This window comes from Lagenorhynchus albirostris, chromosome 4 (assembly GCF_949774975.1).
Source record: "Lagenorhynchus albirostris chromosome 4, mLagAlb1.1, whole genome shotgun sequence".
Lineage (NCBI taxonomy): Eukaryota > Metazoa > Chordata > Mammalia > Artiodactyla > Delphinidae > Lagenorhynchus > Lagenorhynchus albirostris.
In genome coordinates, this window is record NC_083098.1 from 13,613,323 (window position 1) to 13,901,680 (window position 288,358).

General features: G+C 37.9%; 1 protein-coding gene across 6 annotated transcripts; it reads left to right on the forward strand.

Annotated features, from left to right (window-relative positions):
- Window positions 1-17,934: 17,934 nt before the first annotated feature.
- On the forward strand, window positions 17,935-231,755 carry PDLIM5 (PDZ and LIM domain 5). 6 transcript variants are annotated; one of them, XM_060147581.1, is made up of 15 exons: window positions 17,935-18,028; window positions 21,140-21,277; window positions 83,155-83,306; window positions 132,276-132,318; window positions 137,323-137,339; window positions 140,517-140,531; window positions 142,879-142,896; window positions 143,176-143,348; window positions 143,713-143,749; window positions 180,328-180,515; window positions 210,648-210,822; window positions 220,979-221,159; window positions 223,790-223,910; window positions 226,367-226,482; window positions 227,906-231,429. In XM_060147581.1, exons 2-15 carry the CDS (start codon window positions 21,182-21,184, stop codon window positions 227,993-227,995), a joined length of 1,422 nt encoding a protein of 473 aa, XP_060003564.1. In that variant the 5' UTR covers window positions 17,935-18,028; window positions 21,140-21,181; the 3' UTR covers window positions 227,996-231,429. The 6 variants fall into 6 exon arrangements, with proteins under 6 accessions (XP_060003564.1, XP_060003562.1, XP_060003561.1 ...); XM_060147579.1 differs by lacking the exons at window positions 137,323-137,339; window positions 140,517-140,531 and adding an exon at window positions 134,293-134,384; XM_060147578.1 differs by lacking the exons at window positions 137,323-137,339; window positions 140,517-140,531; window positions 142,879-142,896 and adding an exon at window positions 133,966-134,384 and having other exon boundaries at window positions 227,906-231,755.
- Window positions 231,756-288,358: the final 56,603 nt, after the last annotated feature.

Here is a 288,358-nt window from a genome sequence, read left to right on the forward strand (position 1 = left end):
CAAAACAGACAACTACTGGGTGTTCCCTGGCACTTGGGCGAGGACGTGTGTGGGTTTCGCACCAGTGGGTGAATAAGGATGACTGTCTCATTCACTGCTCATAAGGCTTGCACAAACCAATACTCCCCATCAGGCTTCTGAATGTAGAGGATCGGGGTGGTGCAAGGGGATTGGCAGGGCCTAATGAGTCAGTGTTTTAGGAATTTGCTGAGCAGCGGTTGGATTCCCCTTAGGGCCTCAGGCTTTAAAGGATATTGTCTCTTCCAGGGGTATTTTCCCCAGGCCTTAACCTTGTTTTTATTGGGGGAACACGTTTTGCCCTTCCTGGCACTGAGGTATCCCAAACTGCAGGATCTACTTGTTCTCTAATTTCTTGAGGGATGTCTTGGGGAATATTCTGATGCCCAACAGGTGGGTCATCTGGGGCTACTAAGAGATGCATTCTCTGTTTCAATTGTTTACGTCCTTGGACTTCACCCAGTCCTAAGAAGATACTAGCTCATAACTTATTTAGCAAATCTCTCCTAAGGAGAGGAACAGGGCGTTCTGGCATATACAAAAAGGAGTAATAATAATGGACCTGATTCTGCAGGCAAGGGGAGACGTAAATCTCCTCACCTTTGGCTGTCCATCAACTCCTGTCACAGTACAGTCACGGTTGGAGAGGGGGCCAGCTGGCCAAGTCAGAACAGAGCAGGCGGCTCCAGTGTCTATCAGAAATTCAGTTCTCTTACCTGCCACATTGAGGGTGCCCCAAGGCTCCACTGGAGTAATGAGGATGGATCGAGTGGAATCTGGAGCCCAACAGGCGATCGGGCCCCATCAGTCAGTGTAGGGGAATCTCTCATCCGAGAGACTGTCAAGGAACTGGGGCCGGTTGGGGCTGCGCCTCGGGCATCCCACAGGAGGGCGCTCAGGACATCCCCCCTTCCAGCGGCCCTCCTTCCGACAAAAGGTTCGGGCTGGTTCGGGCTCAGGCGGCTTCTTGGTGGTCTGTCCGGGCTTCTTGGCCCTCCAGGGTGCCCTCAAGATGGTGGGTGAATCCGAGCAACCAAAAACTGTTTTCTTCATTAGCCTCTTGTCCTTATTGGCCTCTGTTAAGTCCAGGTCGTTATCGCCCTTGAAGGCCTCCTCTACCAACGTTGACAACGGAGTCTGGGGCCCAACCTCAAGCTTTTGTGATTTTCTCCTGATATCAGGAGTGGCCTGGGTGATAAAATGCATGGCCAATTGTGCCCTCCCTTCTGTGGGCTCAGGGTCTGTATTGGTGTAGTTCCTGAATGCCTCTGTCACCCGGCTCAGGAAGACTGCTGGGTTTTCATCTTTTCCCTGCGTAACCTCTCAGACCTTATCATCATTTACAGGCTCCACTATACACCTTTCATTCCTTCTGATAGACAAGTAATAGAATGTCTCATCCTAGCCTGGCCTACATATCTTCACAGTCCCAGCGTGGGTCACGTTCTGGGATAGCGTCCCCACCCACCTGATACATTTGCTCGTGTGGATTGGCAGCCAGTAGGTCATCTGGGTGTTCCCTGGCCTTTCTCAGTACGCGCTCCTTGTCATCCGGGGTGCAACAGTGGGCCAGAATAACCGTGATGTCCTGCCAGGTTAAGAGATCACTAAAAGGCACGGAAACTCACACAATCTGTTATCAAAAGCAGCATTCCAGGACAACTTTGTTCTCTTATGCGAGAGAGAAACCGAATCCAGTCTTACATCAGCCTACTTGTAATAAAATCCATTTACCTAATTAAATTTAATCCAACCCTAGAAAATCCGGACCACATACAAAATTCTTTTCTCCATGTTCCTCCTCCACACACCTTCTGCAACTTTCTGTAGCCATACTTTGTCCCTTATTCTTTTCCCACTCAGAAACAGCCAGCTCTAGGACAAAATCACCCTTTTTCTCTTAACAAAATGTATTTCCGTTCCTCATACCTTCCTTTTTGAAAACACACGTCCTACTTTCCTTAAGCAACCATGAACTGTCTTTTACATTAGCGTTCCGTAAACTAGTAGAGAACATCTCAAGGCAGCATCAAACGGTTTTAGTTTCTCTCTCACAAGAAGACAAAAGTAGGTAAATTTTGACCTGTTTAGCAATTAATGTTCCAACATTTTATCTTATTTGACATGGCCTGGATATTCAATTAATTCCTATCATTTGACTTAATTTAGCTTCAAATTACCAAAATTTGGAGAGACTGGTTTAGATGAATGTTTCCAAAACATAATTATTCCTATAGAGTTTACCAAAATGTTCTTATCCCAGTTACATTTACTTAAAAATGTAATCATATCAGATTTTTTTCCCTGTTGACAGATTTTATAACAGAAACAATATGCACTTATTGACTTCCAGGAACCCTAGGTACAATGAAAGTATTGTACTTTATGTTGATGACCCTAAAGACAGGTCTGTATTAATTAAATCCACAAGTTTAAGCTAGACAAGTTAATTTCTATACAACCAGAGATCTCATAGTTTTCCCGCTTGAATTTATTTATTTATTTAAAAATCTTTTTTTAATTAATTAATTTATTTTTGGCTGCGTTGGGTCTTCGTTACTGTGCGCAGGCTTTCTCTAGTTGTGGTGAGCAGGGTCTACTCTTTGTTGCGGTGCACAGGCTTCTCATTGTGGTGGCTTCTCTTGTTGTGGAGCACAGGCTCTAGGCGCATGGGCTTCAGTAGCTGTGGCACACGGGCTCTAGAGTGCAGGCTCAGTAGTTGTGGTGCACGGGCTTAGTTGCTCTGCGGCATGTGGGATCTTCCCAGAACAGGGCTCAAACCCGTGTCCCTTGCATTGGCAGGCGGATTCTAAACCACTGAGCCACCAGGGAAGCCCTCCTCTTGAGGGAGGCTTGAATTTAAAATGGTCCTCTTTTTTTGTTTTTTCCTCAGTCTGGGGACTGCAGGTAAATCAGGTAGTTCCTGAGAGCCCAGGCAGAATAGTTACATTGCAAAGGTGGAGGAGAGAGATGCAAGCCCGTCCAGCTCAGGCAGAATGGTTATATTGCAAGAGCAGAGGCAGGAAGAATGCAAGCTCCTGTCTTTTCTTTTTGTTCTTTAAAATCCCACTAAGTAACCCAAGGCTGGAGTCTCAGGCAATGCGGGCTGTGTTTGTATTTCCAGGCTGAAGTGCTCCACCATGACCACAATGTCAGCAGAGGCTTGCACGAGCAGTGGGACAGACAGAACTACAACACAAACAAAGACGCCAATCACAAAACTTAAAGACACACGCAAGAAATTTTCAGGATAAAGGGAATGGGAGTGCAGGTGCGAGGACCAAGGGAGAGGTAAGGGGAGGCGGGACAGAAAAGACTGAAAAAGTGAAAGAGACAGAAAGAGAGAGATTGCCTTTTCAACCCCTCCCCTACGGGTGTCTATTCAGGCACCAACCTGCGTGCTTCCAGAAAGGGCCAGTGAAGGATAAAGCACCCTGTCCACTGCCCACCGGGGTGATCAAGCCCAGAAACCAGCCAGTTGTACGTTGTCTGTGGGCCCCCAAGCAACAGGTGGGACCCTCACCCACGGGTACACCAGTATACAGAAATCTGCTGTTTCAGCCCGTTCCCAACGGGACTTCTCTTGGTGGCAGGAAAATAAAGGTGAGAATATTGGGATGATCTGCCTTCCAGCTACTACGTGACATGAGGTTTGAACCTCTATCGCTCTCATGAATCTCTCAGGAAGAGCCCACTGGCCCAAGGTCTGCACCGTGTGAGGCGAGCCTCTCCCGCCTCTGCTTGTCACCTGTCAAGGTGAGCCGCTGCCGGCCAGAGGATCTCACAAGCTGAGAGGAGTGATGCTGTAGCTGCCCAATGTCCACTCTCTCGGAAGGACAGGACAGAAGTAAGAGAGGACAGAGAGAGGAAAGGACAGAGAAGGAGAGAGACTTCAGGAGAGGGAAAGGGACAAAGGGGAAAGGAAAAATGGTGAGGGGAAAAGGACAAAGGGGAGAGGGGAAGTGTTGCCTGAATGAGGGTACTGAGGCCCCGCAGGGGCCAGGAAGGTGGACTTAACGAAAAGGAGTGATGCTGAAACAAGAGGTTCAGGCCACTGCTTGTCACCCACAGGGAAGCTGCGTTCGGTGGTCCCGGAGGTGCCCGGATCCTCTCCCTAGAATGGGACAAGTGCCTCATGTTGGGCGTCACAAAGTATGTTACTGACCAGGGTTCTTGGCCTCCTCAATCAATAGAAATTGATCAGAGGCCAGATAAGAAATTCAGGCAAGGCTTTACTGGGGCCCCTGCTGCAGCAGCTGGGAGTGAGAACAAACAACAGGTTCCCTTGCTTGCTCTCCCCGGGGAGGAGTGGCTTAGGTGTTTTGCCCACCCCTTAGGTCGTGTTGTGTGCAGGGGGCATGCGCAGTACCCTGCTTTGCTCCAGGCCCTTCCAAAGTGGCAGTTGGGTTTTTTGGCCTCTTTGTGTCTTTTGTCCAGAATTTGTCCTAACTGTGCATGCATGCAGTTGTTTTTAGTCCCATATAGTTTCCTTGTATTTTGTAGCTCGAGAAGAGGTGTGTCCAGGTGCAAGCACTGCAGCAAAGGGTCCTGGGTCCCAGCCTGGCTCACCTAGAAGAAATTCATTTAGGTTCTGTGGAGATTTTAATTTGACAGTTTTTAAACTCTTTTTCACATATTGAAAGATATGTTATTATTACGAGGCCTTTTTCTGTAGGGAAAGCTATACATCTTCATAGAAATAATGGTTTCAGATAAAAATATTTGAAGAAAATTTTCCTTATGATCAAGTTTAGAGTTTTCTCTCTTAATGCTGAAGTGACTTTTATTATGATCAATCTTTTTATCTTATTGTAACTTATTCACCTAATAGTTATGCGAAGACATAAAAATCATCAAGTTTACAAACTGAATTAGACCCACACTGGGCTGAATCAGACTTGCCTGAAAAGAAATTTTCAGAGATACAAACTTTCATAATATACTCTGTAAAAGCACCCACTTATTTTACATGTGCTCTATAGTCAAATATTTTGGTCTCAAAATCTAGCTCTGCCTATACGAGCCAGTTGTATGACTGTAAGTTATATTAACTCTGTACTTTCATTTCCTTATCTGAAAATAATTGTACCTAACTCCTGTGGTTGCTATCAGGATGAAATACATATAAAGGATTCAAAAGAGTATCTAGCTACTAGAATTTAATAAGTAAGAGTTATTGTTCATAATTTTAATTTGTTCCAAATATATTTGTTATGTGTATATGCCAATGTATATAACAATGTTATGTGTATTAATATATACAAAAAATGTTACTCTTAATTTTCAGTTTATTAGAAAAGTAAAATGTTTTCAGAGGAAATTTGAAAAGCACAAAAAGCAAATAGAAGTAAAATATACACCAAGTTTCACTACCCAGAGGCAACCACTGATAGCATTTATATCTAGACTTTTCCTATAAGTTTTAAAATATAAGACTTAATGTCTAAAGTAATAATATTTAAGTCAAAAATGGATGAATTTTGCTATTTATATATCAAAAACTGCAGTTATTTTGTTAAAGCTTTTAATTCTGAGACGAAGCAGACATCAAACTTTGGCTAAAGAATAGTTTAAAGATATATTGCCGTATGAGATAATCAGATTATGAAGATACTTAAAGATTCCAGTTTCATATCTCATAGATTTTAAAAAAATGTCTTGTTTACTTTCTTCATTTGTTAACCTTTTCACAGCTGGCAGAAAATGGCTTTGAGTAATTTCCTAGAATTAGTTTTATGAAGTTAAAGGCCAATAAATATGTGCATATTACATACATACTGGCAGAATTTGATGTGATGTATAATCCATTTTCAGTGGAATTAAGTATAGTTTTGGTTTATGTTATTGATTCATATTTATTCCTTCATATCATTCCTTATTTTAAAAATAATTCTATGTGGGTTTCCCTGGTGGCGCAGTGGTTGAGGGTCCGCCTGCCGATGCAGGGGACGCGGGTTCGTGCCCCGGTCTGGGAGGATCCCGCATGCCGCGGAGCGACTGGGCCCGTGAGCCATGGCCGCTGGGCCTGCGCGTCCGGAGCCTGTGCTCCGCAACGGGAGAGGCCACAGCAGTGAGAGGCCCGAGTACCGCAAAAAAAAAAAAAAATTCTATGCTTTAATCAGATTTTTGATGAATTGATTCATCATTCTTTGTACAGCAGCCCTTACATTTTGGCCAGGAATGACATGCTTTAATGCATTCCACTATGACTACACATGTGGACACCTTCCAATGAAAATATTAGTTTCTTTGCTTTTCCCAGAGTATGTAAATGGATTTTAAAAATACTTAGTAGAGGTACTATTTTTTGGGTGGAGAGATTTTACTGTAAATAAAGATTGCTATGATTAGATTTCCTCAAGGATCTTTCCAATCCAAAATACCACTTGCTTAAATGACCTTATTTGTACACTAGTCTTGTTAATAATTATGTCCTCATAGCTCCACCATTGATGGGAGAGACACATGGAAAAGCATGAGAAATTCTAAACCCAGACAATGTCAGAAACTACCTAATGGATCAGTAAAGATTACATCAGTGGTTTGGGACAAAACCATACTTAAAGAAATTTAGATTTAAACACCAATTAAATTAAAATTAATTGGGGGCTAATATAAGTTTATATTATTATGATGAATTTAGTCAATTCATGTAGTTTTAAAAAAACAAGTACGTGTTGCTTTATCCTCATTATAGATGTATTAAATATTCTATAAAAATCTGAAATTTAGAAAATTATAAAGGAAAAAAGTAACAGCCTCATAATCCCATCTCCCAAAGATGACCACTGTATATACTTTATTATATATACATAGACAAGATCTTGATTTAAGAAGTATTTTATTTGTGATAAATAATTGCAATTTTTACTAGCTCTTTTAGTTAGAAAATTGACAATATAGAAAGAAAATATTTATTTCCAGATTTTAAGTGACAGTGAGTCATCACACAACATTTTAATAATGGGAATGCTTCTAAAAAACTGAAAATGCTTAATATAAAGTCATCCATTAAAAAAACCCAAAAAGCAAAATCTAATATTTTCCCCCAAATGAGTTTGCTTTTCAAATCACTTATATGAACAGAATATGGGACATGGTAAATGCTCAGTAAGTAAGCATGCATAGCATTTTAATGATTTATCCAGGGTGGTGATGATCAAAAGAATCACCAGCAACGTTATCAGTCAGGATGCTGAGAGGAAACAGAGGGTACCCTCAAAGGTATTTAATTGAAAATGACTTAACAAAGGGACACTGTATAGAGGTGTAGGCACAGTGTATTCTCCAAAATGACCTAATACCTTTGATAAGTAAAATCTTTCGAAGTGAGCACTCTCACAGTGTGCATTCTAAACCTTCTTTCTTCACATTTTCCTTAACTCATTTAGTAAAAATGTGCAAGATGTTATATATGGAAAGCTGACAATTTTCAAATTTATCTCTTTTTGGTTTCTTAACACACTTCTTCTTAACTTTTTACGTGAAGGTAAATTGGAAATAGGAAAATGAATAAGGTTTCTTCCCAGCCTGCCTTGCCTCCCAGGCCAGGGAGATTGATTTCTTGGTAGTACCAACCAACAGGGAAGTTATGCTCCAGGCCCATTTCTTACTTTCTTGACTTTCTTCAAATAACATTTTTCTTCAGCTTTTTCAATGATTGACCTACATGTTTTATTTCTATCTCATCTCCAAAATCATATATTGGTCTATCCTTTCAAACTCCCCCAGACTCCTGAAAGAAATGATTTTATCTGAGCAAAACATCAGACTGGCTAAACCTGGATCTTATCATGAGGAACATTCCTCCCCTTCTGCAATCTCAAACTTGGAGCTCCTAAGGACTTTTTTCAGGGTCTTTACTATCTACCCTTCTTATTGATACCCCTCACTTACCAATTGGATTGTTTTGCTTACTGGAAATTGCCAGTGAAATGCATATTCATTTTAATACTTGCCACTCTTTCTTCAGTATCAGTCAGTTATTAATACCACCCCCAAAACCCAGACTTGAAACTTGAAAGCTAGTTTTAACAAGTTTAAACTTCTTTTTAACTTCTTCCTCAAGCACATTTACTCAGTTACCGAAGCTTCATGGATCTGTTCTTAGACTCTTTCTCATCCATTTATTTCTTTCCACTCTCTGGGCCTGTTTTAGCTCTGGCCCTTCTCCCACGAGTCAGTAGTAAGCTTTAGAATGACAGTATGCCTTTCTCCCTAGATTACCAAATGTTTCTTTCTTTTTTTTTTTTTTTGCTGTACGCGGGCCTCTCACTGCTGTGGCCTCTCCTGTTGCGGAGCACAGGCTCCGGACGCGCAGGCTCAGCGGCCATGGCTCAAGGGCCCAGCGGCTCCGCGGCATGTGGGATCTTCCCGGACCGGGGCACGAACCCGTGTCCCCTGCATCGGCAGGCAGACTCTCAACCACTGCGCCACCAGGGAAGCCCCCAAATGTTTCTTTAGGTATTAAAATAGTTAATACTTCCTCTCCATTCCAGATATTAAACGTTAAATACTCACACCTATGAGTGGTTTATTTATCTTTCAGGATTAGGACTTAAAAGATAAATTGACTTAGAGTAATGTAGGAACTTTTTGAAGATTGGCACTTTATAGTTTATTGGGTGCACCTGTAAAAGCTCCTCACAGCCATGCCATCTTATAATTTAAAGTTTCTGTTATTTTTGAAGTACTGCAAGAGGATCCTGAGTCATACATTGGATAATAAAATGTTGGAGCAAACAGTTATACATGGAGACAAATACTGTTTAGGTGGAATATTCTTAAAAACTCTTCCTGCTAAATTAGTTAATCTTTTGGTCTACTTTTCTTTTCTAATTTAGCTTTTTGTGCACTGGTTTTGATAAAGTGATGCTAATATGGTTTTCTTTGTGGTGAGTGCCTCATTGCTTAGGCCATAGTGTTAATGAGGTTAAGGACATTGTTCTGATTTCCCAATGGTTCAGTTATCTTCCTGCAAGTCTGTAGCCACAGACTGACCTTCAAACCATGGTCAACCATTTCATAAATATTAGTCACGAGGGAGAAAGAGTAGGGGAGTCAGAATGGCTCAGTGCCAATTCATGCTAAAGCAAGTTAAGGCAGATGCCCTACCAAACGTGGTTTAGGAGTTTTGTCTTCTCTTGTTTAGAAGTAACTCAGCATTTATTTAATTTCTTTAATTTGCTACAGATTGCACCTCTATGGCCCTCAACAATGTTAGTTGCTATAGCTTTCCACCTTCTTTCTCTTGTCTTTAAGCTGGATGGCTTACTGAATGTACCGAGATGCAGTGTGTTGAGATGAAAAGGGCATGGTTTTTGGAGTCAGGCCCTCGGCTCTACTTCTATCACTATTTAGTTGTGTGCCCTTGCTTAAATTTCTTAATCTCCAACTTTCTGATTCTTCCTTGGAAAAAAATACCTACTTTATATGGTTGTAAGAATAAAATAATATACATAAGTCAAGAAATAGTACCTGCATAATAAATGCTAAAGTTCTCTATTTGTCTTTTGTGATACATAAATAAATCTAATCGGTTAGGAAAGTTTCATACGGCTACCTTTTTTTTTTTTTAACATCTTTATTGGAGTATAATTGCTTTACAATGGTGCATTAGTTTCTGCTGTATAACAAAGTGAATGAGCTATACATATACATATAACCCCATACCTCCTCCCTCTTGTGTCTCCCTCCCACCCTCCCTATCCCACCCCTCTAGGTGGACACAAAGCACCGAGCTGATCTCCCTGTGCTATGCGGCTGCTTCCCACTAGCTACCTATTTTACATTTGAGGCTACCATTTATTTAACGCCTACTTAGTGCCAAGCGTGCTTTATATATATATTATCTCTACTCCTCATGATAACCTCAAAAGGTAATTTACAGTTATTTCTTTTAAGATGAGGAAACTGAGATAAGTTGCTGCTATCTGGGATGCATGGTTTTCACTGAAGCACAGGACACAGTAAACTGGGGATATAGGGATATTTCTAGGGAAGTGGTTTTTAAGCATTATAGTTGAATGACTACCTGGAGGGGTTGTTTGTTAAAAAGGCAGACTCTTGGGGCCCATCTGCAAGGACCCTGGGTCTGGAGCCCAGGAAATTGCAGTTTTAACGAGCTGTCTGTGCCATTTCGATACAGCTGGTTCTTTGGAGGGCACTTAAACCTATGCATCATTCTTGAATTTGGTTCATTTCCCTTACACGCCACCCCCCCCCCCGCCCCGCTTTAAACTGTGGTCGGAGGAAGAGGAGAATTCAGAGGCAGGCTATGGTCTTTAGGCTAACACTAATTTGCATAGGTAAATAACACTCTCAACTCTTCATTACCTAAAGATGCTTACCCTCTAGTGATACCTCTATACACTGCCTGCAGTTCTTGATGTCTTGTCAACCTGGATTCATTCAGGCTCTAACTGTATTAGCATCAAATAGATGAGGAGAAGCAGAGATGCGTACAGGGTAATTCCGGTCATTGCCCTGTGGAACTGTTACAAGATGCAATCTTTTGCAACTTCAATTTTCTTGACCGTAAATGGGATGACACTTGTCTTATAAAGTTATTGTAAGGATTACTACACTGTCTAGCACATGGCAGGTATTATAAATGGCAGGTATTATTATTTAATTAATTAATTATTTATTTTTGTGAGATATCAAACATGATGACATATATTAAAGCACTCTATAAACCAGCTCATACTCGGAAACCCTTCCCTCCAACATAATCTTTTAGAGAATGTGAAGAAAACTGTGGACTAACTATAACCATCCTGTGAAAATATAATAATGCCAGTCAACATAGATCATTTAAAATGTCTCAGGTTTGGTTCAAGATGGCAGAGTAGAAGGACGTGCTCTCACTCCCTCTTGCAAAAGCACCGGAATCACAACTAACTGCTGAACAATCATCAACTGGAAGACACTGGAACTCACCAAAAAAGATACCGCACATGAAAAGACAAAGGAGAAGCCACAGTGAGTCGGTAGGAGGGGCACAATCACAATAAAATCAAATCCCATAACTGTTGGGTGGGTCACTGCCAGACTGGAGAACACTTATACCACAGAAGTCCACCCACTGGAGTGAAGGTTCTGAGTCCCACGTCAGGCTTCCCAACCTGGTAGTCCAGCAATGGGAGAAGGAATCCCTAGAGAATCAGACTTTGAAGGCTAGCGGGATTTGATTGCAGGACTTCAACAGTACTGGGGGAAACAGAGACTCCACTCTCAGAGGGCACACACAAAGTAGTGTGCACATCGGGACCCGGAGGAAGGAGCAGTGACCCCATAGGAGACTGAACCAGATCTACCTGCTAGTGTTGGAGGGTCTCCTGAAGATGTGGAGGGTGGCTGTGGCTCACCATGGGGACAAGGACACTGGCAGCATAAGTTCTGGGAAGTACTCCTTGACATGAGCCCTCCCGGAGTGCACCATTAGCCCCATCAAAGAGCCCAGGTAGGCTCCAGTGTTGGGTCGCCTCAGGCCAAACAACCAACAGGGAGGAAACCCAGCCCCACCCATGAGCAGACAAGCTGATTAAAGTTTTACTGAGCTCTGCCCACCAGAGCAACACCCAGCTCTACCCACCGCCAGTCCCTCTCGTCAGGAAACTTGCACAAGCCTCTTAGATAGCCTCATCCACCAGAGGGCAGACAGCAGAAGCAACAAAACTACAATCCTTCAGCCTGTGGAACAAAAACCACATTCACAGAAAGACAGACAAGATGAAAAGGGAGAGGGTTATGTACTAGATGAAGGAACACGATAAAACCCCAGAAAAACAACTAAATGAAGTGGAGATAGGCAACCTTCCAGAAAAAGAATTCAGAATAATGATAGTGAAGATGATCCAGGGCCTCGGAAAAAGAATGGAGGCAAAGATGGAGAAGATACAAGAAATGTTTAACAAGACCTAGAAGAATTAAAGAACACACAAACAGAGATGAACAATACAATAACTGAAATGAAAACTACACTAGAAGGAATCAATAGCAGAATAACTGAGGCAGAAGAATGGATAAGTGACCTGGAAGACAGAATGGTGAAATTCACTGCTGCAGAATAGAGTAAAGACAAAAGAATGAAAATAAATGAGAACAGCCTAAGAGACCTCTGGGACAACATTAAACACACCAACATTCGAATTACTGGGGTCCCAGAAGAAGAAGAGAGAGAGAAAGGACCAGAGAAAATATTTGAAGAGATTGTAGTTGAAAACTTCCCAAACATGGGAAAGGAAATAGCCACCCAAGTCCAGGAAGCGCAGAGGGTCCCACACAGGATAAACCCAAGGAGAAACACGCCAAGACACAGCGTAATCAAATTGGCAAAAATTAAAGACAAAGAAAAATTACTGAAAGCAGCAAGAGAAAAATGACAAATAATATACAAGAGAATTCCCATAAGGTTAACAGCTGAGTTCTCAGCAGAAACTCTACAAGCCAGAAGGGAGTGGCATGATATACTTCAAGTGATGAAAGGGAAGAACCTACAACCAAGATTACTCTACCTGGCAAGGATCTCATTCAGATTTGATGGAGAAATCAAAAGCTTTACAGACAAGCAAAAGCTAAGAGAATTCAGCACCACCGAACCAGCTGTACAACAAATGCTAAAGGAACTTCTCTAAGTGGGAAACACAAGAGAAGAAAAGGACCTACAAAAACAAACCCAAAAGAATTAAGAGAATGGTAATAGGAACATACATATCAATAATTACCTTAAACGTGAATGGATTAAATGCTCCAGCCAAAAGACACGAGCTCACTGAATGGATACAAAAACAAGACCCATATATGTGCTGTCTACAAGAGACTTACTTCAGACCTAGGGACACATACAAACTGAGAGTGAGGGGATGGAAAAAGGTATTCCATGCAAATGGAAATCAAAAGAAAGCGAGAGTAGCAATACTCATATCAGATAAAATAGAATTTAAAATAAGGAATGTTACAAGAGACAAGGAAGGACACTACATAATGATCAAGGGATCAATCCAAGAAGAAAATATATCAATTATATAAATATATATGCACCCAATATAGGAGCACCTCAACACATAAGGCAACTGCTAACAGCTATATACAGCAGCACAGTAACACTGGGGGACTTTAACACCTCACTGACACAATGGATAGATCGTCCAAACAGAAAATTAATAAGGAAATACAAGCTTTAAATGACACAATAAACCAGATAGACGTAATTGATATTTTTAGGACATTCCATCCAAAAACAGAAGATTATACTCTCTTCTCAAGTGCGTACCGAATATTCTCCAGGATAGATCATATCTTGGGTCACAGACCAAGCCTCAGTAAATCTAAGAAAATTGAAATCATATCAAGCATCTTTTCTGACCACAATGCTATGAGATTAGAAATCAATTACAGGGAAAAAACCATAAAAAACACAAACACGTGGGGGCTAAACAATACATTACTAAATAACCAGGAGATCACTGAAGAAATCTAAGAGGAAATCAAAAAATACCTAGAGAAGAATGACAATGAAGGCATGATGATCCAAAACCTATGGGATGTAGCAAAAGCAGTTCTAAGAGGGAAGCTTATAGCCATACAAGCCTACCTCAAGAAACAAGAAACACCTCAAATAAACAACCAAACCTTACACCTAAAAGAACGAGAGAAAGAAGAACAAACAAAACCCAAAGTTAGCAGAAGGAAAGAAATCATAAAGATCAGGTCAGAAATAAATGAAATAGAAACAAAGAAAACAATAGCAAAGATGAATTAAACTAAAAGCTGGTTCTTTGAGAACATAAACAAAATTGATAAACCATTAACCAGACTCCTCAAGAAAAAGAAGGAGAGGACTCAAATCAATAAAATTAGATATGAAAAAGGAGAAGTTACAACAGACACCTCAGAATACAAAGCATCCTAAGAGACTGCTACAAGCAACTCTATGCCAATAAAACGGACAACCTGGAAGAAATGGATAAATTCTTAGAAAGGTACAACCTTCCAAGACTGAACAAGGAAGAAATAGAAAACATGAACAGACCAATCACAAGTAATGAAATTGAAATTATGATTTAAAATCTTCCAACAAAAGTCCAGGACCAGATGGCTTCACAGGTGAATTCTATCAAACATTTAGAGAAGAGGTAACACCCATCCTTCTCAAACTCTTCCAAAAAATTGCAGAGGAAGGAACACTCCCAAACTCATTCTACGAGGCCACCATCACCCTGATACCAAAACCAGACAAAAATACTACAAAAAAAAGAAAATTACAGACCAATATCACTGATGAGAATAGATGCAAAAATCCTCAACAAAATACTAGCAAACAGAATCCAACAACACATTAAAAGGATCATATACCATGATCAAGTGGGATTTATCCCAGGGATGCAAGGATTCTTCACTATATGCAAATCAATCAATGTGATACACCATATTAACAAATTGAAGAAGAAAAACCATATGATCATCTCAGTAGATGCAGAAAAAGCTGTTGAGAAAATTCAACACCCATTTATGATAAAAACTCTCCAGAAAGTGGGCATAGAGGGAACGTACCTCAACATAATAAAGGCCATATACGACAAACCCACAGCAAACATCATTCTCAATGGTGAAAAACTGAAAGCATTTCCTCTACGATCAGGAACAAGACATTGATGTCCACTCTCACCACTATTATTCAACATAGTCTTTGAAGTCCTAGCCATGGCAATCAGAGAAGGAAAAGAAATAAAAGGAATACAAATTGGAAAAGAAGAAGTAAAACTGTCACTGTTTGCAGGTGACAAGATACTATACATAGAGAATCCTAAATTGCCACCAGAAAACTACTAGAGCAAATCAATGAACCTGGTAATGTTGCAGGAAAAAAAATTAATGCCATAGAAATCTCTTGCATTCCTATACACTAATGATGAAAAATCTGAAAGAGAAATTAAGGAAACACTCCCATGTATCATTGCAAAAAAAAAGAATAAAATACCTAGGAATAAACCTACCTGGGGAGACAAAAGACCTGTATGCAGAAAACTATAAGACACTGATGAAAGAAATTAAAGATGATACCAATAGATGGAGAGATGTACCATGTTCTTGGATTGGAAGAATCAATATTGTGAAAATGACTATACTACCCAAAGCAATCTTCAGATTCAATGCAATCCCTATTAAATTACCAATGGCATTTTTTTTTACAGAACTAGAACAAAAAATCTTAAAATTTGTGTGTAGACACAAAAGACCCTGAATAGCCACAGTGGTCTTGAGGGAAAAAAATGGAGCTGGAAGAATCAGACTCCCTGACTTCAGACTATACTACAAAGCTATAATAATCAAGACAATATGGTACTGGCACAAAAACAGAAACACAGATCAATGGAACAAGATAGAAAGCCCAGAGATAATCCCACACCCCTATGGTCAACTAATCTATGACAAAGGAGGCAGGGATATACAATGGAGAAAAGACAGTCTCTTCAATAAGTGGTGCTGGGAAAATTGGACAGCTACATATAAAAGAATGAAATTAGAATACTCCCTAACACCATACACAAAAATAAACTCAAAATGGATTCGAGACCTAAATATAAGACCAGACATCATAAAACTCTTGGAGGAAACCATAGGAATAACACTCTTTGACATAAATCACAGCAAGATCTTTTTTGATCCACCTCCTAGAGTAATGGAAATAAAAATAAACAAATGGGACCTAATGAAACTTCAAAGCTTTTGCACAGCAAAGGAAACAATAAACAAGTCGAAAAGACAACCCTCAGAATGGGAGAAAATATTTGCAAACGAATCAATGGAGAAAGGATTAATCTCCAAAATATATAAACAGCTCATGCAGCTCAATATTAAAGAAACAAACAACTCAATCCAAAAATGCGCAGAAGACCTAAATAGACATTTCTCCAAAGAAGACATACAGATGGCCAAGAAGCACATGAAAAGCTGCTCAACATCATTAATCATTGGAGAAATGCAAATCAAAACTACAATGAGGTATCACTTCACACCAGTTAGAATGGGCATCATCAGAAAATCTACAAACAACAAATGCTGGAGAGGGTGTGGAGAAAAGGGAACCCTCTTGCATTGTTGGTGGGAATGTAAATTGATACAGCCACTATGGAGAACAGTATGGAGGTTCCTTAAAAAACTAAAAATAGAATTACCATATGACCCAGCAATCCCACTACTGGGCATATACCCAAAGAAAACCATAATTTAAAAAGACACATGCACCCCAATGTTCACTGCAGCACTATTTATAATAGCCAGGACATGGAAGCAACCTAAATGCCCATCGACAGACCAATGGATAAAGAAGGTGTGGTACATATATACAATGGAATATTAGTCAGCCATAAAAAGGAACGAAATTGGGTCATTTGTTGAGACATGGATGGATCTAGAGACTGTGATACAGAGTGAAGTAAGTCAGAAAGAGAAAAGCAAATATCATATATTAATGCATATATGTGGAACCTAGAAAAATGGTACAGATGAACCGGTTTGCATGGCAGAAATTGAGACACAGATGCAGAGAACAAACGTACGGACACCAAGGGGGAAAGTGGTGGGTGTCGAGGGGTGGTCGTGTGATGAATTGGGAGATTGGGATTGAGATATATACACTAATATGTATAAAATGGATAACTAATAAGAGCCCGCTGTATAAAAAAAATCAATAAAATAAAATTCAAAATTTCAAAAAAAGACAGCAATGGTTACTGCACATAAAATAAAACATAATGTCTCCTTACCCACATTAAAAAACAGGCAAAATTAATTTTAATTATATGTTTAACCAAATATAAAAAATTTTGTCATTTTAACATGTAATCAATATAAAATTATTAACGACATTTTACATTATATTTTTCATTATAAGTCTTCAAAATCTACTTCAACTATAGCTCAATTTGGGCACTACATTTTCAGTGGTAAAGTGAAATCTAGTCCTTCCCAAACAATAAAGTTTGTGTTTAATGGAAGCATGTTATCCTACTTCAGGTTTTAAATTTAAATTAAACTTACATAAAACAAAAAATTCAGTGCTTCAGCCGCAGTAGACACATTTCAAATGCTCAATAGCCACACGTGACTAGTGGCTACGGGTTTGGACAGAGCATAGTTTTGGGTCTTCTCTAGAATTTTGTTTGCACTTCTAGGAGACTCACGGACCCCATGAGCCTTGCTTTACATGTCCCTTGGTTAAGAATTGTCCTTTTCACATTTTATAAGCCAATTCACTGTTTAAAAGAAGCCTACAAGTTACTTTCTGTATGTTCACTGAACATTATTCAAATTTGCTCATGAATAAATTCCTTGGGCTAAATCAAGCAACTTTACAGAAACTGCGAAGTGAACTATTGATCTGGATTTAGAAAAATAAGCTGAGGCTATAATGGTTGAACCACTTTTGGTCGCTGCTGTTTATCACGGTCTTCTGGTTTGATAAGAAGATTTAACTTCTAGATATTAAAGTTACTGATTTTCACTTTCCTGACAAGTAAACTTTAAGCGTCTTCACTTTTCAGGGCACATAAAGCTCACCCAAAAAACCAGGCAGTGGCTGCTGAACTTGCATAGACAGGAATTTATCCAAAGCTCGCTCCTATTTTAGCCAAAGCAACTGCTGGCCAATTCAAAGTTTCTTTAGAGAGAAATGCATCCACTATAAAACAGGCAGGGGGAGCGGACTTTTGCCAGGTACTGCTCAAAACCCCCTAAGACTACTGCCACCGAAAGTCTGTAGTGCAATTGTTTTACCGCAGGGGCTTCTGCTCGCCGCAGCACCCTTCTCCCAGCGCCTCCCAGCCCTGCTCGGCCCGGGGGCGTGGCCGGGGAGGAGGGGGCGTGCCTTGGCTCGGGGGCGGGGCCTGTGGGGGTTGGGGAGCCAGGAGGCGGAAGTTCCCGGGGGCCGTGGGGACGGCGTACACACCACGAGTCACTTGTCAGCGCTCGTCTGAGGCGGAGGCATCGCCGCGCCGGACCCGAGGTGAGTGGCCGCCCGCCGGCGATGCGCGTCTCGGATCCCCGATAGGGAGGAGGGAAAGAAGGGGTCGCCGTACGCAGAGCGCGTGGAGGGAAGCCCAGCTAGTGGAGAGGAGGGGGCGCGCCTCGCGCCGGGTGGCTGCTCAGGTGTTTGCCGGACGCCGATCAGCGGAGGTGGGAGAGCGGCGTGGGAAGAGGAGCGCCCGGGAAAGGGCGGCGCGGGAGCGGGCCCCAGGCCAGAGGACGGGCACTGGAGCTCGGGCGGATTGGGACGAGAGCGGCGGCATCGCCGGGCACGCACCTAGGCGTCCCGAGACACTCGCGTCCTGCGCGAGTCTCCCGGGGGTGTGGGGCGGATGCGGGTCTAAACGGGAACGGCGTGCTGATTTTTTATTTGCTCTCACGCTACTGAGAAGCATTTATTTCCCCCCGAATATTGAGGATTGTGTAACCTGTTAGGGGACAACTTCCGTGCGTCCAGAAATAAAGCTTGTTTAAAAAACAAATGTGTCATGAACGCCAGATTTATTAGTGCTCGCGTACTTGGTGGGGCTTTTTTCAAAAGACTGTGGTCCCGTTCGTTTGACAGTAAGTGGAAAAAGGAAGGGCGTATGGACAGGGTAGTCCTTGGAAAGAAAATTCGTGGCTGCGCTGGGCAGGGTAGGTCTCGGGTGTGATCGCCAGAGCCTCTCCCAAGTCTGCCTTCCTGACCACGGGGACGTTGGAAGCCGCCTGCCTAGGGAGCAGCCGGCTCGGGAACCTTATTTGGCAAACAGGGCTAGGCGTGAACCTCTCTGCTGGAAAACTGTCTCGTCGGCTACTTTCACCCGGTGCCTGTGGCTTTAGTTCTTCCACTCTACCTCCACAGTCGCTCAATCTGGGGAAGAAGAGGATCTCAAGATGCAGCTTTAATTTCAGACCCTTCTCGGAGAAATTCATCATGAGTTCTTTCCCTTCTCCCACCCACCGAAGAAGCTGGGCTAGGAGTGTGGGAAATGCCAGGCTTCCTGCCTAAGTACTAGAGCAAAGACATTGTTTGGACTTTCCCCTAAAAGACAATCCAGCACGGTACAGAAGTGCCAACATTTTCTACGTGCTTGAAAGCAGAAAGGCTGCTCAATATTTCCTGCCTGCTTGGTATTTAAGGAAGAGTTTGGGCACTAATATTACCAGACCTGGAAAAGGCCAATAGTATTAACAGTTGCTTCGGTTTCAGAATATTTTAAGGCACGTGAAGCTAGCAAAGGGAGAGTACTGGAAGGGAAACGACACTAGAAATGAACTGACGCTGGTTCTGTAGTGTGGCTGTGACCTTGCCAGTGCTAGAGATTTTAATAACAAATGGGAGAAATCAGGAAGGGAACTCGTAAGTAAAGGGAAGCTGCAGGTACGTAGGTTGATATATGAATTAAACACATTTTCTTGTAGGGAACATTGGGATTAGAGGAAGTGGAACCTAACTTTCAAATTCTTCTCTTGACAAAAAGTTAAAGATTAAAAAAGAAGGAGGGGTAGGCTGCCTGTGAAATATCTGTTGGCTTTACACACTTTTGATTTATATTGTGTGCCATTATCCAGTCTTTCTCTACAAGTTCTCTGAAACTTTTATTACAGTGAGAAAGCAATTAGACTATGTGGCTCCTTACTATTTGTGTTTCACATATATCAAATAGCTTGATCTCTGGTTTGGCCTTTTCATCTTTTTAGTGTTTGTTGCATCAGTATTGACGTAATGTATTATTGGCTAGTAGTTCAGTCAACTACTATGCCAGTGGAAAAGCCCATTTTGTTTCTGGGCAGATGCAGGGCAGATTTTCACTGATTTTTCTTTAAGAACTGGACTTATATGAAAGTTTTGCCTCATTTTCCCCATATGAGAAGATGGAATCTGCTTGCTTTTAATATACCCAGTGATTTGCATATCTACATCTGCCACTATTAATTTGGTGTGATGGAATAGAAATTTTCAATGGGTTAAAAAAATGGAATAATATTTTAAGACAGATAATAGGTGATGATTTGGCTGAATAGCACAGATTTTCCAAGGAAGTGTGTCTGAAACAGCTTTTTTTAAAAAAATGTGGTTTTAAAATTATTACACATGTGTCACATTATTTTTAAAGAGGGAAATAATAGGTGTCTTAGTATTACATTTTAGAAGACCTCCATTCCTCCCAGTTTCTCCCACTCACACATAACCACCATAACAACCAACACCAAACTCCGAGTCACACTTTTTTTTCTTTAGTTTTTTTTTGTTATATAGAAGTACTACCATGAGAGTCATTATGAGCGCACTTCCAGCAAAACAGAAGAAAGAAAGCACTGAAGCGCTGGTTCTTTTCTAAAGCTCTAATTCTTTCATGCATTAAGATTCACCTTTTATTCCTACCATGTTTAGTCAGACTTATACACTGTGTGGTAAATGCTCACTCCACTTTGCCTGATGAGGTGTGTATATAAAACAAAAAGCAGGTTCTGATTGAAATATCATTGTGCTAGAGTATTGCCCATCATTGCCTGTCCGAAGGAAATGTAAATAATTTCTTTGCGTGGAAAATAACATGTCCTCAGAAGAGGAAATACAAGTTGTAGTTTATAATTGGAGAGAATAGTTTTATGCATTAAAAAACAACTTCTCGTTTTAAAGAATTTAGAGTTTGGAAAGCATGAATGAGAGTCTACCGATTTGTAGTTCTTTTCATATGTTAGGATAACTTAGAATTTAAGTAAGTGAAATTGAAGGACTCTTGCTAACTGCAGGCAGAAGGACAGGGAAAATCATTTTGAATTAAACCTGAAATAAAGTTTTGTTCTTTTTTTGTATAAAATGAAGTGTTGTAAAGTACTTTGAATTAAAGTTTGTATGCAAGAAGCCACAAATTATAGTGTAGCAAGTTGTAAAACTGATCAAATGTCTAGAAATATACTCTGATATGGAATTTTTAGACTATGGAAATTGGCATGAGTTTAGAGATTATGTATTAGCTCATAGATTCCTTTTCTTTGACTGAAATGAGAACTTAATATGACTTATTTTGCATATCCCCTCTTCCCCCCAAAACAAAATACTGAAGATAAACATTTTTGTTAACCATCTAATTTTCTTTCACAGTTTCTTTCATTTTTGGGCATTGGACTTTGAGCCATTAGAACCATGAGCAACTACAGTGTGTCCTTGGTTGGCCCAGCTCCTTGGGGTTTCCGGCTACAAGGTGGCAAGGATTTCAACATGCCTCTGACAATCTCTAGCGTAAGCAAACTTTACAGATTTTATTGTGGATGTTCATTCAATGCATAGTCCTAGAAACATCACGGCCGAGTTGTCGAATTCTCTGGATGACCTGCGCTCTACTTAATAGAATTGCTTATGGAATATGATCTCAGCAAACTTAGTTATGTATAATAAAGGATGGGCTGGGGAGGGAATTTAGCAAGGATAATTGATTTCAATTAAGCTTATTTTCCCCCATCTTAATAATAAAGTTGAAAGCATTTAACTGGGGGGACAGACTCCAAGTCTTTGAACAGTGGCTAATTTGGGGAGTTCTCTGGACCTTAGTTTCTTCATATGTAATAGAAGTTTACACTGGGATTTTCACGGTCCCTTTCAGCTCCAAAAGCTGTTTATTAGAAACTGTTGATCAATATTGAATAAAAGGACTGTTTTTGGTGTTATTTCCTCAGCTCGCTCTCTGGTGAGGGGTTAGTCTACAGTAAAATGGCCAAAAGCTACTTACCTATGAAGAGAAAACGAAGGGCTTGGATGGCCAACCAGATAGTCAGCCTTTGAATGCTTAAGATTTGGCTGTTTACCTCATGGATTTAGTTTGAATGTATTCTGTGTATATATTTTAATGACATGTTTTCATGATGATAATGACACTGATGAAGGGAGTAATTATAGCTTTCATTTATTGAGGTTTGACTGGGTGTCAGGCATTGTTTCACTTTCATCTCCAGTAGATAATTATTGCTGTTAATTACTTGTATAACATTTCATAGGGTTTTTTGTATATTCAAATAAATATGAATATCTATTCACCTTTTACTTACATGGTAGCATCTTAATACACACTGTTCCACACATTGCTTTTTTTCTTAACAATTTACCTTAGAGAGCTTTCCCTGTTACTAGAGTTTTTTTCTTTTTCTTTTCTTTTTTTTAATAACAGATGTATAGGATTCTTTTGTAGGGAAGTAAAATTTATTTAAGTAATCCCCTATTGAAGGGCATTTATACTGTTGCCAGTATTGCTATTACAAGTAATGCTTCAGTGGATATCATATATACATAATTATATATGTATAATTTTGATAGGTTATGCCAGTTTGCACTTTTGTGTAATACATAAAAAAATCTATTCCCCCAACAGCATTACCAGCAAACTTTCGGGTTTTTGCCAAGTTCTTTACTTCATCTCAGTTAATTCTCACACCAACCTGTGAAGTAGTGGTTTTATTCTCATTGTAAAGAACTGTGCTGTGAGCTCCCATGGCTGGTGTGGAAGAACTGGCTTTCAAGCAGTTAATGCTCTGCTTCCTCCCCAATAAGCTTTATCATAAATTTAGGTAGATTGCTTCTCTAGTTAGATATTTAGAGAGTTATCTTTTGGTTTAATTATATATGTACTTATTATTTAATTATATATGTGTGTATATATATATATATATACACACACACACATACACACACTGCTTCTTACAGTATGTATATCCAACTCGATTTTGAAAGATTAAAAATAAGTTTGTAACAATTACGTATCTCTATTAAAATACTTCAAATCCCAGTTTACTAATGAAGTTTTCCTTGTTTCTTGGCTCTGGATTTTTAAAATAGTTATCTTTATCAAATTCCATCTTGATTCCAGTTACTCAGATTTTACAAGGAAACACATGTATGTAATCCAGCCTGAAAGTTTTAAGACTTTGCCTGGTTGGATGAAATTTTAAATGTAAAGCATCTGTGTGAAAATGTGTCTTGTGATTTATTCCTGTTTGAGGGGGGCAGTATCTTTTTGCCTCCTACTGAAGAGCCATCATGAAGAAAGGAAGAATATTTGAATATTGTCTGTTTTTGCATTCTGTTTACATTATTTTACATTAATTTTGAATATCCTAGTTTATGATAATGGACTAAAGAAAATTATGGTTTAAATGCTTCCATTTTTTGCTGCAAAAAAAGTGTAGAAACAAATTAACACCTCATGCAACACACTTTGTTGTTTGATTGTAGAAGTGCAAATGGAGTATGTAAATGTTGTGGTACCATACCTTTAAAAAAGTTTTCTGTGCTTCAGTTTCCTGGCAGACAATCTGAGTTCCATGTTGTGATGCTGATACAACAGAACACTGTGTACATACATATGTGCCCTCTCCTGGCACAGAAGAAATGCTTTCCTTGTGTAGACAGAGTGTTAATTAAAGGATTTTGAACACACTGATTAAAAGAGACTACAGTAACAAAGCTGCTGAGTTATTTCTGTTCTCTTACAAAAGTCTCTGCCATCTCCTGTGACCTTTTTGGGCCTTGTGCAGTGGGGCATGCAATTCATTCTGGATTGGCCAGGAGAGGGAATGTTGGTGCAACTGTGCAGCTAGGCTGTTGGCCTTTCATTGTAGTTATTTTTAACCCCTTGTGTGGTTCAGTTTAAACAGGCCTAGAAACATTGCCTAATAAAGATGGGTGCCTAATAACTAATCCATATTGTGGTAGTAAGATTATTAATGTTATACCTCATCTTAATTAGTTCTCTGGTTATATTTATTCTGCCTTAATTATGTAAAATTATTGGGATATATTTCAGTGGTCACCAGATTATTTAATTAGTAGTATCAAGAAGCAATTAAAACCTGAAAGCATGCCTTAAAATATGTAATTTAGTGATTCTCTTACTTTAATAATGTATGTGGAATTCTTAACAAGGTCTGGCATGGTATTCTCTCAGTTGTTATCTTTTACAATAATATGAAATTAAAAAGAAAAAATTTAGAGACTTGAAACATCAAATCCCCCATAATTTTAGGGAACATAGCAGTTATGTATTTTTTTACTTACAGTCTGTTGGAATTGATAAAGAAAAATAAACTTACAGGTTTGTGCTTCGCTAGGAACCTGCATCTATATATAGTTCAAACGTATACAGTATTTCCTCCGGTCATGTATTATTATGATGAACTCCAAAGGGCTCTTTACGTTTCCTTATAATATTGGAACTCTGTGATATCAAATGTATTTGAGATAAATAAGCCATTGGCTGGGACTTGAACATTCTGTTTTCTTGAGATTTCGTTACCAGCATAGGAATATATGGATTATGACTTGCTTCGTAAAGCATACAAACTGTAAAATTTTAACATTACCCTCAGATTTTGTTCCCCGTCTCTTCTGTATGAGTTTTGCATACTTTGTTAGTAGGTGGGTTTCTAAGATAAGATTGGTGATCGTTGCAGACTTTTTGAAAAGATCGTCAAATTGCTGTAATTGCCTGATCCCATGTCATTGTCTTCAATTTCCTATCCTTAAAGTGGTGTGTTGGCTACTCGAGTTTGCAGGCTGTCTTTTTATGACCCTGTATTTATGGAATTGCCTTGAAGCCATGGTATGTGAGGATGGGTTTTATTGTAGCAGTGTGGGTTTGTTGGTCTTTGCCAATATATTTTATAAGAAGAAATAGGAGACTTGTTGCACAATTCAAGGCCGTATTTTGGCAAGTTGCTGACCCTCATGATGGAATTACAAGAAAGATAGTATATTTGTGAATAACATTTTAAGTACAGCATCCTAAAATTGAAATACTCTCCTTGTGTTATTTTCTGATGTATGACATTAGAATTTTTCCCTTAGCTGTCAGTATTTGGATTTCTTGAAGTTGATCTCCCAATTCTCTATAAACACATCTATGGTGTTTCTTTAGCAGATAAAATCAGGTCAGACATTTTAATACCCAAATAATAGAGATTTTGATTCTCAACAGTTAGGGTCGGATCATTTGTTACCAAGTCAGACAAGATTTTAGTTGGATTTGAAAAGCAGAAGAAATGTACCATTTCCTGGAGTATGGAGTCCCGTTTAGGAGTATTAATAGAACAGAGAAAGAGCCGTGAAAACACTTTGCTGTGAATTCATTCATTCAGTAATTAAAAGGATACTTCCTAGAAGCCATTGAAGAAGAGACAAAGCATTGGGGAGTACAAAGGTTGGGGCGAAAAATAAACACAGTACTAGACAATGTCATAAGACCTGTCACAAGACAATATTTGATGGAATGACAGAGATACAGATAAGTGTTTCTCAGTTTCAGTGGGCACAGACCTTTCATATCTGTTTAGGGGTAGAGGGTTGGCTTCCTACAGGAGAAATTAATTGAACTGGTCCTTGAAGAATGAAATCTGAACACCTCAAAGTCAGTATTTCTCTGTGTTGGTTTTCAGTTCAAAGTGAAGACGAAGACTTTTCTTGCCATTGCTTGAGTCTGAGTGAAGCTGTGAATATAGCTGAGTGATTCTCCAGACAGGCCAGCTGCAGAGTTTCCCTCCTAGAGGTGGGCAGAAAGAGACTTTCAGTCCTCAAGCTGAAATGGGAGAACCATCCTCCCTTGAATAAATGGGCCCATTGTTAATTTTAAGCTGTTGAGTATTTTCTTTTACATTCCCTTCCAACTACCCTGTTATTATGCCAAATGAGAAAGTTGATAATTTAGCTTGTTTAACTGCATAATGTGCATTTCACATGTATGTTCACCCTCTGCTTTTAAAATATTAATCACCTTTTGTGGGGGGCTCAGAGACCTGTCTTTTCCCGCGTGGCAGTTTTCTGTCATTTGTGGTCCCAAGGGTCAAGAATCTCAAGATAATTCTGAAGGTTTTTTTCTGGTTTGTTATTTGTAAAGAAATGAAAATCTTTATCAGTATGTTTTATTGTAAGTTAATAGTTTGAGGAAAAAAAGGCTTTTTTTTTTTTTTTTTTTAGTTTTTAATGAATATTGGGCATTTTGGAAAGTTATTGGTTAAAAGGAATTTTACTGGTATGCAGGATTTTTGTATCTGATGGAAGAAACAATATTGTAGAGATTGGGTGAAGTAAGAATAGCACTTTAGACCTAAGTAAGGGAGATTTTCATACAAGCTATTCAGCTACTCATGAGTTAGGTCTAATATTTGCTTACTTAAACTCAGAATAACCAAAGCCTATAGACTTGTTTTCAGTCATTTTTGAGAACTTTCAATGCAAAGAGCTTGTGATGATTGTTGGTTAGGCTGCAGTGTGAATATATAGTTAATCTGAATATACAGTTAGTCTTTGTCTGAAATATCCTGTTTGCAGTAGTTCTTACCCAGGTTCCCATGCACTGCAAGACTGGTCATGGCCTTTTCCCCCAGTTACAACTGCATGGAGGAGAAATACGATATGAGCTAGTTAATCTAGGAGCAAACATTGCTCCAGATAAAAAGGGGTTGTTTCTTTGGCATCTTATTATTATTATTTTTAATTTATTTATTTTATTTTTGGCTGCGTTGGGTTTTTGTTGCTGCGCGGGGCTTTTCTCTAGTTGCGGCGAGCGGGGGCTACTCTTCCTTGCGGTGCACGGGTTTCTCACTGCGGTGTCTTCTCTTATTGCAGAGTATGGGCTGTAGGTGTGCAGGCTCAGTAGTTGTGGCACTCAGGCTCAGCAGTTGTGGCTCGCAGGCTCTAGAGCACAGGCTCAGTAGTTTTGGCTTACGGGCTTAGTTGCTCTGCTGGATGTGGGATCTTCCTGGACCAGGGCTCGAACCCGTGTCTTCTGCATTGGCAGGCGGATTCTTAACCACAGCACCAACAGGGAAGCCCCTCTTTGGCGTCTTATAAGAGATAATTATGTTTCAGCTTTAGGAGGTGAGACTCTAGGCGTTTGTTTGAATTTTTGAAATGTAGAAATATTGAGTATACGATATAAAACTTGACAAAACAGGATCCTCACATGTGAAATGTTAATATATGTATGGATTTGCAAATAAGTGACATAATATTGGGAATGAAAAGAAAACATTAGTTTAAGAAAGTAATGAGCAGTGACCATGGTGTGGTGACCCCTAATTTAGGTATTCTGGGTGCAGAGCCACTGTATAGCCCTGCTGGGAATTCAGGTTTGTTTTTTAAATTACAGAGTGGGAAAATCACTTTTATAGCATAGATACTCTTTTTTTTAAAGGTAATAAAATATTTAGGTATGGACAGAACAAGACAGTATTGAATGAATGTTTAAAGTCAGGCTTGGAAGAATTTTTTATAGTATTAAAATGGAATCTCTCAAATCTTCACTTCCCCATCTTCTGTCACCTTATTATCATTTCTTTCTTGTTGCATAAGTGGAGTTATCTATCCTGTAAATACTCAGATTTCTTTTACAGCTGAGTTTGTTACCCATTTTGTATGATAATTACTGGAACAAAGTTCATCAACCTCATTGGCATTTAGTCCACCCGGCAGGGCTAAGCAGTTGCAGCAGATGTCCTTGTCCAGCCTAAATGGAGGAGAGTAAAATGAACTGGGGACTTGACGGGAGGGAAAGAACAAGTTAGATTGAAAGAGAAAAAGAAAGAGGTAGTTTTAAAAAGGTTACAATGGGAACAGTTATTTACTGGGTCAGATTTGGTACTCAAGAAATCTTCACCCTTCACCCTTTTCCCCCTTCTAAAGTTTGGTTAATTTATGGTTTTCTTTAGGTAAGATATTCATATGCGTTGAAAGCCAAATGACTCAATAGCGTTTAGAGGAAAGAGCCTCCTGTTGTCCCGTCATTCATTTCCTCTGCCTGGAAGCAACCAGTGTTAGCAGTTTCCTGTGTATACTCTCAGGGATAATCTATACAGATGTGTGAAAATACATATATATCCTCATCATCCCCCTTTCCAACACAAATAGTATCCTTAAAAATCTGCTTTTTTTTGGCATTTTGCTTTTTTCACTTAACCCCAAGTCAGTAAATATATCCTCATTCTTGTACAGCTGCATTGTATTTGGATTTATCATAATTTATTTAACCAGTTCCTATTGATGGACAATTAGGTCCTTTTAGTAACACTGTAGTGTAATTTTTGCATCAATAACTATATCTATCTGTATATGGCATATATATGAGCATACCTGTGAGATAGATTCCTAGAAATGGAATTGCTGAGTCAAAGAGTTGTATGCAATTGTAATTTTGATTGATATTGCCAAATATCTCTATAGAGACACTCCTACCCACAATGAGAAAGCCAGTTTCCTCATACCTGTGCTAGCACAAGTTTGGACAGACTTTCATCTTTTCCAATCAGATGGGCCTATTTCCATCTTTCTCCTTTTTTACAGGGCTTAATCACAGGTATTCTACAGAGGATTCTGTATGTTTTTAAGTGGCCCTTTTTTTTTCCATTTTGCATGAGAATGTACAAAATAAAGATGTGCTGACCTTCTTTAAATGATTTTTTAACTTCTGGGGGGATGCTATTTATTTGAATTTTTTCATTTAGAGCTTTGGTTAATAATTATCCTCTATCATTTGCTTCCTATTTCCAAACGGATTTCCTCTCTCTGTTAACATATTACTTCCAATTACATGGTGAAAGGTTTTTTTGTTTTTTGTGAAATAGTTTTTGGCATACTGCCCTGTCATAAACTTTCTGAAAAATTAAGCAAATCACATTTAATAGATTTCAGGTTGTTGCCTTTGGAGTTTCTCCAGCAGCCTGATATATTGTGGAATTTTAAATCCTACTCTTCTCTAGCTCCCCTTACGGATGTGACAAAGAGACTGACCATAATGAGGTATTTGGCCTGGTCCCTGGACATAGTAAAATTCACCCTTAGGAACCTCACTGTTTTCATATCAACTGTTATTAGCCAGTGGAGCATAACAAGTCACAACGGTTTCCAGTGTTTCGTAGCATAGTGAGTCAGGCATTGTGAAGGCATCCTAATGTGTGGAACGATATATTTCTTCATTTTACCTGGGTGTAAGCAGCAGAGAGTGTTAAGTGTTGGTAACCTTGGTGACAAGAAGAGTCAGAATGCCAGGCATGTTTGTTTATGTGCTTAAAGTTGAGGGAAGGAGGAATTTCCCTTTACTATGCTGTAAAATTTTTAATATGATGAGAAGTGTTTGGAACTAGATAATAAGTTGCACCATTTGTTGTTTGAATTCTGTGACTTGTTAAACACTTTTTCCTAGGATTCAAAAAGTGATTTAACAATGACCACTGTTCTTCATTGTAATTATCTTGGGTAAATTTTGATTTACCAAAAGAGGAAGTGTTTTTTTTTTTTAATGACATTAACAACCGAATCCCATTTACGGTTGATTCCTTAGGGGCTTGAGTGTTGTGATTTGGTTCCATTGAGAATCCAGTTACAGTATTAGACCAGTATTTCTCAAATGATTTCTGAGATATTAGCTTTTAGAGATGGTGAAACTTAAAAATTTAGTAAGGTTGTATAATGCTAGCCAGAGGAGATTGTGGATATGTTCTGAAAGTGTTTTCTTCTTGAGAAAACATACTGGAGGACAGATATCCTTTAGAAAGCAAATGCTTTGTTCCTTAACTAGCAAGCCTTAGGGATCTTCTGGAGAAAGAAGTTTGTAAATAAATACAAGCATTGTTATACATGTAATTTTCATGACTTTGGACATTCTCTTGAAGAATCTCCATGCTACTGACTTCCAAATATTCTATGATTGGTTCTTTTGATCTTTTTATACTAGGCATTTCTGTTTATATGTACCTTTATTCATTCTGGAAGATTCTAGTTCATATCTAATTCTCAGAGTGACACTTTGATAGCTTAGCAGACAGAGGTGTTTCCAGACTTCATCAATGGCTTGTTCCCTCCTAGGCTGTTTCCTCATCTTCAGGGTGGCACCTTGCCGAGGCAGGAATTCTAAAATCCTGCATTTAATATATTAATCCCGTCAGACCCACTTGACAGAACTGAGTTTACAGTCCAAAATGCCTGTTTTGAACCCTTAAGTCCTTGGTCTCTCTATTCTTCATGCACAGTACCTTTAGCCCTACCCATCCATCAGGGCACATTCTTATACTAGGTGCTCTTTGAAATGTTTGACGGCTCCAACTCACTTGGGTCTCCTTTCTTTCCTATATTAAATAATAATAATGACAATACACTGACATTTATTGAGCCCCTGTTATTGTCTAGGCCCTGATGTAGATATTTTGCACATGTTCGATTATTTAATCCTCATAGTGACCCTCTGAGGAAGTATGATTTAAAACCTCTGATTTGCAGATGAAGAAACAGAGAGACAGAGCAGTTAAATAAGATGCTCAAAGTTACACAGCTAGTAATTGGTTAGGCTTAGGATGTGATACCAGACAAACTGAGTAGTAATACTGTAATGCTTTTAAACCAGTATACTCTGTTTTCTGGGAATAGGTGACAGTTTTTACTACTGACAACCAAGTTTGTATGTGTTTCTTAAAGAGAGAATCAAAGACTTGTGTAAATGGGAGTAACTGAGATTACTTTTAAAACTATGACTAGTTTCTAAACTAATCATTAACATCATAAGAGATTTTTAAAATGTACCTTCTAGGCCCAGACTTTGAATTCAGGATGTTTAGGCATTCTCACATGCCTTATGGATGTTTCCCGTGTACCATCGAATCCCATTTTGTACGCTAATGTTTGGGAACATTATGTAGCTTTTATTTCTTAAAAATATTTTTAGTATGGATCTTTTGTTATTTAGATCACTTCATCAAAAAGATTAAGGCTAAATTGCAGTGGAACTGCCACTGGGTAAATAATGTGACAGATCTGCTTTTCTCTGACTACTGGTCTTTTCACTTTTTTCAGGGTTCAGTCAACATAGGTCAAATCCTTTTTGGAAATAAATGTCAGTGTTAATAATATATGATATCAGGCTTCAGTTCTATTTATGATGCTGAAAGTATCTTTAGAACACTTTGAAGTTGGCACATTACTTATAATATTTTAATACTATAAAATTTAATAATGAATGTTAAATTTACCAAAGACTTCTGGAGGAATCTTTAGTAAATTTAACCAGTATATAACCAAGTATATAACAAGTATAGTTGGTTTTGTTTCATACCTCATTGTTAAGATAAAGTGGTAAAATTTATGTTAAAAGGAACTGCATATAGTCTTTTTAAGGCCAAATTTTTGGTCTTCATATTATGTTTCACGGTGGTACAGTTTAAGAACATACAAATAGGTCATATACTTTGTTAAATCATGAACCTCTCTCACCAGGAAAAAAACCGCTACAGCTCTGGGTCTTATTTACTCAAGATCGTACTAAAATTCCCCGTACATGTTCAATAACTGTTGACTGATGATTGTAATGATGATGGGGACAAATGGGAAGCTGGGTTGCAGTTATAGTCGTTTCTTCTAGAATTGTTTCGTTAATGAAAATGATTAATAGTTATAGTTAACTGATGAGACATTTTGGTTTTCTTTGTTTTTAATCCTAGTCAGGATTGGTTTCTAGGAAACGCCCCCTATGTTACTTAATGTAATAGCCCTCTGCCTCCCTAGGTACGGAGTCTTCCTGTGTGTCAGCCCGAGTTTGTTTTCTCTGTATTTGACCCAGTAGTTCTCTTTCTATCCTTTAGTGTCATGCACAACAAAGGATAGCCCTCGCACACATTGCAGCCTTTCCAGTAGGTGACTGACTTGTATTTCCTTTTAAGTCTTGTGGATCTTCTGTTGGAAGCCATTTCTTCAAGTGTTTCTTTCTTGATGGTTGCCTCTCTTCACACCCCTGAGCATTTGCCTTTAAAAGTAGTTCAGTTTTTAAATGTCTCTTTATGTGTGACTCCCAGAACTGAACCTAACACTTCATACATTAAGACCAATGCAGAAGTATAGTTACTAAGTAAGGAAACTGATTTTTGTGACCAGACAGTGCAGGGTTTAGAACTGCCCTGGGCACTGGGCTTGATAGAATTTTTACTGTTTTCTCTGTATACTATTATACTGTTTGCAGTTTTTACAATATGTGTGTCTTTTGTTTAAAAAGTGAAAGGAAATTAAAACTGCCCTGTGCTTTGTAGACATGCAAACTCAGGCTTGTCTGGACATATATGGAAGTTAGGAGAGCCTGAGAGGGGCAGGTGTTTGTGTATGTGTGTGCTGTTTGCATGAAAGATAAAGGGACTTCATGGGAAGGAATTCAAGAAACATGTAAGTGAGGTGTGTTCAAGCTTCGTCCTTGGAGATTTTATTATTATTATTTATTATCTTTTAGGAGAGATGGGTAAATTCTTGGTACAGCAGAGTACGTCCTCTTGGTATTGTCTTCTGACGCTGCCCTTCTCCTGAATGACTCATGCCAGAGCCCTAAGAGAAGGTGTTAGTTAACATATATTCGTTAGGCTCTTACTGTGTATTAGGCTTGGATAGAGAGGGTGGTTCTCTGTTTTCTGACAAACAGGTCCATGGAACATGATATGGAATATAAGAAGGAGCTTGGAAGTAGGAGAGGACATATATGTAATGAGACTTGGTCAAAGACCACAGTAATATGAGCTTTGATCATACAGCCTAGTTAGGATGGTAGGGAACTTCTCGACTAGTGTCTATGGAATCCATAGAGGAGATAGAAGTAGCAGCGGTGGACAGAATTTACTATTCCTACATCTGGGCATGGAGCCATTTATTCAGTATCACTATCGAGCACCTACTGTGTGCTCAGTCCTGGTCTAGGCACTCAAAGTACACAAAACTAAGTCATTATTGTTATGAACCTTATATTCTAGTAAGAGGGGCTGTTAACTCACAAGTGTATAGATAAATAAGCAATGTAATTTAATAAGGTGATGTGCCAGGGAATAATTGGGGGAAGGGTATATGGGGGAAGGGTTTTACCTTAAGTTGGGCCGTCAGGACAGGCCCTTCTGACTGAGGAAGCAACATTGACTTAAGGATAAGAAGCCAGTCATGGGAAGAGGAAGGAGAACAGCACTGCAGGCATCAAGAGGCCTGGAGGCAAGAAAGAGCTTGGCGTGTTCAAGGAGGAGAAAAGGAGTGGCAGGAGTGCAGGGAGCGAGGAGGCAAGTGGAATGAGATGGGGGATGGGAGGGAAACCAAGTATCAGAATAAGAGGTAAGGAGGCTTAAGGGAGTGAGGAGATGACACTGGGGGTGATGGTGGGACAACTGGGGGTTTGAGAAGGATTCTGATGCCTCTGGATCAGAGCTGAGCTAGGAAGAGTGGGTTACTATTACTGTGATTTTAGCATATCTGCAAGCTGGTGTGTTTTTAAATTGGTTTTGATAGAAATTTCAGGGGAAGAATTCCAAAAATATTTTGAGCAAAGGACTAACCATATAACCTTCCAAGGTGGCTACTTGGAAGTAAGATACTCATTTTAATATGTTTGTTTGGAAAAGTTAATTATAAGTTGTAACACATACATTATTATTTTGTCATTGTTATTTGCACACTGATTACAGTTTTTCTCTTTTGTGTTCTTTTAAGTTTTATTATCACTGTAAGAAGCGGCTTGTTTCCCAGATGGCTTCTGTTTTCAGTTACTTGTGATGTTATGACCTTTTCTACTTTAATAAGGAAATGTTGCATACACCTTCAGGAGTTGTATACAAATTATGCTGGTAACACTTTTTCAAGAGTCTGCCTCAGAGATAAAGTGAGTGTTAGGGTGTTTATTCTAGGTCAGATATGTTGAGCTGGAAAATATTTTAATAGTGTTTATTTTTAAAAAGAATGTTTTAGCCTGTTGGTTGGTTAATGTGCCCCATGCCAAAAGTTATGTTTTGTGGCCCCTTTATTATTTCAAGTGGAGGGAGTTTATGAGATTTAATGTTTTTCATTTCTGAACCTTTCAGAGAGGTCACTTGAACAGGATTAACATCTCATAAGAAAAGACTGACAGTTGACACTTCAGTAAATTCAGATTTTCATGCCTTAAATACATTGTTAATGGATAAAAGTGTTGTCAATATCGTGTAGCTGTAGGTCTGTAATAATAAATCATAATGCTTTAGCAAATGATGTAACTTCATACTTCATATTTAAGGTCAACTTTTTATAAATTCAGGGAATGAATGAGTTTCCTATGAGTTTTGGGGTATATTTGCAAAATAACACTTTACAGCCAACTTAGGAATATCTGTGTTACATTAAGTATGACAAAATAATACTACTAGTGTAAAAGAACTGTCAGTCTAGATAAAGTTTTCTGAACAACTTTATCTTAAGATTTAAAGTAATCTAATAGTAATTAATTTCCAGCCTAAAGAAAAACACTGCAGGCAGTTGTGATTATATCATGATGAATGGTCAAACGTCCATGACTGTGTTTTATTACCAAAGCTAATATAGTAGTATTGTATTTTTTATTAATTTTTTTTACCACAGTCCTTGGAGGTTTAGTTTTTCTCCCAATATACCATTTTAAGATTATATTTTTAGTGGACAATATTCTACATGCTGTTTAGTGTAGTTGTTACCAGTGCAAGCTCTGGAGCACAATGTCTGCGTGTGAATCCTGGCTCTGTAATTTACCAGCTATATATATCTGGACAAATTACTCGACTGTGCCCCAGGTCCTTAACTGTCAAATGGGGGAAAAATAATATTTACATCATAGGTTTGTTGCATTGAATAAATAAACACCTGTAAAGTGCCTGGCACATAGTAAGAACTCAGTGATGTTTACCTCATAAGAACAGAGGTTATCTTATAGTAATAACTATTTACTAGTAATATCTAGTTGAAGCAGTTTTGACACTATATATTTCTAGATCCCTCACTTCTTAGATAGTGTCATCTTCCAAATTAATTCTCGTTTTCTTTTTCATAAGTTTTTATAGAAAATTCTTTAGAAGCATCCTTCTCAGTACACACACAGACATACACATGCACACGCACACACATACACAACATACACACACTGCAGTTTGAATTATTTCATGTAACATCTTTTTAGAAGGTATATAATAAATATTTGTTGAATGAATAGCCCATTTCCTTCTCCCATCTGTCATGATCTGGCATAAACTCTCAAAAAGATCTGAAAGGAGAGTTTGCACCGGTAATAACCTCCAAGTCGACATTCTTCGCTTAGTGATTGCCATTCACTATAGTTTTTTGTTTTTTTAATTCTTCTAAAGAGGCATGGTAAGCTGTATTGCTGGTGAGAGACAGTCGCTCTAGGGAACAATTTTCTCCTCCAGTGAAGGACAGATTTGATTATAAGAGAGAATATATAAGTGGAATGTAGACTAGGCAAACTTAGCAGTGTGTCTGCCATTTGTACCATCTCTTTCCAGTTTTGGTGCATCAGCCTTTGTGTATTGGTCTCTGGTCCTTACCTTGCCCTCTTGTTTTTCTGGCCATAGCCAACTGGACCTGGGATGGGTGCTTGACCATCTATAGGCAGTGTAGCCACCTATAGACAAAGTTAGCAGATCTCTGTATGTGGTCATACTATTTGCAAGCCTTATGAATTTTATGAAATATAAAATTTAACTACTCTGAACTTTAGCCATACAAATCAGTATAAATAAATCATTGCTGTTTCTTCGTTGACTTATTTATACTTACTCCACAGATATTTACTGAATGTTGTTATATGCCAGGCACTGTCCTAGGCCCTTGGGGATACAGTGGTGTGAATAAAACAAAGTCTGCCTTCCCAGACTTACACTTTAGGGAAGTGAAGAAGTGACAATAAATAAATAAAAATAGTTGGTGATAAATAGTTTGGGGCAAAGCAAAGGAGTATGGGGAAAGGGAGTGGTAGTTGAATGTGAGTTACTGATTTATAGAAGGTGAGCAAATAAGGCCTCATAGATAAGGTGACATTGAACAGAGACTTGGATGAAGTGGGGCGGTGGGGAGAGTATTTTGGGCAAAGGGTAAAGACCATGAGATGAACATTTGCTTTGCATGTTTCAGGAACAGCAAGACTTGAGTGGCTGGAGTAGACTAAGGGGGAGAGTGGTAGAAGATGATTTTAGAACATTGAAGGTAGTTATTTCCTAAGATTAATTGTATTAAAATCTACAGCAGGTTAGTTGATAGGACAGAAGCATTTTGCCGCTAGTTTAAAATAAGACCTTGTCAACAAAATGATAGGTTTGGGTTTTTTGGGGGGTTTTTTTGGTTTGTTTTTGGAAAACAGTACTGTGGTACACAGAAAATGTTTCTCTGAAGTCTGAGAAGTCTGCTGACTGCAGTGTTATTTTATTCAGGATTGATACTAATTGTTAATGTATTTGAGGCTTAAAAGGTTGTAAATATTGGTATTTGTATCCTTAGTACTGTTGTTTATCTGTAGGAAGAGTAACTAGAAATGAGAAGTGGTGTCAGATTTCATATATAGTTCAGTGATGGTAACTTTTGTGGAGTGGTGAGTGCTCACTAATTTCATTTCTGTCACCCTTCCAAGAATATTTAGTTGGAAAGATAAGGTGAAACAAAAAATTATTTTTGTCTTTTCTCCAAGATTTTGGTTTTACCCTTATTTTTCAGTTTTATAATGGAGATCGAGAAATTTTGGTATCTGTTGGGTAATTACTAAAGTAACAGGCAGATTATTAAAGGCATATTAGTATGTACAATGATTCAGTCTCTTTAGGGATTGGTCAAATAATATTTGAAATTGCCTTTTAAGTTTTACTTCCAGAAACATTTCCTGGGAAGCTTTGGTCTCATTACAATGGATGATCATTAAAACATTTCATTTACACCTGGCAGGAATGACCTTTTGAAGTCAGCTAGCTTCTCAGGTGGACTGGTAATTATTGTCCAGTTGTCTTCACTTCTGTTACAGTCACAAGACTGTGTTCTGTTGAAATTTACAATAAAAATAGCTAAATATTTTCTTGGGGAAGGGCAGTTTTCCCAAAGTGTTTATTTTATTATCACCGTTAGCCTTCATCTTTTTTTAAGCTTTAAGTTTTATTATTGCTGGACAATTATCTGTTATCCCAGTGAAAAATTTCGTAATCAGTTGTATTACCTTTTCCGTCAGTGAAGCCCCGCCCTTTGAATTTGCCTGAAGCAGGGACAAGAAGTGTTATAAACAGAAATTTTCTCATCAAAGGAGATTGCTGTGTAAAGGACAGATTTATTCTAATGGAGAGCTACTTTCTAATCTAACGGTAAAGCTCCAAACGTAATCAAGGTAATTTGTTTTTCTAGAGTTGATAACAATTTAAGACTGATTTTTCAGTGACTTTGTGAAGCAAGTGTTTTCCTCAGCAACATTTGGAAGTTGATTTAGCAGGCTGTTTAAATAATTAGGTCTTGTGCTTGTCTGGTTTTGATAATTCACATTTTGGCAAATGCAATAGACTTGAGTTTCATGGTCAAATTTGGCCTTCGCCAGAAATGGTGATTATTATTTGCATTGATGTTAATTTTATTTTAACCTCAACAAAGTCATAGTTTTTCTTTAAAGAGGAAAATAAAAATTAAAAACAATAGCAGAAAAGTAGAATGGTGGTTAAAGGGCCTAGGGGGAGAGAGAGATGGGGAGTTGTTTAATGGGTATAGAGTTTCAGTTTTACAACATGAAAAAGTTCTGGAGATCTGTTGCACAACAGTTTAAATATATTTACCACTACAGGACTACACGAATTGATATGACTTTTATTTGATCAATAGAAAATGACCAGCTTATAAGCCTTTGCTATTTCTTATGTGTTACAAATATACATTCTAAAAGAAAGATTTATTTTTTCTTGAAGTGCCAGAGATATAGTAATAGCATTTAGACATGAATGAGCAGACAGCAAATTACTAACTTTTACTTGAAATTGTGGGAACTAAAATTTAACTTCAGGGATTGGTATAGTTATGGTAACATGATTTCTTAATGAAATTGAACAGATTTACCAGGGAATAGCCTCTATATTTAAAGACAGTGGAAAGTTTGTCAGAATTGGCAAACCACCTCCCAGTTCAGTAACTCTAAGGCAATTCAGTTCTGTTTTCTCTTCAAACACATGTATATATCACAAATATTGTATTTATATATAATATATAAATATATATATGTCTATACTCCCAGGTCTTTTAAACTATTAAATAGTAACTCTTAAATTTACATCATATCTAAACTAAAAAATGTTGTAAATATGCCTACATATCTCATGAGTATGACGTATGAATGCACTTGACAATTTAGTGTTAACTCATTAACACTCTGAAGCTTGATTCTTCATATATTGGTGCAACGTGCATACAAAGCTTACACATGCGTGAGGAAGCCAGTGTCGTATTTCAGTTCTGATGGTCTAGAATCATTCCCCTTGTTTCCTCTATAGTTTTGTAGCACATGTTATTTCTGATTGGATGTTATTTGTAATTCTGATATTTTGAACATTTTAGTGTAGGTGGATAAGAGTGTCAGTTTGTTTTTTAGGTAACTCAAACCTCTTCCCACTTCTTTCTGCCTAAAAATATAGTCTGTAGAATTGTTTTGAAGAATTGTTATATTTTAATTAAAGGTTGTTCTTTGTCATTGTCATCTTTTTTGTAAGTAGTAATTTATTACAATCTAATTTTCAAGAGGAAAAAAATTTTTACTTTCGATTATAAAAATTATATATATATATATATATATACATGTATACACACACACACACATACACATTCTAGTTGAAAATGCATAGGAAACAATGACAAAAAAAGCTGAAACCAAAACAAAACACCTCACCAATCCTGAAATCCAGCTACTCAGAAAACTGTGGACATTTTCCTGAGTATCCTTAAAAGCAGACACTTTACCAACATTCTTCATGTAACAGTTCCATCTTGGATCTTCTTCCATCATCAATATATAAAGACTTTTATCATCTCTTTTTTTTTGGTTGTATCTTGTTTTACTGTGTGTCTCCATACTTAAATATTTTGAGTTTTTATATTGATAATTTAGAAGAGATATAACAAGTATAGGGATAGAGAGGCAGGATATCATAGTGTGTAAGAGTATGGACTCTGGAGCCAGTCATTGTGTGTTCAAATCCCAGTACTTACACTTTCTTGCTGTGTGACCTTGACCAAATTACAAAGCTTCTCTGGGTCTCTCCTTTCTCATTTGTAAAATGAGATTAATTAGCAGTGTACTTATATTGTAAGATTACTGTGAAGATTGAGTTCATATTTTTTAAGTACTTGGCATACCTGGCAAAGAGTGCATGCAATATAAATATTAATATAAACTATTTTTGCTGTTATTATGGGTATAATGGTTGCTAAAATTTAGTGAGAGGTAGATATCAAATGATTTTAGGTATTTAGTCCAGGCATCAACACATATCCTTTTGCCAGTTCCCTATCTCTTCAAAAGTTTGTGCATGATATTATTAGGTATTTGTTGGATGGAGGTAGGATGAGGAGTGGGTGGTAGAAAGGAGGTTTCGAGTTTCAGAGACCTGGATAGAATAACTGTTGGCAGTTATCCAAGCTTTTCTGGCCATATTGCCTTTGGCATATCTTGGGTGGCCTTTGACTAGAGCTGCTCTAAGTAGAGCCAGCCCTACTTGCTGTATCTTGGAATCTAGGGAATAGTTTTAAAGGTTCTTGATCCAGTAAAAGGCAATTTAAGTTAATATGAGTTAGTGAATTTTGGCATGTAGTCTAGCCTGGAGATGCACTCTGTAACCTTACTGACTATTTACTTTCTTTTTGTGTTTAACTATTCTTAAAGCATTAAAAGTAGCATGCGTTATTTGAGAGACACTTCTTGTTTTGGAATTTGCCTTTTTGACTTCTCCATGTATATAGTTTTCTTTCTTCAAGTTTAAATTTGGAGGAAAAGAACCGTGACTTCTAGTTTTTCATATTAAAGTGGTTTTAAAAAATGGCCTGGAATAGATGAAATGTAACGAAACAAAAAAGTTAAGAAAATTTGGCCTGTGGTTTCATGGATTTGTAAAATTTTATTTCAGTGTAGTCTTCTATGAACCTCCTTAAAATCAATGAAAAGTTATTAATCAAATGATCATTTTTTATGGTAAGTATACATTTAAAATATTTGATTTCTGCCTACTAATTTTTAGGTATGTTTCACTTTTGATAGCAAGTCAGGCACATAAGAAGTTAAAGAAGCTTACTGTGACCAGTAGAATATGGTTTAGTGTAGTATTTAGTGTACAGTCAGCCCATATATCTGGGGGTTCCATATCTGCAGATTCCGCATCTGTGGATTCAAAGGAATCGAAAATATTCGGAAAATTCCAGGAAGTTCCAAAAAGCTAAATTTGAATTTTCTATGCTGGCGGCTATTTACATGGCATTTACATTGTATTTACAACTATTTACATAGCATTTACATTAGATATTATAAGTAGATGATTATTATAAGTATTCTAGAGACGAGTTAAAGTATATGGAGGGGCTTCCCTGGTGGCGCCGTGGTTGAGAGTCCGCCTGCCGATGCAGGGGACACGGGTTCGTGCCCCGGTCCGGGAAGATCCCACATGCCGCGGAGCGGCTGGGCCCGTGAGCCATGGCCGCTGAGCCTGCGCGTCCGGAGCCTGTGCTCCGCAACGGGAGAGGCCACGGCAGTGAGAGGCCCGTGTACTGCAAAAAAAAAAAAAAAAAAAAAAAAAAAGTATATGGAGGATGTACATAGGTTATATGCAAATAGTATGCCATTTTATATAAGGGACTCAAGCATCCCTGAATTTTGGTATCCGCAGGGGGTCCTGGAGCCAATCCTCCTTACTGAGGGTTGATGACTGTACCAGGTGACAGTGAAGTTCAGTCTGGCTATCTGGCTAGAAGTGGTTTTTTTTTACTTCTAGTTCTGTAAAAACATGCCACTGGTAATTTGAGAGGGATTGTATTGAATCTGTAGATTGCTTTGTGTAGTAGAGTCGTTTTTACAATATTGATTCTTCTAATCAAAGAACATGGTATATCTCTCCATCTGTTTATACCATATTGGATTTCTTTCATCAGTGTCTTATAGTTTCCTGAGTACAGGTCTTTTACCTCCTTAGGTAGGTTTATTCCTAGGTATTTTATTCTTTTTATTGCCGTGGTGAATGGGATTGTTTCCTTAATTTCTCTTTCTTATCTTTCATTGTTAGTGTATAGGAGTGCAAGAGATTTCTGTGCATTAATTTTGTATCCTGCAACTTTACCAAATTCATTGATTAGCTCTACTAGTTTTCTGGTGGCATCTTTAGGATTCTCTATGTATAGTATCATGTCATCTGCACACAGTGACAGTTTTACTTCTTCTTTTCCAATTTGTATTCCTTTTATTTCTTTTCCTTCTCTGATTGCCGTGGCTAGGACTTCCAAAACTGTGTTGAATAATAGTGGTGAGAGTGGACATCCTAGTCTTGTTCCTGCTCTTAGAGATAATGCTTTCAGTTTTTCACCATTGAGAATGATGTTTGCTGTGGGTTTGTCATATATGACCTTTGTTATGTTGAGGCAGGTTCCCTCTATGCCCACTTTTTGGAGAGTTTTTATCATAAATGGGTGTTGAATTTTGTCAACAGATTTTCCTGCATCTATTGAGATGATCATATGGTTTTTATTCTTCAATTTGTTAATATGGTGTATCACATTGATTGATTTGTGTATATTGAAGAATCCTTACATCCATGGGATAAACCCCACTTGATCATGGTGTATGGTCCTTTTAAAGTGTTGTTGGATTCTGTTTGCTAGTATTTTGTTGAGGATCTTTACATCTGTATTCATCAGTGATATTGGTCTGTAATTCTCTTTTTTTGTAGTATTGTTGTTTGGTTTTCATATCAGGGTGATGGTGGTCTCATAGAATGAGTTTGGGAGTTCCTTCCCCTGCAGTTTTTTGGAAGAGTTTTAGAAGGATAGGTTTTAGCTCTTCTCTAAACCTTTGATAGAATTCACCTGTGAAGCCATCTGGTCCTGGGCTTTTGTTTGTTGGAAGTTTTTTTTTTCAGTATGCGGGCCTCTCACTGCTGTGGCCTCTCCCGTTGCGGAGCACAGGCTCCGGACGTGCAGGCTCAGCGGCCGTGGCTCACGGGCCCAGCCGCTCCGTGGCATGTGGGATCTTCCCGGACCAGGGCACAAACCCGTGTCCCCTGCAACGGCAGGCGGACTCTCAACCACTGCGCCACCAGGGAAGCCCTGTTGGAAGATTTTTAATCACAGTTTCAATTTCACTGCTTGCGATTGGTCTGTTCATGTTTTCTATTTCTTCCTGGTTCAGTCTCGGCAGGTTATGCATTTCTAAGAATTTGTCCATTTCTTCCAGGTTGTCCATTTTATTGGCATACAGTTGCTTGTAATAGTCTCTTATGATGCTTTGTATATCTGCGGTGTCCACTGTAACTTCTCCTTTTTCATTTCTGATTTTATTGAGTTGGTCCTCTCTCTCTTTTTCTTGATGAGTCTGGCTAAAGGTTTATCAATTTTGTTTATGTTCTCAAAGAACCAGCTTTTAGTTTCCTTGATCTTTGCTATTGTTTTCTTTGTTTCTATTTCATTTATTTCTGCTCTGACCTTTATGATTTCTTTCCTTCAACTAACTTTGGGTTTTGTTTGTTCTTCTGTCTCTAGTTCCTTTAGGTGTAAGGTTAGATTGTTTATTTGAGATTGTTCTTGTTTCTTGAGGTAGGATTTTATTGCTATAAACTTCCCTCTTAGAACAGCTTTTGCTGCGTCCCATAGGTTTTGGATCATCGTGTTTTCGTTATCATTTGTCTCTAGGTATTTTTTGATTTCCTCTTTGATTTCTTCAGTGATCTCTTGGTTATTTAGTAACGTATTGTTAGCCTCCATGAGTTTGTGTTTTTTACCTTTTTTTCCCCTGTAATTGATTTCTAATCTCATAGCATTGTGGTCGGAAAAGATGCTTGATAGATTTTGATTTTCTTAAATTTACTGAGGCTTGAATTGTGATCCAAGATGTGATCTATCCTGGAGAATGTTCCTTGTGCACTTGAGAAGAAAGTGTAATCTGCTCTTTTCAGATGAAATGTCCTATAAATATCAGTTAAGTCCATCTTGTTTAATGTGTCATTTAAAGCTTGTGTTTCCTTATTTATTTTCATTTTGGATGATCTGTCCATTGGTGAAAGTGGGGTGTTAAAGTCCCCTACTATTCTTGTGTTACTGTTGATTTCCCCTTTTATGGATGTTAGCATTTGCCTTATGTACTGAGGTGCTCCTATGTTGGGTGCATAAATATTTATAATTGTTATATCTTCTTCTTGGATTGATCCCTTGATCATTATGTAGTGTCCTTCTTTGTCTCTTACAATAGTCTTTAAAGTCTATTTTGTCTGATAGAGAATTGCTACTCCAGCTTTCTTTTGATTTCCATTTGCATGGAATATCGTTTTCTATCCCTTCACTTTCAGTCTGTATGTGTCCCTAGGTCTGAAGTGGGTCTCTTGTAAACAGCATATATATATGGGTGTTGTTTTTGTATCCATTCAGCAAGCCTGTGTCTTTTGCTTGGAGCATTTATTCCATTCACTTTTAAGGTAATTATTGATATGTATGTTCCTATGGTCATTTTCTTAATTGTTTTGGGTCTGTTTTTGTGGGTCCTTTTCTTCTTTTGTGTTTCCCACTTAGAGAAGTTCCTTTAGCATTTGTTGTTGTAGAGCTGGTTTTGTGATGCTGAATTCTCTTAGCTTTTGCTTGTCTGTAAAGCTTTTGATTTCTCTGTCAAATCTGAATGAGATCCTTGTCGGGTAGAGTAATCTTGGTTGTCGGTTTTTCCCTTTCATCACTTTAAATATATCGTGCCACTCCCTTCTGTAACTCTTGTAGAGTTTCTGCTAAGAAATCAACTGTTAACCTTACGGGTGTTCCCTTGTATGTTATTTGTCATTTTTCCCTTGTTGCTTTTAATAATTTTCCTTTGTTTTTAATTTTTATCAATTTGATTACTATGTGTCTCTGTGTGTTTCTCTTTGGGTTTATCCTGCCTGGGACTCTTTGCGCCTCTCAGACTTGGGTGGCTATTTCCTTTCCCATGTTAGAGAAGTTTTCGACTATAATCTCGTCAGATATTCTCTTGGGTCCTTTCTCTCTCTCTTCTCCTTTTGGGACCCCTATAATGAGAATGGTGGTGTGTTTAATGTTGTCCCAGAGGTCTCTTAGGATATCTTCATTTGTTTTCATTCTTTTTTCTTTAATCTGCTCTGTGTCAGTAAATTCCACCATTCTGTCTTCCAGGTTACTTATCCATTCTTCTGCCTCAGTTCTTCTGCTATTGATTCCTTCTAGTGTTTTTTTCATTTCAGTTATTATATTGTTGATTTCTGTTTGTTTGTTTGTTCTTTAGTGATTCTAGGTGTTTGTTCTTTAATTCTTCTAGGTCTTTGTTACACATTTCTTGCCTCTTCTCAATCTTTGCCTGCATTCTTTTTCTGAGGTCTTGGATCATCTTCACTATCATTCTGAATTCTTTTTCTGGAAGGTTGCCTATCTCCACTTCATTCAGTTGTTTTTCTGGGGTTTTATCTTGTTCCTTCATCTTTTACATAGTCATCTGCCTTTTCGTTTTGTCTCCCTTCTGTGAATGTGGTTTTCGTTCCACAGGCTGCAGGATTGTAGTTCTTTCTTCTGCTTCTGCCCTCTGGTGGATGAGGCTGTCTAAGAGGCTTTTGCAAGCTTCCTTATGGGAGGGACTGGTGGTGGATAGAGCTTGGTGTTGCTCTGGCAGTCAGAACGTGTGTCTTATGCCATAAGGAAAAGGTACTGGATCTGAAATCAGATGTTCTGGCTTCTCATGCTCTTCATTAGTTATGTAGTATAAACTCGGATAATTTATTTCAAATCACTAAGCAACATTCTCATTATAAATTTGGATAATTTGCTACAGAACTTTCTGGGAATGAAGTTGAAAAATATGTAAATGAAAGGAATGTAATTTATTTTTAATTTGAAGAATAAGTTCTGAGTTCATATTGTCATTTTTTCCATCTTAGTAATATAATCTTTAATAAGTACTTGGAAGTAAGGATTCATTGCCTTTTTAAAAAGTTTTCATAGAATTCTAACTAACAAAACAATAACTGGAAAGCATCTGTATATGTTTTCTAACACAATTTGTTCTCCGTGGAGTTCCTTTTTCTGTAATTGGGAAATTCAGTTTATTTACATTTCATTCATTTGGTGAATTTTGATAGGCTCTGGCGATATAAAAATGCATAAGATGTATTTCATTTCCTTGGAGACATGACAGTCACATGGGGGATACAGACTTAAAAAAAACAAGTGAATTTCAGCAGAGCATGAAAGAGCTTTGTTAGAAGATGAAAGAGTGCCTTTTAAGTTTTGGGGAGAGGTTAGTTATAATTGTGTGATATTATGTACAGGACAAGACTCGTATATCTGTTATTTATCTAGACATGAGAAGGTTGTACCCATATGGGGCTGTTGGATGGTAAGTTGTCATGAGTAGCTTTGTGGAAACCACATGTCATTAGTCAGGTGGGGTCTTCCCTCCACCAGAAGTGCCTCTGCTGTTAAAAGGTGGGGTGCTCTGAAGGAAAGGAGTGAAAGGGGAAAGAGAAGCTAATGTTTTGAGAACAGAATCACAAGGTGAATACATGCCTTAATGGGCATCTGTTACTTGACAGAAGGACAGAAGAAAGTACAAATCTCTACCTTTATCTCTTTGAATCGGGCCAAACTCTATTTCTCTCTTGTTCGTCCATCTTTGCTAGTTTCCAAGTTTATTTCTCTTAGGCTTATCTGTTTAGTTATAATAGCACTCTAGGATTACAACTGCAATATGTCTTCTTTTGGTTATATATTATTATTGTGCTAGAACTATGTCATCAAGTGATATAATAAAATATTCTACAAATAAAAGCATTTGTTTCACACATTACATGACCAATGTAATATATATGCAGTTGGGAAATTATGTGGTTAAAGTGAGGTGAACTAGTGCATACCTCTTATGCTTAAGGAATATTATCACCACCAGTGGCTATTCTGTCTCTTAAAAAACATAAATCATGTGACATCTGTGTGGTAAAAGGTGAATGGATTAAAAATCTCTGCTAAGGATTATAGGTGGTCTCAAAGGTTTTCCTCAAGGTCAGGAAGGCAGAACTGGGGAGTCATTGTGCTTCTCAAGATCCCTTAGATTCACCTCTCAGATGAATCCTACACATCTAAGTTCTGCCACCGTGATATTAGTTGTATTTCTTATGCTCCAACCACTCAGAGTAGATCTGTAGGTTACTACCTGTAAGTATCTACCTTAGCACTAGAATTTCTTTCCTTAAAATAGTCTTTACATTTTTTTGTACTTGGAAATACTACCAAATAATAAAGGATACTATTCAGTAAGGATCCTTTTGCTTTCGATAAATTAGGGTAAGGTTTACATGTAGCTTCCAGATAAAAACGCTATACTTACAGCATTAAGGCTGTAGGAGATAAAAGAAAGATCTTTTGTGAGTAGGATAGCTTGGTATGTTAGACCTCATGGTAAGCTCTCTAGAGGGAAATGCTGACATGACTTTTCCCATAAGAAACTTTTGGGTAACAGACACTGCAATTTGCTTATTTAGTACTTTTGATCAATGCTTTTCCTTACTATAAATTGTTTTTGGGGTGGCAGTGTGCCCAGGTAAGAGATTTGCCTTTGTAGACTCACTGCAGTGCAGTCTAAGTGGATGTTTGCTAGGGTATGTTTCTGTTTGCCTGAGTGAGGTGCCCCCCATTCCCTATTGATTGTCTTCTTCTCCTTGTCAGGAAAGTGGACATGGTGCTTGGACTTTCTTGTTACCATTTGTGACAATTAAAAAGTAGATGAAATCTATGTATGTGGGTGGCTGAGGAGAAAGACTGAGGAGCCTGCGACAAGGATGCGTGGAACTGCCTTGGACTCCTACCTTTACACCTCTCTTTACGTGAAGAAAATAACAATTTCTTTTTTATTAAAACCACCGTAGAAGGATTTTCTGGTATGTGCAGCCGAATATAATCCTAACTTTGCTTCATAAGAAACATTTTGTTTTATCTTCACACCAGAGCCTTTGTTACTAAAAGCTATTAGTACACGCCAGATACAAATTTTGTCAGTGAACTTCAACTATTGTTGAACTTGACTAGCTGGGATGGAGGGATTATGAGAAAAAAGCATATATTTCAATGTAATTGGAAATTAACATTTCATCAGGAATCATGTGATTCAAGACCATTCTCCTCCTGAACGGGAAATTGAAGAAAACATCGAATCCAGATAAGTTCTTACAGTTTGGATTCTGTAAGTTGTTTGCAGCTTTCTGATCTCTTGCAGCCTGGCCATTCCTTAAAAGATACACCCCTTTAGACGATGGCACATGCACGTATCCAAAACGTTGCTGGGTTTCTCCTTGCTGAATTTAGCCTGCTGGTACTCCACAGGAGTTATTCCGAGGTGTGGTGGGAGTATTCACTTTCCTTTGAGTACTTGCAGGTGGCTGTGTGTGTTTCTTAAGGAACTACAGAGGGTGTAGGGGAGTCTCTGGGACCGTGTTAATTGGCCCACCTGTATCAGAATTACCTGCGGCTCTTAATAACAGTACACTGAATTTCTAGGTTCCCCCAGCCTCTTTCACAAAACCTTCAAGTTGCGTGTTTGTATTAAGATGCTGAATTAACCTGTTCCACCGGTGAGTGCATCCTTCACTGCGGGCATTTGTTGTCGATGGCTTCCAGCTTCCAGAATGGTGGCTTTGTGTGTGAAGTCAGCTTTTCCATCGATTTTACATGAGTGTTTAATGTTTGAGGAAAGTATTTTATCTTGGAGTAATTGATACTATTCTTGAATTGAAACAATTTTTGTCTACAAATAGCCAGGGAACTGTCTTTTCTTTAATGGTGCTTATTTGACTTGCAAGATTCGTATTCGTTCAGGTTTTCCAGAAATTCCTATTACCTTCATTTTATTGAGGCGATCTTTGTTTTCTTTCATAGGTGTTAACTTTTTAGTCGCTCTTGCCCAAAGTCCTTTAGAAAGGGAGATATAATTTTTAAAAATCAGTGCCATCCTTAAAAAAAACTTACTTATACCTTTGAAAAAATGCAGTGTCACTTTTAAATCATATCTTTGCCATTAAATGTGTATTATAAGTAGCCATAAAAAAAACTCTTGTTATTTTTTTCGTACAAAAATTTCATTTCCAGGTAAAATATATAAGCAAACAAAACCTTTCTCTGAACCTGAATCTGTACATCTGTAAAATGAAACACTTAACACATTTTACAGTGTTTGTACTTTTTGAGTTAGTTCTTCAGCCATGGCAAGTTCAGCTTAGCTAGTAGGTGTTTTTGAGGCCTTCTGGTGAGCACGTGTTTTGCATTCCCCCTTACCACCTCCTTTATTGAGCTGTTTCCATCATCGTAAAATGCTTTGCCCTTTACTAAAGCGAATGCCATAAAGGATTTGCCTCAGGGGCAGTTATTTCTCCATGAGTTAAGGTGGAGTAAGAGTACTAAGGAAGTGAGGTCAACACAGAGTACAGCTCATCTCCTTTTATGGAAAGTAGTTTTGCCGGAAGAATTACTTTGCACACCACCCACTGAGAGTGAAGCAGTTCAGAAGATGCCCCTTTTGGAATGGTCATAAACATGTATTTTCTTCTGTTGATGAAATGCAAGTAGTTCTTCCGTCTCAGATAGTATGTGGGCTCTTTTTAGTCATGGGGGGGAAAGAATGGATGATCGAGACAAGTAATTATCCTAGCAGCTGTGAACCAGGCACACTTCAGTCTGGGACACTGTGTCCCTGGTTCTAGAATTTGATAGGCTGATTGGGAACGTTTGATCGTCTTAGGTTACATGAGATGCAGTTCCTATGAATGCATATGCATGTAAATTATATATACTTTAGACACACACTTGTATGTGAATGATAAATATCATGTAAATGGTGAAGTCATTCTACAGTTTGATTATCAGGCAGTTAAAATTTGTTGCTTTTATGGTTTTGGTCATAATATGAACCTTACTGATTAGGTGTAGAACGTCAAGAATATTGCCTACTATCTGGTAATATCTTTTAAAACAAGTATCTTTATCTAAAAATTAAAGTTTAATGAACTTGTAAAATATTCAAATAATATAAAGTATACAAAGTATAAAGTAAAATTTCCACAGACTTTTCCAGCCTCCTTTCTTAACCGGATGTATTCTTTCTGACTTTTTACTCTTTATTTGTCTATTCCAATGTGCACCACTCTCCCCCACTAATACATGTTGTTCTGCAACTTTCCTTTTGTTCTTTTTTTATATATAAATTTATTTATTTATTTTTGGCTGCGTTGGGTCTTTGTTGCTGCGCGCGGGCTTTCTCTTGTTGCGGTGAGCAGGGGTTACTCTTCGTTGCAGTGCACGGACTTCTCATTGCGGTGGCTTCTCTTGTTGCGGAGCATGGGCTCTAGGTGCCCAGGATTCAGTAGTTGTGGGTCACGGGCTCTAGAGCACAGGCTCAGTAGTTGTGGCACACTGGCTTAGTTGCTCCGCGGCACGTGGGATCTTCCCGGACCAGGGCATGAACCCGTGTACCCTGCATTGGCAGGCGGATTCTTAACCACTGTGCCACCAGGGAAGCCCTTCCTTTTGTTCTTTAATATGTATCATGGATGTTTCCAGGCCAGTACATATAGGTGTCTATTATTGATGTACATAATTTATGCATCAATGTTTTTGAAATAATTTTATTTATTTATTTATGGCTGTGTTGGGTCTTTGTTTCTGTGCAAGGGCTTTCTCTAGTTGTGGCAAGTGGGGGCCACTCTTCATCGCGGTGCACGGGCCTCTCACTATCGCAGCCTCTCTTGTTGTGGAGCACAGGCTCTAGACGCGCAGGCTCAGTAATTGTGGCTCACGGGCCCAATTGCTCCACGGCATGTGGGATCTTCCCAGACCAGGGCTCGAACCCGTGTCCCCTGCATTGGCAGGCAGATTCTCAACCACTGCGCCACCAGGGAAGCCCTGAAGTAATTATCTTTATATCCAGATTTTTTAAATGAATGTTTGCTTATTTATTTATTTTTGCCCAATACATATCTTTATGTGGCTGTTAATAACAGAAAAAGTTAAATATAAAGAGTAAGTAATCTTATTAATGAGTGTTTTGGTGAGTTATATGCAAATTTCCAATTAAAATTAAAAATAATCTGAAAACAACCTAAACATTTTTGTCAACAAGGACTGTAAAATATTATAAACTCTGTTTATGAATATTTTTTTGTATATTCGATTCTATGTAAAATAAGACTCGAATGATTCTAGATTTTTTTTAAATCTTTGAAACTTTGACATCTGCAAATATGCTTTCCATTCAGTTTTTCTCGAAATTAAAAATATGTAACTAATACATTATACCTCTAAAAATGTTTATTTAAAGATTTATAAATAAAGTAGCCAGAATTACAATCCCATATGCTATATATTATTTATCTATAGTACTTAAAATTCCTGAACATGTCCGTCCATATAACAGTGGATAAAAAATTAGTGAGATGACCCAAAGGAGTAAATGGTCAAAATTAATTTCTTTTGTATATTGCATGTATTGTCTTTCTAGAATTTCTCTTTAGTTTGATATTTATAATCCTATTTTATGTAAGCTGCTATTAAAATAAGTCAGTGTTTCTGATAATTGTGCAAATGGTAAATGGCAGCAGAAGCCAATTTAGGATTGAAAAAAAATGTGGCTGGTCTGCTTATCATATGATCCAGATATGAAAAATTGAGAGATGATTCAAGAAGTGATGATGCGATTAGGTAAATGATTCTTTTAGACTAGCATTTTACTGAATAGCCAGTGTTGCAGTGTTAAGTAATTCAGTAAATTAATTTGGGTTCTACCCAGAAGAAGGTAAGAGTGGAGTCTTAATATACCTTTCAGTTCTATGTTTGGTTCTTTTTGTATTATATGTGAATATAAATTTTGTACTGAAATATTAAATGACCGTGTACTGTTGTTTTTTATACAGCTTTATCTGTCAGAAGCTCTTGATTCTCTATCTCAATCACAAAGCAGCACTATTTATTCCCAGTGGAAATTTTTACACGCTAGTGTGACCCTTGTTTGTGTTCACTAACAGAGATCCTTGATATTTTGATTTAGGGGTGTGGTCACTTGCTCATTGTAGAAAATGCAGTGATCATCACCTTATTCAGAATAAAAGCCAGAAATGGATTCTGGCATTGATTTAATTGGCCTCTAGCATTTGCATTTGAGACGAGAAACTTAACCCACTTTCAAGCTCTTGAGCTATTCAGGTGTTTGATTAAATCATTTCCTTTCATAACTTCTTATCTCTGACATTGATTTTGATATTTTCGAGTTAATATGATTATATTAAATAATGAACCTTTTACTGTTGCTAGTTCATACGTAAATCCTGGGACAATTTCCTTTTCTTTTTGAACTGAGAACAAATTGGATATAGAATAATCTCTTCAGAATGTATCTTCAGTGTTTGGCTAACTTGCGGAATACATTACTTGCATATTATATCGCTATTCCTTTATGCCTTCACAAGTTTTCAGTGACAACCAAGGCTCATAATCTTTACAACTGACATGTATAAACTGAGCTTTATTTTTTCATAGCATTGGTAGGATGAATATCCATTTCATCATCTCTATCTCATTTAAGTTAGAGATTTCTTATGCCAGAATCAGATAAGGGAAGGAATATCATTTTTATAGTAACATGGAGAACTTTCACCTACTTTTAAAGTATGCTGCTATAAAAATAATTACATAATTATCAATATAGGTATACTTTTTTCAGCTTTAAGATCCTGAACTAATTCCAGAGGAGCTATTTAGTTTTAAGAGGTGCTTTTTCCCCCCCCATTTCCCAATGGTTGAGAGATAATAGGACCAAATTAAATGTATGAAGCAGAGTCTCCTATATGTATTTTGTAGATTAAAAGGCACTCCAGATTTTTATAGCACAGTGTGTTGGAATTAACTGATTTTTATGTTGAACTAAGCTTTCTTACCTAGTAGAAGTTTAGGGTTTTTTTGGTTGAATTACAGACAATATTCAAGTACATCTTTTTAAAAAATTTTATTTATTTATTTATTTATTTATATTTGGTCGCACTGGGTCTTAGTTGCAGCCGGCCGTCTCCTTAGTTGTGGCTCGTAGGCTCGTTAGTTGCAGCTTGCTGGCTCCTTAGTTGCAGCTCACCGGCTCCTTAGTTTCGGCATGTGGGCTCCTAGTTGCAGCAGGCCGGCTCCTTAGTTGCAGCAGGCGGGCTCCTTAGTTGTGACATGCGGACTCTTAGTTGTGGCATGCATGTGAGATCTAGTTCCCTGACCAGGGATTGAACCTGGGGCCCCTGCATTGGGAGCACACAGTCTTAACCACTGCACCATCAGGGAAGTCCCCAAATACGTCTTTGAGTTTCCATGATGGAAATAAAAAATAAAAAATACCTTATAATCCTAGTAGGAAATATATACTACCAAGAAAACTGTTCATATAAATATTTATTTTTAAAATGCAGAAATGGAATCACTATATATGTTTTGTAGCCTAAATTTTTAGCTTTCTTGATGTTTAGTTGGCATGCAATATAGTGCTCATATTTAAAGTGTACAATTTGATAACTTTGGACATAATCTATACACCCCTAAAACTACTCACCACAATCAAGAGAATGAACATATTAATCACCCCCAGAAGTTTCCTGGGAGCTCTTGTAGTCCCTTCCTTCCACTCTCCCACCTCCCCGCCGTCCCCTCATCCCAAGCAACCACTGATATGCTTTCTGTCACTATGTTACTGTAGATTAGTTTGTATTTTCTAGAATTTTATATAAATAGAACTATATCGTATGTACTTTTTTTTTTTTGGTGTGAGTTTTTTTCACTCAACAATTATTTTGGGATTCATGCATGCTGCAGCTAACAGTAGATCATTACCTTATATTACTGAGTAGTATTCCTTTGTGTAGATATAGCATTGTTTGTTTATTTACCTGTTGATGGGTATTCAGGTTATTTCTCATTTTTGACTATTAATTTATGAAGAAAGCTGCCGTAAACATTCACGTACAAGTCTTTGTAAGGACGTGTGCTGTCATTTTTCTTGGTTAAGTACCTAGGAGTGAAATGGCTAAATTATATGGAAGGTATTTGCCTAACTGTTTTAGAAATTGCCAAACAGTTTTCCTAAGTGGTTGTACCATTTTACATTCCCATTAGCAGTGTATGAGAGTTCAGTTTCTGTGCATCCTCATCAACACTTGGTATGATCAGTATTAATTTTAGCCATTCTAGTAGGTGTATAGTATCTTTTTTTTTAAAATCAAGATAAATTACTAGAGTCTTCAACATGTGATGCACTGTTCAAGTTTTCCTTTTTTAATTGAAGTGAAATTCACTTAACAAAAGTAACCATGTTAAGCTGAGCAATTCAGTTGCAGTTTAGTACATTCACAGTGCTGTGTAACTACCACCTTTATCTAGTTTCAAAACATTTCATCACCCCAAGAGGAAATCCCATCCCCATTAAGCAGTTACTCTCTGTTTTCTCTTCCCCTCAGCCTCTGGCAACTACCAATCTGCTTTCTGTCTCTTACATTTACCTATTCTGAATATTTCATATGAATGGAATCATACAATATGTGCTCTTTGACTTCTTGAACTTACCGTAGTGTATTTTTATTATTATTATTTTTTTGCGATATGCGGGCCTCTCACTGTTGTGGCCTCTCCCGTTGCGGAGTACAGGCTCCGGATGCGCAGGCTCAGCGGCCATGGCTCACGGGCCCAGCCGCTCCGCGGCATGTGGGATCCTCCCAGACCGGGGAACGAACCCGTGTCCCCTGCATCGGCAGGCGAACTCCCAACCACTGCGCCACCAGGGAAGCCCTGACCGTGCTATTTCCTGACTAACTTTCATGTCTCTGGGGGCATTGCAGCTTTTTTTTTCCTTCTGATACATGTTTCTTACATATTGATAAGATTTTTATAGCTACATTTCTTGGTGCTTTTGAGCTCTGTATATCTGGAAATTCCCACACATCTTTTAAAGTTGAAGCCAGTGTGGCCCTCCTCAATGAAGTCTTTCTCAGTTTCAACCCCAGAGTGTAAATTTATTCTAAGCATGCAGTACATTTTATATATTCATCTTTGAATTTCAGAACCTACCACTGTGCCTGGCATCAATACTGACTAGTTAAACTATGCATAGATCAGATCAGGTTTCTGGTCTATATTATTTATATTCTACAGTGTATCTTTCATATTAATGCTAATTTCAACTTGAAAAGTTTATTGGTGTGATTGTACCCCTAACTTCTAGCATTAAGTGAGAGATCATAGTTAGGTTTGGGAATCTAGATATGATCAACATATATGTAAAAATAATTTTTTGTTTGTTTCAGGGTTTTGTAATCTCAAATGATACAACTGTATGAGCCTGGTCTGGTTTTACTGTTTAGAATTACAGAATAAAATGTTTTGTCAAACTTTAGCCTCAGATTTTTAAACAGATTTTCCATTAAGTTGCAGTAAACTGTAAATATGGTTCAATTAAGGTTGTGTTCTAAGTTGACCTTGACAACGTCTTCAGTTAGGTAGCATGCCAAAATTAAAATGGAGCTTAGTTATTTTAAAACAAAGGTTTAGTATTGTAGTTATTTGTCTATCGCCTCTAGGCTTACAGATTTGTCCATCAAGCAGTGAAGACATAAATTTCATATAACCAACTGTCTAGGAAATTTTTAAAAATTAGAATCTTTTGAATGTTAAATTGAAATTAGTAAGTAAATATATTAGTTGCTTTGTATGTAAAAACAGAAAGGACTGTTCTATTAGAATTCTTGTAGAAGTCTTACTGACTTGATGAATATGTAAGCGGACATTTTTGTGAAGATCAGTACCAGCTGTTTCCCAAGGTAAGTCTGGGGAGGTATTTCTGCAACTTGAACAGCACTCATGCAGCAAGTTGAGTTAGTGGGGGTTGCTTTGGCCAGCAAGCACACTGGTGCCCAAGAACATGGCCGGGCTGACGGCTTGCTGGATGCACATTTGACCTGATAAAGGAGAAACGAAACTAACTGACCACTCACTGCCAATTTCAGTTTCCAATTGACTTAATCCTGAAAACTAGAGCATAAATAGGTAACAGCCTACAAATTCGGGTAGTTCCAGAAAAACCAGATTTATCTAAAATTATATCTCTCACTGTAGTATATAGTTCCTCTGTAAATTTTCATTGATGGTAGTAAATAAAAAGGCATTAACATTTGAGTCTTTCTGATTTCAGAAGATTTATGCCTAGCAGGTGGGACACTTTCAAACTCATACTAAATTAGTGAGCTGTGATTTAAGAATTGCTTAAGACTATCCTCTTGTGTAGGTTTCTTTTTTTGGAAGACTGCTTTATGTATGATTCTTTGTCATATGTATTATTTCCCTCTAAGGAAGGTATTGTCAGTGGATTTAATTTAATTAACACTTTTCTGTTATGTTTTTGTGTTCCTAGTGATACTGCTGAGCATTATGAGGGCATGTCTTAACAATAAAATATTTACTGTCAATAAAATCTTTCTGCTTAGTATTTTAAAGTTGAGAAGATAATTTTTTTATCCTGCTAGTAATGACTACCTCTTATTTAAAGAAGTGAAAATAATAATTCAGACACTTAATACCAGTATCCTAATAGAGGTAAAAAAGTAAAGGAAGAGTTTATACCCGATGAACTATATAAAACATGGTATGATCATGATAGAAATATGGTTACCAATTATATGATCAAAATTCATTTTGGGAAAGCAAATTGACTGTGCTCATTTGTTAATGAGGATTTTGGCATTCCTATTAGAGAGATAAAGTGGGAAAAGCATCTTGGTGAATTATTCTGGAGTTCAGGCTTCAGTCTTATTTGTAGTGTAACTTGTCTATGTAGCGTCACAAAGAGTTATGTAGAGATCGTGAAACAGCTTCATTTAATAAAGTGGGCATCTCTTTCATGTTAACTATATATGTTATTGTAACATAGGAGAATGTGTATCTAGTGTGCCATTGTCCAGTTTCAAATCATAGATTTCAGATCACTGTTTGCCACCAATACTTTTCTCTTCAAAGCTGCCAGACTGAGTGTAGAGCTACAAGCTGTAACAGAGTTTTAACTTGCTAGATAGTCTGAGAGGAAAAACTACATTCATTGTTATATCTGTTATTGGAGAATCCTTGGAGAACTGCTTAGCTAAACCTAGATGTTCAGCCAGTAATCCAAATGAGGAGTGACCTGGCCTTTGAGGTCATTGCTAAGCACTGGGAAATCAAATGTGTGTGCTTTAAAAAGCAGGTTCTGAGGTTGCTTCATGTGCTGTTTTCCCATCTAGGTTTTAATTACTCTCGTGTCATTCCTTTGTAAAACATCACCTATATAGTTACATACTAATGTTTAATGCACTTTTCTCTGTGTGTGCTTTACTTCAATAAGTATTACATTAAAAAATCAAAAATGGCTGAATGATTAATTGGGTGTGAGGAAACAATGAAAAAATAAATAAAAATAAAAAGCAGGAAACACAAAACACCCCGAATAGCCAAAGAAGTCTTGAGAAAGAAAAACGGAGCTGGAGGAATCAGGCTCCCTGACTTCAGACTATACTACAAAGCTACAGTAATCAAGACATATGGTACTGGCACAAAAACAGAAGGATAGATCAATGGAACAGGATAGAAAGCCCAGAGATAAACCCACACACATATGGTCAACTAATCTATGACAAAGGAGGCAAGAATATACGATGGAGAAAAGGCAGCCTCTTCAATAAGTGGTGCTGGGAAAACTGGACAGCTACATGTAAAAGAATGAAATTAGGACACTCTCTAACACCATACACAAAAATAAACTCAAATTGGATTAAAGACCTAAATGTAAGGCCAGACACTATAAAACTCTTAGAGGAGAACATAAGCAGAACACTCTATGACATAAATTACAGCAAGATCCTTTTTGACCCACCTCCTAGAGAAATGGAAATAAAGGACCTAATGAAACTTAAAAGCTTTTGCACAGCAAAGGAAAACATAAACAAGATGAAAAGACAACCCTCAGAATGGGAGAAAATATTTGCAAACGAAGCAACTGACGAAGGATTAATCTCCAAAATTTACAAGCAACTCATGCAGCTCAATATCAAAAAAACAACCCAATCCAAAAATGGGCAGAAGACCTAAATAGACATTTCTCCAAAGAAGATATATAGATTGGCAGCAAACACATGAAAGATGCTCAACATCAGTAATCATTAGAGAAATGCAAATCAAAATTACAATGAAGTATCACCTCACACCAGTCAGAATGGCCATCATCAAAAAATCTAGAAACAATAAATGCTGGACAGGGTGTGGAGAAGAGGGAACCCTCTTGCACTGTTGGTGGAAATGTAAATTGATACAGCCACTATGGAGAACAGTATGGAGGTTCCTTTAAAAACTAAAAATAGAACTACCATACAACCCAGCAATCCCACTAGTGGGCATATACCCTGAGAAAACCATAATTCACAAAGAGTCATGTACCACAATGTTCATTGCAGCACTATTTACAATAGCCAGGACATGGAAGCAACCTAAGTGTCCACCAACAGATGAATGGATAAAGAAGATGTGGCACATATATACAACGTAATATTACTCAGCCATAAAAAGAAATGAAATTGAGCTGTTTGTAGTGAGGTGGATGGACCTAGAGTCTGTCATACAGAGTGATGTAAGTCAGAAAGAAAAAAACAAATCCCGTATGCTGACACATATATATGGAATTTAAGGGGAAAAAAATGTCATGAAGAACCTAGGGGTAAGACAGGAAAAGACATAGACCTACTAGAGAATGGACTTGAGGATATGGGTAGGGCGAAGGGTAAGCTGTGACAAAGTGAGAGAGTGGTATGGATATACATACACTACCAAATGTAAAATAGATAGCTAGCGGGAAGCAGCCGCATAGCACAGGGAGATCAGCTCAGTGCTTTGTGACCACCTAGACGAGTTGGATAGGGAGGGTGGGAGGGAGGAATATGCAAGAGGGAAGAGATATGGGAACATATGTATATGTATAACTGACTCACTTTGTTATAAAGCAGAAATAACACACCATTGTAAAGCAATTATACCCCAATAAAGATGTAAAAAAAAAATTATATACAGGAGTACTTCATTTTATTGCACTTCACTTTACTGTGGTTTGCAGGTACTTCATTTTTTATAAATTGAAGTTTGTGGCAACCCTGAGTCCAGGAAGTCTATTGGTGCTGTTTTTCCAGCTGCATTTGCTTGCTTTGTGTCTCTGTGTCACATTTCAGTAATTCTCACAATATTTCAAACTTTTTCGTTATTGGTATATTTGTTATGGTGATCTGTGATCATCTTTGATGTTACTATTATAGTGGTTTTGGGGTGTCATAGCCTGCGTCCATGCAGAACAGCAGACTTAATCCACAAATGCTGTGTGTGTTCTGTCAGCTCCACCAACCTGCTGTTCCCTCACCTCTCTCCCTCTCCTTGGGCCTCCCTATTCCCTGAGACACAACAATATTGAAATGAGGCCTATCAGGAACCCTACAATGACCTCTAAGTGTTCAAGTACAAGGAAGAGTCAGTCAGTGGGCCAAGCGTCACTGTGGTCCTATTTCAAGAAGTTGCCACGCCACCGCAGGTCCCAGCAACCACCACCTAGTCGGTCAGCAGCATCAACACTGAGGCAAGACCTTCCCCCAGCAAAAAGATTACAGCTCGCTGAAGGTTCAGATGACGGTTAGCATTCTTTAGCAGTAAAGTATTTTACATAACGGTAACTACACTTTTTAGCTATAAAGCTATTGCACACTTCATAGACTACAGTGTAGTGTAACCATAACTTCTATATGCACTGGGAAACCAAAAAATTCATGCGACTTGCTGTATTGCAGTATTTGTTTTATTGTGGTGGTCTGGAACCGAAACCACAATATCTCCAAGGTTTTGCCTGTATACACATACACACTTGTAATTTTAACACGTATATTGCCAAACTGCCCACCAATATTGTATGAAAGTGTATATTTCCTCACATCCTGGCAACACACAGTTATCACATTTATAGATCTCTGATAGGTGAAAAATAATTTTAGCATTTATCTACTTTTCATATGTTTTAAGAGCTGTATATATTTTCTTTGGGGGCAGATTCTTTAAATATTAAAACCTTGTACATAGTAGAGAATCCAAACGTGGTATCACTTTGCCAATGGTGACTATTCACACCTGACAGTATAATTTTTTTCAAAGTATAATTTTTTTTCTGAACAAGTTACTGTGCCTGTCAGCAAAAGCAGCTCCTTTCAGAACATCTAAAACCTTGTAAGAGTATTTGAAAAGTTGTGAATTTTATTAACATCTGTGAATTCTTTCATTAAGTTTTAGCCAAAGGGACAGGTGTAAACACAGTTAACATTTTAATAGATCTTCCAAGCTAGGGGATCCGTACCCATAATCTGCAGCCTCAGGAAATTTTGCATAAGTTACGCATACATTTTTCTTTTTACACTGGGGGAATTGAAGGCTGAGTAAAGAGAGGAGGAACACACAAAAAGTCTAAAAAGATAAAAAGGCAGAAATGATGTTTTGGGTATTCAGGCTTTTATGTATCATAAAACAAGTTATAGCAACTGAAATGATATTTGTTTTTTAAAATTTTATTTACTTCTACTAATTTAAAAAATATAGAGTATACAGAAGAAATATTGTAAAGTGGCCCATAATCACGTTGTCTAATCCCTTCTGGGGACTGACACTTAGAAAAAAATATTTTTCTAAGTGTTGACACTTAGAAAAAAATATTTTTCTAAATTTCTAAAAAAAATTTTTTTTAACTCTTTTAAAATATCATGATATTTAAGGCACAGAAATTGGTCTAATGTTGTTCTAATGATGTTCTAATGATGTTCTAATACAGTGTTATTCGATGTGTTGTCCAGAGAGTTGTCAGTTTGTGATAACGTAAGTTCAGAAATTGAGAGTATTTAGAAATTTTTATAGCATTTTGACCCAGTAATTTTATTTTATCTTATTTTTAAAAAATTTTTATTGGAGTATAGTTGATTTAAAATGTTGTGTTTCAGGTGTACAGCAAAGTGAATCAATTATACATGTACATATATCCACTCTTTTTTAGGTTGTTTTCCATATGGGCCATTACAGAGTATTGAGTAGCATTCCCTGTGCTATACAGTAGGTCCTTATTAGTTATCTATTTTGCATATAGTAGTGTGTATATGTCAATCCCAGTCTCCCAATTTATCCCTCTACCCCTTTCCCCCTGGTGACCCAGTGATTTTATGTCTGTTGAATCTAATAGTAGAAATATGGGACTTTTATTTTATAAACTTTTAAAATTTTTCAGATAATTTTTTTGTTGTATTTTTATTAAGGTATTGGTCTGAAACAGATTGGAGATTTAGAAAAATAACTGGCTCTTCACAGACGCTTTGAGGAGATGTGCTCTGTATTATTTCATTGATCAATTATATTTCATTGATCAATCATACTTGTACCTCACCAGCCTCCTCTGAGAGAGGCTTCTGTCATCATTCATCAGCGGCATCTTAGGGAAGATCCTCCTACCAAAATTAAAATGTTGGGAGGAACTATGGTACTGCCCCATCTTGGAAGGTAGAAACTGGGCAGGCTACCTTGTCTCCCCCCTAGGTGAGCCTATGAGTTGGATTTTGGAGTAAGGTTAGCTCAGTAAGAGAACTGATTTTAAAATGAGGAAAGGAGATTGGGTGGAGGGGGTCCTGTCTTTTCTGCCACTTTTCATCTCTTCCTTTACTTTCTCTTTCCCCTCCTTTTCCCTCCTGCCTTCTCATCTTCAGCTTCCTCAGTTTCCCTTCTTTTTTGGTCTGCATGGTTAGAAATTTTGACTTGAGGAATTTTTTTTAACTTGTGTGATGTATGGATACCTATTTTTGGATACCTGAGAGTTAATCAGGGTAATGGTTTAGAGCTAAACTTTAAGGGAGAGAGATTTCCTTTCTGCTTTATCCAGCCTAGTTTATCTAAATTGGAGGGACAGATAGATGGGATTTAAGGGAATAAACTGTGAAGAGTAAAACGTGTACATTTGGCTGGAGGGTGCAGTGTGTTATCTCAGGAGGGAGAGTGACAGATGATGTGCCGGGTGGGAGAGCAGCCCAGCTGGGGTCACAGGATGGACCTTGAAATCACACTGCCTGGGTTCCAGCCTCAGCACTGTGACTTCCTAGCTCTGTGACCTTAGACTAGTAACTCTCTGTCTTAGTTTCCTCACTTATAGATTAGGAATGCTAGTGCTTTATCGTGTCTTTCTGAGGTTAAATGAATGAATACCATCTAACTCTCTTCCTCTTCTGTATTATCAGCATCAAGCCTGTACCAGGCAGCATGTGGAAATAGATATCTGTGTGGGTGTTGTCACTGGTGTGAGTACCAGCCAAGTATTTTGCAGGATGGGCACGTAGTCCGATTTCTTCCTTCCTACTTTACCATTTTGAAAGTTTTGTTGTTGATTTTTAAATCAACAAACAGAAGTTTGTGATAGTGGCTATCTTTTTGTTTTCAAGATCAGAGGTATTAGATGTATCAGATGTTGGGTATTTCTGAAATTATTCAATTATTTCCCATCTCCCTATGGAACCAATGGTCACAAACAGGCATAGGAAGTTATATTGTTAGTGGCAAGACACCTTAGATTATATAGTCCAAACTATCTCCCTTCCCCCGCCACTTATTTTCTTAAATAGCTGAACAAGCTCAGGACAGATGCATTCAGTGTGGGTGTACTTCCTTTTAAAAATAACTTTCTTGAATATTAATTCAGTATTTAAATTATTACAACAAGAGGATTCCTTAACCTTTCTTTAGCTGGTAGAATTTTTAATTAAGATGGGTATTTTTCACTGATCTCTCCCAAAATAGTATTGTTTTATAGTAGCCTTTCATCATGTAGAAAGAAGATGTTTTTGATGGTGCAAGTCCACATTGGGACAAAAATAGCAGTAATATTGTCCAGGTCAGATGTGAATTTATTTTAGAGATCTGCCAAGTTTCTCCTGCTAGGTGTTTGTATCTGTCACTTGGCCACCAGAAGAAATTCTTTTCTTACCAATTAAACCATTCAAAATCTGATAATAGTCCTGTTTTAAAAGGCCCAAACATCTTCCTATCTGTACCAGCTTTGCTCTCTGAGACTTGCTTCTTATCTATCAAACACTCAAGAAATGTCATTAGAACATGTAACTCCAGACCACTCAGAGTTCTACCCCTTTTATGGTTTTACTCTTTTGCTTGTTTCTGTGAGCTCCTAAACTGCAGGTTGTGATTTTGACTGTCTAACATCTAGTTATTTAATATGAGAGTTTATATTTATTCTATACCGAATGATAGGGAAATCGACTGCGTTTAGCTCACACAGCATCTTTTTATTCCTGTTTGGAGTCATTACTGTTACATCTTTATGGGACAATTTAAATATTCAGTGTAGAGATAATTTATAGTACCCTGAATAATCAATTCTTTCTGACCTAGGAAACGTCCTCCTCTCTCGTTTCTTCCATTTACCAGTGTCATCACATTTTAACAGAAAGTTACTGTACTTCTTTTTGAAATTACTTTGAAGCTATGCTTATTATTTATTTTAATAATATAAATTCAGTTTCTCTGAACGCTAGCTAGATTGAAACTCAGTTTTCATTTTCTAGCACTTGCTATGGTAAAACAAAAAAATTTTTGCAATCTGATTGAGATGACTGATGTGTAATGAGAATCAGAACTTCATGATTTTATTACTGTCATGGAGAAAGACCATTTACAATGTGTGACTAAAATTATGTAATGGTTTCTTGCATCTGGCCGTTTACTCACCAATAATTTTTTGTGTACTTACTCTAGTTTTCATTTTCAGATTCATATATCTCCTGTGCAGTACCCATGGCATGTGGCTGTCTGCCTTCTGCGTAGACATACCCAGGAATAGGAATCGCATTACTTTGCAAGGAAACCATTTCATTTCTGGAATGTTCTGAATGTTTTCAAGTCCTTATCTGTGCTGAGAATTGAAATCTTTCTTTCTGGAACCTGTACCCACGGACCCTCGTTCCTGCCTAGACGATTATTAGATTCCTGGGTTCTCACTCAGACTTTCTAGATGAGAATCTCTTGTAATCAGTCCCCATCACCTATACTTTTAAAAAGTGCCCTGAGAGATTTTGATCAGCTGAGTATGGGAATCACTGCTTTGTAAAACACAGTAATTCTAGTCGACTATCATATACACTCAGTCTTTTCACTTTTCAGCAGTGAACATGGGGGTGCATATATCTTTTCAAATTAGTGTTCCCATTTTCTTTGGATAAATCCTCAAAAGTGGAATTACTGGATTGTATTATAGTTATATTTTTAATGTTTCGAGAAACCTCCATAGTGGCTGCACCACTTTACATTCCAACCAGCAGTGCAGGAGGGTTACCTTTTCTCTACATCCTTGCTAATAATACCTATCCTTCTCAAATGATTCCAAAAAATTGTTGCTGATTTTTTTTATGATTGTGGAGGAATTATCAAGTGAAAATCAAGAAAGATTTCATTCATTTACTTAAATACCTAAATATAGTTTTAGATTTTGAGTGAAGAAAATAAATATACTGAAACATCCATTTCAACTGGGGCTGGGTCATGTCTGCCAGTTTTTGAGGTTTTTGTGTGTTTTACATTGCCTTAAGGAGAAAAGTTTTTGGTTTGCAAATCACCTTGGTAGGGCAAAATGCCTACCGTCTCTCCTTCCTCCCTTGTTGCTTCCAAACAAAATGAAATATAACAACAACAACAACAAAACCCCACAATACTTACTGAAAAAATCTTTACCCTTGAAACTTGCTGTAACTCTTCGGAGAATTCTCAGTGAAAATTTACGTTTCTGTTCCATTGGTTTTGTGCCAGAACAATCTTTAGTCCATGAAGTGTGCCTGTGATTAAAGAATCTGTTGCAAGGAATATGGTTCTTTCCTGAGTGTTTCTGAGCTATTAGACGTTACATGTGAGCACATTGGTCTCTAGTTTGTGTCTATAATGTTGAACAGTGTTGCTGGAGAACTTACAGACTAGTTACAGGCTTTTATGTCAGAGTAAGAGTTTTCTAACTCAAATAATATTGTAATATGGTGTGCTGTTTTCCATCTTACTTGGAAGTTGGGGAAATGGCTTACAATAATTGTTAGCAGAGAATAATACCTAACCCAACCAGGGGTTTGCCAGATATATTTTCTTGGAAATGTATTCTTAATGTTTAACTTTTTGAATAGATGTTTGCGTAGATCGAAGAAATTTTAAGGCAAGATGTTAACCCATGAGATGGAAGAGCAAATGTGGTATTTTTCATTTGTTATCTGATCTTTGTCATTTTGCATATGGAAATGGAAGGTTTTGTAAAAAGAGAAAGTCAACAAGTGTCTAGTATAGTGCCTGGCATGTGATGAGTACTCAATAAATGATAGTTAGTCTTATAAGTATTATGTTAACTTCACATACTTCTAACAATTAAAAATATAACTCTGTTACCTCCCCTTTCCTGCCACTCTCCCCCACATTCTCTCTCTCTCTCTCTCTCTCTCTCTCTCTCTCTCTCTCTCTCTCTCTCTCTCTCTCTCTCGCACACACACACATACACACATACATGCATGCAAGGTACCTTATTCACTGGTATAATCAGGTACTCAATAACCATTCACTGAAAGAACGGAATTTATGTCAACTACTGGGTTGGCCAGAAAAGTTCGTTTGTTTTTTCTGAAAGATGGCTCCCGTAGTGTTAGTTGCCTTTAACTTTATTCAGAACAATTTTGTTAGATTGTATTGTGACAGCTGTCATATCAGCATGCATTTTTTTAACATCTTTATTGGAGTATAATTGCTTTACAATAGTGTGTTAGTTTCTGTTAGTTTCTGCTGTATAACAAAGTGAATCAGTTATACATATACATATGTTCCCATATCTCTTCCCTCTTGTGTCTCCCTCCCTCCTACCCTCCCTATCCCACCCCTCTAGGTGGTCACAAAGCACCGAGCTGATCTCCCTGTGCTATGCGGCTGCTTCCCACTAGCTATTTTACGTTTGGTAGTATATATATGTCTATGCCACTCTCTCACTTTGTCACAGCTTACACTTCGACCTCCCCATATCCTCAAGTCCATTCTCTAGTAGGTCTGTGTCTTTATTCCCGTCTTACCCCTAGGAACTTCATGACCTTTTTTTTTTTTCTCTTAGATTCCATATATATGTGTTAGCATACGGTATTTGTTTTTCTCTTTCTGACTTACTTCACTCTGTATGACAGACTCCAGGTCCATCCACCTCACTACAAATAACTCAGTTTCGTTTCTTTTTATGGATGAGTAATATTCCGTTGTATATATGTATCACATCTTCTCTATCCATTCGTCTGTCGATGGGCACTGAGGTCACTTGCATATCCTGGCTATTGTAAATAGAGCTTCAATGAACATTTTGGTACATGACTCTTTCTGAATTATGGTTTTCTCAGGGTATATGCCCAGTAGTGGGATTGCTGGGTCGTATGGAAGTTCTATTTGGAGTTTTTTAAGGAACCTCCATACTGTTCTCCATAGTGGCTGTATCAATTTACATTTCCACCAACATTCAAGAGTGTTCCCTTTTCTCCACACCCTGTCCAGCATTTATTGTTTCTAGATTTTTTGATGATGGCCATTCTCACTGGTGTGAGATGATATCTCATTGTAGTTTTGATTTGCATTTCTCTAATTAATGATGTTGAGCATTCTTTCATGTGTTTGTTGGCAGTCTGTATATCTTCTTTGGAGAAATGTCTATTTAGGTCTTCTGCCCATTTTTGGATTGGGTTGTTTGTTTTTTTGTTACTGAGCTGCATGAGCTGCTTGTAAATTTTGGAGATTAATCCTTTGTCAGTTGCTTCATTTGCAAATATTTTCTCCCATTCTGAGGGGTGTCTTTTGGTCTTGTTTATGGTTTCCTTTGCTGAGCAAAAGCTTTTAAGTTTCACTAGGTCCCATTTGTTTATTTTTGTTTTTACTTCCATTTCTCTAGGAGGTGGGTCAGAAAGGATCTTGCTGTGATTTATGTCATAGAGTGTTCTGCCTATGTTTTCCTCTAAGAGTTTGATAGTGTCTGGCCTTACATTTAGGTCTTTAATCCATTTTGAGTTTATTTTTGTATATGGTGTTAGGGAGTGTTCTAATTTCATACTTTTACATGTACCCTGTCCAGTTTTCCCAGCACCACTTATTCAAGAGGCTGTCTTTTCTCCACTGTATATTCTTGCCTCCTTTATCAAAGACAAGGTGACCATATGTGCGTGGGTTTATCTCTGGGCTTTCTATCCTGTTCCATTGAGCTATATTTCTGTTTTTGCGCCAGTACCATGCTGTCTGATTACTGTAGCTTTGTAGTATAGTCTGAAGTCAGGGAGCCTGATTCCTCCAGCTCCACATTTCGTTCTCAAGATTGCTTTGGCTATTCGGGGTCTTTTGTGTTTCCATACAAATTGTGAGATTTTTTGTTCTAGTTCTGTGAAAAATACCAGTGGTAGTTTGTTAGGGATTGCATTGAATCTGTAGATTGCTTTGGTTAGTAGAGTCATTTTCACAATGTTGATTCTTCCAATCCAAGAACATGGTATATCTCTCCATCTATTTGTATCATCTTTAATTTCTTTCATCAGCGTCTTATAATTTTCTGCGTACAGGTCTTTAGTCTCCTTAGGTAGGTTTATTCCTAGATATTTTATTCTTTTTGTTGCAGTGGTAAATGGGAGTGTTTTCTTGATTTCACTTTCAGATTTTTCATCATTAGTGTATAAGAATGCCAGAGATTTTTGTGCATTAATTTTGTATCCTGCCACTTTACCAAATTCATTGATTAGCTCTAGTAGTTTTCTGGTAGCATCTTTAGGATCCTCTATGTATAGTATCATGTCATCTGCAAACAGTGACAGCTTTACTTCTTCTTTTCCAATTTGGATTCCTTTTATTTCTTTTTCTTCTCTGATTGCTGTGGCTAAAACTTCCAAAACTATGTTGAATAATAATGTTGAGAGTGGGCAAACTTGTCTTGTTCCTGATCTTAGTGGAAATGCTTTCAGTTTTTCACCATTGAGGACAATGTTGGCTGTGGGTTTGTCATATATGGCCTTTATTATGTTGAGGAAAGTTCCCTCTATGCCTACTTTCTGCAGGGTTTTTATCATAAATGGGTGTTGAATTTTGTCAAAAGCTTTCTCTGCATCTATTGAGATGATCATATGGTTTTTTCTCCTTCTGTTTGTTAATATGGTGTATCACATTGATTGATTTGCATATGTTGAAGAATCCTTGCATTCCTGGAATAAACTCCACTTGATCATGGTATATGATCCTTTTAATGTGCTGTTGGATTCTGTTTGCTAGTATTTTGTTGAGGATTTTTGCATCTATGTTCATCAGTGATATTGGCCTGTAGTTTTCTTTCTTTGTGACATCCTTGTCTGGTTTTGGTATCAGGGTGATGGTGGCCTCGTAGAATGAGTTTGGGATTGTTCCTCCCTCTGCTATATTTTGGAAGAGTTTGAGAAGGATAGGTGTTAGCTCTTCTCTAAATGTTTGATAGAATTCACCTGTGAAACCATCTCATCCTGGGCTTTTGTTTGTTGGAAGGTTTTTAATCACAGTTTCAATTTCAGTGCTTGTGATTGGTCTGTTCATATTTTCTATTTCTTCCTGATTCAGTCTTGGCAGGTTGTGCATTTCTAAGAATTTGTCCATTTCTTCCAGGTTGTCCATTTTATTGGCATAGAGTTGCTTGTAGTAATCTCTCATGATCTTTTGTATTTCTGCAGTGTCAGTTGTTACTTCTCCTTTTTCATTTCTAATTCTATTGATTTGAGTCTTCTCCCTTTTTTTCTTGATGAGTCTGGCTAATGGTTTATCAATTTTGTTTATCTTCTCAAAGAACCAGCTTTTAGTTTTATTGTTCTTTGCTAGTGTTTCCTTCATTTCTTTTTCATTTATTTCTGATCTGATCTGTATGATTTCTCTCCTTCTGCTAACTTTGGGGTTTTTTTGTTCTTCTTTCTCTGGTTGCTTTAGGTGCAAGTTTAGGTTGTTTCTTCGAGATGTTTCCTGTTTCTTAAGGTAGGATTGTATTGCTATAAACTTCCCTCTTAAAACTGCTTTTGCTTCATCCCATAGGTTTTGGGTCGTCGTGTCTTCATTGTCATTTGTTTCTAGGTATTTTTTGATTTCCCCTTTGATTTCTTCAGTGGTCACTTCATTATTAAGTAGTGTATTGTTTAGCCTCCATGTGTTTGTATTTTTTACAGATCTTTTCCTGTAATTGATATCTAGTCTCATAGCGTTGTGGTCGGAAAAGATACTTGATACAATTTCAATTTTCTTAAATTTACCAAGGCTTGATTTGTGACCCAAGATATGATCTATCCTGGAGAAGTAGCAATTCTCATATCAGACAAAATAGACTTTAAGATAAAGACTATTACAAGAGACAAAGAGGGACACTACATAAGGGATCAAGGGATCGATCCAAGAAGAAGATATAACAATTGTAAATATTTATGCACCCAACATAGGAGCACCTCAGTGCATAAGGCAAATGCTAACAGCCGTAAAAGGGGAAATCGACAGTAACACAATCATAGTAGGGGACTTTTAACACCCCACTTTCACCAATGGACAGAACATCCAAAATGAAAATAAATAAGGAAACACAAGCTTTAAATGATACATTAAACAGATGGAGTTAATTGATATTTATAGGATCAAGTGCTCAGCATGCATTTTTAAAAAAAACTTACCAAAACTGGTGAATTTTTGTGTAGCCATTTCCATAGTGAAGATGGAAGAAAAAAAGCAACATTTTTGGCATATTATGCTTTATTATTTCAAGAAAGGTTAAAATTCAAGTGAAACGCAAAAAAAGATTTGTGCAGCTTATGGAGAAGGTGCTGTGACTGATTGAACGTGTGAAAAGTGGTTTGTGAAGTTTAATGCCGGAGATTTCTCGCTGGATGATCTCCACGGTCGGGTAGACCACTTGAAGTTGATAGTGATCAAATCGAGACATTAATTGAAAACAACGTTACACCATGCGAGAGAGAGCCGACATACTCAAAATATCCAAATCAAGTGTTGAAAATCATTTGCACCAGCTTGGTTATATGAATCACTTTGATGTTTGTGTTCCACGTAAGTTAAGAGGAAAAGGCCTTCTTGACCATATTTCCCCATGCGATTCTCTACTTAAACGTAATGAAAACGTTTTTTTTTTAAAACAAATGGTGATGGGCGATGAAATGTGGAAACTGTACAGTAACGTGGAATGAAAGAGATAGTGGGGCAAGCGAAATGAACCACCACCAACCACACCAAAGGCCAGTCTTCATCCAAAGAATGGGATGTTGTGATTGTGGTGGGATTGGAAGGGAGTCCTCTATTCTGAGCTTTTTCTGGAAAACCAAATGATTAATTCCAACAAGTACTGCTCCCAATTAGACCAACTGAAAGCAGCACTAGACGGAAAGCGTCTGGAATTAGTCAACAGAAAACGCATAATCTTCCATCAGGATAACGCAAGACCACATGTTTCTTTGATGACCAGGCAAAAACTGTTACAGCTTGGCTGGGAAGTTCTGATTCATCTGCCATATTCACCAGACATTGCACCTTCATATTTCCATTTATTTTGGTCTTTACAAAATTCTCTCAATGGAAAAAATTTCAACTCCCTGGAAGACTGTAAAAGGCACCTGGAACAGTTCTTTGCTCAAAAAGCTAAACAGTTTTGGGAAGATGGAATTATGAGGTTGCCTGAAAAATGGCAGAAGGTAATGGAACAAAAGGGTGAATATGTTGTTCAATAAAGTTCTTGGTGAAAATGAAAAATGTGTCTTTTATTTTTACTTTTAAAACCGAAGGAACTTTTTGGCCAACTCAACACCTTAACTCAAAGACTTAAGTAAGACATTGGTCTTTCATCATTCAAGAGTGATCAACAGCTGGTAGTACTGATATTTTTGATTTATACAAGAAAAGCTCTGAGACTAGATTTACCTGTAACCTCTGCCAGTAAATTCTTGCTTTCTTTAACAATAATGGCTTTAGTCCTATCCTTATAGTTAAGTGACCCTGGGCTCTTACTCTGAAGGGAAGAGGTGGTTTGATTCATCGAAGTGCTGGTGTAGTAAGTGGGAAACAGGGTGAAGATGAAACAGCAGACAATATGCTTCAGGCGTATTCTACCAGGGAACCAAAATCTTGGCCCCTTCCACTCCCTCACTCCCACCTCTGTGCAGGCTTTGCGCAACTGGAAACAGTGACATTGCTTAATAGACTTTCCCTGACGGCTGTCAGCACCCTGCCCCCTGCCAAGTCCCATGTTGCCCAGAGCTCAGACACATATGGTACACCAGTCACACTGAAACAAGAATTCTTCAGTGTTGCTCCAGTCTCTTTTAGTTTAAAAAAGGAAAAAAAAAAAATAGTGGCACTGACGTAAGAACATTTCCTTTTCATGTCTTGCTGCTGTTTGTGATCACGTGTTTGCTTTCTGTGGAGGGAGTAAAGCCTCTAGGGTAAATCAGTGTTTTGTGACTAGAGACCCGAGTGCTAGACGTGGTCTACCAACAATTGGTGCCCTCTCAATGAAAGCCAGCTGTGCAGGCTGGATTCCTGGGCTGGAAAAATAAACCTGGGATGGCAGGAAAAGGCATAGGAGACCCATAAAAGGGTATTGGTAGTAGTTCTGACCTAAAGAAAGAGAGCTGGAAGGAAAGGATTCCCAGGGGTTTTTTGTTTGTTTGTTTTCTTATTCCCCCTCAACAAATCCCAAGCGGGATAAATAAAATAATTCCATGTACAGCAAGTGTTAAATCCTTGGGTCCAAGTTTTGATGAGTCTTAGTTCTTAAAGGCTACAGATGTACAAAGGAAACTGAGATCACACTTCCGGAGATAGGAATGGAGTGAAGACTTACCCATCTTCTTTAAGGGATGAGAGAAAGGGCATGGTAGAAACAGCACTGAAAGGAGCCAGGAATTGACAAGCATGGATTTCTTGGAACAGTATGGTGTCCAGGAGTAATAGTTGTAAATGTAAGCAGTCTGTTCTAAGCAATGGAAACGTGAAGAACACCCACATGAGTTGATGTGGAAGCAACTTGTGGACTTAGATTCTTCTGAAGTTACTTATTGTCACTTACTATGCCCTTTATTATAGGCCTGACATTTAGTTAGTTATCTGCATGTTTATATGTTGACTTTCTCTTTCCAGTTGATTGAAGTAAAGTTCCATGAGGGCATGGATTCATTTTGTTTGTTGTATCACGGTGTCTAGAATAGCCTGGCACATAATAGACACCTGGCAAGTATTTGTTAAATGATGGAATAAATGAGTATTTGGTTTCCCCATTAGCCTAATACTTTATTCTTATAGTCATTAGCATCTGGTCCATATGTACTCACTCGGTATGAATGAAGGCATAACTCAGCATTAAATGCCATAGGGTTCAGCTGCTACCAGTGGAAAGGAGAGTCTTGTCATTTAGGCTAATTCATTCTAAAAGAAAAACTCATTTGGGATCTGAAAAAGTAGATAAGCTAGATTCTCTTCTCTCCTAATTAGCTCCAAAATCCAACCTTTTGAGTTTCTAATGTTGACACAGTTTCAGGTTTTTGAAAAGCACGCATGTTTGCCATTTTAGTGTTTTGTAATGAAGAAATAAGTGTAATATGTATGAAGTAATTGGAGAATAATACAAAATTCGTTTTAGTGCCTGAGTAACGGATACTGATTGTAATGACTTTAATGAGAGGTTGTAAAGTCTGTGTAAATATTTATTATGGTTTAGAGTTGAAAGGGACCCTAGAACATTTGATCCAGCTCTCCTGTACAGCTGAGCAGAATGAGGCCAGAGGGGTAAATGACTTGCCCAAGGTCACAGGATTTGTTAGTGGTGGAGCTAGAATTACCCTCAGGTTTCTTTTATAAAACTAAGGGTCGCAACGGTGTGGATAACGGACACTCTCATACACAGTTTGCAGGATTGTAAATGGCTGCAAATATTCTTGTCGGCAATCTAGTGTCATGGATCAAAAATTTAAATGTGCATACCTTTTTAGAAATAATTCCTAAAGAAAGTCAGATAAGTGTGCCAAAATAAATGTACAGTATCATTCATCACTTTGTTTAACATAAGAGCAAAAAAAAAAAAGGAAATGGGTTAAATTATTAAATAATAGCCTATTTACTAAATACCTTTAATTTCCAGTGTGGTGATTCATCACATGTTTATTGTGTATTATGTTTAAGTCTTTGTACAATGAACCTAAAGAGAAATAAAATATGTAGTCCTTGCCTAGAAGGAGCATCCTTGCTGGTCTTCAGATCAGCAAACTGTCAGTTGCAGTTTGAGATGAAATAAGGATAGAAGTGAAGAGTAAGTATCTAGAAACTTTTGTCTTTTGACAGAGTAATTTTATGTCTATTGAATCTGATGATAAAGAATTTGGTCTTATAATTTGAGTGGCTTCTTTAAATTTTGTTTTTTCAGTAATTTATTGTAGATTACAGAAGAATTGGTAAAGGCAAATGGGGGGAAATCTTTCCCCACAGATGGTATCTTCCACCACAGATAGTTTGAGGAGCACCGCTTTCTGAAGAGTTGCAATACAGGTGGGAAAAGTTAAATAGTAGAAAACGGTAGATGAGGGGAAGGGCCATGCCTGTTCTCAGAATTCCGTATTGAATGTAGTGCCTCATTGGAATAGAGACCCTTATTAGATGTTAGTGATTTATGCTATGAAGATTTTAAAAGTTTAAAAGCGAGTCCCCGCTTTTTTAAGCTATACTTATCTGCCGTTAGCATGTGAAGTCATGATTTTGCACCACATTGAATAAATATTAATTCTGTTCTGAGTTCTTAAATTTTCTTGATGCTAACAGATTTTTGTTTTTGTTTTGAAACATCTTTAGCATGTGGGTTTTGAAGGTCTTGTGATTTGTTTCCCCTGTCATTGAAGTATGCTGGCACTGGTGGTTTAGGAGCCACACTTCGAGAAACAGTGTTCTAAGATTTCACTAAATCTTTAGTTCGTAACATTTCTTTTGGTCATAGATGCCTTTGAGAATTTGGGGAAAGCTGTGGACCAACTCAGTGGAAAATACATGTATACTTGCACACAATTTGCATACAATTTTGAGGGGGATTCATCTCATCATTGAAAAGAACCTTAAGAGGAGGGAGGGTTGAAATGTGTGAATTTCAGTGTTAATCTGTTCTCAGGTAAACTAGAGTTGACTAATTCATTTTGAACCTGTATAGCTCTCTGACATTTCTTACCATTTTCCTTATAATTATAGAATGGACTATATAGAAACACTAGTTTCTCTGTAAGTAACAAATTTGTTTGATTTTGAGATGTTTGTGGATGTGCTCTTTTTTTTTTAGCAAACCGCCATACTTTTCACATTTCTGGTAGAATTATATTCACACATGGACTACAGAGCACATTAAATCTCTGGGCTTAAACACATATGGATTAACTGAAAGAAAACGTTATGTGGCATCTTAATAGTGAATTGCAGTTTAAGAAGGCGTGTTTCTATTTTATTAGGTCACTGGTAGAGAAGAATAAAGATGTTTCAATTAAGTAGGACTCATCAAGGAAATACGTTTAGACTACTAGAACAAACATATTAGCAGAGCAACATATGTTTTGAACTAGGTAGCTCAGTGACTACATAAGGAAAGAGGAGTAATCACCCTCACTTCCGTTTGGTTTTGTAAGGCATAATGACACATACTTTGAGGTATTCTCTTCGTTGCTACCATATAAGGTGTATTCTCAGACTTTGGGGTAAAATTGATTACTGTTTGACTCATAAGCTAAAAAATAAGGCCCATAGTTAAAGTAACCAGTGCCCACGAGCCAGGATTTTACAAACGTACTCACTGAGAGACATCAGTGATTGCTTGTTTTATCTCCCTATTCTGACCTATAGAAAGCCAAGTCAGTTTATTTCACAAAAAAGGTGTTCAGATGAATTCAAAGTAGCCTCCAGGTTTAAAGGGGCGCATTCACTCTAGACATCCAGGCCAGAGACTGACATTTTGTACGTAGCTGAGTTGCATTTGTAGGCCAGTGGAGGTGCCAACATTATATAACAATAAACAGTGCAAGACAGAACACCTTTAAGTGTTGAGTGTAGTAACATAGGGCAGATTAATAAGCACTGGAGCGGTAGTAAATAAATTGGGATTTGAAAAAAAGCCTTGAAGGATATGTTTGGAAAAAATTTAGTACTTCTCAGTGTTCTTCGGCTCATTTTGGTGGCTGAAAACTCTGACCATTTTTCTTCATTTGTGATATTTCTTGGTAATTGAGTAGCATTCATCATTTGGCAGGAAAACAAGTTCTGTGAGTTCTCTCTTTTGGAATAATGCTCATTTAGTCTTAGGTATTTTTGGGGGGTGGTAGTGCAAAAAAATCATATTCACAGTATTCTGGGAAGTATGTGGGAGATAAACACCTAGATACTTTTGACCATAGGCTCATAACTGGATTCAGATTTTTTATTCTACAGTAGGTACTACTAGAAAATATATTTTAAAGCAAAATTAAAGATTGCCCATTAATTAGGTATTTTTTAAAATGAGATTTTTCTCTGTGCTTTCCTCTGCCTCACGAAGATCCTGTTGGTCAGATGGATATAATTTTTTTAGTATATGTATTTCTCTGAATTTTGGTAACGGCACTGTTAGAAAAACAATAGCTTTTCTTTTCCCATGGTTTAGTTCCCATGGTTTTTGGACATGGGAAATTTCTGTTAGTGTTTCTTTCTGTAGCTGTCATATTTATGTGTTCCTTTTTTTACATTTACTAAGCCTGATGGCATTCCTGTCATACCCATGGCGTTAGGGTCACACATTCCCAAGCATTCCATATTTGTTGAAAATATGCAGGAGGTTGAAAACTGGACGTTGGCAGTGGCTTATTATATAGGTACCTGTCTTCTATTTGTTACCTGTAGCATATAATAGGATTAATACCAATCTTGATCTTATTAATCGGATTAATACCAGTTCTTTTGAACGAGCATAGATTGTTCTCAGTAAACATCTGACTGATACAATGTTATCTGTATTATAAAATGATCTCTAATGTTCTTGGGCACATATATTTTCAAAAAATATTTCTATTGCTGGCACCTGTTTTCTGAGGTTTGGAACTGCTGGCTTATTTCCAAGGGAAGACAGATAGCGGTTTCTATGTGCATACTGAGAGTTCCCTATGATTTGGAAGGATACATTTCATTAGGGAATTCTAAGATAGTGTTGGAGTCACTGCTATGACTAAACATTTTACCTTTTTATGAAAAGGCTGCAGACAGTATAGCAGCTGTGTTAAATGTTCATTTTAGACAGAAAGCTTAAGCAGTTAGACTTACTTAAAATGATATCTGCCATACTGTGTTCTAACTTTTAAAAATGAAAGCTCTATACTGCTTCCTTTGATTTTGTTTGGTTTTTGCTATGAGTTCAATGATTGGTTTGCTTCTATGATATGCCTCTTAAGAGGTAATAGCTATCGGGCAGGGTTAGTTTAACAGGGATAGCTATAACCCCTTATGAATCCCAAGTAGTTTACTTCTTTATGGATAAGACAGATTTTTCTCTTCAGTGTGTCTTTGAGATCCTCGTCTAAGTGGTATGCTATCTTGAGATAGTATTTTACTTTCAATGCAGTTTTATAAAGACATAGTACTACTTTCCTCTTTTGTTAAAAAGTTTTAAGAAGAAATACTGTTGGATCCGCACATTTGTATAGAGGCTAATAAGCATTTGGGAGTTTAGTTATAAATTTTACTTGAGTCCAATAAAGATAATGACATGTTTGATGACATACATAAATATTACTGGGAGTTAATTGGCTCTACATCATAGTTATAGTCATTTAGGTTATTTTAGTTATTCAATTAAAGTATAAGATCTTCTTGCTTCTATAATTAGTTACTATCTTGATGTTCTGTTAAATATTTCCATTATTTTGTGCACGTGCATGGTGATGTACAACACACCCAGAGAGAAGGCCTGGACCCCAAACCAGGGACATCTCATGACCCTTTCTTTGCTCATGGCCTTGGTTCCCTATTCTGCCTTCTTCCCAGTGCCCTCCCTTGTCATGTGTTCTTTTGTTTTCTTTCCTTCCTGCCCTTCCCTGACCCCCAGTTCAAGATTTCTTCACCAATATCACCTTATTGATTCTTTTTTTTTTTTTTTTTTTTTTTTTTTGCTGTACGCGGGCCTCTCACTGTTGTGGCCTCTCCCGTTGCGGAGCACAGACTCTGGACGCGCAGGCTCAGTGGCCATGGTTCACGGGCCCAGCCGCTCTGCGGCATGTGGGATCCTCCTGGACCGAGGCACGAACCCGTGTCCCCTGCATCGGCAGGCGGACTCTCAACCACTGCGCCACCAGGGAAGCCCACCTTATTGATTCTTATCTTTTGGCCTTTTGGCACAGTGGCCAGACTGTCCTGGAAAGTGGTGATCTTGAGGCCACCATTCTGTGGGAATGGAGTTTGGAAAATTCAGACTTGAATAGTGGTAAGCAGGGAAGGAGGACACGGGGAGCCGGGGTTCTGATTCGGTGGCATATCAAGCTCTTTTGGTAAGTGAAGAGAAAGTTGAGGCTTAGAGAAGCAGAGGGAAGAGAAGAGGGGTGTTTGGTCTTCCTTTAAGGAGGGAAGGGAAAAATCAGGTCTGACTGGTCAGTTTGAAAAGTTGTCTTCTCTGCCCTTAGGTGCTTGAGGTAGATGTCCAGCCTATGTGAATTGATGGCGTAGTCTGATAACAGGTGGTTGATATTAGATCCTTTCTTATCTAAGTCAATGGGGAGGCTCAGTAAAGAGACCATTCTCTTGAAGAGCATACAGTTGTCCTGGTTTCTGCATCAGTAAACAGAAGTTCAGAGGTAGTTCTGACATCTGCAGCCATGTCTGCTTGCAACTTAAGTGAGACCACAAAGCAGTGTTTTTAAAGAAGCATACAGCTACAATTAAGTTTATGGAAAACTGGACAACAGTACTGAAAAATGTATTTAAAGATCAAAGGAGAAGCATTTGCTTGTGATTAGTTTGATTTATAATGAAGCTGACTCAGGAGCCTCCCATGACTGCTTCCTTCCTACACATCGTGCATTTATGAGATACACACACATTTATGGCTGTCATATAGTATGTACAAGAGTTACTGATGACAGAAGGTTATTACTGCTTCAAACAAATGCAGACTATTTAGGCTTGAAAAAACAAAGGAAAAAATGAACTATGCAAATAATGAGTGACCTTGTAGTCTTTTCTTAGCTGCTCACAATTCCTAAGAGTGATACATCCTACCCAATTAAGGCAAAAAATTTATCGTTCTATTGAGTGGATGCCTTGATGAAGTAGTTCTGGGGATAAATGAAAGCTCATAGGAGTTTTCAATGAGATGCCACCTTTAACAAGCTTTACATTTGTTTCTGTGCATTGGGCCTTTCCCACTGGCGTTCGTTTAGGCTCTTTCTGCACTTTAAATAGTGAGTAGAAAGCCTGAGTATTGAATAATAAAGATGGTTAGAGATTTAGAAAAGATGTTAATGTCAAAAATCCAAGATGATTAATATTAATAAGCTCAAAAAAACTGTAGACAAAAAGGAGTTTGTTTGACAGTTTAAAGAACATGAAAGATTGTACAGATGGCAATGAGCATTTGTTTACATTTCTGATAACTGATTGAGAAAGGGTTGAGATTAAATACAATTAAACTCTTCCTAACACTTGTTAGATAAAGTACCAAGGGGAGTTGTGACACCTCTTTGGAAATCCTAGGAAAAATACATTAACTAACTATCCAAAATGGATTTACTTTGTTCTAGTGAAAATACAGTTTGATTTTTGACCTTTCTTAGGTTAGCTCGGCCTAATGTTTAACTGAAGATTCTCATTTTCAGATTATCTATTTTTCTCTTCGGTGAATTAAGTATATTTATACCAGAATTTCACATATTAAACTGATGGATAGATTTATTGATTTCTTATTTACTGTGGCTTAATCATCTGTTTTTCTAGTACCTACAATCTTCAAGGCTCTTGAGAACATAGTATAAAATATGATCCCTGACCTTATGGCGTTTGCTTTGAAGTTGGAAACAGCTTGATGACTAGTTATAGATTGCTTCTATTTCAGCCTTCAGCTTTATTCTACACTGTAGGAAGTAGAAGATATTTGAAGTTTTTCACCCTCATTTTATAAATAGTGGACATGATGGAACTCCTCAGTGTGAAGTGGTAGTAGGGTCCCCATTATGGAAATACAGTAAGATGGAGGAAAGGGCAAGGAACATGTAGAGTTTGGCAGTAAGGAGGTCTTCAGAAAACTCTTACTGTAGGCAGCAGGCAAGATCAAGGTGACAGATGATCAGGGTATAGACTAGCATGGGAGACAAAAGGAAGAATCAGCAAAATTTAGTAATTTCCCTAGATGTGGTGCTCAAGGAAACGGCAGAACACAGGGGCTATATGATTTCTATGCTCCATGTTTTGAAAATAAGGGTGACAGAGTAAAAGCAAGCCTAAAAAGATAGGTAATTCTGAGAAGTTGGATTTGAACATCTTGAGATCATAGGCTCTCAGAATCGAGTAGGCAGCTGCGACAAAGGAGTAAGTTTTATCTAGTGTATGACATTTGATTTGATTGGATTATTTTCTCTCTTTTTTTAAACATCTTTATTGGAGTATAATTGCTTTATAATGGTGTATTAGTTTCTGCTTTATAACAAAGTGAATCAGCTATATGTATACATATATCCCTGTATCCCCTCCCTCTTGCATCTCCCTCCCACCCTCCCTATCCCACCCCTCTAGATGGTCACAGAGCACCGAGCTGATCTCCCTGTGCTATGCGGCTGCTTCCCACTAGCTATCTATTGTACATTTGGTGGTGTATATATGCCCATGCCACTCTCTCACTTCATCCCAGCTTACCCTTCCCCCTCCCTGTGTCCTCAAGTCCATTCTCTACATCTGCATCTTTATTCCTGTCCTGCCCCTAGGTTCTTCAGAAACTTTTTTTTTTTTTTTAAGATTCCATATATATGTGTTAGCATACGGGATTTGTTTTTCTCTTTCTGACTTACATCACTCTGTATGACAGACTCTAGGTCCATCCACCTCACTACAAATAACTCAATTTTGTTTTTCTTTTTATGGCTGAGTAATATTAGATTATTTTCTTAATTGCTCATAACCTTTATATTACTGGACTGGGAGTATTTAAATTGCTTTAGTTGGGTACATTTTGAGCAAATGCCCTTAGGTTTCAGTGTTTGTATTTTAAGGCTACCTTATGTGAAGAATGGTGAGGTAGGTAATTTAGCTGTGTTCTATTTCTGGTTAAAAAAATTGTTTTGGATGCCCTTCTTGGCTAAAACAAAATGTAGGATAAATTATGTTTATTTTTTGTCTTATTATCAGGATTCAAATTTCCATTCATTTATTTTCATAGGGAATAGATGTTCCTTTGCCCTACCATTCAGATATGACTCTTATTTTAGGATTAGAGTTATACTTTTGTATAGACAGTTCACAGATAGATAAAACTTTTAAGACTGGAAGGGACCTTAGAAGGCCTTTGACATCATCCAGTACAACCTCCACATTTCTTGGATTAGTAATCTGAGGTCAGGAGAATAATAATAATAATAACTAACATTTATTAAGTTGTTATCTCACATAATCTTTATAAAACCCTGCAAGTAAGTCCCATGGAAAATGGGTGGCATTGCTAGATTTAGGAGTTGGTTTCTTTGTAAATGTCCTTCACAGTTTGAACAATTTAGTTCTGTGCAGGAGAGACGAACAGTTATTTGTTATTAAATTAAATTATTTCTTTAATATTTATATTAATAAAAAAGAAATACTAATTATTAAGACAGTCCACACCTATTATTTATTTATTTATTTTTATTTTTTTGCTGTGTTGGGTCTTCGTTGCTGCACGCGGGCTTTCTCTAGTTGTGATGAGTGGGGGCAACTCTTCATTGCAGTGCGTGGACTTCTCATTGCGGTGGCTTCTCTTATTGCAGAGCACAGGCTCTAGGCGCGTGGGCTTCAATAGTTGTGGCACATGGGCTCAGTGGTTGTGGCTCGTGCGCTCTAGAGCACAGGCTCAGTAGTTGTGGCGCACGGGCTTCAGTAGTTGTGGCACGCGGGCTCAGTAGTTGTGGCTCGTGGGCTCCAGAGCGCAGGCTCAGTAGTTGTTGTGCACAGGCTTGGTTGCTCCGTGGCATGTGGGATCTTCCCGGACCGGGCTCGAACCCGTGTCCCCTGCACTGGCAGGTGGATTCTTAACCACTGCACCACCAGGGAAGTCCCCACACCTGTTATTTAATACAGTAAAACTCTAATATTTAATGTAGATATTATTATTTTTAAAGACTTTTTTCTTACTCCCACCACACGCATACATTACTTTCATATTTTAATAAATATATCTGTCTATACAGTATTTTAAAATATACTTAATAAAGTTCTATCTTAATTTTTTTCTTCTTGATCCAGTGGTCCTGGAATTCAGATTAACTTTATTTAATTTTCATTGAATTTTGGTATTACTTCGTCAGTCATATAATATATAATGAAAAGTGTGTCTATATGTATGTATATACATACACATGTGTGTAATACAGCTATGTTGATAAGTTTGATATGCATTAAATTTTCATCTGTTTTATTACTCTGGAAATTTATTTCTTTATTGTCACATTTCATTAATTTTTCTTACCTTTAAATATCTGGGCAGCTGAGAGGAGTTGTTTTGTTTGTTCACATTAGTAGAAAGATGAAAACAGAATCACTACACTTGACCCTTGAACACTTGGGGATTAGAGGCACTGGCCCTCTGCGAAGTTGAAAATCCACCTGTAATTTATAGTCTGTCCTCCGTACATATAGTTTGGTTCCGCCGTATACAAACACGCATACCATGTAGTACTATAGCATTCACTGTTGAAAAAAATCCGCATGTGAGTGGACCCACGCAGTTCAAACTCACGTTGCTCAAGGGTCAACTCTATGTACTATGTATATAATAGAGAATATTTCATTTGAAAGGTTTGAAATCTTTTATTTTACACTTTGTATCTGTTAAATTTTACATATTCTTGCTCAAATAGATATTTTTTCTTACTAATTTCAAGAACTATGTCCATCATTTGATAGTTATGTGTTAAATGAGATAAATTTCAAATTATTTAAAATTTTAGTTCTTCCTAATTTTGCACTTTAAAACAAACCATAGATTTTGCCAGTGTTAAATAATAAATACGTGGCATCCATTCATTCAGTATATATTATAATGAAGGTCTATAGTGTCAGGCACACTTCTAGCTTAAGGGTAGCTGGGGAGAAGCGCAGACATGGGTGCTGACTGGATGGACCTAGCAGTCAATACTGTTTTCTTGATTTTAGATCCAAAGAGTTGTTCTTGTACACTAGGATTGATCTGCCTTGATCATTATTTTTAAGGAAAGGATTTGACAACTGATGGTAATCAAAACCTATCTGAGCATACAATATCCAGTTGTATTTATTGCTTTGCTTCCAGATTATGAATTCTAGCACTCACTCCTTGTTCAGTTTGCTGAGGGATGTTTTTCTTTTAATCAAAAAATAATTTTAGTAAAATGTTCTCTAAAATACTTAGTTTTTGTTAGTTTTAAAAAATTTGTGGTAAAATATAAAAATTAGACATTTTGGGCTTCCCTGGTGGCGCAGTGGTTGAGGGTCCGTCTGCCGATGCAGGGGGCGCGGGTTCGTGCCCCTGTCTGGGAGGATCCCACATGCTGTGGAAAGGCTGGGCCCGTGAGCCATGGCCGCTGGGCCTGCGCGTCTGGAGCCTGTGCTCCGCAACCGGAGAGGCCGCGGCAGTGAGAGGCCGGCGTACAGCAAAAAAAAAAAAAATTAGACATTTTAACCATTTTTAATTGCACAATTCATTAATTGCATCAAGTACATTTTCAGTGTTGTGCAGTCATTACCACTATCCTTTTCCAGATGTTTTTCATCATCCCTGCATAAAATCTACACTTTTAAGTATTAGAGAAATAGTGGTTGTTTTCTTTCTTTCTTTTTTGGGCCTAGTCTCACCTGTCTTCCAACAGCCCAGTATTCATTGTGATCTGCTTGTACTTACTGAATTCTAAGCTTGTCATTTTAATTAGAATGGTTCCTTTTGATTTGTACTTGTTCCATGTTTCTGAGTATCTATTAAAATTGTATCATCTTTCATTTTACTGTCATTTTATATTTGTTTGCTCCTTTTGGAGCAATGAAATAGATACACATGAAGTTTGAAGGAGATCAAACTAAATGTAAACATGTAGAAAATTTTGTAAAAAGGGAAAAAAAGATTGGGGATTAAAGATCGTAGTACACAAAAGAGTCTGACAGTCTCAGACACAACTGGTTCTCGTCCCCTCGTTCTAAATGCCTGGAGCAGGAAGCACAGCCAGCATAAAAGATATTTGGGCCTGTGATCTTAAAGAATTCAGTCCCTCAAACGCTGGATATGAATTGGACTCAACAGGAAGGATAGTTCAGTAGATCCTCCATCTGTATTACTCTTTGTGCTCAAACAAAAATACAGCTGTTTAAAGAGTTTTAAAAGTTATTTCTAAAAGAGTATTAAATACCCTATTCATATTACTTTCTTTTTTTTTCTGCTAAAATGTAGTTGCCTTGCCTACTTCTCTTCCTTATTTGTAACAATCACACACTACTGTTATACAGTAAAGAAATGGAGAACTTATCAGGGACCTTTTCTCAGACAATTAGTTCAGTTTTTTAGAAAACAAATAAGAATTTAAGGAAATAAGTATGAAAGTCATTTGAATTTTAACTTTACCTGTTAAGCAAGATAATTTGTATTACTTTGTCTAATAGTATATTAATATACTTCTCTTTTGATATAACAAAAGAATAATTTTCATCTGTGTTTATTTTTAAAGAGTGACAATTCTAATGAAATATATTTTTTACAGCTAAAAGATGGCGGCAAAGCATCCCAGGCAAACGTAAGAATAGGTGATGTGGTTCTCAGCATTGATGGAATAAGTGCACATGGCATGACTCATCTTGAAGCCCAGAACAAGATTAAGGGTTGTACAGGCTCTTTGAATATGACTCTGCAAAGGTAAATTGCTTTTTGTTTGGCTCTGAGAGAAAAGACAACACTGAGGAATGTGTTTTCGTGTGTCTGATTCATGGTGTTAACTAAGAAGCAGTTTCTGTTGCCATTGTTTCAGGTGGATAAATAAAAAATAGAATGGCTTTTAAATTGGGTAATTGAGCAGTATGAGAATTGGTGAAAGCTTTGGATTATAAGGCATGTATTCACATACGCATAAAGATTGTGTGTGCAGTTTCAGAGAGTTTAAGAATTCCTGAAATTTCTCAATGGAGTGCAGCCTAAGAATTCTTGTTACGGGGTAAAACTCTTGGCCTTAATATTCTGGGCAGTATATTAGGGGTATTCTTTTAAGATATGATTTGGCTTTTCTTAGTATGTCCTTTTCCCTTTCTTTCCCTGGGTAGAAAAACAGAATTTTAATATACTCATTTGAAGTCCAAATTTTCTGAACTCAGTTTGGCTTCAATTTAAAAATAATCATCTCATTGATTGTACTATATCAGATCTTTTCAGCATCCCAACATTTGAACTGTATTGAGATCACCTGGATTGCTTGTTAAAAATAGTGATAGGGCTTCCCTGGTGGCGCAGTGGTTGAGAGTCCGCCTGCTGATGCTGGGGACACGGGTTCGTGCCCTGGTCCAGGAAGATCCCACATGCCGCGGAGCGGCTGGGCCCGTGAGCCATGGCCGCTGAGCCTGCGCGTCCGGAGCCTGTGCTCTGCAACGGGAGAGGCCACAACAGTGAGAGGCCCGCGTACAGCAAAAAAAAAAAAAAAAAAAAAAGTTGTGATAGGAATCAGAATATCTGGAAGTAAGGACCAAGAATTATATATGAATAAGTTTTCTATGATTATTATGAAATATGAAGTTAGAACTACTGCAGTGTCTTGGGTTGAGGGGAAGGGAGGAGAAAGAGGGGATAGAGGGAGGGTGATTGAATGATGGCTCTGAACCTTTAGGTTTATAAGGAAGTAGCTATCACTTACCAGGTGGTCATGGAGGGTTTTAAGCAAGTCTTGCTTTTGATAATTACATAAGTGTTCTCTGGTCTATAAAATTTGGAAAATGCCATTTTCCCCAAAAACGTCTCATAGGCTTCCATAAATTGTTGTCTTTATTATAAATCTTTAAGAGGGGAACAACATGCCATACCTTCCTAACACTTTTAGCTAAGAAACCTTTTTTTTCTTGGAGTCTCTCTTGGGAGTATTTAAAGGATATATACAGGGCAAATTATATGTACTTGTCTGGAAGAGTATCAGTTTGGTCTTAAAACTGAATAGGAAAAATTTAGAAAAACTTAGACTTATAGATTTACTTTGTTGTAGCATGACTTTCTGACCAGTTCTCTTTTGGGGGAGTGTGTGTGTGTCTGTGTGTGAAATTGCTTTCAGTGGAACTGTTGAATCAAAGGTCATGTGTATTTAAAATTTGAAAGCTATTAGCTATACATTTTAATTCATAGAAAAGTAATCAATGAGAAAAAATAACCTTGCTAAAAAGTCCTGTTTCGATAGTATCCTTTCTGTTCTATATATTTAGACATGTAACACAAAAATTGTTACTAATTAAGTGAAAATAGTCATTTTTACTGATAGGCATTTTTGCTAAGTATGAATTTTGAAAGGGAACCAAGAAGTTAAGAAGCTTAACTTGTCTGAGATATCAACAAAGCAAAACAAATACAGATGATGTTGGGCTGTTTCTCAAATTCTAAAGTGAAAGTTTATGTAGGGTATAATCTTTCCTTCTGGGCTGTGTATCATTCCTTTCATAGTAGCCTACTTGTTTTCACATTGTGCTCCCTATTTTACAACCTAGGACTCAGTATCTCATTTTCTATTGACAGCACTTCTGGTTCCATAAGAGTAGATGAAAACCAGATGTTACCCTGTTTGGATGAATTTGCAATTTAAGTAATCTGCTACTGACTCTAATACAGATTCTTTTAAGCTACTTGAATACAAAATCTAACAAACCAACTTGTTACAAACATTTGGAGATACTACTTAATCTTATCTTCGTATTTCTGAATATGGACATTCAGAGACTCAAACTATGAGAGAGAATTTTAGAGTCCTGTTGTTATTCATTGTTATTCTCCTTAAGGTTTTGAACACTTCTTGTGTTAGGTAGTGTCAGCCTAAAAGAGATTTGCGTTTAAGAGAATTCATGGTATAACATTGACAGTACTACTGAAGAAAGACTTTTTGTTTTTTATGGAAAAAATAAAACTTTGAAGAGTTATCATCAATTCTTCCCTATACCAAAGCCATTTTCTTCTTAAGTTCTCTCTTTCTTATATCAGAGCAAATAGTTTTTCTTCCACTTATTTCTGAGTTTGAACAACAGCACCCTTAATTGGCCTCCAGTCACCTTACCCTCTTTATTCCATCTGTCACCAGCCAAACTGCTGAGCATTCTTCTTCCAAACTGAGTGACCCACAACAGTATTTTCTCTGTGTAACTGTTTTCTTCATGAATATCTAGGTATTTTCCTTTACAGACTTGTCTTAGTCCAGTTTCCCTAGAAACAGAATCTGAGATGGTATTCATGTGCAAATGATGTATCAAGAGAGTTCTTTTACATGTTACTTCAAAGGGAATAAGTCAAGCGGGATTGGGAAGAAGAAGAAACTGAGATGAGGAAGGGTTTGGTTTCATTGGATGTCTAGCCTCAGCTTGACCCAGGAGGGAACTTTGGAACAAAATTGTACCATAGAGTCTGTCTTGCCTTGAGGCAAAGGAACTGGGCTTTTGTCCCCTCTCCCCTTCATTCATTACTTATTGACCACCAGCTGTCCTGGAAATATGTGTGTGTGCAGGAGTGCAGAAGAGGTCTAGGAGGTAGCTTCTGTTACTTCCACAGAAAGTTGCTGGTATGAACCATTAGCAATGCAGGGAGCACCTTTGGCACTGGATGTACCAAACCAGTCGAAGGGTTCCAGAGGACCCAAGCTGGGCACCAATAGCACGTGCTGTGAGATTCCTTCCAGACTGGAGTCCTTTGCTCAGGGGATTAGGCTCTCTGTGACCCAGGCACACTCAGATTGTCCTCCCCCTAGGACTTCCCTGGCAGTCCAATGGCTAAGAATCTGTGCTCCCAGTTCAGGGAGCGATAGTTCGATCCCTAGTCAGGGATATATGCCGCCTGGTGCAGCCAAAAGTTTAAAAAAAAAAAAAAAGAAAGATTGTCCTCCCCAGATCATCACTACTCGTCAGCAAATACCATTTTTCCATTTAAGGTAGGTTTCTTACTGTCCCTCACATGCCTTTTTTGTCCTCTCATGAAATTTGCTTCATCTGGAATGCCCACCCACCTTTTCACTGCCAATACATACCTCCACCTCCACAAATCCCATATCAAACCTCACCATCTACCCATGGTCTTTTCTTACTATTGCAACTTATTCATTTTTTCCCCCTCTAAACTCTTATGACAAGTTTATACCACTCGACTCAGCGTTTAATTGTACACTAGGTATAACCAGGAATGACAAGGCAGATTCCATGAATCATATACAAATAAACCTAACTGGTTAATAGTCATACCTAATACTGCCTATGTAATTAACTAATTACTCTGTGTTTCACCAACTAGACTCCTTGAAAGCAAAGACCTTGTTTTTTGCACTGTTTGTATTTGGCATCTTGTATAGTTTTGTGCTTTTAGTGTCTAATAAATATTTGACGGGCACCAGCATTATTTCTCAAACTTGGCATCATTTATTTATTCCACAAATGCTTTTTGAGACTATTGCTATGTGCCAGGCACTGTTGTAGATGCTGGGGACATTCAGCAGTGAGCAAAACAAACAAAATCCCTGCCTCCTTGGTGCTGACCTTTTAGTGAGCAGAGGCAGACAATAAACAAGTTAAGTAATGGGAATTCCCTGTCTGTCCAGTGGTTAGGTGCTTTCACTACTGGGGCCCAGGTTGGATCCCTGGTCAGGGAACTAAGATCCCACAAGCCGCGCGGCACAGCCATAAATAAATAAATAAACAAACAAGTAAGTAAAAATGTATAGTATATCACATGGAGGTGGTAAGTGCCTTGGGGAAAAATAAAGCATGTAAGGGACATAGGGAATGCAGGGGTAGGAAATTGCAATTTAAAATAGAGTGGTCGGGGGCTTCCCTGGTGGCGCAGTGGTTGAGAGTCCGCCTGCTGATGCAGGGGACACGGGTTTGTGCCCCGGTCCGGGAAGATCCCACATGCCGCGGAGTGGCTGGGCCCGTGAGCCATGGTCGCTGAGCCTGCATGTCCGGAGACTGCTCCGCAACGGGAGAGGCCACAACAGTGAGAGGCCCGCGTACTGCAAAAAAATAAAATAAAAGAGTGGTCGGGAGAGCCTCAGTGAGAAGGTTATTGGATATCTGGGTCACGAGTGTCCCCGGCAGAGGGAAGAGCTGGTGCAGTGGTCCTGTCAGGAGGCCAGTGGGCCCGGAGCAGAGGGAGTGAAGGCAGCAAGGTCAGAAGTGAGGTCAGAGAGATAGCAGGAAGTGAGTGGAGATGGGACAGTACTTGTAGGACCCATGCGTCACTGCAATATTTGTAATCGACTTTAAATTTTCCTGGGCCTGTAGAAAGTTGTGAGAAAGCCTTGAAGAGTTATAGCTGCTTGGCCAGCTCTACAGCAGGATTTGGGAGAGAGGTGGTTTCATTATTGGAAAGGGGCTAGAAGGAAGAGCAGACCAAGCCTCACCCCAGTCTTGATAGCCATGGCACTGCCTTTTTCTTCTAGTGCGGTAGAAATACTGGACGATTACCACTTCTGCTGATCTCCACCCAAGAACCCCCAGCAGGAGACTGTGACAGAGAAAACCCATCTTTTAAAATTAATTAATTAATTTATTTATTTATTTTTGGCTGCGTTGGATCTTCGTTGCTGTGCGTGGGCTTTTTCTAGTTGTGGTGAGCGGGGGCTACTCTTTGTTGCAGTGCACGGGCTTCTCATTGCAGTAGCTTCTCTTGTTGCAGAGTATGGCCTCTAGGTGTGCAGGCTTCAGTAGTTGTGGCACGTGGGCTCAGTAGTTGTGGCTTGTGGGCTCTAGAGCGCAGGCTCAGTAGTTGTTGTGCACAGGCTTAGTTGCTCTATGGCATGTGAGATCTTCCCGGACCAGGGCTCGAACTCGTGTCGCCTGCATTGGCAGGCAGATTCTTAACCACTGTGCCACCAGGGAAGTTCCCCCATCTTTGTTTTTGTTTTGTGAATTTTTTTTGTATTAAGTATTATTGTTATATATTTGTTCATTATATATATTTATTTAATTGACCTCTTGTTTAAGCCCAACCTCAAAATCCTAAAATAAGGTTTAGATAAGAAAAGGTAAGATAAAGATACTTGCTTGCATAAGGTTATTTTGGAACTTTTTTTTCAATCTTGTCTTATTTGGGGGTATGTAATAAAGCAAACATATGCTCTCTCATTGATATCCTAAAAAAATAAGACTTGACTCACTATATTCTAGTATCTAATGAATATAGAGGTGTGGAATATTTCATTTTCATTTCTTTTATCATTGGGAAAGATTGGAAAATATTTTTTTCCCCCTGAAACTGGCACTGATTCTAAGAGTGCTACAACTGGACAATGAAAAATTCTATTTGAAATTATTTTTCCTCTTGGGAGAACAGGCAAATAGTAGTGTGCTTGTTTTTAAATATCAAGTGCTTTTTGCCTATGCTTTTGATCCACGTCAAAGTGGATCATTTTAACAATTACATTATTTCAGCTAATAATAGAAGAAGACTACTTTCTGAAGCTTTGATGTCAAATAAATCTATGAACTATATTAGAGTTGGAGTCTATGAATAAGATTTTTGACTATTTCATTTTATTTCATTAATTCTTTGCATAACATAGATAAACTTGCTACTGACTTACTGTATGAATTGGGGTAAGGTGCTGAACTTCTGGGCCTTAATTTTCTTGACTATAAAATGAGGTCATGAGTGATTTCTAAGTTCCCTTAAATTCTGGTTCTTGTTCTGGTTTTTTAGCTGTAAATGGATAAGTTCCCTAAAGTTTGCTATTAGATCAGACTAATGTCAGTTTGCTTGTTTTGGCTGAGAGAATCAGGAAATTGGACTTTCTTCACTGGAGTTATCTTAAACCATGCCAGGTTAGCAAAGTGACTTGTACTACCCTGCCGACTTCAAGGTGAAAGGTAGGTCAGCTGGATATTCAAACAGAACTTAATCATAAAAAAATACTTTATATACTTGTCCTTATTTTATATTTTAAAATTAATCCTTTCAGAATCACAGAGAATATATATAACTTTTCTAATCTTCCTTGTTTTTTACATTATCAGTAGTGGCATATCTGTGGGTTTATTTACTTATTTACTTTGGTTCCTTAAATTTCATTTAGTGTATAACTTGTTATGATTGGAAGTGAAAGATCTAGGATTGAGTTTTGAAAAATATTGATGTACTCTCTGCCTCCCCCTTCTTCCTCATCCTTCAAACAGCAGAAAAATTGTCAGAGGTCCGGTAACTACTACTAATGAATGACAGACTGGAATAATTTAATAGGCACAGTGAGTTACAAAAAGAAAAGAAGTAGCTGTGGTACCAGACTGAAGCTATTAGCCATCTTTTGTTTCATTTTAATGGATTGCTTAACATCCTGTTACTGTTAACGTTAATGAGTTCACCTCTGCTCTTTCTTTCACTATTAGCACAGAGGCAAGATATTAAAAAATACTTTTTTAAAATCCAAGTTTTCAGTTCTCTATCTGGGATGTTTCAATTCATGTGAATTAAAAGACATTTAGTTCGATTACCTTTTCATTTAATTGGAGTTGCACATTATCCCACCTCAGGTTCCTTTTTTCCCCCGGTATTTCACATACTTTTTGAATGTGTTTTCTGCAATATAGGTTTTACTGTTTGTTTGTTTGTTTGATCGTTTGTGTTGGTTTTAGTTTCATTTTTTAATTCTTTTCCAGAAGGACTGTCTGATTAATCCTCCCTCTCCCTCATTAAAATTAGAAGTGCTGCTTAGGAAAGGGGATGAGGACAAGCAGGCATTGACATCTCTTTTGTGCAAGTCTTTTTTTCTTTTTTTTGCGGTATGCAGGCCTCTCACTGTCATGGCCTCTCCCTTTGCGGAGCACAGGCTCCGGACACGCAGGCTCAGCGGCCATGGCTCATGGGCCCAGCCGCTCCGCGGCCTGTGGGATCCTCCCGGACTGGGGCACAAACCCGTGTCCCCTGTATCGGCAGGCAGACTCTCAACCACTGCGCCGCCAGGGAAGCCCTGTGCAAGTCTTTTCACATATACATTTAATCCTTCTATCAGTCCATTGAGAAAGGAGTTAACATACCCATTTTTCAGATGATTAATTTATGGTTTTGAGGGTTTATGTGACTTGCATAACAAACCCAGGTCAGTTCAAAGACTGTTTCCTTCCCCACTTTCTTATAGCTAGGACTTAGTGACTATAGTCTCCTAATAAAATTTGATAAGACAGGATAGTAATTCAGTAGGGGTAACTCTTTGACTCTTTCACTTGTAAGCAACAGTGTCTCTGTTTTCACACTCACCTGTTGGTATTCTGTAATAAATATTATGCCTAAATTATTTTCTATGTGTTTCGTAGACCCTGTAGGTTAGAATAAAAGTAAAAGAGAAAAAGGAGGCTAAATAGGTTCACGGGTCACTAGATAGGAGCATTCATTTGGATACTGACTTGTATATATGGTTGCCTGTCCTAAGTCAGAATATCATCTTTTATTTTTCCCTCCCGAGTTTATAAGCCTGTTGACTATATTTGCTAAATTATTACTGTATTAAAGTTTGAAGACTTTGTTCTTCAGCAGACTTCTGTGTATGCATCCCATGAGTGACTAAGGATTCAGCAATTTAAAAAAATACGTTTTTAAGACTTTTTGCTCAATATGACACTGACTGGAAAAGATACCAAAACTGTCAATCAACAAATCCATCAACAGACATGGAAGAGAAGTATTTCTCTTCTGTGTCTTTTTCTTCAATTCAGTAGGGATAAAGATTGCTGAAAATGAACTTGAAGGCTCAAATTAGTACATCTTGTTTGGTAGTCTGTAGCAATTTGAATATGGGTGCATCGGGGTGTATTTTGCATTTTTAAATTCTTCCCTGAACTTTCCCTCTTGAAAGTGCGCAGTTATTTTATATAAATTTATGTATTTAATTTTTGGCTGAGTTGGGTCTTCGTTGCTGCGCGCAGGCTTTCTCTATAGTTGCTGCGAGCCAGGGCTAACTCTTCGTTGCAGTGCACAGGCTTCTCATTGCAGTGGCTTCTCTTGTTGGAGAGAACGGGCTCTAGGCACGCGGGCTTCAGTAGTTGTGGCACGCAGGCTCAGTAGTTGTGGCTTGCGGACTCTAGAGCGCAGGCTCAGTAGTTGTGGTACATGGGCTTAGTTGCTCCGCAGCATGTGGGATCTTCCCTGACCAGGGCATGAACCCGTGTCCCCTGCATTGGCAGGTGGATTCTTAACCACTGTGCCACCAGGGAAGTCCCTTTTATTTTTAACTTTTATTTTTTAACATAAAAGTCTTATTTATTTTTCTGAAGGAAAAATTACTTCAGTTATAATCCTTTGGGGAAAAAATCCTAGGAAATAATATATTTAAAGACATGTTTAAAGCTTTATTGTAAAATTTTAATTTGTAGAACATTTCATCTGTGCAGAATTTTTTTTTTTTTTTTTGCGGTACTCGGGCCTGTCACTGTTGTGGCCGCTCCCATTGCGGAGCACAGGCTCCGGACACGCAGGCTCAGCAGCCATGGCTCACGGGCCCAGCTGCTCCGCGGCATGTGGGATCTTCCTGGACCGGGGCACGAACCCGTGTCCTCTGCATCGGCAGGCGGACTCTCAACCACTGCGCCACCAGGGAAGCCCTCATCTGTGCAGAATTTTTAAACGAAGCCATGAAATAGAGATATAAAGAAGGGGAATGGTAATAAAACTGACTTTGAAATTAGACAAACTTGGTGCAAACCTTGATTCTACCACTTGTCTAGCTTAGGCAAGTTACATAAGTGAGTTTCCATTAACCATTTGTAAATGGGCATAGTAATAACTGCCTTCTAAGGCTCTTGTAAAGATTAAATAACAAATGTAAAGAACCTAGGATATAACAGAGATAAGTTTTCTCTTCTTTCTTCCTATTTCTCCAGTATAAGTAAGTATTAATATAGTATCCATTGTAAAGTTACTTCCAGGAGGTTATGTTTATTTTGTTTCTTAGCAACAAAATGGGTGTGACTGGAGGGAAATAGGGAGAAAATGAGAGGGCAGTCGGGTAGGTAGTTATCTTGGAAAGTCAGAAAGATGATTATGCAAGTGTTAGAAGAAAGGATTGTTTAGTCAAGTGAGTGGTTTTTGATCATACAGTTGTAATTAAAGCTTTTTAAAAGCATGAGGGGATACAAACATTATGCTGAGTGCCAGCTAACTACTGCTTTGGTTAAAAACTCTCAACCAGTAATTTATGGCAGCGAAGAGAAACCAGTACATACCTAGTCTTCTTTTTTCTGCTGCTTTTTTCTGCTGCTTTTTTCTTCTCTTGTTCTCCTTAGAGGAAAAAATGCAGGTGTAATTCTCCTTTACTGTGGGTTAAGCCAGAAAGACAAACAAACAAAACAAGTGTTTTTTCTGTCACTCTCCCATCCAAAATCATGTGTATTCCCTTTAAAGTAATTTAAATTAGTTAAATTGCTAACTTTTGGACTGTGTGAGGATACTTTTAGAAATAATTTTCTCCTGTAACTTCTCATCAACACTATCATTACTTAATTAGTTGAAAAATCTCATAATGTTCCAAATTTTTGAACATCGGACTTCTCTAGATTTACCTTATGACCAGAAGCCATAAGGGGTACTTATAAAGAGAGTGATTTATGATTTCTGCCTTTAATGAACTTATATCTATTTATTAGGACATTAATTGAGATAAGAAGACACAGAAAGTGCAACAGAGGTTCAAAGAGGACAAGATCTCATTGAAACGGAAAGGCTTCCTGGAGGTGCTGCATCTTGGGCTAGGCTTTGATGAGAAGGCCATCTCAGATGGAGGTGGCCAGTCCCCAGGCACCTGTAGGGAGGAGTATGTGAACCAGTTGGAAATGGAGATAAGAATAAGAGTTAGATTCAAATAGTGCTTTGCAGAGTCTTAGACACTGAGATATTAAAAGTTTTGATCAGAAAAGTGACATTTTCTGGATAATATTTAGTGAGATAGCTTGGAAGAAGGTGGAGAGGCGAGGCAGGGAGATTGGTCAGGCAAGTATTCCACTAACGTGGCTATTTGCGGGCTTGGAGTGGAAAACAGAGGAGAAATGGGAGAAATGAGAACTTGTGAACAGGAGTTCTGAAAGCCACAATAATGGTGTGGATATGAGGGAAGAGGGAAAAACCGAAGACAGCTCAGGTGCTCAGCCTGCTGGACCCAGGCTCCGTTCTCCTTTCATCTTCCCCTCGTTCCTCTTCTCACTGGAGCCTGGCTTCTGCCGCTGTCATGTCACTGAAACTGACGCTTGGACGTCTCACAGATTCCTCAAGCTCAGCTGGTCAAAACTGAGCTCCACACTGCGTGTCACCAATTTGCATCTCCTGCTGCGCTTATCTTGGTGAAGGGCCCACCATCCACCCTGTTACCAGATCAGAAAGACTCATTCCGTGCTGAACCTCCCACGCCCATCTCTAACCACCTGTTCAGTACAATTTGCATAGATCTCCAAGCACACTATGAATAGAATAGAATAAATTAGCATGGCCTCAGGGTGGGTTGGTGGGGAGAGACACAGCTCCTAGCCCTAATGCCTGTATCTTAAACAGAAAGGTTTAAGGTCCATCTAATTGAACAGTTGCTGTGCTGGTCGCTGGGGAGGGAAAGGAAGTCCTCACACATGCCCTGTAGGAGCTCACAGGGTAGAGCAGTGGTTTCTGACCTTAAATAAGGACCTTTTTTTTTCAATGTCAAATATTTCATGGGCAACCCTTCCCCCACCATGTTAGGATAACAATTATTTTTAAAGTAACTGCAGATTTTGTAAATATTGTATTGCAGTTTTAAATGAAGAGGAAGTTTTTTTACGTTTATGTATAAGAATCTACATTTATTTAAAAATCCAAATATATAATACATGATTTAAGCAGACTTTAGTGTTTAGTACATAGATGAATTCATGAATCATTTGTGAAAACTTAGAACTGTGTGCCTGTTACCTCCAGCTGCTTCAAGTGTGGTTCACAGATTGGGAACCACTGGCCAAAAACATTTAAGCCATTTGGAAGTAGAGAGACAGGGGAGCAGAGACATCCACAGGGAAGGCGAGACTGAGGAGAGACCGCCTGAGGATGGGGAGGGAAACAAAGACAGAAAGACACAGACTGCAGGACCGTTGAAGGAGTAGAGTAACAGGAGAAGATTCTCCTGGTGACATCGGCTTATAGCAGATTAAAAGGACCCATGGTTCCACAACATCGGGTTCTACCAAATTTACCTTCAGTATCATTTTAAGAAGAAAAGCTAATTTCAGAGTGTAAGAGGAGAAGCATACAGTTATTTCCTTGTATAAAAAGGAATAGCTGAGAAAGATGTAACATGCACCCTAAGTGGAAAGAATATCATGCCCAACTTTTGAAGGGAAGAAATAATATTCTATTTTTACACGCTCCAGTGCCTATCACCGTGGCTTGGACATAGAAGATACTCAGTAAATAGTTATTGCCTTGAGTAGTAGAGACTGCTACTTTTAAAAATACAGTAATTTTTCTACTTTTGCATAACAGATTGAGAAATAATTTACGAGGAGTTATTAGTGAGGTAGAGTGACAGACTGGTCATTCTTGTGTTTTGAATGGCAGCAGTCTCCTTGGAATTCAAAATAAACATGTTGTCCATTGCATTGAGAGCTTTTGAAAGGATTGAAATTCAGGTCACTCCCAACTGTTTCCAGCGGCTGTTGTTGCTATTAGGGTCTCAAAGGCTGAAATAGCTTAGGCTTTATATGAGTTGGAAAGTAAACAAGAGTGAAGGGCTGTGCAGAGCACAAGCAGCAGAGTATTTATACAGTTGAACTTTGCAGCTTACTTTTTCTTTCATGTATTTCAAAGGCTGTATTTTCCTAGTAAACCAGCTTTATAAATAGATTTCTAAATATTACTAGTCCTAATAATTTCTTTTATCAGCTATGATCCCTATTAACATTTGCTCTGAAATTTAAAGCATATGAAAGTCTTTCATTCATCTGTTTTTTGTATGTATGAATTTTAATTTCTTGTATAATACAGCAGGAGTTCATTTCTACATTACAATAGAAATCCATAGATGATAATCTTGAGTTCAGTGACCTCCCTTACAATCGAGTCTGCCTTTATCTTGACTGTTGTGGCTGAAGTTTATGGCACTGTTTTCCTGTGTAATTCATCCTGTTACAATGAATATGAGGGGCTTTCCAGATTCTTTTGTTTTATTGGAATTTTGTCATATAGACTGTGTTTTGAAATAGTGGATTATTTATTAGTCCAGAACGTTTTTGTTATCCTGAGGATATGTCTGGTCACTAAGTTATTCTTAAAATTAAGAAAAGTATTTTTGTATTTGAAAGCTAAACTAGTTAACTGCCTCTTTCAAACTAGGATTTTAATCTCTTTGACACACTGAAATATAGAACATCTCTTTTATAGATTTCATAGATTCTGTAACGTTCACGTAGATTTCATTTTCTAATGAGAACCTCTTTACTTTAGTAAGGCAAAGAGTTATGTCCAAGGGATCAAAGTGAATTGTTCCTTTATTGAAAGTTTGCTGTGATGTTTTTGATTTTTATGTGTAATTTTTATTGCTATATAATATTTACAGTTGAATTATTTTAGTATTATGCAGAAAAGTGTTCATTTTTATTTTCCCTTTATAGAAGCTTATATGGGTTATAGCAATATTCATGTTCCCAAGGACTTTAGATAATAGTTTTTCTTCTGAGATATCTGATGGAAAAAGTGTTAAAGTTGCTAGGGATGTCAGTGTTCATAGCAGCATTATTTACAATTACCAAGGTATGGAAGCAACCTAAGTGTTCATCGACTGATAACTGGATAAAGAAGATGTGGTATATATACACAATGGAATACTACTCAGTCATAAAAAGGAATGAAATCTTGCCATTTGCAGCAACACGGATGGACTTGGAGGGCATTATGCTAAGTGGAATAAGTCAGACAGAGAAAAACAAATACTGTATGGTATCACTTATATGTGGAATCCAAAAAGTACAATGAAGTAGTGAAAACAAACAAAAAAGAAGTAGACTCACAGATACAGAGAACAAACTTGTAACCACAAGTTTGCCAGTGGGGCGAGGGAAGAGGGGAGGGGCAATATAGGGTAGGGGATTTAAAAAAGGGTTATTATGGGATTATATAAAGTCACGTGTGTGAAACTTTTGAAAATTATAAAGCACTCTAGAATTTAAAAATAAAATACCAAACACTTAAAAAAAAAGTTCCTAGGAATGCTATTTCAGTCATGTTTCTTAGTACACAGTAGGAATTTAGCAAGTAAAGCATATTAAAGAAAAAGAAACTGGAATTTTAAAGTTTTACTCCAACAAGTTACTAAGCTAGGAACTTTGTATACTTTAGTCATTTAATCTTCACAGCTGTTATTGTGGCAGATATTGATATTATCACTGTACTTTACAGGAAAGTTAAGTAAATACTTCAAAGTCACACAACTTGTAAGTAAGCCAGAAGTCAAGCTCAGATCTGTTTCCCTCCTAATATAATGATTTTTCTACAATGTTACACTGTCTCTTTAAACAAAGGAATTTAAAAAATATTTTTATTGTACAGTCATCGTAATACATGTTGTCTAAAAGTTCATTTTGCTTTTCCAAATACAGCACAAAATAAGCATTTTTGCCATTAACTTTGTTTGATATTCCAGTAAATTTCAAATTCCATGGAAAATACTAGCAAGGAGTCAACGCTCTTTGAAAAATTTGCTTTTTTAGAAGCTCACAGAATATTCTAGCGGTAATTAATATTATCATTCATTCAAAATTCAAATGATAATTCAATGATAATTCAAAATTATCATTCATTCCTTTAGCAGCTCCAATGTATACATTTTCTGGGTAAATTAAAGCAGCTTTAATAATACCTTCATCTGTGGAACAGTTTTTCAGTTGAATTAAAATGCATGGCTAAGTTCAAGTATAGGGAACAGACTTTGTAGGTTCACAGTATTTTAGAGTTTGAAGCAACTCCAGCTGTCAACCTGTGGAGCCGTTAGTCCACCTACACAATTTGTCTCTTTTTGTATTTCAAAATTTCTTTTTGATGTGTGTAAAAAATACCTACAGTGACCACTCTGTGACAGTCGTGACACTGCGTTGGAGTTGTACAGCAGAGGAGCTGAGGTCAGCCTATGAGCTGAACCTCCGCACCCCAGCACCTTTTACCTGGCTCTGCTCTTTTCTCATGTGTTTTGTGGTCTAATTACAATGTTCTCTTAGGTCTCTCATCGGTATCTTAAGCCGAGAGTGGGAAATAATGCTGGATTTAGTGGTAAATTGGTTTATAGGAAATACCGTAACTGTTAAACAAACCAACATGTTTCCTCTTTTCTCTAATCTTTTCTCCTACTCTCTTTAAGTTGCTTATCTTCCTGCATTTCTTTCTTTCTTTGGAGCCTTAAAATCCCTCCTCTGGACTCTAAGGTGTCAAAATGTCCTCCCCAAATTATACATGTCTGGTGCTTGAATAAACCTTATGTAATTGAGCTACAGAAATAAGTAAAATGTTTATGTTGTTTCAGTGGATATCGAGACCTTAGAGACACTATGATACAGCCACCTTCACCTCACCGCCCCTCCCCCACCGTAACACACACACACACACACACACACACACACACACACACACGTGGGATGAGTGGTGATGGCAGGAAGGAACAGAGTAGCATTGTTCAAGCACCTGAAGTTTCAAATTCTGAAAAGGAAGAATTGTTTAGACTAAGGGCAGTGAGAAAGTTTGCCGGGACCCCAGGGAAGAGAGATCCTAGTTCAGGGTGATTCCATGATTAAAATACAGGGCAAGTTATAAGTTAGTACAAAAAGAACTCTGTTTTCCCAGGAATCAAATGAGATGAGCTGTCCTGGAGGTTAAAAGGACTGTACAAACTTCAGCAAGATGTGCATGAGTGACAAGATGAACTGAGTTTTCTGTAACTTGTGCTTATGCATGTGTATCTATATATAATACCAAATTCATACCCCCAATTCCTTTGTAGTGTAGAAAACTTTGTAGTGTAGTGAAAGGAACTTTGTAGTGTAGAAAACTTTAGCCTGCTGACTGAATGTGTTGACTAAAGAGGACATTTATGAGAATGGAGAAATGTCGGGGAATCTTGGGGCCACTGAGGCCATGATGTATGGGAGAGAGAGCACCCTCTTTTCCTCCCTCCCTTTCCCCCTTTCTTCTGAAAGCGTATGTTTAACTATAGTTAAATATATGGGCAGTGACTATGCTAGGATCAGGGACTAAGTAGAGTAAATGCATCTCTTAGTTCAAGAAGCCCCTAATGGGAAGAAGCAGACATTTTTATAATACAGGTAAGTGATGGTCAGAATGCAGGTGTGTACAAGTAGCATCTGGGACGTAGCGGAAGGAGTCAGAAGGAGGCAGAGAAGATATTCCATGAGCTAAGGCATGAGTTGAAGCTTGAATTTAGAATTGGGGCTTGCCAGGGGGTCAGCAGTAGGAAGAGAGAGGGGCATTCTAGGTAGAGAGGGCGGCACACCCTGCTCTGAGAACTTGCCAGTAGTCCACTATGGCTGAAACGTAGTTTTTTGTTTGTTTGTTTGTTTGTTTTTGCGGTACGCGGACCTCTCACTGTTGTGGCCTCTCCCGTTGCAGAGCACAGGCTCCGGACGCGCAGGCTCAGCGGCCATGGCTCACGGGCCCAGCCGCTCCGCGGCATGTGGGATCTTCCCGGACTGGGGCACGAACCCGTGTCCCCTGCATCGGCAGGCAGACCCTCAGCCACTGCGCCACCAGGGAAGCCCTGAAATGTAGTTTTTGAGAGAACAGGAGGAGTAGGACATGGTTAGAGGGCTCAGAGGGTTCGGGTTATTCTAAAGGGCTCAGCTGCCATAAGTCACATTTTGAATTTTGGTTCTTCGTCAGTGGGAAACTGTGGGAGAGTTATTGGCAATAACAGGTTTAAAAATAATAGATAATATTTATTGAGTAGGTACTGTATGTCAGGCATCCTTTTAAATGCTTTACGCATAACTCATTTAATCCTTTCGAGAACCTGCGAGGCTTGGATGCGGTTCTTCTTCTTCTATTGAAGGTAAGGCAAACTGTGCCCGCACTCAGCTGCGGGGTCAGGAGCCCAGGCGTTCGGGCTGCGTGCAGGATGTGTAGGGCCTGGAGAGGAGGGTGCCAGTCAGGAGACTGTTCACAGGTGCAGGTGGGAGCTAGTGAAGGCCCGGGCTGGACAGAGGTGGTGAGAGTTCTGCTGCTGGTGAGGAAGAAAGTTCCAAAACTGCTTGGGTAACTTTCTGGTGAGCAGCTATGCTGATTCCGGTCTTCCTGCCTCCTTGCTTATTGCTTCTTTCTCCCATTTAGAACTTGATTCTGTTCCTTCTGTTTAGTTTTTCTCTCTTCTCTCCCGTTAGTAATGCTTATTTCCTCATTCTTTTAACAAATATTTGTCAGGTTTTTAGTTGGTGTGAGGCTACATTGATTACTGTGCAGTTACAGAAAAGAAAACAAAAGAGAGAGACACACACAGTCCCTGCCTTAACGAGGTGTATGACAGGACAGATAAGGGCAGAACCTGTAATTCGAGTCACTGTGAGAGGGGCCATCAGAATGATACAAACTTCTGGGAAAGCCATGGTTATTTGTATGGTTCATCTTCTGTTTGTATTTCTTAAGCGATTTGAGGGATTCATCTGGGCTGAGGAGGTCTACAGTTCCCTAGCTTCTCAAAGGTCAGAGCTGGGCCCCTCATTGAGCCATTATGTAGCTATGTTTAGGGGCGTACAAGACTTACTGTCTGTGTCTTCTCCTCTTCTGTCTCTTACATGGAGATTTGTCATTGGCTATAGGGTCTCCTCAGGATGATCTCATCGCCAGATCTTTAACTTAATTATATCTTCAAAGACCTGTTTTCTAAATAGGTAGCATTCACAGGGTCTGGGCATAAGAACATGGACATATCTTTTTGAGGACCACCATTCAATCCAGTACAGGTACATATTCTTATTACCCCAGTTTTCCAGGGAGGCTCTGAGTGAGTGAGGGGTAAATCCATTATGAGCAGAAGCTGTACCTCTCCACAACCTCCGGACGCGCAGGCCCAGCGGCCATGGCTCACGGGCCCAGCCGCTCCGCGGCATGTGGGATCTTCCCGGACCAGGGCACGAACCCGCGTCCCCTGCATCGGTAGACGGACTCTCAACCACTGAGCCACCAGGGAAGCCCTCTGCTCTGTTTTTAGATGATCTGTTTTGAAGTATTACCTGTATGATAGCTAGTCTTTTATTTAATTAGGAATGAATTCACGCTTGGTAAGTTTTTTCTGCTTGTTGCCTAGTATCTGTTTTGGGACGTATAAGCGTAAGATTCATTGATGAATTCTCTTGATAAAGACTGGAGTTACTGTGCCATGGGTAACTCCAGCAGAGAAGAGGCAACATAGACTGGTTTTTCTGGTTCAGCGGGACCAATCAGCAACCTCAGAGCTTTAACCCTGACTTCATCACTTACTAGCTCCAGGGCTATGAGCAAGTTACTTCCGCTCTTAAAACCTCAGTTTATTTACCCATAGATTAGGAATCTCTATTTTGTAGAATAGATAGATTAGTCGAAAAACTAAACCTGAGCATTTAATAAGTAGTTTGCTAAATCAACTGTACTTCAGTTTAAAAAATTAGTTTGCCTAAATTAAGCATATTAATTTTTAAAAACTATAATTCCAATGTCCATGAATTTTTACGGCTTGTTTCGCGCTCTTTACTAACAAAAGCTATACTTTTTAAACAGTTCTCTGTATCACAAATGATGGAGCTTGCTTCTTCTTTTTTTTTGGCTGCCCCACGCAGCTTGGGGGATCTTAGTTCTCTGACCAGGGATTGAACCCGGGCCCCCGGCAGTGAAAGTGTGGATTCCTAACCAGTGGACCGCCAGGGAATTCCCGGAGCTTGCTTCTTTAAATTAAAATTTTAATACATGAGCATCGTTCATTATCCATGTACATATATGGTATTTTTTAAAGCCTAGATAATATTTGCTTTACCTGTTTGTGGTATCTCCCTCAGCACACTTTGGTTTTATGGTTTGTTTTTTTTAAAGATCATTTCTCTTACCCAGTGCCTGACGCACATATCAAAAAGGTAGAAATTACAAGAAAGAATGTTGCTCAGGTCACAATATTGGATTATTGTACTCTCAGCATTTTGTGAGCGCTAGCTTCTTCCTAAGGAGACATTCTTGTTAAGGTTGGAGGTCACTGTTTCTTTTTAAGAGCCCTATGTTCCAATACTAAATAATATTTCCTAGATGGAAAACATGACCATCTTTCATTTTATTGAAATGAATGTGCAGGCTCAGCGGATGCACAGGCTCAGCGGCCATGGCTAACGGGCCCAGCTGCTCCGCGGCATGTGGGATCATCCCGGACCGGGGCACGAACCCGTGTCCCCTGCATCGGCAGGTGGACTCTCAACCACTGCGCCACCAAGGAAGCCCTGCCCTTTTAAAGTAGATGTTTACTGAGAATACTGGATGCCGGATAAAACAAACTGCCCCAGTCTAGTCGTTCTTACTTATTCTTGTTTGTTTTTCACTTACTTATTCTTGTTATTCTTGTTGTGTAAGCCTATTTGATAATAAGGTTATGGTGCTTGGCTGTATTTTTCATCTATTTTTCTGGTGAAAGGACTGATTTTTTTTTCAATATTGTCTTCTCTTATCCTATTAAATTCCTGACAACTGAGAAAATTTCAAAAATAGATATTTTAGAAAACAGTATTTTTTGAAACATGTCTTATTTTTTGGTGTTTTATAAAAACTTTTAGACTAGTCTTAACATAATCTGTCTTGAATAGAACTGTTGTTTAGATGATGCAAAACGCTGTGAAGTGGTAGGCCCAACTGAGTAGTATTTGTAAATATTTGTTTTCTACTTTTGTGCAGATAGTACAATAATAGCTGCAAAGTTTTTGACCATTAGCATTTATGATGCTTGCTTCGGGCAGAGTATATTATCACAGAGTTGAATGGAGTGATGGATTTTTAAAAAATTAATTAATTAATTTATTTATTCTTGGCTGCATTGGGTCTTCGTTGCTGCACGCGGGCGTTCTCTAGCTGCGGCGAGCGGGGGCTACTCTTCGTTGCTTTGTGCAGGCTTCTCACTGCGGTGGCTTCTCTTGCTGTGGAGCACGGGCTCTAGGCACGTGGGCGTCAGTAGTTGTGGGACGCGGGCTCAGTAGTTGTGGCTTGAAGGCTCTAGAGTGCAGACTCAGTAGTTGTGGCTTGAAGGCTCTAGAGTGCAGGCTCAGTAGTTGTGGCGCACGGGCTTAGTTGCTCTGCGGCATGCGGGATCTTCCCAGACCAGGGCTTGAACCCGTGTCCCCCGCATTGGCAGGTGGATTCTTAACCACTGCGCCACCAGGGAAGCCCGAGTGATAGATTTTTTAAAATATTCTAACCCAAATGATATTGCATTACTCATACTGCTCCTGCTATTAATCTTTTCCTGGAGTAGAAAATGGTTTGTTCCTACCGCACCCCATTTAAACATCTTCACCCCCTCCTTCACACATACATAGACACCCATGTGTACACACCCACATTTCTAAGTGGATGTAACAATGTAGAAAAAGAAGATAAACTCCACTGAGAGAAGTATATGTAAGTAACAGTTTTCCTCTCTGCATTTACTTTTTCTTTAAATTGATATCAAACAAAAGCTACAGGCATACCTTGGCGATACTGTCAGTTTGGTTCCAGACCACCGCAATAAAGTGAATATTGCAATAAAGTGAGTCACACAAAATTTTTGGTTTCTCAGTGCATATAAAACTTATGTTTACACTATGCTGTAGTCTGTTACGTGTGTAATAGCATCATGTCCAACAATGTACATACCTTAATTAAAAAATACTTTATTGCTAAAATATGCTAACCATCCTCTGAGCTTTCAGCAAGCCATAGTAGTAAAAGATCATTGGTCACAGATCACCATGACAAATATAATAATAGTGAAAAAGTTTGAAATGTTGTGAGAAATTACCAAAATGTGATGCAGAGACTCGAAGGGAAAAAGGCACCAATAGATTCACTGTTGGTGCTGTTGGAAAAAGGCACCAATAGATTCACTGGATGCAGGGTTGCGACAAACCTTCCATTTGTAAAAAACAAAGTGCAATAAAGCAAGACGAGGTCTGCCTGTATTTGGAAATCTTTTGGAGTTTGCTCTGAAAAGTTTCCAAATGTGTTGTTTTCTGTACCCTTACTCTTTAGGAAATACATTAATGGGTTTAATATTTAATCTGATATTAAATATAAATAAAAATTTCTGTTATTAATAGAAGATGTTTTGAAACATGTGTAGGTGTTCTTGATTATTTAACATCCCATCTATAATTTGAAGTAACTTTTAAAACATAAAGCTAAATTTAATCTATGGTAAGAGATATGAAAGCATCAGGGATGTCAAATTTTTAAACTTGAATATTTTAGGATATTTTATACACACATACACATTACTTATACTTTTTACTTAATATATTCAACCCTAACATTCCTTTTGGCAACAGGCCATTCCTTTTTCAAATCTAAATATGTAATGGATTTAAAGTATTAGAAATTGCATCTGGGTTATGATGTGGTTATCTCAATTAGCATCGTAACATCTAGTTTTACGGTTACTGTTAGTGATTTTAGGCTTAAGGAAACAGCATTTATCAAAAGTTAGTGGTAAAACTTCAGTTACCGCCCAAACCTCAGGGCATAGCTAATTCTGAATAACTGAATTTTCTAGATAAATTGACATTAAATACCTCAATTCTTTAAAATGTTTACTGTAACATTTTCATAGAAGTCTTTCAAAAATGATTTCTTTGTGTATTAGTTTCCTATTGAGGCTGTAACAAATTACCACAGACTTAGTGGCTGAAAAAATCCCACAAATTCATTATCTTACAATTCTGGAGGTCAGAAGTCCAAAATGGGTCTCACTGAGCTAAACTTACGGTGTTGGCAGGGTTCTGGAGGCTCTAGGGGCAAGGGTGTTCTCTTGCTTTTTCCACCTTCTAGGGGCTGCCTGCTTTCTTTGGCTCCCATTCTTTCCATCTTCCAAGGCGACAAAGACCACAGACTATCTCACCTCACATCATTCTAACACTGACTCTTCAGCCTTCCTCTTCCATATTTAAGGACGCTTGTCATTACATTGGGCCCCCTGAATAATCCAGGATAATCTCCTTATTTTGAGATCATCTGATTAGCAGCTTTAATTCCACTTTAAGGGTACCTTAATTCCCCATTGCCACGTAATTTAACATTGTTTACAGGTCTGGAGATTAGGATAGGCACACCTTTGGGATGTCCATTTGGGCCATTATTCTTCCTACCACACTTTGCCTTCTTAAAGTGTCGAACCATGTGTACTGAACTGACTGTAATTATGTAGATCGCACGAGATAGGAGGTCCGACTGATTTATTTTATCACCATCTACTGCCCCAAAGTGAAATTAAAAGTCCCTTGCAAGCTTCCTCAGCTTGGTTGCTGGGCCTTCTTTGTGGTTCACTCGTACTTTTTGTAGGTGACTATACTTCTGCAGACACAGTAGAGATTTTCTCTACCAGAGTCACTAAGGGCCATTTTTGTTGGGCTACAGATCAGTGTTTTCCCACCGCTTCTCACTCCTGGGAGGTACAGTGCTACTCAGTAATCTTTCATTTGTCCACTCGCTTTATTACCGAAAAGCCCGTTCCTGTCCTTGTCATCACATCTCTCATCATCACCACGGTTGACGTATCTGCCTTCTGGTCACTTAGGGTGCCAGTTTTTCAAGGCGTCTGGTCGTTGTCAGATTCTAGTCTTGCCCTGGTCTTTTTGCTGTCTGCTGCACCCTTTGTTCTTCGTATTTTTTTTTCCTTTGTGTACCAGAGTACTTTCTGCGTGTGTGTGTGTTTTAAGATGAGGAAGTGGAATTCTGAGTAATTTGCACAGTTACTCATCAATGGCTGATTCAGGATTTGAACCCAAGCTTACTTAATCCGGGAGAGCCCGGGCTTACCGCTCTATTGAATTGCTATCCAACATTCATTCTAAACCCTGAGCTTTTTCTTTTGAAATCCGTTTGTCATGACATTTTAATGAAGACGGCTTTGCAACTAGAAGGGAGAAACTTACATTGAACATAATTTCATTTACTAGCAGGAAGATAGGAGTAAGATGGACTGATGCTTTCACTCTGCCTTGCCCCTTTAGAGGGCTGAAATAGGAAATCTGAGGGATGATAACTTTGTTTCAGCAGATTAAGTAGAAACAGTTCATATAAACGGAATTCGCAACTTGGGAAGAGATAAGGAATTGGGCTGTTTTTGTGACAGTCTTCTAAGGGAAGATAAGAGAGGAAATAAAGGGGTGAACTGAAAGACATCAGATATAAAGTGCCTGTTTACTCCCTGTGAGTCACTCACAGAATTCTGCTTTAAAAACATGTTAGGAATTCATCTAATCTTCTTCGAGGCACACCCACTTCCCTCTAAGCCTAGTACAGTTCACAGATAAATTGGTCTTTCTCAGCTCACCACTTTTGCTATGCAGTTACCTTGCCAGCGGTGATTTGATGTCCTCCGGCGGGCCAAACTTCCTATTCTGTCTCAGTTTCTTCCTTATATAAATGAGTACCTGATGACTAACAAATATTTTACCCAATCCTGAATGTTCCATTGCCTTGGCAATATTTCTGGGAGCTGAAAGTCATCTAAGGTACTAAGTACACAGTGATGGTCACTTTGTCTTCTAATTCATGTTTTGCTTTATTTGGCCACTCTTCTTCGTTTCTACATTCTTGGTTTCCACAAATGATTATTTGCAGAAAACATCCATTTTCTGCATATTTGCTCTCTGTCCTAAAGTTTAGGACATTGTATGCAGAGTTAATTTTCCTTCATTTGCGTGCTTTTGTATTCTGTTTGGGCCAGTATAATGCCTGAAGCTTCATATTCTTATGTACAGTGAGGAGATTTTATACGGAGCATATAGTTAGTTGCTAAATGACTTCTATACTCCTTAATTCCTTCCCTCCCCTCCCCTCCCCTCCCCTCCCTCCATATGCATTCTCATTCTCTTGTTAGGTTACCTGTTTGTATGCGTTCTCAGAAAAGGCCCTTGATGGACATGAGCTCTGACAGTTGGAACTGATACCTTAACATATTTATATTTCTTTAGTTTTAAATTTTTCTTTTAGAAGAAGAGAATGCATAAAAAATATTCTATATATTGGAAACTGTACTCGAAATCAGCAGTCCTAATTGGAGACTGTACTAGAAACAAGGATTCACGCTCTTTGCTTCTATTGTCAACTTTTTCAGAAAGATCTAGAAATCTTTTATGCCTCATTGATTAAACCATAAGAATGACTGAAGTTACTTAGAGATTTGGCATCTGAATGGTCCAAAATATTGAAGTCGTTATTCTTGAAAGTAACTACTGCCTCTAGCAAAAATGTTTTGAAACTATATATATGATAATTTGGAGCTGGGAAAATTTAGTTAAAACCTGAGAAAATGTCTTGGCTATAGCAAATTATTACTATCTGAATCTCCTGGATAAATGAGTTATTCTCTCTAGCTGAAGGAGACTACATGGTACTATGGAAGGAATATGAACTTCATTGTCAGACAGAGCTGAAGTTTATCTGGGTAACATTTACTTGATTTCTGTATTAGAAAGTGCATGATTAAACATTTCTAGGAGTTCAGAATCTTTTTATAAGCAGCATTTATTATAAGGTGCCGAAGATGCAGTTGTAAGGTAGCGGCATGCTGTAATGAAAAAGTTTTTGATTAAAAAAATTGCTAGCAGAGTAGAAAGCAGGCACCTTCTTGTCCCCCTACTCTTCTGTGTCATTTGCAGTGTCATGGAGTGTGAGAGGCCATCCTTGATGCGCATAAGAATTTAAGCTGACCTTTATTCCAGTGCTTGCAAATTTTCCTCAGGCTTCAGAAGATGCATCCTCTTCTGCTTTTGGCATATGACCATGTCACAGGCATCTTGAGGGTTTTTGTTTTTTTTTTTTAATTTTTCTAGTTTGAACTGAATTCTGGGTATTCGGCACATTAACCTTTCGTAATAGTCTGAGAGTTCGGTATTTTATCTATATGATAGATCAGTTCTTGAATGAACTTTTCTAATAACATTCATTGTCTGAGGTACACCTTGCTCCTGGGTGCATAGGGAGGTGGTGAAGATCAGGACAAGAGCCAGGTACTGGAACACCTGTCACGTAATTAATAATAGCTAAACCATTGTTCTAACTGATTTATATATGTGAACTCATATAACACTCACAGCATCTTTTCTGTGAAGTAAATGATATTCTTATTCAGTAATTTATATACAAGCCAAGTAAAGTACAGAAGGATTAGGTAACTTGCCTGAGACCATCCCTTTAGTAAATGGCAGCACCGTGCTTTGAACCCAGCCAGGCTCTCCCTCTGTGATATCCTACCCTTAGGTTAACAGATGCATCTTTAGTGTGACATTCTGGTGCTCTTAGGGACCGCTGAAATCTAAATGACTGTCAGCTTAGCCCCCTCCTGTCGCCTATCTCTACCCACCCGTTCCTTCACACACACCCCCACACACCACACCCTGCACAAATGCCCTGTGGTGGCCAAAGTGCTATTGGGCTACTAAATTTAGATTGTACTTTGACTCACTATTCTATTTTCTGGTTCTCTTCTCTGAAGTTAGCATTGTAGAAAAGTTATAACCTGTTGGAGCACCTCTCTTTCAGCACACTGAACGAAGCAGTCACTTTTCTAAGCCATGTTTACTTGCCCTGGTCGTCAGAGGTGGCTTCTTTATTATTGAAGAAGGGGTGTTTTGCCAGCTACTTTACTCATGTATTCTTAACCATTTATTAAACATCCCTGGGCCAAGTTCTTTACAACTGTTAGGAAAATGGAGATTGGTAAATTGTAGCATGATCAGAAGACTTGAAGTCTAGAATACCATGATTCTAAAATTCTTCAGTAAATCTTCAGGAGCATAAATCTTCAGGAAAATGACAGTGATACCAGTACCTCATATCTTTCAAATGGTTTGCAGAATATAAAGCTTCTATTTATATGCTTCCTTGCTGAAGTCAGTGGTACAGTATCCGGCATACACACAAACATACACATATTGATTTTATAATAATATAATATTATATAGTTATCTAATGATTCAATAGAATTATCATCTGAACACATTTTCTTAGTTTACTTATTTATAAGGCTTGATTTAAGACACCTCTGTAGTCTTAAGTACCATTTTTGTCCTAATCTATGATTGCATATGAATTATATTTCTATATGAAATACATTTTATTCTCACTTTTTGGATTCAAAACTAAGACATTTCAGAAAGATTTATGCATTATCTATTTAGTAGAAATCTTTCAATCACTTTCTAATACGTAAAGACTAAATGAATCACAGAAGAGGAGGAATTTACAATAAAAGACTTGTTAGCAAGCGTTTAACATGTACTGCCGTCCTTGTAAAATTATTTTAAGCTCTATCTGTTGTCACACACTGAAGGATGAAGGAAACAATGTGGCTTTGGCTGGAGCTTATCACTTCTCAGAATAACTTTGGTGTATTATCTTCAGTGGCATTTTAGCTTAGTTGGCCCACTTCAAAATATCCATCAGAGACACTAGAGATTGACTTAAGCATTGATGACTTGCAGCTCCATACACGTCTAATTTTGGAACCCTCAAAGTTTGGAATTCTAAAGCTCTAATTTTGAAATTCTGCCATGTCCAACAGCAGTTCTCCCTACTTGAGGGACAAAAGGGAATAATAGTTCTGATATTTGTAATTAATGATTTTTTTTATTATTCTCATTAAAAATTACCCATTATAATATTTCAGCATTTTATTTGCACAAGCATTACTAGAAAGAAGTCCATGAAAATAGTGTGTAACCTTTTATGAAATTACACTCTACCTGAACTGTGAAGTCCGGGTCCTTATCAGAATAAAATTAAATAGGTATAGAAAGAACCAAGAGAAGGAGAAATGCCAAAAAAAAACCCCCAAAGAATAGAAGCTTGAACTTTAAACATTGCCTATTTAAAAATTCAAATGGAAGAGCAAACACTCAAGAAGAGTTTAGAAAATTTTGAAGAATAAAGTGAGAGGATTGTCCTACAATACATCACAATATAAAGCCAAGGGCAGTGTGGAATCATCGCTATGAGGCTGCGGAATCATTTTAATGCTTCTGCTGGAAAAGATCATTCTCATCTCAGAGTTTTCTGGCTGATCTGTCTCTAGTTAAATCCACAGGTTTCTTTCCTAGTGAAGCTATTTCATTTACTAATTAGCATTTATTTGGTAAATTTATTGTGTACCTCTTTCATGCCAACCATTCTGCCAAATGCTTAGGAGAGAAAAATTGGTAATCTGAGTGAAGACTACTGGATTTACTGTTTATACAGGGCCCCGTAAACTGCTTGTACTAAAGCGGGATCCTAGTGAATTTATGAGTGTGCAGTAAATCAAGGGGCATCCCTTAGATCCTCCAAAATCAAGGCCCTGAAACTTTATTGAACTTAAAAAGCTCGAGGCAGATTACTGGGTTCCATCCCAGAGACTGATTCTAGAGTGAAGTCTCTCTCACTCCACAGCCCATGTATTTACTGGCCCTTACTGCTTGTTTATTTCATCTCCCCCAGTAAATGGTAAGATCCTTGAAGGAAGGATTCGTTTCTTATTCTGCTCTGTGATATCTCCTACAAACCTATAACAGAGTCTTAACGCGCAAGAGATGCTAAAATATGCGTACACATGAGGAATTAAATCCAGGTAACACAGTGGTTTACCTAACCAGCCTCTATGGCCAGTATATGACCCGTAAAGGAAAAACTGAAAACAACTGAGGTCAGCTCAGAAGGAAAAGTCTTCTGGTGCAGCTGAATATAAATTGTTCTCTAAGAAGAAATGGAGGAGTGGAAGAAGCTTCCTTCCTTTTTTTTTGCTTTAGGAAATGATATTCATTCGCTGAAGAAGGACTGATTGACTTTTTGACTCTTGATGAACTGATTATTTCTTATATGATAAATAGGCAAAGATATTGTATAGTAAAGTTCACTTAAATATGGCAGGATTTTTGGCTCTGCCTAATGATTTTAAAGCTTGCTTAATCAATTCTCAGAAGCTACCTATTGGCTAACAAGAGTGTGCTTCTCTAGCTGAGATGATGTGGACATAGATGTGTGTTTTACTGCTGTTGGAAAATGCATACTTTGATGATTCTTTTTTATGTATCATCGCAGTTAACTATTTTCAGATATGAGGAGCTCAGTCTCCTTTATAAGTCATATATTCCATTTAGTGGCAACTGTTTCGTGACAGTGTAACATATACTCTGGTATAATTTAAAAATATCCTCAAGTTGTCAGGTTGAGTGGCTGAGAGATTTGTTTAAAGAAATGTGGGCAACATTCTTGTGGTTGGAAAAAATAGGGAGAAAATGAAATTATTGTTCAAAAGATGTTTTTAAACTAATATTATGAAGTGGATTATATCTGAGATTTAGGGTCTGTTTTTAAAATAAAAATGAGAACAGACTCAATGCTAACTGTAAATATTGAGTTGGCCAAAAATTTTGTTCGGGTTTTCTGTAGCATCTTATGGAAAACCCGAACGAACTTTTTGGCCAGCCCAGTGTCTTCTAAATAGGAGTTACGTAAAGAGACAGTATTAAAATTAACTTCTGATTATGCATTCTATGACTTCAGTAGAGCATTTGTTGACTAAGTGAATTAAAATAAGGTATAAAAATCTCTTAATATATAGCAAAGTTTACTATAGGTAAAAGTCTCATTTTAATGTATACTAGTATTATGTAAGTCAAAATAAGAAACTTTCCCTAAGCAAAAAGATATAAGAACACAGAGAAGGAAAAGATTTTTGTCCCTCAGATTTTGCTTCATAAAATAGTAGTATTTGAAATTGGCTAAAAAGGGACTGATCTAGTTTCATATAGTGGCAGTTGGAAAAAAAGGCCCATCAGAGAAACATCAGGCCCATCTGTGACATGGCTATAGAGCCTGGAAACGGCAAGGCAGGGTTGGGTAACTTTAGGTGGTCTGGTTTGAAGTGCTTCCGGAGCAGGAGGGGAGTGGCGAGAAATGTAGTGAAGTTGTGTGTTGGTAGATATGGGTCTCCTTTGTTTTGCTTTGTTTTTTAGTAAATCTAATTTTCTTATATGATATTTGAAATTATTAGGCATAAATTCTCTCTTTATATATATCCCTCATGTTTCTACCTTATTTTATATTTTGAATCACCAAATGTACTTCTTAAAAGTTAGCTTTGGGCTTCCCTGGTGGCGCAGTGGTTGGGAGTCCGCCTGCCGATGCAGGGGACGCGGGTTCGTGCCCCGGTCCGGGAGGATCCCACATGCCGTGGAGCGGCTGGGCCCGTGAGACATGGCCGCTGAGCCTGTGCGTCCAGAGCCTGTGCTCCGCGGCGGGAGAGGCCACAACAGTGAGAGGCCCGTGTACCGCAAAAAAAAAAAAAAAAGTTAGCTTTTTTTTAATCAAAATGTTTTATGCAAATACTATATGAAATTAAAAGCTTTATATACAAAAAAAACTCCTCAGCAGTCCGTTTTTTGCACCTCCACTTACCTGGTCTCTTCTATCAGAGGCAACCAATTATTTCTCCTGGTATTTACCTTTGTATTTCTAAATAATAATCATCTGCTAACTCTTGAATCATCAGTTTTAGTTATTATTCACTGACTTCCTCTTTAGGTAGGTGAGAATTTTACCTTCTAGTTCTGTTTCTCTTCCAGTTTTGTCAAGATCATCACTTTAGGAGGATTATTTAACAGTAAATTTTTAAAAAAATCTATATTCAATCTTTTCATTCTTAGGACAATATAAGTATTCAGTGCTGAGCCAAAGTTTGGGAAATTTCAGTGTATCAGAATTCAACAAGAGGGTTGACAGTGTCCCACAGAGACCAATTCCAGGTATTGTGGGCCCTAAAGGAGTGTATGAGCCATGGCCCCCTCACTCTGTGGATTAGCTTAGTGTGCTGGGCCGGTGATTGCAGGCCTTCATTTCCATATATATATGCATATATATATGCATATATATATATAGCATTTCAGAGAGTATATATAAATTGGTATTGGAGGATGACTGGATTAAGTAAGCTTGTGGGAAATGGGAGAATATTTTCCAAAAATACATTTTATGAAAAAACTCTTCTTTCACATTCTTCGTATATTTATAGTGTTCTACTGTGTTGTCTGTACAGATAATGTCTTTGCTAGAAATGAGACGTGCATCTTCCCTTTTGTTATTGGACTTCTGTCTTATCTTTCTATTGTCTTTATACAGTGTTCATTGTTTTATTACTTAAAGCTACTTAATTGCTTTTCTCTGTCCTTTTATGTGAGTAAAGGGACATGCCTTAATCCCTTTAAGAGGCCACCTTCCATCAAGAGATTACAAAATCATTTGAGTTGAAGTGGCTTTCAAATTAATGCTGTTGTGTTCCTTGTTCTCTATTATTTTTTATTTCAAGCACTTTTATCTTTAAAAAAATATTTTGTGGCTTCTTCCTATTTGTAAAATAGTTACACCTTTCTTGAAGAACATTTGGAAGATACAGAAAATAAGAAATTCATATGCCATCCAGAGAAGACAAACATATTTTGGGATGTGCTCTTCTAGTCTGGCTATATACATACACATACACAGATAGTGCATTTTTTTCAGGAATATAGAGGTGAACGAGAGAGAGATGGCCCTGCTATCATGGACCTGCTACACTAGCTAATAAAGGAGATAATCAACATACAGTAACATAATTAATTATAATTTGGACAAATGCATGTGGTATAAGAACACAAATAGCTTTTTAAAAAATTAAAGTATAGGGAATTCCCTTTCAGTCTAGTGGTTAGGATTCGGCACTTTCACTGCTGTGACCCCAGGTTTGATCCCTGGTCAGGGAACTAAGATCCTGCAAGCTGCATGGAGCAGCCAAAAAATAAATAAATAAAATAAAATAAAAATTGAATAGTTGATTTACAGTATTATATTAGTTTTGGGTGTACAGCATAGTGATTCAGAGAACACAAACAGTTTTAAGGAGGGGACTAGCATTATCAAATCTGCGAGCAGATTTCATCATTTAAAAAAAAACCATTGTCATAATACATACTAAAATGCCTCTGTAATATATATATATATATATATATATACACACACATACATTCTCCAATGTATGTAAATTTGTCAAAAGTTATTTCTCCTTAGGAGATATTATAGAATCGTGACCTAGTAGAATTGAATACTAACTAATGTGAAGAATCCTTCTGCTTTTAACTTTTATCTTTCATATGTAAACGTTTTCATTTGAATCTTTCATTTCAGCCACTGGTCAAGTGGCAGAGTAGTGGGACATACTGCTTATACTGAACTTGCCCATAAAAGTACCGTATGATGATTTTAATGTTAAGTAGATTTATTTTATAAATACATGGAAATGCCATACATATTCTAGGCTATTTTTTTGTTCACTACAAGTTAAGGTATAGTGCTAGATAATTTACATATATTACATCATTTAATCCTCAGAATAACCCAGTGAGATAAGTAGTAACCTTTTTTACAGATGAGGAAACAAATTTAGAGAAGTTAATTAACTTGGACTAACTTACTGTTGTGAAGATCTCAACAGTAAGTCTTGCTTGGCTCCAAATAAAATTCATGCTTTTAATTTTCTTGATACTACGCTCTCATCTTGTAATGGTGAGGTAGATGAGTAGGAAGTATTATACCCACTTCTCAAATGAGAAAACTGAAGCAAAGAAAAGACTAAGATTTCAAGTATAATGTAAAAGGCAATGAAATAGTAGTCAGCCTATTCTTCCTGAACTTGACTTTTCCTGTCTCTGTATAAGGGGATTCGTCTGTATGAAACTGTGCTACAGTGGTGGTACCAGGAGGCCAGTGGATGCATTCTGCATTTTCTGCTTATACTTTCAGTTCAACTAGAGAAGCTGTACTTTTAAAATTTGTTTTATATACTGAACCTTGAAACACACTTAAGCATAACGAAGGATTATGTTCCTAACCTAGCTTGGAAATAAAAATTTGGACTTTCAGGTTTGATTTGCTACTTTACTTTTATTCTAGGTGAGATCATAAGTAAATCAGTTCTCTATTTTTCTATTAAATGACCTGTCATGGCCTTTTTTTGGATAGTAAAAAATTTAATGAGAATTAATTTATATAAGTGGATATTGATCTTTATGAGTGTTTTTAATAACAACATGCGTTGGATTTCCTATCCAAGTAGTTATGATGAATTTTTTTTTTTTTTGTCTAAAGCATTTCATATATAACAATGATATTGAGTCTGTATATAGATACCCATGCTCCGTATTTTTGGTGAACTAAAGAAAATAAATTTATATTATAGAATGAGAACTTCTGATTAGACTAGTAGGAAATTGTGATAATTTGACATTGACTAAGTTATTATTGTTTGTCTATCAGGCAGCCTGAAAAAATGAAGATTTCCTTATGATTTTGATGTTGATATTAAGGAAAGTCAGTCTAGATGACCAGTTAAGATCTGTGTGAGTCTTTGATTTCTCAAGCCTTTTCTGAGAATTTTGTCAAGTTTCAGAAACTGGCCTAGTTTTCTGAATATCCAACTTTATCAAACATAGGCTATACAAATATCTAAGATACAGCAAATATTATTGGTTATTCTGAAATGAAAAACTGTAATGATCTCAACTGGACCTTCTGTCTAGTGCTATTTTTACAAGTCTGCTGTACCTCAACAAACGTTCCTACTAAATAACTGGTTTCTTACAGCCATACACATCAATATTCCAGCACATTTAACTGCTAGTCTCTTTTTTTTTTTTTTTTGCGGTACGCGGGCCTCTCACCGCTGTGGCCTCTCCCGTTGCAGAGCACAGGCTCCGGACGCGCAGGCCCAGTGGCCATGGCTAACGGGCCCAGCCGCTCCGCGGCATGTGGGATCCTCCCAGACCGGGGCACGAACCCACATCCCCTGCATCAGCAGGCAGACTCTCAACCAGTGCGCCACCAGGGAAGCCCAACTGCTAGTCTCTTTTTTCAGAACTAACGTAAGACACATAATTCAACCAGAGCACAGTGAGTCGTGCCACGTTTTGTTTTCATAGGAGCGCCAAAGCATAAGCATATGCCAGTGTTTGCTTTGGGGTAGGTTTCCCTAGAAAACAGGAGATCAGTGAGGTGCTAAATTGCAATTTTATGTGACAGACAGCTAAAAGCAAGGCCATGTGTGAAAGCAGCCAAACCCTTAGATGTTGTGCATATCAAAATGGGAACAAAGGTTATAATGCAAGTTTAATTTCCTTAAATATGGATCCCAACGTTAATTGAGGTCTGCAGCTTATCCACAGCCTTGGGTGTGGCCTGTGAACGCAGCTGCTAACTCTGATCTGTAATTTTTATGTATTTTTTTGCCATGTATGACTGGGCCTTTGGGTTGTAACCATTGATGCAAATGAAAATGAAGGAAACATAACATACATATTTCTGGCTTTGGTGTTTGTGTCATCAGAATTTTTTTTGTTCATAGAACTTCAGTACTTGGAAGCACTTTTGGAGAAAGTTTAATATGCTGGATTTCTTTGTGGGGATTGGAAACAGCTTGTTCTCTGGCCAGTCTGTGATAGTTTTTTTCTATGCAAACTCCATTGCTAATCACTGTGATGGTTTCAGAGGCATCCAAGGCCCACACTGTCCCCCATACATGACCTCTGCGGGCAGGTGCACATAACTGCCTGCTTTGGTGAGCCTAGGTGTTGTCCTTGTACCTTGGATTCAGGGAAGTGCCTGAGGGGAATTCAGAAAAGGAGAGTCATTGACCTCACCTTTCTCCTCCATCTAACTTTTCAGAAACAAATGTAGCCAGCACCAAGTCCTGCATTGTTGTTAGGTGAAAGAACTGTCTAGAAAACCAGTTCTGGGAATTTAGGGGTGATTCTGTATCTTATGGATGATTTGTAACTGAGTTATCTCTGCCATTTCCCATTGCCGCCAAAACTCCCCCAGTTACTTTCCCGTGATTACGGTGGCCAAGAACTGACGTTTTCTGAAATGGAACCTGTGAAGTGCCTTTCACAAAACTATATTGTGTTTAATGTTAGACTCTTCTCTTCTCTTACAAAAGCCTAGAGCCTGAAAGATTATAATTGCCATTTATGTTCAGCTTTCATGTCATGGAGAGTGATAAATATCATGGCTGACACTCTAATAGTGTATATTTATGTGGCAAGCACTTTTCTGAGCACCTTACATTTTTCCTTTTGTTTTCACAATGGCCCTGTAAGATGGATTAGTGATGGATTAATATTGTTATTATTCTTATCTTACATGTGAAGAAACTAAGAGAGAACGCCTAAGTAACTCTTGTTCTAGGTCGAACAACTAGTGAACGGAGGAACTAGTGTTTCTTGAAAACTGGGTTTGCCTAGTGGTGGGTGTCGAGCCAAAAGACACAACCAAGCCAAAGATCAGAAGGAGGATTTATTACTTGCAGCCAGTAAGGAGAACACTGGGGATCTTTCCCACAGCAGTGTCTCCCAAACAGCAAAATCGGGGACCTTTTAAGCTAAGGATACAGACATATTCATGAAGGGGTTTAAACGGAGAAGAATTCAACATAGAATTGGGGAAGCGGTTCACAGAGTGCAAGCTTTAGTGGATTGAAGTCACAAGGGTCGGAAAAGGTCAACATCATCATTCCTTAGGTTCTGACCAGTCTGCGGTTTTGGCATCCTCCACCTGGGTGGGGGCCTTAGTGCCTGCAGAGTTCAAAGATATGGACCACATGGTTATGTATATCCCTTGAGGAGGAGCTAGGACTCGGTTTTATCACTGAACTAGTGTTTCTTGACTGCTTTCCCTCTGTTCCTGCATTCCCTCAATTTCCTTAAGATCACTAATTACTGAGACCCTTCAAAGGCAAACATTGTGGCCAGGCTTAGATCACAAAATGGCTTAGGCCAAGATGGCTTCTCTTATGTCAAAAACCATGCCTGGTTCTCTTTCTCTGGGGACTCCCTACACTACCTGCTTACACTAGGATTTGACTCAGAGAAATCTGCTTCTCAACTCTGTGAGATACTGGACATTCTAGGGACTACATTGCTCATCAAAGTGACCAGGCTAAGAATTTCTATTTTTTAAAAAAATATTTATTTTATTTTTGGCTGCATCAGGTCTTAGTTGTGGCACGTGGGATCTTTGTTGCGGCACATGGGATCTTCGTTGCAGCGTGCGGGCTCTTTGTTGCGGCATGTGGGCTCTCAAGTTGTGGTGTGTGGGCTCTCTAGTTGTGGCACATGGGCTCTCTAGTTGTGGCTCGTGCTCAGTAGTTGTGGCATGCGGGCTTAGTTGCCCTGTGGCCTGTGGGATCTTAGTTCCCCGACCAGGGATCGAACCTGTGTCCCCTGCATTGGAAGGCGGATTCTTAACCACTGGACCACCAGAGAGGTCCCCAGGCAAAGAATTTTTTAAATTTACCTATGGTTTGCTTGTCTTTGAGGCCAGTATTAGTGTCGGGGTTATTTGCCAGTCTGTCCTGAGTCTCACCCCTGTCATATATACCTAAGGGAAATAAAAGAATTAGCTAATATTGACAGATTTTCAGAAAGAACAAGAACACTGTATGATACAAACTGTGTTATAGAGGTGTTTGTGTTCCCCTGAGCTTGAAGGGACCTTGTGGCCAATTGGTCTTGTCTTCTATGAAAGAATCCCTGCAACAGTATATAGGTCCTGTGTGAACATCACCACTGGACAGCCCATTCCAGTTAGACACTTCTCATGGTCGGTGTTCAGCAAGAACATTTTAGAAAAAGCAGCCAAAAGAGTTAAATATCAGAATAGTTATGGAAGAAAAGAAGCATTGTTATCTTGAAAGGAATCAGGAACTTTGGTGTCAGAGTTACATAAATGCATATTCATTTATTGTAAAGAGTTTTTTACGGATCACAGTATAGAGCACACTGTGTGTTTGTCTCTGAACTGGTTCTAATCTTTTGTGAGGTCTCAGGTCCTTCTGTGAATTTTTGAAAAGAGGAAGTAAATAGGACAAGAATCTCCTATTTCTGTTCTCTAGAGATGTTTTAGGGGATGCTTAGCACCAGCTTAAGGGAAACATCACATTAGAGGTTGTGTTTTTCTTTCACTAAAGAATCAAATACACTTCAGATTATTTGTCTTAAGAGTTAAGTATTAGTGTTTGGCTTCTCTAAATTTTCACACATTTTCAAATAGGGAAAATGTTCATTATCCACTTGAGTTTTTAAGTACTTGCTGGAGGATGTCGTTGTTGGAACAATACGTGTAGTAACCTATGGTCAGCACTTCTGTTCTTCTCAGTAATTATAATTCTGTCAGAAGCAAATTTGGTGAGATGGAGCTTTAAGACATGTACTAGCCAGAACTTTGTGTTAATTATTGTTGTTGCTACATTTGTTTATTTTGTGCCTTTAAGGATATTATTGAATGCAATACTTCTCACAAATTAAAACCAGCTTAATATTGTTTTGTGAATGGGCTGTTTCAGTTCAGTGAGGATTTTTGTGTGACCACTGTTAGGCAGCCATCATGTTTATTATATGACCTATCAAGCTTCCAAACCCTTCTGAGTTCTCTGCCCACCCCCTGCCCCCCATCAAGATTAGTCTTTATCAAACTGAGGCTTATTATGCATTCAGTTTATGGAGTCAGGGCCAGCATCTGCCCTAACCTCCTTTTTTTGTTTTGTAAATAAAATAGACTAGAACAAAACATAATAAGGGATTGCACGTGAAAATATGTTTTTATTGGTTCAGATTTGTACCATGTAGGTCATGATATAAAATATATCTCTGACTGTGTATTGTGATGAAAACTTTGAAAACAGTAGTCTACTTCGGTGCTACTAAGTTTGCAGTCCCTGAAGTCTGGTGCCAGTTTGAACTGTTTGTCCCTGGTCTACAATGAGATAAGTACTGAAATTGAGAATAAGCATTTAGAAATTTTGTAGCAATTTGACATAGCCACAATTGTCAAGCTTTGGATCAGTGGATCTGTCCCATTGAAAGATGTAGAGGGCTTCCCTGGTGGCGCAGTGGTTGAGGGTCCGCCTGCCGATGCAGGGAACGCGGGTTCGTGCCCCGGTCTGGGAAGATCCCACATGCCGCGGAGCGGCTGGGCCCGTGAGCCATGGCCGCTGAGCCTGCGCGTCCGGAGCCTATGCTCCGCAACGGGAGAGGCCACAACAGTGAGAGGCCCGCATAACGCAAAAAAAAAAAAAAAAAAAGAAAGATGTAGAACAGTTTGGGTGTTGTTGAACGTGCATGATGAGCCACACATGTTCTGAATTGTGTATTGTTGAGAAGCACTATTCTAGGGTCATTTTCTAATATATTAGATTCACACTGTGGTGGAGGGAATTAATTCTCTCAAGATAACAAGCATGCTTTTTGGTAAAATAGGCAGAATGTGTTTCTAATTTGCTAGTTTCAGATTTTCTTCCTGTAATGACAGAGGTATTAGAGAATATAATGTTTTATATTGTCTCTTTGTTTAAAAAAATATTTTGTTAACATTGGAAAACTTTGGAATTCTAATATAGCTTAAATTTTACAACAAAATCCATTGAATTATCAATCAGAAATATAAGTAATACTGTCATTTTATAAACAAATTTTTGTCTCTATAAACACAAATAGTTTCTTAAATTAAAGAAACAATTGAATGTGTTTCAGCCCTTTATGTGTGATAGTATAAATGTGAAGTTAATCACAAATAATATAAGAATTTTCTTAAATGACAAATATATGAACACTTGCTTCAAATTTTCTTTTTTCAGATTTAGATATTATTATATAGAATACTTTGAATTAATTTAATAAGACTCAGTGATGAAGATGATTCTACTTCTGAACTGATAGATGTGAAATTTACAGCTCATCTTAAAGTTATTAAACAAGGACAGACCTGGCTTATCTATGGCTAAAATAGCCACATTTGATCACTAATTTTTAAATTCCTAGACTCTGAGTACTCCAGATTTTTAAAAAACCTAAACCCACCCCCAAGTTATTTTTTAAGAGTTAAATAAATAAATGGAAAAACCTAAGTTTAGACTACAAAGAATGAAAAGTTTTCATTTCTGTGCTTTCCACAAGAGAGCAGACTGACTTTGTTTTCCTAATAAGGCTGTGCTAAATGTTGGAATGCTTGTCCCCTTGAATTTTATTGAATTACCTAAAAATACCCACTTTACCAAAAAATTTTGCAATTGAATGTGCTTAGCCTAGACAAGAATAGAAAAAGATGTATCTGGAAAAAGTTAGTGCCAAAATTGTGCCTTCAATATTAGCATAGGACAGAGCATATAAAAATGAGCCTCAAAGAGCATTTTCTTACCCTTTGGATGTTTGAAGGACAAATTAGATATTTTGCTATTTTCCATTTGTATTCTATTTGTCTTGATATATTTAAGATTTGGGGCAAGTTTTAGTCCCTCTCTCTCCCCCTTCCTTTTGTTAGTAAGTAGGCTTAAACAGTTCAAACATATTTATAGGCTAATTTATTGGTCAACACTGTATTTAGATTTACTGTTCTGTAATTTGAGGTTTGGGTTAAACTTTCTTACAAGATGAAGTACTGTATTTAGAAATATGTTTCTGGGGCTTCCCTGGTGGCGCAGTGGTTGAGAGTCCGCCTGCCGATGCAGGGGACACGGGTTCGTGCCCCGGTCTGGGAAGATCCCTTATGCCGCGGAGCGGCTGGGCCCGTGAGCCATGGCCGCTGAGCCTGCGCGTCCGGAGCCTGTGCTCCGCAGCGGGAGGGGCCACAGCAGCGAGAGGCCCGCGTATCGCAAAAAAAAAAGAAAAGAAAGAAATATGTTTCCGTCTCACTTAGAGGAGGGAAAGACAAAGACCGTATAGTGGCATGGAGTAGCTTATGTGTCCTGGCTCCCAGTGAGCTTTCTGGCTTCATCTGTCACTGCTGTTTTTGCTTTTACTCCCATTCTAGCTCGTTGGCACATTCCTGCCTCTGAGACTTCGCACTTGCTGTTTGGTCTGCCTGGAATTCTCTTCTTCAGGTCTCTGCTCAGATTTCACATTATAGAGGCCTTCTCTGACTTCTTCATATAAAATAATGTATCCCTGCCCCTGTCTTGCTTTATTATACTCCACTACACTCATTACCATGTGACATTCTTTGCTTGTTTGTTTTTAATCTGCCTCTTCCAAGTAGAATGTAAGCACCTTCAACGTAGGGGTTTTGTCTGTTATTCATTACTGTTGATGAACCTCCTACATCAGAGCCTGTTCCGTTAGGGGCTCAATGAATATTTGTGGAATTAATTAATAAATTAACAAAATAAATTAATTTAAGGAAAATATATAGTACAAGTATTGCCCTTGAACTTGAAGTGGCATTAGGCGTAACACATATTGGTCAGGAATGAGAAGTGCTTGGTTAAAATAATTTATGGTAATAGAGAAGCCCATACTAATTATAATAGATCTGGAGGGTTAACAGGAGTTAGAGTCTGACCATAACATAAGGGTGTGTGTTTGTTTATAAAAGTATAGGCTGATTCAAAAAGAATTGAACTCTATTAAAATGTATTATTCAGTGACTAGGTATATATGAATGTATGTAGCTAAACCAAATTGAAAAGGAAGCATCATGGTTATTTCTGTAATCTTACATGTGCGGTGTACACCCCTGTATCACAGGGCACACATCAGACCAGCAGTCTTACTCATTCTGGGTTATTGGTAGCATATCACCATCAATAGCTGTAATGGAGACTACAATGGTCCTTTATTTTCTCAAGATCGTCAGGAAGACGAGATATAAACATGAGGTTCTCGACACATACCCACAAGAAGATCTCATGATGTGGTGTCTTGGGATCTGCATGGCTGCTAACTTCAGAAGCTGGCTGCTATTTTGACCAGAACACCTAGTTTAGCACCATAGGTGATGTTCATTAAGGAACCTCCAGCCCCATCCTGCTGGAAAATGAAGTTATTAAAGAATTCCTATTACTATGGGGAAAAATATTCCTCTTCTCTGGAACAATAAGGAAGAATGGACTTAAGGCGCTTGTTTCTTTGTTTTTGCATGTTTATAAACCTTTAGCTGGGAATTTCCTGAAGTACTTAAACTCTTACTTATGTGTATATTGTTCATGCTGTAAAATGTGTACTTTCTATAGATCCGAGAATCAGATAGGTAGATAGATGTCCACATATATATCCTCTCTCTATGTATATCTATATGTTAACTACATATGTACACATATATGTATGTATTACCATGAGTAACTTCAGTTTTTACATGAATTAATCCAAAAGTGACATTCTATAAGTAACATGATTGAAAAATGAATAGTTACTAGTTAATAGAAAATTAATAGTCATTCATTGTTTGAAAGCATTTCTAGATCTCTGAAGTTCTTTACCAAAGTTACTTTTATGACTTTCACTTTGATATTATTTTTAGAAGGCAGAGTGTTAGAGTTGCATTTAAAGTATCTGAAGGACTTGTGTTCAAATCTTGCCTCTGCCATTTTCAAATTCTAAGTTGTGGTCAAATTATTTAACCTATTTGAGCTTCTGCTTCCTGTAATTAAAATGAGCACAATACTACTTGCTCAGGAAGAATAAATGAGATAATTTACAGAATGGGCCAAATGAAATTATTGCCATTTGGTACGTACTCGATAAGTGATATTTTCTCAATAATTTCTAGTTTGTTGTTGTTTCTGTTGTTTTCTCTTGAAACCTATCCTGGTAGATAATTTGGTTTGGTTATAACAGTATATAATCAGAAACAGAGAATAATTTCCAGAACTCCAGGGTCGTATCTTCTACATAAGGGGTAGAAAAGTAGTCTGTTACTGCTTACTTTGTGCCAGTCACCGTGAGGTGTGTTACATACATGACCTCATTCCATCCTCAAAATAATTCTACAGGGGAAGAATTACTGTCCTCATACTAGCAAAGAAACTGTAGAGTAGCTATTTTATTTTGTTGGTGACCTAGACTTGCAACCTTCATTAGCTATTTCTCCTGTTTGTCAAAGTATTCCTCTATCAAGGAAGAACTTGATAAGAGAAACCCTGAATATGAAAGGTAGGAGGATCTCTCTGTCTCTTTAAGGCTCTAAGCTTTTCCTAAAAGGAAGGAAAAAATAAATAGACAAACATCAGGGTGTGAGTCGTACCTACTTACCTTTTATCCTACTCTTCAGTATCTGACTCTTACCATGCATTGCTAGATATCTGGGAAAAGCCAATTATGCATATGGTTTGTTATTGATGCCTACTCTCTTTTTTTTTTTTTTTTTTTTGCGGTATGAGGGCCTCTCACTGCCGTGGCCTCTCCCATCGTGGAGCACAGGCTCTGGACGGGCAGGCTCAGCGGCCATGGCTCATGGGCCCAGCCGCTCCGCGGCATGTGGGATCTTCCAGGACTGGGGCACGAACCTGCGTCCCCTGCATCGGCAGGTGGACTCTCAACCACTGCGCCACCAGGGAAGCCCGATGCCTACTCTCTTAATGTGAATTTTAACCACACTTGTTGTTCAAGGGCATTTTAATAATGTCACGAAAGAACCAGAAAAATGTAGATGTATAAATGGAACTCCTAATTTTTCACAGGCAGATTATTTGCTTTGCAAATCTATTAGTTTCTTATTAATAATGAAGTATTATGTTGATAGTACTATGTTGATAATGTTTTTTTCTCTACCGGATGAGTTGGAAGAGAAGATATATTAAATAGAATTATCATCGTGCCCTAAGGAAGGTATAAACGTAGTAGGTTTTGAGAGAATGCAACTCTGTTATAGATTGCTTGTTTATATTAATCCTAAAAGGATTATAATCTATGTCTGATATGAAATAAAGAATAGGGTTTTAGTGGGAAAGAAGGAAATGATACTTCTCAGTTTCTCTTACAGAATGTATGGTGCGTCCTTTTTAGTTGTTCTTTTAGAATTAAAAAAAAATACTAATAGTTGCGTTTATAATATGTAGAAGCAGAAGGTGAGAGAGGTTTTTAGTAGCCTTTATCATGTATTAGTAAAGGAACTGAGGTGCAGAGTTAAAAATAGTGCTTAAAATGTCATCCTTAATCCAATAATATTACACCTGTCCCTTTACCAAGCTTCAGTATCAGTGCCCTGTGGTGTGAATTTTATTTGAATGGGTGGTTTGGAAGTTTAGATGGATCATTTAACGGCTAGTATGAAAGTTGGAGTAGAGGAGTTAAGAGGGATTGAAAGGTAGTGTCCTGCAACCACAGAAGGAATAATGGAAGCTCAACTCTCGTTTCTTATGGCAATCAGTGGCTGAACAAATTGTAATCTGAGGTTTTCCATTATGCAGAATGGTTATGAGGTTTAGACTCCAAAAGAGCCGTGGTCATGTAAGATATTTCCTAGAGTGTTTGTTACAGTCAAAACCATAAAATAATCTAAACGAGGGGTTGGCGAACTATGACCTACAGGACAAATCTATCCCCCTTCTGTATTTATAAATAAAGCTTTATTGGAACACAGTCATGCTCACTCATATTTTGTCTGGATTGTCTTCCTAGCTATAATGGCAGAGCTGAGTAGTTGAATCTACAGCCTGTGACCCACAAAGTCTAAAAGATTGACTGTCTGGCCCTTTGCGGTAAAGTTTGCCATTTCTTAACAATGGGGCATACAAAAATAGCCTCCTTGTATAAAACCCTTTATTGAAATGGTATTTTCACTCTAAAAGAATTTTACTTATAATAAGTATGAATTATCCTGAACTTTGAAATTACTTTTATGTAACCTTGAACACATCTAAAATATTATATAATTTCTTCAACAGTCTTCTTTATAGAAATTATTTTATAAATACTAGTTAGAAAAATGCATTTTTTTTTCCTTAAATGAGGCTGAGGTTATTGGGAGTGTGGACATGAGGCACGACAGACAAATGAAACTTTCTTTCCCAATAAAAATGTTCTTTTGGAAATAAACGTAGGGTAAAAAAACATTTCTTGTATCTAGAATCAAGTAGAATAATGGGAAATTTTGGATTTACCACTTTATAAAACTACCTTACTTATTGACTTACTAGCTGCCACCTCCATTAAAATGTAGACTCTGGGCAAGGACCTTCTTTGGCTTGTTTTTACCACCGTGTTCCCAAACTTGGAACAGTACTTCAACCATAGAAAATAAAGTAGCGTATCATGAGATGAAGAAATATTTGTTAATTTGTTGGCTTCTGCTAAGTGAGATGGATATATTAGAGGGAGGATAATGTAGAAATTGGCATTAAACTTTTTAGTGGTCCAAGTTATTTAACATTTCTAGACTTTATTTCTGAAACTTAAGAATTGTATATAAGGCCTTTAATTCAGTATGACCGACCCCAATAAATGGTAGCTGAATGCTGACACCGATCCTCTCATTGTTCAAATAATGGGAAATATGTTATCATTTTAAGTTTAGCCTAATGCTCCCTTCTCTCCCCTCCCCGCCATCCCCTTTTTTTCCTCCTTGATAATACTGTAACCGTGTGGGTCAGGGAAGCTCAGTAGAAGTCCTTTCCTTCCTTCCTCACCCTCTCTCCCTCTGTGGCTTCATTTAGAACTGGTTGCTGAAAATTTCTTCTCAAGCCCCATCAACTCCTGTGACCACCTGAAAAGGATCTTTACAACAAAAGCCCTTTCCCTTACCTAGGGAGGTAATTACCAAGTGCTAACTGCCTGTTCTGGATTTCTCTGAGCCACACCCAATTTCAAGCCAAGCCCCAGCAGAGGGGTCCTGGGTACTCAGATGGGCTCCAGCAGTTCCTTTGCTTCTCTCTTTTCACCTTCTTTCTCCCACTCTTCAAAGTCTGTCCAGCTTTGGGTTATTTCTTACTCTCTAGAGGAAAAAATATACCTTACTTATTAGTACCCATAGTAAAATAGAGAAAATGCAAAGAGAGAGAAAGAAAATGAGACTGTGTATGAATGCATGTGTATGTGGTGAATATAATCTTCTGTAAGCTAAAAGGTGTTATAACATGCTGATATTAAGTACTATTTTGTACTTATGTTTGTAGAAAAAATAATCTTTACGTGTTCTCAGATCATTTGGAAAAAACCACTGATGCATTGCCATAAGTGATTTAAATGTTTAAGGTTTGAGTTTTTAGGAAAGCCGGCTGACTAGAAGTACAATTAAATATAGGGAAATGGTTTAAAGAGACATCCCTCTACACACTTGAGTGCTCACTTTTTTCCCCTCTGGAGTTGCTTTGTTATTGTAAATTGACAACTTTGCAATTAAAGTGATTAATGATGTGCCCTAGTGTTTATGGGTCCTGAGGTCAGTGAGCCCAAAGATGGCCATGCTGTGGGAAACTTAGATAGAGCTCATCTCACGGAAGATGAACTAAAAATCCTCCTCTTTTCTGTATGATTGTTTATGAGTTAAGTGTATTAGATATGGTTGAAGGCTTCACCAAGACATAATGAGTAATGTGAGTAATCTTTATCACTCCAGTTCTGTTGCATAATTCCTCATTCTTAAACACTAATGTGAACGTTCATTGGCAACTTTTATTAGCTAAAAACGTATTACTTTATACAGCAGTATTGGAAAATTCATTGAGCGTTCGAACAATGCAGTTTTTCATGATTCCTTTGAATCTAATCTTGAATAGATCTGTCGCTTATTTATGGTATTATTTTTCCTATGCATTATTCTAACCAGGGCACCACAATTCCAGTTTTGAATACAACATTGTAATTTAGAACTCCTTGCAACTGTTCAGCCAGAAGTTCTGAAACTGGTTGTAATGCATCAGGGGTTTTTATTTTGGATACTGCTCTCACAAAAGTCAATCCGCTTTCAAAATAGATTGCTGTAGCCACGCTGACGGCTTTGTTCTTTGAATTCCATGAGCTGAGGATAGTACCCGGCCAGGGCACTAGCCTCCCGCCATCGTGGCTTACTCCCATACAGGGGCTTCGCACTAAGGGAAGAGAGAACAATAAGAAGACTGTTGGACCCGTGGCACCAAGCCATTGCCAGGATCTCTTCTGGTTTGAAACACACCACACTGCACAAAAGTGACTTGTGTCGCTCGCTGCGGTTGAAAGGGAAATCTATTATCCCATTGTGTATTTCCCAGGATTTGAACAGAAAAATGTAGCAATAATTTTTAATAATTATACATCAGGTTTTAAAACTTTATTTTAAAGTCTTTATACAATTATTTGCTTTTAAGTAATCTATCACATTTCTAAAGTAAAGGAGCAGATGCTCAATCCAATATTGTTCTAAAAAAAGAAAGACAACTATAAAAATTTTAATTTTGAGAACTAGCTTTCCTTATTCATATATTAGGATTTTCTCCTCAGGAAATATGGGAAATACATATTTCAGTTTGGTGAAGGAAATGAGATTTTCCTCGTTAAACATCGATTAAATTATGCTCAGAGGCTTTGGGTATCTTATTTAACCAAGTCCATGAAAGCACCATCTCAGTAAGAGCGATATTCTGTATGACAAAAGGTTTCCAGGATGTTGTGGACTGTAATGTTTCTCTCCCTTAATTGTAGCCACCTGGAGGAGACTTAAAACTTTTCAGGCTGACAGAGATTTACTCTCTTTACTGTTTCTTTAAAATAGCATTTCTCAGAGGGTTTTTCCCTTTCCTAACTCCAACCTTGAGAAAGGTTTCCTGAGCAAATGAATATTCTGAAAACGAGTTCCATAAATGAGTATTCTAAACTCCAAATGGGTGTGGACCATGATCCACAGTATTTTCTTCCTGGGCATTTAAAGGCTTTGAGTAGTCCCTTTACGTAACTTTAACAATGCTTACGTAACTTTAATGCTTATGTAACTTTAACTTCAAGTTTTCTAGATATCTTTGATAACAGAACCTTTGTTTTGGGGGGTGGGGCGGGGTTGTGTTTTAGAAAGTAGTTTTCTGTGAAGCATGCTTTGAGAAATAGTCTTATTATAAAAAATAGCACGTGTACAGTGCATAAAATGTGGAAAACACACGAAAGAGAAGAAAACAAATATCATTCATAGAGAGCTTCTACTAAATGTTGGTGTGTTTCCAACCACTTTTTTCCATGCATTGATCATGCTCTATATGCTATTTTATATTTCTCTTTTTTCACTTAATATCGTAAAGTAAGCATGTTATCATGCAATTCAGAATTCTTTCTCAAAATGATTTTTAATCATTGCATAATGTTTCATCATTTGGTTATATTACAGTTAACCATTTCCTCATTGTATATTTAATTGGTTGTTTCCTATTTTTCACTATTATAAGTTATACTGTAGGGAATGAGTATATTTTTACATAAAGTCTTTTTCCTCTTTTAGGTTATTTCCTTATGATAGACTCCCAGAAATTGATTTAATAAGTCAAAGGGTGTGAGCTTTCTTCAAGCCTTTTATAAATAAATGCCAAATTATTTTCCAAAAGAGCTGTAATAATATATAATTCTTCCAGCAACAGAGTATTCTCACAAACATTATGCATTAATATTTTTTAAAAATCTTGACACTTTGAAAATAAAAGGTGCTGTATCTTTTTATTCTGTTTTGTGATAATTAGTTAAGTTTGATTTTTAAAAAGCTGGTGTGATTGCTGTTCATTATTCAGATTTCAATTGTCATGTATTCTAAATTTCCCAAGCCACAATAGTTTGTGTTGTAAGAATATGTAATCACACTTAAATATGAGATTTATGTACCCTACTGATCTTTTAAAATGTAAATAATGTATGTTATAGATTTGTATACGTATTTTGTGTGTTAAAAATGCTTTTCCAAATATTTTTAATGTGGGCCAGTTGACTTCTTCTGTTTATTCCAAAAAAGCAAAATAACACATTACAATGAAGGCCATTTTAAACAGGATTCAAAAATTACATGTCTTAAACTGTGAGCTCCTATATATATTCAAACAGAGGTCAGACATGTATCTGATTGGCATGTGATAGAGTAACTCTAAGGAACCTTCTAAGTTTTAATGATTCTAGGAATCATTTGGTAGTTATTTAAATAGTTAAACCAGAACTAATTTTTATTGCATCTAGTGTTCACTCTTCCATTTGACATTTACTTATAAGCCATCTTTTTTTTCTTTTTTCCACCTACAAAATGATGCTTGTGTTTCTAACATGTAGTGGATTCAATCCTGGAATTTTGAGGACAGGTTGTCCCTCTTTGACTGCTTTTCTTACTTCATGTCATTGCACTTACGGGACTTTATCAGAAGGCAAGCAGGGCAGATATTCAAGATCCAGTTTAAAATTTTTTTGTGAATTCATATTCTAAGAAGTATTTTTGTAGAACTTTCATTCCATAAAATATGTTAAGACTCATTACTCTATGCGTTCTCAACAAACTAAGAGGTTGGGCTCTAAAGTTAATGAAAACTAACCATTCTGGGGCTTTTGTTGTTGTTGTTGCTAACCTGTTTAAATAAGAACTAACACCTAGAAAAAACTAAGGAGTTTGTTTTCATAGATGTAGGATATGTGCGTTTTCTTCTGTTTGGAAACCTAGTGACTGTTAAACATCCGTCTTTTGTATAAATTGTTTTTGTGTTGCTAGAAGAGCTCCGTGTACCTTTAAGTGTCCAGATGAAAAATGAAAAAGAATATTGTCTTCTCTATTATGGCAAGCTTTTTTTTTTTTTGGCTGCGTTGGGTCTTTGTTGCTGTGCGGGCTTTTCTCTAGTTGTGGCGAGCGGGGGCTACTCTTTGTTGCAGTGCACAGGCTTCTCATTGCGGTGGCTTCTTGTTGTGGAGCACGGGCTCTAGGCGCACGGGCTTCAGTAGTTGTGGCACGTGGGCTCAGTAGTTGTGGCTCCCGGGCTCTAGAGCACAGGCTCAGTAGTTGTGGTGCACGGGCTTAGCTGCTCTGCAGCATGTGGGATCTTCCCAGACCAGGACTCGAACCCGTGTCCCCTGCATTGGCAGGTGGATTCTTAACTACTGTGCCACCAGGGAAGTCCCATGGCAAACTTTCAATCATGTCTTGGGTAGTTTTAATGAGTAGATCCTTTGTGATTACATCTTACTGTGAAATGTCAATGAAAGGAAGATTCCACTGTTCTGTATTTGAACTTGTTTCCTTTGCTTGTTATAATAACCCTATAAGCTAAAAGAGAAATTGTCTGATTGAGACCACACGTGGAAAGTTGTACAACTGCCAGAGGGTAATTCTACATGGCACTAACCAAATGTTAGCATCCATTGTGGTCTCTCATTAGGTTAGCCAATTATTCAGTCTGTGCCTGCCCTGGCTAACCAAACTAGTTGTTATTGGGAAATTCAGTTGCTGCTAAAAATGTTGATCAGAGTTCATTACTAGGTTATGATCATGGAGACCAAATATCCTGTGTTAGCTTCTCTGTAAGTAAAATGATCTCATGGTTTGCATCTTAAAATTATCACTTATTATTTACCTACTATGGTTACATTTCTTGAATTCTGCACTTGCTGTCTTATCCTCAGGCTTCTGTGTTGTAAGAGGAGTCAAACTGCTTCTGACATTATTAAACATAACATGTACCTTAATTCTGGGAAAGTAGCCTTTAAATCATTAGAAGCTCTCCAATCATTTAGTTACTGTCCTTGACTACAGCCAGTGTATTGTAATATATAAGGACCGTTGGCCTTAGTGCCATCCTAGAAGTAATTTACTTTAATTTTGGAGTTTCTCATGTGAAGCATGGGGATAATGATAGTTGCTACTTTGGTTATTTGTCTTGATTATATGACATACTCACTCCAAATCAATTATCGTTATTATTAGTCCATGATAACCAAAGGGACAGTAATAATGCAAAAAAGCATAGATTAAGAATAATATATTTGAATATGAGAATAGTTCTGTGCATGGATTTTTGTCCTTCTTCCCTGTTCTCTCCTTTCTACACTCATTACTGATGACCTATTACATGCCAGGTGCAGTGCTGATATAGACACAAGTGGGGCGCGGTCATTGCATTCACTGAAATTATAGCCTAGTGGAAGAACTTAGTTTGGTTTTAGTAGAAAAGATACAGTAACGTGCACTGAAGAATATAAATACAAAATTAGTATGCCTTCAGTGACCCAGTTCAACCAGAATTTATTCAGTATCTTCACAAAAACATCCAATGTCCTCTGGGCATATTCATGGATGATAGGAGAAAAGGCAGATACTATTGGAGATAGAGATGCAGATTATTTGTTTCAGGAGCCATGCAGGGATCAGAAAGTCATGTTTATTTTACCTTACCCTTTTTGGTAGGGAATAGCCTTAATTTAAAGGTTAAACATGGATGCATTAGCAAACAGGACTGGTGTTTGTCTTTCCTCATTCTTGAGTGGGTAGAGTGGGTATTCATACACTAATGAATACCTAGTATATGAGGTATTGGATCTTACAGCATTTGAGCTGCATGAACTAATTAGATTGTGAATAGTAAAAACATGAATTATGAAACTGTAAATTCTGATGATTTAGTATATTGAGGTATATAATAATAAAAATTCCATTAGTAAGAAGTTTACAAAAATTCATGTTTTTTTCCTTTTTCTTTTTTTTCCTCAGAGCATCTGCTACACCCAAGCCTGAGCCGGTTCCTGTTCAAAAGGTGTGTTTCTAATCTAGCATCACTAGGACATTATTTGACTGTCCCTCTTGAACCACTGTAACTTGCGTTCCTGTCTCCAGTCATACTGACAATTTATAGTTTCGATGCAGTTCTCCGCACAGTTCTTCTTCTTTAAAGATGACGAGGGAAAGTGGAAATCAACACATACAGAATTATCATCTGAAATTATTCCTCATCATTTAAACATTATTTCCAATGTCGTATGTTATCAATAACTCATATCCAGATTTCTTACCTTCACTTTTAATTTGCCTATCTCTATTCACATAATCTAAAAAGATGAATATCACAGTAAGTCTTTAATAACATTTTATTAGTAATATTAATGAGTTTTTAAATTACATTTTCAGAGTATTCTTGGATTAGGTTATTGGCAAGTACCCTTTTTTGCTCATATATATCCTGAAATTGTCCTAAGCCATTATTCATATAATCTGGTTTTGCGCTTTTGGGGGTTTTCTCCTTAATTTTACTTGTGCCTTTCCATTGAATTTATTTATATTGATTCCCAGAGGCATGAAGGTACTTTATCCCCCGCAGTTAGCTTTATTATTTCTGTAACATTAATTTAGATTACTTTTTTTTCCTTCAAATTAAACATAATAGAGCCACCATTGTATGCTTTTTAAGGAATTTTGATTGTTTTTCTTTGGGGATGGTAGGGACTTATTCTTGAATGTCATAGAAGCTTAAGCTGTTGTTTTTTGTTTTTTGTTTTTAACTTCATACTTACTCTGGGATAGGAATTTGCAAACACAAATTCTGTTAATTTTAGGAGGAATTGAGCTTTCTTAGTTGTTGTTTTTTTTCTTTGACTGATGGCAGTGAAGAAACATCTAAGATCTTTTTTTTCCCCTCATGTAACTACTAAATATTAAATATTTATTTTAGAAAAGGGAAGAAATTTATTCCATCTTTAGTGATATCTCACAACATTCCAGAGAGAGAAACAACAGGTGGATTACAGGAAAGGGAAAGGATTGATTTTGTTTTGTTGATTTGTTTGCTTTTTTTGTTGAGTTTTTTTTTTAAGGAGCGATTTCTTGATTCAAAATAATTAGAATGTGCACATTTCTGGGTCAGATGAAAATGAACATTCCTTCGGTTGTTTTGTTTTGTTTTGTTTTTAATTGAGTTAGAAATGTGCTGCTGCTTCTGCATGAATCAAATAATTGTACTCTGGAGAGTAATTAAACAGGTTTGAAAGATGGAATTATAATTGAGACTCTGGATATTTTAAAATAAATATTTTGGTTAGTGATGTTTTGTTTACTGTGGGGTATTTAGAAAATTTTCCTTTGGAATATGTCTGAATTGGTACTTATTTTGGCCTTTAGGCTTTTTGATAACTTTTCTAATCTACTTCCTAAATATTTTGAACTCCTTTCATTTTTATTAAAAAAAAAAGTCTACTCAGTATGTGCATCCACGTTATGCATGTTGGGACCAGTTGGCATGCATACTGTGTTATATCAACTCATTGTTTTTATCTGAAAACGTGTGAAGTTTGGCCTGCTAACATGATTGTGTTTGTCTTTTTACAAACTAGCTGTGTGTTCTTTTCAGTGGATCTATTTTGCATGTCTTTGGCCTGTTTTTGTGTATGTTTATTTTTATTTTACATAGGGAGAACCTAAAGAAGTAGTTAAACCTGTGCCCATTCCATCTCCTGCTGTGTCCAAAGTCACTTCCACAACCAACATGGCCTACAATAAGGCACCACGACCCTTTGGTTCTGTGTCTTCACCAAAAGTCACATCCATCCCATCACCATCGTCCGCCTTCACCCCAGCCCATGCGACCACTTCATCACATGCTTCCCCTGCACCCGGGGCCGCTGTCACTCCTCCCCCATTCGCTGCATCTGGACCGCATGCTAATGCCAGTGTTAGTGCTGACCAGCGGTCATCTGCACTGAGCGCTGGTAAACCTGCAGTTAATGTCCCACGGCAGCCCACAGTCACCAGCGTGTGTGCCGAGACTGCCCAGGAGCTAGCGGAGGGACAGAGAAGAGGATCCCAGGGTGACAGTAAACAGCAAAATGGGTAGGTGGCCAAGGGTGCTTTCTGCTCTTATCAAAACTCTTCTTTCAGGCAATTTCCAAGCAAAACTTAATTTCCATCCCCCCCAAAATCAGCTGTTCTTTGAAGGGAGGGAGATGAAGTTTCATTTGCTTCATTAACATGTAGCGTTATGTTACCTACAATACAACACTTTCTGCAAGGCGATTATAGGTTAATCCAGACCTAATTATGCATTTTGACCTGTTATGAACCATGTAACAGACTCTGTAACTCTTTTTCTCCAAGTCCTGGCACAACGTGGAGCAGCTGGCCCTTATAATGCAAGGCAAACCTTGAATCTTTCTTCCTCAATTTTTCCATCCTTTTATGAGCCACCAAAAGTTGAAACAGAGTGGTTGCAGTCGTGTCAGCTTATGTATCTCATGCTGAAGAGAGGAAATGAGAAGTCTGTAAGAAGCTTTTTTTCTAGGAAGTAGTTTTAAGACAGAAAACAAATTTAGTTTTGACTCATGTCTATGTATGATGCATTAGCTTAGGTCAGCTAGCTAAGCAACATTCTTTTCAGATAAACTTATGCTGGAATTTAGTCTTTAAAATCAAACAGTAATGAGAGGACAGTAACATTAAAGGATGCTTAAAAAATATCAGAAGCAAATTAGAGGATATTTCACTGTAAAAATATTTCTAAAATTTAAAGCAGTGGACACTAAATATATAATGTTAGAATTTTTTGAAAATTCATTCCTTATAATTTTCCCCTCTTTATGGTACAGATTTTTTAAAAACTGGTTGAAGTCTGTTTTCATCAGCCTCCATTTATAGACGGTTATTTTATTCTTTTTGGAATCCAGTGACCGTACTTTAAGCCAAAGTCATTTTTGTAAAATCATTTTGATCAGATTTATTGTGACAAAAGTGTCTTTTAAAAGGAAAACAAAAGGAAATAATCTGCATGCGTGATTGTTTTTACCAATGCCGGTTCCCAGGAAAATATAATTAAAATAATTGTGTAGATAGGTCCTTTCTGAGATAATCCCTTCTGAATGTTAATTCATGTAATGAAGGGGCTGTGCTTTCATAGCACTGCTGCCATGGCAACTTGGGGGCTTTGAAAAAGAAGGTGGCAGGGTTCCAGGCTGTTGCTGAGAGGAAGGGGCAGGTCTGGAAGGACAGCTACTGGGCCCTACATGCGGTTTTGTGGTGGTGGATGGCTTTTGAAAGTTTCGATGTATAAATTGAGGAAAACTAGTGTCCTAAGTTATCTCTTCTTTCATGTGAGGAAGAGAAGTAGTATGTAGTGTTGAGATGCGTTTGGTTATATTTTTTTTGGTATGTCTTTTTTAAGACAATAGATTTTAGAGTAATCCAAGTAGTACCGTGAAAAAACAGATGCTGCCTGTCAAATGCTAGCCCCACAGAAAACTAAAAGCAGAAGTTTATTGTGTTTGTTAAATTCCAGGCTCAGTAGAAAAAAGTCCTTTGAAGGAAGTATTTGAGTTAAAATCTTTTCTCCTTGCTAACATTTCTTGAAATTTTATAAGAAAGCCTTCTTAATGGAAACTTGTAGAGATAAAAGCAAATTGAGGTTACGGAAAGGTACTACATTGAAAACATGTGAAAATACCAAGCTGAAATTGTGTTTTATGAGTACAGCTTTGGTGATCAAACTTGAAATGATTTAAAGCTTATTATTTTTCAACTGAAGCTGTAGGCAGCAGAGGTATGGTTACAGGGTCTCTACAGTGGCTTCTTAATCAGTCGACATGTGGTTATCGAGCACATGCCTGGTGTTCAGCGCTGCACAAGGTTCAGGACAGAAGGGATTATTACATATTTTGCATCATTAACAAGCAAATTACTGCTTTGGATTCGTAAATTGATTGCATTTAAAAATAGCTTAATTTCAGATGTTGTCCAGATATGTTAGCACGATGAAAACTTGAAAACAAAGTATCTATGAAGTTCTGAGACATCTTTGCAGTGCTCTTTCTCTTACTACATTTAGAGCAGAAAAATCGAAAATACATCACACATTTTACTATTTACTAGTCAGTGATGTGTCATTTTGAAGAGCAGGTGTTTTGTGATATTGATGAATTTCCTGCATCCGGTGTCAAACTATTTTCCTGAAATCACTGTCAGCGTTTTTACTAATTATGTGATTATTGAATTTTCCACATTTTTATAGTGTGACAAAAGATCTTCAGCAAAACTCTTTCACAGTTGAGGGTTGTTCCTTTTTTTTAAAGAGAGAGTTGTTACTTTTTATGAATTACTTTTTATTTTATAACTAATACATGCCAGTAACCAAAAATTTAGGAGTTTAGGAGGATGTGAAGTTAAATGCATAAGTTATCTTTTTCTTCAAAGCAGGAGGACTATTAGTTTTTAAGTGATTTATAGGCATCCCACTCAAATTTGTCTAGGATTAATAAACATAAGACAAATAAGTGCTTATGAATTATGCCTCATTACTGAGAAAGTTATTCATCCTGATGGTATGAAATCTAACGATTGTGTTGCTATCTTTATAATATTTCTTAATAATACTACGTTACCATTCCTATTCCTTCTTATAAATAATAATGAACAAGGTACTTTTAAGAAATTTTTAGTCCATCTTGTACATAGATGAATTTTTAGTTTTGGCTTACTGTCTTCTTTATTACCCTCCTTACTCTACTTAGAGCAAAATGGAACTTTATATTCCAAACTGGAAAGGAGTCTATTTTACATCAAGTAGTTTAACTGATTTACCTTTTCCCTTTCCATATGCCCTTGCATTATAATGTGCCACTGCTTTCAAGAGGTAAGTCTCTCATGCATCCTTAATTAATTTTAATTTCATTGGACTGCAGTTTCTTCTAACAGTTCTTATGTGGGATTTTGAAGAACCTGGCCTTGGAAGATACAAAACATGATATGACAGTAATATTTTTAAATGCTTTTCTCTTTACAGAAAACAAAAGTGACAGAGTTAGTATCCACATTACTGGAGAGAAAATATGGTGACTTATATATGAGTAAACAGCATGAATGCCCGATTTTTGCAAAGTTAGGCTAAATTTTGCAAAATAGCTGTAATTTAGAATAACCACATTTAGCCTTTTCAATAAGTTTGGTTTTGCATTGCTGTGTTGTGGTGAATTCCTTTATGGTAGTAAATAGTAGTGTTTAACTTTTATCATAAAATATATGTGGGGTTTGCTGTGTAATGGTTTAAAAGAAGTAATGTCCGGGGTAATTTGTATCAGTCAAGACTATTAGAATACAAAGATAAAGATAGAATGTAAAGCATAAACATATGTACCACTATTGAATAGTACATATAAAACTGAGTTGTTTTCCAAATTCATATCAAAACCCAATATTTCCCAGGTAAAATCTTTAAGAACCATTTCGATTTTTCAGCCAGTGTTACTGAAAGTTTGAGAACTCTATATATGCAGTTGTGTGTCACTGGATGATAAAAATTCTGTGCACCTTGGAATTTGTTAAGAGAGTTAAGTACCAGTTTGTTAAGTGTCACAGGTAGTTGGCATAGGCATTGAAAATAACTGTGGTATAACTTCAAAACCTTGCTTTTGTGTCTGTTGGTATTGATGATAAACTGGTGATTACTAGCTTTAAAAATAGATAAAAATCACATTAGGTAAGAACTTAAATTAATTTTATGTTATGATTATTCTGAGCATGTGCTGAAATTTCCTTATCATCCTACTCTAGAGTAGAATTGGAAATATGGAATATCTATCTTAGACACACTGGAGGGATTAACTATTGAATTATTAGAGCAACTTTCTTCCAGCGTGGCTATGATCTCACTAATTGAAGAGTTTCATGTTATAGACACATAAGAATATTGCACAATGCACTAGAGAAACACCCCCAAGCCCTGATTTATTGTTTGTCTATTTAAAGTTAAATTCTGTACACAAAGATTTCCACTAGTTACTAGATTCCAGTGTAACAGTTTGACTTATAAAGGGGAAAAAAATGGGACTTGGAAAAATAAATTTAAGCATTTAGGTTAAATATACATTTTTTAAAATGCAGATTAAGATTCATTAATTTTTTCATTATTACTAAGCATTGTGCTAGATGTTTTTAAATGCAGTATGTAATTGAATTCTCAGGTGATAGAGCTAAGATTCAAGCCTAGGGTTTTTTGAAGCCAAATTTTGGTGTGTCTTGCCAAATTTTTGGTTCTGTCACCTGTTTGTGCCCTGGGCTTATTTCTGTTACTTTGAATTAGTATTTGTTTTTCATGGTTATAGACTTGAGGATAAATTAAGTGAATTGAGGCTACATGAGTGAATAATGTGCATAAACTACAGTTGAGTTTGATAATACTTTTTCTATGTTGAGTCGCTGGAGGATCTATTCTAACAACAAATCTGTATTTGTATAGTTTTCAGAGTGCTTTCAAATACAAAAACATACACCCTTACAAGAATTCTGAGAGATGAAGACATTGTAATCCATTTCACCATTGAGGAAGAGGAGGCTTCTTGGGGATTGCAGGTTGTCCAGGCACAGAGGAAGTGGGTGGCGTAGCTAGGGAGAAAAGCCACGTCATCTGACTTGTCACGTTGGCACAGATGCCACTGTGGTGTATGATGGGCTCTTCCACTTGGGCACATTTTCTAAAATTCATGAAAATATCTGTTCAAAGTATTAAAATTGGCATCTTTAGGTTTTAACTAATCAACCCTCTGCTGGCTACCCCTTACCACATCATAGAATATTTCCCCCCAACTTCATTTTGACATAAAACTTCTTCCCTAAATTTTAAAATGTTTAAATATGTATCTAAGATTTTATTCTGAGGTTATTCAGAGGAGGTTATTTTGAAAAACTGTTTCCCTGCTATTTAAAATAGCAAGGCAGAGGAGAGAATGCTTTGCATTATGGTTTAGAGAAGACTAAATACCCATAAATTACTGAGATTAACTTAATCCTGCATCTCACCCCCACGCAGCAAAACTCAGCCCTTTATTGAGTTAATGAAACTGACTTTGACGTGTGGAAATACCGCTTAGCTACAATGCACAGTCTTAGTATTCAAACTGGTAGGCAGCTTTTCTCACTGTGTTTATAATGAGTAATTAGTTACTCTGACTAAACATCATTGCGGTAGGATTGATTCAACAATGCGTAGAGAAGCTGTATAGCATTTTATACTTTCATCGTCTCTATACATAATAGAATGTGAATATATTTGTTTTTAATGATTTTATGCTTAATAGGCTATATGAATGAATTATGTCTTTCCTCTTTAGGTGTTATTAACCTAGTTCTTTTATCATATCAAACATGCCTTTCTGGGCAATAATTAGGTTGCTGGTAACACAGAACTCTGGAGTTCCTCCAAGTGAGCTCTAAACTTCCTGGAATTTGCTTCTGAATGAGGGCGGTGGTAACGATGGACAGGGGAGAGTATGAAAATTGAGTAACAGACTATTATTTATGACCCACTGCTTCATATATTTTTCATCATAATCACTTCATTTTAAAAAATAAGAGAAAATTTTCATATAGCATATTATTCCTTTATAATGTATGGCTCAGGATAATTTATGTGAGAAGATTACACTTGCTATTAGTAATGTATACTTCTTATCTTATGTGAGACTGAAAGATTTTCTCTTAGTCTGCTCTGATTTTAAAAGTGATTCTAAAATGATCTGTTTCTACATCTGACATCTTACTTATATTTTAATCTCTGCCTTTTATTAGGAACCATGGTAGGAATTTGGATTCACTCTAAAATAAATTTTATAAAAACCTAGAAAAAAATTTTAAATAGTGAATCTTTCTTGGTATTAGTAACTTGAGACTTCAACTAGCATTAATATATAAAATATTTTTCAGTGTTTTTTGGAAACAAACAAATACAGATAAAACTGTTCTCCAAATAATAACAGTGTAACAGAATTTTGACTAACACTTGTTCATTTTTGTTTGTCTGCATTTACGTGATTATTTTGAAGCATGATGTTTGGTGTAATGTCTTCATTTTTTTGAATTTTGTTATTTCATTTTTTCTTCTTTTTTTTTTGACCTCATCTTTGTTGCCCATCATCCTGGGAACATCACTGTCTTCTCTACTCGATCACATCTTTCTGTGTGTGTGTGTTATTCCTCCTTCAGTAACCCTGGCACTGTGTAAGTACCTCATCAGTGGTTTCTTTTCTAATTTTCATCATTGTCTCTCTGCAACTTTTCATCTGGCTTTCAACTTAACACCATCACCAAATTTTGTTAGTCTCTTCTCATTGCTTAGAATTTTCAAATATGTTAGGAGCCTAGGAAACTTGTTTTCCATGCTAGAAAGCTAAACCTTCAGAAAGATAGATTATTATTATAGACAGTATATACTGGAGTTAGAGATATGGTTGGGGCCTCCCGTGTTTAATATTTTTTAAAATTTTGAATAAATTTGCTAATTTTGAATGTCTGTATTTTGAAACCAATTGTTTGCTCTTGATAGTTGAATTTATATTCTATCCCAAATACATTTCAAAAAATCAAATTATTGAGATTATTCCCTTCTTTAATCATAGTCATGAGAGTTTCAAAGGCAGTAAACGTTTAGAAACTTTCTATCACTTGACACAGACCTTAAGCTGTGGTGAATGTCACAAAAGAGTCTAAGACGCACTGTACTTTTCACAAGTGTGTTGTGGCTAAAAAATATTCTTAAGTGGTGACACTTTATTAATCTTGGTGTCTTAGCTTAACACTATTTTTTTGTATTTTTATAGTCCAAACCTTTTATAGAGGATAAAATAGTCTTATAGCTGAAATTGGCACCATTTAAGAGTAAACACTTACTGACTATAGAGAAATTTAAAACTATAAGTTTAGTAGCTTAAATATAAAGTTTTTCAAGTAATTGCATAAGATAAAGTGTTGTCTGTTTGGGAATCTGCCAGAGACAGTGTATTTATGAAATAGCATATGTCTATTATTTTGTAATTAAAGAAAATTATGTCTATTTTAAAAAGGGTTAGGAGGTTTTGTTCAATATCAGTAAAAGGTATTTTAGGTATTTCACTCCTGGAATATTAAAATTTTATCATAAATAATAATTTGAATTACTATTAAAATATGCTACTAAATATACCATTAAATACTATTAAAATACTATTATTAGTATTATGTGTAAATACTATTGATTCTGTTCTTTACATATATGATGACTTGTAGTCTTAGAACATGCATTGCAAATAATTTTTCCAATAATCATAAAAGAACACATTATGTTACTTTGTGTTAGTGTGGAAAGCACTTTTACATACTTTACCTACCTTATTTATTCCTCAAAACAACCCTTTAAAGTAGATGCAATCCCCATTTCTCAGGTGGTAAAAATCGAGACTTGGAGAAGTTAAATGACTTGCATAAAATACACACTGAATGGAGGATGTATGCTTAGAACTACTACCTGTCTGACTGTAAAGCTAGTGTTAACTTTAATTCTACCATGTCACTGGGCAAAAACTGTTCTAGTGTACTGAGACAGCTTTTGATGGTATCCCTATTACAATGACACCAGTCACGTGGCATTCTGATAGCAATGTGGTTTTTTAGCAGTGAGTTAACCTAGCAGGTGTTGCCACACGCATCTGGCACTCTTAGGGTACTTTCTCTGCTTGGATCTTGTGCCACTTGTCTGCTAGTCCAGGCTCAGGTTCCTTCTTCTCTTCTGAAACGAAACTCATAATTTAGTTTGCGTTTATCCTATTTGGGGGGCGGGGTTGAGAAGGGAGGAGTATTTATAAAGTTACCTAGATCTTAGGTTAACGTGTTAATAAAATAATGTACATTGTAAATTCCGTAATATTGGTATTTATGCTTTCTTAATAGAAAAATGAATAGTCTTAGCAAACTCAAAGTTCTTGAACTCCGTAGTTTACACATCCCTTTCACATATATTATTTCATTTAATCCTGAGAACAGTGCTACTTTATATGTGATATTCTTATAAATGAAAAAACTGAGGCTCAGTGAGATTGACCAGTCAAAAGTCATAGAGCCACAATTCATATCTTGGTCTTTTGATAAATATTTCATTGGTTTCTGATAGACCACAGCTCTTTACAGCAGTGATCCTGCACCCAGCTTTATTTAGGGTTAGGGATATCTGTACACATAAATGAGAATACTGTAGAAAATAAGTTCTGACGCTTTTCAAAATTGTGTTTGGAATTGTTGGTTTAGCCTGTACTACACCATTCATGGCTTCTGGGCCCGGTGAAGAAATGATCATTTAATTTTGTGAAAGCCAACATATTTTAGCAGCATATGGGTATTTAACAGTGGTTGTGGATGTAGTCCATATCTGCTTTGTTAGCCATAAGATGAACAATACCAGTAATTTTGAATTGTTTGATTTTAATTACTGTGGACTTTGCAATTTCTTGTTATTTTCCTTCTTTTCTTATTCTTTTCTTTTCCTTTTCTTCATGTTGAAATCTCTCTTCTGCTGCCTTCTTCTGTCAATTAAAAGGAAAATCCTACCCAAACGGTAACCTTTCTGTTGAATAGCCATCTATACTATTATTTTATATTAGCATATAAGTACCTTTTTTAAAACTAATTTAAAAAAATAACCTAGTCTACTCTATTTTAGAAGGATGCTTTCTTTTTTTAAGAAAAATTGTTACTGAGTATACTTGAAAAAGCAAAATACACAAAAGGGACATTGAGGATTAAATGTATAAGTTATAAATAATATGGGAGAAGTTATTTTGTTCTTAACATAATTATAAATACTTTAATCCTTTTTTTTCCTTTTGAACCCTAGCCCACCAAGAAAACACATTATGGATCGTTATACAGAGTTTTATCACATACCTACTCACAGTGATGCCAGTAAGAAGAGACTGATTGAAGATACTGAAGACTGGCGTCCAAGGACTGGAACGACTCAGTCTCGCTCTTTCCGAATCCTCGCCCAGATCACTGGGACTGAACGTAGTAAGTGAATACCTAGGGATTCTAATGGATGAATATTTCTCTGCCACAGAGAGTGGCATTTAGACTGATGGACAGTTATTGGAAAATAGTAATTTTCCTGAGACAGTTTGCTTTTAAATTATGCCATGCATAGTGGTACTGTAAATAAGCAACCAGCTCAGGAGAGTTATATTGAAAAGTGTAGCAGTAGTAGTAGTCATAGTACTGACTATAGCGTATAGCCAATGCCAACGTGATAAGGAACTTTTTTAGCGGCTCTGTGTAACTTGACCATTTGGTATTAATCGATACAGGTAATTGCTTAAGTGATTTTAAAGTTAAAAAAAAAGCAAACTGACATTGGATATTGCTTATTTTATTTCAGTGAAAGAATCTGAAACTGATAATACAAAGAAGGCAAAGTAAGTTGTCCTTTCTTTTGGTAAATTGAATGCTTTCCTTTTATGAATGGTCTCAATTTGTGGTTTTTCAAGTGAATGGTATGGCATTTTGTCTTTGCACCTAGGAGCTAAGCTTAACTTTGGTGCCTTTTGTGGGACTGAAATGTACAACTTACAGATTTTTAAATTAGTTGATGCTGTCTGGATTTTTTGTCTGTGGCTTGTTTTCTTCAGTATTGAAGTGAGTGGGCAGAAGGGTATATCTGGGGGCGCTTTGCTAACACTACAGATGTTTGTGAATGAGTTCGTATGTTGTCTTGCAGTCGCTTTGTTTGGGGGAAAAAAATGGACGTTTCCAAGAGGGCTCTAGAGATTAATTTCTGTACTTCTAAACATGGCTCTACCCTTGAAATCTTCGCTGTTAAACAAAACAGCTCTGTGAAATTAAGCTTTTGGAAGGCTCGTTTTCTGCATGGTGATCTAAGTGTAGAAACCTTTTCTTTCTCTTTCTTGTGACTCTTCTATCACTCTCTTTTCTTCTTTCTTTTCTTTTTATTTCCGCAGGGAAAAGACACCCCTTCACGTCTTTAGTCCCAAATACACAAAATTACGTGACTGGCACCATGAAGTTTCAGCACGCGCTCTTAACGTACAGTGATTTATGAACCTTGCCCCAAGAGCAGCCAGCACATGCCTTTTCGTTCCCTTTTTCTTTTCCTCCAACTTCATAGCAAAATCCGTTTTAAATTTGCCTTATGAAAGACAAAATAGAATCTTTTCTATACTTCTCTAACCATTTCCTGCCATTGTGAAAACAAGGAGGATGAACACGTTTTGTGCTAGTTGGTAGCTCACAAATGTTAAACCAAGAGAGCGAAGTAAGGAGCCAGATTGATTCAGTGGATTTACATCTGTTTTTATTGTTATTATAGGAGTAACCTTGGAAAAGGAATTATTTTCGTAAGTGGAATCTGGTTGGTTGGTTGAAGCAGAGGTAGATGAACAAATAATGTCCTTGTCTAATTTGGAAAATACTTCCTTTATGTTACTGCATTTCCCAAGGTTACTTTATTGTAAAGTTCATTATTACGTAATGTTCAAAGTGGGCTGTAAACGCTTCTAAGTAAGCAAATATGAGGAGGCAAGATAAAAGAGAAATGACTTTGTTAGAATAGAGTTCATTACAGATTTGGGTATTTTTGTAAAGCAGAAACTATTGAGGGTGACTGTCTGAAGAGCAGGAGGGCCCAGATTTGGCTCCCAAAAAAGGAAAGAAGAGAATTCTGCCCCTGTTTGCAATGGGGAAATAATAGTGTTCGTTTGGTTTCGTTAGTTTTAAAAATCCTGTTTTCTACCAAAGCAATTATTTCTAAGCTGGTGGATGTGTTTAGGATATAGACAACTTCTAGGTATAAGCTAGTAAGTTGAAGAAAAGATAGCTTTGCTTTATTTCTAAATCAGGGGAAATGAACATAAAATAAATTGCAATATGAATGATTCTTTATGCAACATCAGAGAAATACTTTACTTAGTGATATAAACTATTATGCATTATTGCTGTTCCAAGGAAGCTCTGTATTGGGCTTTACATGCAAGCTAAATATCTGACCAGAAATGCTTTCTGTCTTGTAATATAATGTATTATATATTAGATTAAATTCAATAATAAATGCATTTTGAAGTTTGGAAAAGTATTGTAATAAAGTTGCCTTTAACTTAGCTTTGTAGTTGTTTTCTGTTTCCTTGAAGCTAGTAACAAGCCTTTCAAGACGTACATTATCACTTTGGTAAAATAAATAATTCTCCTGATGTTTAATTTGGACAACGTTTTTAATTTTGTGAGGTTGCTAAAATGTGAGTGTGGAATATGACAAAGATCCATATTTTTTTTTCCTGCATTGTTTCATTATTTTACATAACATCTTATGTGAGTAACAGGTAAGATCAGTTAGACTGGGGCACAACATAGAATGAGGCTTTGTGTGAAAATTATTACTGAAGCATCTTTGCTTGCATTCAAGGTTCCGTTTTTATTTTTCCAGGTTTTCTTGATTTTAATGTCACTGTAAAGTAGGAAAACTGCCTGATAATTTTGAGAAACTAACATTAATTTCAGTTAGTGATTACTATTTAAAATCTGGCGTGCCAAATGCATTTTTTAAAATAATTCTAGGATTTATCTATGTTCATTTTTACTATATAATGTATTACGATGTCTTTCTTTTAATTTTATCAGTACTTTTTCAGATGTTTCTTATGATTTTATGTTTCTGACATCAATCCCAGTTACCACCGTGTCTCTGGCCTCTGTAAGAAAATCTATTTACTTACACCAGCTTTTCCTATACCCTTTAATTCTTCATTGATCTCAAAAGATGATGCTTGAAAGAAGAATCAAATTCTCATGAAAATAAATGGTCTGGGTAGAGTAAACATGGTATTTTATACCAAGAACCAAATTTCTAGAATAACTTCAGAGTTGAGAGAAAGAAAGAGCGTTTTAGGTAAATAAAAGAGTTTTTCCTTAATAAAGACAAGAGAATGTATGTATGCATGCATGTAGAGCTTTATAACTTGAAATAGGTGCAGTTGAAAATAGGAGTTTAATGCCTTGCCTAATTAAAGATAAAATACTTGATGTCTTACTGAAAGCATAGATTGAGGTAAATGGAGTGATCCACATTTGAGCATGAGGGTAAATGTTCAGCCAGGATCGCAAAGGACATTCCATTTGACCCTGTCAGAGGAGAAATTCCTGTGCTCATTTAGCCTCCTGGGACATCTTATAGTCCAAGCTTAAAAGCTAGCCAAAACTTATAAAAACTTCTTGCAAAAATATTGTTGTAAGTCTAGTGACCTAATTTATAGCTTGTTTTTGTTTGTCTCTCTTATACAGACTTTCTTTATCACAGGCTTGTTTTTCATGTAAAATTAGAAAGTTACTCTTCAGAATTTTCAACAGTTTTTTTCGTATAATATTTTACCAGCCAGAAGATAGAATGTCTCCCACACAGTCAGTCTTTTTGCTACTTGAAAAACAATTATCTGTGGAAACAGAAACCTACTCCTTTTATACATCATTATGCCCTTTAGGAAGACTCAGGTAAAAAACGCCTTAGAGAGCATGTTTAATAAAAACTGTGGTGTTAAGAAAGAGAGTAGCAGTCCCTTCTTTTATTCATTTTTTTTTCCCTGAAATATAGGATGAATTGATTTCCCAAGACAAATAATTTTGCAGTAGTTGTGTTGCTGATGTGGATTTAAAACCTTATAAATTGTAAATATTCATTTGTTGCCTGCATTCATTCTTTCACATGAATAATTACTGAATGTTTAAATTCCAGGGACTGATGTGTGCTAGGGATTCAGAAGAATAGTATATCAATATATAAACAAGATAATCTAAGATAATTGTGTTATCAAGATAATAAAATAATATAAAGGAAGTTTGGCTTAGGTAGAGTGGGATTACTTAGATTGTGTGGATTTCTGAGGAGATGACCTTAATGCCATCACCTGAGGGAGGAAAAGGGGTCAACCATGTGATGGCTTGGGGTGAGTGCTCAAGGCAGAGGAAACAAATGTGGGAATCCCGAAGTGGAAAGGAGCATGGCGGGTTCACAGAACCAAAAAGACAGCGTGGCCCAAATGTGGCATGTGAAGGGAAGCGTGATCCAAAAACACAACGCTTAACGCGTAGAGGCAAATAATATACGTTCCCAGTACTATCCACAGCATTTTAAATGGGAAGTTGTCTAATTATCATATCTAACCACCTTCAAGTAAAATTAGAAAATGAAGAATCGGGGAGGTTATCAACTTGCTAAATAAAGTATACCCACCTAGTTAGTGCCAGCCCTGGGCATAATGATCAACTTAATGCTTTTCCCATTGAGACCCACTGAAGTCCTAGAAATGTAGTAGATGTTGGTAACATATTTGTAGGGAACAGAATGCCCCTTAAACACACATGAAGTCACTCAAAAACAAAACTTTCATGTGTAGAAATGTGACATACATGCTGTCTTCATAATTTAGTGATGAATTTGACAATTTAGTCTTCTCTATAAAAACCTGTCTTGGTTTTCACATGTCACCTCAGCTCCAGCCACCCATCCCCTCCTCCAAGACCACAGTCTCCGTGAGTAGCTGCCCACATGCAGTGAACTGAGGGTCGGGGGGAGGGTGGAAAGGAAGCCTGGTCGCTGTCAGGCCGGCTGACTGGGGAGGACCTTGTTGGCTCTGTTAGGTCCTGGTTTGGACCTCAGTTGTATCCATTCTCTTCAGCGTGGGCCTTGTCTTCACCTTCTCATCATTCTCTCCGTCTGGGACACTTCTCATCCCTTCTCCTACATTTTGAAACCAGATCACAGACACTATTTAGGGAGATCATTAAAGTGAAAGATCAGTTTAGGGTAGCCTGAAACGTGTATGGAAGTCAAAAGAAAGACACTTTTCTTTCTCTCGAGTAAAGGATGTTTGTCGATTCCATCAGAAGCACCCTGGGAGTAATGAGTAGGTAAAGGTATTTCTATTATAAATAACTTTTGTTTCCTACCTTGGTGTTTGTAGGATTTTGTTCTTTATCCTTGCAATAAAGCAAGTGTACTGGCAGAAAAAAGAAAGAGAAAAGAAAGAAATCAAATATAATCAGGACTCTATGAATGAATGAAAGAAGAAGCTTCAAGACAGAAAATTAAGATTAACTCTGAACAAATGTGATAAGATCTTGTAACTGGTGAGTGGCAGGATAAGTTTTGTAGCAGTAATTTTCCATATGCCATTTCTAGAATCACACGTGTTAATCATTTAATGGGTCATGTAATACGTTTTATTTGAGCACCTCTGCCATTTCCTTCACATCTTTAAAAGTTTACCTCTAGTTCTTCTCTCCTGCGGGAGACGCTGCTGCTGAGCGGCCTTTGGAAATGTGTAAGGGGATATTACAGATCTTACAGGGTCAGGAGGGCGCTACTGGGGGACCAGCCATCTTGCAGTGCTCTGAGTAATCCCATGGGATCGAGCGTCATCTGCCCGAACGGCCAGTGCTGGGCCCCAGAGAATGCGGGCCAAGCGCAGATGCTCCCTCATCCCAGCTCCCCTGCTGCCTCCTGAGCCCGTCGCCTGCACATCCTTTCCCGCAGCACCCCACCCCCAACCCCACCCCAACACCTACCCCAACCCCGCCCCCAGCCCCAGCCCTGCCCCCAGCCCCAGCCCCAGCCCCACGGCAGAAAAAGCCTCACTTCTGAAGTAGCAGTTGTGCCGTTTTTACCACTCCCTGGCACCTCCGTTTCTAATTTGTACTGTGGATACTTGTCTGCATGTCCTAAATCTCCCAACTAGAGAACGAGCTCCTTGAATACCAGAGTCTCCGTGTTATATAAATTGGGAGGAAAAGGCATTCTAACAGGCATGCTACTTCTTTCTAGACGTTTATACACAGAGATATGTAAATATACCATAAAAATATAAATATTTACGTATGTAAATACAGTTGCCCCCTGAACACAGTGGGGGTTAGGGGCGCCAACCCCCGTACAGTCAAAAATCCACATGTAACTTTATAGTCGGCCCTCTCTCTCTGTGGTTCCACACACGTGGATTCAACCAAGCATGGATTGTGTAATACTATAGTACGCATTTAGTGAAAAAATCCACGTATGAGTGGACCAGTGCAGTTCAAACCTGTGTTCTTCAAGGGTCAGCTGTATATAAATATACAAGTTCAGTTTGAAGGTGGGTGTTAGGAGTGTAAGCTTCATGTCTAGTGAACTACTTCTTAAATTACAAATATTCTATATTAGTCAGCTGAGGCTGCTATAACAAGATACCCAAACTTGATGGCTTAAACAACAGAAATTTATTTTCTCCCAGCCCTAGAAGCTAGACGTCTAAGACCGAGGTGCTCACAGGGGTAGGTTTCTGGTGAGGCCTGTCTGGCTTGCAGGTGGCCACATTCTCGCTGGGTCCTCACATGGCCTTTCCTCCAAGAGCTCTGGTGTCTGTCTGTTCCCCTCCTTCAAGGGCACCAGTCATTTTGGATTAGGGCCTCAACCGTTATGACCTCATTTAACCTTGATTACCTCTTTATAAGCCCTGTCTCAAAAATACTATTGCATTAAGGGTTAGGGCTTCAACATGCATCTGGGGGAGGGACACAATTCAGTCCACAATACACACCAGCTACCGTTCTGTATTCATATTCATTTTGGCCGATGAGCATTTAAGAAAAAGTTATTCTGCAGTAGAGTCACTGACTTAGACCCAGTTGAAAGTAGCATTGTTACCTCTGTTGTGGTGCATCCTTTTCTAATTTGGTGACAGGTATTTGTCTCCATGTCCTGTATACTTAACTAGAGTATAAGCTTTTTTAACACAAGTTGTTGTAGTCTTCACCACCCCCCACCCCCATATTTGGTTCTAATTAGCACTTACTAATGGTACCAACTGTATATAATTGCATATTTCTCCAATTCCCTAATTGTTAAATTTTAGGGAGATTGTTTACAATATGGTCTATGTAACCTTTAATCTAATAAAAAGTCAACATAAGGTCAAAATTTCATAAAAATATCGAGGCATTAATATCTATACTGAAGGTAAAGTAGAATCATACCTAAGCTGCTTGAAAGGAGAACTGTGCTCTGGACAATCTAACTGGCAAAAGTTGATGCTTTTTTCTTGGTGTTATCTGTTGAGTAGTTGTGCAAGGTATTTTTTTTTTAATTAAATGAACGTTTGTTCCTTAATCCATCTTCCTTTGTGTTTTTGGTCTGTTTTGACATGAATAGCTCAGTGACTCCTGTGAGGTGACAATACCTGACTAATTTTAGAAACAGGCAAATGAAATGCTTAGTGCTGTGATTGAACAACCAACAGAAATTTTTATCATTACTAAGGAAACATTTAAAGTTAAGAGTCTAATCTAAAACATTGATTAAAAAGAAACAGCTGTTCCTGCAGCTTGTAGACCCTCAGGCTTAGAGTCATTTGGAGTTGGCTGGACTATGAAAACACTGAAAGTTACAGCTGCTGACCCATCCAAGAGAACATAGAACCCCTGGCCTGATTGGATGGATTTTCCTACCAGCATTGATGAGACCCATTCTACAATCTTCTTAACTGGTGAGTCATCCACCAGAGGGCAGAGAGCAGAAGCAAGAAGAACTACAATCCTGCAGCCTGTGGAACAAAAACCACATTCACAGAAAGACAGACAAGATGAAAAGGCAGAGGGCTATGTACCAGATGAAGGAACAAGATAAAACCCCAGAAAAACAACTAAATGAAGCGGAGATAGGCAACCTTCCAGAAAAAGAATTCGGAATAATGAGAGTGAAGATGATCCAGGACCTCGGAAAAAGAATGGAGGAAAAGATCGAGAAGATGCAAGAAATGTTTAACAAACATCCAGAAGAATTAAAGAACAAACAAACAGAGATGAACAACACAACAACTGAAATGAAAACTACACTAGAAGGAATCAATAGCAGAATAACTGAGGCAGAAGAATGGATAAGTGACCTGGAAGACAGAATGGTGGAATTCACTACTGCGAAACAGAATAAAGAAAAAAGAATGAAAAGAATTGAAGACAGGAGCTTTCCTGGTGGCGCAGTGGTTGAGAGTCCACCTGCCGATGCAGGGGACACGGGTTCGTGCCCCAGTCTGGGAGGATCCCACATGCCGTGGAGCGGCTGGGCCCGTGAGCCATGGCCACTGAGCCTGCACGTCCAGAGCCTGTGCTCCGCAACGGGAGAGGCCACAACAGTGAAAGGACGACATACCGCAAAAAAAAAGGAAGACAGCCTAAGAGACCTCTGGGACAACATTAAACGCAACAACATTCACATTATAGGGGTCCCAGAAGGAGAAGAGAGAGAGAAAGGACCAGAGAAAATATTTGAAGAGATGAGAGTCGAAAACTTCCCTAACATGGGAAAGGAAATAGCCACCCAAGTCCAGGAACCGCAGCAAGTCCCATACAGGATAAACCCAAGGAGAAACACGGCGAGACACATAGCAATCAAATTGGCAAAAATTAAAGAAAAAGAAAAATTACTGAAAGCAGCAAGGGAAAACCGAAAAATAACATACAAGGGAACTCCCATAAGGTTAACAGCTGATTTCTCAGCAGAAACTCTACAAGTCAGAAGGGAGTGGCATGATATACTTCAAGTGATGAAAGGGAAGAACCTACAACCAAGATTACTCTACCTGGCAAGGATCTCATTCAGATTTCATGGAGAAATCAAAAGCTTTACAGACAAGCAAAAGCTAAGAGAATTCAGCACCACCAAACCAGCTGTACAACAAATGCTAAAGGAACTTCTCTAAGTGGGAAACACAAGAGAAGAAAAGGACCCACAAAAACAAACCCAAAAGAATTAAGAAAATGGTCATAGGAACATACATATCGATAATTAGCTGAAACGTGAATGGATTAAATGCTCCAACCAAAAGACACAGGCTTGCTGAATGGATACAAAAACAAGACCCATATATATATGCTGTCCCACTTCAGACCTAGGGACACATACAGACTGAAAGTGAGGGGATGGAAAAAGATATTCCATGCAAATGGAAATCAAAAGAAAGCTGGAGTAGCTATACTCATATTAGATAAAATAGACTTTAAATAAAGACTGTTACAAGAGACAAGGAAGGACACTACATAATGATCAAGGGATCAATCCAAGAAGATATAACAATTATAAATATATATGCACCCAACATAGGAGCACCTCAATACATAAGGCAACTGCTAACAGCTATAAAAGAGGAAATAGACAGTAACACAGTAATAGTGGGGGACTTTAACACCTCACTTACACCAATGGACAGATCATCCAAAATGAAAATAAATAAGGAAACAGAAACTTTAAATGACACAATAGACCAGATAGATTTAATTGATATTTATAGGACATTCCATCCAAAAACAGCAGATTACACTTTCTTCTCTAGTGCGCAAGGAACATTCTCCAGGATAGATCACATCTTGGGTCACAAATCAAGCCTCAGTAAATTTAGGAAAATTGAAATCATATCAAGCATCTTTTCTGACCACAATGCTATGAGATTAGAAATGAATTATAGGGAAAAAAGTGTAAAAAACACAAACACATGGAGGCTAAACAATACATTCCTAAATAACCAAGAGATCACTGAAGAAATCAAAGAGGAAATCAAAAAATACCTAGAGACAAATGACAATGAAAACACGACAATCCAAAACCTGTGGGATGCAGCAAAAGCAGTTCTAAGAGGGAAGTTTATTGCTATACAAGCCTACCTCAATAAACAAGAAAAATCTCAAACAATCTAACCTTACACCTAAAGGAACTAGAGAAAGAAGAACAAACAAAACCCAAAGTTAGCAGAAGGAAAGAAATCATAAAGATCAGGTCAGAAATAAATGAAATAGAAACAAAGAAAACAATAGCAAAGATCAATAAAAGTAAAAGCTGGTTCTTTGAGAAGATAAGCAGAATTGATAAACCTTTAGCCAGGCTCATCAAGAAAAAGAAGGAGAGGACTCAAATCAATAAAAGTAGAAATGAAAATGGAGAAATTAGAACAGACACCTCAGAAATACAGAGCATCCTAAGAGACTACTACAAGCAACTCTATGCCAATAAAATGGACAACCTGGAAGAAATGGACAAATTCTTAGAAAAGTATAAGCTTCCAAGACTGAATCAGGAAGAAACAGAAAATATGAACAGACCAAACGCAAGTAATGAAATTGAAACTGTGATTAAACATCTTCCAACAAACAAAAGTCCAGGACCAGATGGCTTCACAGGTGAATTCTATCAAATATTTAGAGAAGAGCTAACACCCATCCTTCTCAAACTCTTCCAGGGCTTCCCTAGTGGTGCAGTGGTTGGGAGTCCACCTGCCGATGCAGGGGACACAGGTTTGTGCCCCGGTCTGGGAAGATCCCACATGCTGCAGAGCGGCTGGGCCCGTGAGCCACGGCCCCTGAGCCTGTGCTTCCAGAGCCTGTGCTCCGCAACGGGAGAGGCCACAACAGTGAGAGGCCTGCGTACTGCCAAAAAAAAAAAAAAAAAAGGAAAAAAACTCTTCCAGAAAATTGCAGAGAAAGGAACACTCCCAAACTCATTCTATGAGGCCACCAACACCCTGATACCAAAACCAGACAAAGATACTACAAAAAAAGAAAATTACAGACCAATATCACTGATGAACATAGATGCAAAAGTCCTCAACAAAATACTAGCAAACAGAATCCAGCAACACAATAAAAGGATCATACACCATGATCCAGTCCGATTTATCCCAGGGATGCAAGGATTCTTCAATATTCGCAAATCATTCAATGTGATACACTATATTAACAAATTGAAGAATGAAAACCATATGATCATCTCAATAGATGCAGAACAAGCTTTTGACAAAATTCAACACCCATTTATAATAAAAACTCTCCAGAAAGTGGGCATAGAGGGAACCTACCTCAACATAATAAAGGCCATATATGACAAACCCACAGCAAACATCGTTCTCAATGGGGAAAAACTGAAAGCATTTCCTCTAAGATCAAGAACGAGACTAGGATGTCCACTCTCACCACTATTATTCAACATAGTTTTGGAAGTCCTAGCCACGGCAATCAGAGAAGTAAAAGAAATAAAAGGAATACAGATTGGAAAAGATGAAATAAAACTGTCACTGTTTGCCAATGATATGATACTATACATAGAGAATCCTAAAAATGCCACCAGAAAACTACTAGAGCTAATCAATGAATTTGGTAAAGTTCCAGGTTACAAAATTAATGCACAGTAATCTCTTTCATTCCTATACACTAATGATGAAAAATCTGAAAGAAAAATTATGGAAACACTCCCATTTACTATTGCAACAAAAAGAATAAAATACCTAGGAATAAACCTACCTAGGGAGACAAAAGACCTGTATGCAGAAGACTATAAGCCACTGATGAAGGAAATTAAAGATGATACAAACAGATGGAGAGATATACCATGTTCTTGGATTGGAATAATCAATATTGTGAAAATGACTGTACTATCCAAAGCAATCTACAGGTTCAATGTAATCCCTATCAAATTATGGCATTTTTTTTACAGAACTAGAACAAATCATCTTAAAACTTGTATGGAGACACAAAAGACCCCGAATAGCCAAAGCAGTCTTGAGGGAAAAAAACGGAGCTGGAGGAATCAGACTCCCTGACTTCAGACTATACTACAAAGCTACAGTAATCAAGACAATATGGTACTGGCACAAAAACAGAAACACAGATCAATGGAACAAGATAGAAAGCCCAGAGATAATCCCATGCACCTATGGTCAACTAACCTATGACAAAGGAGGCAGGGATATACAATGGAGAAAAGACAGGCTCTTCAATAAGTGGTGCTGGGAAAACTGGACAGCTACATGTAAAAGAATGAAATTAGAACACTCCCTAACACCATACACAAAAGTAAACTCAAAATGGATTCGAGACCTAAATGTAAGACCAAACACTATAAAACTCTTAGAGGAAAACATAGGAAGAACACTCTTTGACATAAATCACAGCAAGATCTTTTTTGATCCACCTCCTAGAGTAATGGAAGTAAAACCAAAAATAAATGGGACCTAATGAAACTTCAAAGCTTTTGCACAGCAAAGGAAACAATAAACAAGACAAAAAGACAGCCCTCAGAATGGGAGAAAATATTTGCAAATGAATCAACGGACAGAGGATTAATCTCCAAAATATATAAACAGCTCATGCAGCTCAATATTAAAAAAACAAACCCAATGCAAAATGGGCAGAAGACCTAAATAGACATTTCTCCAAAGAAGACATACAGATGGCCAAGAAGCACATGAAAAGTGTCCAACATCACTAATTCTTAGAGAAATGCAAATCAAAACTACAATGAGGTATCACCTCTCACCAGTTAGAATGGGCCTCATCAGAAAATCTACAAACAACAAATGCTGGAGAGGGTGTGGAGAAAAGGGAACCCTCTTGCACTGTTGGTGGGAATGTAAATTGATACAGCCACTTTGGAGAACAGTATGGAGGTTCCTTAAAAAACTGAAAATAACATTACCATATGATCCAGCAATCCCACTACTGGGCATATACCCAGAGAAAACCATAATTCAAAAAGACACATGCACCCCAATGTTCATTGCAGCACTATTTACAATAGCCAGGTCATGGAAGCAAGCTAAATGCCCATCGCCAGGCAAATGGATAAAGAAGGTGTGGTACATATATACAATGGAATATTACTCAGCCATAAAAAGGAACGAAATTGAGTCATTTGTTGAGACGTGGATGGATCTAGAGACTGTCATACAGAGTGAAGTAAGTGAGAAAGAGAAAAACAAATATATTAACGCATGTATGTGGAACCTAGAAAAATGGTGCAGATGAACTGGTTTGCAGGACAGAAGTTGAGACACAGATGTAGAGAACAAACGTATGGACACCAAGGGGGGAAAACTGCAGTGGGGTGGGGATGGTGGTGTGCTGTATTGGGCGATTGGGATTGACACGTATATACTGGTGTGTATAAAACTGATGACTAGGGCTTCCCTGGTGGCGCAGTGGTTGAGAGTCCGCCTGCTGCTGCAGGGAATACAGGTTCGTGTCCCGGTCCGGGAAGATCCCACATGCTGCGGCGCAGCTGGGCCCATGAGCCATGTATGGTGGCTGAGCCTGCGCGTCTGGAACCTGTGCTCCGCAACGGGAGAGGCCACAACAGTGAGAGGCCCGCGTACCACAAAAAAACGAAACAAAACCTGATGACTATTAAGAACCTGCAGTATAGAAAAACAAACAAACAAATAATACTAAACTTTCTTTGGGTTATTTCTATGGAAATATGTTAATATAAATGTTTCAGACATTACACCAAATTTCTAAAAATCTTAAGAAAAAAAAAGAAACAGCTGCCATATTATTAATTAGATATTAGTACTGAAAGCTAATAGTAATATGTGGCCTACCAGTATAGAGAATTATGGGATGCCATAGAAAATTACATTTAAAAAATATCTTTTAAAAGCATATATACCTAAAATATATCATTGTGCCAAGCACCATACAATTTATTTTAAGTTAAAGTGTGATTTTCTTGAGCTCACTATTTTCTCAGTTTCTATTTTCTATAGTACAATATTTATCTAATAGACAGTTTCAAATTTTTTATGCTTGTATAGGCTTATATAAATATATAAAGCAACATTTTAGTTTAGCAAAAAGATGCCTAAAATTATCATGATCAAAACATACTTTTATTAGTCTTTCTTTTCTCTCGTTCAAGGAATGGTGGGTTCTGATTTTTCACATATTATGATTAAGAATTGTAATGTATGATGTGCTTTCCCAGTTTTCAAAGACTTAAAATATAATCCTCAAGGGAGGAGTGACTGCCTCTCCCTTTAGTTGGAAAACAGTACAAACTCCAGTCACAAGTTACATTACCCAAAACTGAAGCAGTTATAGAAAAAAACTATCCTCTTCTAGGCTGTCCACTGGCACTAACTAATGTCCATGCGATTTGCAGCTGAAGGCCATCGGTACAGATGTTAAGTTGCTTCTTGAACAGAATCTTATTGCCTTTATACATTCATTGAAAGTTTAGAAAGCATAACCTACGTAAGTGCTTCCAAACACTCTTTTTACAGCAAGGTTTTAAACATTTTAGCTTGTTCACAGATATTCACAGGATCCACATAAAATAGATGAATGAAGAAACACAGTTTGCTGACCTGCCATGTCTTCATTATTGCTGATTCACAAACATACTGGACTCGTGTTGCCTATCCGTATTAGGACACATGTCATTTGAGTAAATTACCTAAAGCTCTCCTCTGTAAGCTATGCAGAGAAATCAGGAATCATTCCCTAGGCTCATATTCTCACATACCTTCATGAGGTAGGAATTAACAGTCAGATTTGCCCCCCAACACAGAATACCAAGGCTTTCACAGCATAGTCTAATTTTAAAAAGTAAACATAAAACATTTACAGCTAGATAGAATCACTTAGCCTATATTATCATATGCATTCCTGCAAAGTATTTCACCAACCTGGAAAAAAGACCACAGGTTCAAAAAAATGGGTATATCACCAAACAATAATTATTGTCTGTTGCAAAATATGGTATTTGTAATTTATCTCCTTTCATTTTCTACTGTTGGATTACACTGTCCTAGGCTAATACTGGTTTGGTAACTATAATGTAAAGGTCGCCATCTATTGAACATTAGTAATTACTACACTTGAATTTCTTCTGGGAAAAGTACTTATGAAATGATTGAAGCGAGAAACATAGTTCCTATCTGCTCTGTATTTTCACACACAAATTGTTTAATTCTCTGTTTAATTATGGAATTACTTGGGTACTTTTCCCAAATTAAACTGGGAAGACTAGCATTTATGAAGTGTTTTTCATAAAAATCAATATTCATAATAAGCAAAAATTGACTTCCATAGTCCAGAATATGCACCGAGTTCTTTGGAAGTTTTATCAGGCCAGCAGTGCTTCTCTTATGATGCTGTTTGAATAAATTCTTTTCTCTTCACCTTTAGAGAGGTACATTTAACAACAAAATTACTTTATTGAATTAAACCAGAAAAAAGGAACTTATTTTCTTAACTAATACTCAATATTGCAGATACCTCCTGCAGCTTACTTTTTTAATTCAAAAGAAATTACAGCTTAAAATGATTAATTAGGGGTAATGATAATAGACAGTCTTCCCCATGGTGGAAGGCTTAATTTTCTATCTTTTCCCACTATTCAGTTTTACGTATTTCAGTCATGTTGAAAATTTCAGAAGCCCCAGTTTTTCTACCTTTATGTGAAGGTGTGTTTATTATGATGGTATGATTTTATAAAAGAAAATTGAAATAGTATATTACATAGTGTAGCATAAAGCATATGACAGGTATGGACATCTAGACGTCCTAATTTTCTTCTTAGTCAAGTTAAAGAACTCTATTTTCAAATTACGTTAATCTTAAAAGCGGTCTCAATTGTCCATGTTTTCTCTTTTGTATTTCTCTATTTTTATATCTATTAACAGTTGTACATTGAGTGCTGCTTCTTTGTCCAACTTAGATATAGGCGTTCATCTCCCAGGTTCACCTAATCAATTACTTCTGAAGAGTCTGTATTCATTTCTTTGAACAGAAGAATATGTTAAAGCTAGGATAACACCTCATCAGTTTTTGAGTTAGTGGTACCTATGTACTTTATCTTTTCACATACTTTATGTATCCCAATATGCTCATAAATATCCTTGTAATTCGTGGATAGGAAAAATATTTGAGGATAAATTTCTGAAAGATTCTAATGGCTTCAGGCAGTTGTATATCACTGTTTAGATAATGGGTGAACATGAGGTTTTAATACAAAGAAGTGAAACTTTTAAACAAACTTGGTGTACTCAGACCTATCCTTTGCTTACAGCAATGGAATCAAATATCTCTTGTTAAAATCAGCAAATCTCGGGCTTCCCTGGTGGCGCAGTGGTTGAGAGTCCGCCTGCCGATGCAGGGGACACGGGCTCGTGCCCCGGTCCGGGAGGATCCCACATGCCGCGGAGCGGCTGGGCCCGTGAGCCGTGGCCGCTGAGCCTGCGCGTCCGGAGCCTGTGCTCCTCAACGGGAGAGGCCACAACAGTGAGAGGCCCGTGTACCGCAAAAAAAAAAAATCAGCAAATCTCTTAGCAGTGATACTAGCAGGGATACTGAAGCAGTACCACATGCATGTTAAGAAAATATACACATAACAGTCATTTAAGTGTAAAAGATAAAAACAACCTGGCAACGTTAATTAAAGAGATAAAAAAAGTTTTAAAAAAAAAGGTATGTCAAGGATTATTAAAATAATAAATGCTGGTTGTTGAAAGATCTTAACAAGCAAACAAAAGTCACTCAAACCCAGAGATAAATACTGAAGAAGTTTAGGTTTATTTACCTTCTGGAGGAAATTGAAGCCCCAGGTAGAAAGTTGTTCTTAATGAGCTCCCTGGAGTCTCTTTTTCTCAATGATTTATAGCGTAAGTATTGAGAGAACTTACAGATGAGATTTGTGAAGTAACACAATTTTTCTTTTTTTAAGTCTGGAGAATGGGTAAGTAGAAGACTGGGAACAGGAAATATAGTGCTGATTTTCAAAAAGAAAAAAGGTCAGCTTCTAAACTATAAACTAGTTTGAACTTGAGGTCACCTGAAAAAAAGTCTAGAAGGCATTCTTAAAAGCCAGTGAGCACTGAGAAAAGGAGGGCAGGATTGCCAAGACCGAGAATTAAGTTCTCAAGAAACAAATCACCCAACTAACACATTTTGGATAGATTGGAGGAAATGTTAATTTTAACAGATTATCAAAGAAAAACTTTTCAGATCCCATTTAATTTAATAATAAAATGAGGTTAATGATTATCAAGTTTTTAGATTCATAACAGATTGAAGGAGTTTAACCAAAGGCTGTTGTTTAAAGATGAATCAGCGCCTTGGATGAGGACCTCTATGGCTTACTGCCTAAATTTGTGGGTGACATGAAGCAGGGAGGTATATCATTCATGTTTCATAACCAGATCCTCCTTCAAAAATATATTGGGCATGTAGGAAAATGGACCAAATCTAGTTTAAAATAAATGAAAGAAATTTCATATGGTTTATGTGCAGTTTGGATCACATCATTTGCTCTTCTGGGACATATGCAGGGGTGGGGTTGGGATACGGTTAACAAAAACTAATACTTGAAAAACTAGGGGTTTTAGAAGAAAATGAACCCAATATGAGTTTGTCATGTCCTATGGCCTCTAAAATTATAAGGCAAGTCATAGTTCTGTTCTGTGCTAGTAAACGTTAATGTGGCATATTGTGTTTTATCTGTGGCATTGACCTCTGACAATTATATAGATAATCCCAAGAAAATCAACTGGAACGTCATGGGACATTGAAGCTGTCTTTGGGTCAGAGGCAGTTATATGAGTGCCTGGTTTTCACTGATAATATGAGCTAGTTCCTTGACCTGAATCCACAGCTGTGTCTTCTTCCACAAACATTCTCCCTCAGTCTCAGGCCTCATAGATGGCAGTGGAGAGTGACAGGCAATTGAGTGAAGAAGTAGTCAGGGGGCAGATCACTTATTGCCTTGTAGGTCGTGTTAAGGGGTTTAGATTCTTACCTCAGTTAAATAGGAAGCCAGATACAGGATTTTAATCATGGAAGTAACATCTGATGTATGGTTTTAAAAGATCACTCTGAATACTATGGAAACTTGATTTTAAGGGAGAAATAATGAAAGCAGGAGGCTAGTTCTGTGTATTTTCTTATTTCAGGCAAGAGTTGGTAGTGGCTTAGGCCATGAAGTTCCTAATAGAGATGCAGAGAATTGGGCGGGTTTATATTTTAGAGGAAGAACTAACAGGAGTGTAGGAATCGTGGGTGGGGGAGATTGGTGATGGATAATGGAAAATTGCTGAGTCAGTGAGTTTGGTAGAATTAATTCGGTTGGTAAGAGTCAGTGAAATTGATGAGTCACTTCAGTACAGTAAAAAAGCTAAGGGCATCAAGAGGTAGAGGAGAGAGTGAGTTAGGAAAAAAGGGGCTTAAAATCCAGATTTTAGACATGTTATACTTGTTGATGAAAAAGCAGAGGTTTTGAATGTTGGAGTGCGTGGCTAGTGTATTCCAGGCCTAAGACTTAACTGTAGAGGGATTATCCTTGAAGTGAAGAAGTCAAAGAATTTAGCAGTCGCGTCCTTCAGTGATTCAGCATGAGAACATTGAAGTCATCAAGAAAGATTGTTGGACTGGGGTAAAGAGGAAGACAGTGAGCCGGGGGCTCAAGCAAATGGTGGGCGAGGTCGAGACAAGACAGTGACTGGGTGCAGAGTCAGTGGTGTCGTCTGGTGACACAGGCCTCCAAGGACTTGGCATTTTGCAGGATCAAAGATGATTGAGGGTGTCAGAAACAGTAATGAGAAGGACATCTATCTCCAGGTTTATAAACATATGCAGTGTGAAAGAAAAGGGACTTCTGTTTGAAGGAACTACAAGGAAGGTATAGAGGGTGTAGAGGGTTTGTGAGGGCTGAGAGGGATGGAAAATGGATCAGATTAGAAGATACACAAAACAGTAAAGAAATGAGTTCAGGAGGTGATGGACGACTCAAGGGGTCTGTACTTCTGGTTGTGGCAGGTAGACAGGGATGGAAAGTATGATGGGCTGATCCTCGTGGTCTGTTAGAGGGAAGTGGACACCAGACTGTAAGCTTCATGAGAGGAGCTTCAGGTGGGCAATATGCCTGGCGTAAAGTGGGACTTCAAATATTTTGTTGTTGAATGAATGAGTGGACGCAATGAGTGACTGAATGGGAGAGCTCAGCACGTGTGATCCAGAGTATTTAGCCAGAGAGCATGTGGCCCTTGCCTTTTGTTGTCTAATGTTGGAAGGACATTCTCGCTGGGCATGGGGTGCTGTGGTAGTTTTCTCAAGACACGTGGCTTCTCCAAGGATTCACAATGGTGGCTGTTGAACACTAGGCATTCAGACAGATTTATTTATATTTTCAAATTGGTAACAGATTGACTGAACACTGTTGAATAATACTTCCTTTTAATCTGAATTTGGAGAAATACTTTTATCGTATATTAATTCTTTTTGTAATGTTAAGATTACATTACTACTAGCAAATGGCAGATTTTTGCCCCATAGAAGAAGCTATTCCTAACTAGTAGAAATCACTGAAATCACTAATAGAAATGATCCAGTGATGAAACTGATGATGCACAGTGAGAGGAGCTAAGGTTAGTGGTAAGGACGCTGCTGTTACTGAGGGACTCATACTTTTATCAGGGGATTGTTACAAGTGATTTTTAAGTTGGTGTTACACCTTAAAATCATTATAGTTTATTGGTATTTTTTATAGACATAGTATAAATATATGCTCATTCTTTACCTATCTTATCTTTAGACCCCATACTACATTTTCTCTGAAGAGATCAAGGAATAGTATAGATAACTAAAGAGTTCACATCATATTAAGACTAGACATTTAATAACGTAAATTCCCATTACGGGAAGGCAAGAGCAGAGAAATGCGTGAAAGCTAAGGCGGAGTTTGAAAGGCGCTGAAGAAAATGGGATATAACGACAAAGAGCAAATTCTTTCCGCATAACAAATAAGTTCCAGTTCCTTCAGGATCTCCCTTTAGGTTTCCCTCTTTTCTTTGCATCGGTAAATTAGAAAGCTCCAAGAGAAGTTTCTCTGAGCCAGTCCTTTTCTTTTGCTCTCACAAAAAATAAACCTCATTTTTTTTTTTTTTTTTTGCGGTTCGCGGGCCTCTCACTGCTGTGGCCTCTCCCGTTGTGGAGCACAGGCTCCGGACGCGCAGGCTCAGCGGCCATGGCTCATGGGCCCAGATGCTCCTCAGCATGTGGGATCTTCCCGGACCGGGGCACGAACCCGTGTCCCCTGCATCGGCAGGCGGACCTTCAACCACTGCGCCACCAGGGAAGCCCAATAAACCTCATTTTATTTATTGAGGTGATATTATTATTTACTTCATAATCTTCTTTTAACCTCTGATACTTAGTCCCCTCGTCCCCTCCATGTGCAAATCAAGGAGGCGCCTACTTGCTGATTTTTATATTCTCTTCAAGATGCCATTTATAATACCTGTAGAACTAGCAGGCTCAAATAATGTTTTTAGGCTGCTAAAGAAACAAAGGCTGTTGGAGTTAATTAGTAAATTTAGCTTGTGATTAAGAGCATCAGAAATTTCCCACTGAGGTTTAGTTTTTTTAATTTTCCAAAGGGGAGATTGTAGTTACAAGTGAACGCACTCACCATATTTATTGTCAGGAAGCCAGTGGAAGATACCCATTTTCCCTGACGGCAAGCAGTTTCCTTGGCTAAAATAAATAGCTTTGCTATACCAGTGAACCCCAAAAGCACAAAATACAACCACGATCCTGGTATATTCCACTTTCTGCTTAGCAGTATTATTCCGTGAATGTTTGCTTTGTGGAAGAGTGAAAATACCAACAACAACCTGTTGTCATTTTCCTCCTTTACCTGCTATAAAATACATATTTTAAGATATCTGAATTTCTCTTATTGAAAACCTGCCATGTAGGGATGCAATAAGTCCCTTTCTTTGATTATTTTGTGACATTGGTGTGGAAAGTGACAAAGCACTGAAATTTGTAGCTGGAGACTTGAAGTTTTCATAGTGCAAAGGAAAGTTTCTGCATTCTTTCTCAAGCTTAGCCCTTGGGAAGAATTTATCCTTACGTAGTTTGGATGTCATTCCATCAAAATATGGATGAGCCAAATTAACATTTTGAAATTCTATTACTGATGCTGCGTTTTACCATCCTGCCACCAGGAATAGCCAGTGAAATAGTACTAGAAATAGACAAGTGTAGAGACAGGGTCAGAGCACAGAAGACGGCAGAAGAGAAGGCGTTGTCAGTTGGGTCCTATGTTGAGACTAAGTGAAATGAGGAATGAACCCCAAAAGACGAAACAGTATGTTTCCACCTGTGTGAGGTATCTACAGTGGTCAGATTCATAGAAACAGAAAGCAGAATTGTGGTTACCAGGAGCTGGGGGAAGGAGGGAAGGGGAGTTGTTATTTAATGGGTATAGAGTTTCAGATTTGCAAGATGAAAAAGTTCTGGAGATCTGTTTCACAACAGTGACTATACTTAACACTACTGAACTGTACCTTTAAAATTGGTGAAGATGGTAAGTTTTTTAAAATTGAATTATAGTTGATTTACAATGTCGTATTCAAGTTTCAGGTGTACAACAAAGTGATTCAGTTGTACATATTCTTTTTCAGATTGTTTTTCGTTATAGCTAAGATGATAAATTTTATGTTGTGTTTTTTACCACAATAAAAAGAAAATGAGGAATGCAAATTGTCGATTGAATTTAGCCCCAGAGAGGTCACTTGTGACCTCAGCAAGGATATGGCTCTCTAGGGGTTGGGGAGTGAGCCCCAGAGAGGCAGTGGAAGAGGGGCAGGCAGGTGAGGAGATGGAGACTACGTGAGTAAATGGTTATTTCACAGAGTATGAATGTTAAGGTGAGTTGGAAAATAGAAGGTGAAGGTACTTTTGTTGTTGTTGTTGTTTTAAGAGCATTTTTGAATGGGGATGCTTTCTATAAAGCCTGCAGTGGGGAACTGGAGAAAGTGAGAGAAACAGAGATTGATTAATTGAGGCCCCTGAGAAAAAGGGAGGAGCTAGAGTCCACAGCATAAGGATGTTGCTCTTTGACAGTTGTCAGGACCGGTGGATAGAGAGTTCCTCACGCTGGTCCTGCAGGATGGTCAGGTTGGTAAGTTAATAAGGTGGGCAGCCTCACGCCTGCTTTGCCTGGGCAGATAGCTAACATGGGTCCCCGATTTCCCCACGGAAAAGTGTACAAAGACTCAGTGCGGAGATTATGCCAAGAAAGGCACAACTGCAGAGAGAGATAATGCACAAATAGCTTTTTGTTCATTTTTCCTAAGAAAAGCAGGCCAAAAGGCTGCAAGCCCAACTCTCCAGATATATCTGGGAAGTCTTCATACCTCTCTCTGGTGAGAAATGGAAACTCAAGTAATAGACAAAGCAGAAAGTCTGGCTGCTGCAGAGGTGCTATTAATCAGAGCTTCTTCCAACCCTAAAAAGAATAAATATTAAGGAATGACAATGAGAATAGATATTGATGTCTGTTCCATATTAAATGAGGTAATTTTAGATTTTCTTAAGTCTAGTATTGGCTAAGCAAAGGAATAGGTAATCAGTGTGTGTGTAACACATGGGAAACCTCCCAAGTGCATTTGTTTGGAAACTTGGAGATCTGGCTTTCAAAGGTATCTCATGAATTATATGAACTTTATTCTCAAGTGGCATTCACTTTTCCAATCAACCTAGTTTGTGGAGGTGTTGGAAAACTCAAATTCTCCAATTCACTCTTTTTTCTTACCTGTCCTCATTATATATTAATATATAGGTATTGATAATTCTTTATAACTGTATTTTCTTTTTTCCAAGATACTCATACTTCTTTATATTTTAAAGGACATTTTAAAAGGTATTTTTGGAGTTCTAGTCACTTCTTTGAGGTTGATCTCATATCAATTCTTAAGCAGTAATACCTGTTTCACCTGAATTGGGAAACAGTCTCTAGAAGGTACAAATATGTTCTGAGAAATACGTGTGTATTGTGAGTGAGTCTGTATTTGAAAACAATAAGTTTCTTTCATGCATTTATTCAGCAAATAGTTGTTGTTTACTGTGTGGTAAGCACTTTGTTATACCAGTAAACATAACTGTCCCTGACCTCAGGGGGCTTCTACTCTAGCGAGGGAGTCCAGATTCAAACAAATAAGCACACAAATTGTATAATTGTAATAATAACAAATTCTGTGAAGAAAAAGTACAGGGTAGTATGAAAGTGTATGACGTGGGCAACCTTAAGGTGGGGAATCAGGGAAGCCTCCCTGAGGAGGTGATATTTAAGCTGAGGCCAGAAGGATACTTAAGAATTAGCATAGTAAAGGTGTGGCAGAGAGGTGGGTATAGAAAGTGAGAATAGACTCCGCAGAGGCCTTGAGGTGAGAAGAAGTTTGGCCTGTTTAAGAAGAGATGGAAGACCAGTTGGACTGGAGCAAGCCAAAGAGAAAGCTCCATAAGAAAGGCTGGCGAGTAGGGAGCCCAGGATCACAGCTGTCCTTAGAGCAGTGCTGGAAGTATCTAAGAACCAGACAGGATCAGATTTGTGTGTTAAAAGTTCACTCTGATAGCTGTATGGAAATATTATTCTCTATGACAGGAGGCAGCAAACTTTTCCTGTAAAAAAGCCAGATAGTAAATATAATAAATTTTGTGGGTCATATGGTCTGTTGCAACTACCCAACTCTCCATGTTTTATGAAAGTAGCCGAGACATATGTAAGTGAACAAACCTGGCTCTGTTCTATAAAATTTATTTATGGATGCTGAAATTTCAATTTAATACAGATTTTTATGTGTCGTGAAATATTCTCCTTTTTATTTCTTTAAAACCACTTATGAAACTTCCCTGGTGGCGCAGTGGTTAAGAATCTGCCTGCCAATGCAGGGGACACGGGTTAGATCCCTGGTCTGGGGAGATCCCACATGCCACGGAGCAACTAAGCCCGTGCGCCATAACTACTGAGCCTGCGCTCTAGAGCCCACGTGCCACAACTGCTGAAGCCCACGAGCCACAACTACTGAAGCCCACGTGCCTAGAGCCCGTGCTCCTCAACAAGAGAAGCCACCACAGTGAGAAGCCCGCGCACCGCAACAAAGAGTAGCTCCCACTCTCCACAACTAGAGAAAGCCCACGCACAGCAACAAAGACCCAATGCAGCCAAAAATAAAAAATAAATTAAATTAATTAATTTAAAAAAAAACACTTAAAAATATGAAGGCCATTCTTAGTTCCCAGGCCATACACAGATAGGAAGCGGGCTGACCTGAGAGCCACAGTTTGCTGACCCCTGTTATAGTACTTATATTTCTTATTTGTTTAACTTTTTTTACTCTGCCTCTTAAATGATGTTTTACTTCTACCTTGACATTTTTCTTAAGTTGTCTACATGTTTTTCAACACTCTGGTAAAGGTATGACCAACGCTAAATAAAAAATGGGAATATAACCCCTTCTTTTCTATTTCTTTATCTTAGTGCTACATTTTCCATTTGAAAATGACATGACAGACTCATTCTATTTTTTTATCCACAGGCTTTTTAAAAAATAATGGGTAATTTTGTGTTTTTCCTGTTTATTTTTTTCTTCCAAAAGTGTTATACTTGGTGCTTTCTTCAAGCACCTAACACTGAATTTTTCATCTTTTCTTTACCTGGTAATAGTTCTAAAATTTAATTCTGGCATTCAAAACAAAAACTGGTAGAGACATCAGAAGAACAAAGTGAATAATATTCAAACAACACAGTTGCATGTAAACATTTGTTGTGTGACTAGATAAAATACTTACATCAAGATAAACAATATCCATATAATATTAGATATGCAAATACATCATCTGACTTGAGGGGAATTCCTAGTTGCTTCTGTGTATTGCACTATTCAGCCCCACAAGATGCTGGAAAGCATAACGTAGTGGAAATTGTACAGGTAGACTTGCTTTAAATTCCATTGAGTCTTACTAGGTATATGATATTGGGCAATTTAATTAATTTCTTGGAGCCTAAGTTTCCCTGAAGCATGCAAAACACATAGTCAGTGATGGAAATTCCCATCCACCTTTCTTCCCCTGTAAGCATGATCTTTCATCACATGAAAGTCGCCATGTTAAAAAATTAGGGGAAAAAAAAGCCCATATTTGGTGATGGTGAGGGTGTTTGGTATTAGTTTTAATCTTATGCAGATATGAAGTTAAAAAAAAATCTAGCAATGTACTAGATTTTTGTACATTGTACAATGAACCAATGTACTTTTAAGGTAGTATACATGATAAATGTCTATACTTTTCATTAATATTTCCTCTGCCTTTATTTTACTTCTGAAAACTCAGGTTTGACAGTTCTCTGGAAGATCTACCTGAGAGCGGACCTCACCCACCTGCAACTCCTCAGGTTTTACATATTGGTAGCCAAGTAGCCACACTTTCTAAAGTAACTACATATCCTAGGTAGAGTTTTTTCCTCTTGGTATGTCTAAATTTTAATGCTGGTGGTGAAATTAAAATACTAAAACTGTTTGACTAAAAAGGAAAAAGGGATCATAGATTACAGAACTGACATCACTAATATATAGACAAAGCTTGGCCTCAGCTTTGGAACACTGCTTTACACCGCTTTTACATTTTTAATTTTTTGTTTAGATTCTAAGTTTTAGTGTCAGGAAATCTGTGCCTTTTGTTTATTCACTGTGATTTGGAAAGTCAGCTTCCTTAAGTTTGACATAAGTCTGCTTTACTGAATTAGAGCATTCCCCTCTAAAAAAAGAGTGATAGAGATTATGTGTTCCAGTTGCCCAGATATTCTAAAGGTATTCTGGTTAATTCTTCTTGTGAGATTTTTCTGGACTCTGCTGATACTGAGTCTTTTTATATTATTATTTGTGATACAATATGATAAAAGAAATTCATTAGTTTCCTTTTCTTTTTACAGAAGGATAATTTAGCTGATTTATTTTTTTTAGCTGACTTTTTTATAGACTTCAGTTTCTCATTATTATTCACCATTACTTCCCTCAAATAGTAGCCATTGCCTCAAAGATGCAGAGTAATTGAGAAACTCAAAGTTGTGTCATTGATAACTTTATTCTTCCACTTGGCATGACACTCATATTCCCCTGCTCTGCCACTGATAACATCTTTCTTTTCTCTTTCTCAGCCCCCATTCTTTATCTTCTAGCCATTCACAACAGTTAAAACATAGCTGTAGAGTTCAGTTAAATTATAGACTTACCAAAAAATTATACTTAATTCTGTGTGTGTGTGTGTATATATATATATAATATATATATTATATATATATATATATATTTAGTGGCTTGCCACTGTTTTTTAAATTTGTCTTCTAATGGTTTATAAAATTGTAGCCAGTGGAACTAGGAATAATGGATTATCAGATTCTTCTGACAGGGAGAAGAGACTTATGTCAACCCTCACAGTTTTAGACATCTGAGCTCTCATTAGCCTGGGTTGAGTTTGGTACATAATTACTTTGTTTTGGAGGTGGCCATTGTCACCAAATTTTGGAAAAGGTGATCGTAGTGTAGTGAGGATGTTCATTAAGAAGTTGCACTCATAAATGAAGGAGACACAGATTTCACCCCATGCATTTTAGACTTTCTTTTTACTTAATAAAAAAGAAATTCTCAAATTCCAATTTGATAACCAGACTTGAAAATCATTGCAGTCCTAATGATGGAGTGTCAAGTCCTGTCTAGGTGTACGACCTTTTCTAAAAGACCAAAGGAAACTAATTATTATTTTAAGTAATAAGAATTCTGAAGATAAAATTTCATACCAGCATCTTTGAATCTTTACAGGGCTAACTGAAAATAGAAATGCAGCGTGTCAGCAGAGAAGGTGATCTTTTAGTCATATTCACTGTAACTACTGTTTATTTTACAAAGGTGCCTGCCATCCCCAAATAGTTTTACTCTCAGTATTTTAAAGTTATTTCTTGTCCATATTAATACATATTGCTGCTTTTGAATAGGCAGCTGGTTGTACCTGCTTCTCTTGAAAACACAAGTCTCATTAAAATGTGAGGCTCTGGGTGTATATCATCTCTAAGGTAAAACTCTTTATGTAGAGACTTTTTTGAAAAAATTAACATAACCTTCCTTCTTTCTCTGCTTACGGAAATTCACACTTCATGTTTGGATTTAGTTTCTACTTAGTTGTTGACAAATCAGTCTTCAAATGTGTGTTGTTATACTGATTTCATTATAAATAGGATTAGAGACAGTGAACTTAAAAACATTCAAAGAAAGTTTGTATGTTCAGAACATCAGTTTTACGGAGGATTATGTATCAGATTTGAATTTCTGAGAGAAATCCTGGCAACAGTAAATAAAGGACCCAAGCTCCTTTTACACTTGTGACATGTCACACCTTTATAAAATCTAAATATTAATATAGCATGGCTGCTATCTTATCTCTATTATGCTACCTCTTCTCACTTTCCTTTTTGTTCTTCTCCTCTGTTTTTCTTTCTCTACTGATTAATTTAAGCAGCTCCACAAGAAATGTGGCGACAAGTTCTTTGGAAGGGTCTCGAAACTTGCCTACCTTGTCTTCTCCTGCTAGATATAGTGCTGCCGTTCTGAGCAGCGCAGCCGCTACTGTGTCTGCTGTTCTTGCTGCAAAAACCAGGTAGAACTGCGTGTACAATGTGCGTCTCATGTGAACCCAGCACTTTTCACTGTCTTACAACTCACCTCTGAGAAAACTTACCCATTTGAAATAGTCACAGCCCTATTGTGAGATCTTAATTGTATCGGGGACATTTTTTCTAGGTTGCGGATATATCCCACAGTGTTTATTACTGATTTTTCTTTAAATTATCCTTTTATGTCTTTTCATTACCACCATTTATCTATGATATTTCTCAGTTGTGTGGATTGTTGCATTTTGTGTGCCTTATTATCATTTTTAATCTCTATATCTGAAACAGAATCCATTATAAATAGGTATTTTAAGTTTCTGTTGGTTTTACCTTCTCCTACTAACTGGTTATGTTTGAGGTTGATCTAAAGCCTAACTATTCTAATATCCCTTTCTCCTATAAAAATAGTAAAAACCTTTTTATTGTTGTGGGGTTTTGTTTTTACATAAGTTATAGTAGTCTTCATAGCTTTAAATGCTTTCCAGAAGATTGCCTTGATCAGTTTTGGTGAAAATTTAATCAATTCTGTATTAATGAGTAGAATAACATAATAGACTTTTCTCTTCGTCCTCTTTCCACTTCTTTGTTCTTTCTGTCTCTGTCCCTATCTCTCTCTTTCTCTGGAAATGTTTCAAATCATAAACTGTAAAAACTACATACTTTCTGCACTTGGTAGTGTGATTTTTCAACTTAAAACTCTTTCTGAATGCTCACCAGGCTCTCCAGTCCTGAAAAATATCACTCACTCCTGGATGCACTTTGCATCAGCCCTGTTTCCAAGCCTTTAGCTTTTTCGTATCTCCAGCCCTCGAGGAAATCAACTGGCTCTGTCCATGTTAAGAAAACCAGGTACTGGGAGAGCGGATGTCACAAGGGGTGGTTTGCTGTGGAAGGTACTGCTTTCTCTAACGCTGAAGTGTCATATTAACAGCCCAGATGAGAAAATCCTAGAGCTCATTTGTGTCCAGTTTTAAATTAACTGTAATTTCAATGCAGTGATAATGCACAAGCATGTTATTTTGTATGATTATTAACTTGCCTTTTAATCCTTTGTGACATCTTTTATTAGCACATTTGGTATTTGGTATGAAATTACGAGTAATAGTACAAGTATTTAACTTAGAGTAGAACCCTGTTTTTTCTTGCATGGATGTTGCTATATGAGAAGAGTTAAATGTTTAATAAAACATACCTTTATACCTTTTGAAAAAATGAAAAAGAATAATAAAATAATTGGTTTTGATTGGCTACTATCTTATAGCTCGTAGATATGAAGGTTTTATGTGGGCAAACAACTTAATTTTCTCCATATCTGGGAAATACTGAAACACAAAAATGAATTTTTCTCCTAAACTTAACAATTATGCTAAAATTATTAGGTATAACATAAAAATAAAAATATCTTAAATATTTACTAAAGGTATAATCTTAATGAAATGACTATATTATTTCTGACAGAACATAAAATTAATGACAGAGGGTACAACTGTGACTATAATTCGTAAAAGCATGATATGACACAGGCTGCCTGTTGATCATGTGTTTGTGTCCTACCCACTGTTATGGATATTCTCATTATACTTAATTACAAGCATACCTCGGAGATATTACGGGTTTGGTTCCAAACCATTGCAATAAGGTAAATAATGCAATAAAGTGAGTCACAAATTTTTTGGTTTCCCAGTATATTTATATAAAAGTTATGTTCACACTATATTGTATTCTGTTAAGTGTGCAATAGCATTATGTCTAAAGTTAATGTATATATCTTAATTTAAAAATACTTTATTGCTTAAAAATGCTAACCATCATCTGAGCCTTCAGTGAGTCATAATCTTTTTGCAGTAGTAACATGAAAGATCACTGATCACCAATCACCATTAACAAATATAATAATAATGAAAAAGTTTGAAATATTGTAAGGATTACCAAATTATGGCATAGAGACACTAAGTTAGCAGCAAATGCTTTTGGAAAAATGATGCCAATAGACTTGCTTGTTGCAGGGTTGCCACAAACCTTCAAGTTGTTAAAAAAAAAATGCAATGTGTGCAAAGCACAGTAAAGTGCAATAAAATGAGGTGTCCCTGTATAATTCTAGATTACTTTTAAGGGAGATTAAAACAGGGGGACAAACAGCAAAATGTACAAGAGGTCATTGTACATTTTGCTCCAAGAAAAAATATACCCGAAATTATTTTATACTTGTGGAATTGTGATTGTTAAATGGGCAGAAATATTACATTGTCAGGGCTAAGTCTGTACAAAGACAGGTTACTAACTACCCTTGGAATAAAAGGTTCCTTTGAGAACCTAATGGAATGCTCTAAGCATTGATTGACATCAAATGGAGATGGGATGGGGAAAGATGCTGATTATGAGAAAATACTCCCTTTCTCCATTAGTACCATGCTCATTCAGCTTTTAGCTTTATATTCCAGTAAGTTATTTTGTTCTCCCTGTTTTAACAGAAAAAGAACAACATAAAACTCCTGGCATACCTTGTTTGATTGGAGAATTTTAATGCTTTTCATTTATCATTGTAAAACTGAGGACAGTTTTATAACTTTTTTGTATGTAGTTGTTACATGTAAGGCAATCTGTAAGCAGGAAAATTTACTCTAAAAGAAATGAATCCTAGATAGTTTTTCCTTCAAGTCAGGTGTCTTATTGTTTAAATAAACTTTTTGTTTTTGAAAAAAAGGTATGCCTGTACTTATGGCCTAACTGAATATTCATCCATGCACCCACTTCTAGAGGAAGTGTTAGTAGTCATTTACATTACTTTTTATTAACAGCAGTAGGCACAAACTAAATACGTTTCGATATTTGGGAAAGGAAAATGGTTCTCAACAAGGTAAGCTAGTTGGCATTCTGCAAAGCTGGAGTGCAGGGTTTCCTGAGGAGACCTTGCCACTTCAGTGAGAGGAGTACCAAAAGAGCAGTTGGGTTAATGTCAGAGGTATTTTATCTCTGATGTTTGCTTTTGTATAACAGTAATCTTTAAAATTATAATAAAGTGTAGTATAATACCAGAATTGTGCCTTTCTATTATAGTATATTTAACATGTTGAATTTTGATACAAAACGTCAAACTTAAAGAATTTTGCTTAGGAAAATACAAAAAATTTTCTTGTAAATAGGATTCTGGAACAAAGGAGACTCATGACTGCTCTATACATCTAGGTCCTTTCATAGAGTTCTGACAGGAGAATTCTATTGAAATTAAAAGTTGTTTATAATTATGACCTTCCAGAAATACTCCTTTTCTACTACTTCAGAATCTATGTATATCAATTTTTGTAAAACTTTAGCTAAAAACTGTGTAGTGTAAACACTGATAATTAAACCTGCAATGTACAGCTGGCTTTTTAAAAAACATTTAAATGTGTAATTAGAATAAAAGTTACCTCCAGATTATTCTTTGAACAGAGATTTTCCTTTGAAAATAGACTTGAACTTTCCAACTGTTCCCAATCTGCAGCTGAAATTGATTTGTTGTAATAGTTAAACAAATGTGGGAAAAGAATGTAAACTCAAGATAAATCAGGTTGCTGACACAAAGTTAACTTCTCTTCGTTTTTCTTTTGTCCTCATTAGCTCAGTTTTGAAAAGAAACCTTTGCTCTGTCAGTATGTTTTTCTCCATTTTCAGTTTTTTAAATATGAAACAGAATCTTTAGTATTCTTGAGATGGAAGTCATATTAATTTAACATTTTATTTCAGTGCTTGTTTATTTGGCAGACTAGTGAAAATAGCCATATTTGATTGTTAGCTTCTGTGGTATTAGCCAACAGTATTTACGGATTTGCTCTGATTTCCTCACTAGAATCTTTCAGAAAGCATTTTAATTTTGTTTAGAATTTAGGTATACCTTAAACAATTTAAATTTAGAAAAAATATATGTGAGTCACTACTTCAGAAATAAGATACCAATCTAAGTATTCATGACATATTATATTAATAAATTAGTCATCAATTTGAAATATTTTGCTGTTAGTGATTACTGATAACATTTTCTTCCCAAATATAAAATTACATAGCCAGTGGCTTTACTAATTTTTTAATCTTTAGTATATGATACCTAATGTTTATGTATTTTCTTTAAATAGTAGCTAACAGTTAAAAATTAGAAAAAAAGACATGGGATTTTTAGAGACCTATACATCATATATTCCAATATGTGATTGTCTAGATAAAACCTAATATCTTCCCATTACTACATTAAATATTTTAAGTTGATAGAGCTCTGTTTCCCCAGAGATTAACTTTACTGACCAATCCTGAATATAAATGTAAATGGAAGAACTTTCTTGCTTATAACTTAGATTTTTATAAATTCTTTATAATCTGCACACTCTTTGTGTCTAAAGAGTACTGTTTAAGATGTAAACATCTTAGGCCTTTTGGGAGAGGATATATACAAGACTATGTACAAAGGATACAATAAAAAAAATGAAAACTTTTTTTGCTTATGAATTATAGTCCATGGGAATTTTAAGAAATATTGTGTTATTTAAAATTGAGGAAGCAGGATTGTACCTGGTCTCAAAATCCTGGACCAGAACTATCTACAAACTACATTTAGAAGCAGAATTATTAGTACAGATGGAGGATGTTTATTTGATGAATGTATTTATTCCTGGATATCCTAGCTAGATATTACAAGATAATAGCGTTTCTTGAGCATATACTCTGCTCAGCACTGTGCTCAATACCTTACATGTGTTACACGTATTATCTCTACTGCCATACAGTAGGTCCTAGTTGTTTATTTTATATGTAGTAGTGTGTATCTGTTAATCCCAAACTCCTAATTTATCCCCCCTGCCCTTTTCCCCTTTGTTAACCATAAGTTTGTTTTCTATGTCTGTGTAGTCTATTTCTGTTTTGTAAATAAATTCATTTGCATCTTTTTTTTAGATTCCACACGAGTGATAGCATATGATATTTGCCCCTCTCTGTCTGACTTACTTCACTTAGTATGATAATCTCTAGGTCCATTTTTGTTGCTGCAAATGGCATTTTTTCATTCTTTTAAAATTTTTATTTTATATTGGAGTACAGTTGATTAACAATGTGGTAGTTTCAGGTGTACAGCAAAGTGATTCAGTTATACAAATACATGTATCTATTCTTTTTCAAATTGTTTTCCCATTTAGGTTATTACAGAGTATTGAGCACCATTCCCTGTGCTATGCAATAGGTCCTTGTTGGTTATCTGTTTTTAAATATAGCAGTGTGTACATGTCAATCCCAAACTCCCAGTCTATCCCTCCCCCCACACACATCCCCCATCGTAACTATAAGTTCGTTCTCTAAGTCAGTGAGTCTGTTTCTGTTTTGTAAATAAGTTCATTTGCATCTTTTTTTTAGATTGCACATATAAGTGTTATCATATATTTGTATTTCTTTGTCTGACTTACTTCACTTAGCATGATAATCTCCAGGTACATCCATGTTGCCGCAAATGGCAGTATTTCATTCTTTTTATGGCTGAGTAATATTCCAATGTGTGTGTGTGTGTGTGTGTATGTATGTATACGCCACCTATTTTATCTATTCATCTGTTGATGGACACATAGGTGTCTTCTGTGTCTTGGCTATTGTAAATAGTGCTGCTATGAACATTGGGGTACACGTATCTTTAGAGTTTTCGTCTTTTCCAGATATATGCCCAGGAGTGGGATTGCTGGGTCATATGGTAACTGTTTGTAGGAGCCTCCATACTGTTCTCCGTAGTGGCTGCTCCAATTTACATTCCTACCAACAGTGTAGGAGTGTTCCTAAAAGTATTTTAACCTCATTTTACAAATGAGGAAATTTACCAAGTTTAAGTAACATATCAAGGTCACAATAAATGCACCAACCTCAAATAGTTTATAATGTAGTAGAGGAGACAAGATACATAAAGAAGTTACTATTAATTAAGAAAAAACGTAGCTATTACAAATTGAAATGTAGCTTTATGCCATGCAGCTAATATCTGCCATGCATTGAAGCAAGGGGTGTCTTTACTTCTAGGAGATTGAGTGATTAAATAAAATATGTTAATTGCTTAGCGTAGTGCACAATGCATGATGGGTATTATTGTGCTACTGCTCCTATTGCTAATTATGGATAAGGTTTGGACAGGTGCAGAGGGAGAGTGGGGGAGCACCTTCCATGTAGAGCCTGGCAAAGATGTAGAGCTGTGGACAGAAAGGAGCTATGGCAAGAATATAGTTTGTGTAGCAGAGTGGTAGGAGATATGACTGAACAGATAGATTGTAGCTCTATCTTAGAAGGCTTCAAATGTCAGGCTGACCTGTAACTTAGTCCTCTACTCTCTAAATGGTTGGGTCTGGTCTACAGCATCTCCATCTTTTGTGAAGTGCCTTCTGGAAACAAACCTCTCATGGAAAGTGTTTCCTTTGGATGATTTTTCATATTAGGAAATACTTCCTTTTATTGAACCTAGTCTATCTCACCATAGATTTGACTCAACATTCAGCAAACAGAGAGAGCATAGCCATATAGAGTGAATCCACATGTCAGATATTTGAGCATTAGTCTTATGCTTCTTCTGAGTTTCTTTCATACCATGGGCCAGTTAACCAGTTCCCTCAACCTGACTTCACTAGACTTGGCATTGATTTCCTGTCGTCCTGGTCACTTTCTTCTAAGTAAGTTGGCAACTCTCCTGTAATTAAATTTTAATGATTTCAGGTTATTACACATTAAATGATGATTTGGGTTTTATTATTATTTTCAGATTCTGTGTTTCATCTGTAAATTCCAGTATTGCTTGGTCATGAATTCTCTTTTCAGAATTGTGGCTATATGGATTATTAGTTGTTTTTATTTTTCAAATCCTCATGAGTAATTAACCCTAGAATTAAAATGGTGTATACTTCTCTGTTACTTTCAAAAATAATTTGTTTGTAATGTGTAAAAATATTGAAAATAAGTCTTTATTATTTGAATACATTAATTATCTTTTTCATATGTTAAGCTCATATTCTGTGTCCTAGAGTATGGTTAAGTACTTTGTACATAAATATCTTAATTAAGTTCCCGGAATTCTTATGAGCAAAGCATTATCCCCATTTAAAGTTTAGGTAACTGAGGCTTAGAGAAGTAAAATAACCTGTCCCTCACAAATCTTTTATAAGGACTGACCTATAACATTTAAACCCTGTTTCTATTAATATTATTTAGTGTGTCATCTTTACTGAGAATTGTGTTCAGCACTACCATTAAGTAAACCATCTTTCACTTTTTATTTATGATAAAAATTATTCAAGTGCTTATTTTTTTCATAGTATAGTATGTTTTAACATCAAGCAGATGTGAGTTTTTCATTAAACTGATTAGAAATGTTGGGAGAAGGTGATGGCTCTACTGCACTTGAATTTGAGGGGACAGTAATAGGGAACAGTATTATAAGAAAGTTAAAATAGCTCTAATATAATTTTTCAAAACTATTTAGTGTCAGAGGTGCCCAGAACCCACCCCAAGGTGTGATGACTCACTAGAGGACTTGACAGAACTCAGTCCATCGTAGTGCTCCTGACGGAGAGTTACTACACTGAAAGAGTACAAAGCAGAATCAGCAAGGAGAAAGGCGCATAGGACCAAGTCCAGAAGAAAGGAGGCTCAAGTGTCCAGAAGTCCTGTCCCAGTGAGGTCATACAGGATGCGTGGATTCCTAGAGCAGTGAGTTATGAGAAGACGTGCAAAGTGTTCTCTACCAGAGAGGCTCTTCAGAAACTAAGTACCTAAGACATATTTCATTGGGGCTTGTCGTGTAGGCACGCTGTGCCTTGTTCATACCCAAACCCCAGACTCTCAAAAGGAAAGCAGGGGTTTATCATAAACCACATTGTTGGTATAGTTTAGGCACAATGAGCCACTGTTTATGTATATATATATATATATATATATATATATTTTTTTTTTTTTTTTTTTTTTGCGGTACGCGGGCCTCTCACTGTTGTGGCCTCTCCCGTTGCGGAGCACAGGCTCCGGACGCGCAGGCTCAGCGGCCATGGCTCACGGGCCCAGCCGCTCCGCGGCATGTGGGATCTTCCCGGCCCGGGGCACGAACCCGTGTCCCCTGCATCAGCAGGCGGACTCTCAACCACTGCGCCACCAGGGAAGCCCGCCACTGTTTATCTTTCGGAGAAACTTTTATATGACCATAGGGAACTGTTTACCAGCCAAGTTGCCAAAAGCCAGTCAAAGGGCAGCCTTGCAGCGGGCCTTCCTAAGGATAGGCAGCCTCAGGCCTGCTCTGTTAGGTGTTACCCAGGGTTCAAGAGGCATTGCGAAAATTAGGTAATCTTGGTCATTTGGTAGTATAGTGGGCACGATTGCATTTGAAATTGCATTGAAATTTCAACCTAACAGTATAATTAAGGCTATTTATTTTACTAAAGTCATTTATATAATATCCTATCTTTATTGATCTATTCCTCTAGCTGTTGATTTCAGGTATTGAAGGAATTGAGTTTCTGTGCATGGAATTTTTAGCAAGCGGTAGCTAAATTTCTGTTGAAAAGTTAGTAGGATGTATGTATTATTGTTGTCATTGTTGTTACTATTATTATACTTCACCTGAGAGAAACTTATAGTATTGCATCATTCCAAAGAGCATATTTTATAATTTGAACTACCTAAAATTTTTTTTTGAAATGATGATATATAAGTATAAATAACAAATGACTGGGATAATAAAAGCCATATGATCTTCTAAATCAAACTGGAACCACCTGTTCCACCTGTTAAGCAAATAGCTCTGATTGAAAGAAGACAGTGGCAGACTTGTTTCTTGTTTTCCTGTAATCCTGAACACAGAACACTGGATGTTGCGTTAGGCGGTGGATGTTGTCTTTTGTTTACCACTGTGTAACACAATGTCTGGAATATAGTAGGTGCTTAAGTATTTATTGCATGAATGAGTGACTGAGTGTGTGAGTGAAAAGAGTGACTGGTAAGATGTCAGGGAAGCTTGGTTCATAAAATACTAGAAGAATGTGGAGAAGAGGAAAACAGCATCTGTGCCATTTCATAGAAATTATCAGGGAGTCTCCAATAATTAATTGTTTTAATCTAGATGACGCTTCTGAAACGTTGAGATAGAGGAAATTAGCTTCTTATTTAAAAGGATTGGCTGTATAAGTTTTTCAGTTGCTCATTTCTCATGGTAGAACTTTTTAAAGAGAATTTCCAAAGCATTGAAAGAACTGCAGTCTGACTCCTTTCCTTCCCTTTTTCTTTTTTTCTGTTTTAAAAAAGGCAGCCCCTCAGTCATGGTATTAGAGTTTTTCTTTTTAAAATATCAGTTAATTAATTAGTTTTGGGTTTTTTTAACATCTTTATTGGAGTATAATTGCTTTACAATGGTGTGTTAGTTTCTGCTGTATAACAAAGTGAATGAGCTATACATATACATATAGCCCCATATCCCCTCCCTCTTGCGTCTCCCTCCCTCCCACCCTCCCTATCCCACCCCTGTAGGTGGTCACAAAGCACCGAGTTGATCTCCCTGTGCTATGCGGCTGCTTCCCACTAGCTATCTATTTTACGTTTGGTAGTGTATATATGTATTTTTGTTTTCCTTAGAGATTTAATAAATTGAGGAAAGAACAAATCATTGCTAAGTTAGATCGCTAGCACATCACCAGAAATGTTTCCTTCTTTTCTTTCCAGCAGCGCCCAGGAGCCCTCTCAGCCACTGGCCACCGCAGCAGCTGCAGCTGGGAGCACGCCTGAGGGGCCAGGAAGCCCAGGCTCAGCCAGACCAGGGGTGGCCGGGCTCACCACTGCTGCCGCCTTCAAGCCTCTAGGGTCCACCGGCGGCATCAAGTCACCAAGCTGGCAACGGCCCAACCAAGCAGGTACTACGCCCAAGAAATCTCTTGCTTTTTGCATTTAAGTATAATTATGAAAATGTGTTCTGGGAAACCCATTCTCAACGATCTAAGATTTACAAAGGACTGGGAAAAGTAGGTACAGCACTAGGTACAGTATAAACATTCTCTGTGTGTGTTGCCACTTGCTATTTATAACTATAGAATTGAGAGCGTGGCCTGGTTTCCTGGATTACCCAGGAGGCATGGGTTCCATTGTAAATTTGGGGTCTTATTAACAAACTATGTTGTTGGAAGGTTAGCCCTGGAAACATTTTAGTTTTCATCATGTATACAAAGTAACAACAGAAGCACTTGCTGCCGTCAAACAATTATTGAAGAAAGTTCTTTTACTTCCTGTCCTTGGGCTCCATCTGGAAACCTGAGTTTTCATTCACTTCTACAGATAAAGAGCTTTAAATAAAGTCACTTAACCTTGACCCTCAGTTTTCTGATCTGCAAAATGGAAGGAGACTAAATGCTTCTCCCAACATGAATGAAGGTTATGGTCATAGGACAAAAGTACCTCTCTTAAGAGGAAGATGGGACTATACTTAAATGTTGCTGATGCCACCCTCAGTCTTACCTCTTGACACTCTTTACACTCTCCCTGAATGATCTCTCGTCCAGGTTCCTTTTACTACCCAGCCACTGATAATTTACAGTCCTCTCTCTCCTGATCTCCGTACCCTCAAACTTGTTGACCTCCTTACTGGACTATTAATTGACTTAGCACCTGTCCTCTTGGAAAAAATGCTGACACCTTAGCCCCACACATTTTTAATTATTTCCATTTACTTAAAGCTTATCTATGTCGATGGAGAGTTGCTGTAATTATTTCATATGTGATTAGAATACTGGAAGCAACTTTCATAAAAAAAGTTTTTGGTATGGTAATTGGAAGGGAACAGGAGAATGTTTCCTAAAAGAGCAAGGAAAAGGCTAAATTTCAGAGGTAGAAACTGAAGGGAGGCTACAAAGTATATGTACTGTGAAGGACAGAAAGTATAGGTAGTGCCTTTGGAAATTCAGAAACTATGGACAGAAGACCACTCTGACTAGAGTAAAAAGAAAAAATTCCAGTTGACGTGGAACTCCTGGAGGATACACTACAGCAAAATTACCACAAGAGGGCGATCGAATCCTTCTTTCTCTCAGTCTAATTTAATAATCAAAGCAGGTAAATAACTATAATCATGATTCACATGGTTAGCATTTAAAATACTAATCTTTTTACAGAAGGTATAGCTGAATCTAATTTGAGCAAGACTAGAGCAGGTTAGAAAATTATACATTATATAACGTAAAGCATTAATTATTGAAAGAAAATGTTTTGCCATTGTGAAGTCTTAGTTGAATTACATCATGATGCTTAGCTCAAATCAGAAAATATTTGCAGAACTCCTGCTGTTTGTCTTGCTCTGGGTGCCACAAACTGGCACTAATGTTATGTAAAAGTTACTTATTTTATGCTATTTTGTAAAAATTGTAAAATAAATACAGAATTCCCAGTCACTCAAGTTATTTTATTCTACTCTACCTAACAGTATACCATATTTCAAAAAAAACCCAAAACAAAACAACACCCCAGAATCTACTCTTAGTCTTTGATAAATAGTTTCAAGGGCTTCCTAATGCAAATGGGAATAGTTCTTTTGATTCAGAAGGTGGTAACTGTCACATGATGGGTTCTTATGTTCTTCACAACTCACCCGTGAAAAGGACAGTTCCGACCAAAGGGTGCAAAAGCTACAAAGGCAAGTCACTGCACTAGTGTGGACTCAGATGAAGTGCTAAGCAGGCGGCAGTGCTTCTCTCACACTGAGAACTTCAGGTGTCTTTCTCTTGATAATTCACAGCTGTGCTCTAGTGTGGGCAAAGTAGGAGGAAAAAAAAGATTTTTTATTCCTCCCACCCTTCTACCATCACCCAAGAGTGCCTATCACTAATAATGTCATTTTTATTTTATTTATTTTTAAGGCATTTCTTTCTTTTTAAAAATTTATTTATTTTTGGCTGTGTTGCGTCGTCGTTGCTGTGTGCGGGCTTTCTCTAGTTGCAGCAAGCGGGGGCTTCTCTTGTTGCGGAGTGCGGGCTCTAGGCGCGCGGGCTTCAGTAGTTGCAGCACGTGGGCTCAGTAGTTGTGGTGCAAGGCTTAGTTGCTCCGCGGCATGTGGGATCTTCCCAGATCCAGGGATCGAACCCGTGTCCCCTGCATTCGCAGGCAGATTCTCAACCACTGTGCCACCAGGGAAGCCCCACTAATAATGTCATTTTAAAGTAATTCCTACAGTTGAGTGGGAAGGATGGGATTAGAATCACTAAAATGCAGTCTGTGGCCTGCTTAGTTGATTATGAAAGTTTAATGAATCATAGCCAGCATTTTCATTAAAAAATGAAATTGAATAGAAAATATCAGAATATTCTACTATATGAAGTATCTTAACATATTAAGGGTAGGTATCATGTTATGAAAATGTGGCTTTAGATTATATATATGTATGTAAGTGAATATCTATACACACGTCCTAACATATATTTTGGATCAGCAGGTAAAATGAACAGCAGGTAAAGTGTATTTCTTATTTTTTATAGTTAAGAAAAAGTTTGAAAGTCACTTACTTAAATAAGTATTTTAGTCATACTTTTGTCTATTTGGGATGACTAATTTAGTTTTGAAATGATAACCGAAAAAAAAAAAAGACTGCATTGAAGGGGCTAATTGAAATTTTAAGACCTACTAGAGTATTCTGAACCTGTCGGGGTTTCTATTACCTCCATTGAAATTCTGACTTTAAATCTTAGATCATTTCACTTGTGGTGTAGTATAACCTGTGTATCCAGAAGTCTTTCAAGAAGACAGTAACGTAATGCCAGTTGGTAAATAGGAACTAGGTGAATATGTAACAGTGTTATGGTTTAGACTGGATCCTCTTCTTTTTCTCGGGCATGTGGTTTTAACGTACACCACCACACATGCACAAGCTTGCCGGTGACTGACAAAGAGAGAAATATTTTCAGATGCAGCGTGTTAAAAAGTTCATAGTCTGCATGAAAGTATCAAGATACAAAAGAAGTGAGAATCCATGCTTGAGTTTTTAAGTAAGCTAGGAATACTACTGCCTACTTGCTCTGTGTTTTGGTAATACTTCCATAATGCAGATGCAGTAGTCCCTTTAGAAATGTTTACTTGATCTAGAAAAATACACAAAAGGTGAGATTCTTCTTGATATTTTTCAGAATTGAGGATTTGTAATTTTATACTAATATTTTAATTCACTATATTTGTATGTCTAATAGGTTTTTTAATGCTCAAAACCTTCATATTATATACAATAAGTAGATAGATATTCTTAAAAAGTTCATAAATTTAATCATATAAGTTTAAAAATATGTTCCTGTGTTTATGTAGGTGCCCTAATTTGCTATATAATATTTTTTCTAGATTCTGTTTAGGTTATAGATACCAGTTTAGGTAAATTTAATTCATTTGACACAAGTATATATATAAAATATTACTATCTTACCAAATACAGTCAGATGTTTTTTAACAAATCCAGTCTTAAAGTTATGAAGGACTATATGTTTGATGCACATCAGTTTTCTAACTTTAATTATATAAACTAAATGAGAATGACCAATTCATTAGAATATAAGCAGTGCTTTGCTAGATCAGGCCTACTGTTGTTTTTTTTTTTGTCATTTTTATTTTTTTTAACCTTTTATTTATTTTTACTTTTTATTTTCTTTAACGTCTTTATTGGAGTATAATTGCTTTACAATGGTGTGTTAGTTTCTGCTTTATAAAAAAGTGAATCAGCTATACATATACATATATCCCCACATCTCTTCCCTCTTGCGTCTCCCTCCCTCCCACCCTCTCTATCCCACCCCTGTAGGTGGTCACAAAGCACTGAGCTGATCTCCCTGTGCTATGCGGCTGCTTCCCACTAGCTATCTATTTTACATTTGGTACTGTATATATGTCCATGCCACTCGCTCACTTTCTCCCAGTGTACCCTTCCCCCTCCCCGAGTCCTCAAGTCCATTCTGTAGTAGGTCTGCGTCTCTATTCCCATCCTGCCCCTAGGTTCTTCATGACCTTTTTTTTTTTACATTCCTTATACATGTGTTAGCATGCAGTATTTGTTTTTCTCTTTCTGACTGACTTCACTCTGTATGACAGACTCTAGGTCCATCCACCTCACTACAAATAGCTCAATTTCATTTCTTTTTATGGCTGAGTAATATTCCATTGTATATATGTGCCACATCTTCTTTATCCATTCATCTGTCCATGGACACTTAGGTTGCTTCCATGTCCTGGCTATTGTAAATAGAGCTGCAATGAACATTGTGGTACATGACTCTTTTTGAAGTATGGTTTTCTCAGGGTATATGCCCAGTAGTGGGAGTACTGGGTCATATGGTAGTTCTATTTGTAGTTTTTAAAGGAACCTCCATACTGTTCTCCATAGTGGCTATATCAATTTACATTCCCACCAACAGTGTATGAGGGTTCCCTTTTCTCCACACCCTCTCCAGCATTTATTGTTTGTACATTTTTTGATGATGGCCATTCTCACTGGTGTGAGATGATATCTCATTGTAGTTTTGATTTGCATTTCTCTAATGATTAATGATGTTGAGCATTCTTTCATGTGTTTGTCGGCAATGTGTATATCTTCTTTGGAGAAATGTCTATTTAGGTCTTCTGCCCATTTTTGGATTGGGTTGTTTGTTTTTTTGATATTGAGCTGCATGAGTTGCTTATATGTTTTGGAGATTAATGCTTTGTCAGTTGCTTCATTTGCAAATATTTTCTCCCATTCTGAGAGTTGTCTTTTCGTCTTGTTTATGGTTTCCTTTGCTGTGCAAAAGCTTTTAAGTTTCATTAGGTCCCATTTGTTTATTTTTCTTTTTATTTCCTTTTCTCTAGGAGGTGGGTCAAAAAGGAACTTGCTGTGATTTTGTCATAGAGTGTTCTGCCTATGTTTTCCTCTAAGAGTTTGATAGTGTCTGGCCTTATATTTAGGTCTTTAATCCATTTTCAGTTTATTTTTGTGTATGGTGGTAGGGAGTGTTCTAATGTCATTATTTTACATGTAGCTGTCCAGTTTTCCCAGCACCACTTATTGAAAAGGCTGTCTTTTCTCCATTGTATATTCTTGCCTCTTTTATCAAAGATAAGGTGACCATATGTGCATGGGTTTATCTCTGGGATTTCTATCCTGTTCCATTGCTTTGTATTTCTGTTTTTGTGCCAGTATCATACTGTCATGATTACTGTAGCTTTGTAGTATAGTCTGAAGTCAAGGACCCTGATTCCACCAGCTCTGTTTTTTTCCCTCAAGACTGCTTTGGCTATGCAGGGTCTTTTGTGTTTCCATAAAAATTGTGAAATTTTTTGTTCTACTTCTGTCAAAAAAGCCAGTGGTAGTTTGACAGGGATTGCATTGAATCTGTAGATTGCTTTGGGTAGTATAGTCATTTTCGCAATGTTGATTCTTCCAATCCAAGAACATGGTATATCTCTCCATCTGTTTGTATCATCTTTTTTTTTTTTTTTTTTTTTTTTGTGGTACGCGGGCCTCTCACTGTTGTGGCCTCTCCTGTTGCGGAGCACAGGCTCCGGACGCGCAGGTTCAGCGGCCATGGCTCACGGGCCTAGCTGCTCCACGGCATTTGGGATCTTCCTGGACCGGTGCACGAACCCATGTCCCCTGCATCGGCAGGCGGACTCTCAACCACTGCGCCACCAGGGAAGCCCTGTTTGTATCATCCTTAATTTCTTTCATCAGTGTCTTATAATTTTCTGCATACAGGTCTTGTGTCTCCTTAAGTAGGTTTATTCCTAGGTATTTTCTTCTTTTTGTTGCAATGGTAAATGCGAGTGTTTCCTTAATTTCACTTTCAGATTTTTCATAATTAGTGTATAGCAATGCAAGAGATTTCTGTGCATTAATTTTATATCCTACTTTACCAAATTTATTGTTTAGTTCTAGTAGTTTTCTAGTAGCATCTTTAGGATTCTCTATGTGTAGTATCATGTCATCTACAAACAGTGACAGCTTTACTTCTTCTTTTCTTATTTGGATTCCATTTCTTTCTTTTTCTTCTCTTTGATGTGGCTAAAACTTCCAAAACAATGCTGAATAATAGTGATGAGAGTGGGCAACCTTGTCCTGTTCCTGATCTTAGTGGAAATGCTTTCAGTTTTTCACCATTGAGGACGATGTTGGCTGTGGATTTGTCATATATGGCCTTTATTATGTTGAGGTAAGTTCACTCTATGCCTACTTTCTGGAGGGTTTTTATCATAAATGGGTGTTGAATTTTGTCAGGAGCTCTTGCTGCATCTATTGAGTTGATCATACGGCTTTTCTCCTTCAATTTGTTAATATGGTTTATCACATTGATTGATTTGCGTATATTGAAGAATCCTTGCATTCCTGGGATAAACCCCACTTGATCATGGTGTATGATCCTTTTAATGTGCTGTTGGATTCTGTTTGCTAGTATTTTGTTGAGGATTTTTGCATCTGTGTTCATCAGTGATATTGGCCTGTAGTTTTCTTTCTTTGTGATATCTTTGTCTGGTTTTGGTATCAGGGTGATGGTGGCCGTGTAGAATGAGTTTGGGAGTGTTCCTTCCTCTGCTATATTTTGGAAGAGTTTGAGAAGGATAGGTGTTAGCTCTTCTCTAAATGTTTGATAGAATTAGCCTGTGAAGCCATCTGGTCCTGGGGTTTTGTTTGTTGGGTAATTTTTTTTTAATTTTTTAAAAAATTTTAATTTATTTATGGCTGTGTTGGGTCTTCGTTTCTGTGAGAGGGCTTTCTCTAGTTGCAGCAAGTGGGGGCCACTCTTCATCGCGGTGCACGGACCTCTCACTATCGCAGCCTCTCATTGTGGAGCACAGGCTCCAGACGTGCAGGTTCAGTAATTGTGACTCAGGGGCCTAGCCGCTCTGCGGCATGTGGGATCTTCCCAGACCGGGGCACGAACCCGTGTCCCCTGCATCGGCAGGCGGATTCTCAACCACTGCACCACCAGGGAAGCCCTGTTGGATGATTTTTAATCAGTTTCAATTTCAGTGCTTGTGATTGGTCTGTTTATATTTTGTATTTCTTCCTGGATCAGTCTCGGAGGTTGTGCTTTTCTAAAAATTTGTCCATTTCTTCCAGCTTGTCCATTTTATTGGTATATAGTTGCTTGTGGTAATCTCTCATGATCCTTTGTATTTCTGCAGTGTCACTTGTTACTTCTCCTTTTTCATTTCTAATTCTATTGATTTGAGTCTTCTCCCTTTTTTCTTGATGAGTCTGGCTAATGGTTTATCAATTTTGTTTATCTTCTCAAAGAACCAGCTTTTAGTTTTATAGATCTTTGCTATTGTTTCCTTCATTTCTTTTTTATTTATTTCTGATCTGATCTTTATGATTTCTTTCCTTCTGCTAACTTTGGGGTTATTTTGTTCTTTCTCTAATTGCTTTAGGTGTAAGGTTAGGTTGTTTATTTGAGATGTTTCTTGTTTCTTAAGGTAGGATTGTATTGCTATAAACTTCCCTCTTAGAACTGCTTTTGCTGCATCCCATAGGTTTTGGGTCATTGTGTTTTCATTGTCATTTGTTTCTAAGTATTTTTTGATTTCCTCAGTGATCTCTTGGTTATTAAGTAGTGTATTGTTTAGCCTCCATGTGTTTGTATTTTTTACAGATTTTTTTCCTGTAATTGATATCTAGTCTCATAGTGTTGTGGTCGGAAAAGATACTTGATACAATTACAATTTTCTTAAATTTACCAAGGCTTGATTTGTGACCCAAGATATGATCTATCCTGGAGAATGTTCCATGATCACTTGAGAAGAAGGTGTATTCTGTTGTTTTTGGATGGAATGTCCTATTAATATCAATTAAGTCCATCTTGTTTAATGTGTCATTTAAAGCTTGTGTTTCCATTTATTTTCATTTTGGATGATTTGTCCATTGCTGAAAGTGGGGTGTTAACGTCCCCTACTATGATTGCATTACTGTCGATTTCCCCTTTTATGGCTGTTAACGTTTGCCTTATGTATTGAGGTGCTCATATGTTGGGTGTATAAATATTTACAATTGTTATATCTTCTTGGATTGATCCCTTGATAATTATGGGGTGTCCTTCTTTGTCTCTTATAATAGTCTTTGTTTTAAAGTCTATTTTGTCTGATAGAGAATTGCTACTCCAGCTTTCTTTTGATTTCCATTTGAACGGAATATCTTTTTCCTCCCCTCACTTTCAGTCTGTATGTCTCCCTAGGTCTGAAGTGGGTCTCTTGTAGACAGCATATATATGGGTTTTGTTTTTGTATCCATTCAGCCAGTCTGTGTCTTTTGGTTGGAGCATTTACATTTAAGGTAATTATGGATATGTATGTTCCTATTACCATTTTCTTAATTGTTTTGGGTTTGTTATTGTTGGTCTTTTCCTTCTTTTGTGTTTCCTACCTAGAGAAGTTCCTTTAGCATTTGTTGTAAAGCTGGTTTGGTGGTTCTGAATTCTCCTAGCTCTTGCTTGTCTGTAAAGGTTTTAATTTCTCCCTCAAATCTGAATGAAATGCTTGGTTGAATAATCTTGGTTGTAGGTTTTTCCCTTTCATCACGTTAAATATGTCCTGCCACTCCCTTCTGGCTTGAAGATTTTCTGCTGAAAGATCAGTTGTTACCCTTATGGGGATTCCCTTGTATGTTATTTGTTGTTTTTCCCTTGCTGCTTTTAATATTTTTTCTTTGTATTTAATTTTTGATAGTTTGATTAATATGTGTCTTGGTGTGTTTCTCCTTGGATTTATCCTGTATGGTACTCTCTGCACTTGACTATTTCCTTTTCCATATTAGGGAAGTTTTCAACTATAATCTCTTCAAATATTTTCTCAGTCCCTTTCTTTTTCTCTTCTTCTTCTGGGACCCCAATAATTCGAATGTTGGTGTGTTTAATGTTGTCCCAGAGGTCTCTGAGACTGTCCTCAATTCTTTTCATTCTTTTTTCTTTATTCTACTCTGCAGTCGTTATTTCCACTCTTTTATCTTCTAGGTCACTTATCCGTTCTTCTGCCTCAGTTATTCTGCTATTGATTCCTTCTGGAGTTTTAAAATTTCATTTATTGTGTTGTTTGTCATTGTTTGTTTTCTCTTTAGTTCCTCTAGTTCCTTGTTAAATGTTTCTTGTATTTTCTCCATTCTATTTCCAAGATTTTGGATAATCTTTACTGTCATTACTCTGATTTCTTTTTCAGGTAGACTGCCTATTTCCTCTTCATTTCTTTGGTCTGGTGGGTTTCTACCTTGCTCCTTCATCTCTTGTGTGTTTCTCTGTCTTCTCATTTTGCTTAACTTGCCATGTTTGGGGTCTCCTTTTTGCAGGCTTCAGGTTCATAGTTCCCATTGTTCTTGGTGTCTGCCCCCAGTGGCTAAGGTTGGTTCAGTGGGTTGTGTAGGCTTCCTGGTGGAGGGGACTAGTGCCTGTGTTCTGGTGGATGTGGTGGATCTTGTCTTTCTGGTGGGCAGGTCCACGTCTGGTGGTGTGTTTTTGGGTGTCTGTGACCTTATGATTTTAAGCATCTTCTCTGCTAATGGGTGGGGTTTTGTTCCTGTCTTGCTAGTTGTTTGGCATAGGGTGTCCAGCACTGTAACTTGCTGGTCGTTGAGTGGAGCTGGGTCTTGGCATTGAGATGGAGATCTCTGGGTGATTTTCGCCATTTGATATTACGTGGAGCTGGGAGGTCTCTGGTGGACGAATGTCCTGAACTTGGCTCTTCTACCTCAGAGGCACAGCCCTGATGCCCAGCCAGAGCACCAAGACGGCTCAGAATAAAAGGGAGAAAGAAAAAGGAAGGGAGGAAGGAAGGAAGGAAGGAAGGAAGGATTGAAGTAATTAAAAAAAAAAAGAAAGAAAGAACAGAGCAACCAAACCAAAAATCAAATCCACCAATGATAACAAATGCTAAAAACTATACTAAAAAAAAAAAAACAGGGCTTCCCTGGTGGCGCAGTGGTTGAGAGTCTGCCTGCTAATGCAGGGGACACGGGTTCGAGCCCTGGTCTGGGAGGATCCCACGTGCCGCAGAGCAACTAGGCCCCTGAGCCACAACTACTGAGCCTGCGCGTCTGGAGCCTGTGCTCCGCAGCAAGAGAGGCCGCGATAGTGAGAGGCCCGCGCGCCGCGATGAAGAGTGGCCCCCACTTGCCACAACTAGAGAAAGCCCTCGCACAGAAACGAAGACCCAACACAGCCAAAAATAAATAAATTAATTAATAAACTCCTACCCCCAACATCTACTTAAAAAAAAAACAAGAAACAAAAAAACCAGACAGAACTCTTTTACCACAACTCTTTTGTGGTAAAAGCAAAGCTATACAGACAAAATCACACACAGAAGCATACACACTGACAAAAAGAGAAAAAGGGGAAAAATATATATATATATATATATCATTGCTCCCAAAGTCCATCTCCTCAATTTGGGATGATTCGTTGTCTATTCAGGTATTCCACAGATGCAGGGTACATCATGTTGATTGTGTAGGTTTAATCCACTGCTTCTGAGGCTGCTGGGAGAGATTTCCCGTTCTCTTCTTTGTTCGCACAGCTCCCGGGGTTCAGCTTTGGATTTGGACCCAATGCATGTAGGTCACCTGAGGGCGTCTTGTTCTTCGCTCAGACAGGATGGGGTTAAAGGAGCAGCTGATTCGGGGGCTCTGGCTCACTCAGGCTGGGAGGAGGGAGGGGTACGGATGCTGGGCGAGCTTGCGGCAGCAGAGGCCAGTGTAATGTTGCACCAGCCGGAGGCGCGCCGTGCGTTCTCCCGGGGAAGTTGTCCGTGGATCCCGGGACCCTGGCAGTGGCGGGCTGCACAGGCTCCCAGGAGGGGAGTTGGGGATAGTGACCTGTGCTCGCACACAGGCTTGGTGGTGGCAGCAGCAGCCTTGGCGTCTCAGGCCCGTCTCTGGGGTCCGCGCTTTTAGCTGCGGCTCGCGCCTGTCTCTGGAGCTCCTTTAAGCAGCGCTCTTAATCCCCTCTCCTCGCGCACCAGGAAACAAAGAGGTAAGAAAAAGTCTCTTGCCTTTTCGGCAGGTCCAGACTTTTCCCCGGACTCCCTCCCGGCTAGCCGTGGCGCAGTAACCCCCTGCAGGCTGTGTTCACGCTGCCAACCCCAGTCCTCTCCCTGCGCTCCCACCGAAGCCCGAGCCTCAGCTCCCAGCCCCGCCCGCCTGGCCGGTGAGCAGACAAGCCTCTGGGGCTGGTGAGTGCCGGTCGGCCCTGATCCTCTGTGCGGGAATCTCCCCGCTTTGCCCTCCGCACCCCTGTTGCTGCGCTCTCCTCCGCGGCACCGAAGCTCCCCCCTCCGCCTCCCGCAGTCTCCGCCCGCGAAGGGGCTTCGTAGTGTGTGGAAACTTTTCCTCCTTCACAGCTCCCTCCCAGTGGTGCAGGTCCTGTCCCTATCCTTTGGTCTCTGTTTTTTCTTTTTTCTTTTGCCCTACCCAGGTACGCGGGGAGTTTCTTGCCTTTTGGGAGGTCTGAGGTCTTCTGCCGGCGTTCAGTAGGTGTTCTGTAGGAGTTGTTCCACGTGTAGATGTATTTCTGATGTATCTGTGGGGAGGAAGGTGATCTCTGCGTCTTACCCTTCTGCCGTCTTGAAGCTCCTCCAGGCCCATTGTTCATCACAGTTTGTTGATTGGAGGGGCCTAAAGAATAGGTACCCCTGCCCTCTGGGGTAGGAATTTCAGAAAGCCAGAAGTGTTCCCCAGATGGAGGATTCTGAGCCTTCGATTTCTTGATCTATTAAAGTAAGTGTCCAGAAGGTCCACTAGAGCATTGTTGGGAAGCTCAAATGATATAAATATATTGAAGTGCTTTGTCCATAGAGGGTACTCAAGAAAGGTTGAGTTTCTAGCCCTTTATTCCTTTTAATGATAGTATTAATAACTTACACTGTTACCAGCCAATAAAACAGTTCTCCTCATGTGACTTCCCTGCTTGAAAATGTTTTGGGCGCTCTGCCGCCCACATTTTAAATGTTTGGCTTCTTAACAGGGCTTTCCGTCCCCTCACATCCTCGTGCCAGCCTCTCCCCCAGCCACGCGTCGTCGTGTCGTTCCTCATGGTCCCTCCAGCCCAGCCACACTCAGGCTCATGAGTTCATACCGTTCCTCAGGCACACACCTCTGAGCTTTGTACAAGAGGCTCCTTTTATTTGAAATGCTTTCCCACCCTTCCACCCCTGAAATTTTCTCTTCCCTCTTCAAGCCCAGATGTCACGTCCTTTGTGAACCTTGCTTGAGCCTTCATAGTTCTGTTCTTCCTCTGTGTTCCTACAGAAATTTGATGATTGCTTTGTTATAACGTTCATCATGTTCATTTTGGTCGTTTACGTATGTGTATTTTGCCACTGTTTTTAGACCCCCGTAAGGACAGGGACCAAGTCTTACTAATCTTTATGGCGCTTACCCGATAGCTGGCATGTTTAGAGGCCCTCAGTAAATGTCAGTGAGTGAGCGAGTGAGTGGCTGGATAGGTTAGTTTGTCTTATTTTGGACATCTTCACATGATTCGAGGAATTCCCCAGGCTTTGTTCTTTCCTCCTATCAGACCTGAAATTCCCGCAACAGTTCTTGAACAAAGGTGGACGTGCTGTCTGCCAATGGCTGCCGTTAAGAACTATACACATTGGTAAAGGAGAAGGGGACTCCCCTGTCCTTGAAGCATTAAACTCCCAGAAACCTTAAAAGTTGTGAACATTAGCAATACTGTAACTAGTACTCTTATTTTTATTTTCCGGTAATTAAAAAAAATTAGTAATAGGTCCGAAGCTGTATCACAGGAATTTTTTTCTCAGAAAATTTGGAAACTTAATGGCATATAAGGAACCAAGCAGTGGAATGCAGAGGAAATATTAGGGATATTCACCCGCCTTGTCACTATGGACAAATTAACTTGGATGCAAAACGCCAGTAACAGAAATCAATTTAAAAAAAAAAAAAAAAACCTCAAGGTAAATACAAAGAGTTAAATCCGATCACAAGGTCCAGAGGCGTGGAGGTCTGGATCAATGGAAGGGGGAGAAAGAGGCCAGTGATGTTGCAGTGATACAGTCTCGAGGTGTAGTAAGTATTTGTTTATAGTGGAGTCGTATTTTACGCAAGAACACAGTGTTCATGTTTGTGCCTAAAGTAAAATTGTACGAAGTCAGTGTTCCTTGAGTATTTTTCGGAAGAGGCCAAGATGGAGAGAGAACAACACATGCAAAAGCTGTCAGAGAACCTGCCTTCTTGGTGGAAGGGCAAGTAGTTCAATATATCCAGGATGGATGTATTCCAGTGGCTGGAAAGAAAGCTGGATGGGTTAGTGGGGCTGGTCAGAAGGGGCTTTGAAAGTAAGAGAGTGTGGATTGATGCCGAAAGATTCCTAAGTTGGAAAGTGACACAGTCAGATTTGCATGATTAAGAGATCATGATAGTGTTAATGTGTTTAAAAGATTATGATGACTTCACTGTAGAGATTAAGACTGGAGTCCTGCAGAATATTGAGAGGTTGTTGAGGTTATCCAGTATAGGGGTAATAATAATGAACGTTACCCGGTGCGAACCGAGAGAATTCCAAGAGAATGCAAAGTACTTACACTTAAATCTGCCGGGGAGGCAAGTTCTAACCATTGCTTCCCTAGGGAACTTTATCCCTTATGGAGTATTCACGTATCCTCTGTTAAAACCTGGTAGAGGATTGTACTTGGCTGGAAGAAACTATACTTTGTTCTAAGTCAGACTATGGCACAAAAATTTGGTTGAATACAGCTTTGTTTATGTAATGTGTGTAGTTACAAAATATAAATCTGAGTAGATTGCATTTTGTATTGTACTTGAGAAATAACTTAAAGTTTACTTTTATAACATAGCCTGTTTTTGCAGCATTTCCTCAGGTGAGTGCATTGATTTCCCCTAAGTCAGCATTTTGTAAATGTTGACTCTTTCAGTTCTTTATAGTGGCAGATATGAGACTGGTAGCTTTGGCATGATCCTCACCGAATTGCTTACCTTTTCAGGAAGCACACGTATTATACTACACGTTGTCATGGAAATAAACATTATGAGATGGAAAAGAGGTTTCTTCCAAGACAAAAGAAGAAAAATTCTGTAAAATCTCACTGATCAAAAATTAAATACTCATGTTGTTATTTGTATGTAGTTCGGAAAGCTTTAAGTCCGTAAATAGGCTTTCAGGGTTTTTTTTCATTAATTACAGGCTTTTTCCTTCTTTCCCACTTTCAAAATATGTTGATTTTGAGAGCATTTGTAATAATACTTCAATGTGTTAACATTATGATAAGTTTTTAATAAATAACTTGTAATTTCTTACTCAGAAAATCATGGAGCTATATAGTCTTGGCTAATACTTTAATCACCATTTTCTATAGAAAGCAGTGTGACCTTATTTCATAGGGCCATTGAAAATGAAAAACTTTGTTATGTTTTCTTTCACAGTAGTTAGTGTTGTCTAGCTGTGCTGAAATTTTTCCTTTTTCTGTTCTCATTAGCAGTTCTTATAGCATTTTAGGACAGTGCCGGGGATACCTGTAATATGTATATAGGCTTTTTATTAGTGAATTGCTTTTTTCTTTATGGAGCAATTTTAATATACGTAGTGAAGACAATGGCTCATAATTGACAGTGAGACTTGTAAAAATTGGTGATTCTTTTTTAAAATATGAATTATGTTTTGAAGAAGCACAATGCAAGTAAGCTATAAATAGAAAAGTTGGGATCATTGGAAGATCTTTTAGTAACACAGTAAATTCATTTTGGTCAAATGAAAAAGGGAAAAAGGCACAAACTTGCTTTCAAAATGAATATTTAGTTAATTTTAGTTTCTGTTGCATCCTGTCTTTGTGGAGTACTCATCATTTGGCCGTTTGGAACTCAAGACTGTAGTTGGTAGACTCGAAGGGAACAGATATCCTCTTTTAACAGTAAAATGGTGGGTATCATTTATTAGTAGTAAAAAAAATTATGTTTTTGTAATACTTTCAGCTTTTAAAAGTATCTTTTTATTCAGAGTGTACAGTAAGAGAATGTCATTAAAATTTTAAATGGGCATCATTTTCCCAATGAGGTGGCAGAGTCTGAGGAATGTCAAAAGAATTGTTCAGAGTCCTATCGTGATTTGAACCCAGTTATTTTGACTAAATAGTGCAGTTTTCTGTATGACAGGATAAAATCAGTGAATATACTTAGGGAGAACTAACTCTCTTTGGGATAGTCTAGAAAAGATTGCATAGGGCGGATAAACTAGGTAACTAGCAATTACTAAGATCTGTTTCAAGTAACATTTTCATTGCATCTCAATTACATTTTAAAAATTTAGCTAAGATTCTAGTTAATATGACCCTTTATCATACCCTGCCTCTGGTGTATGCTACATTTTAGCAACAAGCAAAAGCTTCTTTATTCACTATGGACAGAGCTTTGGGGAGATCTGATGTATTCTTTGTTTTTTTCAAGGAAGACTCGAATGTATTTGTGAGATCTGATTAGATCAAAGACTGAGTGATGTGCATCTCAGTTATAAGTGGATATAAATTCTATATTTTATTTGAAACCTAAAGAAGATAGGGGTGAGAAAGGAAATTACTGTTTCTACAACCATCCCAAATTTCATTGTAGGCTTTAGTCTGCAGTAATAAATCAAGATAACTAGATTTGCTTAGCTAAGATGGATAGATTTATTGGTTCCATTTTTAAATTTTGATATGAATAAGTAAACTGCTACCAGTTGCGTATGTTTCATCTCTTCTAATAATGTTTTATTGCCATCTGCTCCCCTGCATTTTGACATCATTAAACTAAACAGTCCACTTGCCGTAAAGGCCTGACTGGAGCTGTCCATTGTCAAAACCATGGTGTGAAGCATATAAATATGTTCTATCTCTTTATGTAACAAATATATTTTTGTTTAGAATTATGGCCCTGACATAGGAAAAAATAAAAGTAGCAGCCATTAACTGCCCTCTTTTTTTTTTTTCTTTTAAATGTCCTCTTATTGGTATTTTTTCCCATGTTGGAACCTTCCCAGCTCTGATGCAAGTGCTCTGTGTTGAAAGCTCTTCTTTTCTCCCCATTTTCGTCTCATCCTGAGATTAAAATATTAAATCTTTTGTAAGGGAAGATACCTGGATTTATTCACATGTGCTTTTCATAAAGAATTATTACTTCCTTAAGTCAGAAGAGAGAAAGACAAATGCCATATGATATCACTTATATGTGGAATCTAAAATATGACACAAATGAACATATCTAGGGAACAGAAATAGTCTCACAGACATAGAGAACAGACTTGTGGTTGCCAAGGGGGAGGGGGCGTGGGGGGAGGAAAGGATTGGGAGTTTGGGATTAGCAGATGCAAACTATTACATATAGGTTGGATAAACAGCAAGGTCCTACTGTATAGCACAGGGAACTATGTTCAATACCCTGTGATAAACCATAATGGAAAAGAATATGAAAAAGAATATATATGCATAACTGAGTCACTTTGCAGAAATTAACAACATTGTAAATCAGCTCTACTTTGATAAAATTTTTAAAGAAAGAATTATTACTTCTTATTATTACACACCTGTCTTTGTAAATAAAGTTGTATTAGAGCACAGACATGCTCATTCATTTACGTGTTGTCTGTGGCTCCTTTGGTGCTCCAGTGGCAGAGTTGAGTAGTTGCAACATAAACCATATGGCCCACAAAGCCTAATATATTTACTCTCTAGCCATTTACAGAAAAAAAATTACCAACCCTAGGTTTAAACCACAGGAATAAGTAAAACTATGCTTGCTAATTCTGCATAGTAGATGCACACTTTATTGGGGGTCATGAGCAGTCTTGACAGGCACTAATCCTAAAGCACTCTGTTCACTTTGGTTGTGAACATCACCCATAAGAAGATAAATTCTTTGGGGGCAGGTATCTTATTCTTGGGTGTATCTTTCCTACCAGAAGAGTTCCTAGATCTAAAACGTTGAATGTGCTCACTAGGTAGCTCTTGAATGAGTGGATACTTTATTTCTTTTAACCATGTTAAGATCTTATGTCAGAGTATAAAATAATTGACATTTATGAAGCATTTCTTACACATTCAAGGAACTATAAGTAAACACTTATAGTACCTTATTTAACCCTCTCACATTTTGAGGTAGTTATTATTTTTGCTGTTTTACAGATGAGGAAACTAAGTCCCCAAATGATGGAACTTCGAAGTTCACACTAGAAATTAGAAGAACGAGGAGCCCAAGCGTCTCTTAATGTCAGTCATTATGCTAAAGATACTGCTCCCTCCAGCATAAAATAGCTGAGCATGTTCTCTGCTTTTAAAAGATATGAAATTCAAGCGTAACTTTGGATAATGATAATATAATTTTGTTTATTTTAGAGATCTAATGACTTTAATTGAGAAAGATACCTTAGAGAATTAATAGTAGTAATAGAAACGTAAGGAGTATCCCAGGTTTTACATTTTCCAGTAACTTGTATTCATCATTAGAGACATGTTTGGTATTGTTTGACATGGGGAGCTCTTCTAAAATTTTCTTTCCCTTTCTGCTTCAGTTGTTTTGCCTACCTTAAAAGAATCCTATTTATATGAGCACTCAAGTCTGAGGTCACTTTCTCCTTTATTTCTAAGACTAGGTTGCTTTCTCACTTAAATAAATAGGTGAAAATTGGTGGGAAAATGGTAAAAAGCCAAGCCCATTTGGATTTCATGTTACTTTGGCAATAAAATATGTGAGAACTCTAGATATAATGTGAGTATAAATAATTTTAATATATGTCCTTATGGTTTTCTCATTCAAATATGAGTAAAATTCTACAAATTTAGTATTTTAAATAAATTCTTAGCTTACACAGTCTGTATGAGTTTACCAGTGATCCTCTCTAGTACGCCTGAGGTCATGAATCGCGTCTCAGATTTGTGGGTTTTTTAACTATTTTATCTGATTTTGTTTCGTTGTCTTTATTTCCCCCCTCCCCTCCCTCTCTCTCCCTCCCCCATGCCTCTCTCTCAGCATGAAGCACATTGAGTGCCCATGATTAGAGCATGGTCTTGTCTTCCCATTATAAAATTCGAAATTGGAACAGTGGTACTGAGATGATTTAGAAAACTCTGTAAGTGATAAATAATTTGTTGGTTTTTAATAGAATGTTGGCAAAAACAGATATTTTTTTAAGATCTGTTATCTTTATTTACAAGGTACGGACTGGGTTTCTTTTAGTTGTAACTCTGACCAAATGGAAGTTTTCTATGTAAGTAGTTAGTTAAATTAGTTAGTAGGGTGATAAAGGCAAGTTTCTGTATCCCGAATTTTAATGATGTGTGAAGCAAAAAATTGAAAAAGCAGAGAAAACCTAATCCAAGTCCCCACACTCACTTTAATTAAGACACCCGAGATCCAGTTTAATCTGCGTTCTTAAGAGTTGAAAGGCTGGTTGCTAATGGAAGAAACAAACCTCCTGAAGTTGCGGAAATATTCGATACTTTGAGGCTTGGGTGCACCTGTTCCAATTCTTTATGGTGTACATACCAGCATTCTCCACTGCTTAGGGAAATGATAATAGTTTAATCTGTCCAATTTTGCTTTTAATCATTGAATTAAAAATTTTTTTGATTCCACTTAACAAAAGTTGTACAAACCTCTCTAGAATGTATTTTCCTCTGATCCTAGATCTTGGCTCAACATTAAACCTTTTCTGTTTCTACTGGATATGATTTCATGCCTGGATTACGAAGAGTAGACTGTTGTTTATGCTTTCAACATAAGGGGCTTGACAGACAAAACGCACAGATTCTACGCTTCTCATGGCCACCATCTATTTGAGGCGGCTGGGGACAGGACAGAGAAGAACGCGCTTGCTGCCCGTGATAATATGCAAGTGTGTTGCCATCACCGCTACCCAGTTTAGTATGTGTAAAATTTCTACCATACCTTCGTGAACATATTCTCTGAGATGTTGAATTATAATGTTGTATCTCCCCAAGAGTGCCAGAGTGTCACTGTGATGTAGCCCAGTTATTTATATGCGGACACCATTAGCCTCAGTGTTTATAACAGGAATGTGCCTTTTGGTAGAGCCAGTTGTTTTTCACACCATAAAACCTCACATATGACTTCTCGGTCCAGGCTGTAAACATCTGTCCTTTTTCTTTTGAGGGAGAATGTTACGATTCTTAATTTCAGCCTTATTTCTGACTTAATGAGAATGAAATATTACAGCGTTCTTAAAACATATTTGATGGTTATCCATAGATTTACTGCTATAACTTTCTCTGTTGCTTTCTCTTAATTCAAATATAGTAGTTGAAATATTTACATCCATATAGTTTGTACAACAAAAATGGATTCAACATTTAATGCTACAGGCCTCTTTGTCTTTAGCAAAAGCATTACATCTATAATTATATTTCCCTTTCTGAAGCAGTTTACATAAATTCTCTGAAATGTTTCTCAAAACATAAAGAATTAGCTTTATAGCCATATGTTATATTTTAAGAACTTTGAAGCCATTAATTATAATGGCTGAAAAGGATGGACAGCCAGGTCGAGGAAAAGAAAGTTAGATCTCTGTAATAAACTTATCTCTTTTTTTTTTTTGCGGTATGCAGGCCTCTCACTGTTGTGGCCTCTCCCATTGCGGAGCACAGGCTCCAGACGCGCAGGCTCAGTGGCCGTGGCTCATGGGCCCAGCCACTCCGTAGCATGTGGGATCAGAATCAGTCCCCGGCATCGGCAGGCAGACTCTCAACCACTGCGCCACCAGGGAAGCCCATAAACTTATCTTTTACAGGTACATGAAGGACTTAAAAGTGATAATCTAAGATGTTAGGCATACCAGGGCAAATAAAAAAATAATGCTTTCATACATTATTCCTAAGTTTACCATAGCAGCCTTATTAAGAAAATTAAAATAGCAGAAGATAATCATCATTATCATTATCCCCTCCTTCTAAACTGGTCTAGAAGTTAGTACTTCCACGTTTAGATCACAGTCAAGAAGATCTGCCTTCATATTTTCTTGGGTCAAGGTAGTGCCTGGCAAAGAGCTTGGCACACAGTAAGCACATAATAAATATTTGGTGAACGAGTGCTTACGGACATAGGCTTTGGAGTCAGATAGAATTAGTTTTGGATCCCATGTTCTCTACTCTGCTTCTTTGGCTTCCATGATGCACTCTCCTGGTTTTTCTCCTACCTCTTTCTCTGTTCCCAAAGTATTTCTGTCATTTGTCTTGTACCTTAGGAGCTTTTCTATTTCATGCCACTCTTTCCCTGAACAATGTCATTTATTCCCACAGCCTCAGTTGTCATCAATGTGCTGATAACTCTTGAATCATTCTTCTAGCTCAGATCTTTTTCCTGAGTTCATATATTCAGTAGACTGTCTATACTTAGATGAACCACGAGCACCTCCAACTCAAAAAAAAAAAAAAGGCTTGAGCTCTATGAGGGAAAGGACGAAACATGTACACCTACTCTACTGGGTACCTGCGTATAACATAGTACCTGCCACACCGTAGACTGCAGGTATACACTTGACTGAATGGATATCTGTAATTAAACTGATTATCTTTCCATCATCCTAGCATTAACTCCACTATAACATAATTGACTAATTACTGGTCTGTAACCTTCTTTAAACTCCATGAGGGCAGAAATCCTATCTGTCTTATTTGCAGCAGTTAAGCCTAGCGCATTATTTGGTATATAGTAGTTATTCAAAAAATATTTGCTTCATTTTATTGCTGTACATGTCTTTGGGCAAATCACTTATCCTTTCTGAGCTTTGTATTCCTGACCCATCAAATAGTAATAATATTACCTTATATTGTTGTTGTAAAGATGAAACAATTCAGTTTAATATGAATAAAATTTTTTTTAACTTTTTACTATAAAAAAAGTTCAAATACACACATAAACGTGTAACTAGAGACTTAGTTTCTTCTACATGTATATTGCAAGGAGTGGGGAGATGGAAAGGATTACAGACTAAAAGATTTAGGAGACATACACCAAATGTAGTATATGGACCTTCCTTATTTGGATCCTGATTGATATTGTGTTGGGGTGTGTGTGGTAAGCCGAATAATGCCCCCCCAAAGATGTCCATGTCCTAATATCCAGAGCCTGTGAATATGTTATATTGCATGTTGAAGGGGAATCAGGGATGCAGATGGAATTACGATTGTTTATCACCTGACCTTAAAATAGGGATATTATCCTGGTGGGCCCATTGTAATCACGAGGGCCTTTAAAACTGGAAGAGGGAAGCAAAGAGAGGGTTAGGGTGCTGTAGCGTGAGAAGGACTCAAACTGCTGGCTTTGAGATGGTGGATGAACCATGGAATTTGGGCAGCTCTAGAAGCTGGAAAAAAGCAAGGAAATGGATTTTCCCTAGAGCTTTCAGGAAGAAACTCAGCCCTGCCAACGCCTTGACTTTGGCCCGGTAATACCAGTGTAGGAGAACTGTAAAATAATACACTTGTGCTGTTTTTAAGTCGATGCGGTTTTAGTAATTTGTTACAGCAGCGAGAGAAAACTAATACAGAGGTTAATCAGAAGTAAATTGGAAAATTGGTTATTTGATGATGATAAGGAGATTTTTGTTTTATTTTAGGTGTGATAATGGTATTATGGGTAGATTTTTTAAAAAGAGTACTCTTAGAAATGATGTTGAAATATTATGGATTAAATGATAAATCTTGAATTTGCTTCAGGACAGTTCAGAGATGGCAGGGGAGTGAGCGAATATAGTCGAAACATGATTGGTTATCAGGTGATACGTTGTAAAGCTTGATTTTTTTCCTCTTTATTAAATTTTACGGGTTTTTAAAATAATGAATTGTTTCCGTAGCATCCTCTAAAGATGATCAATGTGGTTTTTTTAAATTCCAGGATCATTGTGAGTTCATGTTAACTTATTTGAAGTATTTCAATCCTTTGTAGTTATTATTATTATTAATGTTCAGGCTGTCTCATCTGCTTCTTTAAGTCCATTTGATATAACTCTAGTTCTTTGATAGCGTTCTTGCTTTCTACTTCAACAAGATATTCTGGACTTTCCATGTTCATTGTTTGTCCCAATCCTAGAATCAGCAGTTTCTCTAAGGAGTCTGGTTCCTTTCAGTGGGAAGACAATAATTTTGGTGCCAGAGTCATTCATTCTCTACACAGAGATTTGTTAAGCAACGTGCTGGGGACTGTTCTAGGTGCCAGAGATACAGCAAGGAACGAAACAGACAGTGTCCCTGGCCTCAAGGTGTGGAGAGAGAGATAAAAAGCAATAAGAAGAATATAAAATACGTTAGATGGGGATGATAAACCAGTTAAGGAGTATAGAGAATGCTGGTTTGGAGAGAGATGGTTGCTGTTTTATGTAGGGTGATGAGAGAAAGCCACATTGGTAAAAGGGCCTCTGAGCAGAGAACAGGAAAGAAATGAGGGAGCAAGCCATGCAAGCAGCTGGGGAAAAGATTTCCAGGCAGAGGGACTAGAAACTACAAAGGCCCTGAATTAGAAGCATACTGGCCATTTAGAGAAATAGTAAGGAAGACAGTGTGCCCTGTAGCTCGTGAGCAAAGGAAAAGTGGCAGATCAGGCCAGAAAGGTCGCAGGAGTCAGATTCTATAGGACCTCTGGTTTTAGTTCTAACTTAGAAGGGAGTTGTTGGAGGGTTTTTAGCAGAGGAGCAGCGTGACCTGATTTAGTCTTTCCTGGCCTCTGTGTCCTTGGAAGGGTAGAGCAGGATCTTTAGGCAGTCACTGCAATAAGTTATCCAAGCAAGAGGTAATGATGGCTTGAACTGGGACGTACTCTGGACGTTGTAAGAAGTCATCAGGTTATGTATTTCTCATGTTGTCGTGGGCAGTTCATCTTTCAACACCAACTTGCTCTCCTACTGAATGATATGTTCAGCAATTCAAAAGCACTACATCTAGTAAGAGTAACCTTCCTTGGAAGACGCTTAGCGACATCTGTTTGTTTAGGGGGATATCATCCCCCAGCCCCATTTGACTTACGTTAAGTTTCCAAGTAAGGTTTGATGTAACGTAGTGTTTTTTCACCTAATATATGCCAGTAATAAGAATATTTTACTGGTAGTTGAATGATTTGACTTGAACCAGAGAGTTAACTGATGAATTTCATGCCTGTTCAGGTACAGCCTGGCCAGATATTTAAATATACATTATAATCTTCACTACTCTTTTTTTTTTTTAACAATATTGGTTTAGAGTTAACAGCTGTTTTTGAAAAAATATCATATAACCCACCTTATTCTTATCTTAACACCTATTTATTTATTTATTTATTTATTTATTTTGCAGCATACGGGAATCTTAGTTCCCTGACCAGGGAGTGAACCCATGCTCCCTGCAGTGGAAGCGCGGAGTCTTAACCACTGGACTGCCAGGGCAGTCCCTAACCCACCTTATTCTTAATATAGTTGGAAAACATCTGTTTTCAGAGAATTCACACATTGTACTACCTAGAATTCTAATGGTCTTAATCTTTGTTTTCTCTCTGGAAACTTCATATATATAAACAAGAGCCTTTTAGTGAGCTTAGCTATATTTGAAGCACATAGTAAATAATTAGATACTTTCTAATTCCTTATATGTTACATAGTCTTTTATAACATAATACTCTACAAATCCCCAGTAATATATTTATGTGGCACATTACTGAGAAGTTACTTGGATAAACTTGAAAATCACATAGTTAGGGCCTTAAAATGGTTAGAAAAGAAAATTAAACCTCAGGATAAGATTGCTTAAAACTTGTGTTAACTAATTTGCTAAATGATGCAAACTTGAATCATCTACTTGGGGAAAAATGCAATTAAGGTCTTTCTAGAGTAAAGAGTTTTGACTTTATCTTTCCAAGTGATATACCACAAAAATTTCCCCAATATCAGGAGGTACGTGTTCTACTAAATTAATGAATATCACATGGTTCAATTTTTTAAAATTCTTTATCACCAATTTATAGTCTATAGTCCAAAAGAAATGACCTTATTTCTTTGTAGTAAATTAAATTTCATGGTTAATAAGTCAGTGGTCTGTTTGCTTTTTTAAAAAGTATTGCCCCTTAGAATTCTCAGATATATCACTATGACAAATATTTTAAAAACTAGCAACTCAACATATTGTGCGTTGGTTAAATTTTACTTGATTAATTTGACAACTTTACATATTATATACTGAGAAAGTATTCTAGTGTGCTGCTAGGTTTCCCACTCATTTATATTAACTTATTTAATGATAATCTTTGTAATCTTAGGTTTGACTATCATAGTGCTAAAAACAAAAGCTTAGAATAAGTATGAATGTATGTCATTCCAAACCTTTAAGACTCATAAATTATCATTCTAAAGTTAATAAAAGATATCTCACTAACACTTACTTTGGAGAGTAGCTACTGGCTTTAAATTTCTCGATGAGTTTTATGATGCTGAAATATATTTAATACAAAAGAAAAAAATTAACTTTTAAACATGGTTCCATTGGGATAGAGATCAGCCATGAAAGAAGCCTAATTTAATGGAAGATGTTCAAGATTAAGATTAAAAAGGAAAACTTGAGTCAAGAACTAACCTCCGCTTCATGTTCTCATTGTGACACTTTACTGACTTACTCATTATTCAGTTTGAATAAGTCACTTAAATTTTTGTGACTTAGGTTCCTAGATTATGAAATAGGGCTAATTCAATGCTCCCATTTAATACCTCTATTAGAACTTAAAAGAAAAATCTGGTTTTATTACAGATAAGTAGATTGAGGTCTTTAAACTGCTGTCTCTAAAGAGATGTATATATTTTTTCTACATAAAATTTATTTTTATGGCAGTTTCAATAAATTTGAAATATTTTGGTCTCTGTACTCCCTGTGGAAGACTGTTTTTGTCTGTGTGGTAGTGCAGTTTTTTTTTGTTTTGTTTTGTTTTTTTGCGGTACACGGGCCTGTCACTGTTGTGGCCTCTCCCGTTGCGGAGCACAGGCTCCGGATGCGCAGGCTCAGCGGCCATGGCTCACGGGCCCAGCCGCTCCACGGCATGTGGGATCCTCCCGGACCGGGGCACGAACCCGTGTCCCCTGCATCGGCAGGCAGACTCTCAACCACTGCACCACCAGGGAAGCTGGTAGTACAGTTTTATACAGAATTATAAAGGAAGCTGGGCTTATTTTGTGGTGCTTCCCCTTTTCCAAAACTTCACCTTCTTACACCTCCCTCTCCCCAATAAGCCAAGGGAGCAGAGGCCAGGGAGTGGGCACTTGACAGCTCAAAAGTTGCCCACTCCTGTGCTAGACTAGTGAGAAATTCAGTCTGAAGAAATGAAACAGCACTTTATTCATAAGGGAAATAACTGTTCCTTGGAAATGTTCAGGGCTTGGTAAAAATTAACAAGGCTTGTGTAGCTTTGTGTGAGGACCAGTGTACCAGCAACACAGCAACAAAACGGAGGTGTGAGAATTTCTATCTTATCCAAAGTGGTTAAAATGGGGCAGTAACAAAAAGCAAGGCTTTTCTTCCCAAGGAAGGAACAGCAGTGAGCTCAGAGCCTCTTTATATGTGTTTAAGACACAGTCACATGTTTCATGTTTAAGAATGGCTTCTCGTGTTAAATAAGTTAGTTCCCATGTACCTTCTCCTTGAAGCATGGGCCAGATGGATTCTGTCCCATTTTACAATGACTGATGGGGAATTACTACACTCTTTTATTGCTATAAATGTCTCAGTGACTCAGTACTTTAGGGCTTATGCATAGATGTGATGAAATAAAGGCATATGGTAGATGAAAGGGTTTGACTCTCTTTGAGGTCTGATTTTCAGATTTTTCAATTGGTAACTTTCCCACTGTTTGAAATCCTGAACCTAATCCGTATTTTAAAAATAGCTATCTCAATTGTGTTCTTTAAAAAGGCAAAATGAAAGTGATTCGGAACCTTTCCTTTTTCATTTACTTGATTAAATATTAATTTTTTGCCGCCTTTTTTTTTTTTTTTTTTTTTTTTTGCGGTACACGGGCCTGTCACTGCTGCGGCCTCTCCCGTTGCGGAGCACAGTCTCCGGACGCGCAGGCTCAGCGGCCATGGCTCACGGGCCCAGCCGCTCCGCAGCATGTGGGATCTTCCCGGACCGGGGCACGAACCCGCATCCCCTGCATCAGCAGGCGGACTCTCAACCACTGCGCCACCAGGGAAGCCCTGCCTTCTATTTTTAAGGCAGTTTTCTGGTAATGGGTAGAAAGAAGTTAATAGAAGGAAGCTGTCATTTTACAGAGTTTATCATTGATTTAGGAAGGAAAAATATTACAGGATATTGATAAATAGCAAATATACTTCATAGGTGGAGGTGTTAAAGACGTTAAGAGGGACAAGAGAACACTTCTGACTGGGGTAATCAGGGAATACTGGGGAAGAAGATGGAATTTCCATGAGCCTTACAGAATGGGAAATCCATGAGTAGTCATGGAGAAAGGGACATTTCATCGCCTGTGCCTCATAGAAGCAGGGCCTGTCACGGCATGTCCAGGGGACAGTGAGTAGACGATAGCATAGTGTTTAAGAGCACAGACTCTGGAGCCAGACCGCCTGGCTTTAGGGTTGCCCTTAATTTGCTGTGTGACCTTGGGCCGCTTTCTTAACCTCTCTTTGCCTCAGCTAGAGTAAAAGTGTGGTACTAATCATGCCTAAATCATAAGGCTGTTGTGAGGATTTGAGAATAGTGCCTTCAAATAGGGACGGCACAAGTTAAATGGTAAATAAAGATCACCGAGTTAGATGATAATGGCGGGGATGTGGGTGAACATAAAAAACAAGGTTGTAAAGAAGATTGGAGTGAGCTCATGCAGGGACTGGACTGTCAGGAATGCATAGAGTTTGCAGGGAAGAGTTAGGGAAGCTTTATAAGCAAGAAAATATGATCAGAGTAGTGTATTTGGAAAAATAATCCAGCAGAATAGGCTGAAAAAGAGACTGAAGACAGAGAGACTGGTTAGGAGACTTGGAATTGTCCAGACTTGAGGGGTTCAAGACCAGGACTCAGATGCTGGAGCGTGGGTTTGGATTAAGGGACAGACCTTGGAAACATTTCCAAGGGAACAGTTCTTAGGGTCTGGGGGCTGACAGGGACAGCAGAGCCAGAGGGCCATGCGTGAGTAAGTGGGAGAATGCAGACATGCAGGAATAGTGAGGATGAGCTGGTAATGTGCGCAAGCAGATGAAATCCATGTTGCCTGTCTTGAATTTAAAGATAAGAACAAGCTTTGCAGCGGTGAAGATGCATATCTGCCTTTCTCCAAGAGCAGTCAGGCCTGGATCTAGAAATTGAAGGAGCATTGTGCTGTGCAAGCCAGTGAGAGAATTAGGAAGAGAGTAGACAAAGCAAACATTACAGTAACTTTCTTTTGCATTTCTGTAAGAGAAACTGTGAGTCCAAGAGAGTGAAAATGTGTTCCTAATCCAGTTGACTCACTTGAAACATGGGCACTAGTCGAGCTCCCTGGCCTGTCAAGTGCCGTTTCACAGCTCACGTGCCAAGCAGAGCTGGAGGAGATGTGCTGCGTGTTTATAAATGCAGGGCTTCTGGATCTGCAGTTGCACATCATTGCAAACAGGCTTTATTCTCCTGAGGGAGAAATAGCCTTTCAAGTATGCTAATTAACCTTATCCAGTTCTAACCACGCCTTTAATGTGAATCCCGTCAGCACACACACACACATACATACGTACCACATACGTACCACACACACATACATACACACACAATTTATATTATTTATATGCTTTTCTTAAAAGTTGTTCCTTGTCAACCATTAGAATATATGCCTTTTCTCTTCCACTACACTTTAATCACCTGTGGGTAAGTAGCAGACCTGTTGGTTTTAATCCTTCGCAGTTTTTGCTGTTGTTCATTTATGTATTGATTCCACTTTACTCATTCATTCATTCATTCATTTATTCATTCCAGACACTGTATTAGTTGCTATGGTGAAGAATAAGACGTAGTTCCTGCCCTCAGGGAGCTTACTCTCTAGTTGGGGAAGAAAAGACACAAATACGTGCAGTAGAGGCAATAATCTAGTCATTCGGAAAATTACGGAACATGGGAAAAAGACTAATTATGTGGAAGGGGAAGCGGGGAGAGATAGTTCAGGGGGGAGTTGTGGAGCAGCTGACTCCTGGGCTGCATCTTTTTTTTTTTTTAACATCTTTATTGGAGTACAATTGCTTTACAATGGTGTGTTAGTTTCTGCTGTATAATAAAGTGAATCAGATATATGTATATATATATCCTCATATCTCCTCCCTCTTGCGTCTCCCTCCACCCTCCCTATCCCACCCCTCTAGGTGATCACAGAGCACTGAGCTGATCTCCCTGTGCTATGTGGCTGCTTCCCACTAGCTATCTATTTTAAATTTGGTAGTGTATATATAAGTCCATGCCACTCTCTCACTTCGTCCCAGCTTACCCTTCCCCTCCCTGTGTCCTCAAGTCCATTCTCTACGTCTGCGTCTTTATTCCTCTCCTGCCTCTAGGTTCTTCAGAACCACTTTTTTTTTTTAGATTCCATATATATGCGTTAGCATACGGTACTTGTTTTGCTCTTTCTGACTTACTTCACTCTGTATGACAGACTCTAGGTCCATCCACCTCACTACAAATAACTCAATTTCGTTTCTTTTTATGGCTGAGTAATATTCCATTGTATATATGTGCCACATCTTTTTTATCCATTCATCTGTTGATGGACACTTAGGTTGCTTCCATGTCCTGGCTATTGTAAATAGATCTGCAATGAACATTGTGTTAGATGACTTTTTGAATTATGGTTTTCTCAGGGGATATGCCCAGTAGTGGGATTACTGGGTCATATGGTAGTTCTATTTTTAGAAGGAACCTCCATACTGTTCTCCATAGTGGCTGTATCAATTTACATTCCCACCAACAGTGTATGAGGGTTCCCTTTTCTCCACACCCTCTCCAGCATTTATTGTAGAGAAATGCAAATCAAAACTACAATGAGGTATCACCTCACACCAGTCAGACTGGGCTGCATCTTAATGAGTGGTGGTTACTAGGTGAATAGGAAGAATGGTAGAGAAGTGAGGTGAGGACAGGCTGTGAATAGATAGCCCCATTCACAGGGGAAATGAGCCAGTTTTGTATTCACTGTAGCATAAAGAGAAAAGCAGAGGGTGGTGACAGATGAGGCTGTGCGGCAGGCAGAGACCACTGGAGGGACCTGTATGTGGTGCTTAGAAGATTGGACTACACTCAGTGGTCAAAGAAGAATGACATCCTTGAAATGGTTTATGCAGAGCTGTGATCAGATAAGATTTCAGTCCTCGGTGGCAGTGGGAGTACGAATTTAAGGCGGACGAGGCATTTGGTGGTTAGTCCAGGTGGGAGACTTTGAGGACATGAACCAGGACAGTATTGTAGGAATGGAGACGAGGGGGCGAAATCAAGAACCATTTGTGATGTAAAGTCAGCAGGACCCATTATAACCACAGAGGAGGGAGAGGAAGGCCCTAGGATGAGATGATTCTTACGTATCTGCCTTATATGACCAGGTGACCGATTTCACAGTCTACTTAGGCAGTACAGGAAGAGACAGAATATAGGGAGTTCATTTTTGCTTTTATCTTCAACACATTGAAATCTTTAACGTGCTCTGACGTATTTTGAGTTAAATCTAATTAATGGTTCGCAGAGATGTCTGGATGACTAGAAATATTTCAACATCAATATTCAACATTAACCATATCTCCTCTTGGAAGCAGAGGTGACTCTGCTTTTCCTACAAAACCCTCTGCAGTCATCTGTCATAACTCTTTCACTGGGTTGTCATCCTTGAATTTTTCTTTTTTAACTCTGTAGTCTCAGACCAGTGTTTGGTCTGTAACCTATCCATAAGTGTGAGTGAATGAGTGAAGAAGTGAGTGGATAGATTATTTTTTAAAGTAATGTTATTATTTGATTATTGGGAAAAGTTTATATTTGGCTTGTTGTCATTCTGATTCTTCTGTTTTAACTGCTAGCACCTTCTACCAGAAGAGTCGCAAGCAGCGGGACATCCGCAGGAGCAGTGGCATCAGCCAACTCAGCCGAAAGGCAGCCCCAGCCCAGTGATGAGGACACTTTGGTGCAAAGGGCCGAGCACATTCCCGCAGGGAAACGAACTCCGATGTGTGCCCACTGCAACCAGGTCATCAGGTTGGTTATTTGATTTTAATTTTTTCTTGAAAGGACTTAATACCAATATGGATTTTTTTTTAATATTCTGGAAGATTAGAAATTTTATTAGTGAAAATATTCTTGCTGTATTTCTATATAATAGTATTAAAGTAGACACATAAGAATATATATACATTTGTTAGAATCTATTTTAATAAAAAGTAATTCTGGGCTCTGTGATAATAAAACTAAAAATACCAATCTAGTCAGTTATTAATTCCTGTCAGAACTAAGGGAAAATAATGATTAATGTGGCTTTTCAGAGAATAATAAAATATTAAGACTCAAAGGGACCCCAAAGAACTCCATTATTTCACAAATTGTAAAAGTGAGGACTTTCATTTAGATGAAAAATAACTAATGATGTAAAATAAAGAACTTTGAGTCCTTGAGAAAAGAAGATTGGATTTTTGAATACCTAAGCTCTAAAAGATATAATTACCTTCAGATCTATTCATAAATGCTTTACATTTTAGATTAGGTCATAATCTGCTTCTTTAAAATATTTTTTATCCCAATGTATTTTATTGTTTCTTTAATTCTGATAAGCAGAAAAGGCTAAAAATAAGCTCTTAAGTGAGTGTATTACACTGGCACTTAAAACCTCAGCGTTTCTGAACAAGTGACTTTTAAAACGTTATGACGTGGGGCTTCCTTGGTGGCACAGTGGTTGAGAATCTGCCTGCTAATGCGGGGGACACGGGTTTGAGCCCTGGTCTGGGAGGATCCCACATGCCGCGGAGCAACTAGGCCCGTGAGCCACAACTACTGAGCCTGCACATCTGGAGCCAGTGCTCCGCAACAAGAGAGGCCGCGATAGTGAGAGGCCCGCGCACCGCGATGTAGAGTGGCCCCCGCTTGCCACAACTAGAGAAAGCCCTCGCACAGAAACGAAGACCCAACACAGCAAAAATAAAATAAACTCCTACCGCCAACATCTAAAAAAAAAAAAAGAAGAATGTCATGAGGTTTAGGTGTGAATGTTAATGCAGGGATCCCACCAGAGGACGCTGTTGCCTCTGTAAGTTGTCTTGTTGGCAGTAACAGATGATTACTTGAAATGACTGCTCAAGCTCTCTCATCATTTTTAATTTACCTTGTTTTGTAATAGTTGAAACAACAGCACCTCTAAAGCTGAAAAAGGTTAAGACTTACTTGCATTTTCCCCTCCTCTCTTACATAATTATTGCTTAGGATAATGTTTCTAGTTACTACTTAAAATGGAGCACAGGGAGTCTCAATATCTTATTTAAGAACCAAATATAAATATTCTTCTCCTTAATTCACTATTAAATAATAAATATGTCAAGAGCACAGCACAGAGTACATGATTTTGAAAAACAGCTTTTGCCTTTTAAAGGTAGTCTGCGTTCATTGTGACATTTCCAAAATATGGAAAAACAGAAAGCGAAAATAAAAGTTCATCCATAATTCCACATCCCAAGGTAACCACTATTAGTATTTTAGTTCACACTTTTAAAACACACACACATAAGAACAGATGTTGTTTTACAGAAATGAAATCATGATATTTTGTAAGCTGTTATTTTTCCCTTAGTTTGTATTTTCCACAGTGAGCACCTGCTGTATAAGAATTAGCCAGCAGCAGTGGGAGGGGTAATAATGGTTTATGGGGAGAAGCAGAAAATCAGTAGAAGTTTCCAGAGTCTAGCACAGTATCCGACACACAAAAGCCATTCGGTGAGTGTTTGACCTGAACAGATCATACATGACTCTAGACCCACTGACCCTTCAGATCATAGTATCAATTTGGTTAGAGACTTTTTTTTTAAAGTACTACTATAGGGTCTTAACAGAAATATTTAAACTATTATAGAATCTAGTGTGGTACTGCTTTGTCTCAGTAAATAAAGCAATGTTTTTAATTACTAACTCTATATAGGGTTATGTTTTTAAGGTTAATATTAATAAAAATAAGTTTTGACTTGTAACATTGTTTCTGTAAGTTATGGTGCTTTGGTTATGTAGACTGGTATGTGGGGATTCTTTAGTCTGGAGAAAAACACCCTTTATGGAGGCAGGAGTCACTGCTGTTTGTGTCCTGTTGCAATAAGCAAGTGATTACTGGATGGATTAACAAAATGTCAAGTCATATCAGTTTCTGATTCTTGTTGTCTGATTATAAAATTCTGTGATATCCTGCTATCACCACTGCCAGCACATCTGAAAAACTTAGTATGGAGAATATATGAAGATCAAAATAGAAATTACATTCCCCACCCCTAACTGCCATGGTTTCAGTTTTTAATGCTAGCCTAGGATATAATTTTAATGCACAGTCTTCTGCCAAGTAAAATAAATATTACGTTAAAAACATGAACGGCCACCACTTATTGCCCCCTCATCTGTTAAATTTTATACTACTCTGGATTATCTCAGCACTTGTTATCAGTTAAGCATTAGAGCTTCATTTACTGGGGAAGTTAACAGGAACAGGTATTAGCTCATGTCAAGATCCTATAACAGTAATTGACATAGCACATTTGCTTGGTGCTCAAATGCTAAAGCAGCTTGAATAGATTGTGGTCAGTTCAGAGAGCTAGTCAAAGCATAATTCTAGTTCTTGGCCTCAGTGTCAGTATCACTTACCAAAGCAAGGAGGCGTTAGGTCAAGTGACATTCTCTTGGAAACCTGTTTTAAAAACAAGCTGCAGTTGTAGGCTTGATACTTTCAGTATAGAATATTGTGACCTGGCAGAACCTGAGAAGTTTAAGATTATTTTATAATTTATATTGTTGTTTGGTTTTCTACAGTGTAATTTACATTATTTGTTTATAATTTATATTGTTTTATATTTATTTTCTAAATGTTTAAAATTTTCAAAAATATTTTTAAGTAAAGGCAAACTAAGGCAAATTTTATGTTTTATTTTATTATTTTTTTTAGAAAAGTTGTTTTTGGAAAATCTCAGAAACCTGGATCACTGAATGTTAGTACTGAACTGACTATCTCTTATTGAACATATTTTTAGCTTAAAACTCCATAGATCATTTTATTTTCATCTAATGTTTATAATTCTTTGGTTTATTTGAATCTTGAAAAGATTATGGATGTTTTGCCTAAATTGTATTATTTAGGCAATACTTTGATTAGTCAGTTGCCTTTTACAGATGGATAGAACGTTACATTTTAGGAAATCCTACTGAAGCTCTGATTAAATTGCTCTAGAACATTTCCAATCCATTTATGATAGAAGTACCATTTCCTCAGCTCATACTCATGAACAGATTGACTGTTTGGAGTGCTGATATAATAGGGAAACAGAAAATCAGGCTACTAATATAGCCAAAGCCATATTTAGTTTCTCTGGTAGAACGGGCTTATGAAAACACTAGCTTATTTCTGAACTGTTACATCTAGTGGCATTAAAATCCACTTGTATTACATAAAGTTAAATGGACCATTCACATTTAGCTTCTTAGCATTTTGGTGAAAGAAGTAAGGGATTCATGGTGCTTGATTTCTTCTTTGATATGAAATGCTTAAAAAAAAAAAATAGCCACAATGCTATTATCCTGTCTTTGCCTACAGTCCAGCACCAGAACAATCGCATGCAGACAACTCATTGTTTATTCCAGCGACAGAGAAAATTTTAACATTATTGATTTATTTCCTGCTCACTTATTTTCAAACTTTTCTCATAAGGAGGGCCATCTCAGTTACCCCAGGAAGAAGCCAGCAGAGTTTTTTTGCCTGTCTCACCATCCAGTTCTATCTCTGAGCACTCCATTATTAATAGGTTTTATTTATTTTCCCTTCTGGTTAAGATTTTACTTGAAAATAAAAGGCTTCTTGTCTTAATGTGTTAGTCCTTCCATTTAAAGAAATAACCAAAGACATAGACCAATATTTATGAGCAATGCATAGACCAAGAGTTCAGATCTACTGTAGTGAAAAATTGGAAAGAACAAAATGTTCAGCATCTACATGATGTAATATTATGGTGCCATTAAGATGCTGTTTTGGATAATAATTGTTTAATGTATTCTTAGCGTATGCCAAATACTGTGCTAAGAATTTTAACTGACTTCTCATTAAATTCTTATAACCTTGTAAGACAGTTATTATAATTGCCTGATTTCACAGATGAGAAAACTGAGGCACAGAAAAGTTACATATTTGCTGAAGTTACCTAGATAGTAAACGGTAAAACCTGCATTTGAGCTCAGATCTAACTTTAAATTATATTCATGCTTTTAACTTCCACTACTTAGGAAAAAGTTATAGTATTAAGATAAAAAAAGGACTATAGAACTCCAAATAAAATATGATTCTAACGTTGTATAAAGAAAATACATACCAAGATATATAAATATATAATATATATAAATACTGTGACTCTATATATATGTAATCATATATACTACTATATTAAATCAGGAGAAAAAACAGCTTAAGCAGACCTGTCATAACTTGAGTGTGGCAAGGTACTCTTCTTCATAATGTTAGAGTGGGTAAGTGAGAAAGGAGAAAGTAATAGATAGGCCGAACAGTTACAGGTTCTTTCCTCCCCACCAAATGACTTTGTGCCCCATACATGCATTCCTAGACTCATAGAGATGACCGAGGGGATGAGAGGTTTACTTTTCCAGTTTCTCGTCTAACTATAGATGAGACTATAGGATGACTATATTTCTGTTTCTCATAGAAATATAGCCATCCTATAAGCAGTGCTCATTGAGTATTTTATGTGCCACCTCCTTTAAATACCAGTGATACAGAAATCAAAGACATATTTACTCCCTTCCCTTAAGGAAGTTACTGTTATAGACTGAATTGTGTCCCCCCAAAATTCATATGTTGAAATCCTAACCCCTAATATCTCACTGTGACTGTAACCGGAGATAGGGTCCTTAAGAAGTAAAATGAGGTCATTAGGATGGGCTCTAATCCAGTATGACTGGTGTCCTTTTAAGAAGAGATTAGGACACACACACATACAGAGGGAAGACCAGGTGAAGGTGACCATCTACAAGCCAAAGAGAGAGGCCTTAGAAGAGTTTAACCCTGCCAACATCTTGGTCTTAGACTTCTAACCTCCAAAACTGTGCAAAAGTTAATTCCTGTTGTTTAAGCCATCCCATCTGTGGCACTTTGTTAAGGCAGTTCTAGCAAATGAATAGTTACACTCTGGTAAAAAATACAGACAAGCAAATCAACAGCCATATCAATGTGGTAAGTCTAATAAAGATACCTCCAGAATCCTGTTGGTGCAAAGAGGAGAGATGGGGATTATCTAGCTTCAACAACCAATTACTTTTATTTGAAAGAAATTGCAAGCAATAAAGTTCAATCGTCTACTCATAAAATGATACTTTTATACAACAAATATCCATCAAAAACTTATAAAGTATTAGCTAACGCTAAGGTGGGTAATCATATTGCAATACATAAACATATCAAACCAACACCTTGTGCACCTTACATTTACACAGTGTTATATGTCAATTATATCTCAATTTTTTTTAATATATTAAAAAAAGAAAACGAGTGCAAGTTGCCATACTAGCACCATAGTATATAAATGTTAAGAGGCAGTCCCTGATTTCATGTATTTTATCATCTGGTAAGGAAGCCAGAGACCTGAAATAGATAACCATAATGCAGTAATGTAAGTGTCATGAGCAGTACATAGTACCCTGGTAATATAAGTAATATATATGTACTGCCCTTATAGCCATAGTAAGGAGTCCTGAATCATGGCACTGAGGAAAAGTCATGAGATATCTATAGGGCTCTAAATTGTCATAGTTGTAAAGTTCAAAAATGAATCCTGCCTCAGGAAAATCTTTAATAATGGGAATTCATTTTGGTGATTTCAATACTTATATACATATGGATCTGGTATAATATGTCACGTCTTCTGCTTCAGTGATCCCTGTAGCCAACTATCAGATTCCATATTTATTTTTGAGCATGTGAGTTATTTTTTATGTGGCTTTGTTTTTAACTTTTGTTAATTAACTTATTTTGATTTTTTTTAACTTTCTTGTTAACTTCTTTTGATGCACTTAACTTCTGGTTAAATAAAAAATTTTAACCTGTAGTGGCTGGGCCCTGGAGGATTCTAGCTTTCCAGTTCATGACCCACATCATCTCAGAGAAGTTGCCTAACTTCTCTGATGTTTTCTCCATCTATTTATAGAGTTAAGTTCTATCAGTGAGGGTTACTGTTAAGAATTAAATAACAAAGGGAAGCAAGAAGTAAGCCTTTGAATCAACAGTGCTGTATGTTACCTTTGAAAGTTAAGGGAGTAAATCCTAAGAGTTCTCATCACCAGGAAAATTTTTTTTTCTATTTCTTTAATTTTGTATCTGTATGAGAATGGTGGATGTTCAATAAACCTATTGTGGTAGTCAAAAAAAAAAAAAGAAGTAAGCGTTTGATTTTCAACCTAAATCCCTATTAGCTGTGCCTGTTGAAATTTGCAGTTCTTTTCACCTTTCTGACTAAGCTGTTCTTTTTCTCTGAATTATTCCCTTAGCATCCTTCCCTACCTTTCCTTCCATTATTAATAATTTTTTTTTGGCATCAGTCTCACAGAAAATGAACAGGGTGAAAAGTTCCACGCCATAGCTCTGCTCTCTCAGCCAATCAGTGCTTCAGCTATTTCCCCTTCCTTCACTTGTCCGTCAGCAGGGATTCAGGGAGGTTCGTGGATGCAGAGAGCTCTGAGAGGGAGCTGAATGCTTCATTCCACTGTGCAGTTACGCAAGCCTGCCTTCCAGTTCCCAGACGGAAACCCAATCCTACCTGGGATAAGAAGAACGTATTCTGTTCATCCTGTGTTAATGAATTTGTTAAATTAGTCTCTGCTGACACAGACAAGACAGGCCTCTGTTATATATAGATTTTATTGTTTATACATAACTTCAGTGGCGTTGATGGGGAAGATGCTCTTTCAGTTCAGCCGAGGAGTATCTGCACAGAGCCTGTTTATGTAGGAAAGGAAGGCTGGCAGGAGCACAGGTCACTGTCAACTCACTTTTTTACTTTTTTTTTTTTTTTTTTTTTGCGGTACACGGGCCTCTCACTGTTGTGGCCTCTCCCGTTGCGGAGCACAGGCCCCGGACACGCAGGCTCAGCGGCCATGGCTCATGGGCCCAGCCGCTGCGCGGCATGTGGGATCCTCCCAGACCGGTGCACGAACCCGTGTCCCCTGCATCGGCAGGCGGACTCTCAACCACTGTGCCACCAGGGAAGCCCTCAAATCACTTTTTAAAGGTGCAGAGGGAATTTCTTTACTGTCGTTAAGATTGTTCACTATTCAAATTTGACAAAGAAACTTAAGTAAATACCTTAAAATACCCTTTCAGTGGGTCATTTATTTATTTATATATAGTGGACTCTATCCCAGAAAGCTTTCAAAAAGACTTTTTAAGAATACATGAAATATAAGAAAACCTTCTAAATTACAAAAGGGAGCAAAAGAAGAATGAAAATCATGGATGGGACTATTAAAAATGAAGCCTGGAGAAAAATTTGTCATTGTGTCTGGACAGTAATGACATATATACTTGCCTTTGGTTAGACTGAATTTGGCTGTAAGCCTTCTAGCAGCTGACAAAACAAAGAAAATTAATTTTGCAAATTACTGTTCAGTGAGATAAAAAAATAAAATCTCTTGCCCCAGAAAAAGCAAAACCGTTCTTGTTACAAAAACCTGAAAGGAACTTCTCCAAGGAATCCATGTAAAAACGGCCATGTGTGATCTAACGAACAGCACTCTCAACAGGAACTTCCAGAAAGAGCAGGGGTGGGTTTCGTGGAGCTGTTTCCTTTCACAAGTGTCAGTGCAGACTGATGGTGTCACACTTAGCACCCATCATTAAAGGAATTATCCTGTGGGACGGGGCAGGCCCAGTCTGCTCCGATTCACAGAACAGGGTTCTCTGAGTTGATCTCAACACATATTTTAGAAATTCTAGAAAATGCAATCAGCTGTTCTTAAATGTCTTTTTTTTTCTCAGATGAAGTTTGTTAAATATTTGGTAGCACTGATGGGCATGTTTCAGGAGGAAAACTCTTTCTTCCAAGTGCATACTAACACTTCTGCTTTAACAGAAAGTGGAAATTGAGATTGAATTGACTTCTTTTGCAAACTGAAGAGTCAATAAAGATACTGGCCTCAGGGGCTATCCACCCTTCTGGATGAGCTGAAGATGTGCCCTGATAAATTCACCCTCGTAAATCGTTTAGAACCTGCTTTAATGTCCAGGCAAATCATAGCATAAAACCCTAAAGTTCTACCATACTCTAAATTTACACAGTAAATTTAGCCTGGCAGATCTTTCAGGCCTACAGAACGAGATACCTACCTGGTGGAAGAGCTAAGTGCTCTCCTAAAACTTTGTCTGTCTTTGAGCATTGTGACTCTTTGGCTTATCTTTGAAAGTAAACTACTTGCCAGGTATACACTGAGAAAATGAAATGAACTCTTGAGTAGGACTGTAGTTTATAAACCAGTTACAAGTTGAGGGACAGCCTACCAAAATATTTGGTTACAGAATAAGTGATCTGTAGCCCTTTTTTTTTCCTGGCAGGAATTAGCTAACAAAGGCATTCCTTGTTAGTGGTAACAAGAATGGTACCCTCAAGTTTAAAAAAAATAATAATAATAAACTACTTTTCTCAAATGTTAAGAGAGTTGCATGCACTAGCTTATACAAAATGGCATCATATTAGTAATAAGAAACAAGTTAACAAAAAGTAGGTAAAAAATACCCTCTTATTCCCACAGAACACATTTTAATCATTCATCAAGGGCCTTTCTACTTACCTGACTCTTGCAGAGTCAGGTAAGTGCTGGTTCTGAGAAAATGACAGTGTATTTGCAAAGAATTTCCCAATGGAAGATAGTTACTGAATATCAAGGTTTCTGTTATTGTCAGAGGCTAAAAAATGTTTCGGCTTTGTGATGCTCGTTACTGTGACTTTTCCCACTAATAATCTATCTAAAAGTCAGATATCCTATGCTTACTAAGAATTAGATACCCTGTGGTTACTCAGTGATGATAATTGATGGTAGTGTGATCGGAGACAGAATATCATTTGACTAGAGCAGTGTAATAGGAATCAGGAAATTCAGCTTCTGGCCTTCATTCAATCAGTGATTTTATGATATATGTCATACCTTGTGAACGTTCTGTATCTCAGCTTCTCCATCTGTTAAACTGGGTTCATAATAACTGCCCTGGTCTGTCTCACAGGAATGTTGCATGGACAAATTAGATAACTGTAAAAGTGGCTTGGAGGTAAAGCCACTCTATGAATAAAAATTAGTGTGATGTAGCTACTGAAAAGCATGTTGCAGAGGCTAGAAAGGTTAATCTCCGCAGGCTTCATGACTAGATAAATCTTCATAATGGATTCCTGTCAAGCAAACCAAACCCATCTTATCAGTTCATGGCTGTATAGTATTTAATGGAAAAAAATCACTTTACAAACATTTCTTACCTTGATACAAATGTACATTAAAAATCAGTCATGTTTGAATTAAATAAAACCTTTCTAAGTAGCTTCAAACCATCTCTAATACCCAGTTTATAATTTCTGTAGTCATTTTGGAGGGGGAGGATTTGGTGTGTTTAACAAAGTTGAGAAATAAGTATAAGAAACAATGTATGGGGAAGAGAAATTGACTAGAATGTTTTTTCCAGTAATAATTGTTACTGTTTTTAAGACGCTGACATTACCAAATTGAGATTTTTTTCCTTTTGTTTATTTTATGGAAATTTCGAACTCTCATTTCTGCCTAGCCCATATATATTTTTCCTGGTTACTTCATTTTCTGTCACAGTTAATATTCTCATTCTCAGTCGTAATCATGACGCACTCACCCATTGCAGCTCAAAAACCCTAACTACCAAATCCCTTGAATACAGAAAACCAGGGGGCAGAGATGGCCTTTCTTGAAGGAATCCCTTCAGTGCTTATTCCTCTCTCCTGTCCTTTTCACTTCAACGAGCAGAGTTCCTATGTAAATTTCCAGCACCCCTGAGAAGGACAATTGAGCAAGTATTTAATTGTTTGGACGTTTCGTACAAGAGGTCCTCTTCAGGCTAACTAGAAACCTCTTTCCTAAGCCAACTTGATCTCTTTTGTTTTGGCAGGGGACCGTTCCTAGTGGCACTGGGGAAATCTTGGCACCCAGAAGAATTTAACTGTGCTCACTGCAAAAATACGATGGCCTACATTGGATTCGTAGAGGAGCAGGGAGCCCTGTATTGTGAGCTCTGCTATGAGAGATTCTTTGCCCCTGTATGTGGTCGATGCCAGAGGAAGATTCTTGGAGTAAGTATTGGAAACCTTTTCACTCCGAGTGAGTTTTCAAGCAGAACAATTTTTTGGTATGAAACCCTTCTGTCATTTTTGCTCTCTATTTTCTTCTTGCTTGATCCCCTCTCTGCTTTCATCACTATTTATTTTTGCAAAACAAAACTAAATAGACCTCTGTAGAAGTCTATCAGACTCATGGGGTTAAGTTGTCTTTGGTTTTGTCTTACTGAGTGCTGGCTTGTCTGGTGAAAGTCTAGCCACTGTAGGGAAAAAATAATTTACTGTGGGTGTGCTACCTCAACAGGACCCTGTTTGCTCAGGAATGAAGAGGTCGCACAGGACCACACACATCTGAGTTCTCAGAATTGACACCTTCACTGTTTTAAATTAAATTCCATCGCTTTTATGAGAGCAGCACTTCCCCATCTGTCAGGGTTCAAGCTCAGGGCACAGATCTCATGAAATATATAAAACATGAGGCTTATAAATGATATATTTTTCTTGAATGCATATAATGTTTAAAAATATAACCTCAGTTTTATGAGGTATACATGTGATAGAAAAATAATCAAGCCACACCTTTTTTTTTTTTTAAACAAAAAGGGAGTAATTTAGGATTCAGGTACATAATAAATAATGATGAATTAATGAATTTCCTACTCTGGAATACCCAATTTGCAGTTGTGAAGTAAGGATAAGGCATTTCCTATGGGTGACCAGGAGTTGAAACTACTTTAGAAGCAGCCAAGGTACCTGGACTCATATGAAACTCATGCAAAATTTGGAAATTACATTGCTGAGTTCTAATATTCTCAATATGAAAATACAATAATGAAAGTGTAATTCATACCAATTGAGAGAAACGCTAGTATGAATTACTGAGTAGCCTTAATTTTAGAATACATCTTTAAATGGGTCTAAAACTTTGAAGACACTTTAAAATTATAAATATACTACTGGAATATTCCTATATTATTAATTTGTACAGTATATGAAGAGGAAAAAGAGGAGAATGATTCAGCCCGTACCTTTTCAAATGACAAATAATTAATAAGTAGAATACATTAATACTCTTTTAGTGTATAAATGTATTCCATGAGTTCTAGAATGATTAATAAAGTTAAGTAAGGGTCTTAGCACTAAATGAGGTTCTAGGAAATGGAAATCTTAAACTCATTGCTTCAGACATGGGCCAGAACTTCACTAAAGGGACAGATTTTCTGGACTGTGTTTTAGTTGTTTGATAACCTGTTAAAGAAGGGATAGTAATCTGTCTCAAGGATAGAGAGTTGAATAGATACTAGAAGCCTTGAGAAATGATTTGGTTGAATGTCCACTTGTACATGTTCATGGTGATCTCTTTGGATATAAATAACTTCCATTTCTTCCCATAGCCCTTCAGTAGTGAAATATGGCATTTTCTATGGCCAATAACTTATCTATATCATCTTCTTTTTTTGTTGTCTTTTATTTCGACAATATTTATTATTAGAAAAGAAAATATTTCACTCTACAACAATTAGAAAATATAAAACATGTAAAGAATAAAATTAAAATGATCTATATATTTACCAGTCCCAGAGAGTTCCTCTTAACCTTAGGATGTGTTTTCTTCCAGTTTGCTCCTTATGAGTAATTCGTTTACAAAATTGTAACCATACTTTATGTATAGCATCCTCCTTTTTGTGATAAATGTTGTGGAAAGAGTAAATTCCTATAATGTTAACTATTCTTCAAAAATGATTTTTTTTTTTGCGGTACGCGGGCCTCTCACTGCTGTGGCCTCTCCCGTTGCGGAGCACAGCCTCCGGACGCGCAGGCTCAGCGGCCATGGCTCATGGGCCCATGTGGGATCTTCCCAGACCGGGGCACGAACCCGTGTCCCCTGCATCTGCAGGCAGACTCTCAACCACTGCGCCACCAGGGAAGCCCCAAAAATGATTTTTAATGACTCCATCTCGTTCTGTCAATTCAAAGAAACAATTCCTTGCAAATCCAACTCCCCAGAACTTCTTTTACTAACTAAAATCTGGCCCAGGTCTTTGATACTTGGTATATGTAACCATAGGATTATTGTTGACTAGAATCCGTGCTTTATGGTTCAAATTTTAGACACTCATATGAATGTGTGCTTAGTACAGCCATAGCTGATTTCCAAGATCCTAACCATGTGTTAAACATGATTGGGTTACACTGATTAAGTTGTTGCTTCCATCGTGCGACACAGTATAGGCTTGTTTTAGTTTTTAAGTGTTTTGCCATTCCTCCATGACATTTTCAAGATAATACTGTGAAATGTTTACAAGTTAATGTTTCCTGACACCCTTTCAGGGAAAGCAGAATGTAGGGTAGCAAACACTTATGAAATGCTTACTTGGATTCACCACATTTATAATGTTTAAATAACACTACTCATTCTTTAAGTAAGTTTATTGATGTGTATTTGTGAAAATGCGTATTTTATATGATGCATCAGTTTAGATGATTTGTGAGTCTGTCCTTAAATATCTCTAGTTCATTAGATGAAAAGCTTAGGCAAAGACAAAGCATGTGTGTCTACTTTGGGTCAGTTTAAAAGGACTGTATTGGTACAGCTAGTAGAATAATCATCACCTTTCTTTACGTCCATTTCCTTTCTATAACAGGAAGTCATCAATGCTTTGAAACAAACTTGGCATGTTTCCTGTTTTGTGTGTGTGGCCTGTGGGAAACCCATTCGTAATAATGTCTTTCACTTGGAGGACGGCGAGCCCTACTGTGAGACTGGTAAGATCCTAAAGCCAGGAGTTTCTTAAGTTTTGAATGAAGACAAAACATTGTCCCTTATAGTGCTATAAAGCCGAAAGGAAATATTGGGCAAAATAGTTTTGCTGGATGTTCTAGGAGCACTTAATGTTGCTTTAAATATATAGCAAAAAAAAATACGTAAGATTTGCATGTGACTTGGTCAAAACATATTCCCAGCTTCATTAAGAGAAATGACCATGTAAGCAATTTAGAAAACTATTATTCTTGAATCCCGAATAACTTCTGGATATAAATCCTACCAAATCGTGTAGCTTAAAGCCACCCCTTACACTCCACTAGTGAACTTTTAGTGGTTATAAAAATGAGAAATATTCAACTTTTGAATATAGTAGTGATATGCTCTTGAAGACCACTGCTTTGACAACAAATTGGAAATCCTTTATTACTTTTACTGAATGGCAGGGTAATTGTGGTTTGGACTGCTCCCTTGGTTAAGATTATTTTTTTAAAAACAGGCTCTAAAGACCAGTCTACGACATTTGTCCTATTACCTAAACTGTGAACACTTCCTTTTCCTTCCCAAAGACTATAAGTGAGCTTTCTTAGCACTTATTTATTAATATTATCCTTACTTAGATAGTACAACTCCACATGTTTCAAAAAATAAAATATTTTTCCTTTTTTATGCCTCGACTCAGTCCCCCTGCATTGCCACTCTGGGGTTTTATTGTTGTTCTACCTTGCAATTCAAAGGGTGGTGCTGGACAAAGGGAATAGTCCATAGTAGTCAAGTTAAAGAAGCAGTCAGCTTCTAATTTGAGGCCGGTCAACATGACTTGACGCTTCTTTGCCCAATCTAATTAGTAAATTCTAACAGTTCTACCCCCAGTGGATATGGAATTCATTCATTTCTCTCACCTCCACTGTCCCCATTAACTCCAGTTCACCCTCACTCTTTGCCTGGGCGTTATAATTGCCAGCCAAAATGGTTTCTCTTCTTCCCCCCTACCCTCAGATAGCCACAGTAATACTTGTGTGAAGGTGAATCAGCTTGTGCTTGACACCCTTATGGCTTCCACTAGAGTAAAAACTATACTCCTCCCTAGGTCCAGCTTTGCCAACCTCATCTCCTCCCCCTGATTTTCTGTCGCTGGATTCCAGCCATACCTGGCCCCTTGGTTGTTTCTGAACCTGCTGGATACTTCCGGCCTCAGGGCTTTTGTACTCGCTATTTCTTCTGACTGGAATGTCCTTCCCCAGCTTTTCTGAGGTGATTTCTGTCCCCCTTTTTTTCAAGTCACAGCACAACTGTTTTCTTCTCAGGGAAGCCTTTCCTAACCCTCCTCTAGAGTGTAGTGTTATACACCTCCCCCAACTATTCTCTATCGCATCACTCTTTCCTTTCCCTTATGGTCTTTGTCACAATCTGAAGTTGTTTATTATCATTTATTTTTAAAATATAATAAATGATGACATCCTGCTCCCAATGAGACTGTAAAGCCCATGAGGTGAACAACCCCGTCTGTCTTCTCCCCTGTGCCCCCAGCTGGTGCCTAGAACGGCGCCTGGCGCACAGTGGGGCCCTGTGGGTGCGTGGTGAACAACTGGCACTGAGGAGTATTGAGGATTGCTGGAAAGGTGACTCATGCCGCGGGTGGTAGCCTACTTTCTCCTCCAGCCCAGGTGGGATTGGAAGTGTCCAAAGTCACAGAGTGAACCATGAGTGAACACACATAGTAAGAGCAGCTGCAGAAAAGAAAAGAAAATTGCCAGGAAGTTCTAATTTAGTGATAATACAGAGACATCTTGTCAAAACTGCTTTCTTCAGAAGGAAGATATTAATATTTTATGACTCTAATCTGTGTCAAGTAAGAGGTGTTCTCTGGCTAAGGATTTTCAGCATGAAGTCATAAAATGGAAAAGAAAATACAGCAAAAGAAATAGTGGCTAATATTGTTGTGATACAGTCCAGCCAGAAACTCAGTCACAGCATTTCTTCATGGAGGTTTCCTGTGACTTGTTTTTCTTCCTTACCAAGTCAGATGTGCTATGAAATTTGCTATTATCGGGTATTTCTTCTTCATTTATGTTCATTAGTCTTATTGTTACTAGTTAGTGGAAGTTCTCTTATATTTTATTGAAACAATCATGGCTATTGATAACGTCAGAGAACAGTGTTCTTCTTCATGCATATTTGGGCATTTAAGAAGTTGGACAGAACTGAGGAGTATTATATGGAAAAATATAATAGAGGATGTTAAGTTGCTTATATAACGTTTACCAGGGGTAACCTGAAATATACTACGCGTGTATCTCAAGCCAAATTTTATGCCATCTGAAAATTTTCCAGTTACTAGTAGCTTTATCTTCATCATCTCATTTAATTCCCATTTTGTTGCTATTTTCTAAAACCTATCATTCTAAAACTTTGGCATGTTTAAATTGTGTCTACCCCTACCCCTGCCCCAATACAGATTATTATGCCCTCTTTGGCACTATATGCCATGGATGTGAGTTTCCCATAGAAGCTGGTGACATGTTCCTGGAAGCTCTGGCCTACACCTGGCACGACACTTGCTTTGTATGCTCAGTAAGTAAACTCTTGTTTCCGAATTGAAGGAGCACAGTATGGCCGGTTCTAGCCTAAGCACTAAATGGGAATGACAGTTTTTATATCTTTCAGTGCTTTAAACCTAGAAATATTTTTACAGTGATTTTGAAAGTTGTTTAAAATTTTCGGTACTTTTTGAAATTGTTTAGCAATTTCAAAAATAATGTGATGTTTACCCCTTTAGAGAAAATCCTATTTTTGATACATTTTTGTTTATAAGGAGAAGCTATATATTTCTTAAAACAATAAGAGCCTTTTACTTTTTTTAAACTATGTTTTATTGGAGTACTTTTAGTAATTTATGAAAACATAGGTACTTCTTAAAATAGAAGTAAACTTATAAAAATCTATTACTGACTTAACACTGGAAGTAAACTGTACGTTGATCCATTTCCTTCCTTAGTAATAGTGTATGAATGTTCTTTTCTTTTTGAGACTATAATAAACTTGTAGTAGTATATTTACCTCTTTCATTTGATATTTTAATATTTTGGCTTTATTTTTAATGATGAGTATAGATTCAGAGATTAATGTGAACCTAAGATATATATTTTTTAAATTTAGAAGTAAATATCTAATAAAGTATTCTGTTCAGATGTTTGTTTTTTTTAATTATATGTAATATTTCTAATAGTTTTTAAAGCCATTGTAGGAAGGGAGAAAAGGCTTGTTAACTGAAGTCAAATAATTTCCTCAAACATTACCATTGAACCCTGTCTTGTTTACCTCATCCATCTCTTAGACTTCATAAAATCTATAAAAAGCCACAACTGTTAGCAGATTTGCCACCTCCTATTCTCTAGCAGATCTGCTCAGGAGCATTAAAATTAACAAAGACAGTAGGAAAAATAAGACATAAGTGTGAATAGTTAACTGACGACATAACTTCCAGCAGCCAGATGTTGACTAGGGTTTTCATTTTAAGAAACAAAGAAATGAATTAAAAATAACTGTCAGGTATTCTGTGACTGTATAATAGGGGCTTGGGAATGGGTGGCAAAGCAACTGTGCTGGGTTTTTTGGTTTGTTTCTCTGAATGCTTTGTTTCTCTGCAACAAGAGGCAGATTTAAAACATTGACTAGAATCTGAGAAGAGAAATTATATTTAATGTGACCTACTAATGTGTTAATTTTTTCACTAGGGCCAAGTAGTCATTCCCAGCAGAGAAAAATAATGATCAGTGAGTTTAAATAAATTAGAACGCATTCCAGGAAAAAGTCATTCTTCATTGCTTTTGAAAGATTCCATGGAATATAATAGTAATCATGAAATGCTAGGGGGTCTAACACAACCAACTAAAGTGCTTTGTCATGTTATCCATTGGGTAAAAAAGTCATTTTCCCCTTGTTAGGTGTACTTGATAAAATAATGATACTCTCTCAAATAATGCTTCTTTTTCAGGTATGTTGTGAAAGTTTGGAAGGTCAGACCTTTTTCTCCAAGAAGGACAAGCCACTTTGCAAGAAACATGCTCACTCTGTGAATATTTGAAAGTCAACAGTCCAGGGGAAGAGAAGAAATTTGAAGAGAAAGAGGAGAATTTAAATCACCGATTAATTTTTAGATTTAATATTTATATGGAGTTTTGAAAAGTAATAGTGGCCCTGAAGGGATAAATTCCAGGCTTTGAAAACCAAGTCTATGAGGAAATATCTGGCTTCATAAAGTAAAGAGACAGTTTGGCGTTTATTATTACTTTTTTTCCTACATTTTCTGCCCATAAAATAACTTTTATAAAAGCCAGTTTCCTGGTTGACTATTAAATTCATCTTAGAATAAATCAGTGAAGAATTAAATTTTAGAATAAAAGCCTTCAACCTCTATGCTGAAATAATTATACCTTCTTTCCTTACTAGGTAGTTGTGAGTAAATCTATAAAAGGCAATAAAAATGCCTTACACTTAATTAATAAGTGAAACATGGTGTTTTTTTTAAAAAAATAGTGTTTATCTTTAAAACAGTAAATAGGAGTTTAAACAGAATTTTATCAATAGTAGGTGTCAGGGTTTTTTAAACTGTATACTTTTTTTTTTTTTTTGTCTTTACAGTTGATCATTCCAGTAGGAAAGGCCAATGAGATTTTGATCAAAATGTGTCATGCCCAAAAGAGATGTTATATTTTTCTCTGATCCCCTCCACCCCAGAAAAGCTACCATATAGCTTATAAACTTTAAATTTTTGCCTTTTATTAAAATATGACCATTTCTACTCATTGTGTATGTTTCACCACCTGTATTAGTCAAACTATTTTTTTTCCCTTCCCCATGCTGAGGTAAAGAGCTTGTTGAATAACTTTGGACTCTGAAAGTTTTCTCTGTCTTTAAAGAGAATAAAGAGAAAAGAATGCTGTTGGGAATTATGGGAAATCAGAGGATTAGATCAGAAAAATTTTTAAATTTTTAAATCAATTAGATCAGTTTCAGAGTTATACTACTGACTGATAAAGGTTTGAAATTTCTCTTTGCAGAATAATTTTTTTCTTTAGTTCTACATTGGAAAAATAAAAGATTGGCTTGGGGATGTGATAAAAATTTAGATTTTCTTTTCTTTTGGTAGTTCTTTCTCAGTAATAAATGAACCACTTCCAAATGTAATCATGAAGTTTGGAATTCACAGAGGTTTGATAGTATAGAGAGGAATGTGATTAATTATTCAGACCAGCCTTTCTTTGTTTTTTTCATTTTAGGGAAAAAATTATGTAGATACCACAGGAAGACAGAGAAGCAATTGTGGTAAAATTGTGGATCCTATTGATATTTGAGAGAAGAGATTATGGCATTTGATAGTTGTTTTTTATTTCTCTGTTACCAAAATGGACAAAAGCCCATGATCACATTGAGTTATCCTTTAAGTTTGTTCGGGGAAGGGTGCTTTTATAGTTGAGACTGAGCCCCAAGCCCTGCCTGTCCCATCAGTCACTTGCGACTTCACTTCCATTGTGTGCATGTTTGTTAGAGAGGGCGGTTTTAGGCTATAATATTTGTTTAACCTCCCTAAGAACTTTTCAAGGTATCTGTCCTGAAAGCTGCTAATTTATCGTCTAGCAGACTTAACATGCAGATAATAATTAACTGGGGATAAAAGAGTGAGAAGGGTGACACAAAGCGGCAAACTAAATGGTTCACCAACAGCAACCCCAAACTACCTCCTCACCCTGCATCTGTAGGGAGGCAGGAAGTTTTTTGTTGTTTGTTTTCTAAAAGCTGGAACTGAATTGTGCATTATTTCCCATTGCTGCTGAAACCACCTGTAGAAGACATGCCGGCTGTGTGCATTGTCACGTTATCTTAGTGTCAGTCCTTTGCTTTACACAACATAAAGTAAGTTGGTGGTTTTGTTTTGGTGTGGTAGAGATTTGTTGTTGTTGTTGTTATTTAGTTTTGCCTTTACAGATTATATGCCAAGATAGTATTTGATAAGTCAGTGGCATTGGAATGGCATTTGGGTATTTCCTTCAAAGAATTTTATTTGACCTGGATTTCTTATAAAGTTATCTTACATTAAGCACTTCATTTTTATTACACTTTTCTTTCTGCATATTATTCATAGAGCATAATGTTGCATTTTTCCAAATTTTATCCCTAAAAGGATAACGTCGCTTCCTAACTTAACATTTTATCTTTGTGCTTTGTCCTTCTCTTCTGTGGCAAAGCCTTCTTCTGTCTGTTCCTAAAACAGTTAATCCCGTGAAATAAATATTGCTTATAACCCAGAAGAATCTCTTTATTTTACAGTGGGGAATGCCATATTTAATACACCAGCATTAATCTTTTAATAACTGGCAGCACTTTAATCTTCTGGTGAGCTCCCTGAATATTTATTTTTCTGATTATAAATATTCCATGTCAGTAGCAATTTTTTAATTATTACCTCTTTATTGTAGAGCATTACTTTCAGTCTCTCTAGATGTATATTTTGGAATGTTGTGCTTAGGATAATACAGATTAAGATCACAGTACACGACTCTAAAGCATCCCCTGCTTGAATTCCCCAGTTTCCAGATGTTAGTGATCGGTTCAGATGTACACCATTTTACAGGGACGGAATGTTGCTCACTGAAGCAGCAGCCTAAAAATAATGCCCTCTGCATATGCTTGTAGCATTCGTATTTCCTGTTGATTCAGATTACAGTTAGAACCTAAAACGAAAACCTGATCATCTGGTCACTGTATGAAGACAAGTAGAAATAAGAGTTTAATCTTCAAAATATTAGTTCAGCGTTATGTTTACAAATGATCTATAACAAAAAGACATTCGTGGTACCGTTTTCAAGGACCACTTTTATAGAAAATAATCCCTCTTCCCTGTTCAAGTGTGAATCTAGAGTTATATTAACATTTTTGTGATATTTGGAGTTTAGTCATTCCTATTGAAAGAAGCTTTTCAGACATAAGGGAAGGGAAAACACACTGAATAATTTTACACAAACTTAATGTGCCTTCATTTTGTCCCCCATCACCCCCCAAATGTTTTAAGGTTTTGGGTTTGGATTTTCAATGTGTCATTTGCCTTATGTGTTAATCTCTATCTTCTGTTTCTTTACATTTTTCAATTGGTATATGTCTGTGCTGTTTTGCTTTTGGATAGATTTTCTAATTAAAAACCACATGAGAAATATAATCAGTATAGTAATACCTTCATGTGCACACACTCAGTAAATAAATGGCTGCAGTGATGTAGACAGGCTTTCCTGGTTTTTCTTTTTGGGTGGCAAGTGGTTTCCATTAAGTCATGGGAAAAAAAAATCATGTTCACAGGATAGGCTGAGATGTGATAATTCTCAGGAGAATTCCTCTTTTATGGTATTTGCCTATCAAAATGTCCCAGAAACAATAGGTTTGAAAATACTGTCACTTTTATTCTATTTTAATCCATATTTATGCTCTGCATGTGGCATGTGCACAATAAATGGTTGTGAATAGATAGTAAGCTCTAATTGTCTTTCTTTTAAAAATATTTATTGCTGAAATCATCGATTGGAGTAACCTGTCCTATCAAGCATTATATTGTATCATATATCACAGTCAAACAACATCAGTTGTCATCTACATTTTCATGTCTTTCATTGACCAGGGTACACTACTTCATTTTTAACTCATTCTGATCTCATTAGCTAACTTTTCTGTAACTAGGTAGGCTCACCTATTCCTTGTCTGTTCATTGCTTTCAGATTTTTTTCCAACTGTGTAAATTTGAGAGGAATGTTTCTGTTGCAGGCTGTATATTGGAATAAAAGACAAATTCAAGTGTATTTGCTCACAGTATATGAAACTCCAGAAGCCAAACTTATAAGAACATCAAGTCTGCATCTGACATTTTAATAGCTGCTGTTTGGTTTCTATCAATCACGTCATTGCACATTAAAATGCACCGACAAAATAAGAGATCTGTCATTCCTTCTTTAAGAAACAGTAATCCAGTACCAGATTTATAGGCTTAAGACTCAACAGTGTGTGTTCACAATAAGTCCCCATTCAGTGCTCAAAGCAGAACAAGCCTCCCTGTCATTCAGTGTTTTCTGGCCAAAATGTCCCCCATGTAAGATTATCAAAGGTTTTCTTACAGAACTACCTATAAAATCTTTTTTGCCAGCAAAAGCTTAATTTAGGTTGGTGGTTTCCGTTCCTGAGTCCTCTCAGACAAGATCTTGGTTATATCAGAAACACATAGGACCTGATGTATTATTAGCAGGCCTGGTGTTAATTAGGGAGAATTACCAGAAATAGTGTGCTTCGTGGGAATTTATTACAGAGTCACACTTGACTGATGGCAGAATAGGAGTTGCTGAGAGCAGCTCCTACTCATAACCACTAATTAATAAGGTGCCAAAATTCCACAGAGGAGGTTTCATCCCCAGTGTGGGAGCCACCCAGGGAAAGTGGTTCCTTTGCAGGCTTTAAAATTTTAAAGAGGAAAGGGGCTAGGACACATGGCTACCCAACAGAAATCTCAGACTGATACGGTTTTGTGTTGTATTTATGAATGAGAGCATTTAACTCAGGAAACACCAAGTCCAGAAGTTTGTGAAAGAATCCCTTTCCCTCCAAAAGTCAAAGTAGCCTGTCTGTTTATCATACTAAGCAGATATGGATAGTATTTGGTGGCAAGTGTCTGATCCCCTCAACTGTCCATGTTATGAAGAATATTGTCTGTGGTATTCTATTACTGGACTTTTACTCTTTAGTCCATGATTTAGAAGCTGACTGAGTAGGTAGCAAGATTGCATCAATGATTAATAGGAAGGGTGTGGCTTCCACACGTTAAACACAGAACTGGGGAAAAGCAAGGTGTGTTTAGTGATTGGCACTCATGGCAAAACACTGGAGGAGCCCTATTAAATGAAAGTTTGCCAAGAAGGAATTTTTTTTCCTGTGTCTGTAACTGTATTAATCATATACAAGAAAGTTTGGAACCATTGCTTAGTGTGAAAGAAGAAAACATTTCCATGTGAGAAAAGCACTGATCACTGACCTCAGGGGAAAAAATAAAACAATTGAGAATTCACAGAGAGTATAATTTGTCAATTTCTCTTGAGCTCCCAAGGAAAATGACTTCTGTGCTAGCTCCATGAATTGATTGACATGGTCTCTAATGCATCCATGTTCCAAAGGGCAAAGTTTCTGTTTAATAATTGGGTTCCAAATTAGTTTTTCAGCTTCATGTTCTAAATTGTCACATTTGCTAAGTTCAAATATACTTTTTAAAAATTTTTTTCTTTCCTTTTCCCTTTTTTTCTTTTGCTTGTAAAGCACACACAGCTGGTACTATTCTATGCACTTACTCAAAAATAATACTGTTTGTTTGTTTAAGGTATTTTAGTAGTCTGTAGTATTCTTTAGAGGTGTCTTTTGATTTTTTTTTTCCCCTAGTGTATCACTGATATGCCAAACTGTTCCCTTGGTAAGTAGGAAAGTAAACTGAACTCCAGTGACTTCTACCAATATTAATTTTTGCATAAATAATAGTTTTTGCTTAGGTAACCTCCTACTGGTATCATCTGAACCTGGAAATTTTCTCTACCCTGTTTGCTTGAGAACATTGGCAATCCCAAGTGTCCTTAGTTGAACGAAATGAAGAGCAGAAGAATCCATGGTGCTTTTCAAGTATGAAATTTGAAATATAAGTTAAAGTAATTACGGCTTTATCAACTGAAACCTACCATTTATTCTGCTCTGTTTATTATACTACTTACTAATTTTTCTGGTACTATTATAAATACTTCAAATAAAAATGAACTTAATAAGCAAGATGAGAGGCACTGAAGTGAACCCAGTACTAATGCCTGAAAAGATACAAATCAACGATGTGAATCTATTATAGTTTTCTTATGCCTGAATCAGGGAGTTGTGAATGATCTTTAACAATATATCAACATAATATAGATGTTCAGAGTATAAATTAGAGCTTGCAAGGGAAATGTGTTTGATTAGTCCTGGTGGGTCAGCCTAAGTCCCATCAGGAGTCAGATATTACACAATAACAGGAGAAGTTTAGTGCAAAGAATTACTAAGCTATGATAGGAAAATAAGTATGAAAATGTAAAGAGAACTCTAAGGGGTAACCTTGGGCTTCGAGAGAGAGGACCCAAGGAAGGCCACCTTTAGAAGGAGGCCCCCTTCCCATGGCTGGAGGTCAGACCTTGTTGAAGAAAGTGTGGTTGCAGCTCACAATGACACAGAAGTTCTCTGGACCAGAGCTGGTCCTCAGTTGCCCAGAACTAGGAAACAACCCTCTGAATACAGGTAAGACCGGTAGGTAGGTGTGCAAAGGGCATTGGGGTACTGCTGGGGACGCGAGGCGTGGAACAGGCAGTATCCACGTCGAGGGGGCTTTGGCAAGGCGGTCACCAGGCCCAGGCCAGGGGCGTGAGGTCGTTGAGGGACTGTGCACGCTGGACACGCAGCTGAGGCAGAGCTCCACCAGAGGTTCCCACACACCTGCACCGTGATTGAACCACGCAGCTGGAGCGAGACAAAGCCAAGTGCAGCACCTGGAGCCGGGAAGAGAAGCCCCTGACTTCTGCACTGTTCCTTCAGCTTCCTTGGCTGACAGCTGACAAAGCCTAACGCTGCGCTCACTGTATTGGAGAAATGGTTGAACAGTCTGGTGCAGTATCACGGAGCAGGTACTGGAGGGTGAATTGGGAACTGAAAATCAGTAAGTTGTTAACTGGCATGTCTGGGTACAAAATAAAACTTTGGATTCTCAACTAAATTGAAACCTCCATTATCCAGAACATCAATGCCTATTCTTTTTTTGTTTTTTTTTTTGCGGTACGCGGGCCTCTCACTGTTGTGGCCTCTCCCGTTGCGGAGCACAGGCTCCGGACGCGCAGGCTCGGCGGCCATGGCCCACGGGCCCAGACGCTCCGCGGCATGTAGGATCTTCCCGGACCGGGGCACGAACCCGTGTCCCCTGCATCGGCAGGCGGACTCTCAACCACTGCGCCACCAGGGAAGCCCAATGCCTACTCTTGATGAAGTGGAAAGTAGAACAAGAAATTCTCCTAACTTCTCTCTTCATTGTCAAAATTCTCTGATAATTAGTATACGTTCAATATGCGAAGTAAACATAACGTAACACTGACTGTTTTTTTTCAAGAGCTACCATCTAAACATACCGTATAATTGAACAGTTCTGAATATTTCAGAGATTTAGTTGGATATATCCTAAGATACAGCCAAACGGTTCTTTAATGAGTTTATTTTATTGTACTAATGCTTTCCTATGGTTAAAATGAGTAAAACATTCTTAAATGAAAGTTCGTGTTAGTTAATTGGAATTTTAGTTAATAGAAGTTTTTCTGTATAAACCTAAACCCCTATCAAATAGAAAAAATGGATTATTTTCATATTAGTATAGAAAGCAAAGAGATTAATAATTTCCCCTTCACAATAAACCATGAAAGATCAAGTCCAGTAGATCTATAATAATAACTTATATTTGTTGTTATAGTCATTGTAACTTGTGTGGCATATTATCTCATCTTTCACACTAGGGTACACTAATACACTGTCAGGTTCTAATAAATGGAGAGTCAAGTATTTTTAACCCAAGTATTAGAGATGAGAAAATGAAGACTCAGAGAAATGATTCTCTAACAACATAGTTATTAACTGGCAAATCTGAGACTTAGACTTTTTAAAAGATTAGAGAGAAAATTTAGTATTTCATTCACAGTCCCTTAGAGTTCGTCTTATTAATAAGGGAGAATTCCCATATATTCAGTTAGTAAAGGACAGTTTTAGGAATTACTTAATTTTGATAGAATGTGTAAAACTTAAAGCTGTATCTCTCTGACTTGTACAGTTGCCTGCCACACAGATGTCAATATTTGGGAGGTTTGCAAATGGACCATCTGTTCTTCAAGGGTATTTGTGATGCAGTAGCCCCCTCTGCAATGCACCATTTGCTGTTCTTTGTGTTGCTTCATTTCAAAGAAGCATAGGAATAATGAGAGTAAGTTATGTTAGTTTGAAGTGGAGATAATACCCAATGTGATACCAAACAAATGAGAAAGCTGTAGGAAATGGAATTTCCATTAATTCCACACTCAGAGGTCAATAATAACCTATTTATAACATGTTGGAAAACATGTCAGGGTGGTTGACACCCAGTTCATTGTTACCTTTGCAGTGTGATGAAGTTAGTTCCAGGCCCTGAGTGAACAGTGGAAGGTGGAAAAGGTGAGAAACGGCATATACATCCAATTATGCTGACAAGGTTGCCTAAGATTCTTTTTTTGCTCAACTGAAATAAAATCTCTCTGCTGTTTGGTAATAGCAGGCACCACTGCTAAGTCCACTGAAGCATAGCTGGAAAATCCAGCTGCCCTCACATCTGTTTTACATGACCTTTCAATCATCAGCAAATAATTCTGCCGCTAGGAATGGAAGTCTGGGTAGAATATGGCTATGTGACTTGCTAAGCTATCACTATGGAAAACATATTGAAACAAAATTCACGCATGCCATGTACTGTGCCCAGAAATTAGAGACTTGTCTTGGTGGTGTTAAGGTTTTGACCTGTCAAGAGTGGTCACACCTGCTTCTTACATTCAAGTTGTTAATCCTTTGTTCACAAAATGAGACATATTATGAAATATGTGAACGGACTTCTCTGGCTTAAGTCTTAAGTGTTTAGGCTCTTAAACTGGTTCAAACTAAAAGAACGTTGATGAAATAGCGTCTTTTAGACTTCTAATGATTACAGTTATTATATGCAGAATTCTGTGTGATTTGACTTTACTCTCAGCTTCTTTGAGAGCCCTGACTTGGTTACAGTGCTTGCTTGAGTTCCAGGTTGTAGCAGAATGTTCTGAAAATAAAAGAGAGGGAGAAAATGACTGTAGAATCTCTTGAAATGATTGTAATGAAGTTCACGCCTACGCTAATAAATTTCACTCTCACACTAATCTGATGGGGAACCAATGGAACAGGTTCAAGAACACAGTTCAGTTTATCTCAAGACCAACTTTAGCTGTTGTCAGAGTAGAGCGGTTATACTGAATGCAGTAGTTGTATGTAAATATTTGAGTCAAGCGTTTAGAGAGGGAACTTTGTTTGGGAGGAATACAGGCACTGGCATTTGACAAGCCTCTCTGAGTTGAATCTTGATTACACCCAGGTTGAACTTACTTACAGGGTTGCCACAGGCAGGCTAATAATTTGGATCACCCCCCAATCAACGGTGTTGCTTTTTTTATATTTTTATTCAACATTTATGTAAAGGGAAGGCTGAGCACTTTGTTGCGGAGAAAGGGGTAGGCGGAGGATCCCAGGAAGCAGAGATCAACTTCCTAACATGCTCTGATCCACTTGGTTCTGCCCCGTACTCGTCCATCCCCCTCAGCAAAGAAGCCCTCGGCCAGGATTAGCTGGTGTTGTTCCAAAGTCTCCCTTAGGACTCTCAATCCCTGACTCTGTGCTGCTTATTAAAGTATCCCATTCAACCCCATGAAGTTCTCTCCCCAAGAATCACCCTAAGGAATTACAATTTTCTCCATGAGATGTTTAGTGTTTCCAGTGATGTTTAGAGCTTCTCATGTATGGACACCCTGGGCAATTAACCAGCAGACCAGCTTCTCTGGTGTTCCCTCCCTGAGGAACCTTCTGACCTTGGAAAAGCTACAGAATTTGGTTGAGTCTGTGCTTTTTTTTTTTTTTCTTTTTTTTACTAGTGTGTCCCTTCACCATCTTGGAGGATAATTCTCCAATATCTTAGCGAGTTGTTGAGACACAAATAAGACAGTACATGTGAACATACCAGAGCTATAATCTATTCAGCCTTTTTTCTAGGAGACAATAAGAGATATTACTCAAAAAACAGGTTCAAATTGTTAGTCCTATGTTCAGAAAATGAGACATATCATGTAATATCTGAATGGACTGCTATAGCTTAAATCTTAAATGTTCCCAAATAAATTTGGGAATTGCCATCAGCTATCTCAGAGATTCACAGTGCACATTTAAATGGAGTAAACTTACCATGAGAAAGAAAAATAACAGTTTTAACTACGCATTTCTTAAATATATTTTTAAAACATCTATGTATTCTACATAATACAATTTGGGAAATACTAGCTCATCTTTTCTCTTTTAGCGTGAATACCCTTAGTCGTGTCTGCCTTCACATTTTAAACCAGTGGTTTTCAAACTTTGGTGTGTGTCAGAATCTTCTGGAAAGCTTGACAAAACTAGATTTTTTGAGCCTCACCCCCAGTTTCTGATTTAGTAGGTCTGGAGCAGGTGAAAATCTGCAGTTCTACCAGGTTCCCAGGTGAGGCTGATTCTGATGGTCTGAAGACCACGCTTTGGGAAGCACCTGTTATAGATCTAGACCCTTGCTTCTCACTTTAATATGCAAATAACCTTGGATCTTGTTAAAAGGCGTTCCTGGGCCCACCCTCAGAGACGCTGATTGGGTAGGACTGGGATGGGGTCAATATATTTGCAATTCTGACGAGCCCTGCCTGACACTGCTGGTCCACTGATCACACGCGGAGGCCGGATTCTCTCGCTTAGACGTCCTGAAACAAAATGGTGAGGGGCTTTCAGAGAAACCAACGTTTTCGCTCTTCCTGTTGTGGCTAAAGTCAGACTCATGCTTCGATTTCTGAAAATTTTAGATACGTAGGAAAACACGATGTACTCTGGGAATTCTGCAAGTTTCTTTCACCATTTTTTCTTTCCAGGATTTCTATGGCGCTCGTGGAAAGCAGAGCAGATCCCGTACAGACCTGCCCGTTGGCTGAGCTGAAGCCTGAATGCCCCAGTCAACGTGCAGCCCTGCCAGTAAGTGAGGAGTTAAATTAAATCTCAAGTGGTAGGGGTTTTCGTCCTCATTCCATATTAGGAGTGTTGATTTCCTGTGAAGTGGGGAGCGAGTGGGTGCGGCAGTGAGTTATAAAAGAGCGTGCACGGAGCCGGGAGTAATGGATTTGGGTGTTTGGTCCGGTAGATTGCGAATTACTTCTTTGATCTCGGAAATGGCCTGGGTCCAATCCTGACCAGACCTTCCTTCTCTATAAAAATTAACTAGATCAGTGGAGTCTACATTTTGATTGTTTTAGTAACTCTTTCAACACATCTTCAGAAGCTAACACATAGAACATCCCAGAGGTAAGCATTTGGCGCGTTAATTTCCTAGATTTTTTTTTTGTTTAAGCAAAAGATACTTCTGACTTGCAAAACCACCAAAGAAACTCTGGGCTTCTCAGGTTCTTATGAACAAGGTTTGGAATTCGCCTAACGGAAAGGCCGCCTAAATTGCTTCCAGTGCGGGCGTGCAACCACCTTTGGGGATGGTGGATTTGTTCTGCTGGATACAGATGCATTCACGTTCTCAGCAATGACTTTGACTTCTAAAGAATAGTTCTTTGGTTTTGTTTTTAATCATAATCCTTGTCTTCAATGCTTCCCCACCCACCCCACCCCGGAAACTAACAAGCAGCTGTTATTTGCTGTTTTTTTTTTTCTTTTCAAACGATTGAAAACTACTTGGTCTGGGAGGGGGAGGGAAGAGGAAAGGTTGTCTGCAGCCACTCAGGGAGGTCTGGGAGTTGCTCTGTTTTCTTAGCTGCGCTGTGCAAATGAACTGAAGGTTTAATACTTAAGTGCTGTTTGAAGATATAATACAACAGAGCCCAGAGCAGGGAGTCTGGCCCGCCATTGCTGGCCTTGCCCAAGGTCCCTCGGTACAGCTGCTCTGGGAGCTGCAAAGCTACAGTTTGTTGCCGTGGCTTAAACCTAAACAAACCCCTGCCTGTTCAGGTGTAGATTATGTTCTTCGAGGACAGCGCTGCTCACTCACTTCGCATCCACCTGTGGGACATACGGGTTTCAATCATTCCTCCACCCTCTCCCATTTTAAAGCTGCGGTTTGTTACACGATATAGTGCCTCATCATTTAGCAGCAGACGCCACCATGTTGGAATCGGCCTGTTCCTCCAGCTTTTCCCCAGCTATACTGGAACCTCTGTCCTCAGGGACCTTGCTGTGAGACCACCTTGCAGGCGTTAATACTTTTCCCACTAAACCCTCTTGGCCAGAGGCCAAGGTAAATGCAGTTCTCAACGGAGCAATGGAGATTCCAGGTTACATTTAGGTTAGTCTGGAGGCAAGACAGCACGATGTTTCTTCACTGTTGCGTCAGGGTCATCCTCTTTTAATTTCCCGTTTCTCTCTCTGTCTCTGTGTCTTTCTCTCTCTGCCCACCCTCTGGGAAATGACTCGCCTCTTGGTTTATTCCAGTACAATGATATTTGGACTGATTTTTTGATTTCCGTCCATCTCAGAGGGACTTGGAAGCAATTTGAAGAACATGGTCTCCTAGGAAACAGCAAAATAACATTACTTCTAATGCTATGCGACATAGTAGGGAACAAGAAGATACACCTATCAATATAGAGCGTAATAGCAAGGGAAGATCATAAAACTTACAGAAAGCACAGATAATTTTAATTAGAATAGCCCCTTACACGTGTGCACAATTTCCCTGTATTGGTAACAACGGTCGTATTACATTATTATTTTCCTGGCAATTAAGAGAAAGGTGCTCTGTGGTCTGTATATTCAGATTTAAAAGATGCAAGTAAGTGTCATGAGGAAGCCTCCTGGCCCTGGATTCTTATAGGAATTTGTGTTTGATCCTTGGGCCATTTTGCTACCCAAGGTCTCTTGCACATGTTTTCAATCTCGGAATGGGTAGGAAAAACCATCATTTGTATAAAGTCATGTTTATATCAGCTCTAAGAGCAAAATATTAAATCTCATCCCAGAAAATACTTCTGCAAGGGAGTTGAAAAAATATGGTCCACATACGTTGGTGCCACACCCATCCTTTCGCACATTCGTTTATGGAACAAACGTGTTGGAGCACCTAGCACTTAGCATGCACCATCTTAGTCACTTGAGATTTAGCACAGGTGTTGTCCCTCCAAAAGCTTCCATTCAATCACGAGAGGCACAATGAACAAGGTAGCAATTGAATCTATAGAATATCAGCTAAGGAATGAAGCAAAATAAAGAAGGGTTGAGGGAAAGGCAGGATCCGTGTTGGTGAACCAGACAGGGAGGGAGGGAGCGAGGGGGCCACATGGATATTTGGAAGAAGGTTGTTCCAGGCAAAGGAAAAATCTTGGCACATTGAGAGAACAGCAAAGAGCCAAAGTGGCTGGAGCGAGTGGGAGAGAAAGGGGTCTGGGGAGGGAGAGAAGGGGGTTGGGAAGGCTCCAGCAGGGGGCGCTTGGGCTTTTATTTTAATGGAAAATAGTTAACGAGTCCTTTGGGATGGCATGTTTCTCTCCTCTCCTTCTCTCTGCACATCCCCGCTTGTGAGGTGGATCTTTGGCAACTGGAGGACCACATTCCGATGTCTAAGTGAATGAAGGCCTGAGTGTGTTTGTAGTGTTACTAACCACCTTTGACTTTTACTGTGATTTGCTCACAGGGCCGGGCTTCCTGAACGCTCTATTTTTGGCTTGTAAGAGAAATTATGTAGTTCTCATCTTGAAGAAATTTCACAAGTCCGGACTTCCTCTAATTTCCGTAACACAAAATTTAGTAGTCTCCAATTTTCCTTTTCTTCTTTCTTGCCGTTTCTGGGCCTGGAGGAAGCTCATTCTCGCAGGGCTGCCACACTATGACATGAGCCTTCCATAACTCCCTGCTCAAATAGGCTCTTAGGCACAGAGAAGGGGCTTCCCCTGGAATTCCTCAGGGCCAGGATGAGTGGGAAGTAGACGAAATGACCAGCTGTTACATTGCTGACGGCCCAAGAGGTTAAGTGGATGTACCTGCATCCACAGGTGAAGGAAATACAACCTCTACCTTCTTCCCATAACCCCTCACAAGAGGTGTTGGGGAACTTCACTTGCAATTACAAGTAGGAGACTCCTGTATTTTGTTTTTCATTGATTATCTCTCTTAAAGTGTTGCTAATCACCGTTCTAGAATCCTGCAAAGCTTTGGGGAAATCACACTGTAATCTCCACCCCAGACGTAACTATCAGCAGCTTAAAGGTAAAAGGGAGTCCCCCAAACAAATCATGAATGTGTGCATGTGGACTATGAGGATTTAAACTCGGTCTTGGTGTGGGACTTGGTCGGTCGTGGAGGCTGTGAACTGGTGGTGTGGCTTGTTTAGTAGTGGCAAGAAAAATGCTTCCTTGGCTGCCCTACTCCTCCCTGCCCCTGGCTCCGTCACCTCGAGTGACTGTCCAGCTGGATAGCATTTACTTTGTTCTTCAAACTGCTTTCTGGCCAGGCAATAAAGTTTTCACATCTTTACAGATGGTTCCCTCTAAACATGTAGAACAATGTTTTATACTCAGGACAGTATTTGTTCCTTCTGGAATCCAGGTACGTCGTGTGTGTGCCAATTTGTATGACTCATTTTATGAGCTTCAGAAGGTTATGAACCGTTGACAGTTGATCGCTTAGCCCAAGTAGGAAAGGCTCGTTGGTATTGCATTCTCCATTACCAGCCTCCTTGACCAATCAGTCCTCAGAATGATTCCCGCAAACACTTCTCTCTAATTCTGTTTCCAGATCACCACCTCTGTGTGACATCATGGGGACTTAGTGCAAATAAATCTGCAGAGAAACCTGTGCTGGACAGATATTGAAATGGATTGCCGCGGGAGAGCATTACTTATCTCCTTAGAGAGCAGGGTTTATCACTAAAGCAAGGCTTTGACAAAAAACACTCCTGGGGCTTCCACCGTACGTTGGTGTAGCCAGAGCATTTCACCATCAAGTCTGGACATAGCCCAGAGCAGAATTAGAGCAGAATCTTATTAGCAGTTCAGAACTAGGACCATGTTTGGGGGGACAAGAGGAAGCAGCTGTGACAATACATTCTAATTATTGGCGTTTAACCAGCAGAGTTGAACAGGTTCCCAGTTGTGGCTGTTGAAATTGGGTCCTTGTCGGTATCAAAAAAGCACCTGTTAAAAAGATACCTCTCGGGCTTCCCTGGTGGTGCAGTGGTTGCGAGTCCACCTGACGATGCAGGGGACACGGGTTCGTGCCCCGGTCCGGGAAGATCCCACATGCCGCGAAGCAGCTGGGCCCGTGAGCCATGGCCGCTGAGCCTGCGCGTCCGGAGCCTGTGCTCCGCAACGGGAGAGGCCACAACAGTGAGAGGCCCGCGTACCGCAAAAAAAAAAAAAAAAAAAAAAAAAATTGAAAACTACAATTTCTGAGCATATTCTCTTTTCAAATAATTTAAATCTTTCTGAGGTTATAATTTGAAAGTGGGAATGATTTTCAACACCTTCTCTTAAATCCAGAGTGAGACGGAGGAACAACAGACCAAAAGAAAATATTTGATTGCAAAAAACAAATGTTTATGGAGAGGATGAGGCCGATAAGTCACTCCAGATTTAGCTGGTCTGCAAGGGCGGCATAGGGGAGTGGTATAGATGGTCAGACCTTAACGTTGGTACAGAATCCCGGAGAATGGCATGCGGAGAATAGGCCCAAGATGTGTCCAAAGATACTTTCAGTCTGGAAGGAATAGGGAAAGGGGTGCGGTGGTGGTGGTGGGGGCATTTAACAACCCAGAAGGGAAGAATTAGTGACTTTATTTTAAAGCTAGGGAAACTGAGGTTCAAAATACTTAAGTATTTTTCACAAGGTAGCAAAGGACAGAAGCAGACCTTGTATTGTTCTAAGCCCTCGTCTATAAGTCAGAAGTGTTGGACTCACTTGCTGATTTCAAGACATAATGAAGAGAATGTTTGGGGCAACAGTAGAAGTCAGGGCTACATGACAGAGTCTTGACAATGAGAATTTTTATCCTTTATGTCAGAAATTGGAAACAAGCAGCCTTCCTGCCAGTTGCAATCTCTATGTGGCCATTAGGTTAAAAAAAAAATTTTTTTTAACATAGTTGGCAACTGTTCAAACTCTAAAGATTATATACCCAAAAGTCAGAATTGTGTCTTGGCGCTCTGAAGATGGGGCAGCTTCCAGCCTTCCTGGTGGGGAGGTGCTGGAGCCAAGTGGCTGCTGTCACTTCGTCCTCAGGTTGCTCCTGTGGTCCTGCAGGCTGGCTGTCCACTCATCTGCGTCATCTGCCTGGTCCTGCGAACACTCGAGTGCCAGGCCTCTGATTTACTAATGAAGAGCTACGGAGGGCTCTCGTCTCAGTGGGAGAGGAACATGGTGAAAGAGTTTTAAGAAGCAAGAAAAAGGACAAAGGGATACATGAAAATAGTTCTTTAAATTTGGTGCGCATGGCCCTTATGCAACTGCTCTTAATCCTTAATACTCACCAACCTCCATTCAAATCTCCCCACTAAACAAGCTATTCTGGGGAGCAGAGAATTATTTGTTAGTGTTGGGAGGTACGTTAGCAACTGAATCCAACCCTTGTTTTACAGTTGAGGACAGAAAGGTCTCTCGAGGAAAAGCGATTTTACCCAAGGTTGCGTGGCACGAGAGCTGTTCTCTGTTGAATATGTGTGAGAAAGTCCATTTATTCGAAATGATAGAAAATGATGCAAAGTACCAGGTTTTGAGCAAAGGTCTTATTGGAACTATACATTTCATGAGGAGCCAGATATTTTTTCTTTATCTTTGCATATATGTTTCTTTATAACCCATATATGAATGCATATGTTTCTCTAGAACTCTTCTCAGTGGATTTCATGGTGGGCTGTGGCTCTCCATGCAAACCTGTTTGCCCTGAGGCTGTGACAACATGGAGGAGGTCTAGGCACCCTTCCCCCAACCCCAGTTCTTCGACAGAGAATAAGTCGCCCTTGTCTATGTCAGAGCAAACCAGTGGCTGGGAAAATAGAAAATACAGTCAATCTTTGGCTCTGACGCCATTGGATTTTCTGTAGCGTTCACGTTTCCAAGAGGCTGCCGATTTTTATACTTGTCACAGATTGACAGCTATCATTTGCTTATGGAAATCATTACATAAAAGAACATTTTAACATCAAAGAAGTTGAAAGGAGACAATCTCAGAATAACCGACAACTTTTCCTAAGTAAAGCTTGTTGACAATCTAGCCCTGGCATATATAAATGTATTTATTTACTTTTGGCTGCATTGGGTCTTCGTTGCTGCACGCGGGCTTTCTCCAGCTGCGATGAGCGGGGGATACTCTTCACTCGCTGCGGAGCGTGAGCTCTAGATGCGCGGGCTTCAGTAGTAGTTGCAGCGCATGTGCTCAGTAGTTGTGGCTCATGGGCTCAGTAGTTGCGGCACACGGGCTCTAGAGCACAGGCTCAGCAGTTTTGGCTCACGGGCTTTGTTGTTCCGCGGCATGTGGGATCTTCCCAGACCAGGGATCGAACCCGTGTCCCCTGCATTGGCAGGCGGATTCCTAACCATTGTGCCACCAGGTAAGTCCCTAGTCCTGACATATACATGTAAAAACAAATGCATATATGGAAGTGTTACGTATATAAATTTGTCCGATCTTGATCTGAATGAGTGAACATTTTAACATAGTCTGGTATTTGGGAACATTTGTTCTAAACAGCACCCAAATACAAACTGAAATATTTTTATTGCCACTGTGACTGAATTTTGATGATTGCTTTGTTTTCATGTTAAGCCATCTGCCAAGTTTTTTTTTTTTAATCTGAAAGAGCCTACAAAAGCCATGCTCATAGCATATTTCTCTGCTTGTAGAAATTGACACATATTTACAGTCTGAGCTCTGCCACTTCTGAGTATACTCCAAAACCTTGCGGAATAGGAGCCGTCTGCCCTGTGTTCTTGAATTCACAGTTCTGTCTGGTTGTATTTTGATTCCTTTTAATATAAGCTGTGCTTATATTAAATTTTTTGAATTTTGCGTGCTGGTGGTCATGGGTAAGGCAATTATGAAGTCTGACATTATTCTTGGAATGATTTTAAGCAAAATATCATAGTTCATCAAAACCTGTCTGCAAAACGCCAAGTTAATAGTCATTTATATACAGAAGGAAAAAATTATGGCTGCCAGACCACCTTCATGTGGGAGATTTGGCCATAAATTTTAAATATCCATTGTGAGAATTATGTGTAAGGAAATCGGCATCCTGCAGTTTTACAAGTAGGCCTAGAAGGGCATGATACACAAGAAATGTAAGCAGGACAGGCAAATAAGAAGGCATCTCTGAAACTTCTGACACCTCCTACAAGACTTTTGGGAAAGGGCAGGAAGGCTTTATTTATTTTTATTTACTTTTTTTGCGGTACGTGGGCCTCTCACTGCTGTGGCCTCTCCTATTGCGGAGCACAGGCTCCGGACGCGCAGGCTCAGCGGCCATGGCTCACGGGCCCAGCCGCTCCGCAGCATGTGGGATCCTCCCGGACCGGGGCACGAAGCCGTGTCCCCTGCATTGGCAGGTGGACTCTCAACCACTGTGCCACCAGGGAAGCCCCGTAAGGCTTTCGTGGGTTCCTGACTGATTTAAACACTTAAAATTGCTACCAGTTTTGAACACTTCTATGTGCTAAGTATCTCATGTGGGTCATCTAACATAAGCTTTGGAAGAGCCCCATGAGCTGTAGAGACTGAAGAAGCTGAGGTTTACTGAGATTGGTAACTTGCACAAGTTCTCAACCTGGTAGGCTAGCCTGTATCTGGCCATTGTATCAAATCAAAAGGCAGCATCTAAGGGTAGATGAATTATAGAAAGGTACTCCAGTGAGCAGTGGAGTTATGAAAAGGTGCCTGTCCTATGTCTGTATAGCCCCCCAACAGGGATTCAGCTGACATCTTAGAGTGTGGGCATCATTTTTGTAACAGAGATACTACTTCCTCAAAGCAGACACAGCCCTGCACCAGGGCATAAGCCTTGGGGAGCAGTACGCAGAGTTTTAACTCCAGTTGTGGCCTAGCTTCCCCTGCAGCTTTGACGCCTTACATTGGTTGTCCTAGGCAGACCACGTGGCAAGTAGAGGGCCTGGGACTCAGACCTAGGCAGCATGACTCTGGAGGTACATGCTTAGGCGCAATTTTCCCTTTCTCATCTTCAATACCAAGTTCAGCCCCATGGGCAGATACCTTTACCATCCATGCAGAGGTTCCCAGCATTGTTCTCCTTTCTTCCCATCACCATTCCATTTACCTAAGCCATGCATACATGTACATCCCCAGTGAATGAGACATGAACACTGCCCTCAAAGAATTCATGTTCAAGAGGCATCACAATTTCACGAGTAATTAAATAAGTTGATGCACCTGGTGGTAGGTGCAGGTAGAGGGAACATAAAAGGAGCCATAAGCACACAGGGCAGGGTATCTGACCCTGACTCAGCATCAGAGAAGACTTCTGGGGGCAGCCGTGGCTAAGCTGCTAACTTGGGGAGAAGAACAGGAATCAATGGAGAGGAAGGGTACGGGCAGCCGTGTGTGATAGGGGCACACGAGATGGGCTGTGAAAGGAAGGAAGGCACAGCTCTCAGAGGACTTCGTGGGCCATGTCAAGGAGTGTGCACCGTATTCCCGGGCTAAGGGAGACCTTTGAATTCTTTCAAGCAGAAACATGTCTTCTAAAATAATAATCCTGTGTTCATGTAGTCATGTGTTCAAATGACTTTACAACTTTGCTTTTACTTTATAATCACATTATATAATAAGATCTCATCTACTTGTTAATAATTTCAAACCATTTTCAAAGCCACTCTCTAATCTTCCCCCACAGGTTAACTGACTTACTCTGGGCCTCCAGACTAGATCTGGCCCATCACTGTCGTTCTCCATCACAGCATTTAGCATGGTTCCATTGACCTACTTACTTCTGCAATGCTTTGCCTCCCCAATCTGAATATAAGGTTTCTGTGGACAGGCACCTTGTCTATCTTGTTCACTCACATAATATATTCAACAAATGCTTAATTAATATCCCGTGGCAAGTGGTCATGCTGCTTCCTGATACCTAGCGGCTCCCCAGCATCTTCAGCCCTTGGGAGCAGGTGCCTGAGACATGAATTGTGAACTCCGTCATTGAGAGTTTAGAACAGGCTCTCAGGCTGAGCAGTTAAAACTGTCCTAAACAGTTTTAACTGTTGACGTTACATTGTCATTGTAGTTCCTTTTAGGAAGTCTGTGTCCATTCACGGCCTCATTAAGAATAAAGTAGAAGTTACTGGAGCTACTCACCAGCCACTGAAAACTAAGGCTTTGGCTGCTTTGGCAGAGAGGTGCCCAACATCTTCCTAAGTTTGGGAGGACGCTAGAACCGAGGTCTTCACAACCCATAGCATCTTAGTGTCTTTTTACATCTCACATTTTGGGTTTCAAACCAGATTACACATTGAACATTATCAGTTCAACAAGCGTTGGCTAAGTATGTGTGTTTCTAGACGTTGACTCAGGTTCTGAATTAATCAAGAGCGGGTTGTCATTCTGTTTAGCCAATGTATTATTTTCCTTTTCTGCTATAATAAATGATCACAAAATTAGTGGTTTAAAACAGTACAACTTTATTACCTTACATTTCTGAAGGTCGTAAGTGGTTATATTATGATATATAATAAGAAATATATATTTGTCCTTTGTCCCCATTCCTGGCACATACCTCCTAAAACCTTTAATTTCCTAAGTGAGGAGAGCCGTAGCGATGGCTTTTGTTATGTTAATGAGGTGACTTTGAGAAAGCACTTAAGGGGGAGGGGCTGGTTGACAGGGGAACCAACCTCGTGATTGGAGGGTAGAAACTTTCAGTTCCACCCCCCTTCACCCTAACCTCTGAGGAGGGGAGACGAGCTGGGGATTGAATTCAATCACCAATGGCCAATGATTTAATCAATCATGCCTCTGTCATGGAACCTCCATAAAACCCCCAAAGGATAGGGTTCTGGGAACTTCTGGTTTGGTGAACACGTAAAGATTTGGGGAGAGTGTTGTGCCCAGAGAAGGCATGGAAGCTCCACGCCCTTCCCTCCATACTTTTACTACACATCTCTTCTGTCTGGCTATTCCTGAGGTATATCCTCCTTTAATAAACCTGTAATCTAGTAAGTAAACTGTTTTCTGTGAGCCACTCTAGCAAGTTAATTGAACGCAAGGAGGGGATGGTTGGAACCTCTGATCTGTAGCTGGTCAGTCAGAAGCACAGATGACAACCTAGACTTCTTCAACATCTAAAGTAGGGGCAGGGGTGCAGTCATTTAGAACTGAGCACTTAACCTCTAGAATCCAATGCTATCTTTAGGTAGTGTTGGAGTCGAGTTGAATTGTAGGATACCCAGCTGGTGTTGGAGAATTGCTTGATGCTATGGGGGAAAACAATACACAGGCACAGAATTGATACTGGTATGATAGTTGAAGTCCAAAATGGATCTTAGAAGGCTAAAAGGAGGGGTTTGGCAGGGCTACGTTACGCTTCTGGAGAGTCTGGGGAGGAATTCATTTCTTGTGTTGTGCAGCTTCTGGAGTCTGCCTGTATTCCTTGGCTCTCGGCCCCTTCCAACAATCGCATCACTGTGGTCCCTGCTTCCAGGACACATCTTCTGACTCTCACACTTCAGCCTCCCTCTCTCATGCATAAGAACCCTTGTGATTACATCAAGCACACCTTCATAATCCAGGCTAATCTCTCCATTTCAAAATCCTTAATTACAGTTTCAGCTTCCCTTTTGCCATGTAGACCCCATGTTCCTGTGTTCTGAGGATGAGGGTGTGGCCATCTTTGGATGACTATTATCTGCCTACCTCAGCTGCTGTATGGTGCATACAACCCAACTGGTATAGAAAAAAAATGGTGCGAGTGAAACTAGACCTAATTCCCGTTCACTTCTACCACTTACTAGAAATACAGTCTTAGGAAAGTTACTTAATTTGTCTAAGCCTCAGTTTCCTCATCTGTCAAGTGGGAAAGATATTATCTCACCTCAGGATCATGAAGTTTATTGACAATAGTACAGGTCACTGCCTGTACCTAGTAAACACTTTAAAGTGTTAGATATAGTCCTTGTTAACTTGTTTTCCTTGAGCAGGCATCCTTGATAGCACATGAGTCTCTTTGATTGGGGAGATTTTCAGAGGTTTACCATCGTATGTCACTATTTTCTTAAAGATTTTTGTTAACTTGAAATGTTACAATTCTCATAAACGGAAGTTATAAAATACTCAATAGTAAGTTCAGAAATAGTCACTGAGAGCAATACAAATTCTGAAAAACAGCTTTCAATTCCAACAAGAATTTAAGGGCTGGGTTGTGCCCTCAGAAGTATTTTTAAAGTACATCATTCCAATTTCAGTGGGTTCAAGTATCCCATCAGCCTTGTGGTCTTTATCAGAATCTGCTTTCCTCTCTCTTTGAGTCTCGACAGAAATTGCTTCTGGACTCTTACTAGAAATCATCATGACATATTTAGGGCTAGCCTTGTAAATTAGACTGTGCACACCCTACTCACTTCTATTTCTAAACTCCCATAGAATGAGACTCATTTCCTGCTGCTGCTTTCCCAGCTGACTTTTGGATCATCAGTTTCCTAAATTCAAAACGAGATGCCAATTTGCCGTAAAAATTTTAAAAAGATCCTGAATGGCCACCTGCACTTGCCTTGAGGCAAAGTTCTATTACATCCTTTCATTTCCTTTCTCCTCCTCATTGAAGAACAGGTCTGCCTGCTGCAGTGAGAGCTCTGTTCTCTGCTGACAGCTGGTACTGTCTCTGCACAGAAAGCTGAGGTCTATGAGCATGTTTTGAAAACTTGAATAGAAAAACAATTTGAGAACGATAAATGCACTCCCCCCAGCGCACACGTTCACACATACATAACCATACACAACACACACATACACATATGCTCAGGAATTTATGAAGAAGAATCCCTTGAACCCCAGTGCAGAAGTGAATTGCCAGAATAAAAGAAATGATGCCTTTGAGGCCACTCCTTGAAGCTCTGAGCTTTGGACAAGGACAGTTCTTGGCTCTCACACCTTTACCTTAGAGTTAGTAATCAAGAGGACAATTATGGAGTAATAAAGTTGTTTCTAAAAAACATGCCAGAAATTCTACATCCAAAGGTTGTCAGTCATCCATTCATTCATTGCACTTAAAGGTATGGAGTGCAATAGATATTGTTAAATGACCAGAGTTTTCACCCGTGAGAAGTGAATGTTAAACCCCGTGATCACACAGTAAATGTAGATTATTGCTTTTACAGAATAGATCATTCCTGAAATATTATGTGAGTTAGATTTTTTACAATTCAGTTGTTGTTAATGCCCTGAAGGATCTAATTATTTTAAGTCTCCTTGCAGTAAATCTTTTTGTATAACCAATATGTTTTAAAACAGTAATTAGAATAGTATTGACAAAAGGATAGACAAACAGATTAATAGAAACAAACAGAAGGTCCGGATTCAAATCCGTGAACGTGAAAATTGGATCCATATCAGAGGCGGCTTTGCAGATCAGCCAGAGAAAATCATCTTTTCAGTAAATGCTGCTGCTGCTATTAGTTGGCCACGTACAGGGAAAATTGGATTTGTACTTTATATATAACACAGAAATTTATTTCAAGTGTGTAAAGATCTAAATGTGAAAAGTGGACTTTCAAAAGCCCTAGAATAAAATATAGACAAAAATGTTTTACTTGTAGGTAGCATAAGAGTTTTAAAATACCACACATAAATACACACAAAGGAAAATATTGCTAAATTCTTTTTCATTAAAGTACAAACCCTAGATTTGTCGAAGACCATTTTTTAAAAATGAGAAGATAAGCCACAGTCTTGGAGAAAATATTTGCAAAGCATAAATCAACAAATAGAAACAGTGTATTTTATAGACAGTAGGTATGTAATAGAAAAGAAATACATATAATACTATAAAAATATAAATTTAGGGGCTAAATATTTTTAAAGGAGGTTATAAATGTTAAAGTTCTCTATAAATTCATTTATATATGAACTAAGTGAAAATTAAAGTCTGTGATATATTGCATTGCACATGAAACATGAATATTGTTGAACTGTGGTTATGAGATGGGTTTTATAATAAGGTTGTTTTTCAAATTTACTACATAGAAAAATCACAAATTAATTTTAATAGTTGCTACCGACCTCCTACTCATTTGATCCGTGTAAGCTCAAATTATTTCTATGGACACAGGGCTTCCTCATCCTTTACTTCCCACTGATTCCTTCTAAATACAAGGTTGAACAAAACTGATTCAAGAATTGCAAAACCACAATTTTATCATGAATAATTGTAACAACGATTTTTAATCACTTCCTATGTGCTTAGCACTGTGCAAAGAACTTTGCATGGATTATCCCTTTTATTTCCTACAAATCTATGAGATAGGTACTATTTTTAACAACGCGATTTTACAGATGAAAAAACTGAAACTGAATGACTATGTAATTTCCAGCCTACTGGCTTGCCCTACAGATTTGAGACTTGACAGCCCCCATAATCGTGTGGGCCAGTTCCTTAAAATAAACCTTTTCTCTCTCCAATATGTCCTATTGGTTCTAAATATTTCTCTGGAGAACCTTGACTAATATTTATCCACAGAGAAATTATTTATTAGAAAAAGATGATTACTTTCAGAAAACTTTGATTATTTTTTAAGTATGAAGTGTGAAGAACATAATTTTGAGAATATCAATAAGTAGATTTTGGTTTATGAAATGACTTTTCCCTGTTACGAAGGGGCAGGGCTAAACCTGCTAAGCCTATTTAGCAGCACAAAAAAGCATAAGCTTCGGGGACAGTTGAAGCTGTTTTTGTGCCAGTACCATATTGTCTTGATTACTGTAGCTTTGTAGTATAGTCTGAAGTCAGGGAGTCTGATTCCTCCAGCTCCGTTTTTTTTCCTCAAGACCACTTTGGCTATTCAGGGTCTTTTGTGTCTCCATACAAATTTTCAGATTTTTTGTTCTAGTTCTGTTAAAAAAAAAAAAAAATGCCATTAGTAACTTGATAGGGATTGCATTGAATCTGTAGATTGCTTTGGGTAGTATAGTCATTTTCACTATATTGATTTTTCCAATCCAAGAACATGGTATATCTCTCCATCTGTTTGTATCATCTTTAATTTCTTTCATCACTGTCTTACAGTTTTCTGCATACAAGTCTTTTCTCTCCCTAAGTAGGTTTATTCCTAGGTGTTTTATTCTTTTAGTTGCAGTAATAAATGAGAGTGTTTCCTTAATTTCTCTTTCAGATTTTATCATTAGTTACAGGAATGCAAGAGATTTCTGTGCATTAATTTTGTATCCTGCAACTTGACCAAATTCATTGATTAACTCTAGTAGTTTTCTGGCAGCATCTTTAGGATTCTCTATGTATAGTATCATGTCATCTGCAAACAGTGACAGTTTTACTTCTTTTCCAATTTGTATTCCTTTTATTTCTTCTCTGTTTGCCATGGCTAGGACTTGCAAAACTATGTTGAATAATAGTGGAGAGAGTGGATATCCTTGTCTTGTTCCTGACTTTAGAGGAAATGCTTTCAGTTTTTCACCATTGAGAATGATGTTTGCTGTGGGTTTGTCATATGTGGCCTTTATTATGTTGAGGTAGGTTCCCTCTCTGCCCACTTTCTGGAGAGTTTTTGTCATAAATGGGTGCTGAATTTTGTCAAAAGCTTTTTCTGCATCTATTGAGATGATCATATGGTTTTTATTCTTCAGTTTGTTAATATGGTGTATCACATTGATTGATTTGCGTATATTGAAGAATCCTTGCATCCCTGGGATAAACCCCACTTGATCATGGTGTATGATCCTTTTAATGTGTTGTTGGATTCTGTTTGCTAGTATTTTGTTGAGGGTTTTGCATCTGTATTCATCAGTGATATTGGTCTGTAATTTTCTTTTTTTGTAGTATATTTGTTTGGTTTTGGTATCAGGGTGATTGTGGCTTCATAGAAAGAGTTTGGGAGTGTTCCTTCCTCTGAAATTTTTTGGAAGAGTTTGAGAAGGATGGGTGTTAGCTCTTCTCTAAATGTTTGATAGAATTCACCTGTGAAGACATGTGGTCCTGGACTTTTGTTTGTTGGAAGATTTTTAATCACAGTTTCAATTTCATTACTTGTGATTGGTCTGTTAATATTTTGTTTCTTCCTGGCTCAGTCTTGGAAGGTTATAACTTTCTAAGAATTTGTCCATTTCTTCCAGGTTGTCCATTTTATTGGCATAGTAGTAGTCTCCTAGGATGCTTTGTATTTCTGAGGTGTCTGTCCTAACTTCTCCTTTTCCATTTCTAATTTTATTGATTTGAGTCCTCTCCCTCTTGATGAGTCTGGCTAATGCTTTATTGATCTTGTTTATCTTTTCAAAGAACCAGCTTTTAGTTTTATTGATCTTTGCTATTGTTTGCTTTGTTTCTATTTCATTTATTTCTGCTCTGATCTTTATGATTTCTTTCCTTCTACTAACTTTGAGTTTTGTTTGATATTCTTTCTCTAGTTCCTTTAGGTGTAAGGTTGGATTGTTTATTTGAGATGTTTGTTGTTTCTTGAGGTAGGCTTGTATAGCTATAATCTTCCCTTTTAGAACTGCTTTTGCTGCATCCCATAGGTTTTGGATCATAGGTTTTGGATCATCGTGTTTTGTTTTGTTTTGCGGTACGCGGGCCTCTCACTGTTGTGGCCTCTCCTGTTGCAGAGCCATGACTCATGGGCCTAGCCACTCTGCGGCATGTGGGATCTTCCCGGACCGGGGCATGAACCCATGTCCCCTGCATCAGCAGGCAGACTATCAACCACTGTGCCACCAGGGAAGCCCGATCGTCGTGTTTTCATTGTCATTATCTCTAGGTATTTTTTGATTTCCTCTTTGATTTCTTCAGTGATCTCTTGGTTATTTGGTAACGTATTGTTTAGCCTCCATGTGTTTGTGTTTTATACGTATTTTTCCCTGTAATTGATTTCTAATCTCATAGCATTGTGGTCAGAAAAGATGTATGATTTCAATTTTCTTAAATTTACTGGGGCTTGATTTGTGACCCAAGATGTGATCTATCCTGGAGATTGTTCCGTGTGCACTTGAGAAGAAAGTGTAATCTGCTGTTTTTGGATGGAATGTCCTATAAATAACAAATCTATCTGGTCTATTGTGTTATTTAAAGCTTGTGTTTCCTTATTAATTTTCTGTTTGGATGTTCTGTCCTTTGGTGTAAGTGAGGTGTTAAAGTCCCCCACTATTACTGTGTTACTGCCGATTTCCTCTTTTATAGCTGTTAGCAGTTGCCTTATGTATTGAGGTTCTCCTATGTTGGGAGCATAAATATTTACAATTGTTATATCTTCATCTTGGATTGATCCCTTGATCATTATGTAGTGTCCTTCGTTGTCTCTTGTAACATTCTTTATTTTAAAGTCTATTTTATCTGATATGAGTACTGCTACTCCAGCTTTCTTTTGATTTCCTTTTGCATGGAATATCTTTTTCCATCCCCTCACTTTCAGTCTGTATGTGTCCCTAGGTCTGAAGTGGGTCTCTTGTAGACAGCATATATATGGGTGTTGTTTTTGTATCCATTCAGTGAGCCTGTGTCTTTTGGTTGTAGCATTTAATCCATTCACGTTTAAGGTAATTATTGATATGCATGTTCCTATTACCATTTTCTTAATTGTTTGGGGTTTTTGTAGGTCCTTTTCTTCTCTTGTGTTTCCCACTTAGAGAAGTTCCTTTAGCATTTGTTGTACAGCTGGTTTGGTGGTGCTGAATTCTCTTAGCTTTTGCTTGTCTGTAAAACTTTTGATTTCTGCATCGAATCTGAATGAGATCCTTGATGAGTAGAGTAATCTTGGTTGTACGTTCTTCCCTTTTATCACTTTAAATATGTCCTGCCACTCCCTTCTGGCTTGAAGAGTTTCTGCTGAGAAATCAGCTGTTAACCTTATGGGAGTTCCCTTGTATGTTATTTGTCATTTTTCCCTTGCTGTCTTCAATAATTTTTCTTTGTGTTAGGTTTATCCTGTATGGGACTCACTCTGTGCTTCCTGGACTTCAGTGGCTATTTCCTTTCCCATGTTAAGGAAGTTTTCAACTATAACTCTTCACATATTTTCTCAGGTCCTTTCTCTCTCTCTTCTTCTGGGACCTGTATAATGCGAATGTTGTTGCATTTAATGTTGTCCCAGAGGTCTCTTAGGCTGTTTTCGTTTCTTCTCATTCTTTTTCCTTCTGTTCCACAGCAGTGAGTTCCACCATTCTGTCTTCCAGGTAACTTATCTGTTCTTCTGCCTCACTTATTCTGCTATTGATTCCTTCTAGTCTATTTTTTGTTTCAGTTATTATATTCATCTCTGTTTGTTTGTTCTTTAATCCTTCTAGGTCTTTGTTAAACATTTCTTGCATCTTCTCCATCTTTGCCTCCATTCTTTTTCCGAGGTCCTGGATCATCTTCACTCTCATTATTCTGAATTCTTTTTCTGGAAGATTGCCTATCTCCACTTCATTTAGTTGTTTTTCTGGGGTTTTATCTTGTTCCTTCATCTGATACATAGCCCTTTGCCTTTTCGTCTTGTCTTTCTGTAAATGTGGTTTTTGTTCCACAGGCTGCAGGATTGTAGTTCTTCTTGCTTCTGCTGTCTGCCTTCTGGTGGATGAGGCTATCTAAGAGGCTTGTGCAAGTGTCCTGATGGGAGGGACTCTGTTTTATTGATCAAAATCTCAATTATATACTTGTTGCTATTTAATTGGTTTCTGCTCTTGTTTTTATTCTCTTTCTGTGGCTTTTTTTGGATTTATTTAGCTGTTTTTTCTAACTTATTGAGATGCATAGGTACCTCATTAATTTTTACCTCATGTAATTTTTTTCTAAGGTACGTATTTGAAGCCCCATATTTCCTTGTTTTATCTATTTAATCTTTTAACTTTCAAGATTTGAAAGTTAATGTTTTAATGATTGTTCCATTGAAGATACTTTCTTTTTATCCCTGTAAGTGCATTCTTAAAAAAAATTTTAAGATTCCAACCCACATACCTACAGTCAATTAATCTTTGATGAAGGAGGCATATAGCTGGCCAATAGGCACATGAAAAGATGTTCAGCATCACTAATTATCAGAGAAATGCAAATCAAAAATACAATGAGATATCACCTGACACTGGTCAGAATGGCTATCATGAAAAAGTCTACAAATAATGAATGCTGGGGAGGGTGTGGAGAAAAGGGAACCCTCTTGCACTGTTGGTGGGAATGTAGATTGATACAGCCACTATGGAGAACAGTATGGAGGTTCCTTAAAAAACTAAAAATAGAGCTATCATATGATCCTGCAATCCCACTCGTGGGGATATATCCAGAGATAACTTGAATTCGAAAAACATACATGCACCCCAGTGTTCATAGCACTATTTACAATAACCAAGATATGGAAGCAACCTAAGCGTCCATTGATGGATGGATAAAGATGTGGTATATATGAACAGTGCAATACTACTCAGCCATAGGAAAGAATGAAATAATGCCATTTGCAAGAACATGGATGGACCTAAAGATTTTCATACTAAGTGAAGCCAAACAGAAATATCATATGATATCAGTTATATGTGGAATCTAAAATATGGCACGAGTGAACTTATTTATAAAACAGACTCACAGACATAGAAAACAAACTTATAGTTACCAAAGGAAAAAGGAGGTGGAGAGGGATAAATCAGGAGTTTGGGATTAACAGATACACACCACTATATAAAGTAAACAATAGGTCGTATTGTGTAACACAGGGAAGTATATGCAATATCTTGTAATATATAACACAGGGAACTATATGCAGTATCTTGTAATAACTTATAATGGCAAAGAATATGAAAGAATATATATGTAACCGAATATATATGTAATATGTAACTGAATCACTTTGCCATCCACCTAAAACTAACACATTGTAAATCAACTATTCTTCAATTAAAAAAATAAAAGATTCCACATATAAGTGATGTCATACAGTTTTTGTCTTTTGCTCTCTGACTTATTTCACTTAGCATAATGCCTTCAGTGTCCATCCATGTTGTCACAAATGGCAGGATTTCTTATTTTTTATGGCCGAATAATATTCCATTGTGTACATATATACCACATTTTCTTCATCAGTGGACACTTAGATTGTTTTCAGTGTCTTCATTATGGTAAGTAATGCTGCAATGAATGTGGAGGTGCAGATATCTTACCAAGTTAGTTTTTTTTTTTTCTTTCAGAGGAATATCCAGAAGTGGGATTCCTGGATCATATGGTAGTTCTAGTTATAATTTTTTGAGGAAACTTTATACTGTTTTGCATAGTGGCTGTACCATTTTATATTCACACCAACAGTGGACAAGGGTCTCCTTTTCTCCATGTCCTCGTTAACGCTTGCTGTGTCTTTCTTTTTGATGATAACCATTCTAACAGGTGTGAGGTGATATTTCATTGTGGTTTTGATTTGCATTTCTCTGATGATTAGTGATGTGAACACCGTTTTATACACCAGTTGACAATCTGTATGTCTTCCTTAGAAAAATGTCTATTCTGTTCTTCTGCTCATTTTTTAATTGGATCATTTGGGTTTTTTTGCTATTTAGTTTTATAAATTCTTCATATATTTTGGATATTAACCCCCATATCAGATAAATGATTCGCAAGTATTTTCTCCCATTTGGTAGGTTGCCTTTTCATTTTGTTACCTGTTTTCTTTGCTGTGCAGAACCTTTTTAAATTTGATATAGTCCCACTTGTTTGTGTTTTATTTTGTTTCCTTTGCTTTTGATGTCAATCTGAAATACATCATCAAGACTGATGTCAAGGAATTTCCTATGTTTTCTTCTAGGAGTTTTATGGTTTTAGGTATTACATTTGAGTCTTTAATCCATCTTGAGTTCATTTTTGTGTATGGTGTGTGCTAGGATCCAGTCTGTCTTTTGCTTATGTTTGTCCGTTTCCCAACACCATTATTGAAGAGACTGTTTTTTCCCAGTGTATATTCTTGGCTTCTTTGTGGTAAATTAATTGACCATGCATATGGAGGTTTACTTCTGGGCAGTCTATTCTGTTACACTGATCTTCATGACTCTTTTTATGTCAACACCATATTGCTTTGATTATTATTGCTTTGTAATATAGTTTGAAATTGGGACGCATGATGCTTCCACTTTTGTTCTTTTTCAAGTTTGTTTTGGCTATTTGGAGTCTTTTGTGCTCCCATACAAATTATGGAATTTTTTGTTCTGTTTCTTTGAAAAATTCCTTTGGAATTTTGATAGAGATTGCACTGAATCTATAGACTGTTTTGGGTAGTATGGACATTTTAACAATATTCTTCCAGTTCATGAGCATATTTCCATTTATCTGTGCCATCTTCAATTTCTTTCATCAGTATCTTATAGTTCTCAGTGTACAAGTCTTTTACCTCCTTGGTTAAATTTATTCCTAGGTATTTTACTCTTTTGGATGCAATTGTGAATGGGGCTGTTTCTTCTCTTTCTGCTAGTTATTAGTATACAGAAATGCAACTTTTTTGTATATTGATTTTGCATCCTGCAGCTTTACTGAATTCATCTATTAGTTCTAATGGGTTTTTTAGTGGAGTCTTTAGGGTTTTCTATATATATTTTGTCATCTGCAATAGAGAAAATTTATTTCTTCCTTTCTGATTTAGGTGCCTTTTATTTCTTTATCTTGCCTAATTTCTCTGGCTAGGTCTTCCAATACTATGTTGAATAAAAGTGGTGAGAGTAAGCATCACTGTCTTAATTGTAGAGGAAAAGCTTTCAGTATTTCACTGTTCAGTATGATGTTAGCTCTTGGCTTGAAAGTTACTTTCTAATTTGATTTATTCTTTGACCCTTAAATTATGTAGAGGTAAATTTCTTCCAAACTGTAGAATTCTAGTTTTCTTTTTTGCTCTCTATTTCTAGCGTAATTGCTAGAACTTGTGGTTTGAGAACCACTCTATATGATTTCAATTAATTGAAATTTCTTGAGACTTGATCTATGGCCAAGATATGCTTAACACTTTTAAATGTGCCATATATTCTTAAAATATATATTCAGCAGTTGTTCTTAGTTATATATATGTATATGTATGGCCACGAGATCAAATTAGTTAACTGGCTTGTATAATCCCTTAATCTTCATTTCTGGTCCATTTGTTCTATCAAATCACTCATGGAACTCTCCTTTTGACTTTATTTCTCCTTTTAATTCTGTCATTTTACTTTATACATTTTGAAGCTATATTATGAGCTGCATACAAATTTATATTTTCCTAGTGAATTATATATTCTGTCTCTATTAAATGTCTCTACTTCTACTAATTCTTTATTTTTCTGCCTTAAGGTGTAATATAGTTGCACTATCCTGGGGACATTGCTAATATAGACACAATTATTTTCCTATACAACCCAGGTTATGTGAACTTGGACTGCAAATCCAGGCAATCTCTGGTTTACCTATGGTTCAACTTTATCCTGAAGGTGTGACTCATTTGCACCTCAGCTTTTTATGAGGAAGATCTCCTATAAATGATTCCTTATCCTGTATAGACTCAAGTCTGATTTCTGTTCACTTCATCTGGCAAGGCCATTAAGAAAACATTTGTAGATAATGAAACCCTTAAAGGAAGAGGCATCAACCATATTACTACAACTATATAGATGTTGAAGTGCTTTTATTCTTCTATTTAAATAAATTGTGAATTGTATTTTGAAGTAATTAGAAGAATTGCAGACAAAAGCAATAAATATATTTAAGTGTTATATTTTCTAATTGCAGCTAGAAAACAATATTTTAATAAAAAAATGTTACAGCACTAGCATGTGGTGAGCTCAGGATTCAAGTCCAGAGAGCCTGATTCCATAGCTTAACATAAGTTGGGTGGATACAAACACAAGTCTATCAAAGTAAGACTTCCCCCTACTGATGGTAGAACCTGGCTCTATTTCTTTTTTTGTTTGTTTTTAATTGAAGCATAGCTGATTTACAATGTTAATTACTGCTATATAGCAAAGTGACTAAGTTATACATATATATACATTCTTTTTCATGTTCTCTTCCATTATGGTTTATCAAAGGATACTGCATATATTTCCCTGTGCTATACAGTAGGACATTGTTTATCCATTCTATATATACCAGTTTGCATCTGTTAATCCCGACCTCCTACTCCATCCCTCTCCCACACCCCCTTTCCCTTGGCAATGACGAGTCTATTCTCTATGGGAACCTGGCTGTATTTCTATATACCCTATGCCCTTCTGAGAACACCTATCAGAAAACTGAGATTCCACATGTATTCCAACAATAAAGGCTTCCTTAACTGAGTTCTTTTCTTTGAAATTCAACAACTCTGATAGAAACAACTCACTAAATTTGTTAGAGTAATCTTTCATATTGTCAGGAAATATCTGAATAAAATGAATGTTCTCTTTAATATTACACAAATATATCACATAAATTAATATAATTTTTGATTCACAAATTACAGTTACATTCTTCACAACATGACTTCATTTTTTTCATACATCTTTATTGGAGTATAATTGCTTCACAATATTGTGTTTCTGCTGTACAACAAAGTGAATCAGCTATATGCACACATATATTCATATATCCCCTCCCTCTTGAGCCTCCCTCCCACCCTTCCTATTCCCACGCCTCTAGGTGGTCACAAAGCGCCAAGCTGATCTCCCCGTGCTATGCAGCAGCTTCCCACCAGCCATCCATTATGTATTTGGTAGTGTATGTATGTCAGTGCTACTCTCACTACGTCCCAGCCTCCCCTTCCCTGCTGTGTCCTCAAGTCTGTTCTCAACATCTGCATCTTTATTCCTGCTCTACCACTAGGTTTATCAGTACCATTTTTCTAGATTCCATATATATATGTTAGCATACGGTATTTGTTTTTCTCTTTCTGACTTACTTCACTCTGTATGACAGACTCTAGGTCCACCCACCTCACTACAAATAACTCAATTTCATTTCTTTTTATGGCTGAGTAATATTCCATTGTATATATGTACCACATCTTCTTTATCCAATCATCTGTCGATGGACAATTAGGTTGCTTCCATGACCTGGCTATTGTAAACAGAGCTGCAATTATCATTGTGGTACATGTATCTTTTTGAATTATGGTTTTCTCAGGGTATATGCTCAGTAGTGGGATTGCTGGGTCATATGGTAGTTGTATTTGTAGTTTTTTAAGGAACCTCTGTACTGTTCTCCATAGCGTCTGTTATCAATTTACATTCCCACCAACAGTGCAGGAGGGCTCCCTGTTCTCATTTTCTTTACCTCATTAAGAACACAACATGTGTTCCCTTTCCAACTTTGTTTAAAGCAAACAAACTGTGCATCATATTCTTAGGTTTTTGTTAAGGAATTTGAAGATTTTTCCTAGTTCTTAATTTTATCCTGAATTAAAACATCCTGTCTTCAACACTTGTCTTCTTGCAACAATTATTTTGCTTATGGTACACAATAGTGCAGATAGATATAATGTTTAGAATATCAAATACATTTATTTTCTCACCCATGACTAAGCCATTTTTATTCCATAAGTCTGTCCTGTAGAATTTGTTTTTCTTTAATTGTGGGAACTTGGTACTATTGGCTCTTGATCTAATGCTCTAAGAATATTTATTGGATGGTGGCAGTTTTATTGCCCCTTAAACATTTAGTATGTTTTCAGCATAATTTCTCAGTGTGTTCTTATTTGTTTACTTTTTAACATTTCTGGTTAAAATTGAAAACTTACAGTATTGAATTTTATGACATTGGCAGAATTCCTCCTTCATAGTTCTAGTATATACTTAATTCCACTATACTCTTATTTTTAGGGTCTAAAATATGAACTTAACAGTACAATATGGCTTTGATCCATAAAGTTTATATTTAAATCACTACTACAAATTGAAAACTTTCTTTTTTAAACTAGTAAGATTGAGAATTAAAAGAAAAGGAAACTACATTTATTTTACTAGCAAAATCTGGAACTACATTTTATTATAATTTTTTAAAGTTCAGCATAAGTTGAATCAGCTTCATTTTACTTGCCTAAGTATGTTCTAATGGAAATGGCACCAGGGTGGAAGTCAGGAAATTCAGGTTCTAGTCATAACACCACCATTCGTTTAGATGCTCTGTGATTCTCGGCCTCAGTTTGGACAATGTCAGAGACTTCCAAATTTCTTAAGGCTAACGCTCTATGTTTAAACAAAATCTTATAATATTAAAATCAGAACACAGCATCTGATAAAGAGCATAACATATTCTTTTTGTTGTTACAATTCTAGAATGTACAGTTTACTCGATGAAGCAAACCCTTCAAGCGACTAAAGCGAGATTTTCAGTTGTTTGAAATGACTAGTTTGCTCTTCATGGCTATTTAATTTACAAGCACAGAAGTTAGAAGTTTAGGATGTAACTTCAGCTTTCACAGATCGATTTATAAAAACTTTCTAACAGTTTGTGTTCCACTGTCATTTCTACTGATATTTATATTAACAATTTAGTAAAAATAAAGTTTAAAGAGGCAGTTCGCAAAAGTCCACACTTTAAATGGGAAAAATACAGAATGATAATACTGTAAAAGAGTTCTTAATCTGTTACTTAGACTTTGTGTAAAGTGAACAAACATAAATATTTTTATTCTTAATGAGCTTTCTCATGTATGGAATTTATCATTTCTTCTGTCTTTTGGGAAATGCTGCGAAGGTGACTGTATCTCACAGTTGATTTCAGACAGGCCATTCCATGCACAATTCAGAGCCCAGTGTTGAGACAGAATGACATTCTGTTCTTTTACAGAAAAGCTGAATGTGAACGTCCACTTTGTCTCTTGCTCACACTCTCTGAAGTCTAGTTGTGACCAGCACCCCGCTCATCATTGGCACCCCGCTCTTGGCCACCTAGCCCCAGCCTCCACTTGCCTCAGTGGTCATTCCCAGCAGGAGGCCCTGGAGCTGCTGCTCCCAGCTCCCTGCACCCCCTGCAGGTCGCTAGGGGACTGTACCCAGGTTCTCACTCACAAACCTCTTTACTCCCCTCTCCTGTCCTTAATTTCATAGCAAACCTTGTAGGTTTTTAGTGCCCACTCCTTCATACTGGTTGTTTCAGGCCTATCCTTGTTCTCTGCTTTGTTTTGAGTTGATGCTCCAAGCTTTGGTTGAGCCTCCCTCTCCCCCGGGACTCCCCACCACGTACTTGTCCTTGACTTAACTCTGGCCAGAACAGCCCCATGACTTCCCTGGTCACTCCCTACCCAGTAAGAGAGTCCCCACTGAAGTCCAGTGTCCCACTAAATCGGCATCCCTTATAATCATGACATCACTTTTAAGTTGAGTGAATTCTAGATGACAAGTGACCTTCTATTTTAAAGTCATTTGTAGTGGTTTAGTTCTTTTAGTCCCAAGGACTAGGAGACACCCCCCACAATTCTTTTCTTTTTTCCCCTTCTGGTCTCCAAATCACCTAAAGTACTTTAAAAGCTTGCTTTTCCAAGACCATCTGATACAAGTCCTCTTTAGATGAACTTGACTGATACTCAGATAACAATTTTGAGCACTATTTTATGTATATACTGAACTAGAACTTTAATATTTTTATTCTTGATGAATTAATGAAGAATTTCTACACAGTTATAATATTGAAAGTACCATGGATTCCTGTAGGTGGGCAAACATCTAAAAATACTGGAGTACTATTCTTTGTTTGATAAAAAACAACATTTATAAGGCATTTACACTCTGCAGGATTCCATAGGGAAATGTTTACAATCTAATGACAAATCAAAATAATAAAAGCTCATACAAATATGTATTTTTCCCTCCCTACATGGTTATTATGTATGTTTATTTTTCCTCTTTCAGTAAGGACAAAAACCGGTTTAAATATACTGTTTTCACTAAATTGTGAAGTGTTTTATGGTATAATTCCACATAAGAGCTTTAGTTCTTACACTGTAAAATATAGTATTATACCTTAAATCCTAAACGTTCTTGCTTGTGAGCTGAAAATTAAGAATCAGGATCCAGTCGAGCCCTTCCAATTGATTTTGGAACAGGTGCTGGGGCAAAGCTGTGAAAACAGAAAGCTGAGCTCCAAGAATTCCCATGGCCTTCAGGAATGGAACTGACAAAACCAAAGGGTGGTCCAGTAGTCACTGCCAAACGACATAGCTCTCTCTAATCACTGTATATTTTGAGAGCAAATGCACTGGTATAACGAAACTTTTTTCCTTTATTTTTATATTTTGGAAAATACGAACTAGGACAGTTGCGAGAATTTTCTGTGTTGGAAAGAGAAATTACGGGGAGGACTCTGAAGCTGCGATTTTTTCCACTAAGAAAGCAAGTGAAAGGCACAGGTCCCCACTGCTGGAAGTACTGAGTCTCCCAGTACTCTGCTTCCTGGGAGTCCTTCCCAGCAAAGTGTACATCTGGGAGGACTCGGGAAGGGGCATCTTGATGTGCTCCCCACGTCTGCCATCACACAATGGGGGCTGCTGCCCCCTCTGGTGCTACAGCCCTCTTGGTACTGCCCCCTGCTGCCCCATGCTACTGGAGCCCTCTGGGTCTCAAAGCTGCAGGGCTCATTGCTCAGGATCTCAGTCTTTTTTTGCTTCTTTAATGGGTGAAGTAGCATCTCTGGGACTCAATTTCCTTGTCTGAACCCAGGATAAATAACAGGCACATCTACTTCACAAGGTCCAATATAGGAATGCATACAAATGCACTTTAAGAAGTAGAAATCGAGGAGGACTTTCAAGATGGCGGAGGAGTAAGGCATGGAGATCAGCTTCCTCCCCAACTACATCAAAAATACATCTACACGTGGAACAACTCCTACAGAACACCTACTGAACGCTGGCAGAAGACCTCAGACCTCCCAAAAGGCAAGAAACTCCTCACGTACCTGGGTAGGGAAAAAGAAAAAACAGACCAAAGAATAGGGACAGGACATACACCTCTTGGAGGGAGCCATGAAGGAGGAAGGGTTTCCACACACTAAGAAGACCCTTCACGGGCAGAGACAGGGAGTGGCTGAGGGGAAGCTTTGGAGCCATGGAGGAGAGCGCAGCCACAGGGGTGCGGAGGGCAAAGCGGACAGATTCCTGCACAGAGGATCGGTGCTGGCCAGCACTCAACAGCCTGAGAGGCTTGTCTGCTCACCTGCCGGGGCGGGCGGGGCTGGGAGCTGAAGCTCGGGCTCAGAGGTCAGATCCCAGGGAGAGGACTGGGGTTTGGCTGGGTGAACACAGCCTGAAGGGGACTAGTGCGCCACGGCTAGCCGGGAGGGAGTCCAGGAGAAAGTCTGCACCTGTCTATAGAGGCAAGAGACCATTGTTTTGGAGTGCGCGAGGAGAGGGGATTCAGACCACTGCCTAAATAAGCTCCAGAGATGGGCGCGAGCCGCGGCTACCAGCGTGGACACCAGAGACAGACATGAAATGCTAAGGCTGCTGCTGCCGCCACCAAGAAGCCTGTGTGCGAGCACAGGGTCACAATCCACACCTCCCCTCCTGGGAGACTGTGCAGCCCGCCACTGCCAGGGTCCCGTGATCCAGGGACAACTTGCCGGGGAGAACACACAGCGCGCCTCAGGCTGTTGGAATCTCACATCAGCCCCTGGCACCGCAGGCTTGCCCTTTATTCCAGTTATAACTTCCGTGCCCCTCCCTTCCCCCAGCCTGAATGAGCAAGGAGATTCAGCAGCCTGAATCGGTCGCTGATTTAACCTCCTCCTGTCTGGGCAGGAACAGATGCCTCACGGTGACCCACACGCAGAGGTAGGGCCAAAACTAAAGCTGAACCCCGGGAGCTGTGAGAACAAAGAAGAGAAAGGGAAATCTCTCCCAGCAGCCTCAGGAGCAGCAGATTAAATCCCCACAGTCAACTTGATGTACCCTGCATCTGTGGAATACATGAATAGGGAATACATGAATAGACAATGAATCATCTCAAAACTGTGGTGGTGGACTTTGGGATCTACTGTAGACATGGGGTTTGCTGTCTGCGACTGATGTGTTATTTTTATGTTTATCTTAGTTTAGTGTTTAGTGCTTGTTATCATTGGATTTCTTTATCGGTTTGGTTGCTCTCTTTTATTTTTGTATTTTAATTTTTTTTTCGTTTTTTAAATTTCTTTCTCCCTTTTCTTCTGAGCTGTGTGGCTGATAGGGTCTTAGTGCTCTGGCCTGGTGTCAGGACTGAGTCTCTAAGGTGGGAGAGGCAAGTGTAGGATATTCAACTACCAGAGATATCCTGGCCCCATGTAATATCAATTGGCGAGAGCTCTCCCAGAGATCTCCATCTCAACTCTAAGACCCAGCTCCACTCAACGGCCAGCAAGCTCCAGTTCTGGATGCCGCATGCCAAACAATTAGCAAGACAGGAACACAGCCCCACCCATTAGCAGAGAGGCTGCCTAAAATCATACTAAGTTCACAGACATCCCCAAACACACCACTGGACACAGCCCTGCCCACAAGAAAGACAAGATCCAGCCTCATCCACCGGAACACAGGCACCAATCCCCTGCACCAGGATACCTACACAAGCCGCTGAACCAACCACACACCAAAAACAAAGGGAACTACGAACCTGAAGCCTGCAAAAAGGAGACCCCAAACACAGTAAGTTAAACAAAATGAGAATAGAGTAATATGCAGCAGATGAAGGAGCAAAGTAAAAACCCACCAGACCAAACAAATGAAGAGGAAGTAGGCAGGCTACCTGAAAAAGAATTCAGAGTAATGATAGTGAAGATGATCCAAAAATCTTGGAACAGAATGGAGAAAATACAAGAAATGTTTAACAAGGACCTAGAAGAACTAAAGAGCAAACAAACAACAATGAACAACACAATAAATGAAATTTAAAATTCTCTAGAAGGAATCAATAGCAGAATAACTTATGCAGAAGAACGGATACATGACCTGGAAAATAAAATAGTGGAAATAACTACTGCAGAGCAGAATAAACAAAAAAGAACAAAAAGAATTGAGGACAGTCTCAGAGCCCTCTGGGACAACAGTAAATGCAACAACATTTGAATTATAGGTGTCCCAGAAGAAGAGGGAAAAAAAAGGGTCTGAGAAAATATTTGAAGAGATTATGTTGAAAACTTCCCTAACATGGGAAAGGAAATAGTCAAGTCCAGGAAACACAGAGTCCCATACAGGATAAATCCAAGGAGAAACAAGCCAAGACACATATTAATCAAACTATAAAAAAATTAAATACAAAGAAAACATTAAAAACAGCAAGGGAAAAACAACAAATAACATACAAGGGAATCCCCATAAGGTTAACAGCTGATCTTTCAGCAGAAATTCTGCAAGCCAGAAGGAAGTGGCAGGACATATTTAAAGTGATGAAAGGGAAAAACCTACAACCAAGATTACTCTACCCAGCAAGGATCTCATTCAGATTCGACAGAGAAATGAAAACCTTTACAGACAAGCAAAAGCTAAGAGAATTCAGCACCACCAAACCAGCTTTACAACAAATGCTAAAGGAACTTCTCTAGGCAGGAAACACAAGAGAAGGAAAAGGCCTATAATAACAAACCTGAACAATTAAGAAAATGGTAATAGGAACATACATATTGGTAATTACCTTAAATGTAAATGGATTCAATGCTCCCACCAAAAGACATAGACTGGCTGAATGGAAACAAAAACAAGACCTGTATATATGCTGTCTACAAGAGACCCACTTCAGACCTAGGGACACATACAGACTGAAAGTGAGGGGATGGAAAAAGATATTCCATACAAATGGAAATCAGAAGAAGGCTGGAGTAGCAATTCTCATATCAGAAAAAATGGACTTTAAAACAAAGACTATTAGAAGAGACAAAGAAGGGCACTACATAATGATCAAGGGATCAATCCAAGATGAAGATATAACAATTGTAAATATTTATGCTCCCAACATAGGAGCACCTCAATACATAAGGCAAATGCTAGCAGCCGTAAAAGGGAAATTGACAGAAACACAATAATAGGGGATTTTAACACCCCACTTTCACCAAAGGACAGATCATCCAAAAAGAGAATAAGGAAACACAAGCTTGAAATGAACATTAAACAAGATGGACTTAATTGATATTTATGGGACATTCCATCCAAAAACAACAGAATACACGTTCTTAAGTGCTCATGAAACATTCTCCAGGATAGACCATATCTTGGGTCACAAATCAAGCCTTGGTAAATTTAAGAAAATTGAAATCATATCCGGTATCTTTTCTGTAAACAGTGCTATGAGAATAGGTATCAATTACAGGAAAAAACTGTAAAAAATACACATGAGGCTAATCAATATGTTACTAAATAACCAAGAGATCACTGCAAAAATCAAAGAGGAAATCAAAAAATACGTAGAAACAAATGACAGTGAAAACACAATGACTCAAAACCTATGGGATGCAGCAAAAGCAGTTCTAAGATGGAAGTTTATTGCAATAAAATCCTACCTCAAGAAACAAGAAAAATCTCAAACAACCTAACCTTACACCTAAACAACCTAACCTTACACCTAAAGTAATAAGAGAAAGAAGAACAAAAAACCCCCAAAGTTAGCAGAAGGAAGGAAATCATAAATTTCAGATCAGAAATAAATGAAAAAGAAATGAAGGGAACAATAGCAAAGATCAATACAAGTAAAAGCTGGTTCTTTAAGAAGATAAACAAAATCAATAAACCATTAGGCAGACTCATCAGGAAAAAAAAGGGAGAAGTCTCAAATCAATAGAATTAGAAATGAAAAAGGAGAAGTAAAAACTGGCACTGCAGAAATACAAAAGATCATGAGAGATTACTACAAGTAACTCTATGCCAATAAAACGGGCAACCTGGAAGAAATGGACAAATTCTTAGAAAAGCGCAAGCTTCTGAGACTGAACCAGGAAGAAATAGAAAATATAAACAGACCAATCACAAGTACTGAAATTGAGACTGTGCTTAAAAATCTTCCAAGAAACAAAAGCCCAGGACCAGATGTCTTCACAGGTGAATTCTATCAAACGTTTAGAGAAGAGCTAACACCTGTCCTTCTCAAACTCTTCCAAAATATAGCAGAGGGAGGAACACTCCCAAACTCATTCTACGAGGCCACAACCATCCTGATACCAAAACCAAAGATGTCACAAAGAAAGAAAACTGTAGACCATTATCACTGATGAAGATAGATGCAAAAATCCTCAACAAAATATTAGCAAACAGAATCCAACAACACATTAAAAGGATCATACACCATGATCAAGTGGGGTTTATCCCAGGAATGCAAGGATTCTTTAATATACATAAATCAATCAATGTGATACACCATATTAAAAAATTAAGGGTAAAAACCATATGATCATCTCAATAGATGCAGAAAAAGCTTTTGACAAAATTCAACACCCATTTATGATAAAAACTCTCCAGAAAGTAGGCATTAGAGGGAACCTAGCTCAACATAATAAAGGCCATATATGACAAACCACAGCCAACGTTGTTTTCAAAGGTGAAAAATGGAAATCATTTCCTCTAAAATCAGGAACAAGACAAGGTTGCCCACTCTCACCACTATTATTCAACATAGTTTTGGAAGTTTTAGCCACAGCAATCAGAGATGAAAAAGGAATAAAAGGAATCCAAATCAGAGAAGAAGAAGTAAAACTCTCACTGTTTGTAGATGAGATGATACTATAGAGAATCCTAAAGATGCTACCAGAAAACTACTAGAGCTAATCAATGAATCTGGTAGAGTAGCAGGATACAAAATTAATGCACAAAAATCTCTTGCATTTCTATACACTAATGATGATAAATCTGAAAGAGAGATTAAGAAAACACTCCCATTTACCATTACAACAAAAAGAGTAAAATACCTAGGAATAAATGTACCTAGGGAGACAAAAGACCTGTATGCAGAAAATTATAAGACACTTATGAAAGAAATTTAAGATGATACAAACAGATGGAGAGATATACTGTGCTCTTGGACTGGAAGAATGAACATTGTGAAAATAACTATACTACCCAAAGCAATCTACAGATTCATTGCAATCCCTATCAAACTACCAGTGGCATTTTTCACAGAACTAGAACAAAAAATTTTACAGTTTGTATGGAAACACAAAAGACCCTGAATAGCCAAAGCAATTTTGAGAAAGAAAAACAGAACTGGAGGAATCAGGCTCCTGACTTCAGACTATACTACAAAGCAACAGTAATCAAGACAGTATGGTACTGGCACAAAAACAGAAATATAGATCAATGGAACAGGATAGAAAGTCCAGAGGTGAGATAACCATATGTGCATGGGTTTATCTTTGATAAAGGAGGCGAGAATATATAATAGAAAAAAGACAGCCTCTGCAATAAGTGGTGCTGGGAAAACTGGACAGCTACATGTAAAGGAATGAAATTAGAACATTTCCTAATACCATACACAAAAATAAAGTCAAAATGGATTAAAGACCTAAATGTAAGACCAGACACTGTAAAACTCTTAGAGGAAACATAGGCAGAGCACTCTATAACATAAATCACAGCAAGATCCTTTTTGACCCACCTCCTAGAGAAATGGAAATAAAAGCAAAAATAAACAAATGGGATATAATGAAACTTAACAGCTTTTGCACAGTAAAGGAAGCCAAAAACAAGATGAAAACACAACCCTCTGAATGGGAGAAAATATTTGCAAATGAAGCACCTGACAAAGGATTAATCTACAAAATATACAAGCAGCTCATGTAGGTCAATATCAAAACACAAACAACCCAATCCCAAAATGAACAGAAGACCTAAATAGACATTTCTCCAAAGAAGATATACAGATTGCCAACAAACACATGAAAGGATGCTCAAATGACTAATCATTAGAGAAATGTAAACCAAAACTGCAATGATGTATCTATCACCTCACATTGGTCAGAATGGCCATCATCAAAAATTCTATAAACAATAAATGCTGGAGAGGATGTGGAGAAAAGGGAACTCTCCTGCACTGTTGGTGGGAATGTACGTTGATATAGCCACTATGGAGAACAGTATGGAAGTTCCTTAAAAACTAAAAATAGAACTACCATTTGATCCAGCAATCCCACTACTGGGCATATCACCTGAGAAAACCATAATACAAAAAGTCATGTACAACAATGTTCATTGCAGCATTATTTACAGTAGCCGGGACATGGAAGCAACCTAAGTGTCCATTGACAGATGAATGGATAAAGAAGATGTGACACATACATACAATGGAATATTACTCAGACATAAAAAGAAATGAAATTGAGTTATTTGTAGTGAGGTGGTTGGACCTAGAGACTGTCATACAGAGTGAAGTAAATCAGAAAAGAGAAAAACAAATACCATATGCTAACACATATATATGGCACCTAAAAAAAAGGTTCTGATGAACCTAGGGGCAGCACAGGAGTAAAGATGCACATGTAGAGAATGGACTTGAGGACATGGGGAGGGGGAAGGGTAAGCTGGGATGAAGTGAGAGAGTGGCATGGACTTATATATACTACCAAATGTAAAATAGGTAGTGGGAAGAAGCTGCATAGCACAGGGAGATGAGCTCAGTGCTTTGTGACCACCTAGAGGGGTGGGATAGGGAGGGTGGGAGGGAGACGCAGAGGGAGGGGATATGGGGATATATGTATATGTATATTGATTCAGTTTGTTATACAGCAGAAACTAACACGACATTGTAAAGCAATTACACTCCAATAAAGATATTAAAAAAATCAGAAATCTAAGATCTGAAAGTGGGTATTAATTTGCACTGTGAACTGCCAGTTGATATAGTAAGATGTGCTTAGAAATTTGAGGGAGAGTTAGAGAGCTCGTGAGCACAAAAAAGGTATTAGTTAAGATAAAAGTACTGTACAAGGTAAAACCAAAATAAAATAAGAGAAAATTATGTGGAGGATGGATAAGAAGTCATAAATGTGAGGTGAGCTCTAACCTTGTCTATGTACAGGTTGTCTATTTATGAACAACACAACCAAACTCTGGATGGCTCTACAGGAGTGAAGAAAGTAGACAGCAGTGGAGGCTGGGAGTATGAGGATAGGAGCTCTTAAGAGGCAAGTATTTATCAGTGATAAGCATATTGCAAACTCCTAAAACAAGAGTCAATTTTATCTATTCACCTTGTACAGACAGGTACTTCATTAGGTGTAATAATGCTTTGTAACTATTTAAGTAAAGTTTTAGATTTTACAAAGTAAAAAACACCTCTGACAGTTTTAAGAAAAAAGAAATCATTTGTTAGAAAGATACTGAACAGCTCACAGAGATCTCAGGAGAAACTGAAGGCTCAGATCTGGTTGTAGGAAAATGATTGGAGAGTCTCCTTAGGGCACCATTAGTGGCCGTCGAAGTGCAGGAAACTGGCCCAGTCCAGGCTTCTTTTTCTCTGTCCTGGGATAAACTGAAAAGGAGAAACAGCCCAGAGATCTTATTTGTTGAAATTGCATGATTTCTTTTTACTTCTCATTTAGGAATAGTTGAGACTTAGAGAAAGGTTGCACTAATAGTACAGAGAGTTCCTGTATACCCTTCACCCAGCTTCCCCTAATGTTAGCATCTCGTATAACTGTAGTGCAGTGATCAAAACCAGGAAATTAACATCGATACAATATTATTAACTAAACTGCAGACCTTATTTGGGTTTCACCAGTTTTCTCAGGGAAGTGTTTTAACTGTACAGAATCCAATCCAGGATTCTACATTATGGTAAGTATCATGTGTCCTTGTTCTCTTCCAGTCTCTGACGGTTCCTCAGTCTGTCCTTGTATTTCATGACCTTGACATTATTGAAGAGTTCTGGTCAATTATTTAGTAGAATGTCTCCCAAGTTGGGTTTGTCTGGCATTTCCTATGATTAGCTTCAGGTTATGTATCTTTGTTGTGCCCTTCTAGGTGCATCACATCAGTGTTTATTTAACATCAGTTTATCTTCTTACTGGTGATCTTTGCACCTTTGGTTAATCTGGTGTCTGCCAGGCTTCTCTACTATGAAGTAATTATTTTTTTCTTTGTTTTTAAGAAATATCTTATGAGGAGTTACTTTCATAGGATGCAAATATGCTGTTGCTCATTGTACTTTTGCTCACTAAATGTGACATCTATTGATGATTCATTCTTGCCTTAAAACAACGTTTGCCTAGTGGTGTTTTTCTGTTCTCATTCCTTCTCCGTTTATTAAGATGTTCTCATTCCTTCTCCATTTATTAAGAATTCCATGATTTCTTAGTTCTTGATTGGGGCATGATCATGATACCCATAATTAGGAAAACAGTATTTTTACTAACACCAGGATGTGGTTATCAAAATCCGGGTTGAATTACCAAGGCTTCCTGCAGTTAATGGCTCCCAGTGCCTAATCAACTAGTTTACTGAATGCCTCCAACTAATGTGGCCTCATGAGATTCCATTTTGAAAATCATATAGAATCTGAGACAATTAGAAAACTGTTTTGTGACAAAAGACTTATAGCTAGGGGAATTTGGTATAATGAGATAAAACCCACAGAATTAGAAAACTTATGACTGTAGGAATCCGGATTGAATCAGATGATGCTTGTTTAAATGAGTTAATTGTTCAGATTTGGTTGACATTTAATGGGAGGAAATATATTTAAAATACATGTAAAATAGATATAAAAGGGAATTGTTCCAAGAAGAAGCAGCTCTCAGTGTGGGGAGAGCTTCTGGACATTATTTGCCATCATTTTGATAACAGCAGAAAGTGCACAGAGACTCCGAGCCCTAGCCTCTAAATCAGGAACAGCCCTGTGGGAGAAAAATCGAGAGCCTAGAGAAACTAGAAGGTGTTAAGGAAGCAATAAAACCTTCTCCTCTACATGGCAGCCAGGAACTGGCTGAAGGAGAAGGTGCCAGGGGCCATGAAAAGGTACAATAATTTGAACCTGTGGCATTATTTCGGATCAAAGTTCAGTTGGTACAACTGATAAACACTGTGCACAAAATGAAGTAAGTATTCCTAATTTATAGGGTCATGGCGAAAATGAGATGAAAATACTTAATGATGGCTTTGTATGATATACAGTAAACAGTGAATAAATAGTACTCATTTTCACAACAAACATCCATTGAATTTCCATGTAGTTTTGCACTTAACTATTTTGGACCTCAGTTTTTTATGGTCATAAAAGTGATCATACTAATGACGTTTAAAGTGCTTTTTAACTCTGCAATGCTATGACTACGCTGCCGAAGGTGGGGAATTTAAAACAAAAAAGTGCACATTGTACTTTTAGAAAGTCCAAACCAGCTGTCTTCATTTATTTATTTGTTAAACACTGGCTCTGTAGCAGGCACTATTAAAGGCTAGAAATCTTTAAATAAATAGCATTCATTCCCTGAATTATTTCAGCCTCACAATCTATGCTGACAAATGACCATGCAAACCATTAATATGTAATATGGTAGAGTAGTAGAAGAAAAGGGTTAGTTCTTCCTGTAGGGGTAGAGGCTGCCCTTAGAAGTGAAGATATGAGACCCGGTTTATGTAGAGGGAGAAGAAATTTACCAAGCAGAGAACAGTACATAAGGTAGAATAGGTTGTTTGAACAAAGGCATGGAAGTATGGAAGTATACGGTCATTTAGGGATGAGTGTCATACTTTGGTGTGTGGAGAAGAAAGCATTTGAACGTGAAGCAAGTCAAGTTGGGACAAGAGTAGAGTTTGATTTCTATAGGAAACAGGGAGCCATTGATATTTTAAAGAGTCACATGACAGTTCATTGTTTTACAGTGTATTTGTCAGCAGGGTAGAAAATGAGATTAATGGGAATGACTGGAGGCTGAGAAAACAGTTTAAAAGACTTTCAACAATTCAGGTAAGAAGCAATGACTTAAACAAGGGCAGAATCATAGGAATAGAGAGAAGGGGAAGGGATTCCATAAATGTTTTGGAACTAATGGTAGCCTCTGAGCTCCACATCTATAATATGGCCATCAAAGTATTTATACTAACCTTCTTGCTGAAAATATGTCAGAAATGCTGGAAAAAATAGTAAAAACAAACAAACAAAAAACATCAAGCCCAAATCCACGTAAAAGGCAGTAACCAGAAAGTTAAGCAGAACTGTTATGCTAAATTAAGCTAGCTTAATTTATCAAGGCCTTGTGGAGTGTGAAGGGTAGAAGACAGAGCCCTTCTAATGTAATGCCAGGCAGTCTAAAAAGTAAATTCCTACTAGCCCTGGGACCTCAAAGTGTTATGCTACATGTGTAAGGATGTAAGACTGAACTAATGATAAACTCTGTTTCTTCCATTCCCTCAACATCAGGGGACTGTAAGAATTGCTATGAATGTTACTAGACAAAGCAGGGTGTTGGGGGAAAAAAATAATAAAGCAATCCCTGAGAAGCTGAAATCTCAAGCCTGTCCTAAAAGAATTTTATAGATAAAATTCACATCTTCTGGGAAACCCCCAAAAGTGCAAGCCTTGAATATAACTGAAAGTGCTCCAGAACTGGTAGTACCCTGTATACTTGGCAGAAGTAAATGCAAATCCCCTCTAGAGAAACCCACCTACATCCCAGGCCTCAAAGATTTCCCACATAGAATTTTTCAAGGTAAAAAAAGTAGTTCAGAGCCAAAGATAATCAAGCACACAAAGAAGTAAGATACCATCAGCAAGAACCAGCAGAAACAACAGGCAACAAAAGCAGACCTATAGAAATTTTCAGGGTTAATATGAGAGATATTTACACAAAAATTTAAGTATAAATTTATGTTTTAAAACAAATCATGTTTAAGGAAAGAAAAGACAAACCTAAAAATACCTGAACAGAAAACTTTTTTAAAAAAGTCTTATCAGATTTTAAAATTAACCAAATAAAGCTAGACAAATGATAACTGAGTTAAACACTCAGTAGATAACTTTAACTGCAACCACAGTTGAAAACAGAATCAGTGAAGTTAGATAGGGGTCAGGGAAGGCCTTATTAAGAACCAGAGTTTGCAAAACTCTAGGGCAAGAGTATTCAGGCAGAGAGAATAAGCTTACATGTCAGAAAACCAAGAAGGCCAGGGATCTGGAGCATAGCGAAGGAGAGAGAAAGTGGTAGAAGTTGAGGCCAAAGGAGGAGGTGGAAGCCCAAACACATGTGCCAACCATATGGAGTTGGATATTATAAAAAGCTTTTCCACTGGAAAAGAGATTTTAAGGCAAAGTCTGAATTACATTTTAAGAATAGCATTCTGACTATATTGTGTGTAGAATGGATTGTAAGAGAATGATAGTGGAAATAGGACTATTTAGAGTCCTACTGCAGTAGTCTCAGATGATGGTTATACTGATTAAGGGAGAAGAAAAGAGAAATACTTGAATATGTGATGTATGGTGGGGGACTGGGAGACAATTCTCTCTGCGTCTCTCATATTTCTACTTGTCTTACAAGAAGAATCACTGATGGTTTTTTCTCTGGACTATCTTCTCTTGACTATATCTGTGTAAGGAACAATCCTGGAGAACAGATAGTGTCTTTCTGTGGAACAAAGGGCAGGCATGCTTATTGGCCATCACAAAAGATTTGAGTTCTCCAAGTTCAAGTCTCCTCTCCTGGAAAGCAAACCACTGGTGCAGGTGTTACCTGGCCCTCTTTGCATTGCCCTGTGGGAATTGGAGCTTGAGGAACTGATGTAAGAAAATGCTAATATTCTGGCTATGGCTATTGATTAATAAATTCCTTTGCCTCTAACTCAAAACTCACATCTTCTGCAAGTATCCATAAAACCGAGGCAGGCTAACTTTGATAGCTTGCAAGTAGAGCAAAGTGTCAGACCCTTCACAGTTCTTGGCAAGAGGTTTACACTTACTGATGCACTGTATAATGCATAGAGATCAAATAAGAAATGAGAGACTGTAAGAGGTGAATTCCCAGTAACAGAAAACCCAAGATAGGGGATCCTTGGAAGTTTATGTAAGAGAGGACCAACCGTAAGAAGGAGAGATCAGACCCTGGTCAGGGATATAAGGACAGAATTTTATCCTAGGGAAGATGATTATTAAGATCAAGATAGGACTTCTTTACTAGAAGTGTGCTGGGATACTACATTAGGTATCAGATTCCTCAAAAAGAGGGAGCATGAGAAAACCCCAGTTACGTGACTAAGGCATGCAGAGGCAGGAAAACTCAGACGAGGAAACTCAACATAAATGTAGAAATAAATGTAGACATATAAGAGCTTGGACAATGAGGGAAAATGTTAGACAAAGAGGTAAACATTTTTTGTAATTTTATTTGGCAAAGAGTAATGCAAGTGGAGAGTCAGAAGCATACAGTTGGTACACGTAGGAAAAATGTGGGGATAGAGCTTTGACCCAGGGGCATCGACCCCGCTGCAGATGAAAAAGGAAAGTGTTGATATTTTGCTTCACCAGAGGGGGAGGCAGGTTATGGCTAAGGTTGTTTAAGTACTTACTGTCTGCTTCAGATCTGGATTGATCTTAAAAGTAGGGGTGAAATAGGCAGATCCTTAGTTGGGGACTCAGAAAGCCAGACGTATTGGAGGGCAAAGCAAGAGTCAGAAAAGTCCTCTTTGATTCCATCCTCTTGCATATATGCCTTCATATTTCTTAGCATTGCATTCTACAAATCTTCCAAGTTTGCTTCTCGTTTCCACCTTACACATGTTGTAAACACTTGATGTATAAAAAGACTATGACCTGAGCCATATTTGACTATCGCTGACATACTTCCCTTCTAAAACCTGTTTCTTAAATAAGTTATCAGTTAATTTTGTTAGGAATACTTTCAACAGCAGTAATAAGAGTACCCAACTAGCTGTGGCTTAAGCAATAAAGACATTTGATTTTTTCACACAATAGGAAAAGTGAAGGGAGGCAGTTGCAGGTTTCAGAAGGAATTGGCTATATCACCAAGGACCCTGGTTCTTTTTCTTTTCTAGTCTACCATCTTCTCTCGTGATGATGATTTGGCTGTCACTGTTCCTCACTCAACTGGTGCAAGGCAGGAAGAGAAGGTCCTACTAGAAGGCTTTTGCTTCTATTCACCTGGGTAGAATATTTGTTTTTCAGAAGCAGTGAGCTGTGGCTAACATCCCTTTGGCTAGAACTGCAGTCTATACACATTAGGCAAAACTGGGTCACATGCCTATGCAGATCAATCCCTAGTGAAAGGAAAGGGATTACCATGATTGACATAGGCCAGCATGCCTCAGATTTCACTGCACATTGAAATCACCTTGGGAGACTTAAAAAATACTGGGGTCTGAGTCTTACCTCCAGGGATTCTGATGCAACTGTTCTGGGTGTGACCCAGGCATCAGGTTTATTTGTTTCCGTTTCCCAAGTGATTCTAATGTGCAGCCAAGGTTGACAACTACTTAAAACACCAATCATGATCCCTTAGGACTGGAGGAGGGGCCTAACTTTACAAGTTCAAGGGCCCTCAGCAGCTAACTGAATGAAATTCAGGTAGAAAAATGGCTGCTGGTGGCCTCAAATTCACATTTTTTCAATCCAGCCAACCCAGTGGACAAAGTTCTCTTTCTTTGCCAGTATTTCCAATAAAAGTCCAGAGTTGAGTCCCATGGGCCTGTCTTTGGGTCTGTGCCATCCTTGAACCAATCCTTACGGCCAAAGGGGCAGGAAATGCTATGGACCAATTGTGGGTCATGTGACAGGAATGGAAATCACACGAACAGAACCAAGTAGATTGAGTGGGAAAGGGGAAGAAGTTATTCCCCAAAGGAACATATAGGAGCTGTAACTGAAAAAAGAGGAGAGAGAAGGAACCAGAGGTTCACTAGTGTTCAATATACTATATTTATTGAATGAATGAGTGGAAGAATGATCCTCAAAGGGAATAATTAGCACATTTCACTCTCATTTAATCTGAGTTCCATTCTTCAGAGGAACTCCATTGATTCAAAGATACGGATCTTTGAAATACAGTTTAATTTCTCTTCATGTATTTAGGATTATTTATAGTCTCAGGCTGTGAACTAACTTCCACTAAAAGGAAAATGAGGAGAGGTGTATGTGGAAAATACACACATTTAGTAGGAAATAAAATTGAGTATTTTTGCCCAAGTTCACCCCTCTGGTCATGACAGTGCCAATTGTGCATCTTTAATTGTCTAATGTATAGTATCAGAGAATAGCATTGTACCTGATTATCAATTTTTAGTACTTTCTAAAATTAAGTATTTTCACCTGAAAATAGTTGTTCAACTAAATCAAAGCATGACTTTATTACTGACAGTTTGTCTACAAACAAAAAAATCTAGTCAGGGCTGTTGTGGCTTGTTCGTTTGTCTTTGTAGTCCCTTTGCGTGTTAGCATAGCAGCAGGTGCTGTAGGATATCAGAGGACACATGAAGAGTCAAAAGCAATGTTAGAAAGCCAGAAGTGGTTCACTCAGTCTGTATCCTGACTCTGTGACTCTCCACTTTAACCATTAGCTTCAGGGTAATTGTTCTGTCAGCTGAGTTTTTTCAAGAGTTTTCCAAAGGATATTAAAATAACCATTTTCATAGCCGCCCCTGACATGAGGGGGCAGTGAGGTTCTTCTTACAAATCACCAGGAAGGGAGAATGGAGGAAAAAATTGTCTTCTCAAACACCACTTGTGACTTTCAACCCAGGCAAGGCTGGGGAAGGAGAAACGCTGATGAACCTTGTGTTTGTTTTTGGTTTTGTTTATGTTTGATTTTAATATAATAGAAGAAACATATTCTTGCTAGTTTGCATTGGTCTGGTGACCCAGAGCCAACAGAAGAGGAATTAAAACATTGTCTTGTTTCATTCTGACTACCTTAAAAGTAAGAATTGCCTAGGGTCAAAGTTTCAGAACTCTCTAGGGGTATTTCTGGGAACCATGGAGAGGTGGGAGGTGGTTAGCAACAAAACATAAAACATGGGGATTGAATTAGGTCTTCAGTTCCCGACTTTCTAAAATCAGGTAATTCCAACCGAATAAAATTTACATGTAATCCTTTGATTTTTGTGTGTACGTCAAAGAACCTCCATCTTACCTATAGTTCTACTTCCCTTTTTTACTTTTTATTGGAAATTTAAGAAATGAAAATTCACAAAGAATATGTTGTTTCACATTCTTACCATCCAGGATTAACCAATCTTTACATATTTCTTCCTTTTTAATGCCTATTTCCCTTCCTTCATCTTCATCACTCTTCTTTTTTTCAAATAATACATGTTGATTATAAAGAATTTCAACAATGCAGAAAAGTACAAAATGAAAGAAAAAATACCCCAAATCCTACACCAGAAATACTCATCATTAACATTAGGTGAACATCAGTTGCAAAATATTTCTATGCGTATAGATATGTAGAAATCCTTTTACAAAATTGGGATCATACTATAGAAGCTACTTTTAATATAAAAGCATTTAATTTTACTTGAATGATAAGAGAATGGAAGAGAATGAATTGTTAAGTACATACATACACATATGCACACATATCGTGTACATACACACCTCAGGAGACAGTATTTCCTAAAAAACTGTGCTAAGTCTAAAAAATAACTTACAAATAACTTTTAAAAGTTGACAGGGTCATGCTATTTTTAAAGTTCTTTTAAATAGTAGAAATTGATCCTTGGTTATGAAAGTTTGAACATGAGCACCCTCATAATACCTTTTCCCTCATTCACATCCTGACTTTTGTCATTTATGTTATTGTTTTATATTGCCCAGGTTTATAATGTTACCATTCTGTTCTATAGAACACATGCCCATTCTTAATAATACTATGGTTAAATTTACTTAGTGCTGCCATCAGCTCTTATCACAACTTTCTTATTTCTATATTCTGTATTTTGATTCAGTTCTTAGAAGCTGGATTTCATTGTCAAGCAATTTTTATCAGAAGGGTTCATAGGGCTGTATTCTTAAGTTCCTTTACCTTTGAGAATTCTGCCTGTTGCATTTATATTTAAACATTTGTGCTGGCTATAATAATTATGGGTCATGCTTTTCTTTTCCTTAGAACTTGGCAAACATTGCTTCGTTGGCCTTCTAGCATTAAGGTTTGCTATAAGTTAGATTGAGTCTAGACTAATTTTCTCTCTGACTAGATTTGTAAATAAATATTTTTTGATCTGTGACCTGAAGCTCCATAACTTAACTGTTGTGTGTGAAGCTTAAGATTTCTGTATCAAACTTTCCTGAGTCTGTATCCTGCAAATATTGTTTTTCCCTTCATTTTAGAGAAATTTTCTTATATTATCTGCGAATATATGCTCTATTCTTTTCCTGGGCTCTTTGCTTCTGAGCTCTCAATTATTCTTACTTTGGAATTGACTTTATGTTCCCAAGCTATTAACTTTGTATCGTTTCAACTGCCATGCTTCTTTTCATCTCACTTTGTTGTATAATCACATTTTTAAGCTCTTTATTATTATTGTTTTGATATTCTTATTAGGGTGAATGATGCAAGGCACTTAAGAGTTATCTCCTGTGTTTGGAATTTTTATTTTTTTCTGGCTTGATTTTTTTTCCCCCCGTCTTTTGAATGGTTTGTTCCTATCCTTTTGCTTCATTTTACTGGTGGGTTTTCCTTGCTTCTTGCCATTTTAATGTTTGCAAGTTGCAGAGTTGCTGTGCTGTTTCTTTTTGCATTGTTCATGCCTGAGTGACTCTCCACTCTATTTGCTCTGCTAAGGTGGGAGTGATTTCTTAACTGTTTCTACAGTATCTGAGGGTTTGTTGTTTTTTTCCAGTTCCTACCGACAGCTTGAGATTCTACATGTTCTTACACTTTTTTTTTCCTGTACCCTAAAGGAGTGGTGAGGAGCGGAAGGGTAGCACGCAGGCTGTCAGATGACGTGGGGTCTTGTGCTTTTTCTTCTGAGATTTTATTACATATCCTGTACACGAATTCACTTCAGTTAATTAGGGCTTAATACCATTCACACTGGGGAGTTCTCTTGGGCTTTGGATTGCTTTCTGTTTCACCCATTTCTCCCCTTTAGTCCTTTTCCACTGTTCCTCAGTCAGAAGAGGAATTGGATAATAAAACCAACTCAGTTTCCTTTTCTCCATATTTGGAAGTTTTTATGGGAATTCTCAGATTTTTGTGAACCCACCATCATAGTTTCTGGAGAGCTGAGGGCTGCATTCTGAGCCAAGCTATGTCTTTCATCCTTGTTTCATTCCAAAATCAGTTGTTTCTTATTGCAATAGATTATACCTCTTTCCTTATTTGGCGGCTTGGTGAATTTTTCTTTTTGTTACATTTCACTTTTTTTTTCTTTAAACTATAAAAGGCAACTTTAGTACCACGCATAAAGGCATGAACTCGAGCCGTACTGCCTGGCTTTAAGTCTCAGCCACTTGCTCATCCTGAGACTTGGAATCAGAAAAGTAGCTTCCATGGTGTTAGTTTCCCAGTCTGCCAAATATCTTCCTCAAAAGATTAAGATGAAATCAATTAATACAAGTAAACCTTTTAAAACAGTCTCTGGCATATAGAGAGCACTTAATGTCAGGTAATCTTTTTATATGTATTATGGCTAACTTTGTTAAATATTCAGTAGTGGAGAGTTCTTTCCAATCTACCACCTTAAACCAGAAGTCTCTTATTCTATTCTTTAGGTCAACATTTCCTAAAATTTTGAATCTATGATATACCTGTCGCCTGTCTAAATTGTCTAATGAGATTACTCCAGTTGTTTCCTTTAGTCCGAACTCTCCATTTACAAATGCAAATCATATAAACATGCCAATTTTTCTCCTTCATCTTGTCCCTTTCTCAAATCTTTGACTTTTAGGAGCTTATTAAGCACTTAATATCTAGTGCATATTAGGCACTGATCAATGTTTACTAAATAAAGATACCTAAGAACTGCTTCACACTTGGGTTTTTATGCCCCATCTAAGGGTCATTTAGGAGTCCATGCTATTCTTTCATATATTGGGCAACCCCCTCCACCAAAAAACAAAAAAACAATTTAGCTTCCTATCTAGACATTATCTTTTATTCTTGCATAAGTTAACATGGTATATTTTAAAATAGTTATTTTGGCTTTATACTTCAAAATACCTGATTTCTGCCAATGATTACCAAATAGTGGGTCCTACAAGTGTGCCACAAACAGGTTACACGTAGGTGGTAACATTGGCTCCTTTTGGCGGCCGGGTGGAGTCTGAAAAACTGGAACAACCTGCCCTCAGCCTTATCTGCTTAGCACTACAACAATGATCATTTTCTGTGTGTGCCACAATATGGAGTATGTTGGAGTATGTTGGAAGGAATGAAAATCTGCAGTTGAGGTAAATTACGCTGAAAAGTAAGACCCCTAAAATGGACCAGTGTACCATCAATTTAGAGGACAAATGATGGGTTTGAGAAAGTCCACAAAACCCCTAAAATTGAGTGCAAAGTTTTTGAGTGTTTTTCTGAGGCAAGGCTATATAACTCTTACAAAAATCTCCGTGTTTTTCAAAAGTGTAATTTGAGGTTCAGAATCATCTGAAAAACGTGTTATTAAAGGTATGGATTCCCAGGACCCATCTTACTGAATATTAAATCCTTTTAAATGACTAAAGGAAAATCCTTGTTCAAAATATTTGAAAAATCTTTTCTGCACAAATGTCAATTATTTTTATTAAGTTGAGGCTGGGTATAGTGCTTGTGGCAAAACTGGGAAAAAATTTATGATTTGTATTTGACAGAAAGCTCCGGATTTACTGATAATATAAAGAGGTGACAAAAGGTAATAAGATCTTCTGCTTCACTAAGAGTTTATATGTAGAAGAGACAAAAATGTCCTTTAATTCTTCACAAATTATTATCACACAGAGGGTGTGTTCTCTCTCAGAAACTTTTTTTATTGCAAATTTAATTGAGATAATTGTAGATTCACATGTATTTATAGGAAATAATACAGAGAAATCTCATGTACCCCTTACTCAGTTTCCCTCAATGGTGATGTTTTGCAAAACACTAGTACAATATCACAACCAGGATATTGTCATTGATGCAACCGCCGATCTTATTCAGATTTCCTCAGTTGTTTGCTTTGTTTTAAGTGTGTTTTTTCTAATAATTTGGAAATTAAATGTTTTTATTCTAGTTTTTAGCTTTGTAATTTTAAGTAACTATCTTTTAAAAATTGATATATAGATGACATAATGTGGTATTTGTTTCAGGGGTACAACATAATGATTTGATATATGTATATATTGCAAAATGATTATCAGAATAAGTTTAGTTAACATCGTCACCCCACACATAGTTACAAATTTTTTTGTGTGTGATGAGAACTTTTAAGGCCTATTTTATTAGCAGCTTTCAAATATACAGTACAGTGTTTTTAGCTGTGGTCACCAGGCTCTACATTCCATTCCCATGACTTGTCTGTCTTATAACTGGAAGTTTGTACCTTTCGACCACCTTCACCCATTTTGCCCACCCCACATCGCTACGCCCTCCTCTGGCAATCATCAGTCTGTTCTCTGTAAATATGAATTCAGTTTTTTTAGATTCCACATATAAGTGAGATTGTACAGTATTTATTGTACAATCTCTCAGAAACTTTGAATGAAAGTTATAGGAAAGCTAATTTCAGATCATATAAAAATAACTTTCTCTTAGTCAGAGCTGCTTAATGATGGAATGGGCCATCTGGTGGAACAGTAAGTTTCCACCTCGCTGTAGAGGGACTGAGCGTAAGGAGTACTGTAGAGGGGATTTAAACATCAGGGGTATCCGATGCCCCTGTTCTAATCATTTAACTTGCCCTGCCACCGCGAGTTTTACAAATGTTTTTGACAAAAGTAACATATGCTTATTGCAGAAAATTTGAAAAATAGAGACCAGCAGGGAAAAAAGAAAAAAAAAACTTTAATTCGATGCCATTCATAAATAATTGCCGCTAACATTTTATTTTGGTCTTTTTTAGAGACATAAATATATGGAAATTTTTTTTTACAAAATAGAATTCTATTGGGCCTAATGGTTTATAAATTTTTCATTTAATATTAAAATATTCCCTTAGTAAATCTTATTTAGAATATAATTTTTGCTATGTGCCTATTTCATTTTATGGGTAGTCATATAATGCTCTATTCACTTTTTGATATTGAACACTTAAGTTTTTTCTTACTTTTTGTAAGATAACATTACAATATATATCCGTGTAGTCAAAGCTTTGTATATATCTGTATTGTCTACTTCTGCATTAATAAATTATCCCACACTTAATAGCTTAAAACAACAAACGTTTATTATCCTCATATTTTCTGTGAGTCGGGAATTAGAGGCATACTGGGTGGTCTAGTTCAGGGTCTCTCATAGGCTGTTGTCAAGATGTCAGCCGAGGTTGTAGTCATCTGAAGGCTCTCTTTTTTTTTAAGTACACAATATGGTATTATTAACTGTAATCACTGTGCTGTACATTAGATCCCCAGAACTTAATGTATCTTATAACTGGAAGTTTGTACTCTTTGACCAACATCACTCCTTCCTCTCCTGCCCCCAATGCCCCCACCCCAGGCCCCTAGTAACTACCTTTCTGGTCTCTGTGAGCTTGATTTTTTTAGATTCCATATGTGAGATAGAATGGTATTTGTCTTTCTCTGTCTGACTTATTTCACTCAGCATAATGTCCTCAAGATCCATCCATGTTGTCACAAATGATAGGATGTCCTTCTTTTTCATGGTTGAGTAATATTCCATTGAAAATACACCGCATCTTTTTTTTTTGAGTAAAGTTGCTTTACAATGTTGTGTTAGTTTCTACTGTATAGCAAAGTGAATCAGCTATACGTATACATATATCCCCTCTTTTTAGGATTTCCTTCCCATTTAGGTCACCACAGAACATTGAGTAGAATTCCCTGTGCTCTACAGTAGGTTCTCATTAGTTATCTGTTTTATACATAGAATCAATAATGTGTATATGTCAATCCCAATCTCCCAATTCATTCCACCCTCTCTTTCCCCCTTGGTATCCATACGTTTGTTCTCTACATCTGTGTCTCTATTTCTGCTTTGTAAATGAGATCGTCTATACCAATTTTTTTCAGATTCCATATATGTGTTAATATATGATATTTGTTTTTCTCTTTCTAATTTACTTCACTCTATATGACAGTCTCTAGGTCCATCCACATCTCTACAAATGACCCAATTTCATTCCTTTTTATGGCTGAGTTATACTGCATTGTATATAGGTACTACATCTTTATCCATTCATCCATCCACTGAAAGATGCTTAGGTTGTTTCATATCTTGGCTATTATGAATAATACTGCAGTGAACATGAGAGGGCAGATATCTCTTTGCTATCTTGTTTTCATGTCCTTTAGATATATACCCGGAAGTGGGATTGTTAGATCATATATATAGTAGTTCTAGTCTCAAATTTTGAGGATCCTCCATACTATTTTCCATAGTGGCTGCACCAATTTACATTCCTACCAGCAGTGCACAAGGGTTTCCTCTTCTGCACGTCTTTACTAACACTTGTTATCTCCTGTCTTTTTGTTGACAGCCATTCTAACAGGTGTGGGTAATCTCATTGTGGTCTTGATTTGCCTTTCCCTGGTGACTAGTGACGTTGAATACCTTTTTATGTACCTGTTGGCCATTTGTATTCTTTTTTAGAAAAATGTCCAGTCACTTTATCTGCCCATTTTTAAGTTGAATTGTTTCTTTACTATTGGGTTATATGAGTTCTTCATATGTTTTGGATATTAACCCTTTATTAGACATGATTTGCAATATTTATTCCCATTTCATAGGTTTCCTTTTCGTTGATAGTTTCCTTTGCTGTGCGAAGCTGTTTTTAGTTTGATGTAATCCTGTTTGCTTATTTTTGCTTTTGTTGCCTTTGCTTTTGGTGTCAAACCCAAAAAATCACTTCCAAGACTGATGTCAAGGAGCTTACCCCCTACCTTTTCTTCTAGGATTTCTATGCTTTCGGGACTTATGTTCAAATCTTTAACCCATTTTGAGTTGATTTTGTTTTTAAATTTTATTTATTTATTTATTTTGGCTGCACCACGTGGCTTGTGGGATCTTCGTTTCCCGATCAGGGATTGTACCAGGGCCATGTCAGTGAAAGCGCTGAGTTCTAACCACTGGACTGCCAGGGAATTCCTGAGTTGACTTTTGTTGTGTGTTGTCAGATTGGGGTCCAGTTTCATTCTTTACATGTGGCTGTCCAGCTTTCCCAACACCACTTATTGAAGAATCATCTGAAGCCTTGCCAGAGGCTGAAGGCTTGACTTTCATGGCTCCCTCTCATGGCCAGCGAGTTAGTGTTGGGTTTTGGCAGTAGGCCTCAGTTCCTCCCCATGTGGGCCCTTCCGCAGGCTGCTTGAGAATTCTTACAACATGGCAGCTGACTTCCTGGCCCAAAGCAATTTATCTGATAGAAAGCCAGACAGAAGCTGTTTTTCTTGTGATGTAGCCTT

Excerpts from the sequence above, each read along its gene's own strand:
- PDLIM5 (XM_060147578.1), top strand. The coding sequence starts at position 21,182 with ATGAGCAACTACAGTGTGTCCTTGGTTGGCCCAGCTCCTTGGGGTTTC. Across the intron at positions 221,160-223,789 it reads GCCAGAGGAAGATTCTTGGA|GAAGTCATCAATGCTTTGAA; the intron begins GTAAGTATTGGA and ends TTTCTATAACAG. Across the intron at positions 226,483-227,905 it reads ACACTTGCTTTGTATGCTCA|GTATGTTGTGAAAGTTTGGA; the intron begins GTAAGTAAACTC and ends CTTCTTTTTCAG.